This window comes from Pelodiscus sinensis, chromosome 9 (genome assembly GCF_052426305.1).
Source record: "Pelodiscus sinensis isolate ZL-2025 chromosome 9, ASM5242630v1, whole genome shotgun sequence".
NCBI lineage: Eukaryota > Metazoa > Chordata > Testudines > Trionychidae > Pelodiscus > Pelodiscus sinensis.
The window spans coordinates 44236817-44525174 of NC_143060.1; the positions used below are offsets into that span (position 1 = coordinate 44236817).

The window sequence follows — 288358 nt, forward strand, 5'->3', positions numbered from 1 at the left end:
GTCTTCAATTGTGATGACTACATCAGCGAGGCCAACCAACAGTTCTCCCTCACTACTAGTTAGAACACAAAGATGATTCCACATGGCAATTCATTCAAAAATTTAAGGATATCAAATCTTTCTCAAATTATGGAGCACCATTATAAGTAGTTAAATATCAAGTTCCTAAACTGCATTCCCTTTAATTTTCCCCATGTATGGGTGAAATGAGCTTTGTTATGTGTACCAATAAGAAGGGGAGGTGCGACATCACCTCCATATTGGTGCATATAAAATTCATGTGGCACAAGTGGGGCCAAGGGATTCAGAATATGGGAGAGGGTCAGGGAATTGCCAATCTAGGAATTATCCAGAATTTTTAATCTGTTTACAATGATGCTACTGCTGATGGAACAACAGTTATACTGAAAACCTGCAAAGCTGTAACAACAAGAACTTCTGCTCTGAGTGTTCCCAGAAAAGATGGCACAAAACAACATAATATAAAACCTGCAAAACCAGCAGGAAAAAGGAAGACATTGTGTTATTAAATTTTGAGCATGCATAAAATCCGATTACCTAAAAGGCAAAGGACTGACATCCTAAAAGACAATTAGGATGTGTCTACACTACAGGTTTTTTTCAAAAAAAGTAGCCTTCACACCATCTTGTTAGTCTTTAAAGTGCTATATAGTTCTGTCTTTTCTTTCAAAAAAAGGCTCTATTGAATGCAAACTGTGCTTTTTCAAAAGAAAGCATCTAGACTCTTTCAAAAAAGTGGCTCACTTTTTAAAAAAATCTGCTTGTAGTCTAGACATAGCCTTAGATAAAGATTAAGTCATCTGACAGCATTGTAGCCTGCCTGAAATAGCTATGACAATGGACAACACTCTGATATCCACCTTCAAAAACATTGTCAAACTCATCCATTTCACCCACACATATAACTTTACATTTAATAACACACACTTTGTCCACAATACAGACACAGTTGTTAGTCCGAGGATGGCTCTCCAATATGCCAAATTCTGCCAATTCCACCTCAAGAAAGAATTTCTGGACAAATGCTCCTCTAAAACCAATGATACACCTGAGCCACATTGATGACAATTTAATCGTCTGGCCAGATGACCTAAACTCTCTTGTAGATATCTACCATAACTTTAGCAATTGCTACCTCTCCATCACATTCTCTCTAAAGCACACTCACACCAGCATCAACTTCATTATGATCAGTTTCAACAATGACAACTCTATATAAGAAACCCATAGATTGCAACATATACCTTCATAGATTCAGTAACCACCCCAACCAATTTCTTAGTGTGTTTATCTAAAACCAGGCATTCAGAAAATCCATAATATTCACCAATCATTGTAGTCACTTTCACTAAGAAGCAAAGACTCTCCACCAAAGCAGATTATATCATGGAACTGGCTGCCCAAATGCCCTGAGAAAACTTGCTTCAATGCAGGAGCGGGGTGGGAGAGCATTCTGAATGCACGCTCCTCATTGTCACCTATAGTCCCACACTGGAACCCAAACAGGGCGTGATTAAACAGTTACAGCCATACTTGATGGGGACCACATCCAGAAATAAATCAGTCACAAATCCCTGCTTGTGGCCTACAAACAACCCCCAAGCTCACCATCAGAAGCAAGCAGCCTACAAAGCAGGACCCACCAACTGAAAGTGGCACCAAACCCTCCCATAACTACAGATGCAAAAAAAATCTCCAGTGCTGCGATAGTCAATAGCCCCACAAGCTACCTTTCAAGATCGATGCATTCTACACATGACTATTACACCACAAGTTGTATCTCATCCATTGCAGTAAATGCCCCCAATAACAACTGTGTGTGTAAGAAACAAGACAGTCACCAGGGGCGGATATAGGGCAGGGCAAACGGGGCGGCTGCCCCGGGCCCCGCACTTCAGAAAGCCCTGCGCATGCACCGTGGCACCGCTGCGCATGCGCCGTGGCAAAGGGGGGGCCCCGCAGAATTATGCTGCCCGGGGCCCCGCAAAACGGTCATCTGCCCCTGACAGTCACTATGCTCTCAAATAAATTCTCATGGGAAAAAAATGATAAAAGACAAAGACCATATCATCCAGGGGCAAACTCTTCTCCCAAAACAATCACTCTGTATCTGACTTCTTAGTCTTCATCCTCACAGGAAACTTGCACATCACCTCTAAAAGACCTGAGAGTTTAAATTCATAAGTTTGTTAGGCACTAAAAATTATGGACTTAATAAAATCACTGGATTTATGGCTCATTACAACAATCTCTATAATCTACTAACCTTCCTTATGATGGCTAAGATATTAACTGTCCACTTTGCTGTGCATGTTTTTTTACAACATGTTAACTCCTTACACTGCCCATTTTGTATTTAGCTATGACATGAAAAAGAGTTGTGTGTATATTCAAAAGCTTGCTGAAAAAGACAACATAGCTGATCCAATAAAATATATTTCCTCGCCCACCTTGTCCCCTTATACTGTCACATAATGCACTAAGATATTCCATTTGATGGGGGAATGACTAAGGTTAGTTCTCTTGTACTGTTAGAGACTGAAACGGAGGATTAAACCCACAGATTCTCTTATCAATCAGTTTAGTAGTACCTTAGCTAAAGTAATTCAGAAAATGTTGTATTTTGAAGGCATTTGCTAAACATGTATTTATTTTGATGTATGTAGGAAAAAAAAGGACTTATCCCACACACATAGGCTTCCAAAACCTACCACTCCAATAAAAAGATGTCCACCTATTTTCCCCAAAAGCCTGAATAAATGGGTAGGATTTGAAATCTACCACGAGGGACAACAATTGCAGGCATGTAAAACAGTAGCAAGATCAACCTTGGAGAGATGGATGAGCCACAACCCTCCATTCCAGCCCTGCGGACAAAATGTTGAAGTCATCAGAACTGCCCATGCAAAGGACCTCGCTGGGTTGATTTTCTATAGTGAAAAGAAAAGTAACAAATCATGAACAAACCCCTTCAGATGAGTTGATTCAGTTCCTCTGAATACTTCTCTATAACTACCATCATAACTTTAGTCTTACCTGGATTGAGCCAAATCTAGCTCACTTTCTTCCCCATCAGTGAGATGATACAGATTGAACCGCCTTGGTCCAACACCCTCATATTTGCCAGAGTAGGGGAGGTTAATGCTGTTCCCTCCACTCCTGGCACCTAGCCCTGGGTCTCGGGGGCTCCACTCCCAGCTACTGAGGCTCTGCTCCTGGCCCCGGGAATCCATTCTTCCCTAATCCAGCAATGTTCCTTGCCCCAGCCTGCCAGTTTTTCTCTCTGTGCGCTCCACTGCCAGAGCACCTATGGGGTCATCAATGATGCTAGACCAGGAGTATTGCCAGACTAGGGAAATCCAGATTTCTGAGTTTCAACCTGTATAAAGAAACCTTCTCTGCTGTCACTTGTACTATACCTGATCTTTAGACAACAAAAGCATACCACTCTGTCTTGTCCATCACCTTCTGTGAACTTTTTATTGCTTCGACTATAATGATAGCAAGGTCCACAAGACCAGTGATCCTTTAAAATATTTTGATGTGGCAATTTGTTTTAACTCAATTCTTTCAGCATTTGCCTTTTAGCTATCTCATAACTTACACATTTTAATATTGTTAAAAAAAAAAACAACAAAGTCCCAGGTTAGTTAATTACTCTTGGAAAATTATTTGTATGGATTGTCATATTTACACATCAAAAGTACAATCTAATTTGCTAAAAGTACTCTTATAAATTACATTATGCAACACTGCAGCCGGTATAATTAATTAACTCATTTTAAATTCCTCAGAGCCTTTTCTTTCACACCTTTTTGAAGAAAGTTATGCTTTTTAGTTTCTTGTCTTCCACAGGGATGAGAATAATGCCGCAGCATCTTAGGATCATTTTATTTAGTATAAATTAGCAATAGGTGTTGAACAAATAATTGAATATTTATGACATGAGGTAGAAAGAGCATTTTAGGGACATTTACATTGCAAATATTTGAAAAAAAGACGATAAAATATAAATGATGCCATCTAATTTGCCAGATTGTGTTGTTAATTCAGACTATCCAAGCAGTCTGGGAATCATCTTTCAAGGTACCTTGATCAGGTTAATTGGGCACCAAAGAACTTAACAGAACCTGTTGGTAAAAACAGGTTTTTTAACTTTCAGAAAAAGGCTTATCACTGCTACAGGAGTTGAACAGTAATTATTACAACTTAAAAGATGCTGCTGGGGAACTGAAAGCTTTGAAAGTGCTTTGCTTCACCAAACCACTAGTTTCTCTCATTTGTGGTTTTGATGGTATCTCTTTGTTAAGTTAATGGATTTCCTGTCTCTTGTTTGTCTACAACAAGTATTTGAAATTCTTATGCCAAGCAAGAGATATATACCACCAGTCTGGCTATAGTTACGCCACATTAAGTTGCAGCAAAATGGGCTCTCAGGGATTGTCTACATTAGAGATCGTACAAGTTGAACCTCCCTGGACCAGCTCCTTTTGGACCTGACTGAACCTGGACAAGGGAATTTTCCAGACCAGGGAAGGTTGGCGGGGGTGAAGCAGGGGCACATTAGCCTCTTCACTGGGCTCCTCTCCCCAGCTACCTGACACCACAGCCATAGGCCCCCTGCCTGCAGCAGACCTGCAGGCTCTGAGGCCCCACAAGCTCTGGCAGTGACAATAGCCCCCTGGCCCCATGACGTCTGGAGACAGCCAGGGATCTGCAACCCACCCCCTTGCTGGCCACACTAGCTGCAAGCTCAGCAGCTCCACCCCACCCCGCAGACTCTGGCAGCTCCACCAGTTTCCCGACATACTGCAAGCTTTGCTTCCTCCTCCTCCTCCTCACTACAGTCTCTGGTGCCCCATTGGGCTCCACTGCCCCACCGGCTCTGCTGGATAGTCTGCTTCCAGCTGCTGGCAACCTCTGCGCTGGGGCTCTCAAGTCTGGCAACATCCAGGGTCTGGAAGGACGCATGCATCCGGAAGGACCACAGATGTTTCCAGACCAGGGTGTCCTGGACCACAGAGGTTCAACCTGGAGTACCAATTTAACTACATCTGTCTAGCCAAACTGATGTAAACTTAGAATAGATTCAACTTGTGGCTTAAATCATTGCTTACATTATTTGAGCCTTCACTAGTGTATTACAGTTCTCAAGGACATTCGTTTAAGAGAAGGTTAAATGAATGTAAATGAATCTACGGCAGGGGTTTATACCAATTTAACAAGATGGTCTAACTTTTTATTGTAGACTAGTCATCAGCCAAGTAAAAGGTAGGGATGCATGACAATTAACGAAGCACAGCCAGGCATGCTACATAGTTCCCTAAACATAATTGGTTCCAAATGTTGGACTTGCATAATCGTAATACAGTTATTCAGTTACTTCTGAATTTGAGCCTTGATCCTGCAATGTGCACCTCCCCACATTTTCACTGAGGTGTTTTGGTTTTTTTTTTTTTTGCTTTGTACAATACGTAAATTCCTCTATTGTATTGGCTGGTTGGTCATGGAACTGGAAATTTGCATAATCACTATGTGATTATTTCTCACTAATCATATATTGTTAATATGCAAATCTTTCTACTGCATGCAGCTCAATGCAAACTAGATCATGTACTTGGAATTTTCAAGTAATACAGGCACCGCTTCAGTTGTTCACTAATAGCTGAAGTAAAAATGTATACAAAAAACCATTGAAAATAGACACAGCAACTTCCTGTGTGTGACAGTCATGCTGAGTACCACCTGGGTGTTGCTGAAACAGGAATAATAATTAATCATAATGAAATGGGTCTGTGTGACTGGCAAAGGGGAATTTTAAAATAACTAATTTTATGACTAATTTTTCTTCTCTCAGGCCCAATCCTTTTTCTCATTTCAATCAAGGAGACATTTGCCAAAACTTCAATGGGACCAGGAATGGACCATTCCTTCTCATCTCTCCTTTCCTACAGGCTAGCAGAATATTATTCCCACAACAACTGTCATATATTTGTGTATATACAGGGAAGATCCCAGCCTCTCCCTCTGACTAGCTGCTCCTCTATTATAGGTACAGCTGGGAGCTAAGCTACTGTTAAGGTGCCTGGCTCATCTCATTATAAGACCCTATTTCAGTTGCATAAATCTTTGCTAAATTAATGGTCTGGAGTGAAATTTTCAATGCTTGGTGTCTGCCTCCGGCTGAGAGGTTTTTTTGGAAAATGTCAGGTTAAGTGGTTCAGACATTTTTTGAGAACAAGGCTGGGTGGAAAAGTGATTTTTTTAATGTTAAAAAAATGCTGGTGACCTCTCTCTGGAAAGCTTTACTCCACAGTGCTCTGGAGCAGTATCTTTACATTTGGCAAGGGGGCGCTTGGCCTTTCTGTCAGGTATGTGCTTTTTGACTTCTTTGTGATAATCCACCCAAATTAGGCCAAGTTATAAGACTGTGAAAAATTGCGGGTCACACACACTTAGTAGAGACTTGCTAGAGGTTAACAACTACAATCTCCCAAAATTCTACTCTTACATGATCTCACAGCTCCTGCCTGTGACCAGACTGCAAATGCACCATCCCCACAGAGAAACTGAGCACGCTCTAAGCCTTCGCACCTCTGCTTGTAACAGAATTGCACATTCCTCATAGAATGACTGAGCATGTACTCTCCAATCCTGGCCTTTTCCCGAAAAAACTTCCCCTGCGTCCAGACTCAAGCCGCGTTCTTTCGAAATTATTTCGAAAGAACGCGGCTTTTCTTTCGATGGCGGTAAACCTCGTTTCACGAGGAAGAACGCCTTCCTTTGAAAGTTCCTCTTTCGAAAGAAGGCGTTCTTCAATGTAAAGAGGCCGTCTTCGAAAGAGAGCATCCAGACTCGCTGGGTGCTCTCTTTCGAAAAAGCGGATTTCTCTTTCGAAAGATCCGCCTGCAGTCTAGACGCGATCTTTTGAAAGAGGCTCTTTCGAAAGATGCTTTCGAAAGAGCCTCTTTCGAAAGAAGCCTGCAGTCTAGACATAGCCGAAGAGAATGAGGTTCTATGGGAAAATAGTCTAAGATCATGTAACTAGAGACTGTATGATAATGTTTGCACACCTTGGAGCTAAATTAAGATTGAACATGCAATTTTAGTTCTGGCATTTCCTAATTTTGAGTGCTTGTCTTTGCAACCTTTATAATGAAGTTTTAAAATAGATTTGTGGGTGTAAAAGGAAAGATTTAATACACTTGAACCAAGGGGTTGCTTTTTCATTTTATTTTTTCAACTGTATGCTGGAAGAAGCCAAAGAATTATTTGCAAGGGGAAAAGAGCTTATTTTAGCTAAATAGTGTCACAAGACACCTATACGCTTTCTCTTGCCATGGGAAAGGAAAAACATTGCATTTGCCAAAATCTAAAGACAGTCACTGAAATCCATCTTTATAACTATGCTCTTCTGTATTGGAAGTCAGACACACATTTATAAAACTTTTTAAAGTAATTCAAATGTTTTATTCTTTTCATAGTGTTAGCCACAGTTAAATACTGCATTAAATAATTACATGGTTTGGGCAAAAAGGGAATTGACATAATCAGCAATGAATATATTAATATTCTAATTTTATGATTTTGTTTAGGGTGTATGTGGTATTACATTTGTAAATTAATTATGAAATGGTTCATCTGTTGAGTGTTAACTACCTTTGCAAGCAATCAGCAAAGAAAACAGAAAAAAAATCCACATTATCCAAAAAATTCATTTCACTGCACTATTCTTTGATCCATTTAATATGTGTTGCACATTCATTAACTGTTCATTATATTTTCATGATTATATTCTGTGTGTAGCTGAAAACAAATCTGACTTCCTTGAGGCAAACATTTGCAATCTAAGAAAGTCAATTTCTATAAACACAATCAATCTTACGCATGAAATTTTAATAGCAAAAAAAATTCTAAAGCAACATAAATTTTAGGCTGCTTCACTGCCAAAAGCCGCACCATGCAAATTCACAACACAGCATAATTAAAAGCTACTGATGGACAGTGCGATACCTGAAATTTCATTTTATATCATGATACATCATGGATTTTGAGTAGTTTGGGTTCAGTTCTTCTCTAGGGTTGAAACATTAGGGTTGAATTCGTCTCTTTCAGTTTATGAAGATGTCAAATGAGATTATCTATAGGTGTAATTCAAGTGAATTCAGCAGAGTTATACCAACAGAGAACTTTGGCATAACAATTTGTAGTTTGTAGAAATGTCCTGTATGATGATGGAATAATGTAATTTGACCTGCTTGGTTTAAGTATCTTTATATATTCTGAGATGGCCATAGTCAGAAATTACTTCATAAGAATTTTCAAATGCATCCATGGATTTTTTTAAGAAAAGCCAGCTTGCGTTGTCAGTAAGGCTGTGTCCAGACTCAGGGGTTTTCTCGAAAAAAGTAGCCTTTTTTCGAAAAAACTTCACCTGCGTCTAGACTGCAGCCGCGTTCTTTCGAAATTAAATCAAAAGAACGCAGCTTTTCTTTCGACGGCGGTAAACCTAATTCCACGAGGAAGAACGCCTTTTTTCGAAAATGCTCTTTTGAAAAAAGGCGTTCATGAAAGCAAACAGGGCTTTTTAGAAAAAGAGCATCCAGACTCACTTGCTGCTTTCTTCCGAAAAAGCGGCTTGCTTTTTCGAAAGTTCTGCGTGCAGTCTAGACGCTCTCTTTCGAAAGAGGCTTGCAGTCTAGACATAGCCTAAGTGACTGTTTAAACAGTATCTTTCTTGCCAATCATTTCTTCTGTTGGAAGCAGATATTCCCATATTAGACATTTCAGAATAAGAGGAAGATTTTTATATCATAATTTTGGCGTGTGAACCCACCTGCATATTAAGTTAAGGATATTTTAATAAAGTATACAGGGTATGGAAGTTGTTCCAAAGATTGTACCTAGCTTTCCATAATCAGCTTGTTTGCGACCTCTATCTAACTTCCATCTGAAGCTGCTCAGACATGATTCTCCAGCTATGGGGAGAAATTTGTGGTAGGATGTGTGCAAAATGGGAGGTTTTTCAGAAAAGGGGATATACTGGAGTTTGAAACAGGAAATATTTCTGTCTTAGGAAGTCATAACGTCTTTTGGGGAAACATGAGGTAAGTTTTTACTTCAGTGAGACGATGGCTCAGAGTACATTTATAGACTTTTGGGGGGCTCAGGATTGGGCAAAGGCAGTCTTGAAAATGAAAACCTGTTGGTGGGACAGAAGGGGAAAGAGGTATTTAACAGAATAGCTTTTCTTTCAAAAATGAGTGATATACATTTTGGGTGCGTCTAGACTGGCATGATTTTGCGCAAAAGCATCCAATACTAGCTACTGTCAGAGATGGAAAACTGAAATAACGGACCTCTGGTCTGATCTAATAAGCCAATTATTAAGCTTACTTTCCCTTCCCAAGGAATGTGTTCATTATCCTAAAGGAGACTGCTAACAGCACCATATCCAGTGACCAATGCTTTCTATTCAATGAGCTTTTTAGGTCAAAATGAAATTGTCAAGGAACTCCTCATCTGTTCTCACATTTGCCAGCTCTACAGTTCATGCTCTGGTATTGCCTACTTAGAAATGAAAACAAAAGGAAAATGTAGAGCTGTTGCACAGACTATAAGGGTATATCTACACAGTAGTGTTATTTCAGAATAACTGATATTATTCTGAAATAACAAAGAGCATGTCTACACGATAAGCCATTATTTTTAAATAATGTCGAGCTAGAGGAAGTCTTACTCCGACTCATGGTAACCCTCATTTGATGAGGAATAAAAGAAGTCAAAGGAAGAGTGTTCTTCCTTCGACTTCCTGCTGTGTAGATAGCTCCTAAAGCCGAATTAAGCTATTTCGATTTAAGCTACGCAATTAACATAGCTGAAGTTGCATAGCTTCATTTGACTTTAGCCCTGATGTGTAGATATAGCCTAAGTCCCTCCAAAGTATATCAACTGTTAGCAGAAGCAGTGTTTAAATTTCCTAAAGCAGCACAGATTATGCAACCTTTAATTATTTCAATAAGTTAAAATATCATTTCCTTCAAATATTGAGTCAATTTTTTTCATATGATTGGTAATTAATAGCCATTATCTACCCTGAACTTTGTTTTATCTAAATATAAGGATTTTGAAAATAATTGGATAAAATGCAGATTCCATAATCCATAGTATTCACCTCATTAGTGTTTAATCCTTTCCCAGTCCTCTGATTTAATTGCAAATGTTTGGTTCAGTGAAGCTAATATCTTTTTCATCATTATTGTTCAGTTAAAATCAACATGATGCTGCAAAAGATATAGATTACCAATAAAGGTTTATCCTTTTATAATTACTCTAAAGCTCAGAGCAGGCAAACAAAAGTCATTATTATGCAGACTAAATAAGATAACAAGGAATTTAGAAAACAGAACAACATGATAAATCAATTCTGCTGACTTTCTTTCATAAATATATTACTGTAGTTCCCTCTTTTAAAGTATCTTTGGAGCAACATTTAGATCTTCCTGTTGTTAACAGCCTCACAATGGCATAAATTTAACTGATGTTGAAAGCCTTACAGCACAGTATATTTTCTTCCTTCTCCACAGCCATTGTTTTCACAGAGACTAAGCCAAAATTAATTTTTTTCACTTCTGAACCCATGACATATTTTGATTGCTATTTATGACCTTAATAAACCTTGTAACAGTCTTAGACATATAATGTTTAATACTTTCACTTTTTTAATCTGATTTGTGCTAGTCTGAACAAGTAAAATCACAGAATTAACTCAACTGGTCAACTAATCCATTAAAAGAGCTACTATGATTAGGTGAACTACACTGGGAATAAGCGAGTGCTATAGTGGTAAAATTAATCACTCACAGATAATAATCTTTTCAAAATGTTATAACTATTTAACTAGATAACTCCATTCTCATAAGATTTTAAATGAGCACAAAGCAAAGATTTTATTCAGTGTTATGTCTATCTCATGCACTGCAGGCATGAAAATGAAGATACATTAATACATGGAACTGAATAACATTATTAATTTCCACCTGATGCTTATAGCGGTTACAATATCACCGTATGGCTCCCAGTTTCATCTGAAGCTAGAGATGTCAGCACCCTCTGTGATATAAGTGATCAAAAAGTCAATGTAACCTCTGAACAGAAATATTGTAGATTGAAACACATCCCAAACCCTCAGTGCATTATCATTACAACTTGCAGGTTCCAAACTCTACAAACAGGAAGTAATGTGACCTTTGCTGATTTTCACTAATTTTTTAAAAGTAAAGTTCATGATCTGAGTGTTTTGCAAGTTTTTCTGCCATTGCTTTCCTATTGCTTTAGCAAATATTGAGACAGCAGCCAAGATTAAAGCAACAGCAATTTGACCCACTTATTTACTTTTAGATACACTTGTTAAATGTGTATGGCCCACTAACACTTCTGTTATGCTGGTATTTTTATGGTTGTGTTTCTCATTTTACGTTCAAGACCTGTCACAGTATCTGTGGTAAATTAAACTTCAGCATCATGCTGGAGTATCGTACACTCGTTTTGCAGAGGGATAAATAACTGTTCATGCTGAAGGCAATAGAGAACCAGCCCCAATTTCCTTTCCAAAATGGATAAAAAGTAAGAGTGCTGTAGCACAAAGATATATTGCTATGGTGAGATTAATTTGTGAGGGTTTCAGGAAATGAAAATGTAAAAGAGCCTCTGTCTAATGAAAATACATGGTGATTGCATGGCAAAATATACGGGTACCCAAAGAGAATTGCCTAGAACAATCAAATTAGACAAACTCCTCACTCATAGCAAAATGCAGGACAATGTAGCACTTTAAAGACTAACAAGGTGGTTTATTAGATGATGAGCTTTCGTGGGCTAGACTCCACGAAAGCTCATCATCTAATAAACCATCTTGTTAGTCTTTAAAGTGCTACATTGTCCTGCATTTTGCTTCAGCTACCCCAGACTAACACGGCTACATTTCTATCACTATTCCTCACTCATAGAAGATAGAAATAAATGCACAAACACACACACATATCTTAATCTGGTGGCAATGTATATCTTGGCTGGTTGAAGATTATGTAATTTTTTTTCTGGACACTATGTGATGTAGGTATCTGTGACGGGGCGAACCTGCCCCGCACTGAGCAGGAGGAAGGGGAGCCCATTTATTGGGCAGAACACGCCCCTCCCCCACAGCCCTACTGGGCATGCTCGGGGTGCAGCCTCGCTATAAAAGACTGCTGGGCTGCTCAGTTGGGGCGGACCGCTGGGGAGGCAGGAGCTCCGGCCCAAGCTGCAGGCCCGCCGCCGGACCTGCCGCCAGATCCAGAGCCGGAGGAGGCACCGCTGCGGCTACCACCAGCCCTGGGGCGAGCACGCCCCCAACGCCGACGCCCGGTGGCCGTCCGCCCCGCTGCAGAAGACGCCCCTGTGCCCCTGCCCCAGGGACAAGACCGCCGGACGAGGCTGCTGCCAGCAACCCAGCATCGCCAGGTGGGACCTCCGTCGGCTGCCAGATTGGGGGTAGGAAGTAACCCAGGGCAAGGGGCCGGGAAACCCCCCCCCCCAGTGGGCTTAGCATGTTTTGGGGGAGGACCCCCCGCTGAGCCGTTGGTGGGAACCACCCACCACCATTAGGGCCCTGGGTTGGGGTCCGGTGGAGAGGGAGGGCCCGGACCCCCCTACCCCACCCCGCAGTGCTGGACTAGGCCGCTGGGCCTGCTGCGAGTGCTGGACTAGGCCGCTGGGCCTGCTGCGAGTGCTGGACTAGGCCGCTGGGCCTGCTGCGAGTGCTGGACTAGGCCGCGGGGCCTGCTGCGAGTACTGGACTAGGCCGCTGGGCCTGCTGCGAGTGCTGGACTAGGCCGCGGGGCCTGCTGCGAGTACTGGACTAGGCCGCTGGGCCTGCTGCGAGTACTGGACTAGGCCGCTGGGCCTGCTGCGAGTACTGGACTAGGCCGCTGGGCCTGCTGTGAGTACTGGACTAGGCCGCTGGGCCTGCTGCGAGTACTGGACTAGGCCGCTGGGCCTGCTGCAAGTGCTGGACTAGGCCGCTGGGCCTGCTGAGATTATAGATTAGGCCCCCAGGCTGGGGGTCAACACTTTGTTTCCCAGGGGAAGGGGGACGGAGGCGGGCGGTGCCCCGCCACAACTGGTGGAGAATGTGGGCATAATCCCCCCCCTCGAGTAAAAGGGGGCGCAGAGAGGGGTTTCCTTTTTTTTGGGGGTGCTTTAAAAAAAAAAAAAAAAAAAAAAAAAAAGGCCAGGATTTTAGTCGGGCAGGTGCTCGAGGGGGCCCGGGAGAAGATGGGCCCCCGGAAAGGTACTAGGGAGGCTGTGGGGCAGCTCCTGAAGAGTTTGCCCAAGGAGGACAGGGAGTGGATGCGGCGACAGGGGCCCAAGACGTTGGGGCAGGCGGTAGCCCTATTGAGAGGGCACTGGGTTGGCGGAGGAGCCCGGAGGGGGGCAGGCCGCCCAGGGAGCCGCCAGGGAGACCCCGGGAAAGAGAGGGGCACCCCCAGGGCCTGCAGCTATGGGCAGGTACTAGTAGCGGGGGTGCAACCGCAGAAAGAAGGGGGGACAAAGATACTCATCCCAGTTAAGGTGCAAGGGGAGGAGACCACAGCCTTGGTGGATACGGGGTGTGGACAGACACTGATAGAAGAAGACCTAGTCGGTGACCCAGAGCAATGGGGGCCCCCGGTGAGAATGCAGTGTATCCACGGGGAGGTAAGGACGTACCCCACCGCTAAGGTGAGGCTAGCGATCGGGGCGCACGAAGAGAGGTGCAGCGTAGGGGTAGTCCCCCGACTGGCTTACCCCGTGGTAGTGGGGCGGGATTGGCCCCACTCTTGGACCCTACTACAGGGCTACAGGCGAGGGGACCCCGAGGGGGGAGGCCCAGAACAGCCACAGGCAGCGCTAACAGAACTGCCGATGGAAGAAGACCCCGGGGAAGGGACCTCAAGGGGGGCCAGGAGGGGAGCCTCACAACCCTCTCGAATTGACGCCCCCCCCATAGATCCCCAAGAAACTGCTTTCTCCCTGGATGGCGATTTCCTAGAGGAACAAAGGAACGACCCAACCCTCAGCCGGGCCTGGGAGCAGGCGGGAGGACCCGAGTCGAGGGACCGGGCCCCCTTAGGGGGGCCCCAAGGCCCGAGGTTCGAGATACGGGGTGACTTGCTGTACCGCCTGACCCAAGACCCGCAGACCCAAGCCGAGATCTGCCAGCTGCTGGTACCTCAGCGGCTTCGGACGACGGTATTGCGATTGGCCCACGATGTGCCCTGGGCAGGCCACCTGGGCCGGGAAAAAACATTGTGCAGACTAGCCCAGCGGTTCTTCTGGCCGGGAATACATCATGCGGTGAGGGACTATTGTGCATCATGCCCCGAATGCCAGCGGGCTAACCCCGGAGGGGTCCCCCGAGCCCCGTTGGTCCCTCTGCCCGTGGTAGGGACGCCCTTTGAACGCATAGGGTTGGACTTGGTCGGGCCGCTGGAGCAAAGCGCCAATAAGAACAAATACATTCTGGTCATTGTGGACTACGCCACTCGATACCCAGAGGCGATTCCCCTCCGGGTCACGACAGCTCGCGCCATTGCTGACGAACTTTTAAAGGTGTTCGCCCGGGTGGGTCTCCCGAAGACAATCCTAACAGACCAGGGGACCAACGTAACATCCAAGCTGATAACGGAGTTGTGCCGCCTACTGAACACCCATTCCCTGAGAACCTCCGTGTACCACCCTCAGACGGATGGGCTGGTGGAACGGTTCAACAGGACACTGAAGTCAATGTTGCGGAAATTCGTCGACGACGACCCCCGACAGTGGGACAGATGGTTGCCCGCTCTTCTCTTCGCTGTAAGGGAGGTCCCCCAAGCCTCCACGGGATTTTCCCCATTCGAATTATTGTATGGCCGACGACCGCGGGGAATTCTGGACTTACTGAGAGAGACTTGGGAGGGACAAGAGAGACGCGCCCAGGGGACCATCCACTACGTGTTACAACTACGAGAGCGGTTAGAAGAATTGGGCCGGCTAGCCCAGGAGAACCTGCGGACGGCGCAGGAAACACAAGCACGCCACTACAACCAAAAGGCGAAGATGCGGAGCTTTCAACCCGGGGATCGGGTGTTACTCTTATTGCCCTCCTCGGAGTCCAAGCTATTAGCAAAATGGCAAGGACCCTTCGAAGTCGTGCGGAAGATCGGGCCAGTCGATTACGAGGTGAGGCTACCAGGGCGGCGGAAAGATTTACGAGTGTACCATGTAAACCTCCTGAAGGCCTGGAGGGAGAGGGAAGCAATGATGATCACCCCCTTCCCCCCAGAGGACGAGTTGGGACCACAAGTGGGAGCCTTGAGGGAGAACCCCCAGGTAGATGTTGGGCAAGACCTAAAGGAGGGACAAAAGCAACAGCTACAAGAACTCATAGCGCGATTCCCACATGTGTTGTCCGCTAAACCAGGAAGGACCCCGTTAATTAGCCACCACATTGCCACAAAACCGGGGCAGAAAGTACGGGACAGTCACCGTCCCCTGCCCAGGAAGATGTGGGACACCGTGCGCCAAGAACTAAAAGAAATGTTGGCCCTAGGGGTGGTGGAAGAATCCCGCAGCGAGTGGAGGAGCCCCATAGTGCTGGTCCCCAAGCCCAATGGCTCAGTGAGGTTTTGCATCGACTTCCGCAAGGTGAACGCCATCTCCCAGTTCGATGCTTACCCCATGCCCCGGGTAGATGTACTACTAGAACGCCTGGGGAGGGCCAGATATATTTCGACCCTGGACCTCACTAAAGGATATTGGCAAATCCCATTGACACCGAGGACGAAAGCCAAAACAGCATTCCCAACCCCTTTTGGGCTCTACCAATTCACCATGATGCCTTTCGGACTGCATGGAGCCGCTGCCACATTTCAGCGGCTGATGGATCAAGTCTTGGCACCCCACAATGCGTATGCAGCGGCGTACATCGATGATATTATTGTGTACAGCGAAGGATGGGAGGAACATCTAACCCACTTAGAGGAGGTATTGAAGGCCCTAGGGGAAGCCAGGTTAACAGCGAACCCGGCCAAATGTCACCTAGGGAAAGAAGAGGTAACCTACTTGGGGTATACGGTGGGGAAGGGACAGGTGAAACCCGTAATAGATAAAATCCAGGCCCTCCGAGAATACCCCACTCCCACCACGAAACGACAGGTGAGGCAGTTCCTGGGGTTGGTGGGGTATTACCGGCGCTTTGTCCCTAACTTTTCCACCATAGCAGCCCCCCTGACGGACCTGACCAAAAACCAACACCCGCGGCGGGTAGAGTGGTCAGCAGAGTGCGAGAGGGCGTTTCAGACCTTGAGGGACCACCTTACCCGGGGACCGGTATTAGCCCAGCCGGATTTTGACAGGCCCTTCATCCTACAGACGGATGCTTCCGAGGTAGGACTCGGGGCCGTGCTATCCCAGGAGGTAGAGGGAGTAGAACACCCGCTGCTATACTTAAGCCGCAAGTTGTACCCGAGGGAAACCCGGTACTCCACCATAGAGAGGGAGGCACTGGCCGTGAAATGGGCCGTGGACGCACTAAGGTATTATTTACTGGGGAGTACTTTTTTGGTAGTGACGGATCACGCCCCTTTAAGGTGGTTGCAAACAATGAAAGACACCAATGCGCGTATCATGCGCTGGTACCTAGCCTTGCAGCCATATTCGTTTCAGGTGGCGCACCGACCAGGGAAGGTGCACGGCAATGCAGATTTTCTTTCGCGCATAGCTCCTAAAGAGGAGCCACCGGAAAGGAACCTTTTAAGGGGGGAGGTGTGTGACGGGGCGAACCTGCCCCGCACTGAGCAGGAGGAAGGGGAGCCCATTTATTGGGCAGAACACGCCCCTCCCCCACAGCCCTACTGGGCATGCTCGGGGTGCAGCCTCGCTATAAAAGACTGCTGGGCTGCTCAGTTGGGGCGGACCGCTGGGGAGGCAGGAGCTCCGGCCCAAGCTGCAGGCCCGCCGCCGGACCTGCCGCCAGATCCAGAGCCGGAGGAGGCACCGCTGCGGCTACCACCAGCCCTGGGGCGAGCACGCCCCCAACGCCGACGCCCGGTGGCCGTCCGCCCCGCTGCAGAAGACGCCCCTGTGCCCCTGCCCCAGGGACAAGACCGCCGGACGAGGCTGCTGCCAGCAACCCAGCATCGCCAGGTGGGACCTCCGTCGGCTGCCAGATTGGGGGTAGGAAGTAACCCAGGGCAAGGGGCCGGGAAACCCCCCCCCCCAGTGGGCTTAGCATGTTTTGGGGGAGGACCCCCCGCTGAGCCGTTGGTGGGAACCACCCACCACCATTAGGGCCCTGGGTTGGGGTCCGGTGGAGAGGGAGGGCCCGGACCCCCCTACCCCACCCCGCAGTGCTGGACTAGGCCGCTGGGCCTGCTGCGAGTGCTGGACTAGGCCGCTGGGCCTGCTGCGAGTGCTGGACTAGGCCGCGGGGCCTGCTGCGAGTACTGGACTAGGCCGCGGGGCCTGCTGCGAGTACTGGACTAGGCCGCTGGGCCTGCTGCGAGTGCTGGACTAGGCCGCGGGGCCTGCTGCGAGTACTGGACTAGGCCGCTGGGCCTGCTGCGAGTACTGGACTAGGCCGCTGGGCCTGCTGCGAGTACTGGACTAGGCCGCTGGGCCTGCTGCGAGTACTGGACTAGGCCGCTGGGCCTGCTGCGAGTACTGGACTAGGCCGCTGGGCCTGCTGCAAGTGCTGGACTAGGCCGCTGGGCCTGCTGAGATTATAGATTAGGCCCCCAGGCTGGGGGTCAACACTTTGTTTCCCAGGGGAAGGGGGACGGAGGCGGGCGGTGCCCCGCCACAGTATCCAAGAGTAGAACTGAGTCTAGCTTTATTTTGGTTGGGCATTATCTTAAAGCTATTATTCAGATGTGATTCCTGCACTAATAGCAAAGGACATTTTGACTGAATAAAGATATTGATCATGAGCCTTCAAAATCTTAAGCAACATAGTAACTTTATGTGTATGAAGAATCCCATGGAATACAATGAGACTTTACACATGCTTAAAGCTGCTAAATGTTTAAGTCTTTGAAGAACTGGCCATGTTTTGCACTCAAGAAAAGCTAAACCTAACATACCTACATACCAAGTTTTAGTCTGCTACTGTGCTAGGTGTCATACACAAGATATTTTCTGAGAACAGTAACAAGTCCATAGCTGCTTATTTGGGTTGATATTGCAGTTCCAAAGAGCCACTTATGCACTAATAATATGAAGTGTACAGCTGCCTTTTTATTCTCATTTGCAGCTTAACATCCATAATACTCTTAACCCTCTTGCCAGTACAATAAATATCTGAGTTCTGAGAACTAACTGAAAATGGGAGGAGGTGTTTCCTGATTTCCAGTAATCTAGCCTATATGCTTCTGAATATCCTTACAAAATTAAAGGAATTTCCACTTAATCATCAGTGAAGTTAGCAAGTTCCTCTAATGTTTTCACAGCAGAGGAAAGTGAAAAGTAACATCCAATATTAAAAAAAAAAAACCTATCTAAAGATGAGGAAAATAATTCCATTTTTAGCAAAAATATTATCATAGTTTTTAACACTTCGAGAAATCAATGAGACACGAACATGAAAAAAAACATGAAAATCTTCCAAATTTCATGTCAAGAAACATATTCTAAAAACAGCTCCCCTATTTTGGAATGTTCTAAATATTGATCCAGACAGTGGCACCTTACTCCTTGATTCTTTTCACAGGCATGAACTAATTGAGAAGGGGGAGCCAGTTATATCACATTTATTCATTGTCACCCAGTCATAATTTAAGCCACTAGCATCCGGTTCCTCAGAACACAGGCAAAGGGAGGACTGACAGAACAGAACTCCAGTCTTTTTTGAACTTTTTCCTTTCCCCATCACACCCATATTTCCAGAAGGCTGCCCTTCTTCTCTTTATGCCAAGATAAGATCAGTTGGCACAGGAAGTAGTGGAACTGCTTCTCCCACCTTCCACTGCAGGCCATTTCCCCACCAGCAATCTCTGGCCACTTTTGTATTGCTTACTTAATTAAAAAAAAATCGCCTTAGAATACTGGAGAATCCAGCCCATTGTTTTCTGTGTCATACAAGGTCTTCTAGAAGACTGTGCATACTGGCTTCTTAGTAGGTGTCCTCTCCCTGTGAAAGGATGATCTGCTGCAAAAGCGCCAACATTAAGAAATTCCAACAATATTCCTTATTCCAAGGATATCCCTAAAATTCCTGTGGAATATCTAGTGGAAAAGAATATATGAATGTTTATATTGACAAACCAAACCTTTGTGGCTGCAGACTTACCGTAGGTTACAAGCCAGCTTACAGCCATCTCTTCAGGAGTGAAAATGGTATGATATAACTGCTACTTGTAGTGGTTCCCAGAGACTCTGGGTTTACAAATATATCAGGTCTCTAATACATGGTACAGTAGTCTACTTATGGGTGGACACAGAGCCAACAGGTTTCCCTTTGTGGGATGACAACCAGGAAAAAATGCTAACTATAGTATCTAAATAGATACTTCAGACTTTACAAGGTGACCCGGGGGAGGGAAGGGAAGGAGGAACGGTATAGTCCATCAATCTTCCTTATAAATATCGCGTGCGACTGATACCAGGGCAGAATGTGGTCTTGGAATGAGAACAGGCAGCATAGATCTTTTTATCCTTTCTGTGGAACAGAGATGGCAATAATAAGCAGGAGAGAGTTGCTTCAGACAAATACTTGGCTGACATCAATGTAAAGCTAGCTGTTAAGCTGATAAAGCTAATTTGGGGGTTTGTCTGTTGTTCATCATTATTGTAATAATAGAAACGCCACGCTACAGTCAGTTTAATAAATACATTCACAGGTGTTTTAAAACAAAAACAAACAAACCACAAACATGTGTGTGGAAACAATTACTGTATTATGAAAGCACCTGGTCTCCTCTATGCTGTTGTATCTGTAGCTTTACCCACCCATTTCCATACTTAGAACTAGTCAGGATTTTTTTCCAAAACATTCCCCCCCCCCCCAAATCAAAATATTTTGCAGGAATGTATCCATTTCAAAGAAATCATCATTAACTTCTCAGGTCCACGATGGACTGAGAACAAGTTATGAGAGAGTGTCCAAAAGAACCTGCTGGTTAGGACATGAACTTGGATCTCCTATATCCCCTGCTGAAAGTGCCTGGCCTGCCTGATTAGAGCAGTGACTTGAAGCCACCTCTTCTACTCTATGAATTTACCACCAGACTACTAGTTATTCTATGGTGGGTCTTGCTCAGCCTGTCCTATTGAAACTTGTTCTTTGTATAAAGTTGTAAATATTAGAGCAGGCACTGGAACCTGGGTCTTTCCACATCCCAGGTGAGTGCCATGATCACTGGCCTCAGTCCCTCTTTGCCAAGGGTGGGCAAATAATAGCTGGCGGGCCAGATCCAGTTCCCTGGGTTACCGTACTGGTGGGCTGCTGCTTCTATAACTATTTCTGGCCAAAGAGCTACAGAAAATGGTGTCCCAGTCTGAAAGCTTCCTGCAGCTCCCATTGGTCAGGAACAGCAATTGGTGGGCAATGGAAGCTGCAATCACTGGTACCTGTGAAACACAGGTAAATAAAGTGATGGTGGCCCACCAGGGGGTAATTCTGGCAGATCACCACTTTTTTATTGTCTACCCCCACTCTTGGCCCAAATTATTTATAAAGAATGAAGTAACTCCAATAGGTGTCACCAGAAAAAAGTAGTAAAATGACCTTATAGCCTGGTATTTAGGGCAAGAATCTGCAATATGAGCTACCTGGGTTTAAATCTAACTATGGGTCATTTCTTATCCCATTGTACTCTTCAAAAACATTTGTGAGGTCTGTGTGCGATGGGAAATCCATTTTCTGTCCAGAATGAAAAAGGCAATCCTCTCTCATTTGATGATTGATAAGTTCAGAATCATTCCCTGCTTCTCTTCCCCTCACACACTGTTCACAAAGGAAAGGATTCCTTTGCTTCTTCCAATCCCATACATGTAAGCCACAGTCGAATAGACTTCCAAAAGAATTCAGGCTAACTGAAATTGCCAGATTATGAGAAGTGTGCTGTACCCAGCATTTGCTATTGTTCAGAGTGAAGTAAAAAAGTAAAATGCAGAATAAGAGAAACCATGTGGCAAGAAACAAGAAATACATTAATTTAGACTCTTGTTATCATTAGGAGCTGCTGAGTGTTCAGCACCTGCCTCATTTAAATGCCTAAATGGGAGCTAATCTCTTTTGGAATCCACCCTATTATCTCCTTGATACTTCTACCTGACCAGTCTCCAGAATAAGACTACTTGCAGGGGAAGTCTAGTGTTTTATGACTTTTGCCTCCAACAAAAAAGTGCCTGTTCAACTAGGAGAGAACATTATTCATTCAAAAAAAAAAATCAAAATTCCAGCCCTCAAAGTGTTGTTTCCTCCTTTGCATCCCAGTAACACAATGGCTTTTTGACACTGAAGTCTGGATTATGTTTATGTACATCAGGATTCTATATTGGTTGAGGAAAGTTTCTAATATTGATTAATCAAATAGCTAATGCTTCTTTTAAAATAGACTTTAGGTTACATTTTATAAGACAGCTGGTGGCCAAGAATTTGTTTCATTAAAATAAGAAAGAGCCTTGAGACTATGTTACCATATCTAATTATTCCTGATTAAAGTGACATCTTGACACTGCATTTTTTGTTTGAGAAGACATCATGAATTATGAAGTACTGGGCTTTTGGGCATGATGCAGACATCAATATTTGTAACTTTCAAATAAGTCTCAATAGATTTAATACTCTCCAGCTAAGGTCTAAGTAACACACTGTTTTGTAAGTACAATGTAAATACATGGCTGTGTTTTCATTAGAAGTCCTTTAGTAAGTGTTACTTTCCAGAGGTAGGTAGAAAACCTATTTTCCCCTATTAAAATTTTCATCCGAAAGCCCCTCTTTGAAGTGTTTTAACTGAATGTTTTCAGGTTCTCAACAGGATTTTCCACAAAGAATAAAAAAAAAAAATATTTTGTTTGAAATGACAAATAAAAAAGTAGTTTCAAATGACTGTAATGGATGTTTTTATTTCACTTAGATTGGTGACAACATAAGATAAGTTAATCAAATTACTTCTATTTTTGGTCTTATTTTTTCATGTTGTATGCTGATTACTTATGTAATCAATTTGGTCTTGAAAAGTCAATTATGCTGCATTTTAGATAAGTACCTGGCCCAAGAAAGTGTGCAACAGCTATGTGAATGACTATGACTGAAACCATTAGATCGTTAGACACAGGGAAGACGCAAAATCACACTAGAGAGAGAGCTAAAGGGTGAATCTCAAAATCTTCAGTATTTTGCAAATATTTTTTACTCTTTTAAAAAGTAAAATGTCTATGGTTAAGCAATTTCATTGATAAACCTGTACTTCTTTTCTTGCTTCTCATGATGTTCCCAGAGTGGTTTAAATTAAAAGGCTAGAGTCACCACAGCCTAGGTGGAACACTGTGGGAGGACAAGTAGGCAAGTAGGAGATTCAGAAGGTTGGAGGTACTGACTCCAGAGAGTGGGAGCAGTAGGACAGTAAAGTCCCATGTTTCTCAGAAGGACCCAGATAAAGGGTCTGAGCCTGGGAGCATCCATTAGAGTTTGAAGCTGGTTTAGAGTCATGTAGGATACAGAAGTTGGCTCTGCTCACAAACTTACATCCACTCAGAAGGGGCCTGGACCAAGTTGTGATAGAACTTAATATAATCTTGCTTTAGTTTCTGGAAACTAAATTTTTTGGTTTTCCATCTTTAGTTTCAGAATATTTTGGTCCCTCCCCTCTTATTCACCAGTGGAAATAGAGGGGAAAGGTAAAATAGATGTGTCAAAGCAGGGAAACCTCTTTTTCATACTTTTTTACAGGAAAACACTCAGCATATTTGAGCACTTTGTAACAAAAACAAAATCCACACTTATTTAACATGGAAGAAATTCAATAAACTTTATTACAAGTGTTACACTATTCTTAGTCAGTTCCAAGCAATGGGATGTGCAGCTTTGTAATAGCAAGTGATAATTTTCCGACAGATTTGGTGTCATGACTCGATCCATGACTTAAGAACCAAGAATGGTATGAAACTCCCTGTTACTCCCAGGAAGTTTATTCCCCAAAGGGATGGGATCAAAAGAGGAGGGAAGAGTTTGATTTTAGGGAAATTCAGGTTTGCAAAACCTTACAGGAAGACCCCAAAGCTTTGTTTTGCATATTTGATTTAATCCTATTCATACTGCATGCCATTTTTAATTCAAATATTCAGGTCTTCAAGCATCATGTTCAACATGGTATTCCAATATCTGAAGACCTGAATCACAATTATAACTCCAAACAAAACCATATGCAACCTTTTTCCTCCCCAACTAGCTGCACAACCGCCTCTGCCAAGCAAACAGATACTCTTCCTACTTGACATAGTGTTCTTGCACGACAGGCTCAGTAGCCTACCACCACCAATGGGCTCTAACAAGGAATGGCTGAGAGACTCTTTCTACACCACCCCCCTGTTAACTGGGGATCCCTCATTGCTGTGGGATAGTCTAGAGGTGGTTGTTGAGAAGACCATTTTGGTACTTTCCAGAACTGTATGTTAGCTTTAGAATGGCAGCAAATAGCTCTCTCTGCCCCCCCCCTCCGCCCCTCTACACCTAACTAATATCACATCAACACTTAAAAAACAACTAATAGTCTAGCAGCTCCTTAAAGGCTAACAATACATGTAGATGGTATCATGAGCTTTTGTGGACATAACCCACTTCTTCAAATAAAATTTTGTAATATCACATGATGATTAGATAGGCAACCTTTCCTCTTCAGTCAATTCTTTTTCATGGTGATGCAAAAGAACCCAGAAATGCCTCAAGAGACCCAGTCACTCCTAGCTCTGTAAAATGTTAATATTCATATTATAAGTCTGTCAAAAAATTATACTCATTGAAGGAATTAGAAAATGTTACCCTCTTATTTTTTTACTCCCTATTGAAGACAAAAATATTTTCTGTTTACATTGGTGTAATTCAGAACAAATATCTCCAGCTAATTGGTAAAACTATATCAGAGGCCAGCTGGGGAAAATGCTATCTCCAACTATTATTTACTAAGAACTGAAAAACATTATGGAACTGAATAAACAAATAAGAATTCAAAATCCTTTGTTCAGTGCTAGAGGAAAGGGTCTCCATGTGATTATTTAGTAATGTTCAATCAGAGGTAAACTGGCACAAACTCACATTTTTCAGTGGGTACTCTTACAAGTTTGAGAAGATGCAGAAATCTCACAGATTATTGCAGAGACACATCGATTTCAATCCTTATGATATTCTTACAAGAAGCAGAGAGGGGAAAGTAACAACTTTTCCCCTCCTCAGCAAGAGTAGCCCAGACTTAGCAAAGGAGAAGATACTTACAAATCAGTTTCCTTTGGGGTAACTGATGGTGAAGGTCCTTGAATGTCAGCTAACTGTATATTTTTACTGTTGTCTTCTTGAACAAAAAGGTGACATTGAGTGATTTTTGTGTTTGTTTAAATACAGATATTATTGGAGGGTAGACGTATGGACTGAATATATCTGATCCAAGTTTTTGTACTGTACTTGCAGACCAAGTATATGAGTGTCCTTAGCCATGTCCAGAACATAGACATTTCAACTTCCCTTGGAGCCTCGCATAGGGGGAGTTGCCCTCGTCTTCTTTCCCACCAGAAAATAGAGAGCTCACTATCATTATTTTAAACAGATTCAACATTTTAATATTGTGTTCAGCATAAGAATGAAAGCAACATTAAGTATTGACCTATGAAGCCAGGCTTCATGAATTGGGCTTGTTTAGTTTGGAAAAAAGAAGATTGGGGGCGGGGGGACATGATAGCAGTTTTCAAATATCTAAAAGGGTGTCACAAGGAGGAAGGAGAAAATTTGTTCCTCTTGGTTTCTGAGGACAGGACAAGGAGTAATGGGCTTAAAGTGCAGCAAGGGAGGTTTAGATTGGACATTAGGAAAAAATTCCTAACTGTCAGGGTGGTGAAATATTGGAATAAATTGCCAAGGGAGGTGGTGGAATCTCCCTCTCTGGAGGTATTTAAGAACAGGTTAGATAGACATCTGTCAGGGATGGTGTAGACAGAGCTTGGTCCTGCCTTGAGGGCAGGGGGCTGGACTCTATGACCTCTCGAGGTCCCTTCCAGTCCTATGATTCTATTTGTGTGTGTGTGTGTGTGTGTGTGTGTGTGTGTGTGTGTGTGTGTGTGTGTGTTTAAGCCAAATTCAAGCTTCAAATAATACAAAAACACAAACCAATCTGTGTGCAATCCAGTATTACTCTAATTCCATTTGTAATATTACTAGAGCTTAAAACATGGTTCTTCCTTTGTTCTTTGGAGAGTTCATATTTTATTCTCTCTTTTTAATAAAAAAAGTATGTACATATAAGTTGATCATATTGGGGTTTCGCTGTAGGTAACACAATGTTTCCTACAGCTTCTCTCACATGGCAGGCCATTAGAGGAGGGTGGGAGGCTTCAAACTGCGACCACTCTTTAGTATAATTATGGGGAGAGGAAAATATACGTCATAAACTTGATTTTTTTCTCTGGTGAACAGACAGAAGATAATCATACTATGGGAAGAAGATGATATGAGCAGAATGATTCTTTATAGAAGGAACTATTTACAATTGTTATCCTACATGATTTGATTTCAGCATCTTTCACTTTTAAATAGAGAACGGTCTCTTTCCATGCTGAAGAGATAGTTGACATTTTGTGTTTAGATGCAGCCTGTTATTAAAAAGGAAACTGTGGGACTGATTTCTCAATGCCTTTTATTTTGTGCACAGTCATTTATATCAGTGCAAAAGTGGGTGCAGAACACTACCAGATCAGGGCCCCAAAGTTAATGGCACAGTATGACTACTTGGTAGGGATGAGTACCAGCTAATAAGTGTAAAAATTAAAACAAGAGGGAAAGCTTTGAAGTAGATAAAAGATAATCAATAATAAAAGGTCACTCGTGTCACAAGAAGGGGTGTGTCTAGACTACAGAGTTTTGTCGATAAAAGTGGACTTGTCGACAAAACTATACCTGCATCTACACTACCGCTGAGTTCTGTCGACATAACGTCGACAGAACTCAGCAGTTTTGTCGACGCTGGTAAACCTCATTTTACGAGGCATAACGCCTTCTGTCGACAGAGTTCTGTCGACAGAAGGTGTTATTGCATCTAGAGTTGTGTCTAGACTACAGGGTTTTGTCAACAAAGCAGCTTGCTTTGTCGACAGAACTGAATGTAGTCTAGATGCTCTTTGTTGACAGAAGCTTTGTCGACAGTATTTGTCGACAAAACTTCTGTCGACAAAACCCTGTAGTCTAGACGTAACGTTAGACTGATCCACTTACTTATGTCTATTTTGTTGATTGTTCTTACTTAAAAGAACTTGTTTAACAACATGCAACCTAAAACTTAAAAACTTTTATTTTATTAGCTTCAGACTGCAATCTACTGGGACTGTGAATAATTTCTTTCCTTAATATATATTTTACCTTGAAGGTATTTATTGATTTTTTTTAAACAGTATCCTGTTCCCCTCAATATTCTTATTCTCTAGATGACGGGAGTTCCCTTGAGTCATTTTATCCATGTTTTTTCTCTAATTCTGAATGATTTTTGTAATCACTATTTGTGCAAGCAGAGTCTAAATCAATGCTTCCATTACAGCCATCTAGAATGGGAAAGGAGTCCTGGGTGTGGTTATGTTCACCTAGTTTATTTAGCCTGCTAAGTATTCAACAGTTGTTATGCAAATACAGTTCACGCTGGAATGAGATAGAAATCCTGAGTGTGGTTATGAAAATACAGTTGACCCAGTTTGCTAGGCCTGTTAGATATTCAATTGTTAGAATGGTGTTTTGCCCATTGTAACCAATATGGCTGTTGTGGGGTCACAAACTGTGTTAACCCTAAATGCAGGAATTGTAAAATATGGCCACCAATGCCTGCAGTTATTGGGAATGCAGAAAAGTTGGACTGCATTTAACCCTGTTTAAAGGAGAGGCCCTATCAGTATAAAGAATCTCAGATGGACAAGGCTTCCTATGCCAAACTCTGTGCAGTCAACTGGGAGGCTACATGCCCTCCAGGTTTGAGCTGTAAGACTGGTTCAACCTGTTCTTCTTCCTTGAGTCATGGAGTCACCTCCCTCCCCCATTCTATTGATGAAACTAAAACAGACTCCATAAGGAGTCTTTTCATTATTTTAAAATTTTATTCCAGTGGATGCTGAATCTTTTGGCTGGACTGTGCTTTGGGCCAAGAGCTGGAATCACTATGGAGCTAAAATCGCTAGGTTTGGCCCAGAGCCAAATCCATCACAAGGCCAGCAAGAGGCAGGATGGTTGGTGAGATCAGCAGCAGGATGGTCCACAGGAGTGGGCAGTAAGAGCAGCACGTAGGTGGCATTGCCACATGCTCAATGAGAGGAGATGTCATGATGATGTACCTATGAACTCTGGGTTGGCAACAACTAGACAGAACCGCAAGTGGGGTGTTTTAAGTGGGGGGGAAAAAAACACACTATATGAGTTGGGTGTTGGACTAAAGATCTTTAAGCAAAAGACTGCCCTGCGGACTCTGGGGATGGTATCTTGCTAATGGGTTCTCTTTGTTTTTTGGGTGTTTCCATAGATTGATGCCAGATTACTGTTATTAAGTGGGCTGTTTCTATCTCCTACTCAGTGCTTGTGAAGGGAGAAGAATTGCCTCTAAAGGTGGCCAGTGGGTACATTGGAATTTTCCCAGTTTACTGGGTAGAGGCTTGAGCCAGTTTGGTTACATTGTTGAAAGAACTTCCCTACATACTGAACCGGGCACTTCTGGCTGCTGACTGCTACCAGCAGAAGGGTTATATTTGTATTTTCACAGGTTTTCCTCTATCTTTTCTAGAGTGAAGAACAGAACTGCATCCACTATTAGAGTCATAACAAAAATATTTTGCAGACAAACAATGTTCACCATAATTGTACATGAATATACTATACCCAAAATATATTTGCTTACTTGGCAATAAGTAAATATTGCTTACTTGGCCATACTGGAAGATGAGAGTTCTTCTTCCACTAATAGCAAATTATTACATTTACTAGTTCCCAAGAAGTTGCATCCAACGTGTCTATTCTGTTTGTTGGCATTCCTTGGGTATGTGACTTTATATTTAGTATGACACCATATCTGCTCTTGGGTGCCATAATTTCTCTAATGTAGTTGGTACTTCTCCTGCTTCAGGGTGGTGGTTATGATATTAAAAATACCTCACTAAAATTAATTTACACCATAGCCAGTGTATTCCCTCTTCCTACTAATCCCGTAATTATACTGAAGTAGGATATTAGATTTGTTTGGCCTCACCTATTTTTAATAAAAGCTTCCTTGACTGTCAGTTAATAAATTGGTTCTGATGAGAAGTTTGGGGAGGTGATCCTACAGTAAACTACAGAATTCCAAAACATTAAAGCGATTACTATGAGTTCCACAGGGACAAGGAGAGTTCAAAATAGCTAATAATAAAGTTTCTTTGTATAATATGACAACAAGTTGTAGTCATTCCAATTCAAAAAGAGAAAAGAGAACATGAATTTTTATTTCTTAAGGAGCCACACAATCATCCCTCCCACAAATGGAGCAAATTAGACATAGCCAAGAAATTTATATATGCAGCTAGACTCATTGGTGGATGACTAAGGATAGTATGAAAAAGTCTTAACAGGACATGTTATCCGTCTTCCTACTCTATGTTTTTAAATTAGATGGCTAAAATGACAGAAATGAAGGATTGGCAAGAGCAAAGTATGGCTGATTAGTGAAATGATTTTTATAGTTCATCAATGGGACTCAAAGGAACACTAGATTATTTTTAATATACTGTACAAATAGCAGAGAGTCAAAAATATTGTAGATATGGACACAAGAACAATTCAAAAGATGCCTGAGACTGAAACAAGCCATCAATCAAATTACATTTTACGTTTCAATAAATCTTGAATATTAACAGAAAATAGGATACAATTTTTATGAAACTTATATTAATAAACAGTTTGCACATTATAATAAATGAATATATGTAAGCATGTTAAAGCCACAAGTAGCATATACTTCCGAGGATTAGAAGAAAATCAATAGGCAGTGTATGAGCCAATTATTAACAACCTATTTGCCTGATGAAATCTGTAACTGTTGATTAATTACAGTACTGAAGGTATGTCTAGACAGCAGGGCCTCTAGTATCCTGACATAGTTACTCTGCATCTTTTAAACGTGTCCATTATTTCAAAATATGTTTTGAAATAATGGGCATCTATTTCAGCATCACTTACAGCATCAATATTGGATTTAAAGGCCTGTGGAGAACAGGACTCATAAAAGATAAAGGCTAAATGTAGATTCCCCATTTGTTATTTTTAAATATGTTTGTGGACATTTTCATTATAAAGGTAATCTTTAAAATATAACTGCTTCACTTCAGGTAAATGTTTATCAGTCATCTTGTAAAGAAGAAATAAAACCCCAAAGTCACACTCTCCCCCACATAGCCATTTATAAAAGTGGTTGGCTAAGTACTTCTCCACCCCCATCAGAACATCTGGCTGAAAAATAAAGGATGATGAAAATAACTCTCTACATTGTTATTCTTCTAACTTTCTCAGCAGAAGTTCTACTTTATTCATGAAGTAGAACCTAAAGGTTCCATCAACATGACAGTATACTATGTTCAGATATATAATACTGAAGCAACAGCACAATGAAACATTCCAGAGCAGGAGGATGAAAATAAAGCATCACTGAAATGAGTAACCTCCTCCCTGCATTGAGGGTGCCATTTGATTGTTTGTCTAGAAAGATGGTAACATGGTATCGATTCCTAGGCTACTTTAAACATTTATCAGAGAAGGCAGAATGAGTTTTTATTCCTAAAAGAAAGTTGAATACATGTGGTTCTTGCGTTAGACTGACAAATCAGTAAATATGACACAAGCACATTGGGAGATTATATTGTTTTTCCTGAGTTAAAATAATTCTTTTTTCTTATTTTCTTTCTATTCTGATAAAAAAACTAGATATATTTTTAAAAGTTAATATGATAGAATCTAATAAAATACAGATCCAAGAAGTGAAGCAAGTTCCTGTCATTTGCTGTTCATGTTGAAGACTGTACAAAATTGTTTCTTAGGGATTTCTATTCATGTGACAAACAACTGTACTGTCACTTCTGGTGCCATAGTACATAATACTGAATATATTCCAAAGCAGGCAGTAGTTGATATATTTTACAAAAGCATCTAACATGGAAAGAAGACACAACAAGGAGATTCTTATTCTCAAGTCATCAACAGTGTTTGTGATAGGGTGTCTACCATATTCTGATTTATTCTCTAAAGTATAATGTGACAATATGCTGTCATTAGAAGAGTGTGTGATTGTGGGAGCTGGAGGAGCAATTCCTTCCCCCCCCCCCCCCGCATAAATTCAGATGTCTCAAACATGAAATATAAGATGACATTGGAACATGGTATCAAAACTTTTCCACCAGAAGAATGCACCGACCTACTAACACTGAAACCAGTGCTAAGTGTGTACATGGCTGACACATTAGGTGAGGAGGATGGGAGAACAACAAATTGGGGATGTAGTGTTTTAGCACGTTTTTCATGTCTGTTCAATAGATGCAATTAACAAGAAGTTTGCAAGGGAACTTCATTCATAAAGAGGTGAAAATATGTCAGCATAAAATGTTAATGGAATCACTGGGTTTTGTTTCTCCCCAAGAGTGTCAAAGCACTTCACAAATACTAATTAAACCTCGTAAGTCCCTACTGAGAAAATTACCAGTAATTATTCCTTTTAGAAATAGGAGAACAGGCACAGAGTTTAAATGACTTGCTTGAGATTACGTATTGTGATACTGGTATAGCCAGGAATAAAATCCTGACCTCCTGTCTCTCTCTCTCAATTCTATAACCATAGGGCTCCATGTCTGTCAAAGAGGTCAGAGAAATCACATTCTGTGACTTTCCATGACCTCCATGACTTAAGCAGGGGCCAGTGTGGCTGACTCCAGGACCAGCCAAGTAACTGATCCAAGGGCCAGCTGATCAGGTGGCCCTTAGGGACACACATACCAGCTGTTGCTTTGCCATCCCCAGGCACAGGGCCCCACCTGCCAGAGAAGCCACAGTCTGTTGGTCCCAGAGGGCCCCCCCCCCCCAGCAGTAGCTCCATTCTCCCTAAGCATGCTCCCTCGTACCAAGATTTAATCACACGTATTTTTAGTAAAAGTTATGGAAAGGTCACAGGCCATGAATTTTGTTCAGTCACATGACTACATTGTGGCCTTATGCATAGACAATAGTCCTTTTTAAACGGAATCACCTCTACAATAAAATTCCCTTTTTTTTTTTAAGGTCACATAGTTTGATATCTGTTTAATGAGATTGTGGAATCCAAACACACATTGTCAGCACTTAACAAATAACCTATTATTATTATGGAACATACTGTGATACCCTTATTCACATGGAGTGGTATTTTATTCTGCAAATCCTTTTAATCTGCACCATATTGCAAAATTTAATAATCAGTCCCCAAGGATTATAGTCCAATACTATGATAATGCTTGCCAAATGCTAAGATGCTGGAAATGTGAACCTCTTTCAGTCATAGTGTTGACTGAAAGCTTACTAAAATATTGGAAAAGTAACATGCACTAACATTGTCCTTCCACAGAACTACAAAGAACAATATACATCATTGGCCCAAATCAGCTGCTTTTTGTAAATGTATACTTTATATGGCTTGTACAATACTACATCCACAAAGCGGAATAGCTATCTAACTGCTGATGAATGACTGCCAACACACATTTATCATCTAGGGCAATGCTGGGACACCTAGTCTGAACAGTTACCTGTCTGAAGCCGTGAAGTCAAAAAATATATTTGAATAGCTGTAATTTAAAGAAATGTTAGAAACTCAATGGGCAGCAGGAATGGTGTGGAAAGGTGTGTGGGAATTCCCTCAAACAAGTGCTTAGTTATTTTTAAGTCATGGCTCCTGGAGACAAGTGATTAGGTCAGAAGGCAAAGAAAAATAATCATTTTTTCTAATCCACTGAATTTTTGAGCACTTGAGACTGGCAGTACAGGAAGCTAACATTTGTACATTGCAGTATCTTAGAAGACACAAACAAGGAAGGCTAGAAAGGATGGTGATTTTAAAGTTTCTATTCTGTATCCATTTTAACAGACTGTATTGATAGAACCTTAACCATTTGCTTTGAATTACAGGAAGCCCACACCATTTTCAGGGGCATGGGTTCTTGAGATCGCCATGAATGGCAAAATCCATAAATACCGGAGGCACAAATTTCCGACACAAAACAACCACATTTTTCCACTGACTTCTAGTTTCTGACAATGACCACATACAATCGTGATGAATTGTGATTCTCATGCCATGTATGTGTCACAGTATAATATTCCCAGTGAAATTTCCAGGTATTGTACAAATACATTATTAGAGCGCACTAAAATAGTGTCATCACTCTATGTCACGTGCTTGGCCTGGTGTGGCACAGCGCATCATGAGTATGCGAAACTGCTTAGAGAAAAACTGGGAATGGCAAGGGCTTCCTGTTCTGCAGTGGACAATATTCCATGGATGGTGCATCCACCCCATAACATTGAGAGAGTACTTTACTACTATATTTAATTAGTAAAAAAGTGATGCAACAAGCAGAGAAGAGAAGTAAGAAACAATTGTTCAACACTTTGTCACGTATATTACTTCTCAGACTCTACTAGTGTATGTCTACACTACCCTCATAGTTTGAACTAGGAGGGTAACGTAGGCATACCACACTTGCAAATGAAGCCCGGGATTTGAATTTCCCAGGCTTCATTTGCATAAACTGGGCGCCGCCATTTTTAAATCCCTGCTCGTTCGAACCCCGTGCCGCGTGTAGCCGCGCAGCATGGGATTCGAACGAGCAGGGATTTAAAAATGGCGGCGCCCAGTTTATGCAAATGAAGCCCGGGAAATTCAAATCCCGGGCTTCATTTGCAAGTGCGGTATGCCTACATTACCCCGCTAGTTCGAACTAGTGGGGTAGTGTAGAGATACCCCTAGTTATTTCCATGCCTCACCCAGAAGCCATCTCAGGCATACATCTTGAGTCTGTAATTGTTAAACCTTCTGAAACCCAGACTTCTTTCTCTAGTCCGGCCACTACACCACAGAATATCTTCTGCCTTTCTGGAGCACACTTATGGCAAGATGAAGCAGAGGGACTATGAATGGGGAGTTTGGTATATTTGACAGGAGTTTAAGGTTGAGGTGTCTGCTAAGAGTAGCTCTAATGCAGAACATGTCTTAATTTACTGACACTCTGTAAGGCAGTGGGCTAACTCACCAGCATGTGCAACTAAGAACACTCTCAGGCCACAAGACTCCAACTCTTCAGTTTTATTTCTTCACAATAACACAAGTTCAGTACATCAGACATCATGGTATCTTCAAAGATTATGGAAGAGACTTCAGGAGGTCAGTAGTCCAATCCACTGCTCAAAGTGGGACTGACCCCAACTAAATCATCCTAGCCAGAGCTTTGTTAAGCCTGGGCTTAAAAACAAATTTAAGGATGGAGATTCCACCACCTCCCTAGGTAACCCATTCCAGTGCTTCATTATCCCCCAGTGAAGTTTTCCTAATATCCAACCTAGACCTCTCCCTTTGCAACTCAAGACCATTGTTTCATGTTCTGCCTCCTGCCACCACCAGCCTGACTCCTTCCTCTTTCCAGCCTCCCTTGAAGGTAGTTGAAGGCTATTATTAAATCTCTCCTCACTCTTCATCTGCAGATTAAATAAAACTAGTTCAGTCAGGCTCTCCTCAGGAAGCCATGCCCCTTGCCTCCTGATCATTGTTATTACCTTTTGCTAAGCACTCTCTAATTTGTTCACTTCCTTCCGGCAGTGGGCGGCCCCAAACTGGATACACTACTCCAGATGTTGCCTCACCAGTGCCAATTAGAAAGGAATAATCACTTACCTTGATCTACTGACAATGATCCTACTAATGCAGCTCAATATGCCATTTGCTTTCTTGGCAAGAAGTACACACTGTTGACTCATATCCCGCTTCTCATCCACTGCAGTCCCCTGATCCTTTTGTGCAGAACTGGTCATGGTTAAGCCGGTCAATCCCTTCTGTAGCAGTGCATGGGATTCTTTCATCCTAAATGCAGGACTTTGCACGTGTCCTTATTGTCCTTTTACCTCTGACCCAGAATCTTTTGCAGGAACTATTTCCTCTTTATAGAAGAAGTTGTCAATTAGACTATGTACCATTTTCCATTTATTGCAATCTACTTTTTACCCCCATCGAGACAGGCAGAGTTAATGCATAAGGGACGGGACCCCTGCACTTTTCCTACCTCCCAAATTTCTGCCTTCCATTGTTCCACAGACCATCCGTTTAGAGTCAGGATAGGACTCTCCGCAGACTTCTTTTTGATAGTCTAGTCCCTATGGGTATGCCTACACTAAAGCACGAATTCGAACTAACTTAATTGAATTAGTTAATTCGAACTAAGCTAATTCGAATTAGTGCATCTAAACCTAAAAATGAATTCGAATTAGCGTTTTGCTAATTCGAACTAGCATGTCCACATTGAGTGGACCCTGAAACAAAGTTAAGGCTGGCTGGAACCAGTGCCGACAGGGCATCAGGTTAGGACTTAGAGTGGGGAGCTGCTGCCTCAGGCTAGCCGAGGGCTGTGCTTAAAGGGACCCGACCCTCATCCTGGACAGACAGTTCTCAGGGTTCTCCGCTTGCTTGTCTACCTCAATGAGGGACAGCAAAGCAGTCCTAACTTGGAGTGCCCTGAGTGCCCACACTCGGCACATCACAGTAATCGGCCATCAGCCCGGATGCACTCGCCGCAGGCTGCCATCTGGGGGCTGTCAGGATCCAGGAGGCCCTGCAGGAGAGCTTCCACCCCGAGGAGCCCGCAGAGCCACCTCAGTCCTCCCCATCGGGGGCTCGTGCCCCATTCCTTCCTCACCTCCTTCCACTTACCCCTCCCTAGCACCTCTTCCTGATGTAAAAAATAAAGAACACGTGTGTTCAAAAATAGAAACTCTCTTTATTTAACAAAACTAGGGGGGGGATTAACCTCTGGGGAGACTGGGAAAAGGAGGTGGAAAGGGGAGAGGGAAACCTGGGAGGAGGGAGCTGGAAGGGGGAAGCTAGGGAAAGAAGGAGGAGGGGAAGTATAAAACCATGGTATGCCATATCTTCAGTACTGTGTACAGATGTGGTCTCCTCAACTCAAAAAAGATAGATATTTTGGCCTTGGAAAGAGTTCAGAAAAGGGCAACTACAATGATTAGGGGTTCGGAACAGGTCCCATATGAAGAGAAGCTAAAGAGAGTTGGACTTTTCAGCTTAGAAAAGAGGAGACTGAGGGGGGGTATGATAGAGGTCTATAAAAGCATGAGTGGTGTGGAGAGGGTGAATAAAGAAAAGTTCTTCATTAGTTCCCATAATATAAGGACTAGAGGATGCCAAACGAAATGAATGGACAGCAGGTTTCAAATTAATAAGCGAAAGTTCTTCTTCACACAGCACACAGTTGACCTGTGGAACTCCTTGCCATAGGAGGCTGTGAAGGCTAGAACTATAACAGAGTTTAAAGAGAAGTTAGATAAATTCATGGAGGTTGGGTCCATGGAGTGCTATTAGCCAGGGAGTAGGAACAGTATCCCTGGCTTCTGTTTGTGGAAGGCTGGAGATGTATGGCACGAGACAAATCACTTGGTCATTGTCTTCGGTCCATCCCCTCCGGGGTACCTGGTACTGGCCGCTGTTGGCAGACAGGCGACTGGGCTAGATGGCCCTTTGGTCTGACCTAGTACGGCCATTCTTATGTTCTTATAGAATCATAGAATAGTAGGACTGGAAGGGACCTCGAGAGGTCATCGAGTCCAGTCCCCTGCCCTTGTGGCAGGACCAAATACTGTGTAGACCATCCCTGATAGACATTTATCTAACCTACTCTTAAATATCTCCAGAGATGGAGATTCCACAACTCCCTGTGCAATTTATTCCAGTGTTTGACCACCCGACAGTTAGGAATTTTTTCCTAATGTCCAATCTAAACCTTCCTTGCTGCACTTAAAGCCCATTGCTTCTTGTTCTATCACCAGAGACCAAGATGAACAAGTTTTCTCCCTCCTCCTTATGACGCCCTTTTAGATATCTGAAAACTGCTATCATGTCCCCCCGCAATCTTCTCTTTTCTAAACTAAACAAACCCAATTCATTCAGTCTTCCTTCATAGGTCATGTTCTCTAGACCTTTAATCATTCTCGTTGCTCTTCTCTGGACCCTCTCCAATTTCTCCACATCTTTCTTGAAATGCGGTGCCCAGAACTGAACACAATACTCCAATTGAGGCCTAACCAGCACAGATTAGAGCGGAAGAATGACTTCTCGTGTCTTGCTCACAACACACCTGTTAATGCATCCCAAAATCATGTTTGCTTTCTTTGCAACAGCATCACACTGCTGACTCATTCAACTTGTGGTCCACTATAACCCCTAGATCCCTTTCTGCCATACTCCTTCCCAGACAGTCGCTTCCCATTCTGTATGTATGAAACGGATTGTTCCTTCCTAAGTGGAGCACTTTGCATTTGTCTTTATTAAACTTCATCCTATTTACCTCAGGCCATTTCTCCAATTTGTCCAGGTCATTTTGAATTATGACCTTATCCTGCAGATTCATCACAACCCCTCCCAGTTCGGTATCATCTGCAAACATAGTAAGAGTACTTTCTATGCCAATATCTAAATCGTTGATGAAGATATTGAACAGAGCCGGTCCCAAAACAGACCCCTGCGTAACCCCACTTGTTATGCCTTTCCAGCAGGATTGTGAACCATTAATAACTACTCTCTGAGTTCGGTTATCCAGCCAGTTATGCACCCACCTTATAGTAGCCCCATTGAAGTTGTATTTACCTAGTTTATTGATAAGAATATCATGCGAGAACGTATCAAACGCCTTACTGAAGTCTGTATTTATGTTCTAAGCTCAGGGCTCAGGGTCGGGGGTCTCACTGGACCAACTTGATTTTCATGCAAACCTGCTCCTGGGTTCGCATGTGGCCTTTGGTGGCCAGGCTGGCAGCTATCATGCCCTAGACGGCCGCATTCCTGTGCCTAGTGCAGAAGTCGTGGACGTTGGAGGCCTCCCCCAAACCTCGATGAGGTCCACAATCTCCACACTAGACCAGGCGGGCGCCCGCCTCTTGCAGCCCCGGACAGGCTCCTGGGAGCCGCCAGCCTGGTCCTGGGAATAGGCGGAGGGCTGGGTGGCAGGCTCATGCCATGCCAGGTGCATCGTCTGCTGGCTGGGTGCTGGCAGGCTTGCAACTGGCATGAGCAGTGTAGCCAGACCGTGACCCTTTAAGGGCTCCAGGGCCGGGAGGAGGGCAGAAAAGTTTCCCTGGTTGTTCCCAGAGTGGCCACCAGGGCAAGCTGGGAAAGGCTAGCCTCCAACTAGTTCGAATTAAGGGCTGTGTAGCCACTTAATTCGAACTACTTAATTCAAACTAGGTGTTACTCCTCGTAGAATGAGGGTTTACCTAGTTCGAATTAAGTGCTCCGCTAGTTCGAATTAAGTTTGCATATATAAATGCTATGAAAGTTAATTCAAACTAACGGCTGTTAGTTCGAATTAACTTTGTAGTGTAGACATACCCTAAAGGACTACACTAGTTAGGCCATCTGCCGCAGAATCATATACGTAGGCTATGTCTAGACTACACTGATCTATTGGGAAAAGGTACGCAAATTGCACTCCGCAATTTGTGTACCTTTTTCCGATAGTTTTTTCAAAAGAGGCTTTTCCAAAACGAGCCAGTCTACACTGGGCCAAATTTCGGAAAAAGCCGCCTCTTTCAGAAGAGCCCTTCTTCCTTGTGGGAGGAGGAAGACAAGGCTTCCAAAAGAGTGCGTCTGCTCTTCCACAAAAAAAGGCAGAAGAGCAGAAGCGTTCCCTGGACATGGCAGAGTTTTTCTGGGATACCTTTGGTATCCTGGAAAATCCCCTTAGTATAGGTATAGCCGTAGAGATTGTGGGAGGCTGTAGCAAGAGACTAGGGGTACTGGCTTGTTGGAGATCTTTGGGTTCACAAACCTCAGGTGAAAACCCTAACTGCTGGGCTACACGGTCACACTCTTTTTCTGGCCCAATGAATATTTAATTTGAACAGCTATTTGTAATATCTCCAAGAGCAGAGATTGAGAGAACTTTGCCCCTCAATATCCAACAGCCTGGTGGATAAGGCACTCACAGGGGATGTGGGAGATGCAGGTTTAATTCTCAATTCAGGCCATGCAGGGACTTAAAACTAGGGTCTCTCACACCATAGGCAAATGCAGTAGTACCAAGCTATGCTAGGCTGACTTTTTGTCCAAAGTTTTCAAAGCTCTGCATTTTATCTTATTGTACAACAGGAGAAATTTTGGAATTGAATGTTTGTAGGATAATAAAATTGCTTCCAACCTCCAGTAGGAAGTCTGCACAGTTTCTTGTAACAAAAAACTATTTAATGCCTGCACATACTGTAGAGTACATGACTTCAATTGCTATGCTCATGCCATGGCCAGAATGGGGATAACAACATAGCAGGCAATTTGCCAGCTAGTCTATTTACAAGTCTGCTTTACAGGACTGCAATTTTGGCAGCATTTTGCTCCACAGACCTGCTCCCAGAGACAAATTTACAGGCCTATTTCCCAGCCCAAGTAGTAGGCTGAGCATCTCCTCAGAGGGAGATGACAGACCCTCTGCAAGAGCCTGGGGAAGGGACAGGGGTGACTGTAATTCATGGAAGCTATTTCAGCTCAATTAGGTAGCTAATCATAGCACCAGTGCATCTCCATTCTGAGGAAAAGGACACTGTAGAAAGGAAAAGCACTCAAAGTTAACTAATTATTCTCATAGTACCTGGGAATCCTCCAGTGACTTTAGGGCATGTGCTGTCCATACCCTAGCCTTGGAAGGGAGGTATGCCAGAGGCAGACAGGAATTCAGCACATAAGGAGTCTCGCCAATCCTCAGCTAGTGACAACTGTTCCCACCAGCATAACTTATACTACATTAAATTACACTGACAGGGTGCATCAACACAGCAGGACTTAACCTGAAATAAGCTACACAAATTGATATGTCATTTTTGTAGCCTATTTTGCAATAGCTTATTTCAAGTTTTGGTACTGTCTACACAACACTTATTTCGAAACAGAACACTCTTCCTCTGACTTCCCTTACTGTTCTAAAATTGAGCGTTACAGGAATCAGAGTAAGAAGTCCTCCAGCTTCACAGTATTTCAACATTATGTCAAAGTAACTTCCAGCTGTGTAGACACGGACTATATTATTTCAAAATAATGCTACTTATTTTGAAATAATGTTGCTGTGCAGACATAACCACAGTGACCTAGGAGTTGGGGAAATGGAAAGATGTCACAAGGTCACCTTTCTCCACTTCACCCTTCAACTGTGCAAAGCATGTGCTCAGCCATATGTCATGTATTGTAGAGCGATATCACCGAACACATCTCTCTCATTTGGGAAATGAATAAATCAATCAAGTCTTGCACAAAATTTAGATCAATATCAGGATTTTAGCACCCCCATAACTTGCTTTATTCAGAGTCAGTGCTTCATTTGGGCCTATCATCATCAACCATGGGCTCAACGCCCAGTGCAGTCTGATACCTTCCTCACTATTTCCTTCCATCTTTCCCTGTTCAGTGCAGAGTGGCTTACTTTCTGTAGACTAGCTCCGCACCAATCTACTATATCATCTGCCCCTTCTCTGTGGGGTCCTATTTGGACCAGCCATTATGTCGAATACCAGGGTCTTAACTTTTCTCTTGTTGTTCATTCTGCAGATATGCCTGAATAGCTATAACTTCCATTGTATAACCTTCTGAAGTAGGTTCTCTTTCAGCTGTATCTTCCTATATAATTCCTCATTGTTTACTTATTCTCAGGATCTTTCTATAACAACTCCTCTCAAATGCCAATGTCCTTCTCTTTGAATCTTTCATCACCCATGTCCCACATCCATACAATATGCTGCTAGATACACGTTTTCAAGATGCTCAGCTTCGTTCCTAAGCTAATCGCTTTACTTTTCCAGATCTTATCCATCGCCTTCAAACTCGCTCTTGCTTTTTCTATTCTAGTCACTATTCCTTCTTACAGTCTAGATCATATATCACATTGCTCCTCGAATAAGTGAACTTCTCTACGTTCTCTAGTTCAATCCAAGCTGCATTGATCTTCCCTCCTATATGCTTGTCTCCAAATACCATTGTCTTCATTTTATTGATATTCATAATCAATCCATAACGCTTCCCTTCTTCATTTAACACCTGCACTATTCTTGCTAGCTTCTCTTAATCTTCCTCGATGATAACAATATCATCCGCGAACCTCAAGTTGTTAATTCTCATTCTGCGCACCGATATCCCTTCTACCTCTTCCTTGATCCTGTCCATCTCTCTCTCTAGGTGTGCGATGAAGATACTCAGTGATATTGGATCTTCTTGTCTCATACCTCTACTCGTTCTAAACCAATTTCCCAACTCTCCACACATTCTCACCGCTGCCTCCGCATTATCATTGATATCCTTCAACAACTGTATAAATCTGCTTTCCACTCCATATGACTAATACTGCCCAAGTCACTTTCTGATCTATACTGTCAAATGCCTTCTGAAAATCAATGAAGCAATTGTAGATGTTCTTGTTCTTTCTACGAGCTTTGTTTGCTATACATGGGCCCACCCCCATGTATATGTGGAGACAGCTTCCTGACTCAGGAGTAAAAACATCAAGTTACTTGAAGACTTATTGCTAGATCATCCTTAGGGCTGATTTTTCACTAAATAGTTTGCTAATTCATGTGAAGATATACAATATGCGAAGTCCTTTTTGTTTTAAAAATAGCAATTCATCTCTCCAAAACTTAAGACTGTTTTGCCCCAGGGCAGGTCTGATTCTATATATTTAAGCATAGTTTGCTGATTCACAATACTAGTTGAGCTAGAACAAATATTGCATTTTAAAACTTTATGGAACTAATTTATAGTGTAGGGCAGGCACAGACTTGATCTCATGGCAGCAAAAATTTTATGTTTCCATTTCAGCAATACTGCCTAACACAATAATATCAGGCCAGCAAATCTTAAATATAAGTTAAGCTAACATGATCCATTGCCTTATAAAGCAAGAGCACCCTGTGGAGCCATACTGAATATGCCAAGTGATTTTTCAAAATTTAATCATCCTAAATGTCAGATAAAGGTGCTTTTGCTGTCATTCTTTAGTGCCAAGGAAAATCCTGAGTGTGCCTGCACGTTACAGAGCAAGACTGTTCCCAGATAGCTATATTAAAATATCAGTCTACTGTTTGCTAAATATAAAGAAGGAAATATTGAAATGTTTTATTGCAAAACAACTATTGCATATTTTTTCTATGAAGACCACCAATGCTCATATCAAGATAAATATTGCTGTTACCTTTTAAGATCAACTTAACTTCTGATGCAGCTTTTACTATAAATAATATACAGTGACAGCACTGATATTTGTGTGCTTTGAATCAAACTTTTGGTCCTTTTAACTGATGACTTGATCCAATAAATAAATGGAGAGTATAAACCTGTAACTTGAGTAACCTTACTCACATGAGCAGTATCTATTCCACCAGTAAAACTACTCACATGAATCAAATAGTTCAAGTTCGTAAGAGCTTGTAGGATTGAGTGCAAGGTGACTGGGTAAGAAAACACGCCTTTAATTAAATTTGGGAAGGTAAAATGAATCATTTGGAAAAGCAAATTATCTGCAGACAATTTAAAATATTTGCCTCTTATAAATACCAGACTTATTTTACTTATTTGAGACTGAGTGAATGCCATTATCCAAAACTGAATTAAATAAATAAGTAACCAATCAGCAGCTCCATAACTATTGAGACAAAAGATGTGGCAAAAATCACAATGAGTGAGAAAAAGCTGTATGCACATCTGAGAAAATGGAAATCACCAAGAAGGAAATGCTACTGACATGAAGGAAGCTAGATGATCAACTTGCTTGGAATGTGTAGCATAAACTATGTATGTGAGCTATGGATAAATGTTTAAAAATCTACATCCTTCCTAGAATGATCCTTTTATAGGTACACAAGCACATGACTCGATAGACACAAGGCCAGGAAAATAACTAGTAAATATTACTAATGTCACCCAACTGACCAATCAAGATTTTTGAATAGGACACGTATTAAGAAAAAGGAAATCAAGCTAGAAGACCAAAGTTATTTTCCATCATAGCAAAAACATGGTGTAGCAAAGTTTCTATTAAAGTTTGTAGTTTAGCATGAAAATATATCAATTCAAAGAAGAAATGTTTATATTAAGATAAGACAACTACACATAAAAGACCCTTAAGATTAGCATGGGATATAATAGACATCAAATTCACAGTTAAGATTGATGTATGCTAGATAGCATGTGTTACCTGACATTCAGGAACAGCGGGATGTGATACACAAAAAGTTAAGATGGCATTCAACTTTGGCTAGTACTGGGGGGCTCTTGGAAGGTTTACCAACCAGCACTGTTGAAATATGATTCTCGGTACTGCCACATGAGGAAAGAGCTACTCCTAGAAATTGTTACTACTAGCACATCAATATCTCCCTGAACACGATTTCTGTATTCTGGGAATAACAAGAAACCAAGAGCCCAGTTCTATTCTCACTGATTAGGTGTAACTTCATTAAAATTGTGTAGCCTGTGCCAGTGTAAAACTGGTATGAATTGAGAATTAGTCCCATAGAGTCTGATCCAAAACCCACTGAAGTCAGTAGACTCTCAATTACTTAGATGGACAAGGAATCAGGAAGGAAGATGTAATTTGCCTCCTAAGGCTTATCATATCGTTTACTTATTATGCTTCCCTTTGTGAATTCTGCAGCTCACAGTGAGATTGAATATAGAGACCAAACAGAGTCAAAAGGGGTTAACCAGGAATACTGCATCAGCATCTCAGAACAATACACTTTCCTTCCAACACACACTATTTTCTATGAGCACAGTGCAGTCAGATGTTCTGTGGATAAGGTTTTAGTGTTTTTATAGCAAATGGCTGGCGAGTTAAATCGTTTATTAATTATTATTATTGTTATTATTTTCCTCAAATGACATAAATGGTACTCATGACAAGGTCTAAAGTAGGCTTATAAATGTGTGAAGACTAACATTGCCTGTCAATGAAACTCAACCACTAGACAAGAGGCCTCCAGTGAGCAACTATTGGAACCAGTGCCATAATTCACAATCATTATAGTGATGCCTTCACTAGCAATGAATAAGACGTAAAAAGCAGCTTTGGAAACTTTATGTTATACACTGTAGACAATAATCTTTTACTTGTCATAAAAGGATTCCCAGCTGTCAAACGGACAGCCACAGGAATAACCATTTATTCATATTTACTATTTCAGATCACTTCAGCTAAGTAACAAGTAGAGATTTTGAAGCACTCCAGCCAACACATTACCACTTTAACGGCCCTAGGTTTTCACTTACCCAACAGATGAAACAACTCCCCCCAGAGAAAGGAGAATATAGTCATTGAAATACAGAGTTGCTGCACTGTATATATTTTAGAATCTTAATCTGTTTAATCAAATTGCTTGAATAGTGTGGTAAGCACATAATGAGCATCTACAAATGGCAATACTCTTTGTTAATTTCTGTGAGGAATGTATTCTTTAAAATGCTGATGCAACATTGCTTTGGTTAGACAATTATATGCATCAAGATGGAAAGTGACTCTACAGAAGTCCTTGGCACCTAATCATGTTACTTATCTTTAGGGTACCCAGCATGCACACCCCACAGATGAGAACAATTACACTAAGATTGGGCCAAAACCCCCAAAGGACTTTCCTTACCTTCTAAAACAGGGATAGGAAATTATTTTTATGGGGGGGGGGGGCCATGCCAAGATTTTGGCAAGCGGACAATGGCCACACTTTTCTATGGAGAAGCTTTGGAGTCTGGGATGGAGGTTGGGTGCAGAAGGGAGCTCAGGATAGGGAACAGGGGTGCAGGAGATGTTGTGGGATCTGTGAGGGAGTTCGGGTAAAGGAGGGGGGTTGTGATTTGGGGGAGGGGATTGGAGTGCAGACTCTGGTAGGACGTACGGGTTGTGGAGATGATTCTTGCCTGGGTCAGTGTGTGTGTGGGGAGGGGAGAAGGTCTGGGGGAGATTTGTCACTTGAGGTGAGAGGGGAGGGTACAGAGGGTTTAGTTGTGACCTTGGGCAGGGGATTGTGGTGCAGGGTCCAGGAGGGGGGATGTATGCAGGAGAAGGGTTTTGGCCTGGGGATGGTTTAAAAGGGGTTATGGTTTAAAAGGGGTTATGGTCTAGGAGGTAAGGAGGTACTGGGGTACCAGAGGCAGGCTTCTACTCACCTGCCCCAGCAGCCCCAGACCACTGGCTGGCTGTACATGTGCCTCTCTATGCTGCCAGAAGGGGGAGGGAAGGCTTCACATACTGCTTTCACTCCCAGCAAAGTGTTTCAGCTCCCATTGGCCAGAAACTGGCCAATGGGAATGGAGAGATTTTGCTGGAGGGCAGGTGTAGCGTGGTGAAGCCTCTCCCTCACTTCTCCGCACAGTAAAAAGAACACAGAGCAGTTAACTGCTTTTATCAGCAGCTGGCTGCTTTTATTGGCTATAGGGGTGGGTACGGGGAGGATCAGAAAAGTTGGAGGGTTTGGATCTGGCCCACAGGCCATAGGTTGCCTGTCCCTGTTCTAAAACAATTAATGTACTAATGAAATCGTGGTTCCTCATTCTTCCTCTTTTACACTACCCTGAAAAGCAGGCAGAAAGCTGGCTTCGCTGCGGCTGGGGAAGGTTCCCAAGTGGTTAAGCTGCTTCTGTGTCATCCTTCTGCATCCCACTCTTAGCATAAGGTACTGTTGGCATAAAGGAATGTGACCAATGCATCCATGATTCTAGCTGGTGGAATGGTCCCCTAAAGGCCATCACCAGTGTGGAAGAAAACTTTGTCCTCGCTCTGCGTTTGTAAGCAACAAGTAGCCAGAGGCAGTTTTATTACGAGCTGCAGCAAGGGAAAAACTGGTTTGGGTGTGGGGGGAGGGGAGAGGAGCCCCCCCCTTCGAGGCAGATCTTCAGATCTTCGAATACAAGCAATTATGAAGCAGCATGGATCTTATGATGACACTCTTACATCTATATCATATTGACAGGAATAATATATTTTATATCAAGAGACGCTGATTAACTTTGTTTATTGAAAATACATTGTGACTATGTATACACCTAAACAAAATTCCTTTAGTTACTTGAAAAATATACAACTGAAACCTGGAGATGATTAACAAACTCAGGGCTGTAGTACTGACTGTTAATAGTGAATTTGGCTAATACAGTTTACAATTACATTTATTTGCCAGCAGGAGCTATACTACAGCTAACCATTTAAATATAGCTTGCAGTAGAAGCAAGCAAAATGCAGAATGGAGCTGCAGAGAAAGAAGAAACATAGTTCAGTGGTTAGATAACTTCCTGAGAATTGGAAGAACAGGTTCCAGCCCTGTGTGCCACAGCTTTCCTGTGTGACCTACAGCAAGTCATTCAGGCTGTATTAGCCAAATTTACTGTTAACAGTCAGCACTACAACCATGAGTTTGTTAATCATCTCCAGGTTTCAGTTGTATATTTCTCAAGTAATTAAAGGAATTTTGTTTCACACCAGCCACAATGTCCTAAAGCAGCCACGAGGTTCCAGGGGCCAAACTAGCCCTTGGGAAGCTCCAGGATTTGAGCGGGACCATGCAGTTCATTAGCTTTTGGGGACAAGGACTATCGTTGCTTGTGACTGTGGGACAGTGGATAACCCAAAATTATTTGTACCAGAGTACAAATAATAAGTAATGTTGAAAAAGGGTTTCTATCTTCCTGATGCTGAAGAACAGCTTATTCATGAAAGCAGTAAAGAACAGAAGCAAAAGGATTTTTTTTTACCAGCCTTCATTTATAAATCACCCGAATGTTAAAAAAGTATGCATCAAACTCACCTCTCTCTCATCCATCCCTGTATATCACAACCTACATATACATTGTCGCTACAGCAGCATTTTTAGAATTATTTGTTTCTTTGAAACCCAACTACGAAGTTGTTGGCTTGCTAATGTTAATAATAGCACATTAGAAATGGAGCTTGGGCCTATCCTTTGTTGTGTTTTTTTTAGCTAATATATAAAGGACTATTTCTGGTGCAACACTGGGAAGAATAGCAAGGTTTTCCTGGTGAGGCAGAGACCGGTTCATCAGAATGGGAATATAAAAGTCCATACAACATCAAACGACTTCAAATAATAGACTCTCAGAGGCTGTCAGTTGTAAGAGAAAGCACTGTATTCTCTAAAGGAAAACAAAGGATTTACAGTTGACTGATTTCCCTACTAAATCGGCAAATTACTTGTCACTTTATCCTTTTTAGAATTACATCCTTAATTTTCATTACTGCAACTGCAATTCACATGAGCACTTGTTACAATTGTATTTAATGTGGATTTAGTTGTTATACTCAGTTTTGTTAATGTTTCTTCTCATAGCTAGTTATATTTTTTCCACCTAAGTTCCTCCCACAATTTCTCATGTAGATATGAGAAACCAGAAACTTAAAATCAATGCAATGTACTTATACTGTGCAATCATGTTTGAACACATCTTAGTTCTTGTGACTTCTTTAAATATCAAGTATCACAATTACTAATCAGTGGTAAGGAGCATTATTTTCTCTGTATTGCTAGCTAAGACATGGTGCCCTTTCTACTTGGATAAGGGCAAAGCCATTGTGATTCGTGCATTTTGACCTCCAAATTTGACTACTGCAACATGCCGAATTTAGGGATGAAAACACTAGCTTGAAAAAATGCCATGTTGTTCATAATGTGGCAGTCTCTCTACTGGTCTTATGCTTGCAGTTCACACACTGGCTCCCAACTGAAAATAGGTATAAATTCAAATATTTTCCACTAACATGGGCTCCAAAGCAGCCATAACCAATGGAGTTTACATATAAACGTCATCATAAAAAAGCAAGAGCAAAAAACTAATGGTGATGCAGCAGGATGTTGGTGTATTTGAATTGAGACACTGGATGTGAAAAGAATGCAAGTTATATCAACACAAATCCTTCAGCAGTAAACTTCTGTGGCAGAGTCTGTCTTTTCGTTTGTACAGCACATAGCAAGGCATGTACTGTGGCTGGGGTCCCACAATACAAATGAATAGATAACACAAGTCAAAGGGTCACAATGTACATGCAAGTGGGATAAATGTCATGTGATCAACAAGCGTTAAGGTAGCACTCAATGCACCAAAGGCTGGAATGAATCTGATCAGCTGAAGGTAGGTTTTTACAAGCATTTATCCAATGAACTGGAAGAGTCAGGTAGGCTCGCCCCAGTTTTGGACATCAATGTATATCAGGGAAATCAGGGGCACAGTGAGATGCTCATAACCATTGTTTGTGGCTGTGGAACAGAAGCTACTATTGCTGGCAGTGACACTTTTTCTTGCAGCAAGTAAATTCCCTGCTAGCTTACAGGAAATCCAGTACCAGCATGGATGCCTCTTCTGCATGTGGAGGCCAGAAATCTTCTGTAAAGGAAGTGAACTTCCTGAAGTTCTAACATGGCTTTATACAATTATTAAGTCATGATGCGTTATTTCCCACTGCAGCATATGTACATGGCATGAATGGTGCAGGCCTGCCAGTTGGGGGAGGGGGAAAGGAAGCAATGGGGGCAGTTACCCCAAAGCCCAGAGATTGAAAGCAACCCAGGGCTCCCAGCCGCTGTCACTGCTGCAAAAGCAGAGGCCAGAGCCCCGGCCTTTTAAATCACTGTTAGAGGGCTTCTCCACATGCTCTGTGTGACTCTGAGAGCTGGGGGACAGTGCCACAGTCTGGGAGGTGCTGAGGAACAGTCTACCTCACCTCTGCCCCCTTTTACCCAAGGTCCCAGCCCCGCTGCCGAGCTGGGCTCCAACACACTTTACAGTTAGCTTCAATGCATTTTTGTGCCCATGGTTTCCCTCTAAAATCTCTTTCCCTAAATGACCATTTTTGTTCTATGACACATCACTTATTCAATAGAAATATTCTTACCAAAAGATGATATAGAAAGCTGGTGCTTTCATGAGCCCATCTATTTCTTCATTTGTTCATTTTAAAAGCATTTTAAACTAAAAATTTGCATTTGCATAAATGATTATTTTTCTTATCATGATGGTAACCCAAATGGGGATCTGCATCAGAGGAGAAGAATCTATAACATCCACCTTACACATTGTCATGAAAATATTTTAAATACAGTACACAGGTTATACTAATGTCAGCAGCACCAGTATTCGTTTAGAAAAGGTTTATTTTTATTTTCATTATGTTGAAACAATTGCTTATCTCTTCAGTAAGGGACATGCTTACCAAGGCAGGTTCTCTTCATCATATGTAATGCACACAAATTCATCCATCCCTGATAGGCATACTAAGTTATATTATAAGACACTTTTTTCTTCCTAGTGTATTGTGAAAGGAAGGTGGTAAGGCCTACCCAGAATATGTCAAATGAGCACCAGTTTAATTGTAAGTGTAAAGGAAAGGCAGCATTGTGAGATACAGGAAATGTAAAATAAAAACAAAATTTGATTGGATGACCAACAGTAACCCCGCTTTTAGGGAAGTAAGTAACTCAGACAGCAATATGCAACAAAGTGCTGATTACCCCAAATGGAGCAGATGAACGTTTTTGTAAGGGCAAAATGAGACAACAAAAATCTAATGTCAGCAATTGTCAGGCGACCGGAGGAATACCAAAATACCGAAACCGGGTACATAAGGTTGGATGGAACAGACCAAGAGTGGACGGGTTGCAAATCCAAAAAGCTAGGTCTGATCAACCAGGGCTCCCTCCCCGGCGCTGAATCTCACTGCCGCAAATAAGCTCCGAAAAGGAACAACACCGGTCGTAAGTTGCAACGAAAAATCCAAAAGAGGAAAAACAAAGAAAAGATTATCTCCTGAATCTAAGCAATGCTTCTATCTTTCTTAATGTGAGTATTATATATTTGTTAACTCCATAAATTGTTTAAAGGTAAATCAGGAGGGTATATCTGTAGGAGAAGTTATGATTTCTTGGTTTTTTAACTGTACTGTTTTTCTACTTTTTATTTGTATATTACACTGTCTTAAAATAATCAAAGATAGTGAATTGATTTAAATGAAAAATTAATTAAAGTAAATACAAAAATAAAAATCTTTGGCCCTAAAAGAGGTATTCCTCTGTTTGTGGTTTCAAATCCTTTAAAGAGCCAAACCCGGTTACCAAAATGTATGTTAAATAAACAACAGAAAAAGCCCCTTTGAACTTGGTTAACTATAGTTAGTCGGCTAAACATGGATTAGGCGCTTTAAGTAGGTTTTCAAAAGGCTGATCATCCATTGCTCTGCTTGTCTTCATTAGGAGTTTTGGATGTTCATTACTGCTGTAAACAAGATCATTTACTTAGTGGCCTAAGTATAAATTAAGGTTTTCAAAGACTGGTTTAAACATCTACTATTTCAGAACACATATACACAAACAGTGACTGGGTTCTTGTACATAATTCATGTATGTGTACAAAACACCAAACAAAATTATTTTCCTCGAACATACAAAAAGATTTGACATGACTGATGTCTTGTAGAAAGTAACTTGCTCTTTAGCCTGAATTATAGCAGTCTGGTTACATTGTAAAGAACAAAAATAAGGACAGATATAAACTTTGGACACACATTGTTTTAACAGATATTAAGCTGAATACTGCAGTTATTAAGCACAAGGCAATTATTCCTTTGTCAAAACTGACATTATAAATAGCACATTCAGGGAATTAGAACTGAAAAAAAAATGAAAAACTTACAATCTGATGGTGGGACATAGAACATAAGAGTGGAGGCAGAGGAATCTGAGAAATGAGGTCTTAAAATGATTAAATGGAGGAGAAAAAAAATAGACAGTGTTACTAGTGTAATGGACTTACAATACAGACCGGCTCTGATAGGCCATAGGTTATTATGTCATCACTTATCATGTGACCATAATTATGCCTTTCCATAATTAAGATTGCAACAAAGTTTCCAGCACAAAACCAATTTTGGATCTTCCTCTAAAATTCACAAACAAATATTTAGAATTGAACAGGTCCAGAAAAGATGATTACCTGTCTGAGCTACCACTTATGAAGTGGAAGAATGCCACCTGGCATGATCTCTCTATGTATCATACAAAAAAATAGTAGGGCACAACTAATGAAAAGCCAACCCATGAAATACTTTCATTACTGTGGCTGACTATAATTAAAAAAATACATGATTCAGACAAATGACTAGGCTCATGTTGCTAGATCACATCATTCACAGAACAAGGTGTGATAACTGTCAGACAAAGATGTCTTCATTAAAAAATATGCAAAAATGCTGTTTTACTCCCTTCAGCATTTCAATGTAAATGTAGCCAATTTTTTAACATTTCTCATAAAGTGCAGTATGGGTTGTTTGAAAGCATACAAGACAGAGCATGAAACAAAATTTCTAAAATTCACCCGTCTCTGTAGGCCCTTTCCTCAAAACATATAGCTGATCCTAGCAAAACAGAAACGCAGTCACGCATAGCAACTCCTGGACAAGCTGAAAATCAATAAGAAAGTTTCTGAAAAGAAAGCTTCCATATTCCTCCACGAGCTGCTGCTACTTTTTGGACTGTGCCTCTACTAGCAGACAACCTATATCAGCAATAGTTGCCTGTAATTCTTTTTCCCTCACCAACATCACCTCTTAAGAGTACATTGACACAGCAGCATTGTTTTAGAATAACTGACATTATTCTGAAATAACATAGTGAATGTCTACACTACAAGCCTTCATTTTAAATAATACCGAGCTGGAGAACGGAGAACTTCTTACTCTGACTCATGGTAACCCTCATTTCATGAGGAGTAAGGGGAGTCGAAGGAAGAGTGTTCTTCCTTGAACTTCCTGCTGTTTAGACAGCACCAAAAGCCAAATGAAGCTATTGCAACTTAAGATTCTCAATTGATGTAGCTGAAGTTGAAAAGCTTAATTCGACTTTAGGCCTACTGCATAGACATATCCTAACTGCGCAGGAAAAGGAAGTTGGTATTGAGTAGATGCCTGGCTGGTTTGACTAAAAGAATCTTTGGTCCTTCTCAGACTCTGCTTCACGAATGTTCTAGAAAGTTGTCACTCCAAACGGTAGCGGGAACACAAAGACAACCTAAAGAAGGGACAGAAAGGATTTTGAGAGGAAGAAAGAAAGGAGACCTAGAAGGGGAGGGTAGAAAAAGAAAGAGTTGCAATAGGAATTGAACAGGGAAGACATGTGTATTGACATTTAGGCTAGAGCTACACTGTAGCTTTTTCCAATCACTTTTCCAGAAGAGGATTTCCTGCCATTTGGCCCCATCTAGACAGGGCCAAACGCCGGAAAAGCCTCCTCTTTCAGAGGAGACCTTATTTAGGGCTCCACAGATGACGGCATTTGCTCTCCCGAAAAAAGGAAAGCAGAAGAGGAAACTCGTTCCTTAGATGCGGCAGAGTTTTTTGGGCTAGGTATCCCGGAAAACCCCTGCAGTGAAGACGTACCCTCACATCTGATTCCCTCTGTGGGAAAGGAAGTTGCAATGCTAACTTTACTTTTTGGACTCACAGGAAGCACTAAGCGTGCTCAACACACACCTCTGCAACAGTACCAACGTCAGTAATGGCTCTTTACGCAGAAACACAACTAAATCAAGAGTGGGTAGACAGAAGAGTGCGAGGTGCATGCCTTATGGGTCTGTACACCAAAAGTAAAATACAGCTAAATAGGCTCCAATAGGAGCGTTTCATTACTGCTAGGGTGTGTCTACACAGCACCGTTATTTCGGAATAATGGCCATTATTCTCAAATAACATTGAAAGCGTCTACACAGGAATTCCATTATTTTGTGAGAAATTTGAAATAACAGTTTATTCTGACTTTGTAAACCCCAAAACCTCATTCCGAAAGGAATAACGCCTATTCCAAAATAGCTATTTCAGAATAGCAGTAGTGTGGACACTCCACTGCTGCTATTTTGAAATAAGCTATTTTGGAGTATTTCTTCCGGAATAGCTTATTTAGAAATAAGAATGCAGCGTAGACGTCCCGTAAGTGTGCAAAAGCTAAAAGTCACGTGTGGTGGGGCATCATTTCTGCCCAGCCTAAGAGCTGAAAATCACTGGAAGCTAGATGGAACTTAAGGAGACTAATTTGCAGAAGTCACAGCAGAAAGGCAGATGGCAGAAAATGACTGGTATGTGGCAGTAAGTGCCTGGAGACACAGCCAGTGGAGAGGTGACCAACCAGAGAAAATGCTCAGATGGTACATCAAGCAAGGTGCCTTCTTTACCAGGTGGAAGGTGACTTCATACAGATGTAGCTCTGAACCTTGGTTCATTATTGACCAAGGACAACCAATGTGAGTGGAGTATGGTGAGGGAACTCTGAAGTGGCATTTCCCATAATTAATGGTTGGTGATGTCCCTCCTTTCATTAAAAAGCTTCTTTTTTATTCTCCACTTGTGAACAGGGAAGTATTGCCTCTCAGAGATGTCCAGGGGCAGTATGTAATTTTCCTAGTTTACTGAGTAAGGTTTGGAGTAGGGTCTCTGTTATATTGTTGAAAAAGCATCCCTAGATATTGAACTGGTTACTGCCAACTCTACCTGATGTGGCAGGGTCAGTCTCTCTCCTGAGACCCCAATCACTATTCTGTCCACTGTCCCACACTTTGAGGGCTGCAGCAGGGCCCTCACCTGGAGAGATTTTGTCCCTGGGCCTCCCTGGCCCTTAGCATAAAGGATGTTGTATGGTGCTGAAGACCTGGGACAGTCACAGCTGACCAGAAAGCCCTCTTTTTTTCCCCCAAAGGGTGGGGGTAAGGGAACCCTCCAACACCCCCTGCTCAACTCCTCACCTCCCCCTGTAACAGGGCTAGTGATTCCTCCTGCTCCTCTACTCTGAGTCTCCTTTACACTGGGTTGTTTTCCTCTCCACTCTCCTCCTCTCCTCCTTTCCCTCTCCCTCAGGGAGGGTTTTTAAAGAGGCCCCATGGCAACCTCAATCAGCTTCACCTGGCCCTTACTTGATTTGCATCCTCCCTTTCTCAGCTGCCCCTAATTAGCCAGGATTGCTGCTGTTCCGGCTGCTCTAGCAGAGGGAACAGCAGCAATCCTGGCTTTCTCCCCTTCCCCCAAGTCCTTTAGCCTGCTCTGTCACACTGGAGAAAGAGTTGCACAAAGATTACAAAAGCAAATAGCATTCAAATACTGGCAAAAGCACCGGCAGCAAGAGATATGGAGACCATGATGGCAGAAAATGCAAAACATCTCCAATAGGTAGTGCATCTTATCTATTTTTCTGTATAACACTTAAAGCAAGGGTCTCCAACCATTTTAAGCACTAGATCACTATTTGAATTTAAATGCAATACAGGATCTACCACCCAAATATCCTTTCTCTGCCTCCTTCGTGCCCCTGCCCTGCTCACTCCATCCTCCCTCCCTCCCACCAGGCAGGGACAGAGGGTTGGGGCACAAGTTCTGGTCTTGGACTAAGGGATTTGGAGCGTCAGAGGGGCTCTGAGCTAAGCCTGGGGCAGGAGCTTAGGGTGCTGGGGTGGGGGGTTCATGACTGGGGCAGGGGATCAGAGCAGGCTCCAGCTGAACACTGTTTACCTCCAAATCAAAATGGTAGATCCAATATGGCGGCTATAGCCGCTGCCGACAGCCTGCTGAGGCAAAAAGCCTTCTTAAAGGGCCAGCTTCTGGGGGGGGGGGGGGGGGGGGCTCTATTTTTTTTGCCCAGCTCTTCATGCTGGATCTTGGCTCTTCATCTGGAATGGGTTGGCCATCCCGATATAGTTGCTACATATTTAGAAAAGTGCATCAATGATCAGCTTTGCTGATTCTGAGTCAGCTTCAATCTCTCTGCTATTGCAGGTTCAATGAAAGCCAAGTATCAAAGCCAAACATGAACACTGCCACTGCTTCAAGAGAAAGGGATTTAAAAGAGAGTTTAAGAAGGCTTAACTTCAGTATTTTTATTTATTTGTATACACACATACTCTCCTTGTTTATTTTGTGTAAGTGTGTGTATCTGTGTGCTTTAGGTCATATATATATATATATATATATGGCTTTATCTAACATTACTGATTTTATCCATATTACCGATATATTTCAGTGATAACAAAAGACACAAAAAAGTGACCACAATGTTCACAGGGAAAACCATGCACGCAGCTTATCTGGTTTGGGGTTTTATCATAGATTCAAGAGCTTAGACTAAGTTGTTAGAAAGTTTTCTAAACCTTTCAGACAACCTCGTGTCAACTTAGGGCCAACCCATAAGGAATTAGTGGTTTAGAGCTATTTTAAACTTGAAGGAAATTTGGTTTCAACTTAGATGAAATGCATTTTGAGATTTTTTGATTTGTTGAAATTCAACTCTCAAATCAAAAACTTCACCGCTCTAGAGCCATACAAATCAGAACTGAATATAATGTTTGCAAATACCCATTTCAAGCAAAAACCATGACATTTCACACAGCTCTGCTCAACAGGTAAGTCTCAATTATTGCTCTGTTACAATATATCAATAATGAAACAAAGATCATACCATACAGGGCCATCCATCTACTTAAAAAAACTGAACAGATGGTTCCATGCCAGACTAACATAAGACATAAGGGTAAGATTAATACTTCTGTGCTAAAGCATTTTAGCCTTTATTTCTCTCATACAGATTTAAATCTGATAAAGGAATAATTGATTTGTATATGCTAATCAGGGTATTTTATGACATTTTGCTAGTCAGAGGTTTAAAATACAAGGTTTGTAATAAACTCCAAACCCAGCTCAGGCACTGGCAGGGAAAGGGTTAATACTCTTGATAAAAAAGACCACCGCTGCATTCATTCCCTAAGGACTGGCAAGGTAAGTAGAGCTTGAGAAGGTTGGTTATTAGGGTTGAGATAAATGGCCTAAAGTAAAAATTCCACAATACAGTAGGAGTTATGGATTCTAGTGAGCTGAAGAGATGAGAAAGGAGGTTAATGCTAGCTGGAAAAAGCTTTGGAAAATTATACAATCAAACTTTCACTATACATTCATTTAAAAGGCCATTTGAAGGAAGCTTTTTATGACTTAATTTAAAATCCTGAATGGAAACTCCCACCCCAGTTTTCTGATTAGAGAAATAGGAAGAATGAAAACTCTCCCTCTCAAGCCCACCAAAAGAGGTTAACTAATTCAGTGGCATCAACTACCCCATTGAAAAATAAAAATCTAGCATTTGTAACCCTTTCTTAATCACACCAAAATTCAAACCTAGAACTGGGAATGAAAAATATGGGTCGGAATTAGAGGCAGGATTTTCCTCCCCTCTGCTCCCCTCTCCACCACTCACATTGAATATGCATTTGGCAAAAAATAGAGATGGGGAACACCTGCACATTTTGTGAATGTGTGTTGATTTTGCAGATTTTTTGTTATGGAAAAAAATCTGCAAGAAAACAACACTTTTTGTTTTGGCATTTTCAACATGCACTTTTTGTTTTGGTTTGGTTTGAATCAACCTTGAATTTCAAAATTTCTTTTTATTTTGTTAAAATTAAAAGGGTAAAATACCAAAATCTAAAGACAAACTTTTCATTTTTCTCAAAAATAATGTTTAAATCAACCCACTATTTTATTTTTTATTTACTGAAAGTATGGAAAGTTTTACATTCCAGTCCAACCTAAAACATTTTTTTGACTTCTCAAAGTTGCCAAGGAAGCAATAAATAGATTATTTGCCCAACTCTTACTCGAGATGTGTTCCCTCCTCCACATTTGTGTCATTAAATATAAGGAATATCCTAACTGTTGAAATCTAACAGTTAACTAATAAAGCAGGACTTATATCTTTGGAAATGCTTACTGTAAATTATTTAAATCATAAGTGAGTTGTAGTGAAAACCTCGATACTTGTCCACACTTCACACCAATCTAAAAGAAATATATGATCTACTTCCTAAAATATCTAGCAGCAAACTCAGGCTAGAGCAAGTTTTATTGGCTGTTTAATCTTCCAAAAATATCATTATCTTTAAAATCTATATGCAGCTTTTAATAACAAAAAACAAACTATTTCCCTGAATTAGCCACAAAACTATTTTTTAGGAGTCATAAATAATAAGTGAACAGACTAAATCTAACAAGCTATTTTTAAGGTAGTTAAAGGCGTATTAAATATCCTTTCAGCTCTGACCTCTAAACATCTTCCCTACCTTCCCTGAAAATTGCCTGGGGTGCTGTTGCAGGTCTTGAAATTTCTTTTATCTCAGACATCTAATCCTTCAAGTTCCGAAGCTTCGTAGAAATGTATGGAGTAGAAGGGGATAAGCATATAAGATGCCACACATTTTGCAGCATTTAAACACAGTATTCAGCAGCAAGCTAGAAAACAGGTCAGGCTTCAAAAAGCTCCGATAAATAACCAAATGTTGAGGTTTCATTGGTTACTAAAATGAACAAATTTGCTTAAACCAGGGAAAAATTTAATTTCCAAAAAGTCTCATTTTTTCTTTAGTTCAAAGGATCTACTCCTATGACAAGTCAATCAGCTTCTTTGATTGATGCAATTCATTGCTTAAACCCAGAGAGAAGTAGAATTATTCCATCAGGGCAAGGTGATAACATTTCCATTACTTCATCAAGAAACTTCACATGCCCAAAGGCACTCCAGCTTATGAACCATTTAGGATTTGTAGCTACTTTACTTTTCTGCACTTTTTCACTTATAACTTAATCAGCAGTATAAAATCCATGATGACAGGATGTAGATGCACCTGGGAAAATTTCCTTCAATATTTTGACAAATGCTTTATATAATTAAACTACTGTTATAGCATTAAGGAAATTCAGAAGCTTGTAGTATGGTAACTTCTGAACATTTTTTAAAAAGTTTTTTAAACTATGCAAAGGATTCTCATATGTCTCCTATTCACTTTATAATCTCTAGTGCACAGAACTAAAAGCAGTATTCCAGAAGTCATCTCGCCAAAGCTGTTTACGAACAATGTTTCTTCCTTGCCTCATGAGTTGAAGCCTAGGCAAATTCACATTGACCTTTTTCATTACCACATTGCACTGCAAATTCTTTCAGTGTGGCTGCTGTACATGTTCATGTGTTCTATTGAATGCCTCTTCCAGTTTTCTTCCCCCCACAGGATATTTCATTTGCAAGTCTATAAATCAAGTGTGATTTTATTAGGATCTGTATACATCGCAGATCATCTACCACATGATAAAAAACCCACAATTGTGTGTGTGTCAGGAAATAAAAAACTCCACATCCTTCTCCTCACTGAGGCTGTGTCCAGACTCAGGGGTTTTTTCAAAAAAAAGTAGCCTTTTTTCGAAAAAACTTCACCTGCGTCTAGACTGCAGCTGCGTTCTTTCTAAATTAAATCGAAAGAACGCGGCTTTTCTTTCAACAGCGGTAAACCTAATTTCACGAGGAAGAACGCCTTTTTTCAAAAGTGCTCTTTCAAAAAAAGGCGTTCTTAAATGCAAACAGGGGTATTTCGAAAGAGAGCATCCAGACTGCCTGGGTGCTCTCTTTCGAAAAAGCGGCTTGCTTTTTCGAAAGTTCCGCTTGCAGCCTAGATGCTCTTTTTCGAAAGAGGCTTGCATTCTAGACATAGCCTGAGGGAGTAATACAAAGCTACTGCAGCTAATGAGATTCTTCCCCTAGACTTTGGATCAAGCCCCGAGTTTCCTTTGTGTTTCCCAAGTGAAGTTTTGTCCAGCTCATGATGGACAGTGTTTGGAGTATGCTGCATGGAGATAAAAGCCACGTGGTATAGCAGCCACTAGCCCAGGTCAGCTGACTTGAATTCATGGGGCTTAGACTCTGGGGCTAAAAATTAGGTTCATAGACCTTTGGGTTTAGGATGTAGCCCCGGTTCTGGAACCATCTATCCTCACAAAGTCCCAAAGCTCAGGTTCCAGTTCAAGCCCAAACATCTATACAGCAATTTCTCAGAACCACAAGCCTGACTTAGCTATTGCTGGCCTGCTGTAGGCTTCTTATCCCTTGGTAGACATACCCTTTGGCCCCCGGGCTCTGCAAAATCCTCTGATTTAGAAGAGACCTCAGTCAACTGTATGCAGACCCTTCCCTTAACAGCTATATTCCCTCTAGGTTCCCCATAATCTTCATTGCGCTCTACAAAGATGGAGGGAAGTATTTGGGTCCATATTTTTAGCCTCTCTGGGTCTGATTACTTGTTTCTTCTCTCGTGTTAGTAAATCCTCCCAATTTATTAAGTTCATTACAATGCTCTGTAATAGAGCTGGTGGAAATTTTTCAAATGGTTCTGTCTTCAAAAGGTGACATGTTTTCCAAAATACCTGAAATGGAAAAATATCTTTGCAATTTGTTATTTATCAAAAACAGTTCTTTTCCAGAAAACAGTTTACCAAAAAGATCAATGAAAAAAGGCATAAAATGTATTTTGATTTTGTGATCAGCTGTTGTTTATGCCTTCTTCCAGATCATTAACAGAGCTGTTAGATAATATAGCAATATAAGATATATTAAAGAGCAAAGTCTGGATGATCATAGCCTCTCAGTTCTAGTGAAGGACCCTTATACCCAGTGTTACAAGACATTTTGGCAGGACTATAAAGAGATGGGCTATGTCTAGACTGGCATGATTTTCCGGAAATGCTTTTAACGGAAAAGTTTTCCGTTAAAAGCATTTTCGGAACAGAGCGTCTAGATTGGCATGGACGCTTTTCCGCAAAAGCACTTTTCGTGGAAAAGTGTCCGTGGCCAATCTAGACGTGCTTTTTTTTGCGCAAAAAAGCCCCGATCGCCATTTTCGCAATTGGGGCTTTTTTGCGGAAAACAAATCTCAGCTGTCTACACTAGCCCTTTTGCGCAAAAGTTTTGCGCAAAAGGGACTTTTGCCTGAACGGGAGCAGCATAGCATTTCCACAAAAAGCACTGATTTCTTTTAGTAGGAAGTCAGTGCTTTTGCGGAAATTCAAGTTTTTCTGGAAAAGCGGCTGATTTTCCAGAAAAACTGGCCAGTCTAGACACAGCCATAGAGTCCGCGCACTCTGTACTGTGCCTGTCCTCACTATACCTCTTCTAAGGATCAATAAAGGATCTCAGTCGCCAGGACTGTGTCCACCAATTTTTGCCACTGTAACTTAGATGATTTTTTTATATTGTTTACATGCAGTGATTTTTCTGAAAAATCAAAATGTATAAAATATCACTATAAGCAGAATTTGTTCTAAATTGTATGCTTTTCAAAGTTTTCCATACTGAGTCACTGGATCTTTATGGTGAGACTAACACCTATTTTAGCATCAATTCAAAATCTAAATTGTGTATTTAAACCAAAATATTCAAACATCTGTGCATAGTATCACAAGTACAATAGCAGATGTAATGTCTTCACTCTCTTCTCCAAATTGGATAACAAATCATTAGCCAAGACATTTAGAAAACCTACACCTATTATTATTAGCATGACCACCTTCCTAATTGCTTACACCTAATGTTTAATTTTTCTTCCTTGACATCATAATTTATCAATTAAGAATTGGCACAGCTGAAATCTACAAAAGCAACAGGCACTGATGGGTTAGATGCCAGACTACTGAACAGAGGAGCAACACCAACTGTGTAAACCTTTAGCATGCATAATAAATCCTTTTAAGGACAAGCTGATTTCCTTTTCCATGGAAAACTGCCAAGGTGACTTCCCTCTGTAATGTAAGTGATGGATCAGACACAAGTAAATACTTACCTGTGTATGTCATGTTTCTCCTATTCAAAACTATTGAAAAGGTAGATTTACCACTATATTAGGATTTGAAATTTAATAAATGTTTACCAGTCTGAATTTTGTCCAAGACAATGTACCTTCATAACATTACTGAAATTTACCATCCATGTATGCATTCATACAGGTAAGTGACATCTGCGTGGGATTGTGTTTCTAGGATCTTAAGAATGCTTTAAATACATTCTACCACTCCATCCTCTGCATTAAATTATGTGCATTCAGACTATCTATTAATACTATTCAGTGGCTTCTTCTGTTTCTTGGAAACAGACTCCAAACAACTTTTTTGAAAATATACAACAGGGGATATGCTTATATGAAATTAGTGATACATCAGAGAGAGGCCTTTAACTATTTCTTTGTTGTGCCTTATTAATGGCATACCAAGATGTGCTCATGTCAAAGGATAGACAAATTTCTTATTCATGGAAGTAAATGTTGTTTTAAGAAAATGTGTCTGCAGAGGAAATGGTTGGCTTAACCAAAAAAAGAATTAATTGAATTTAACTGCAGCAAATCAGCATGTTTAATTTCCATCTCACCAAAAACTTAACACTGTTATTTCCATTACTGTGCTGATCTAGGAAACGTGTCTTCCAAAATATTACCAGTCATGGTAATCTCTAGGATTTGAAAAACTTTCTGTTTAGCAAAATCAGTAGTTCAGATTTGTGCTAGGAAGAAGGGACTTCCAGAAATAATTTCAGGATCATCAATTTCAAGGCCAGAAAAACAAACATTGTGATCATTAGTCTAATCTCCTGTATGACAGGCCATAGATCTTCCTCACAGTAATTCCTCCTAGCCTACATTTTTTAGAAAAGCATCCAGTCTTGATTTACAAATCAAGAGTGGTAGAGAATCCATTTGACCCATCTCTTCTTGAATACACTGAGCTGACAAAGCCAATGAAAAATCATTTCACTTAAAGCAATAACACCATGTACTCTGGTCCTGCCCAATCTCAGTAGGGCTTCACCTCTTCATCACTTAAAACATGTAAGGCATATGTACTGGTGCTGGTGATTCAGATTGTGGTTCTCTTTACCCTCAGTCAATGCTAAATACATGCCCCATTATAATGAAGGGCTCTTTGAGGCTGACATATTGTTTTCCAAGAGACATACATTCAAATGCTCTGACTGCTTGTGATAAATAATAAGGCTATTTTTCCAAGAGTCAGAGTGTGACTGTTTTCCATGGATTCCTGGCCAAGTTCTAGTTTAGCCAATTCTACATAGGTATGTGCCCCATTCAGTTTCAAAATAGATAATTATCCTTCAATTCCTTTCAAACTGTCGTACTCTAATATAGACTCCACATCCAGGACCATTCTCTCTGTTTTAGACAAGTATAGATACTGTCAAAAATTATCAAATCTTATTCACATTCATAGGGATTATACATCTACATTATCAGAAAATCTACCCAAGAGATGTCTGTTATTTACATAGCAAGGAATTTAGCTTTGCATAGATTCATATGGAGCCTATCATAGCTGTATCTACAAGTGGGAAGGATGTTATGGATCTATTCATCAAGAAATTTAACATCCCTCTTGAATGTACACCAACATTCAGTAACATATTCATTTCCACAGCCACTCTATGTTTAAGCAAATGATCTGGGCATAGTTTGCAGTAATATTATCTGGCCTGTTAAGCAGATGTAATATTAAGCACTGCATGAGGCTGCCAAATTGGCAATTTAGATGAGTAAATCTCGTCATGGAAATTAATTCTCTGGAAGTCTATTAATTTGTGTTAAATGCCAGTGTGGATTTATTGTGTGATAGTACAAAAATACAAATAATGCGGTGGAGCGTGGGTACATGTAACTTTTCCTTCACTGGCATCCCTACCAAATCCCTCCTGGACAGAGAAAAATAAAAATAAAAAGCTGGAGCAGATATAAAAATGTACACAATTTTTCATATCATCCTTGTCCCCTCTTGCTAGTTTTGCCATAGCAACTAAGCTAACTCTTACTTACTTAGAATCATTAGCTTGATGATTTGGCTGCTGAGAAAATAAAGTTGGTATTTTGAAGAGTCTCTGATTCATTCCCAAATGGAAATCTGAAGAAAATACTTCCTTGGCCTGAGGTTAAGGCAGTCAATTCTGCTGTGGATCTTGATATATCTTGTTACTCATTACAATACAGGACTGGTCTCCGTCCAAATCCCCAGCATTTGAGAACCCTGGAGGACTTTTGTGCATTCCTTCTAGTTGCTTTAGTTGGTCTGCTCAGGCAAGTGATAAAGGAGAGAGCCTGCACTATCACCCATATGGATACCTTGGGCACACACTGGAGCAAATCCTGCCTTGGAAGAATTTGTTGTAGAAACTTTGTGGTTTCACTGAACAAAAGGAAGGTCAGATTTAGGGAGTTGGGAATGAGTCTTTACACCCACTCCATGGCAAACATCTAAGCTCCGTAGGAATTCAACAGTGTGACGGCCTTGACAGAGGCAGAGCTAGTTGACCAACTACTATGCAAATTCTTTCTTCACAACTCAAGGAAGAAATGTGGTTGGAGTATAGCATCTATTATAGCCCCAGGGCTGCAGAAGCAGAGGCAGAGTTGCTATCCTACTGCTCTGCAGGCTGGGTGGAGGTTGAAGCAGTAAAGATAGTATTGGAAGTCCTCATTTTTCTCTAGAAAGACACCCGGATCACACTTGGCTGTGGCCTTATTAAAACAAGGTTTTTCTAACCTCTTCAGATAGATTCTCATATCCTTCAGAAAGCAGGCAATCCTCACAGAAATTAGATGTAATCCTCTATTTAAGCCTTTTGAATGACTGCTCCACCAGTGACAGAGAGATGTTTAAAATATTTCCAGTGATGTTAGACTGTTTTGGTACCTTTGACGCCCAACCACAAGAGAGCGTTCGAGTGACCCATGTGTAAAGAAGGCTGAGTAACTATAAGTATATAACAATCCCTTTTTTTAGGGAACCACTCTCAGATGCACATGAAGCTAAGCACTACGTAAGACCTGAATATGGACTCTCATATACTTAGTTCGACTAATATTCAAGAGTGAAATTCTGGCTGACTTAACTGGAAAAATTCTTATAAACTTTAGGAAAGCCAGGATTTTACCTTTGGGTTTAGAATTTCTTGTAGCATGAAGCAATGGACTGGAGGATAAGAATCAATACATCTTTTTATATGATTGTGTGACAGTTTGATACAGCCGGTCGGTGCTAAAGCTAAGTTAGGTTATCTCCAAAAATAAACAAGGGGTGCAAATTCATGGGGGAAACATGTAAAGAAGTAAGATCAGGGTTAGAATCCAGAGTGATTAACTATTCCACAAATTATTTGAATTAGAAGGTTGATCTCTTCTATAAGTGAGCCAATAATACAGACACCCGAATTACTATGGCTAAAGCACCATAAGAGCAAATTTTTAACAGGGACATCCACAGCCACCCACTATTGTTAGAAAAACCTCTCTACTTTAGAGATTCCCAGAGTACCCTACAGTTGTTTTAATGATACAAGAGACGTGTCCAGGTAAATCCTGGTTATTTACATTACAGATTAGTTTTAATTCTGAGATATTTCCTGTATCTAAAATTTGTAGAGAAACTCAATTAGTTTTAGGGGTGGCAGTGCCAGAAGAAGAAAGAGAGAGAGGTAATACTGTTCTTTCTTCCCTTTAAATCACTCTCCTAGATCTACCAACTGATAGGTTTGGGTGATTTTGGCATTAGCTCCTGTGTAGTTCTCCTTCTGCACCTGACTGTCATTCTTCCTTACACCCTCCACCCCAGATATGATAAATTTGCACTAACTAGCACTCCCTAAAAACACCATTTCAGTACTTTCAACAACCTGCATCCACATGCAACCATTTTAAACCTCTAATATGAATGGAATGCTATGTGGATCAAAACTATTTCCCCTGAGAACAGTTATTCTTTGGGAGCTCAATAGAGGAGGAAACTGGCTGCTTATAAAAGGATGATTAAAGAGAAATATCAGATTAATTAAATAGTGAAACTTTGTATTTTGCTGAAAGAGATTATGAACTCTGATCACATCAATAATATTAAGTGCAGATTTAAACCTCTTCAATAATAGTTACTCTGGATTTAGAACACAGTATTGAGGGAGGTCAGCTACATACAAACAATAAGATTATATAATTTAATTAAATAGCTTTTCCATTTCTACCATCACTGAAATAATTGCACCCAATACCAGCACTATATTTAAGACAGAAAAGGGGGTGGGGTGCGAGACAGAGAAAGCAGCATTGATACTAGCACAAAATTCTATCAACTGTGGGTTAGCTCTCAATGGATCATCATTGCTGGATGGTCACAGCGTACAGATTCCCTGTATTTTGGGCAGTCTTGGTAACAATGCCTTGTGGCAGGTGGGATTATATCTAGGTGAGAAGCTAGCCACATTCAGTCTGGGATATAAGATATACCCGCTTGCTTAGGATTTTCACAGCTTGTTGGTTGCCATCTTCCTAATGGCAAGTTTGTTCCCATCTTGATAGGTAAAGCTGAGGCTCTAGAGAATCAGACATTTTATTCCACCTGCTTGGGAAATAATTTGACTTTCAATTTAATCTCTATATCACACCCAGATACTATTGTGATGGATCCATTATAAATTCTAAAGAATATTAAATAAAAAATATATTATCCCATTCCAGTCCTTCTCAAATTGCCACCATCTTCACTTGGAACCATTATAATTCATTACCTGGTTTTCCAAACAATTCACCTTAAAGACTTTGTTTTAGAACAACTTTGCAACCTAGCTCTCTGAGATGCAGTATTTTTCTGGTACAACACAAGTATCCTTTGTTAATAAAGACCAAAGTCTACAAAGAAAAATATTCAAGTTCAGATTTAAGGGACATTTGGAAAAGAAGGACAAAAGACACATTAGCATATTAGAATATTATTTGATAAGCAAATCAGGATCCAACAAAACCCATGTTGTTCCTATCACCTTAAAAATGTCCTCATACCCTTTTTACTTGTGTTATGGTTCTAGAATGATCCAATTCCTTAAGATTAACTGTAAAATCTGGATGCTTTATACCTCTGTATTTAAATAAGGGCAAACTCAGCTGCTTATTCTAACTAGCTGTTGAAAATTCTTCTTTCAGATCCTTCCTCAGTTCATGCTATGTTTACATTGCTTTTACTCTCAAATTGCACAGAAAGTGCTCTCGCATACAGTTATGCCTGAACTTCCTCATATATAAAATGTTGAGCGGACAAAACCTGCAACAGCTAGTATGCAAGTTCTAACATATCAGTTAGCTTTATATCACTAATATTACAAATATTTGGCATCCATTCATCATTACAAACATTTTTTCCCTCTATCTCAAAGCAAAATGATTCTGCAGCACCACCTAGTGAGATGACATCACTATCTGCCATGTTATTTTCCTTCTCCAATTACCACTGATTACTATTTCCAGAATTGGCTAGACCAGGAGAAACTCCAGGATCTCAAGATTTTGATTTAGAGTCTAAAAAAGAAAAATGTAATGAGAAGTTGTGTTTGACAGGGAGACATAAATCAACCCTTTGGGGTAGGGATATGCTTTAGGTTACAACACACATTAGGTTATTGCTGCCTGCTCTGTCCTGAGGTAGTGCTAGGATCTGGTTTGAAAGTGGAATTAAGCTATGGCTCCAATTTCTTTTACCTACACATTATGTGTTCCTGGCAGGCAACTTGAAACAGCAGTCCCAGGACTCCACTGAGTCAGACACCTTCAGCTGTGACAATCCCCTGCAAGATGGATGATAGGTCCCCTCTATGAGATATGAGAGCGTTCTCTGGCACCTGCAAAATGATGAGGGAGAGGACAACCTCAACCTAGACCTTGAGGAGTACCAGAGCCAATCCTAAAGGGGCAAAGAGACCCATCCAGAGGCCAAGTGGGGGCAGCGTCAGTACTGATGAGAAATGGGGGAAATCAGCATTGGTGGTACCAAATGAGAGACTCTCACCTGGTACCAGGAGAGGTACCCGTAGTAAAGAGCAGGACAGTACTGAGCTTGATGAAGGGTTCTGCCACCAAGACAGTCATGGTACCAATGGACACATCAATGCCAAACAAGCTATAACTGCTGGCAAAGGGGTCTGTCTCAGCTCTACAGTATGAGGGTTGGATGGTGCTAACTGTGGTACTGATGAGTCCAGTAACTCTGCAAAATGCCAGAAACCCCATGACCAGAACCTGAATTAATGCACAGGTAGCGAGTTATATGGGCCCATGGTGCCCATTCTCCAACAATATTCCTGAACATGGGCTTGGCTCCACCGAAGTGCAATCTTATATTTTCAGAGCTTTCCCACCCATAAGATGGACTGTGACAATTGCCCCAGGCCCATGTTTGGGAGAGGGGTGTCCCCACACTTCAGGGGAAACAAGGTCTGTAGCAGCCTGGAGGACTAGTGACAGGAATAACTCCCAGCAACAGTGAGCAATCCAGCCCCAGGCTGCTCCACCATGCCCGCAACTTCACCCCTTCCCCAAACTCCCACCTACTCCTGCTCTACTCCTGCCCTGCCTCTTCCCAGTCCTGCTTTCATTTCACCCCTTCCCCCAAGTCCCTGTCCCACCTCCTTATGGCTTCAGCTCCCTCGAGCAATGGTGGGAGCTCCTGGGGAAGAATGGAGAATGTCAGGCTGGGGCAAACCAGGTGCCCTTGAGTCAATGCTACAGTCTCTTGCTGCCCACAATGCAGTATTAGAACATGTCTAAACAGATCTGTTCCATCTCACCTGCTGCTTCAGCTACAAGTCTCTGACCACCTGAGTCCTCTTTGTTTTGCAGATAGAACACCACACTAACGTGTTCTTCACTGAGGCAAAGCAGCTCATGTGAGAATCTCTGTTGGGGGAGTCCCCCACCCCAACATGACAGACAATGCTTGAAGCCTGGAGAAGGCATCACTCAGGTTAGCCGACTACTCTAACAATGAGCTGATACTAAAAACTTAACCTAAGTACACTGCAGTTAGCGGTGCCAAGAACATTTCTCTCAGAACCTCAGATGAAAAAAACAAGAAACCATAAGAAGTTCCAAATGGTGAGAAGGAGCTGGGGTGGTACTGCCCTTCTGCAGCCAGGGCAGGAGCTAGGGCATCAGGGCACAAGCACCTCCCACATGGGTACTACTAGGCAAAGTTCTCTGGCACCAGCACATTAGGTCCCTAAAGGCACCAGCACATTTGACTGGACCTACTCAAAGAACAAAGATTCTCTTATATGTGTGTTGTCCAATTTTGTTTGTTTGTGTTTTGCAGGAGAGCGGGGAAGACTGTTCAAGCCAAATAAGGAACAATTTTAGTGATGCTCTTTACCTGCACTAATCTTGTCATCACAGGAAGTCTAGACAAAGGCTTTATTTTAACTGTGAAAAAAAACCCACTATCACTCAAGGAAAACTCCCATTTTAGCTCACAGCAGATTTACATATGTACAGATTGCAGAATCAAGACCCAATTATTCCATTAATTTAGAAAAGCAAAGGATTTTATTGAAGTAAAATATATGCCACACAACCAAGAAAAATAATGTGAAATATTTTACTATTCGTAATATGCTGACAGTAATTCCAATGCACAAGCATTTTATACCCCATCTAAACAGAAAGTTAACTTTGTGTTTATAACCCAAAAAGAAATATAAGATTATAAAGAGAAAATTATAAAGATGTGTTAGTGGTTGATAGAAAGTGTTTGCATATATTTTTAAAATGCTATATGTCAGCACACTAGTAGCAAACTGTTATATTTTGTGGGGCGGGGAATCAACTTTTCCTTCCCTTGTAATCTCATTTTAGATAGATAACCATACATCATGCTCCTCTTTCTCTGAAAGAAACCTGATTATCAAATCACCAGCTGAACCAAAGCTCATAATAATTTGCTTTCCTTCAAATGTTACTGAACATCTGAAAACATATGGAAGCTACTTGACAAACTGGCTTCTTGTAATTCAGATAGTGGAAAATTTGATGTTTGGAAATGACCCGTTGCTGATCCAGCTATTTTATTATCTACTCTGACATATCTGCTTCTTAAATGAAATTGGTATTTCTTTAATAGCTTTGGATTTTTTTCCCTAAAGGGGACATTTGATACTTGTGAAAGAGATGGACTAGTGGCTTTTGATATTCCTTAAGATAGGCACAATACAATCTGGAATTGTGCAGATTAGCTTCCCTACATAATATTTCCAATATAACTTGATTCTAACCTTCTGTACAACTACAGTTCCAGTATTATGATTTTTATTTTTTATTTTTTTACATTCAGAAAAGAGTTGGAGGGACTATTAGCAACTGAAAAGATTTCTGTGAAAATTGCCTCTGCGTTTGCCAGAGGACTACAAAATAGAAGCAATTTCAGTGAAAATATTAAATGAAATTTTATTTAAAAGTGAATAATAATTGAAATGTGACACTTGTTTGTGTTACTTTTCTTCAGATTTCAAGGTTGTTTGTGGGAGTATGGTTAGACACAAAGATGTAAAAATGTTGAGCAGTTCTATCCATGAATTTTAGACAATCCAAGCTCTGCCAGATTGAGTGATGGTTGTTGTCTCTTTAAATGATTATTGAGCCAGAATTTTATACATGAACAACAGAAAGTGGAAAATATGGAAGTATATCAGTTTGTATCTTTTTCTATTACAGGAAAGGAATCACGCAAAGCAAAAAAATACATGTTCAGTGAGAACAAAAAATAAATGAAACAGATTCCTAACAATATGCCTTAGGGTACAATGCCATCTTGTACCCCAACATTTGGCAAGAAATGTAACCTTTTGCATTTGAGCAATAATCACTATAATATTAAAGATCAGCCTGATCATCCACTAACTATTCATATGCAAGTAACTGCAATTAAAGGTAGCCTAGGAAAGTGGATGCTCTAGGTACCTCCAAGGTATAGAAACCCAAATTTTGCCACTTGAGATAAAAACACTCCCTTGTGAAGCATACTTGGGACCGACAAGTCTAATAAACATTCTTTGCTAGTGACTTTTGACAGCAATTAATCTATTCTAAATGAAATAATTTCCTATGGAACATACTGAAACATGTTACCCTCAGTTGTCATTTTTAGAAACATTTATTTTGGATCCTGATCTTAGTTCCCTTGACTACAATAGGAGTCTGACCTTTGATTGCAATAGTTTCACATATCATGGAAAACATTTTGTTAGTATCCCTCCTATCAGAAGCTCCCACAAAAACTAGAATCTTCCACAGTAAACAAATGCAATGTTAGATAGTGTTCTGCAAACTTGTGCATTACAGGAAAACGCTTACCATTGGCATCATTGGGTATCTTCGCTACATTTTTCTCCCCCACAACAAATATGATTCATAGTACAAGGGTGTCCAAACTATGGCTTGCAAGATGCATGTGGCTTTCACAGACACACACACACACCCCTCCGCCACTTACCCTTCCATTCTTCACCTACCATTCTCAGGAGAATGCTCAGGGTCTTTTCCCTGAGGTGCAGTTATACGCTTTTCCCGAGGTGCAGCTTAAGACACTTTCGGCAGGCACCAGTGGTCTCTGTCATAAGCCCCGTGTTGGGGGGGAGGGTCACAATTTAAATGTCCTCCAACAGCTTTATTCACACTCCCAAACACACCCTCTCATTTACCTTCAGTGGCCCTTCCCTGCATCTCCCAGGTGTTACCTCTGCATGGAGTGGCAGCTACAAACCACTGGGAACTGCCAGAAGGAATAGCTGCTTTTGCTCAGCAGGGAGAGGAAGCAGCAGCTCTCCCTGAAGGCCCCAGCTATTTGTTGTTGTCTCTCCCTATGGCCACAGCTCCCAGCTTGCAAGCTCCAGAAGCTGCCATGCAGGGAGGTACCATAAAACTGAAAGGGGCCAGTAAACCCTGGCAAAAATGAAGGGAGGGGCACGCATGCAAGGGAGGGGCATGCTTGCACCATGCGTTCCCTCTGGCTTCTGCCCACAAGGATGACTGTTTTGGGCCTTCAGCCCCATGAGAGATGCCTGCCCAGGGCTTGGGGCTTAGGCCCTGAATTCCAGCAGGTGTGCTCCTGGATCTCAAACTTCAGAAGATTGTCATATGCCACTCAGAGGGTCAGTAAGTTTGTGTCCCTTCCCCCGACATAAGAGAGAAAAATCCAGGCCCAAATATGCCTCAAAGATTGCCAAACAGTATGGTAAGTGACTGATCAACAAGTACACTCTGATATAGCACAAGAGTCATTGTGTACAAGCCAGGAAGGAAGAAGGCATGGGCTAAGTTTCAATTTACATTATGTTATCAAGGTCTCTTAAAACTCAGACTGAGTAAATGAAGAAAAGTGCTTTCTGCTTCTTTCATTATAGTAAGCAGGGGGTAGCACATAATATAATTAAGATTTAGTTCTAGGTATCAATTCAGAAGCCCTCTTCAGTTTCTTCTAACTCTATTAGTGAAATTCTCTTTAAGATGAACTATCCCACCGTTGCCCTAAGCACAAAGGCAAAATTTTTGTGGAGAAACTTTGAGAAAATTGGTTAAGGCCTTTTTAAGCTAAATGCTTCTTGAAGTTGCATTTGGAAACGTGTTTGCATGACTGCAAATAGGGCTAATGTTATTATAGATAGCTTCCTTTATATCTCACTGAGATTTTAAAATCTGGATTAGTGTCAAAAAAAATGTTGATAAGTAGTTTTAATGAATGTGTGACAGCAGCTTTGTGTGTGTATATTGGAATATTTTTCTCAATTTTAAAAATGTATTTTAAGGCTGCCCATGTTGAAGATGGATGAGCTGAAGTCCCTCATTAAAGAGGCCTCAAAATTCTGGTCCAATAAATTTACAAAATGAGGAAGTTGATGCACTCATATTCTCTAAGGGCATGGGTGGCTACATTTACCATAAATATCGATTCAATCAGATAAAGCTCAGTTGTGTGTACAAAGAATATTTATAAAGAAACTTCACTACATCCATGCAACATGACACTTTTTAATCTATAGTCATAAGCAATGAAATCTCTCAAGGCTCAACACCATTTTATGGCACTCCTAATCCTTTACTCAGGTTGAGTAGCCTGCCTTCAGTTAAATTAACTTCCACTAAATTAAAATCTGGCTACCTGATAGGTCTCAAATGTAATTGGAAACAGACAAATATTATTAGGTGGCTATGTCCTTGATATTAGTCTATTTAACATTTTTATGAATGAGTTGGGGAAAAAACAACAACACTACTGATACATTTTGCAAGCAAGGCCATCCTTATCCACACACAGAATACACAGCTGTGTAGGGCTCCAGAAAATGTGGGGCACCACTGGATCTTAATGTCCACCCATCTGCCTCTTCCTGGCCCTGTTCTGTGACTCTGCTTCTTTCCAAAAGGCTGTAGTTAATTTAAAAGTGACAAACCGGCCAGACCTATTAGCAGAATATTGAACCTGTGAACAAGCCATTCAAGTGGTAATGAAGACATTTAACAGGCATTTGCCAACCCCAGGTACATAATGTCAGTTTCTGAATTTACGGTATTAATCTACAGAACCTTAGTTTAAAATATTTAATCAGCGTGTTGCTTAAGATCATAACGTTGCATCTCTAAAGCATCATCATTCCTCCCCCACTCACCCAGGCTGCCATCGGGCACAGGGGCACCAGTTTAATAGTAATGCATAGGGCTCCATAAAGCCTAAGGACGTCCCTGTTTGTAGATGAGACAAAGACGTAGAGATAAACAAAGATGACAGACGACAGATCACTTATACAAACTGATCTGTGTTGCTGGGTGAATGCACAGTAGTGTTTTAATACAGCCAATTGTGAGGAACACAAAATGTAAGCCAGAATTACTGGTTGGGAGACTATCCTGGTAAGCAAAGACTTTGATAAGGACCTGTGTGGATAATTATCTGAACTACCAGTGCAATACTGTGGCCAAGGGGTTAATGTGATCCTTGGATGTATGAACAGGGGGAAGAGTGAGTGACTGGAGAAACAACTACTGGAATATTATGCTCTGGACTGGCACCCACCATTCGGAAATGATATTTATATACTGACGGTTCAGATAAGTTCCATGAAAATGATTAAATTATTAGAAAACATTTCTTATGTGAGGGACTTAAGTAGTTCAGTCTGTGTAACTTATCAAAGAGAAAGCTAAGCACTGATTTAACTGCAGCTACAATGGGTGACAGAAATTAGATAATAGAGGACTCTTCGCCATTGCAGAGAAAGAGGGAACAAAAAACAATGGTGAGAAGTTGAAACTAGACCAATTCAAATTAGAAAAAAAGGCACCAACATTTTAAACAGTGAAGGTGATAAAACAGTGGAACAAGTTACTAGAGGGTGTGATGGGTTCCCCATCACAGGAAATCTTTATATCAAGACTGGAATTTTTTTCCCTTAAACATTTGTAGTCCAAACAAAGATTGCATTAGGAAAGTCCTATGGTTACAGAGGTCAGAACAAAAGATCACAATGGTCCCTTCTGACTTTACAATATAAAAATCTGACCTATCTTAAATAAGATATGATTTCTAGGACTCCTGCACCTGCCTCTCACCATGACTGACACTGTGTTAAATTCACTATCCTGGAGATATTTTCAGAGCTGTCTAGGAATTTTAATTCTATGTAAAGTTGTGCCCAAATCCCCTAGACTGCTTTGATTATCCTCAAAAATAGTCTTCTGTTTATTTGGATACCAGCTGTTTGTTTTATCTGTACTGCCTCACCAATGTTCATAAATGTCTGGGCTATGAATGGGAGTGACACCGCTAATTTATTTCACCAAATAACATTCAGCTGGGATTAAATCAAGCACTATCAATAGTAAGTGAGATCCAAACCTATGACTTGTTTTTTTGTTTTGTTTTTTACCAGTGAAGTAGATCATCTCATAGTTGGTGGCTCTTCTTCCTGCTTTTATGTTTTGCTCCTCAAATTTCATAAATCTCAGACTTGTAATAGCTTAAATTTCAGGCTTAGATGATATCCAGAATAGCACTGAAGCAGTTTTTTAAAGCACCACATAAAATCCTTACTGTTCTGCACTACTATAGCCTTAGAGGTATCATAAATGCAAAACTGATTCCCACTGAGCAGCTTGTGTGTAAAGAAACCATTCTAATAAATAAATAAAAACATAATATATTTGTGTAGCATACTTTCACCCCTGTAATTGTATTATGTAGTTTTTGATCCTTTTTATGACTTATCTTTAGGGCACACACATGTTGAAGATAATTAGTTTTTGCAAACATTACCATATCTATTGTACTAAAACTTTTAGATCTGTTTTTCCACACTCCCGTTTAAAATATCTAAATCGACTGGTCTGTATACTCCAGAGCAGTATGGAAGTACCTCATGACACAATCTCACCAATATTATGAATCTCTGCTCCCTCCAGTCGATAAAAAAGTCCCAAGAACAAATCTACCGTAAATACCTTAAATAGACCTTAGAGCAGTACCTAGAGATAGTGCTGCTCTTTAAAAGTCTTTCCTTTCATAATAGTAAATTCATTGCCTTTCTAAAACATCACCTAATTATGCAGGATTAAGCCCTGCCTTGTGCCAAGCTACCACATCAGAGCAGATAGTTGGAAGGATGAAGAAGTAAGTGTGGGAGCTGTAAATGCAGGATGAGAAAAATGGCATAGGAATATAGTTCTTCTATTTTGACTTATAGTAATGGAGGTATTAGAATCTTAAAGATGCAGAATAACTACTCCGAGGGGTGGCTATGTTAGTCTGAATCTGCAAAAGAGACTTTTTTGCCGGACTTTTCATCGATTTTTTCAGAATAACTACTGTTGATTTGTTCTGGCAGGTGGATTTTGTTAGTTCCAGTCAGGTTAGAGAGAGATTTCTGAGTCCCCCTCAGGTAGAGAGAAATATGGACTGAGAGAAAGGAGGTCCTTAAGGAAGTCCTAGCATCAGATAAATGTAAGGAGAAAGAATAGGCTGATGTTTTCATTTTAATATTGTTCCTTGTGTTACCAATAAGACACTTCTCTGAGAAGTTGTACTACGTACAATAAGTTTTATATCAGCTTTCAAGAGGATCCTTTTCCCTGTGTACAAGCACAAAGGATGATCTCTGCATATAGTATTCCATGTAGTTTGAAAGATCCTGGCTAATATGCTGGCCCATACACCAGATGCCCAAATAACTTGATCTTTGGTTCAGGGGATAAAGCTTTGTTGTTTGTTAGGTACCATATGCACTTCTGTAAGAAGCAAGCACTGACTTTGGAAGCAATTTGCTCATCCTCCAAGGAAGTGCAAACTCTAGCCAGCAAACATCCTAAACCCAAGGATGCCTCGATCAGTGTTCTTACACTGGACTGCTATGGCAGGCTTTGGTCCTTATGGACAAAAAGGGAATTTGTTAGTTCCAGTCATATAGATAGAGAGGGAATTACCATCAAAATCTGTTCACAGGAAGCCCAAATGTATCAGCCATTTAGCAGGCTTTTTCTTTGGTAGGTATTGAAAAACAAACAAACAAAAAAATCAGTGTATGAAAACAATACCTACACTTTATGCTAATGACTTTAGATACAGGCTCATATCACCAATATGGGCCCAATTGGGTGGGGAAGTGCAGAAATCCACACATAGGCACAAGCCCAAACAAAACCCTCATTTACCTGGAACAATTATCTCATTTCCAAAGACAAATTGACAGTTTGGAGGTACAAATGAAAAATTCAGTAAGGGTAATAGGTACACTTGCTTTTTTCCTAAATGCATCCATTACATTTAAAATTTGGCTCATCTATTCTGCGTTGAACTATTTCTTTTAATTCCAGAACAGTCTCTTTAGAGATTCAATTTCCGGTATGCCAAACAAAATTCATCATGGAAGAATTCGATCCCTCATATTTCCTCCCCTTCCCATTTTCTTCGGCAATTCCACTGTCTCTCTATACTCAGAGGTTCAATTGCTCTCTTTCTTACTCTCCCCACATTGCTGCTGTCACCAAATAAGAATAATTATAACACATTCTTCAGCACCCTTTTGATCTGATTCACCTCCATAGACTGACTTTCTTCTCCTTTTATGAAATGAGAACTTAACCAGGGAAAAGTTGAGTTCATGGGAAAGAACAACGTACTGCCACTAACATAGTGGGACATGCTTCCTGATCATTTGATACTGTTAATTCAACCCTATTTTTCAAAAATCATCCCCTTCTAAAAGGTGTTTGGCGAGCCCAATTGACTTCCCAGTGACACACATCCAATCACAACAATTCATCATTACAGTTGGCACCCTGGTTAACAGTTTCAGCAGAGATGGAAGGGATCAAATGGGTCCGATGTTCTCTTTAGGCAGGGACTGAGGCATATTGGCACAAGACGAGATCCACTGTGCTGCAGGTTTGCATGTGGCACCTGCTCTTTGCATAAACATGGGGCTTCTAACTCTATGGCAGTCTTTTAGAGGAGTTTTATCAGCATTTACATTTAATTCAAGTGATAAACCACAGTCCGCTGTATTGCCCTGTGCTATTCACATTATGTTATAAACATTCAATTCCTGATCAGAACCCTACCCTACAAATGAACTCATCTTCATGCAAGCTGCATCTCAGACCTTCTTGGTAATATACAGTATTGGGAAAATAATTGCTGTTTAAATGACATTCTATTCCAGAAATTGAAATAAATGACAACAATAAAATGTCAATTAAACACTGATTACATGGAGATTATAGGAGGTGTTGTATAATTGACTTACAGAATGATCAGAAATTGAGAGTCACGGTGGCAACAAGAATAAAAGTTCTACCTACAATATCTACATGTAATCTAAAACATTTCACATGGAGAAATAGGAGTGACTGAAAAAAGACCAGGTCAGCCATATCAAAATTCAATCACTAAAAATCAGATAAAGAATCAGATTTCTCCACAAAAAGCCAAGCTTCCAAGTGGAGATGCTTCTCCTTTATCTTCATTAAACCCCTTTATCTGCAGTAACAACTCATGCTCAAAGACCCAGGTAGGAATTTGATGGCAATGGGGTACCTTATTCTGTTTCCTTTGTGGACTATTTTATTAAAGAGGAATCAGAATTACTCAACCTCTGATTCTGCTTTATTATTTATTTATTTAGACATTCTACTCAATTAAGATGTAAGATTTTTTTAAAGCTAATCAGAGAAGAAAAATGAAAAATCAGCAAAGGAAGGCATTAAACAATAGGAGGACGATAGGGGAGAATAGAGTAGGTTGAGAGAGAGAAAGGCTAAAAGAAAATACCGATTTAGGATAAATGTTATTTTATTCTAAATGGCATTGATTGTAATAATCTTTAAAGGAATTTGTGAGTGGATTTTTTAAAAGACTAAATCCTTGGCTTAACCCTTGTCCCAGTGCTAACAATGACACTATCTATGTGTGACAACATGTCCAGTTATTTCATGTATGGCAGATGAACTCATGACTGAATAACTGGATGCAATCCAATATTTTCATGGGACATTTAGGCTACGTCTAGACTGCAAGCCTCTTTCAAAAAAGAGTGTCTATACTACAACTGGTCTGGATGCTCTCTTTCGAAAAAGAACAGTTTGCATTACACATAGTACCTTTTTCTGAAAAAGCACTTTCGAAAAAAGGCGTTGTTCCTTGTAAAACAAGGTTTTCCATGGTTGAAAAAACTGCAGAGTTCTTTCTATTTACTTTCGAAAGAATAGGCAGCAGTCTAGATGCAGGGAAAGTTTTTTCAAAAAAAGGTTACTTTTTCAAAAAAATCCTGTAGTCTAGACACACTCCTATTTTTCAAAGTTGGAGACTAATATTACTAGAAAGTAAAAGCTGGGGTAACTTCTCAAAATTAGCTTAATTACTCTTATAGAGGAGGCCCCCACAATGTGACTGCCCAAGTTCTGACCACCTCCCCTGCACTTACAACCATTTTTGTAAGTGCAGAAGGGCAAGAAACCCCCCGATGTACGTCCTCGGCCTGCATTTACGACAGCGCATGGTGCCTATTGTAAATGCAGGTTCAAGTTACGATGCCCCCAACTTGTGACACTTCCTCCGGAACCAATCATGTTGCAAGTGGGGGGCTTCCTGTATGTTTATATTCAGGGGGGTTAACCAAAGCTTGCAGTATGTCACAACAGATATTTGAAGCAGAGTCTTTCTAGACTGTGACTAGCTTAAAAACTAGGCTGCACTGATTTGATTGGGACATGTTGGGTTCAAGGCATGTCTCACCTGATTCATTTAAAACCCAGGAAGGCAATATCATAAAACAGCCTGAATGAAGGGCCAGTCACTCAGAGAAGGGAAAGTCAATAAGTCTTTGTCCTTCAGACTAATATGTCAAGCCATTCAATTAGTTCCAAGTTATAGATTTCATTGGCTTTGGTGATTTTTTTTTTCTTGGGGTTGGTAACCAAGTGCAGAGACATCTATTTAGATTCCTTATTAGGATTCATAAGAATTGATTGTGTGCCTAATGCCAATTGGATCTTACTGCTAATTATTTTGATCAGGTTTTTCTTTGTATTGTGTTATGTTAGCATACTAGGCTCCTCTACAAATTAAAACTTTGATTTTCATCAAGAAATAGACTGATACAAGCTATCATGGAGTGGTCCCTGAAAATAGGAGTGTTACAATTGGATAGAAACACCCAGTTGAAAGTTTTCTTTCTTTTTGAGGAACATGAAAGGAATCAGTTTAGTCCCATGTCTTCTCCATTAGCTCAAAGAGGAGAGAGAGAGAGGAATCACCTTAGAGAAGAGGAGCTGTGAACAGATTAAGGCTGGGTGGAAGATTCCATTTCAAAGTGTTATGTTAAATCCAGACCCCAGAGAGGATTGTTATTTGATTTGTGAAAACCTTGTTGGGTTTATTGAGGAACCAAGAGGGGAAACAGACAGGGCACAGCAAAGCCACACCTGGCCACAAAAGGGTGGATTGCCTCTCATGTGCCCTGTTACAATTACTCAGGGATCCTATGAATGTCACTGGTTAAGCCAACTTCAAGTCTGCTTTGAACGCAGTAGATCTAAGCACTGTATGAGAAACAAAAATAGTACTATTATTTCAGAGGGTCTGGAACACATTTTTTCTGTAATTATGATCTAGATAAACAGTATAAACAACATGTGCACACCAAGTAACATATAGCATTTATAAGCCAAAAGATATAATATTGGGGATGAACTCTCTTATGATCAACTTGCCTCTTTTTTGCTATACACAGTTGACTTTGTGGTATGTAAAATTTGGTTCTGTTGTATAATATTCTTTCATAACTAAGCCATAGTCTGCTTTGGATGGATTCATGAAATCCCCATGACCTGAAAGAGTATCATGCAAATTGATTGCAGTATGGCCTTATGGTTAAAAAGAAGACTTAATTCTATTCCTTTCTCTGCCACATGCTTCCTGTGTGACATTGGGCAACTTATGGGCAATCATTCTGTGTTCTATTTCTCCATCTGTAAGATGAATATAATATGATCCTGCCTCACAAGACTCCTTCACAGGAATCTTGTGATAAAGTCATTAATTAAACAAGATGTTAAGATGCTGCAGTAATGACTGCCATAAAAAGAATATAAACAAAAATTGAAATCAGTGGGCATTTTGCCGCTGAATTAAATGATGCAAGTGAGGGCTCTAAATGGCTTTACAAATGTGAAGTATTCTCTCTCCTTTTCTGAGGCTGAACTTTATGAATTCTGTAGTTAGCAGGGTAACAGCAGATATATCGACTGTAAATCATTTTCTAAGTTAGGAATGTTAGTTTACAAGAATGAGGATCCACTTACTGTGCAACAGAAGGACAGAAATCCTTTCATAGCATAATTAAATTCTTATTGAAATGCACAGCCTACACTGATGAAAGCCAGCATTGCTATGGGGGAAACCCTTCCAAATTAGATATTTTATTGCAGTGGCTTATCTTTTTCCATCCCTTTCTCTCAGTGAAATATTGAAAATAAAATTAATTGAACACTGTAAATCTGAGTATCAGTCTGTGAGGAAAAATACGAAGGCATTGGGAATGCTCATCTGAAATTAACAAGTATAAAAAAGGTCTAGGATTTTAAAAACTGCTGCAAGCTCTTGTGATTATTAAAATTCAGGAGATGTTAAGTTAGAACATTTCAAAACAGTCTTTCTACAAGTATATTTATCCTTGTTCCTAAAGATGAGATTCTCTCGCACTGCGGCTATGTCTACTCTACAGAGGATGATTGAAACTGCTACTGTCAATCTTCCAGGTTTTGAATTACTGGTCTAGTTAAGACAACCAATTTGAAGTGAGAGGGACACTCCAGTCGATGCCGGCAACCCTGCTTTCACAAGGAGTAAGGAAAGTTGAAGGGAGAATGTTCTTCCTTTGACATCCTACAGTGTAGACAGCGCCAAAAGCCAAGTTAAGCTACTTTGACTTCAAATACACAATTAACGTAGCCGAAGTTGCGTATCTTAATTTGACTTTGTCCCGTAGTGTTTACTGGGTAGTATATACTCTGAAAGCATATGGGTAAACTCATAAGAAATCCCACTGTCGCACTGATCATCTCTGTCATTCATTATCATCTTCCTCACTCAAGAAGTACTGTAGCGTCTTGCACATTTTTCATTCTAAAATTACACATTTATTTAAAAGCTATTAATCAGATTATTAATCTTGGTGACTCCTAAGTAGGTCAGAAACAATATTTTTAACACATCAGACTCTTTAAGAAGAGCCCTGAAAAGAAAGATGTGAGCCATCAAGAAAGAATGATCTTGTGGTTACAGGACAAATCCTGGACTTCAGACCTCTGGACTCAATCCTGAACTCTGTCATAGACCTTTTCTGTGGTTTGGAGCAAGTTACCTCATCTGTGTAGCTCCAGGTCTGGGAAGCTCCTGTGTGCAAGTTTAAGTACATGTTTAAATGCTGCTCCTGAACAGGGATGTTCTCCCAAATCAGGGCTTTCGTACCTCACATTTCCATCTGTAAAATGAAAACAATAATATAGCTGTTCTTCAGCCCTCTGACTATCTTGTTAATTTAGGGCCAGATTGTCTCAGAGAGTCTGTGGAACTATTCATACAGCAAACTACAGCCAAATGGGCACGAGGGTGGCACAATCTTATCCAGACTTTGTAAATGTCTCATGGCAAGAATTGTCTTTTACTAGGTGTATATTCCGTGTCCATCACTGTGGGGTTTTCCTTGCCACTGGGCCTCAAGACATTACAGGAATGTCAACACTTTGAGAAATGCTAGATATAAATTTTCAGATACAGACTGAAATATTTTATGTGAGCTGCTGTCAATAGTATAAAACACTTTCCCACATCCTATTGTGCTATAGCATTCAGATACATGGCGCAGAGCACAGCTCTGTTTGATACCCTTTTGAAGATATCTTCATTCTGACCTTTATTCTCTTGTGGTCAAATTCTTAATACCTGATACAACAAAGGCTGAATTCAGCACAGCTCCTAAGTATGTACTTACATCCATTCCTATTCAGCAAAGCACTTAAGTATGGGTTTAAATGCTGTGAAGTCAAGTCTTGTCTACACTGGCATGTTTCATCGCCAAAAACTGCCTTTTGTCAAGAAAAACCTCTAAGTGTCCACATTATGAGGCAAATATTGGAACATATAGCCATTTTTGGTGACAAAAATCTTCCAGCCCCACCAGGGGCTGTGTCTCTGTGGTGGGGACAATCATGCAGTGTGTACTAGGTAGGCTTTTTCTGTTGAGTTTATTAGATTCCAGCATATATTCCACAATGTCCAGTTTAGCCACTCTGGACATCACCTTGAACTCTGCTGCCCTTCAGCCATTTAATGTTTTCAGGTAAAGAGATTCTCCCTTCTCACCTGCAAACCCCAAGAACTTTAAATCCACTTCCTGTGTCTTTGGCACCAAGTGTGCCATTTTGGAGGATAGGAGGGGCAGCAGCTGTGTGCTCTGGGCTATGGCTTGCTTTTCATCCCATTTCCCAGAAGGGAGTGAGGGAAAATTGCTTGTATTCCATGGAAGGGATCTCACCAGCCAGGTGAGAGGCATGCACAGATTGCAGGCAATTTCCACTCACTCCCTTAGCATCTGGGGAACAGGATGAAAAGCAAGCCACATCCCAGAGAGCACAGCAGCTCTCCCCCTCACCTTCCCAAAATGATGCTGTTGTACTGGTGCATTGTGTGATGGTTCTCAAGGCATCTTCTCTAGGAAATAGGGGTGGTGGCTACTGGTCCAAAGACACTTCTGCTTGGAGCAACGCAGAGCTTTTGGATCTAAGCAGAACGTGGAGTGAAGAATCAGTGCAATCAGAGCTGTGAGTGACCCGTAGTGACTGGGACACATCAGTCGCATTTCTTGAGCCCTGAAGCAGTGAGAAGGAGTTTGAGCAAGAAACCCCACAATGCAGAGCCAAGATCAAGGAACTCCAGCAGGCAGACCAGAAGGCAAAGGAGTCAAACAGAGAGTCTGGTGCTGTTCCCAAAACATGCCAGTTTTATAGAGAACTGGATGGAATCCTGGGGGGGGGAGGGAACTCCACAGCCAAACCCTGGGACACTGTGGATAGCTCTCAGAGAAAAAAGTAAAACACTTGTCCTGAATACACAGACAAGTTGATGAAGAGATTGAAAAGGGCCAGGTGGTGAAGATCAATCCAGTGACAACCTTAGCGCCTGGCAGCAAGGAATTGTTCTCAAGTAACCATGCTTGTGTGGATGCTCAGCAAGTCATCGGTGAAGAGATGCCGCATGTTGAAGCAATGGAAGAGACACAGGGTATGTTGCTGTGTAGGCAGGCAGGGTTGGGGTCTGACTGTGCAGCAGCCATGCAGGGCAGTATGGAGGTGGTGAGTTGCTGCTCAGGTGCCCGGAGTTGGGAGTTGATCGGGTGGCACCCATGTGGGGGAAATATGGTGGCTTTCTGTATTTTGGATCTTCCAAAGCCTCTTCACAGCCAGGGGGATTTCCCTTTCTAATGTACACATGTGTTATCATTACTACTACCATTACAAGCTAGAACCTAAAACCGAACAAAAAACGGGTAGCTCTTGTTTGCAAAAATAAAAAGATTATCTTGCCATGCAAAATGAAAACAGGGATCAAAAGGGTGAAACTGATACAAATGAAGTTTTACCATTACTGTCTTAAGAGTGAATCACGTAGTGACATGGAGGGAGTATCTTGACTACTAAATGGAAAGAGTACACCAGCAGCTAGCAGACCGTGTCAACATAGGTTCAATCAAACACCAATGGCCTCACAATGTGTATTTCTGGCATGATGTCAGCCATCATGCCTACACACATTGCACATTTTCATTTCAGCTAAGTGACACTTCATGTCCCATGCATGTTTTTTTCCAGAAGTGGGAAGAAAAGTTGCAAAGGTAACCACTGTTGATTGTGAGAAGGGCATTTAAGAAAGAGAGAGGAAAAATCAAGGACAAAGTGCAGGAAAAACTGGGAATGGTCTGTTTTGTAGAAATATCCTTGAACTGCATTTCAAAAACAGAGAAACTAGATAGACGGAATTTGTTGTTTACAGATTGCTTTACAAATTCTAAATGGCAATGGGTAAATGAGCTATCAACTCATTTGACATTGCTAAGGTTAAACCAAATGCCATTTCTCAGGATGATGTAAACAATAATGTCTCTTATGTTTTACTGTTGATCTTTAGCTTAATGTTGCTGTCCTAGAGAAAAATACTCCTAACATGCAATAAAACAAGACAGAGTGGGAACAAACTGGGGGAGGATCAATATTAATACACCAATTTCCATATTTTTCAGGTGGGATATAAAATAAACATTTAATTGAAGCATTGACCATAATTTTAAGAGCTTAGAAAATTGAGGTTAATTGGAAACAAATACCCAGTGTGAAGCATCATTATTCACTTTATGTTCAACTTGCTAACAATTTTGTTTAAAATTAGTGGGCATCATTTGTTCTACTATAATCTTACACATTTATTAAATTATTTCCCTAGAGAGACCTGAAATTAAGATCCTGATAAACTAGGTTGAATAACTCCATGGGCTTCCAACTACTGTCTTGTTGTATGTATATTTCTTGTTGACATAGCTTCCTATTTTTTTTTTAATATTTATAAGAAGCACCACAATAGTAACCTTCCCACATAAATATTTTGATCATTATAAAAAAAGAGAAGACAGCATTTGTTTTTCGTTCGTAATTATTGTATCAGTTGACTTACTTTTCAAGTTGTTACTTATCAAGGCCAGACTTTTAATTAAAGTCCTCATTAGGAGACAGATTAAGTACAAAAGCATGGATTTTATCCTTGCATATAATCATACAATTCCTTTAGCACATTACATCTGTGAGCCTTACCTTAGTCTACAAGATTGCATGACTCAACAGTTTAAGAATGCCAGCTACTAGAGTGGATAGGAATTTTTAATGAACTGTTTTTTCCATCAGAAACCAAAAAAACAAAAAAAAAAACCCAACTTCATAGGAATGCACTGAGTTTGATAAAAACAATTCTCAAATGAATTTCTGTTCAAAACCAAAGACAGACAGACCCGGGAATATCCTAGTGCTGTGGGTACCCAACTGACTTCATGTCGCTGCTTGCCTGATTTAGAGCCTACCCACCAGGTTATTGACTATTCTGGAGTGGGGTAGGGATGAGTGATCTCATCTCCTGAATCTAGTTTTACCTTGCCAGCTCTCTGTTTCATCCCAATGCAAAACAGGCAAAAAAAAAAATGGAAACTCTCAGAAATGTTCATGGAATGGGAAAACCATTTCTCACCCCGTTCTACCAGTTCCTGTTAATCACAATCAGAGACTAAGATTTTCACAAGTGACTGATGATTTTTGGAGTCTCTCAATTTGTGTTTCCCGACTGGAGATAATACATATGACCTGATTTTCAGAAAGTGTTGAAAATAAGGCCCCTGTAAGGTTTTTCACTTTGGACATCCCAAATTATTGGGAGGTGGCTAAGACCTATTACCAATAATCCTTATTTATCTCTAATATATCAGGCTAATGAAAATCAATGGTCCAGATCTGATCTCATTTGCAATTAAATAAATACAAAGTAACTTCTTTGAATGCTTTATAACTCACATCAGAATTGGGCCTATTGTGAAATACAAACGGCCTTTTTTGTCAATCTGTCTGAATGTAAGGATATCTACTAGCGTGTTGAATAGAATTATTCACTACAGGCGTTATTTTATCAGATCATTTTGCTTTGCATTCCCTCTGTTTCAAGAATCTATTATCTAAGCTGTTAATGAATCCTTCCTATGGCAGCATTCCCTAGCTAGAACAGTGATCTTCTGTCATTATTAAAAAGCACCTGTTTGAATGCCCTTAACTACTTCTGTTTATCTACCAGCAGTATAGCACAGGTAGGAGCACTAAGTTTGCCCATAATTCCCCCCTCAACCTTTAAAGCAGAACTGGATAATTAATGCTACAGAGGCCACATCCAACCCACCAGATAATTTTGTGCACCCCACTACAGCCAATTGACACCAGGCCAGGAAGATGTGGAGTCCCATCAACCTACATTTCATGTGATATTGTGGCAAGAGACAATGGGCCAGAACAGGGAGCAAAGCCCCATGAAATGGAATAACCACTGCAAAGTGAATGTGGGACAGACCCACCCACCCATCTTCCCTCACACATCACAAAATTAGTCCACCAAAGGGTATTACAGGTTGAACCTCTCTAGTCCTGCACACTCTGGTCTAGAAACATCCATGGTCCAGCATGATGCCCACTTACCATGGGTGTGGCCATGTTTTCCGGAGTCCCATACGGTGTGTTTACTGCTACCAGTCTTAGCTCTCAGTGTTCTGTGCTATTAGTTAGAATATATTTAGGGATAAATTACAGCTAAGAGCCCAATAAGCAGCAGAAGTGTCGGTAATGTTGCTAGACGACATTGACTTCCTGTGGTTCAGCAAACTCTCCTCTTTGGCATGCATCAGGTCCCAAGTACACCAGATTAGAGAGGTTAGACCTGTATTGGATTTTGCAGATACCTACTTTCTTACAGTTACTTACCCCTGTCTTATAGAACTCTGGAGCCTCCTCAATATTAGTAAACTTAAGGTGAGGATACAGAATGATAGCCTTAGGCTTTTTCCTAAGCCATTTCATCACAAGTAATTCTAGAACTTCTATTAAGAAAGGGATAAGGGTCTAGGTCTGTGAATGAAACAACCTTTGAGAAGAGTCAGAAAGATTTCATAAAAATGGAAGGACACTAATACAAGAAGGACACATGGGCCAGAAAGTCAGAACAGCAGAATAAATTTAGAGTTTGTAAGTGAAATCTCATACTAGAAAATCCTCTCTCATCCAGAATAACTTTCAAAAGTTTTTCCTTAAAACCACTGTAGTGAACAGGTCATGTCACAGCTGAAGATTACATTCAGGAAACTGCTGCTTTCTACATCTCTTAATTATGATCTACTGCTTTTCTCTGGGAAGGAATAAAGAAAAGGAAGTTTACTAGAAATGGTGCTACAGGCAGCCATCAGGGAGAAAAGTCTTTGTTTTATCTTTTCTGATTTTTAAAGGGAAATTACATTTACAACTGACACTTGTTTAACAGGTCCTGCCAACCGTCTCAACAGCTAAAGAACAGAACTCAATGCAAAAGGATAGAAGGGATAGAATTCAGTACATGATTGAAGCAGTTTCCCTGATGATATTGTGGATGTAGTTTTAGAGAACAAAGAAAAAAGGGAAATCAGGAGGCTAGTTGAGACCATCCTATGAGCAGAAAGATAATTATAATGTAGAGCTCAGTAGCACCCAGTAGCAAGCCAAATCCTTCTCTTTTCAACTCCCCAGGAGATTTTATTTTTCTTTAAGAAATATTTAATTCTCCTGTATTATTTAAAGAATCTTCACTCTAGACAAAACTGTGTTTTCTTTTGAGCCATTTCTATATCTGTGGAGAGGAGAAAATTGTGCACCTTTCTTTCAAATTCCACAGGAATACCTCCACAAAACTTCCTTGCATCAGTATGTGTATAGAGAAGGGGACGGAACATACAGGAATGAGGAAGAAAGATAGCAACTATCATATGACACAGCCTGATTCCTCCATTTCCAAGCAGGAACCTGCAAAGGAATTACTGCAGGTCAATTTGTGTTAATTCCTCTCTAACTCTCAATCCCTTTTTCAGGGCATACCTTCATTGCTCGTAGCAGAAAATGTATGATGCCATCAGGGAATGTGGATGTTGGGAGATCTTCATAGATCTCCACTTAGCAAGGAGCAATCAATTGCACAAATACAAAAGGGAGTATCTAGGAAGGAGTCTAGGGATCACAGTGGACTACAAGTTAAATATTAGTCAACAATGTGATAGTTGCAAAAAAAGCAAACTTCATTCTGGATGTATTAACTGGCGTGTTGTAAACAAGACATGAAAAGCAATTTTTCCTCTCTATTCTGAGGTGATCTGCAATATCATGTCCAGTTCTGTGTGTCACACTTCAGGAAAGATGTGGACAAATTGGAGAAAGTCTAGAGAAGAGCAACAAAAATGACTAAAGGTCTGAGACTGAAACAATTGGGGTTTTAGTCTGGAAAAGAGAAGACTAAGAGGAGTCACAATAACAGCTTTCAGCTATCTAAAAGTTTGTTACAAGGGGAAGGGAGAAAAAATATTCTCTTTAACTTCTAATGATAGGGTAAAAAGAAATGGGCTTAAATTGCAGCAAGGGAGGGTTAGTTTGGACATTAGGAAAAACATGCCTGACGATCCAGGTGATCAAGCACTAGAATAAATTGCCTAGGGAGGTTGTGTAATCTCCATGATTGGTGATTTTTAGGAGCAGATACCTGTCAGAGATTATGGTGCTTGGTCCTGTCAGAACAGCAAAGCCCCTTATATACATCTTTCCTAACACCCACATTCCTTCCTAAGTAATCACTGTATCACAGCCTTCATGCTGGGCTTCATAACTTTTCAGGAGCCAATCCCAGTTAAGCATGCACTATGTACCGTTCATGGAAAAATATGATCTCTACATTCCAGGTTTGCCTTGTCTGTTATCCCTAGTACCAGGGTGTTCCTGCTTATACTAGCTGACGACACCCTAATGTGTTATGCCCTTGTTTACAACTTTCCAGTCACCTTCCAAAACACTACTACCCACTGAAAAATCAGGTCTTCCTTATGTCATGATACTCATATCATGATAGATTTACACAGTGTTCCTAACTGTGGGAGGCAAATTGACACAGGCTAGGGATGCAGGTGCAGGGGGAAAACCACTGACCTGACCAATTTCTAGCAGTATTAATGTTTTAAATCAGTATAGCTACTGACAATGTGATCTAGAACATCACTCCAGTCACAATGCTACTGACATCTGAGTGGAGCCCCCCCTCTTCTCAATGGAGGGGCAACCAGGCCAATTTTCAGTGCCCTGGGGTGCAGGATGATAACATCACTGAATTGTGGGCCAGTTGCTCCTCTGTCCAGAAAGAGCAGCAGCCTGGCCAAATGGCATTGTAACCTAGCATATGTGAAGTCTGTTCCAATACAACAATGGCACAGGAGAGACTGCCAATGGGTGGACTCCTAGTGTTACCAGTTCATGTGTATGTAGGTGAGAGAAGGGAGACTCAGGGTTCCTGAAGGAGGTGCTGTAAAGGGTGAACCAGAGCAGAGTCGCTGTTGGGATGGGGGAAAGTATTTGCCCCGCCCCCAAAAAAATATCTGAACTGGCACAATTGACACTTACAAGGAATGTTGTGTCATTCAAGGCCCATTGCTCTGAAGGATCCTTGCCCAAACCCACTGCAGCAGAGGGCTGTTTGTGACATGAGGAAAATGCAGTTGACCCAGTCCCCCCCTCCAACTCACATACACCCCTAGGACTAGTAAGTGTGAAGAGGGAACCTCCACTGTCATGCATGGGGAGAAGAGCACCTCAACCTGCTGCCTCATTACTGTCACTCCAAGTGGGGCCACCATAAAGCCCCTGACGTGATGTGCCGAAGGCCCTAGATGGAGTGTTTATCTCTTAATGTCTTATGGGATTTTCCTTAGCAGGGAGAACATTTAATCTAGTGTTATTTCATAGTAAGAGTTATTTTAATGTTTTGTTAAACAGTATACTTTATAATTGCTATGCAATGACATTTTATTTTGATGCAAAAAGCTTACGGAAAGTGAAAGTGTTTAATTGAGTGTGAAACTGCTCATATGCACTAATGTGTTTTAGGGCAAGTTTAGTATGATGATTATTCTGATTTGAATGAACTGAAGTAGAAAAGAGCAGTGGAGGTTTAAGATTCATCCAGAAACTTGGGCTGACTGCTAAAAATTACAGTTACATTTGCTTATACCGAATGGAATCATTTGTTAAAAGACTGGGGGGGAAGGAGAGGGCAGGTGGAAATTTTTGACTCTGTTAGTTAAGATTGTAGATGGCCTGAAACTGGATCAGATACAAACTCCTCTGAACTTTAAGATACATTTAGAACCAAATCAGAGTATGAATGTAAATAGAGGGGTTAATCTTTATAACTGGCTAAACTGGAACCCCACAGAATCTAAACATCCCCACACATCAGATAGCGAAGAATAAATACCACTTGTAATTAACAATGTTACACCAGTATAAACTAGAGTAAGTGAGCAGAGTATCAGGATCACTGTATCTATACAGCACAGGAACAGGCAATCAGGAAACAAAATATGGTAAAAAATAAGGATCAGATCTTATTTTCATTAATGGGAATTGCCTCCTTGCCTACAAAGCACAATATGGACAGAGCTTTCTTTTAAGAGATTTGTCTCTTCTGTATATTCTTTTCTGAGATCCAAAGCCTCCAAGCCCAACCAGACACCTTAAGCAGGGGGAAGCGGTATCGGACTTCAGACCAATGGAATGGGCCTTTCTGATACATGGTTGATCACTCTGGGTATGTCTACACTACCACCCTAGTTCGAACTAGGGTGGTAATGTAGGCATACCGCACTTTCAAATGAAGCCCGGGATGTGAATTTCCCGGGCTTCATTTGCATAAGCCGGCCGGCGCCATTTTTAAATGCCGGCTTGTTCGAACCCCGTGCCGCGCGGCTACACGAGGCACAGGCTAGATAGTGCGGAATGGCTTGCTAGTTCTAACTATCTGTACACCTTGTTCCACGAGGCGTGCAGATAGTTCGAACTAGCAAGCCATTCCGCACTATCTAGCCCGTGCCGCGTGTAGCCGCGCGGCATGGGGTTCGAACAAGCCGGCATTTAAAAATGGCGCCGGCCGGCTTATGCAAATGAAGCCCGGGAAATTCAAATCCCGGGCTTCATTTGCAAGTGCGGTATGCCTACATTACCCCGCTAGTTCGAACTAGGGTGGTAGTGTAGACATACCCAGAGTGATCAACCATGTATCAGAAAGGCCCATTCCATTGGTAGTGTAGACATACCCTCTGATAGTAAATGACTTGGTTTGCTACCTAAATTTAAACATAAAAGCAAACATGAGGCAACCTAAAAAATTAGGTTATAGATCTTAACCAAAACCAAGGGCACCACTTTAAGGCCCCAAATGTTCTATTCAGCCCTTAATATATTAAGGCAGCTAAAAATAATGCCTACTTCAGCAGTGGGTTTTTATGAGGAGTGCATTTGTTCTCCAGAAGCTATTATCATAAAGGAGCCAGAACGCTATTCCAGTAGCTATACACAGAAACAAAATGACATCTTTCCTGCAGCTGCATGGAAGTCACTGATCTGTAGAAAAAAACAACATTCCCCACACAGCTGGAACTCTCACACACACCATGTGGGTAAGGTCACACTGGAGGGGCAAATCGGGACAACATGGCTCTAGAAACTGGAGTGACACAAAAATTACCTTCCCCACTTCCTGACCCAAGCTTTATCTGTTTTCAGATGTTGAGTGCAGTTAATATTTGCTCAGTCAGTTCTTCAATTTGATACCATTCACCATTGCACTTCTTTAGAGGAGTGGATCTCTAGCTTTTTTACCTGAAGCCCGTCCCACTCAACACAAACCTTTCTGCAGACCACCAGTCAACCACTCACTGTGACAATTCATTTGCTTATCTTTATGTACCTTAAATACTTAATTATTCATATTAGGCTACTGGAACATAGAAATGTATATATGTAGCTATAGCATAAAGGAGCATATATAACTGGCAAAAAAGAAATAATATTAATAAAAATCAATAAACAGATTAAGCACTTAAACTTTATCATGCTAATTTACCAAACTTCATGTACTATATATTTTGAAGTGTTTATGGATTTGTTTGTGTAAAATAAATCATACATTGGGATTACCTACAGATTCCAAATTTTGCATAAACAATCCTGTCATTTAAATTAGCTGAATTTACTCCTTTTTACAGCAGAATATGCTGAGTGAAAGGTTTAAATAATTAATTTTGGTGGTCATCAGAAAAGTGTCATGACTATTATGATTATAGTTCTTAACTAGATTTGCTAACAAAATTAAAATCAAGTTGCCTATTGAACTGTCATTTCAGTGCAAAGAAAATGTTTACTGTTACAAATCACAAAATAATTCAAATTAGTTTCAGAAAGAGTAATGGAAGCTTTATGAGTTTCTGATTCAAATTTACTATGTACAGTAATTATTCAATAAAATGAATAATGTTTGAAGTTGAAATCCTACAAATTTAAACCTGTTCTTTTACTTTCCTTTTGCAAGCACATTAATAAAAATTCTATTACATATATTTAATTTCTAGAATTTTCCTATAAGTGTAATCTATGCAAAAGGACTTTGTTCGGTCAATGGCGGGCCTGACCTCCTAGTTTTAAATAAAGTAAAATATTGATTTATATCCAAAACAAAATGTTTCAACATTGTCTTTTTTTATGGCAGGAGTGAGGAAACTTTTTTGGGTCAGAAGCCACTGTCCCACAGAAAAAACAGCCAGAGCCACACAAAAGTGAGAAACAAACGAACAAACAAACGAATCGGGGGGAGAGGGGGGAGTGGGAGACAAACTCTCACTGCAAATCCAACATTGTGTTTCTGGAACACCAAAACATGAAGCTAATTTGTGGATCTAGAGAGGGGAAGAATTCTGTTATGTTTTCTTGCTCACTGTTTTATGTAAAGAGGGATTTTCTGCTCTCATTTTAATTGCTATGGATTGTATTTTTAACAGGTATCAGAGACCGGGATCTTGAGATTTATCTAAATCCATCAACACACTCTTTATATCAGTCTGAGCAAAATAGGGTCGGTGGGCCATATCTGTCCCACCAAGCCACTGGATCCAGCCTGCAGATGCAGCAGGGAGCCTCAGGTAGACTCCCCGCTTGCCCCACCTTCTCCTGCATGTCACTCAGAAAAGTGCCTGCTGGGCCATTTGTGTTTCACAACTGGGGTTGGGAGAGAGGCTTCATGTGCTGTCCCTGCTCCAGCACAAATCTATTGGCCAGCTTCTGGCCAATGGGAGTGCCTGTTTGAGGAACAGGCAGCGCCCAAAGCACCACTCCCCCCTCCAGCTCTTATTCACAGATGCACATGGCCCCTGCAGCCTGTACAGCAGCAGGGCTGGCAGGGAGTCTGCCTGAAAAACATGTTGGGCTGCTGGCTGGGAGTCACCCAAGTAAGTCTCCCGGTCAGAGCCTCTCTCTAGTATCCCAGCCTCCCGCTCCATCCAACCCTCTGCCCATTACCCTACATAACCCAAAACCCTCTTTCCCCCTCTTTCACCCATATCCTCTCCTAGGGTATGGCTACACTAGCCACCCTAGTTCCAACTAGGGTGGCTAATGTAGTCACTTAAACTTACAAATGAAGCCAGGGATTTAAATATCCCGGGCTTCATTTGCATGTTCCCAGGTGCCGCCATTTTTTGCCTGCCATTTTTTGCCCAGTAGCTCGAAATACCTGCCTGCGGCTACATGCGGCACGGGCATGTGGCACGTTCCACGAGGAGTAACGGTAGTTCAGAATAGGAAGCCTAATCCGAACTACCTAGTTCGTGCCGCGTGTAGCCGTGGACATGGAGTCCAAACTAGCGGACATTTAAAAATGGCTGTGCCCGGCAATATGCAAATGAAGTCCGGGATATTTAAACTCCGATTGCCTACATTAACCACCCTAGTTTGAACTAGAGTGGTAGCGTAGACATACTCTAATAGATTAGTAAGACAGGATTTCCCTTTACAGAAACCATGTTGACTTTTGTCCAACAAATTATGTTCTTCTACATGCTTCACAATTTTATTCTTTACTATTGTTTCGACTAATTTGCCCGGTACTGAAGTTAGACTTACCGGTCTGTAATTGCCAGGATCGCCTCTAGAGCCCTTTTTAAATATTGGTGTCACGTTGACTACCTTCCAGTCATTAGGTACGGAAGCCAATTTAAAGGATAGGTTACAAACCACAGGTAATAGCTCAGCAATTTCCCATTTGAGTTCTTTTAAAACCCTTGGATGAATGCTATCCGGTCCCGGAGATTTGTTAACATTAAGTTTTTCTATTTGTTCCCAAACCTCCTCTAATGACACTTCAATCCGGGACAGTTCCTCGGATTCATCACCCACAAAGGACGGCGCAGATTCAGGAATCTCCCCAACGTCCTCAGCCGTGAAGACCGAAGCAAAGAAATCATTTAGTTTCTCCGGAATAGCTTTATCGTCCTTGATTGCTCTTTTTATAGCTCGATCATCTTGGGGACCCATAGGTTTTTTTAGCAGGCTTCCTGCTTCTAATGTATTTTAAAATTATTTCGTTATGTCTTTTGGAGTTTTTGGCTAGCTGTTCCTCAAAATCTTTTTTTGCTTTTCTTATTACATGTTTACACTTGATTTGACAGTGTTTATGTTCCTTTCTATTTATCTCACTAGAATTGGACTTCCACTTCTTAAGAGATACCTTTTTGTCCCTCACTGCTTCTTTTACATGGTGGTTAAGACACGGTGACTCTTTTTTAGGTCTCTTGCTATGTTTTTTAATTTGGTGTATACATTTAAGTTGGGCCTCTATTAAGGTGTCTTTAAAAAGTTTCCATGAAGCTTTCCTATGCCTTTTAATTTCTGTTTAACTAACCTCCTCATTTTTGTGTAATTCCCCTTTTTGAAATTAAATGCCAGAGTGCTGGACTGCTGAGGTGTTCTTCCCACCACAGGAATGTTGAATGTTGTTATATTATGGTCACTATTCCCAAGCGGTCCTGTAACGGTTATTTCCTGGACCTGATCCTGTGCTCCACTCAGGACTAAATCGAGAATTGCCTCTCCCCTTGTGGGTTCCTGCACCAGCTGCTCCAAGAAGCAGTCATTTAAGCCATTGAGAAATTTTATCTCCGCTTCTCTTCCTGAGGTGACATGTATCCAGTCAATATGGGGGTAATTAAAATCCCCCATTATTATAGAGTTCTCTATTTTGGTAGCCTCCCTAATCTCCCTCAGCATTTCAATGTCAGTATCGCTGTCCTGGTCAGGTGGTCAGTAATATATCCCTACTGCTAATTTCTTATTATTGGAGCATGGAATTACTATCCATAGTGATTCTATTGAACGTGTTGATTCACTTAATATTTTTATTTCATTTGATTCTACATTATCTTTCACATACAGTGCCACTCCACCACCCACCCGGCCTGCTCTATCCTTTCGATATATTTTACATCCCGGTACGATTGTGTCCCACAGATTTTCCTCATTCCATCAGGTTTCAGTGATGCCTATTATATCAATCTCCTCATTTGATACGAGGTACTCTAGTTCACCCATCTTATTAGTCAGACTCCTAGCATTTGTGTACAAGCACTTTAAAAATTTGCCACTGCTTATTTGTCTGCCCTTCCCTGATGCATTTGATTCCTTTATACGCGGTTGTTTGTCTGCTCTGGCCCATGGTTTGCCCTCTCCCCTCCTTTCTTTCTGACTACAGCTTAGAGAATCTCTATCAATGGATTCTCCTCTAAGAGAAGTCTCCCTCCGATTTACGTGCATCTCTGCACCAATCGGCTTTCCCCCATCTCTTAGTTTAAAAACTGCTCTACGGTCTTTTTAATGTTTAGTGCCAGCAGTCTGGTTCCACCCTGGTTTAGGTGGAGCCCATCCTTCCTGTATAGGCTCTCCCTCTCCCAAAAGTGTCCCCAGTTCCTAATAAATCTAAATCCCTCTTCCCTACACCATCGTCTCATCCATGCATTGAGACTCTGAAGCTCTGCCTGCCTACCTAGCCCTGCTCGTGGAACTGGAAGCATTTCCGAGAATGCCACCATAGAGGTCCTGGATTTCAGTCTCTTTTCTAGCAACCTAAATTTGGCCTCCAAGACATCTCTCCTACCTTTTCCTACGTCATTGGTACCTACATGTACCACGACCACCGGCTCCTCCCCAGCACTACACATAAGTCTATCTAGATGCCTCAAGAGATCTGCAACCTTCGCACCAGGCAGGCAAGTGACCATACGATTCTCCCGGTCATCACAAACCCAACTATCTAACTATCGAATCACCCACTACTAACACCTGCCTCTTCCTAACTGGCATTCCCTCCCCCTCAGAGGTATCCTCAGTGTGAGTGAATACCGCAACATCCTCTGGGAGGGGGGTCCCAACTACGGGATGGTTGCCTCTGCTCCCATTGAATGCTCTGTTCCCTTGAGACTTTCATCCTCCTTAAGAGCACTGGGGCTCTCAGACTGGAGGTGGGACAGTACTACAGTGTCCCAGAAAGTCTCATCAACATAGCTCTCTACCTCCCTTAGCTCCTCCAGTTCAGCCACCCTGGCCTCCAAAGCCCAAACTCGGTCTCTGAGGGTCAGGAACTCCTTGCAACGGGGTGCACACATATGCCACCCTCCCACAGGGCAGGTAATCATACATGTTACACTCGATGCAATAAACAGGATAGCCCCCACTCTGCTGCTGGGCTTCTGTCTCCATTTTTCTAATGAATAAGTTTAAGTATAAACTGGAATTCTTTTTAAACCTCTGGAATATAGATTATTATAAGGGTTATGTTTTAAAGAAGGTCAGAAGTCACTAGTGCCCTCTAACCTCCTCCTCTAAACTCCCTCTCCAAACTCCCTGTTAGTTGTTCCTGTTCGCAAGCTCCCTGGTCCCTGAGTCAGAGGCTTATATAGCTCTGGTAGCCCCTCCCCCTGACTGAGGCTCAGCCAATTAACAGAGGCTTCTAGATTGCAAACCTTTTAGAAGCTCCTTCAAACAAACCAACCAACCAACCAACCAACCAACCAGACAAACACAAGCTCAGCACACAGCAAATAACTCCCCCACACACAAACACACACTCCAGACAGACACTTACCACAAGTGTCCCATTTTTACTCCTCTTTTACCTGGAGAACTCCCTCTCCAAACTCCCTGTTAGCTGTTCCTGTTTGCAAGCTCTGTTTGTATCTAGCTACTGTCAATTGTCCCATATCTATAAGTTCCTTTGGCCAGAAATGGCATTTTTGTTCTGTTTGTACAGCACCTAGCACAATGAGATCCTGGTCCATGACTAGGGCTCTGTGGTGCTATATCAGTATAAATAATAAATAGCACAGCTTTGAAATACAAAAATATTTGATCATTTCCCCCATTGGCATGATTTATTGGGGGAAGAAGAACAACAAATGCCAAAGGCACTTGCTCTATAACATGGTCGAGTCACAGGAATATCCTCCTCAGAGAGTGATTTACTTTCAAAGCATCCCCCTGCAAGAACAGGAGAGATTTTTAAGTAGTAATTTTCTAGCCCCCCTGCTGTTGATGTTCACATCTGCCATGCAAACTGTAGGAAAATGCTGCTATTTTCTGATATTTTTTATTAGTAAATACTTGAAGAAATGTGAACATCCGCTTGCAGAGTCATTGAAAAAACTGATAATACTGGATCTACAAACAACTTTTCATACAACATAGTGTGCCTTATGAGATAACATGGTTTACAAAACCATACTAAACACAGCATCTCCTCCACATTAGACCCCCTCCCCCCCACACACAGCATGTCTATATATTTGGACTTAACTTTGCCTTTAGACATAGCTGTCCCTTCCACATATGGTGTAAAAAAAGGAATGTGGAAAGGTTTCAAACCTTTGGGGGAATTATTGCCTTGTAATTATAGGCACACAGTGTTTATTTTGTGAGTTTTGTAAACCTGTGCACTTCATGCCATGGAGCAATGTGAGGCCAGTAAATACAAATGTGATAATTATTTGCCTGGACTATGGTTGTCCATCTATAGAAACCCAAATATGTGAAATGAAAACCGACAACTTGCAAAACAATGGGAGCATTTGATGTGTTCTTTAGCGCACACGTCAGTAAAGATTTTACAGAATGATTTACATGGGAATTACAAATTGACCTAAAATTGTAAAATTAGCAAACTATGGACATTTTAATTATGCTTTAGGGCCCCAACTCTAGGACAGTTATGTCAATGGGAAACTTTCCACTGACTTTAAGGTGCTTTCAAACAGGCCCAAACTCCCAATTCTACATATTCATACACATGCTTATCTATACTGCTGTGAGTAGCTCTATTTATTTCAGTGAGAATGGTCTCAAAGTATAAGCACATTAGAGTGTAATTCTCAAAACAGCCTTAACTTAGTATCATTGTCAACACCTTCATAGGTTATCACAGTTATTAATATGCAGCAATGTCCAAAGAGAAGTCCTTCCAAACTGTAGACTGATCATTTCTTAAATGAAGTTTAACTTCTTGCCATCCATCCGCTGCATGCCTGACTCTCTTTTCATACTGTTTTAAAAAATCCATTGAAGTCAATGGGCTTAAATTACTGTAAAACAAGATGGAACTGGAATCAGGGTCAGACTCAGACTCAGACAAAAAGTTTTAGCATGTAAAAAAAAATTATTCAGGATCTCTCTTTCACTTTCCTCTATGATACTCCAACCAAAAAAAATCTGACCAATTCAGCAGCTAGTAGTTATTGTTACAAAAAATGCATCTATTTTTAACCTTAATTAAAAGATGCTGAACCAAAGAAGTTTTCAATAACAAGATCTCACCTAAGTTCCCTTGATTTTCATATAGATTGGATGACTTTCCTTTTTCTATGGAAGTGAAAATACTTTGTGTTTTTGCGCCTTAAATACTATGGCCATAAAATAATAGCAGTAGAAATATTTGTGTAGAAACAGTAACCAAAGACAGAAGAATAATTTACACATTCTGTCAATACAATTAGTTTGCAATTTTTGGATGTTCTCTTGATTGTTACCCTCAAACATAGTGCTAAAATACACAGTACATTAAAAGAGGGGTAGTATTACACTGCTGAGTTTTAACATGCAAGCTTCTTCCTTCACTGTTAAAGCTACACTTCAGAGTCTACAGTTTGATTCTAAGATCCATCAGTCAAGCATAATACGGCAGAATGACAAGCAGTAAGTTTCTAGAGGTTGACCTTCTGAGGAGGGTGCCCACTTGTTATGGAGGAGGAGGGAAACATCTAATAAAAAGGAAATTAAAATGATCTCTCAATATTCCAGATCAATGGTTGTAACTGGCTCTCTGCCTTTCACATTTTCGGAGAGTAGCTGCTAAACACCAAATTGCTTAGCTAGCTTCAAAAAGAAAAGAAACATAAAAGAGAATGTGAGGACTTAAAATAAAAAAATAACACTGAATTACAGTTTGTTGCCTTGGTTAATGCATTCATGGAGGGGGAGTTCATAGAGTTACATAACTGTCTTAAATTGGTTTTCCATTCATATACGGCATTACTCACATTATGGCATTAACAGATTTACTGTGGTTACAGTACACATATTTTAACTCTAGATTAAATTCTCAAATGCCTCCAATTCACAGCAGCATATTGAATTGTTATTCATTTGCCCTCTCTCAATGTATTATTAAAAGAAATAGAGCCACAAAGTGATACTTTATTTTAAGCTTTAAGAGTGTGAGAACACCACTCAAGAGGTTAAACCATAAAGCTCTACAGGGATGGACCAATTCTGATGGATACTGTAGGAAAAAATCATCTTTCATTTTTTAATGAACCAGTAAAGCCAGATTCTCAATCACTATGTCCCAGTGAAACTCCATTACAGCCAAGAGAGTAATGATTATTTACATCTGTTGGAACCTCATGCTTCTAGTCCATCTTTGAAAAATTATACAGGTGTAAAAAATATGAATAGACTCAGAGTTTAGGGCCAGAAGGAACCATCATGATTATCTAAGTCTTAGCTTCTGAACATTGCAGGCCACAGAACTTTGCCCTCCTATTCCTGAAACAGAACCTAACTTCTGACTGTTACTGAAGTCTTCAAATCATGATTTAAAGCAGCGGTCACCAACTAGGAGATCGGGATCTTCCAGTAGATCTTGGAACCTCTGATAGATGATCCTGACTCACTTGGCAGGAAGCTATCAAGCACTGTCTCGCTCCCCTCCCCCATGGTAATGCTGCTCCTGCCCTCTGCCTGGGGGCTGCCCCACTCCCTTCAGGGAGCCTCCTGCTTGCTGTTCAGGCCTTGGGAGGGAGAAGAGGAAAGGTGCTGATATCAAGATGTCCCTCCCCCCCCCCCCCTCACATACAAACATTTTGATGCCTTATCTCCACACAGAGAGAAAGGGTTGGAGGGAGCTTGGCAATGCAAATCTCTGTCACTCTCGCACACTGTGTGTGTCTGTCACACTCACAAACACACACTGTCCTTCACTCTCTTCTGACCCAACACATATGTGGGTTGTTGTTGGTACTTCTTTTACTGCTTGCAAAGTGTGTTATTTTGTCAGAAGACCGGATACTGGGCTAGATGGACATTTGGTTTGACCCATTATGGCTGTTCTTATGTTTTTGCCCCAGCTGCTCCCCTTGGAAGGCTGTACAGGAATGAACTTCCTATGAGGGTTAGAAACCTTCAGCTAATTTCAACCCTAAACTTGCTAATAGCCAGTTTATATCAATTTATTCTTCAGTCCACATTACCGTTTATGTAAATAACTCCTGTCTTCCTGGTATTCATTCCTCTAATGTTTTTATGGACAGAAATAATATCTACCGTCAGCCTTCCTTAGGTGAGTCTAAACAAGCTTCTCAAGGTAGGTTTCCGATTTGCTCTGTTTCTGCAACAAGACGCTGGATGTGTTTGTAGGACTTATAGATCTCTCTAGTGCAGTGGTCCCCAACCTTTTGAGGTTGTCGGGCGCCAGGGGGCGTGGCCGTTCGCCCGCTGAGCGCCGGGGGGCGTGGCCGTTCACCCGCTGGGCGGTGGGGACACTTGCGCGCCCGGGGGCGCCCCCACCCCATAGCCGTGTGCCCAGGGCCGGGGCCGGCGCTTCCTCCTCCCCGCAAGCGCCGCGCGCCCGGGGTCGGGGCTGGCGCTTCACCCTCTGCCCCCCGCAAGCGCCACGTGCCCAGGGCCGGTGCTTCACCCCCTGCCCCCCGCAAGCGCCACTCGCCCGGGGCCGGCGCTTCACCCCTTGCCCCCCGCAAGCGCCGCTCGCCCGGGCTGGCGCTTCACCCCCTCCCCTCCCGCAAGCGCCGTGCGCCCGGGGCCAGGGCCGGCGCTTCACCCCCTCCCCTCCCGCAAGCGCCGTGCGCCCGGGACCGGCACTTCCCCCCCGCAAGCACCGCGCCATGTGCCCGGGGCCAGGCCAGCCCCGAGCACCTGGCAGGCGCATGCAAATGCCCCCACGGGCGCCATGGTGCCCGTGGGCACCGTGTTGGGGACCACGGCTCTAATGCATACACCTTTACCTAAAATGGGTCAAATGACTTTGAACTACATTCCAAGAACCACCACCGAAAACCTCCCCAAAATCCTTAGGTCAGCACTAGGTTAGTGCCATGATAATGATGGACGGGGACTGGCTCCTTTAGGTGTAGGAGGAAAGCAAAACTCTTCTTGCAGGTCCCATTGAAATTAGTAAAGCCAGCTCAATAAACTCAGAACTTTTCAATAACTAATAACTAACTTTCATAACTAGTAGCCAATGAAATGGCCCCGATTCTGTTGATTTTCTTCATTATGGACATGATCAAATGGAGCAAAACTATAGTGAAAGTTCTGCTTGAGCAAGCACTGCAGGATTAGGCCTTTAATGAAATAATCTCTTCTACCTCAGTTCAAATGCTGGATGTATATAATTAATGCTGTAATGCATATCCTGAGTGTGATTTTTTTTGGATGGTTATAGTGCACAGTAAAACTAGATACTTGAGTTAACCCCCTTTTTTCTAAGAAGTTACAAATTAAAATATCAAAGGAAAAAAATCCCCATTTAGATAATTTTGAAAAGGCTGGATCTATCAGGATGTTCCATGAAATTACAACAGGACAATTTATTATAACTAGAGATTTATTTGAATTGCCTTGATGGAAGGCATGTATCTCTAGTTACGGCAAGACTGAATTTGCTACCAGAACAGATATTATGTAGCCAGTAATTAGGACAATTCATGGCCCAAACGTACACTCATATTATATTCACAAAGAGGAAATATGAACACTTGTTAAAATGCTTTATTTTGAGATTACTTCCTCCACCATGTATTCTCAGTGTGAATCACTCCTCATCGGATCAGAAGCATTGATACATAGACATTATGGAACATACAATGAAAAAAAGATCTCTGCATGTTTAGAGAAAGAAAAGCAAAGAGAATTCCTTAGTAATGTATGTCAGATGTTTTTCTCTTTTATTCTTAGAAATGAAAATCTGCAGCTGAAGAAGGCTCGGAGAAGGAAGTTGAGAGGAACTATAATTGTGCCAAAGAGGAAAGGAATGGCAGATGGTACAAAATATAGTATGAAGAGTAGCACCAACAAAGCACCCTGCCACCCATCATAGAAAACCAATCCCCCTTCATTTCTCAAATGATGAGCATAAGCAGGAATAGATGCTGCTGCTAAGATGCCCGATTAACAAATTGTAATTGGTTTTTGCATAGTAGCTTTCATCACAGAATCTCAAAACACTTTACAAGAGCTCTTCATTTCCAGTATAGTATAATCAGGCCAGGTGCCGAGTGTCTCTCGCAATGACATTTGAGGGAGTTCAGCACAATGGAGGAGGCACTTAGCAACATGCATAATCAAGCCCTTTGGACTTACAACACCACTATGCCTCTATGGGACACAGTTAGCCCAGGAAGGGCAGGAATGATCCTGGGGTTCCCTCAGCCCCCTCTACATCTGCCTAAAGAGCAGAGGAAAGCATTGGGAACAATTCGACACCAACTCCTGTGAGTTGTACAGTAAGGTCCTGTGTGTAACAGCTGCAGTTTGACCTAATATCTCCATTTAATATGGTCATAATTCATGTGGTAGTATACTTGGCACAGAACCCAATTAGATAAAAACTAGGATAGCCATAGAAACTGAAGTGACCATCGACTCCAAACTCAGAATGGGGTTACTTGTTTGGCTATAAGGAGTAACCCCTCACATGTTTTTCCCTCATACAAACATTTGTCAAGAACTTAAACTAACCTGCTTTTCCTCACGATTTTCTTCTATGTATCTGCCTACAATACCTGGCTCTTGCAGGTACTGAAAGCAAAAGTGGGGTGGGAGGGGAAGGAGAGGGGCAATAAGAAATCATCTTGTGGAATTCATAGCCTAATCTTACAGATGAGAGGTTCAGATAGTTTAAGACTAAATATCCATTGTGTGTCCAAGGTTGCACTCTATGTTGGTGTAAAGCAGGGGTCTCCAAACTTTTCAGCCCGAGGGCCGCATTAACTATCAAACAGCAGTTCGGGGGCCGACTACACACTTGAGGTCCAAATAAAAAACAATCAAAACATGGATGTTGTTTTTAATTATTTATTTAATATTATTTTATTCAGTTATTATTTAATAACACATTGATACACTACACATGAACACCTGTATTAGTGTGAATGGTGAAATTGTTTCCTGGATGCCAAAATAGCAGACATTTCTGGCTTTAGATTTGTTGTCCCTAACATCAACAGTGACCTGAGATTATCATCGGACAAGTTTGTTCTCAAATTGTTCTTCACGTATTTCATTCTTGAAAATGTTTGTTCACACAGGTATGTTGTTCCAAAGATTGAAAGGTACCTTGATGCAAAAGTTTTGACATTAGGAAAGTCTTCCTTGGGCAAAAACTGGTAAAAACCCACCAGTCCTATTTTGAACTTGTCCCTAAGGAGGTCATTTGCTTGCAACTCAATGACTTCCAGCTGCAGTTCATCTGGGCAACTGGCCACATCTGCTTCAAATGGGTTTTGAAACAATCTCACTTCTTCTGCCTTTGAATCCAAAAAGGTCTCCACGGGCCGGATGAGAGGGCCTCGCGGGCCGCATCCGGCCCCCGGGCCGTAGTTTGGAGACCCCTGGTGTAAAGACATAATACATTTGGGCTACACCTACATGGGCAAGATTTTGTGCAAATACATTTAACCCAAGAGTTTTTGGGTTAAAAACTCTTTTCTTGTTCTCACTTTCACTTTGGGCAGCAGGTTGGGGTGCCAGACAGAGTACAGGCCTTGTGCTGAGGCCGAGGGGTTTGGAGTGCAGGAGGTGGCTCTGGGCTAAGCCTGGTACAGGGTGTGGAGGGAGTGTAGGTGCTGGGTGGGAATTTTGGTGCACAAGGGGCCTTTGGCCTTTGGCAGGAGGTTAGTGTGTGAGGTTTGGGAGGTTGTTTGGTTTGGGACAGAGGGTTGAGGTGCAGAACGGGTACAGGCTCTGGGAGGGAGTTTGAGTCAGGGAGAGACCTCAGGGACGAAGCAAGGGGTTGGGTTACAAGCTGTGAGAGGGAGTTTAGGGCTAGGGCTGGGGCAAGGGATCAGGACCTGAAGGAGGTGAGCACGTAGGCTTTGGCCAGACAGGTCCCTACCTGCCTTGGCCCTGCATAACTCCTGGAAGTGGCTGGCACATCCCTGTGGTCCCAGATTCATGGGTAGGTAACAATGACATAGCTCTATGGGTGTGCCTTGACTACTGATTTTTTTTTTTTTTTTTAAGAAAGTGGCCTTTTTTTTCGAAAAAACTTCGCCTGCATCTAGACTGAAATTAAATCAAAAGAATGCAGTGTTTTTTCTCGATATTGGTAAACCTACTTTTACCAGGAAGAACGCCTTTTTTTAAAAAAAGAGCTCTTTTGAAAAAAGGCGTTCTTGAACGCAAATAGAGATTTTTTGAAAGAGAGCATCCAGATTGCCTGGTTGCTCTCTTTTGAAAAAGTAGATCTTTTTTTTTTTTTTTTTGAAACCCTCGTGGCTGTCTAGACGATTTTTTGAAAGAGGATTTTGTTTGTCTAATCTCTTAAAAATCTGCCATCATGGGGATTCCACAACCACCCTAGGCAATTTATTCTAGTGCTTAATCACCCTACAATGTTTTTCCTAATGTCCTACCCTTGCTGCGATTTAAGACCATTACTTTATTTCCAGTCCTCGGAGGTTAAGGAAAATATTTTTTCACCCTCCTCCTTATGACAACCTGTTATGTCCCTTCTCAGTTTTCTCTTCTCCAAACTAAACAAACTCATTTTTTTCAGTCTTCTCTCAAATATCATGTTTTCTAGACCTTTAATTATTTTTTATTCTTCTTCTCTGGACTTTCTCCCATTTGTCCACATATTTCTAACAAAGTGGCACCCAGAACTTGACAACAGTCCAGCAGAGGCTAAATCAGCACTTAGAAGGTGCATGCAACTCAATTGTTGGTAAGGGGTTTGGATTTACAGATATAGGGGGACAAAAATAGTCAATTTAAAAAAAATCATTTTTAAAAACATTCCCATTTCTTCTGTAATGTAGGGGATATGTGCAGGAAATATGATGGGATGTATAGACTACTCATGAGTAACCAAAATATGCCAAAATTATGCTGATTAAAATCTTTTTGTTACGACTCATCATTGCATATTATATCCCACTGGCCTCCACTTTACATGAATGTAGAAGTAGAAGATAGGCAGCAACCAAAGGGCACAGAAAATGTGGTGGAAACAAAAAAAACCATGATCCTCAGGCCAGGGAATGGGGGTGGAGGATAAATGTGACTACACGTCACAAGAGAGAGAGCATGCATTCCATGTAGTAGTCACCATTTAAATGCTGTAAATATTGGTACTCTTCCCTAATACCTCACCCTGTTTGTAGGCTACATGTTTGTGCTTCCACTGATGGCTGGTGTCCTCTACTGCTCTTTGACTGCCACCTGACTGTGGCTTCTGTATTTAAAAGTGTTATATAATAAAAGCATATGATGAAGAGGAGGCGAATGCCTGTCTTGTCTCACCCTCATAGAAGTTATTTCTGGTTTGGGGCACACTACTGCCTCTCTTCCTCCCAAAATCCTGGCAAATCAACAAGATCTGACATTTTCCCCTGCAATTCTACATATGAAAATGTTAGTGTCACAACTAAAAAATAGAAAAGAATAAATGAAAAATTTTGCACAGATATAAGATTTGATTTGACTCTCACTCACAGGAAAATCATGAATAAATCTACTGTGCTCCATAGTCACACTGCTGTAAAATTGATGTAGCAAATGAAATCAGGTCCATCCCTGAGACTCATTGATTAGTTCATGGGTGGAAGGGGCAACAGTGGCCAGCCCAGCCCCTGGTGTTTGCCACAATTTAAGAATACTCTAAGGCTATGTCTACACTGCACGTTTTGCAGCAGAAAATATGTTAATGAGGGACTCATTAGCAAATCACAATCACATTAGTATATTTTCTGCCATTTCTTTCTATGCAAGGGTTTTTACACACACAAAAAAAGCAGTGTAGCTGCTTCCGTTTTCTGCTAAAACCATGTTTTGCGCAAGATCCTTAATAACTGGAGAGGCATTAAGGATCTTGCACAAAACGGAAGCGGCTACATTACGTTTTTTTGAGCAAATGGCAGAAAGTACGCTAATGAGATTGTGACTTATGCTAGAGTCTCTCATTAGCATATTTTCTGCTGCAAAAATGTGTAGTGTAGACAAAGCTTTAGTTCCCATACTCCTCTTTGCCTGCTTTGCTCAGCTATGCTGTGCAGGAGTGCTGTGTATTTGCATCACTTATTTGTTTATGTGGGACTTGAGTAGAGTCAGCACCTCTAAAAATCAACCTAAGGTCTTCATCCAGAATATATGTAATACCATTGCCACAGAGCCCAAATCTCTTGCACTTACAGTGGTATTAATCAAAGTTAACTCCGTTGCATTAAATGTGATTATACCAGTGTAAATTTGGCATACTAAGCAAACAGATCCAATGAATTAAGTAGGAAGTTATGTATAATTGTACTTATAAATGGTGATAATTAAAAAAAAAAGAAAATACACTAATGAAATTCCACCTGAAGGGACAGTTTTAAAAGGCCTCTTGATTCAACAAAAGACAGGACTATGCAGCACTTTCAAGACTAACAAGATGGTTTATTAGGTGATGAGCTTTCGTGGGCCAGACCCACTTCCTCAAATCTGAGAAAGTGGGTCTGGCCCACGAAAGCTCATCACCTAGAACACCATCTTGTTAGACTTGAAAGTGCTGCATAGTCCTGTCTTTTGTTTCAGCAAGACCAGACTAACATGGCTACATCTCTATTACAGTTCTTGATTCAACAGATATGTTAAGTGCATTGTGACCAAATGTACCCCTGTACTTACATCCTACACACTATTGCAGTAAGCAGTATGTGAAATGTACCTTGTGAAGTATCATTTGAAAATGAATAACTTGCTGGTCAATATTTTTTGGTAAAATTTATAGAGCAATATTATATGTAAAGTTATGAATATTATTAATTCCTCTGCTATGATGTTGGTAGCATATCTTCAAGCCCACAGAACTCTGATTAAGATGCACTAGTTAAACAAGTCTCTCAAACAAAGGGGTGCATATTTGCCTCAATTTACGTATAAGTAATAAACAGCAGCCTTGAGACAGCAAGAGAGTGAGAAGGCAACTCTTCATTTCAGCATTTCTGGAAAGAGGAACTAGCTCGACCCCACCTTTTCCCCCCCAGACTCACTGCTGTTTGAATAAACTTTGAATTGAGGGATAAGCCTGAGAAGAATCCATTTCAAAGGGGAACTGGACTAGATAAATGAGGGGCAAACATATCCCAGTTCTCTCTCATTCTTTTGCCTGAAACAAAAATGGAGGCAGCTATTTGGACTTCGAGGGCAGAACTTGACTTGAGAATTTGGTCAGTTATGTTGCAGGAGACATGTGGTAAGAATTTGAATTTGGACCAACTCTCATTGGTTAAGTTTCAGCTACTAGGAAGTATTTTATCTTTATTTCTCTTGTAACCATTTCTGGCTTTCATTCTTTTTGCAATTTTTTAAAACTGAAATGTTTTATAACACCAGTTAAGGCAGCAAATTATTGTATATTGACTCCTTATGGGGCAATGGACCTCTACTATCCCAACTGTTCAGGAAAGAACACGTTTTGGGGGAAACTTGGAGTTGTGTTGGAGTCACCCTGTAAATGGTAACCAAGTCTGGTAGAAGCTGTTGTGTTAAACAGAGGTTGCGGTCATGCTGTATCTATATACAGATGCTCAGGTTATGAACTGCATATCTGACTATTTCTGAGGGACACAGATTGCGAACTAAAGCAGCCAATCACTGCAAAGCACCCAAGGACAAATAGTGACACAGCCCTTCACTCATCTGGATTGCATTTCAGAATGTGAGATGCACCTTTCATGAAATGCTACCTGAAACACTCACAAAGCAATCTCAATAGAAAAGAAACTTTATTTCGTATTGTGTGTAATCTGATCACCAGGAATTGGATCACCAGGGTTCCTAGATTTTGAGTTTCAATATAAACTTGCAACTTTGATTTGTTCACTAAAGCACATGAGCCTTTTCGTAAACCTGGGCCAGAGTATCACAAACTTTGCATCAAAATCATGGAATTGTCACAGTTTTGCATGGTTTTAACATGAAGCCAGGTAAAAAACAGCTGAAAACTGAGTTTTGCTTTACAGCTGTTTGTTCAAAATGAAACATAGGGAGGAGGAGAATGTGAACCCAGGTGGCTTTAAATCAGAGAACATGTCTTCACAAACCCTTGAAATGTTAACACTGCCAAGTTTTCCACAGTTCTACTAAGCTCCTCTTTTAAAAGTTCCTCTTTTCCCTTTTGTTCCAGTCATTGTAATTCAAGCCACAAACTTTACTGAAACTTCAACTCAGTTTAAATTAAAATAAAATAAAATCCTTCACTTCTTAACTTTGAAAAACCACTGTCTTTATTCAGACCCCACCAGCAATAAGATCAATAGCTTTCTTTCTCTTGGCAGACTTACACAGAAAAGGAGAGAGGAGAGTTTAATGGCATCTTATGAAGCACTTCCGTACAGAGTATATTATTGGATTTGAGAAAGTAAATATTTTTCAAAGAATCTTTACATTGTAAACAGTCTCATCCCTAACTACGGAACAGAACAGAAAGAAAGAAGCCTGATTCCTCATTATTTCCTTCCCTCCTCCCAAGTAATTTAAATACCATAAAGGGATACACAAAGCTACCTACTATTAGAGATGAGCTGAATTACTAAAATTTGCTTTCCCAGATATTAGATCTTTTGACTAATGAGATACAGGCAGAATAAATATAAGGGGATTTTAAGTGTATGGAAATAGAGAGAAACCCAGATAGAAAATATCTGAAACTAATTTAAAATTTGTTCTTTTGTGATGTCCCAGAACACACACTCATTTACTGCATCTTCTGCTTAAAGGCAGAAGTTTAAAATTATTCAACAGGTGCCCTATGTCCATCTCATACTAGATACTTACAAAAACCTGCTACTCAAAGCCACCATGAAGCTGCCCCTTATGAACATAATCTATAACTATTCTGCAAAAACTAGATTTGAAATTTAATCAAAATTAATTAGGTTCATGAAACCACTTCCGCAGAACATTAACATGCAGAATCAATAGCAAAATGGAAAAAATAGAAATAGGAAAAGTAGAAAAGAAAATAAATAAGAGAAGTGGTTGTTTTTTTCATCATTCTGTGCACTCTGAATAAGCAACAAATGTGCAAATACTTATCCAGGAAATAGGCATTGGAATAGCAGCCCCTCTACTCTGCCTTATCAACTGTTCTAATCCAGCTTTACATTTAAAGTTCTCTCACCTGGGTGAATGTAAACTACTGAGTTACCATTTGCCTCTTATTACAACACAGTGGTGGTTGAGATAATGTAGTCCCTACACTCTGGGATTATCTACCATACTATTGTGCAGTAACGGTATGCAAATATTGACTTATTAAATGTCAGCTAGAACTGAGCGAAGAATTCTTGGTTTGGTAATTAACTGGAAAAATCTAAGGTGTGTGTTGACCCAAAACATGTTTTGTCATTTCCCCCCCTCACCCCCCCAAAAAATGAAAACTCAAACAAAAATTCTTTTGTGTCAAACGAAACATTTTGTTTGACCGACATTTATACAGGGGAATACCCTCAGGTCATAGAAGTATTTTTTCTTTATCCCATGAAATTCTGTTCAGTTTTGTCCAATATGAACTATGGAAGTCACCCAATTCCCTTCTTACTCACACAGATCACAGGAAAAATGGGGCAGGCTGCCAAAAATAGCTGAAGATGTTAATATTTTAAGACTAAGCTTGCACAGCTGCCAAAGCAGCAGGAAACACCTGGGAGTGGCTACAAATGGCTTAAGAGGGTGTGGAGGAAAGGTGAAAGACTGGACTTCCCAGCAACTGAAACATTTATGGTGGCCCATGTCCACATCCCAGAGAACCATACGGGACATGAGCAATGCCAGATTGGTTGGAAAAGCCTGAATGATGTGACTCCTCACTTCCAGTTTTGAAACTGGTGGAGTTCCAGGGATGGGCCAAGAAATTCACCATGGGGGACCGCATTCTGGATCCATGGGCTGTGGGTAGAGTAGGAGGACCAATCAGTCCATATCCTGAACAGGGTCTCAGCAACCTATCCCACTCTCTGAGAGTACCAGATAGGGTAGGAACTCTCTTCCCCCAGTGCTGGGGTGGGGGAGAGGGGAGGAGGAAAGAGAAGAGATGCATGTGTACACCAAACTGGGCCCACTCTGGACCCAACTCCATACCGAAGCACTTCAGCACATTTTTCCTGTTGCTGCCAGCTGGTGTCATGTGTTCTTTAGACCATGTGGCAGCAAACTATGTTGCAATGCTAAAGGTTCATTGTTCAGCCCCTGCTTATAATGTGTCCTGGGAATTGTTACAGTTGCAGTTATGTTTTTGCATTATTTTTTCCCTTTAAAAACACAGACAAGTTTCATGCAAAAATTAGCAGAAGAATATTATGTTGCAAAGTCAAGCACCAGAAAGTTAGGCAATACCAGATTTATCCTAGTCTGTGCAACATTAATTTCCCTCTCCACCCTCCCCCTCACAGATGTAATACGGAATTACATGATGAAAGTGTTCTATTCTACAAGACTTCCTGCTTCATTTGGTCAGATGGACGCATAAGAAGTCAGAATAAAGATTGTATGGGCAATCATAAATGTGGCATTTCTTAAAACACACTGGCTACGTCTACACTGGCCCCTTTTCCGGAAGGGGCATGTAAATTTCACCAGTCGTCGTAGGGAAATCCGCGGGGGATTTAAATATCCCCCGCGGCATTTAAATAAAAATGTCCGCCGCTTTTTTCCGGCTTTTAAAAAAGGTAGGAATAAGACCCTCCGGAAAAGGGCACTTTTTCCGGAGGATCGGGGCCAGTGTAGATGCTCTTTTCCGGCTTTTTTAAAAGCCGGAAAAAAGCGGCGGATATTTTTATTTAAATTTTTTTAAAAAATTTTATTTTTATTTAAATCCCCCGCGGATTTCCCTACGACGACTGGTGAAATTTACATGCCCCTTCCGGAAAAGGGGCCAGTGTAGACGAGCCCTCGTTGTCAGTCAAGTACACAAACTTAAAACAGTTTTGTGCCCTGGATGTATCCTGAAAGGTGTCAGTTTTAAGAAGCCAAAACAGACTTTGGCAGGACACGTTTTATGTTTAACGTAATGGGCTCATTTTTCAATCAAGCTGACCTCTGAAGAATTCATGAAAGGCTTATCAAAATTTGATTATGTGCTTTATAAATCTGTGAGTTCAATACCTTTTTAAAAATGGGAAGCAATAAATACTGACTCCCTTTGAGGAGTATGATGCAATGTAAATGGAATACATGGGTGTTACAGAATAGCGGCCTACAGGCAGTATGTGAGTGCTGAGCTGAAAGTTGAGCATTGTCTTTCCAAGCTGGACACATTTATCTTCTGGTAACCTGTTATTTGAATTTAGGGGTCTGCAGCTCTGCTGCTGTAGTGCTCCAGTGCAGATATTATTTATGTGAGTGGGAGAACTTCTCCTGTAAAGCAAAAGCAGTCGCTATGTTGAGGAGAGCCAACATAGCACCGTCTGTACTGGGAGTTAGGTTGATATAATTGTGTTGCACATGGGTGTGGATTTTCCACAATTCAGAGCAACATGGTAATACCAGTGTATTTTGCTAGTGTAGACAAAGCTTAATTCTGGCAGGCGGCACCACATTTGCCAGCGCCAGAGACTGAAATGCTTACATGCTACCCTGGACCTAGCTTCAGGGCGAGGGCCACATCACAGGTGGTTGGTGGCTGCTCCTCCAGCAGCCCTGGCCAAGGCCAGAGATGGAGCCATGTGGTAGGGGGGCTGCTCTGGTGGCTCCCTCCAGGGCCAGAGCACATGGTGGAGGGCACCAGTGCCGTTCTGGTGGCTGGGGCTGCATGGTGTGTGTGAATGGGAAGGGAGTGTCAGGTCTGCTTCAGCAGCTGGGCCATGTGGTGGGGCAGTGCTTCCTGGGAGACTCTCTTGGGGAACAACAATGCTGGTGGGAACCACATTGGCACACATCTGAACAAGATCACTTGACCTCATTGTGGCCACACAAGACAAAACTCACTCAGCTCATGGATGGAAAATCTTAGAGGGAACACTGGCTGGCTCCCTTAAAATTCATCCATAATCACCGTACTCTGTCATTATAACCAATGGCCATACAGTAACCTCTTAAAAACCATCAAAATATTTGGCTCTGAGTGGTCTCAAAAGAAAGACAAGCTATTATCACAATAAGATTTTGCTGTCATGGCGCAAGAAAATAGCAGCTCCTATTTCCTGTTATGGGGGAATCCAGCTAGGCAATAGACTCACTCATGTTTAGCTCCTCCCTGTGACAACAGGCAGAGTGACATCCATATGAACAATAGTCACTTCCAATTCATAGTACAGGTTGTACCTCCCTGGTCCAGCACCATAGGAACCAGACCAGTCCTGAACCAGGGAATTTGCTGAACCAAGAAAGGTCAATGCCAGTCCCTCTGCTGCCACTGGCTTCAGGGCTCTACTCCAGCAGCATCAAAGGGACTTGGAAGGGATACTTGGGGGAAGAACCAGGGTGGCTATGCTCTGTAACTGGGAACTAGGAGTGCAGCCCCACAGGAGTGCACCAAGTCCATGGCTGCTGAGCTGCACAGCCACAGGGTTCCACTGCACCCTGCCTCTTCCTCTCAGCTTCACCCTCAGACCTGCTTCTTTCCTTCCCTCCCCAAGTTTAAATAGCACAAAAGGAGTTATCCAGATGTTTCCAGATGAGGGAAGTCCAGACTACAGAGGTCCAACTTGCATAACTTTCTAACAAAGAATGTACACTGGAAACATCCCACACTGCTATTGAGGAAAGAATGTCTACTGAAGCAGGGTTCTCAGAGTTCCACATAGCATGGATCACATCTCAAAAGAGGTTCCATTATATGCAATATCTCCTTCCATGTGCACAAAACGCTTCCCTTTCACATCCAATAATATCCCTGCAACAAGTAAACAAATTGCTTTCATGAACAATTATTTCATGAATTTATTCTACAATATAGCGTAGCAGCTAAAAATGAGGAGCCTTTCACAATGTGCTCTACCCATTCCATAAATCAATGTCTCTCAAGCTCTCTGGAGTACTGTATCCCTTTCAGGAGTCTGATTTGTTTGGCATACCCCCTTACAACTCACTTAAAAATACTTTCTTACACAGTCTCGCATAAAATACAAAAATGTCATAATACATTGTTACTGAAAATTGCATACTTTCTCATTTTTTACCATGCAATTATAAATAAATTTGAATATAATCATTGTACTTACATTTCAGTGTATAGTACTTAGGGCAGCATAGCAAATCATTATTTGGATAAAATTTTAGTTTGCTCTGACTTTGTGCTTTTTATGTAGCCTGTTGTAAAAGCTAGGCAAATATCGGCAAGAGTTGACGTATATCCTTGAAGACCACTGCGTATTCCAGAGATACACATCCCCCTGGTTGAAAAACATTGCTATAGTCTACCAAAAAGAGTTCCTAGAAAGGTCAATAGTTCACAAAAACAGCAGAGAATATTCTGTACTGAAGAATTCATTTAGATTCCAAGGTCAAACATAATTACACTTAAACATTACTTATGTTACTGATTGCTTTTTGAAGTATGTATTATGTAAAGTAACTGAGTCCACATCAAGAATCTTGTGGAATTCTACAGTTGAATTTAATATGTAGGACAGAATGAATATGCCACACCATGTTGAACTTTGCTTTTTTTCCCTTCAGATGAAGTCCACTGTTTATAAACAAGATCTAAATCCCTCCTGGGGTTAATCAAATAACCAGAAAATGCAAACCCAAAGGAGAGAGCACCTTCAAAGCTGATATTTGCTCAAAACCTGGAGCAGTTGCCATGGAAATCATATTCTTTTGATCCATAAATATAGATAAAAAAATAGTAGGAGCATCTGAACTAGGACCAGTCCATGTGGAATTGGAAAATGACAATTGTAGAGGGAAAAGGGCTCTGAAATGTCCCAATACATGGAATTTAACTCCAGCATTTTGCTATTCCCTATTAAAATCAATGTTTAATAAAATTTACTTGTTGCTGTTCAGAATCAAATAGATTAGTGAAAAGCAGCTTCAAAAACTGCAGAGACCATAAATCTAGAAGTACGTTGTATATTCCACAAAATAATTCTGCATTAAAAAGTTTTAATATTTTAAAATGAATTCAGCAAGATACTTAAGCACATGCCAAAATAAAAGTTTGTGCATAGTTTCATTCAAGTTGTCAACAACAACAAAATCCATGGAACTACTCACCTGCTAAATAGCTTACTGAATTGGGGCCTAAATGACAAAGTTAAGGTAGCCTCCTCACTGTGCTTCTCATGGATGGACACCACAGCAGAATCATTTATACATGCTTATAATGATTCCCATGATATAGTAGAATATATATCTATTTCCACAAGCTTAGAAATATATTTGGAATCTTCTAATACTTGCTCTCTCTCATACTAGGGAAAATCTGAGGATGGTGTCAAGAACATGCATGCAAACTGGGGAAATGTCTGAGAAGCAAGGTTCCCTCTAAGATGTGTGGCAGGACAGTCCCACAGCTGTTTCATCAGCCCTGCCTAGTCAGGGACTCAGGGCTCCACGAACAGAGCTGACTGACTGGGCAGGGCTGATTAAGCAGCTGCAGGGTTGTGCTGCTCGACAGCTTAGCGGGAACCTTTCCAGGAAGCAAATACTTGGTTTCCCAAGCCCACACCAAGAATATGTTGCTGTCTTGATACAGTAGAAGCTTGACTTGATGCCAACATGACTAGTGTTCTATGAACATTTTAAATGGACAGTTAAAATGTCACTCGGGTTGTCAGATGGTTGAAACAAAAATACCCCCCCCCCCCCAAAAAAAAAACTGGAAAAATTCTGTTAAAGGGGAAAAAAGGGGGAGGGGAGGAGACCAAAGCTGTTGAGCAAAAAAAAACCTTCAAGCCAAAAAAAAAAATGAAATAAAACAGCATGTTCTCTTTAAGAGTGAGTGCAGGGATAGGAACAGGGGAGCAGTTGAGCACTAAGACTCAGGAGAAAGTATTGCTTCCCGTAGGTCTTTTGGATGGCAGCCATTTTGTGCCAGCAGCCTTGGGGAACCAGGTAAGCATGGGGGCTGGGGTCGGGGTGTTGGGAGCTGGAGCGGGGCTCGGGGGGGGAGGCTGGTCTCTGAGTGTTTGTAGGGTTGCCAGGTGCCTGGCATTTTCGCCTCCTGGCCGGGGAAAAGTTAATAAAATACCAGATGGTATTTTAGGTGTCCGGTATTCTCTGAATTTTTTTACCTGACAGGAGCTGAAAATACTGGATACCTGGAAACCCTAGATGTCACAATGCCAACATCCCAAAGCATTCTTACAAAACTGGATCCCAGTGACTTTTGAGAGTTTACTTCTCAAATGATCCTACTTATGTCGAATCACAGGAATGCCACCCAGGAATCAAACTTTCATTTTAATATAAATCAAACTGCAAGACAAGAAATGTATTTTAACAGAAGCAAAAGCCTTGAAAAAGATCTATTAGAGGATTAAAAGTCTCTATCTTTCCTTAGAGTCACAGCAACCAAACAATAGGAATAGGTCTACACTGCAATGTAAGGGAAGGGTTAATAGAACTTGAGTTAGCAACTCCTGGGCTTAATGCAGTGATTAACCATCTACACTCATTTATAAGTCAAGGTTAAGAATTGTTGAGCCCTGGACGCCCAGCTGAGGCTCTGGAATCTACAGTGAATTATGTGAGCCTGACTCATCACCGTATCCCAGATTTCCTGGTGCCCTCCCCAAAAATGGGCTCTTTAGCCCTTTGTTCTTGGTGTAGTGTGGCAAAACGTGACTGTTTACTTAACTTGACTATCGGGGGGGGGGGGGGGGGAGTCAGCCTATGGGACTGTGGAATATTTTTTGACAAACTCCTAATGCATGACCCCAGTGGGCTACCTCTATACTGCTACACAATAGAGCTTGAATCCTGATCATAGCTTAACTCAGTCTCAGACCCTCCATTCCTGTGGATCCTAGGATCCTGGATCAGCATGATTTGTATGTAGAAGGAAGGAGAGTTCAAGCCCTCAGTATTATACTACACTGTGTGCATGGCCTAGAATGCCAGTTCAAAAGGCCCTTAATGCAACAGACTTTATAGCAGCTGTCCTTTTCCCAGAAAAATTCCTAGTATTACATAGGCTGCATCAGCATTGTCTGAAGTTCCATAACGGCATGAGCCCATCCTCAACAGTGTGACAACAAAGGAAGCGAGCGGGTAATATCACATTGGCAGGAGCAACAGCACCCTTCTTGATCCGTGATAATACAGGACAAATCCACATCCAATTTTCTACTGGTACAACCTGAGACAAACCTTTCATAAACAGGACTGTCTAGGTTAAAAACAAATGAAAAACAATGACATGACTACTGAGAATACTTGGTCTGGGACAAGGATTCAGTCATTTAGCATACGATAAACTGAAACAGTCTTCAAGCAATTGACCCTAGATGTTGGCTCACCCGAGCTTAAAGGATTTATATAATTACCACAAGCATCCTCAAAGAAGCACTGTATAAGCCTCGTAAGAGATAAGTGTTCTCAGTAACTCAAGTTCTGATTTCTTATTACTAATTTGTTAGTTGCGCAATTTTCAAGCAATTTAGTGAATGTGATGGAACTTTGAGTTAATCCAGCATGGTGATTTTACAGTACGTTCACCTCTTTATTATGACAGACTCCTTTTTTTTTTAAAATTGGGCAATACTAATTATTTCACAATAGTGCCTCTAATTTTTCCTAAACCTGAGACTAGCATGTTTAAACTATCTAACCCTCAAATAGAACACATCTGTGTTCAAGATGTGATACCACTATTTAATATTTAGTAATAACACAAAGGGGCTTGGATGTCCCTATCAGGCTCAGGACAGTAGCATGCTAGGCACTATGACATCCTTACAAAGACAGTTCCTATCGGGAAGCACTAGGGCTATGATCCTCTTCTGCAAGAGGAAATGCAAATAGAGTGCTCATATGTTGTGCTCTCATTTGCATTTCCTCTTCCTTTCCCTTTTGCTCAAGATGGTTTTTTTCACCCTCATTTTTTGAGGAAGAATGGCTCTTGCACAAAAGGGGGGTTTTGAGCAAAAAGGCTCTGTCTACACAGCGCTTTTTTGCACAAAAAACCTCTTGCGCAAAAGGGAAAGGAAGGGGAAATACAAATGAGAGCGCATCATATGCAAATGAGTGCTCCATTTGCATTTCCTCTTGCAGAAGAGGAACATAGTTTAGACGTAGCCTAAGAGTCAAGGGTGGGTGGTGAAAAAGATACAATCGCATGTGCACTATATTAATATACTTTCATACAGTCTCAGACTTCTTTTTCAAAATGAGATAGATAAACTCACAGCTCACCTCCACATGCCTCTTAAGTAATCAAAAACTGACTAGTTTCCTTATAGGCATCACAAAAATCAATGAGTCTTTAGGAGCCATTCAAAGGAGATGTCTGCAATCTTACAAACCAGTTAATGGAAAGGGTTCAATGCGTGGGATAGCATAGAAAGAGGCACGGGCATTTGGAGAAGCTGACAAACAGGCTGTCATTGTTGGCATAGCAGAAGAAGGAGGGGTGATGTGGTGACAGACAATCTAGAGTACAAACCTAATTTTATATCTATACTAAACAGCAATACCACTGATGGATGGTAATACCTAAGTATAGAAGCCTGTTATTTTTATGACATAGCTGAACTGTTAAATATTATACTGTACATACAAATCATTTGTACTAATGGTTTTGAGGCAAACATTTTTCCAAAGCATTGGTTAGTTAACATATTTAGATGTTTATTATGCTAAAACTGTATTGGAGGTCAGCCAGAAGATTAAAAGGTCATCTCAGAAACATTCTGAGAGGCTCACTGAAACAAATGGGCATGCATGCAAGTCAATAATGATGCGATCAAATGGCTTCTATGCAAGTTAGGGGCTGAAATGAAGCAACTCCACAACAGTTGCAAGATGACCTAAGAATTTCATATGGCTTAGGCAAAGATCTGTTTTTCCTATAAATACTAAGTACTTCTTGGAATGACAAAGCTCGCCTGGTATTTTCAACTGACATCCCTGATTGTTGCACACACCTATATCCCTGGTATCTCAAGCTTGTCTAAAGAAATATGGTTTGGGACCTCTATCCTGTACACACAACAAATGGGAACACAATGGGAATTGTTTATGTTTGCAGGTATTTGCACAGTTGGGGTCTTATGCCCCCAACTTATCCATAGCCCTTGTGCCTTTATCTCTGTGTAATGTCAGAGCATAGACTGACAGATTTCAGGGCTCTAATAGTGTTTTATGTGACTGGACAAATGATTAAATACATGCTTGGGATGTCAATGACTGTTTGCAGATGTAGGCTTTTTGTACTCTTGACACGCTGTCAAAGAAAATATTTAAAATAAAATATTTTAAAAGAATTGTGTCTCAGCATCTCTTGATGCATCTATTATATCCTTGCTACAAAGCCGTGGCAAGTGTTTTTTTGTTTTTAATAAAAAAAGTGCTTGAATAAGTTATATCTTTTATGTGGCAGTGGAAATCCAGATTCTTTCTATATTATTAAGTGTTGTGTGACTGTTTTGTAAATAGACTACTGCCATGACGTTATGGAGGTACAGTATAAATTAAAAGTGGAGTTTACGTTCATCAGAAAATGGGTGCAGATGGCAAGATAGCGCAAGGTTTGTCTTACACAGACACTTAATTCATGGCAATCTGGTGTGTAAATCTACCCACATTTATTTGGTGCACACAAACTACTGCGGTGGACCTTGCTGCTCTGTGTTAACAACTCTCTGGTGAGCTATGATTTACTCTGCTTTGGAAGTTGTTCCAAAGAGTACTAAGGAAATTGTTAGCATGTCCACACAGATTCAAGTTTGTGTTTAGATCTCCACTTAAACTCCATTTTCCTCTGCCAACAACACCATGCTGGAAACCCCATTTGAAAACCTCTTGCACAAGTGTGTCTGTGTCTTCCCCTGAGCTGACCTAATGGAATGGTCTCCCAAAGCCCATTTGCCAAGCTCTCCACTTGTTATTTTTGCTGTACACACACTAGGGCTTCTTTCTTTATTCTGGGGAATGTTACGCACACCTTTATGCGCAGAATATGTAAGAACAGTCAGCCAGCCATGAGAAAGCCCATGAGTACACAAAAAAGAGGGGCTATATTTGTCTGTGAACATAGAGGTCCCAATGAGGATACCTTTACATGACTATATAAATTACACCCTGCAGATTGCTGTTAGTTAGGGAAAGTCAAAGCACATGGATCCCAACCTTTCCATTGCCGGTAGGAGCACCACCTGCCACTGTACTTTTTTTTTTTGGGGGGGAGGGGGAGGGATTGGGCAGCAAACAATAGGCCAACACCTGCCCTGTTCTGGGGTTTCTTTTATTTATGAATACAGTACTGGCCTATTGTAAGGTGGGTGTTTAAACTTGTATCAGGCTAAATTATTCCTTGATTTGAACCCCACACTACCACACTGATTTAAATGCTAGATTTCCTCTCTGCCATTGGGATGCTTAGAACAGAATAATTATTTCTTTTCCTCCATTAAGTGATCCTTGCCCTGCTTCTAGGAGTGTGAAAGGAATAAAATTAAAAAAGAAAATCTAGCATAGCCCCAGCACAGAAGAATTGTGAATAAGAATACAGTGTAATCCAGTATCCCTGCTGCGGGACTACACACACAATAATTTGGTAAACAAGCCTCTATATGGGAAATATGTGTAAAATACTAATGGGCTTGGAACCTAAAGAGAGTCAATATACACTCTGGCTACATCTAGATTGGCATGATTTTCCGCAAATGCTTTTAACGGAAAAGTTTTCCGTTAAAAGCATTTCCAGAAAAAAGCGTCTAGATTGGCACGGACGATTTACCGCAAAAGCACTTTTTGCGGAAAAGCATCCGTCCCAATCTAGACGCGCTTTTGCGCAAAAAAGCCCCGATCGCCATTTTCGCGATCGGAGCTTTTTTGCGCAAAACAAATCTGAACTGTCTACCCTGGCCCTTTTGCACAAAAGCTTTGCGACAAAGGACTTTTGCCCGAACGGGAGCAGCATAGTATTTCCTCAAGAAGCACTGATTTCAGACAGTAGAAAGTTGGTGTTCTTGCGGAAATTCAAGTGGCCAGTGTAGACAGATGGCAAGTTTTTCCGCAAAAGCAGGTGCTTTTGCGGAAAAACTTGCCAGTTTAGACACAGCCTCTGCGTCAAGTTCCTGTCAGATGGAATGCTCCCTCTATTTGATAGTTGCCCTCACTCACCAGACTCAAAAAAGAAATCATCATATCAAATGACAGCTGGGTACAATCATAGGGACCTGGTATCGGTTCTCTCTCCAGTGCCAAAGTGTATCCAACCTGAAACTGGCAATATATATACAATTTTAGACCAAAACAGTTTGTAACAAACTAGTTAGATTTATAATTCAGCTCTTTGGGCAGCACTGATACAACAATAAATTAGAAAAACAGCAAAAATTTATATTGAAACATTTAAAACACATGATCCAGTAGGGCACTGTAACAACAAATATCACAACATATTGGAATCTATTGACAGTGAACCTTCAGTGAAATAGATTGGAAGTCTGATGCTGTCTCATTGTTACTGCAATATGTACATCTTTTATAACACCCATCCTCTTAGATAGTGAAATTTCCATTGGGGAAAAAAAATGGCCGTTGCCATGGGCCTGGTCTAATACTTTTAGCAGTCAACAGAAAAATGCTGATGGTGAGCTCCACTGGAAGAAGACTTAGACATTTCCACTAAACCAAGTTATTAACTTTACCTAATTTAATCCTCAAATCAGGATTATTTGTTTCTTCAGATACCTGCCGGGCTATTATTTTAACCTTTTGTGATGAACATGACGATAAGATCCTCTCTATTTGATGCCAGTTTAAAAAAATCAGTTTGTTTACCAGTCCCAAAAGAGGAGTAGCTACATGCACTGTCAGTACCTTCTGAAATTGGCAAAAGTAATCTCAAGAAACAAATATATAACATAAAAGCAGGTATGATTTAATTAAAAGCCAAGATATGAATGCATTGTTTCAAGTGCTTGATAAACCATTTTCCTTTCTTTACAATGACCAATTATAGAATGTTTACATGTTGCTTTGCATTTTATTAGTTTCAAAAACTAGAACCCTAAAATATCATAAGTAGGTCAGTTATATCATTTTTAAAATAAAATCTTTACAAGAACTGTTATAAAAAGCTACATGGGATATTTGAAAGGTTTGTTTACTTTTCACTCTGGAGGGGCAGTTAAAATAAGAGATTTAAACTTGTTTAGTAAATCTCCATTTTGATTGAGCTTCATTAAATGATTTATCATATTGGTCATAAACATTCAAAGCGTACGCTATAATGGCTCCCTGGGAGCTACACTGAGATATGCTGAGAATGCATATTAGCAATAATACAGAGGCAAGGGGAACCATTATCTTATTAGTTCTTAGCCAGCCAGAGGGGCTTCTCTCTGCATTTCCCTCAATCTTTTTAAATTGCTTTACAGAAAACAAAGAAATCATATAATAAAATACTATATTAAAACAACAGGAAGTGTCTGATCGGACCTACAACATCCAAAAGAGAAAAAAAAAGAGGCTTTCCTTACTCTCCATCTGTTATTCCTTGGTAGTGACAGAGGATCCAGACTGAGTAAGATGATATATTAAATTCACAACATACAACAGAATGAGTCAAGGATGGCACTTCTCAGCCTAAACTGCGTGTTGCATGGAATGGATTACAATGTTCGGTAACACTAACTTGAGGTCGGGAACCATTTTCCAGGAGTACTTTAAGCTATATTCTGCCTGACCTGAATAAGTGGATACAAGTGAATTGACCTGTATTCCATCTATCATTTTTCCCATTAGAATTGCTTTCCCTTCAAATTTGTCACAATCTATTCTATTTTCACTCTGACCCCCTCTGTTATTTTACTTGCTTCATTTTTCCAGTATATTTTTCCTCATTTTTTAAGACCTTCCTGAATGGAACATGATGTCTTCATGAGTTTGTCCATTTAAAACAAAAACAAACCAAAAAAATCCCTTTCGTCCACAAATGTTCTGTCAAACTGGCAAGACCTGGTAGGAACATTACCTTCTAAACAACCAATTGAAAATAAATGATTTCCAAGTGTTGATTTCCCAGTTTGTTTTGCTTTCTTTGCACACCAGTGTTGATGATTTCTTTTTGAACAGGAGAACCTTCTCCTGGCACAAACCTCACCAACGTGGCAGAGCTAGTGTCTGTGCCAATCACTGCCAACATCTAACTTGGAGAGAGGAAGAGTAGCGGAGCAGTTCTCCATCATTTCTCACCTTCAGTGGCATAAATAAGGTCCCACAACAGCAGAGAACTGTAAGTGGCTCCGTGTCCCTGCTATGTAAGTGTTGCACTGCTTCTGAGCAGATTTCAGGGGTACGTCTAGACTACAGGCTTTTGTCGACAGAAGTTTTGTTGACAGATACTGTCAACAAAGAGCATCTAGACTACAGCCAGTTCTGTCGACAAAGCAAGCCGCTTTGTCGACATGACAGTGTAGACGGAAAGGACAGTGTAGATGGAATAACACCTTCTGGTAACAGAACTCTGTTGACAAAAGGCGTTATTCCTCGTAGAATAAGGTTTACAGATATTGACAAATCTGTCATAACTGGCAGTATAGATGTAGATATAGTTTTGTCGACAAAAGTCCACTTTTGTCGACAAAACCCTGTAGTCTAGGCACACCCACGGAGTGGAAGTCGGAGCCTTGAATTCACCAGAATTTAATTTCAAGGATTATGCTCATTTTATCTACTGAGGAAACACAATCACATCATGTTACCTACAAGCAGACTCCAGTCAGACTCACCAATACAACTTAAACTTCAAATACTTGCAAGCAATCTACAGAGCAAATACTGCTTCTAGAAGTTACTGAGTATACTTAACACACTTCCATTTGAAAAAACATTAAACTCTTCACAGAACATTTATGAATGGGAAAATAGGTAAAATTCATCATATAAGTTATTGAGCAAACAATTTTTAGCAGATAAGCCCTCATAAATGTCAAAGTTAGTTTCAAACCTCAACAAATGACAACGTATTAATATAAATGGAAACAGTTTCATGTCTTCCAAATGTCTGAATGTGTAATCCTGTATATCCTTAGGTAACCTGAAACACTGAATTTTCACACTTTTAAGAATAACACACTGTTAGACAGCAAAGAAGTGCAGAAGCACTGCCATTTTCTACAAAGGGAGTGAAACCCGCACCATCCACAAAGCCTGAGTGTTTGCAATCTATAAACATGGAGAACTTGAAGAAGTGAAACCGTGTCCCTGCTATGAACATAAGAATGATGATAGTGGGTCAGACCAAAGTCCATCTCACCCAGCACACTGTATTCTGACAGTGGACAATGCTCAGTGTCCCAAAGGAGACGAATAGAATAGGTAATCATCAAGTTCAATATCTTTGTTCAATATCTTTTTTAATGACCTGGATGAAGGGATGGATTGCACCCTCAGCAAGTTTGCGGATGACACTAAGCTAGGGGGAGAGGTAGATACACTTGAGGGCAGAGACAGGGTCCAGAGTGACTTAGACAAATTGGAGGATTGGGCCACAAGAAATCTGATGAGGTTTAACAAGGACAAGTGCAGAGTCCTGCACTTGGGACGGAAGAATCCCAAGCATAGTTACAAGCTGGGGACCAACCAGTTAAGTAGTAGTTCTGCAGCAAAGGACCTGGGGGTTACAGTGGATGAGAAGCTGGATATGAGTCAACAGTGTGCCCTTGTAACCAAGAAGGCTAATGGCATATTAGGTTGCATTAAGAGGAGCATTGCCAGCAGACCCAGAGATGTCATTATACCCCTTTATTCGGCTATGGTGAGGCCACAGCTGGAGTAGTGTGTCCAGTTCTGGGCCCCCCCACTACAAAAAGGATGTGGACACATTAAAGAGGGTCCAGCAGAGGGCAACCGAATTGATTAGGGGGTGGAGCATATGACTTATGAGGAGAGGCTGAGGGAGTTGGGTCTGTTTAGTCTGCAGAAGCGAAGAGTGAGTGGGGAATTGATAGCAGCCTTCAACTTCCTGCAGGGAGGTTCCAAAGAGGATGGAGAGAGGCTGTTCTCAGTAGTGACAGATGGCAGAACAAGGAGCAATGGTCTCAAGTTGTGGTGGGAAAGGTCCAGGTTGGATATTAGGAAAAACTATTTCACTAGGAGGGTAGTGAAGCACTGGAATGGGTTACCTAGGGAAGTAGTGGAGTCTCCATCCCTAGAAGTGTCTAAGTCTCGACTTGACAAAGCCCTGGCTGGGTTGATTTAGTTGGGATTGGTCTTGCCTAGAGCAGGAGGCTGGACTTGATGACCCTCTGAGGTCTCTTCGAGCTCTATGGTTCTATGATTCTAAGTGAATCCCTCCCCTGTCACCCATTCCCAGTTTTTGACAAAGAGGCTAGGGCCACCATTCCTGCCTAACAGCCATTGATGAACCTATCCTTCATGAATTTGTCTGGGTCTTTTTTTGAACCCTGTTAAAGTGCTTGTCTTTACAATATCCTGTAGCGGTGAGTTCCATAGGTTGACTGTGTATTATGTGAAAAAATAAATCCTTTTATTTGTTTTAAATCTGATACCTACCTGGGATTAATGTACAAAACTACTCTTCCAAGCCAAGCATCTCTCTTTCAGCACCTATAGACTAGAAATGACATTACAGTCCCTCCAATCCAGCACACATGGTGTTGTGTTCAATAGAGCCCCTGGACCACCCTTCTTGTGTTCCATCTCACTCTGTAATAAGCTGGTGCACGAATTGGTTCGTTGTCCCATGGGAAGCACCTAAGTAGCACTACTGCACAGGGACTGAACCCACAGTTCCCTGATATAAATGCTACACAGACCCTTTGTACCATGGAAGCATTTCACGCAATAAGATTTATAGTGTAACGATCCAAATCATGACCCATTATTTTAGAAAATGGTAATAAAAGTCATCCTTGAAATGACAGACTTGGATCCATTCTTAGTCTCTTGCTTCCTATACTGATGGGTTGCTGAGTGTCATCGAAACAGCACGGATTCCAGGGGTGAAAAAGTGTCATCCCAGGGTTGCCATCTGGGCAATCTTTGATTGGCCTGTCTGGTTTTATGGATTTGCTAGTTACGAAAATAAATAAATAAGTCTGCTGGATTTTATGTGGGTTTAAAGATTATGGCAATGCAACAGGCTACCAAATGTTAAAAGTCTCTGTGTGCAGTTGAAGCTATGCTGTTTCCCCTTCCACAGTTGAAGTAATAACAGATCAAAACTGTTGACAATAGAGCAGCCGCTAGCCCACCAACGTACATAAGCGCACCACGCATGTGTGTGAGAGGGGGTTTGAGTCACACGAGAGTGAGGAGATGCGCAATATTCTCTCTTATCTGTGTGTGTTGTGTCTCTAGATGCTGTAAGTGGTGGGTGAGGGGAGGAGGGTATGGTGAAGTTACCTTGTGGTTAGGATGTCAGCAGGCTTAACTTGTCATGGGTGGGGAAGGCGGGCAGTTTTTTGTGCATATCAAAGGTGGTAACCTTACAACCATGTCATTGACAGTCCTGAAAAGAAGTTTCATGTAATGCTCATTGAACAGAAGGGTGATTGGGACTACAGGATGGGTTCTTGGAAAAGAATATTACAGCAGCTACAGTTATTTATTTTATCTTATTTTCTTCATGTGCAGAGTTCAGCACATTGTGTATTCACTTCATGGATGCTTCACTTGTACTCTCTTACGCTACTGTCCACTTACATTAAAATAAGAGTAATTTTATACCTACAGCATCCATTTGTGTTTGTTTATTTATTTATTTACACAGAAATACAAAGGTGTAAACAAGAAGTTAAAATGGAATCCCTGAAAAACACTATCTCTGTACCCCAGCATGAAAATAAGCAAGAGCATTATGTCCAGAGCCTGCCCTCATTGAACTTTACAGGATTTCTTTTTAAATCCATAAATTTGAAATTTCTATTTTGTACTGCAGATGCATCCCTACACAGCTACAATAACCAGCACTATTGTTTATTTATGCCAATAAGAGATTTAATGTAATTACGATCTAAAAATAATACCAGTTACTGTCATAACTGAAGAAAAATTATTAGCATATATGAATTGCAATATTCAATATAAATCTAAACCAACTTTGAAATTCCTAGTCATTATTTTGCTGCGGTTTCTCTCATATTAAAATTTGCTAGTGCTCATGTAAACCAGAGATTAGATTTACATTCTAGGTTGAATAGTCTCCTAGTTACTCTATATGCACATTCCTGTAAATAAACCATGAAACCATTGTTGTTAACTAGAGCATTATCTCCCAATAATTTGACTTGAAACTATATTTTTAGTACAGGCAGTCCCCGGGTTACGTACAAGATAGGGACTGTAGGTTTGTTCTTAAGTTGAACCTGTATGAAAGTCGGAACTGGCATCCAGATTCAGCCACTGCTGAAACTGACCAGCTGCTGACTACAGGAAGTCCGAGGCAGAGTTGCTCTGGGGTTCCTGGAATCAGCTGCTGGTCAGTTTCAACAGGCTGAATCTGGACGCCAGTTCTTACATACAGATTCAACTTAAGAACCCCATGCGTCCCCAAGTCAGCTGCTGCTGAAACTGATCAGCTGCTGATTCCAGGAAGCCCGGGGCAGAGCAACTCTGCCTCGGGCTTTCTGTAGTCAGCGCTAGTCAGTTTCAGCAGCAGCTGACTTGGTGACGCCTGAGGCAGAGCAGCTGGGGTGCTGCTGGGTTGCTCCAGTAGCGCCGCTCCTCGGTGCTACTGGACCAACTCAGCAGCACCCCAGCTGCTCTGCCCCAGGCGTCCTGATTCAGCCGCTGCTGAAACTGACCAGCAGCGGCTCAATGAGGACGCCTGGGGCAGAGCAGCTGGGGTGCTGCCGGGTTGGTCCAGTAGCGCCCAGAGCGGCGCTACGGGACCAACTGGCAGCGCCCCAGCTGCGCTACCACAGGCGTCCGGAGAAAAGCCTGGTCTGCTGGGGGGGGGGCACTAGCTACACCGCCTCTCCCCCAGGAGACCAGGGAGATGCGGGCGGCGGACCGAGACGCACCGCGGTCCCGCCGCCCGGGTCCTCTGCGGCTTTGCTCCGCGTCTCCCTGTTCTGCTGGAGAGCAGCAGACCAGGGAGACGCGGAGCAAAGCCGCGGAGCATGGAGGCAGCGGGACAGCCCAGACGCGCCGCGGCTATCCTGCTGCCCGCGTGCTCCGTGGCTTTGCTCAGCGTCTCCCTGGTCTGCTGGGGAGGCTCCCTGGTCTGCTGGGGTGGGGGGAGACGCGGAGCAGCTTTTCTCGCCCCGGAGGACGCGGCCGGCGGGACTGTGGTGCATCTGGGCGTCCCGGCGCTCCTGTCCTCCGGGGCGAGAAAAACCCCATTCGTAACTGCAGATCCGACTTAAGTCGGATCCGCGTAACTCGGGGACTGCCTGTATGTGAAATAAACAGAGAAATTCTCCTGAAGGGTCTTAGCTTAGTTTAAATTTGTTTAGGACATCCAATGTTTGTGAAGTATTAGAGATGAAAAAAAACCAACAAAAAAAAAAAAAAAACAACCCTCCCGTTGTTCTGAACACTCCTTTTGACTTTTTTACTTCACTTCAACCATTGCTCATTCGACTGAAAATTCATTCCCCTGGACTTGAAATTCACCCTGGTAAATTCAGGTCAAATTTTATTTGATAAAGCAATATATCCTCAATTAAGCCCCCACAATTATAGAAATACACACAAATGTTTTGACTCGTTAAATGAACATGGGACATTTCAGGTGTTCCAATTATTTGATATTAGGCCCTCAAATGAAAATCCAGGACTATTCTCAGAAAAGCAATTTCATATGCTCACATTGGTCATGAGAAAGTAATAATGTTTGTTTCATTACTGAATTATTGTGTTCATACAAGCATCCTAGAGGTGAAAGCAATTTATCCCATTAGCAATTTTCTAAGACTAGCGGGAACAAACAGAGACATTCATTTTCCAAAAGTGTGTCTGCCCAATATCTGAAATCCCAGCCACAAAAAGGTGTCAAGTCAGGCACACAAAAATCATTAGTTACCTCTCAATTTTATTTATTTTTTTTACATTCAGCCTGTCTGTTTTTCAACATTTCTACAGCTGTTAGTGAAATAGCCAAACTGTGTTCAAATACAGACTTGTCCATGGCTTAAAAGTGATTTATTTTGAATTTTCATGGCAGTAAATTATAGTATGGGTGCTGAAGTAATCAAGTAATATTTCAGAAATTAAAATTTCATAAGGATGGTAGACATTCAATCAGAGAGACTCTAATGTAATGATTTGTGTTTATCCTGGTTGGAAGTGTAATTAGCTGAATCAAAACTAATAATCATGGCCATTCATAAATTGCATTTAGATATTTGAGACAATTTTGTTTCATATTTTCCAAAATAACTACTTCTATTCCCTCAAGTTCATCATTTCATATGGTACAGATGCAACCCCAGAGGTCAAAATTTTGCATAATAAAACCATTACAGCTTTAAAAAAAACAAACAAAAAAAAACATGGCTAAAAGAATGTGGCTTCAATTAGTTACAAATGGTAAGTATAGTAAATCAGTCTTTAAATCAGACAGGTATTTTGCTGCAAGACCTTATATTACCTGTTATGTGATAAGGAAACAAAGCAAACTATTTTGTCCCTTCCATACTTTTCACCACTGCCTGCTCTGATAACTATTGATCTATTTTAGGACCAGCTTTTGTTCCAGAGCTGAGCATTTTTATATAGCAAGTGACTTAAGTGCCTAAACATGGACTTAACACAGTTTAATTTTAAGCTGCTTATTTTTTAAAATCTTGCCCCTTCCTTCCGCAATTTAAAAGAGACATTAAAGAAGAAAAAGTTACAGGTTTGTCTGCTGTTTGAGGAAATTTTCTACCCTGATTCTGCAAATCCTGCTGCTTACACTCACACAAAGGCAGTTATAATATGTCAGAGCCTTAAATATTAAACTGTATTTCCACTAATTAATTGAAAATATATTTCCCTTTCCCTTTAATGTTATAATGAATACTTTTTGGAAACTTTGAACAGAATGTTTTTATAAAATGTTGAAAATGTTGACTGAAAAAACCCTTAAGTATTTTAGTTGGTTTTTTTCAAAACTTAAATAGTCTCTTAAAATGAGAAACAGGCACCTGAAGATAGTCTCTTTCTATGGCAGTTTAGTAGGTAATAATGTGAATCCCTTCTGTGCAAATAAATTAGGATCACTAACCCACTGGGTTCAAAATACCTTTTTATTGAAAATAAAAACATAAGAGTCACTTCTTCTTACAGCTAGGCACAAGCTTATTTTTGTTCATTCTAGCGCGGCAGGGGATAAATTTGCATCCAAGCAATGTAATGGAATGAAGGCCAACTATTTACTAAGTACTTACCAGGGCAGGATAATGGGAGAAACTGCAAAAAGACTAGGGCAACAAAGATGTCCTTTATTTGAGAGAAAAATGAGAAGAGTGATTTCTTGCAAACTAAATATCTCAGAGCCAAAACAGGAAATTTCCTCCATCCATCAGTCCAGTTTCCCAGCATTGCTGCAGGAATGCACTAGCAATCACACCAGCAGAAGACAGCCCATGGTATTTTAACTTCTGTCAAACAAGTCCTAGAAAACCTAACAAGACATAAGGGATTCCAAACATCCACCGACCTGTTTCTCAATAGGAGAAGATTAATGGCATGTAGCGAGAATGAAGACACTGCACTGCCTGGCACCAGGAAACAGAGCACTCATGAGTGACAGGATAGTAATTCAATATAAAGAGGCAAGATATTTCTGAGATCTTAAGGAGATGCTTCTCTTTGGATATCAATGAAATCAGCAACCATATTTACAGTTATGAAAATGAGAGCTGTTCATGTAAAAGGGGTGCATTCACAAGTAAAGACAGTTGCAATGTAAATGCTAGGAAGGTGAATGGAAGCTGTGGTCTTCTTTCAGAGGGCCAAATCCGCCTACCCTTCGTCCCTTGAGAAATCCCACCAAAGGTGACGGGTGCAGGTTTGAAACTTTAGTTAGGCTATTATACAATTAAAACAAGTCAAAGTAATCTTGATCTTCAAATAAGTATAAATGTATCAAAATAACCTCAAGCAGATTAAGATTGCTCTGAGTAAGCCTTGCATTCAGTCACCATTTCATATTTCAGTTGTGCAATCACATTTCTAAGATGGTATATTAATTTTATAATGTTGAGAACAGAGAACTTTTGATTTATTTCAGCCACCAGGTAGATGCAGGGCTGGATTCACATGTTACATTTTCCTAAACACAGGTTTTTGGGAACAGTCCTGCCTACAGCGGACCTTCATGTTCCACAGAGCTTTAGAGAGGTAAGGCACCCCTAAAATGCCAGTGCCCCAAGGTATGTGCCTATTGTGCCTAACTGGATATCTAGCCTAGCATTGCCAAATTTCTAACTGCAGAAAACCAAACATTTTTGCCCTGCTTCCTACCTTACCCCTTTCCTTGAGGTCCCACCCCAGACCTGCCTCTTCTCTGAAGCCCTGCCTCTCACTCTGATCCTCCCTTTCTCTGGACTAGGGGAGGGTATTGAGGGCTCTAGGGCGAGGCCAGGGAGGAGGGATTTAGGGTGCAGAAGAAGGGTCTAGGCTGGATCAGAGGGGGGAGGGCTCTGGTGTGGGAATGAGGGATTCGGGGCGAAAAAGGGTGCTCAGAGATAGGTCTGGGGATTGAGGTATGTGGAGGGGTGGGCTCCAGGCAGGAGTTTGAGTGAGAGAGGTGACTGCAAGCTGGGACAGGGAGCTGGGGTGTAGGCAGGCCCACCGATACGAGGCATGGTACAAAGGGAACAGCGGCCCTGGGTCCTGGCAATTCAAAGGGGCCCAGGGCTGTTGGTCACCACTACTGCTAGTGCGGCAGAAGGGGTGGCCAGAGCCTTGGGCCCTTTAAATACCCACCAGAGCAATGCGCTACACACAGCACTCTGGATAGCATAGATGGCTGGCTGCCCTAGCCCCCCACCCCTTCTGCCGAAGGCCCTACCCCTTCCAAGAGCACGAAGTTGTCCCCCACCCCACCACCCAGGAACCCGTAGAGGCTGTCGGCACTCCTTGGTGTAGGAGGGGGTGCTAGGCCATGGCAGCATTTACACAGCATTTCCACAGCTCTCAGGAAGTGGCCTCCAGGTCCCTGAAGCCTCTAGGCATATTTGGTACCAGGAAGTCTCTGCATACTACCCTCATGCCTGCAGGCACCACCCCTGCAACTCCCATTGGTTGCACAGTTCCTGGCCAATGGGAGCTGCAGAGCCAGCACACAGCCTGAGGAAGAGTGAGGAACCTGCTGTGCCTAGAGGCTGCAAGGGCCTGGCAGCTAGTTCTGGAAGCTGCACAGAGCCAAGGAAGACAGAGCTCCCACTGAATAGACTTTTAATGGCCCAGCTGACTGGATTCACCAGGATCTCTTTTCAACTGGGTGTTCTGGCAAAAAAAAACAAAAACAAACAAACAAACAAAAAACCACAGACTTCTGGCAACCCTTTAGGCCTGCTGATGGGGGCAGGGGGCAAAGTGGCAATTGCCCTGAGGCCCGACAATAAAGGGGTCTGCTGCTGCAGTACAGCGGCCAGAGCCCCAGGTCCTTTAAATCACTGCTAGAGCACCACATAGCACATTCTAGGGAGAACTAAGGGCTAACGGGTGGTAACACAGTGCTCTCCAGGCAGTGTTAAGGGTTGCCTAGCTCCAGTACCACCTCTTCTGCCTGAGGTCCAACCCCTTCTGGTGGCATGGAGCATGGCTCTTCACCTCACCCAGGTGCCTGGCGAGGATGTTGGTCCCACAACAACCCTTTACATTGCCCTGGGTAGATGAAAGTTGCTATGCCCTAATTATTTTACCACAACAAATAGGGCTAATAACCAATTAGCCTCTTGACTAGAATAAATAAGGAGCTAACCCTACAAACATACACTAAATAGGGTACAAAGAACTAAATAGGGTACAAAGAACTATGTTCAGCAGTAAATAATATCTTTTCACTTTCACACATTCTTTGCTGTTGATTTTCTCTATTTTTCGTAAACAGGATTTGGAGGGGATATATTCAAAATATTTTAAAAGGGCCAGATTGTAAAGTCCCTAATCAGTTTTTATTCCATCCTTACTCACTGACATTTCTGAGATATCTTTTTAGGATTTGGTCAAAATACCTCTTATTACTAAAATGACATTATCTAGCTAAAAATATGACGGTGATAAAACACACGTAACTGAAACACCCACTCCAAAACATCTCCCTGAGAAACAGATTTAGTTATTTCTCTAAAAATAAAACCTTTTAACCCACAAGTGGTGCTTTTTTTAAAATATACCTCTTGCCAGGAAAGTAAACAGCCAGTACAAAATTACACAGCAGTTTTACAAAGTCACAGAAACCTTTACATCCTAACCTCCTATCAGAGACTCTTCAATATTCATTTTAGTGTAAATCATTTTAAGAGCCACTTAAACAGTATAAGCTTGTCCAAGCTCTTTAGCCTTGGTTAAAATAAACAACTTAAAGACAGTCAAGGTGAAACCCTTGTTAAGCAATATTGTTTTGCTAGTGGCTAACTGTAGATTATATTTGAATAGATTTGCTAGAGGCTAATTTTAGAAATTGTGGTAACCCCATGTCACTTTGTGTTCAGTTGTCATTCATCCTTAATTGACTCGCAAAACAAACTTAATTAAAACCGGTTTTGAGTAAATCTTCACTTGTTTACATTATATTTATAATTAATGTCAATCTCACCCCTTTTCTCTTTACTTTCTCTATTTTACTGTTCTTTATGGTTTTTATACAAGAGGTATGGCTGGGAAAGGTGGAGCACCTGGCTGTCTAGCTGCCTCACACCACTGCAGAGGTACAAAACCCTCATTGCATAGCATGTCTGAGAATCTGGCCCTACATGTTTGCTCACAGATTATGGATTTTCAGATCCATCGTCAGAGGAAATTCTCTTCTTTGTAGCGGTCATCTCTTGGAAATATTCTCTCTCAAGTACTACAAGATCCTAGAAAGAGAGGAGCAGAGCTGCTCACACCTAATCAATATACTTTCCCTTCCAATTTTGTCTCTGACAGAATGGACTAAGACAGCAGTGTTAAAGTGCCAGTCGTGAGAGAGAAAGGTAGGGCTATTTAAAATGCCTGTGTCTTTGTAAGAAGGCTTGAAATGGCATCAATTCATTCTCTTTAAAGTAAGAAGCAAATTTCCATTAGTGGTCTTAGACTAAAGCATTTACCGCATAGTCTATTCTAAATGATAACCAGTTCCATTGATCAATACTGTGATTAGCATGGGTACCTCAGACATATCACAATCAAGATCATATTGGCATATTGGTCTGATTACCTGTAACAGGAGTTGTGCCCATACAGAAACAGCACCTTCAATACTTTATTTAGAATATGTCACCCTATTTGCACACCTTTACACAGTAATGGATTATTGTTGTTATATAGGTATGCATTCTGGATGAAGATGTATATTAGAGAAAATTTTCCCCTGCATGTAATTAACTCAGAATTGCAGAGGCAATAAATGTGAGATAATTAATTAAATTTGTAAGGAATGTGTAAGTATTCAATTAGCATTTGACAAGAGTGCTTTAGAAAGGAAGTTATAACCTTCCAAAATATCAATTAGGAATTATTAAGCAATAAATTGTTATTTTATGATCTTGCTACACTGCCTTTGTTAAATGCCATTTAGAAGATTGCCATCTTCTCAGCCAAGTCTTCAAAAATTGCAAGCATTAGATTTTCTGTTGTGAAGTTGTACAATGTTACCCATAAATACAGGAGAAAGAGGTGTGTTTTGTTTGTTTACTAAGACAGGCTAAAGATTTGGAGAGTTTGTTTGGGTGACCATTGAAAGTTCACATGATTCCCTAAATCTGTAAATTTAAAAAAGTTCCCTGCTTCTCATCATCCTAACTTCTTTCCTCCCCTTTCCATTCATGTTTCTGTAACAGTATCTCTTCCACCCAATAGTACCACTTCCCTTCCTTGTGTGCTCCCTCTTTCCCCCCCAACATTTGCTCTGACTGAATTCTACTTTTCAACCCATGTCATGACCCAATCAGCACACGGTAGCAGTCCATGTGACATCCATACCTGTAGTGCATATATTGTGTGGATACAGTCTGCATAACACAAGGAGCTGCTTATGTAGCTCATAATGGTGAATAGTTTGAGAACCACTGGCATATGCCAGTGGCTCTCAACCAGGAACATGTGTATACCTGGGGGCATACAGAGGTCTTCTGGGGGTACATAAACTCATCTAGATATTTGCCTATTTAATAGCAGGCTACATAAAAAGCACTTGCTTTAGTAAGTGCAGACTAAACTTTTATACAGTCATTTTTTTACACTGCTCTATTCACTATACAGTGAACTGTAAGTCAATGTTTACGATCCAGTTCTCCATTTAATAAATACACAGTAAAAGATGAGAAAAAACAATTTTTCGGGACTAGCATATGGTGACCCTTGTAATTTTATGTCTTTTTTCTCAAGTCATAAGTGAGGTGAAACATGGGGATACAGGGGGGAAAAAAGCATCAGACTTCTGAAAGGAGTTCAGTCATTTGAAAAGGTTGAGAACCATGGGTTTATGCCATTGAAAATCATCTCTGTGTATCTTGACAGCTAGCATCATTGTCCTACCAGGACACCACTGTTAGTCTCCCTCTATTCTTCAATATCTCTTCCGTAGAGAAAGATCTGAGAAAGGTTTCATGTGTTCCAGTGGCAGCTTGAAGGACTGCTCTATCCTCACCACCACCACCACCACCACCACACAGGGTCCTGTTCCCCCTGTGAAGGCAATTTCTCTGCTGGCCCTACCATTCAAATTCTTGCAGCCAGGAAACTCCCTGTCTAATTTAAATCTCTCTCTGAAACCACATGTTGCTCTTTTTGATTGCTGATGCCCTGGAGTGCTGCTAACTCTGCCCTTTTCTAGAATCGGAGATGGAAGAAGAGAAAAGTTGTGCCTGGCAAGGATAGGGTGGAAGCTGCAAAACAAGGATTATACTCTAATCACAATTTTAGTCACTTTTGAAGGGTATGTACAATCAAGTATAACAGGAGTTAACTGATTGGTAGTTAGGTCACATTAGCTAAAATATTTGCACATTAGCCCACATACTACATTTGACATTTGTTCCTGAAATAAATTTTTGTGGAATATTTGGACTAAGACGTGCAAATGTGTTTAGTTGAAAACAAAAGGAAGTAATCCCTAATGGCAAAAATACCTGTGTAACTAAACAATAACTGCTCTCTGACTGTGTTCCTATGAGCAAGGCATCTCCTTGTCTATGCCAATCAATTTTTTTGTAAGTTTCATCAGGAACCACTCAACAGTCTATAAATCCAGTAACAAAAACTGATTCATGCATGTTACCTCCTATGTCTGCCCCATCTGCCTTGTGAATTGTTAGGCTTACACAGTAAGTAATATGTTAACCTTTAAGCTATACATTTCAGATGAAACATGGAGAAAACCTGGAAAAATAAATGCTTCTTTAAACTAGAGAATGTAAAGCCTTGCACAGGGAATAACTATCACAGGATGTCAGTTTGTTGGCCCAGTAATTGCTTTGGGAATGATCCCTTAAAATGAAGCAAAACTATAAATATATTGGTGAAGACATCTAACGGGGTCAGCTCTTGAGTTCACTTCTGCTGATGACGGACAATATGATCCTTGTTACTCACCTGCATATCACTCAAAAGAAATATGCTAATAGCACCAGGTAAAAATAAGGTAGCTAATGGGATACAATATCTAGTTAACACACCAAATCCAGTAAAATAAGAGAATTAAATCTTAAAACTCTCAAGTGAGCCAGAGTAGATCTGCAGTTGCTAACAGAAATGGTGAACATATTTTATCTGACCTGACTATCTTTTTCCTGTACCTCTATTAACAACAGTATTGTTGAGAAACTGTTTGTTTTTGCCTATGGGGGGGACTGTGAAAACTATCAAGAACATCATCTCCTCATTAACAGAGTCACAAATTTCATTCTCTCTTCATTCTAGTCAAAGACACTGTCTTGCACAACGTGTGAGAAAAGGTGGTGTCACTGACATTCACAGAATGTCACTTCAGAAAAAGCTGGTGATTCTTTGACTGAAAAATAGAAACAAAGCTGGAGCATGGATCATGAGACAACGTCACTATATTGTCTCATTAGCTTCCAACTGTGCAATTTTGTTCATATTGCAAATCTGTTTAGCAGCATATTAATCATAGGGAAACAGAGTGGGAAAGTCTCTTCTAAACTGCTGATATGCCTGCATCAGCAAGGGTGGGGGGACTCGGGAGAGAATATTTCCTAAAGACTGGCAGACAGCAGTGTACTTTCCAGAGTCCCTTAAAAATCACATCACAAGTGCTGGGTAAAGCCAGTGGTTTACCAGAGAAAACAGAAGTAGACAAAAATGGAAACAAGCAGATGATTTCAGCAATATCCTATAACAGTAAGGTCTGCATGTTATAGTATTTCCTTTCATCTGTTTTAAATATGTTACCTTCAGTGTCTTTTTTATCTTGCAGTATGGGAAACAACACAGGAGGACACAAGTGGCCTTCTCTAGATTCTCTTTCTTTATATAATGGGCCATAACTTATCTGCTCTTGATTTTCCCCTTTCCAGTTGCTCTGTCTTTCTCCATCTACCAAAGACCTCCATGATCTGTTCAGATAAACTGGAGATCAGCCAGATTTTGTAGTGGCCAGCTACATATCCTTTTCCTCAGACACATCCATTGTGCTGGGGGGCTGGAAATGGAGTGGCATGAGTCAAATGGTGGCACTACACCTCCCAAGGATTTGTTGGGAGGAAATATTTATGTGTCTGGATCCACTGACTGAGGAGATGCTTTAAGACAGCAGTATCAAAAAAAGAAGCCAGAACATTGGAGAACAAAGGCCTAAAAATTCATTTTACACTAGCTTAATTTAAGATCTTCCTATACTGTGATTCCTTTTAGCATTTGCATATATCCCGCCATGTATTAGATACCTTATCATCCAAATAAAATGCAAGTCTTCACTGCAGATAATACTCTTACCTCTGTATTTTCCCAACCCTCTGCCCCACCACACACAGAAATCTCTAACACAAGTTTGGTGGTGCTTTAATGCTAAGATTGCTGACCTCTAGGGACTGTAGGCTAAAACTTGAGTGCTGTTAGTCCTCCGATATCTTCAACAATGTGCATCCAGAAAGACAGACAAGTTCTCTCACAATTCACCAGGAAAAGAATCATTAGAGTAACTCATAGGGTTGCCAGGTATCCGGTTTTGAACCGGACAGTCCAGTATTTGAACTTTCTGTTCAGGAAACAAATTGAGAAAATATAAATAAGAAAATATAAATGTCCGGTATTTTCTAAATAAGATGTAATGTAGATTGTGATGTAATGTCAAGTATGTCCGGTATTTTTGTTGAAACCATCTGGCAACCCTAATACAGCTCTCTGTAGCACAAAGAACTATGGGATATGCCCTAAGAAATCCCACTGACCCTCTCAGGTTATTGCAGCACCAGCAATGACATTTCATTTGGGTATGGCTAAGTAGCATGGCCGTTCGTATCTAAGCTGGGGTGTGCCAATCCCAGGAGTGCTCTGCCCCAGCTGTTAATCATCAGTAACCCTTGAGAGTGTGTCTGTTGGGTTTTACCTCCAAAGCACAGTTAGAATCATGTTCCATGTGTAGCTCTGACAATCAAAATTTGAGTTCTTAGAATGGGTGTTTTCTTCAAGTCGCTTCTTTCCCATCTGCTTAACACAGGCACTACTAAACATATAGTATACCTAAACTGGTATACCTAGACTTTAGCAAGGCATTTGATATGGTATCGCATGATATTCTTATCAATAAACTAGGCAAATACAACTTACATGGGGCTACTATAAGGTGGGTGCATAACTGGCTGGATAACCGTTCTCAGAGAGTAGTTATTAATGGTTCACAATCATGCTAGAAATATATAACAAGTGGGGTTCCACAGGGGTCTGTGGACTGGTTTGGGACTGGTTCTGTTCAATATCTTCGTCAACTATTTAGATATCGGCATGGAGAGTACGCTTATTATGTTTGCAGATGATACCACACTGGGAGGGGTTGCAATTGCTTTGGAGGATAGGTTCATAATTCAAAATGATCTGGACAAATTGGAGAAATGGTCTGAAGTAAACAGGATGAAGTTTAATGAAGACAAATGCAAAGTGCTCCACTTAGGAAGGAACAATCCATTTCAAACATACAGAATGGAAAGCAACTGTCTAGGAAGGAGTATGGCAGAAAGGGATCTAGGAGTTATAGTGGGCCACAAGCTAAATATGAGTCAAGAGTGTCACACTGCTGCAAAAAAAAAAAAGAGCAAACATGATTCTGGGACGCATTAACAGGTGTGTTGTGAGCAAGACACAAGACGTCATTCTTCTGCCCTACTCTGAGCTGATTAGACCTCAGTTGGAGTATTGGGTCCAGTTCTGGGCACCACATTTTAAGAAAGATGTGGAGAAATTGGAGAAGGTCCAGAGAAGAGCAACAAGAATGATTAAGGGTCTACAGAACATGACCCATGAAAGAAGACTGAACGAACTTGGCTTGTTTAGCATGGAAAAGAGAAGATTGCGAGGGGACATGATAGTGGTTTTCAGATATCTAAAAGGTTGTCACAAGGAGGAAGGAGAAAAATTGTTCTTCCTGTCCTCTGAGGTTAGAGCAAGAAGCAATGGACTAAAACTGCAGCAAGGGAGGCTTAGGTTGGACACTAGAAAAAAGTTCCTAACTGTCAGGGTGGTTAAACACTGGAATAAATTGCCCAGGGAGGTTGTGGAATCTCCATCTCTGGAGATATTTAAGAGTAGGTTAGATAAATGTTGGAATGGTCTAGACAGTACTGGGTCCTGCCATGAGGTTAGGGGACTGGACTCAATGACCTCTTGAGGTCCCTTCCAGTCCTAATAGTCTATAATATGTTGAACATTGTGGCAGGTTCTGAGTTCTGCATGTGTTTTGCAGCTAAAGCTAGAATTCCTTGGGTTTCATTAGTCTTAACCTTCACTGATATTATTACTGTTTGCTGACCTGGTCATGATTCATATTCTACTTACTAAATTTGTGAATGATGGGGTTCAAAACGTTAAAAGGAATACAGAATCAATAAATACTGAAAAGACATTTTCAAATGAGTAAAGGAAAGCCCTATTTTCAGCAGAACTTCTTGAAAACTAAGAAAAAATTAACTGTATCCTTGACCTCAGCATCTTGTGTCAAGAATAACAACACTAATGAAGAAGTCTTGTAAAAGACAAGAGTACAGGATAAAAAAAATTGATTTTATGCTTTCACTTTAAGCAAAGAGTTTGAAAACGTTGAAGCTTTTGCCATTTAGAGAATTCAGGGACATTGCCAAGTGACTTAGAGAAGCTGGAGGATTAGCCACAAGCTTGTTATTTTTGTTATTGCAAAGCAATTTGTTTTTGTTCTTGCTGTTAAGAAAAAAACTTCAAAAACCATTATCGAGAAGTACAATGAGAATTCAGAAGGCCAGGAGATTCCCATGCTGCCAGTAAAAGTCAAACCCAGTGACTGTCAATTGAGAGACATCCCTTCTTGTTGCCATTTGTCGATGAGGAAACAAACCTTTGAAGTGGCTGTAAACCACTTATTCACATCGGTAAACTGTTACTCACATGTGAAGCGCCACTGACTTCAGTAGAACAATGAATGTGAATAACTGTTCAACAATGTAAGTAATAGGTTCAGAAACTGTCATGACAAATGTTTACCATGTACTACTCATTCTTTACCTCTATTATTTGGCAAATAGAGATCAACAAATATTACTCAGTGTTATCTTATGCACTATGAAACACTGTTGGGGTTTTTATGCATAATTACATGGTGCAGAATGATGGTAAACTGTTACGATAGGCTACTATTTTAGACATTTTTTGGCAATAGTCTTCATAAATAGTACTGTGTTCAATTTATCCTATGTCTATTAACATTAAACTATCCTAAGTTTATTAGCATTCTAATGTGGGATTACATATATGCTGTTTTTCTCTTTCATCTATATCAAAACATGTTGATCCCTAGTTAAAGCATGTCTATAGCTAGCCAGTATTTTGCAGTGGCAGCATGAGATGGGTCCCTATTTTACAGATATAAACTATTACAAGCCTTTTAGCTTCTTGGCTTGGCTCATCATGTGAGGAGAAACACAGAAATGATGACAGAAAAGTAGGCCACTTCCAACATTTCATCATTGTCAGCAGGAGTGGCAATGAGGTAAAAGGAATCTCCACATCACAGTTAATGATTCACAAGCTCGGTATCTATAGAGCCAAATCCCATCTTTACATATAACAGTTTCAATACAAACCTTCTCAACTGAAACCAGTGGAGTTACTCCAGCATCACACTGGTTCAAAAGAGCACATCATCTTTTCCAGAATATTTTAATAGTCTGTACTGCCATTTTCTTAAGGGACTGTATGAAAGTGAACACTGAGGAACCTACAACTGCACTTAGTCTGTTTGCTAATAGAGACAATATAAATGGTTCAAATACAATATTTGACTGTGAAAGTATGCCTTGATGACATGCCATTCAAAGAATGTTTGCATTATGAACTAGACAACCAAATTGAACAGAGGTTTATATTAGGTTAAATGCCACAGAAATCACACAAGGGATAAAAATAACCCAAAGCTAAGGTTTCCTGTGTTATCAATAGAAGGTGTCATACTTTTTAAGTCATATACAGAAAAAAGTAGAATAGGGTTACCAACCTTCCTAGGTTGTCCTGGAGTCTCCTGGAATTAAAGATTAATCTTCATGTGTTGATATCTCCAGGAATATGTCCAACCAAAACTGGCAACCCTAGAATAGAATGATAATAGTAATAAACCCTACAGTGGTAGGAAAAAAGCAAATGCCTTTATTAGATTTAAAACTTATGAGTATTGGAAAAGAGACCTACAAAAAAATACTGTCACTTTAACGGATTGTTGAAAAAATTTTTTGTATTGATATTTAAAAATATATAGGCTGTAGTTTTATTAGTTTTTGGTCAGTTGTCATCTGTTCAAGCGAAGTCTTGCAGGCAATAGCAAGCCATACCATTCTGACCTTTTCAAAATTTGAAAATTTTAGTTGCTGGCCATTCTTACCCCTTCCTCCCTGCCTGTAGCCCTAATATTCTGTGAGCAAAAGAAATATGGAATGGTCACCTATTCAAAACAAATAAATTGTAAAGGTCAAAGTAGTAAAAAAAGATTGGGGCTGTCATTTGCAAACAATACAGGGCATAATGATTATGTGGTATTACTCAGATGACAGAGAATGTAATGGAAATAGAAAATGGTAGAACTTGAATCCATTTTCATATTGGTGATTTTAGAAAATACCAATTTTAGTCCAAATTCAAGAGCATGCTTAGGGACCTGCTGTCCACAAGGGAATAGCTTAACTGGAGTTAATGAAGTACTCGTGCTTACAATTGGGCACATGCCTAAGTATCTTACTATATGAGAGTCTTAATTATTATCTTATTGAAATTCTATTCCTCCTCTGTGGTTCCTGTTGGTGGTGGCATTGTATCTGGTATACAAGATTTAAAAACAAACAAACAAACAAACAAACAAAAAAAACACACAACCCTGCATGCCCTAATGTAGTCACATAAAGCCCTGGAATAAGAGTGGAAATGTAGATCTAAAAATAAATAGTATCTGTTTATTTCCTTCAGAACTAAGATTTTTTCCCCCACCAAATTAGAACACAGTTATAATTCATCAGCAATCTCAAAATAACTAAAGTAAAATAAGAACTTGTAGGAATTTCTGATAAATACCCCCAGGCCTAATAAAAATCAATCATAGTTCCTTCATCTCCAATTATAAAGAAATAGGCTTCCTACAATAAGACATTTAAAGAGAACAAACATTGAATGGGATGTCAGCTCATCTTCATATGTAAAAGGAAAATAGATATAGATTAATAAAGTTACTTTCTAAATTAAAATGTGGATTATGAAAGAAGGGAGACCCAACAAGTATGGATAAAACCACTTTGCAGTTCTTTGAAAACATTGTGAAAGATATGACAGATAGTAAGCTAGATCAAATGGATCTCAAAAGAATTTGTCTCCAAGTTCTACCTTCTTGACACAACTTTCTTTTGCTTTACTAATGTTATATGAGTGCATAAGCATGTGTTGATGTCTCTTTACCAGGCAGGAAGGCTGTTTAGGATTGTCAATTAACTATTTTTATGCATGCATACATCAAAGAATAACTTTAAGCTTAAAAATTAGATCACGAGGAACATAAAAAGATTTCCATGTCACTCAAAGTTCTGCAAACAGAGGAATAACAGTTATAATCAATGGGAAAATATTCAATAAAAATAAAGCATGTGTGCACTATAATTTGTTCTTGGTTCATAAAATCCCATCCTCTGACTGAACTCATTCTCAGAGGGCATAAATTGAATCTTAGAATTAATGTGTATTGGGCTTTTTCAGGGTTGCTTTGCATTCTTAATAGAGAGAGAAATATTTGTATTGTAAGCCAAACTCAGTCAACTTCAGATTTGACATTTCCATATCTCTTCATTAACCCCTTGTGCAAAAATTTAGCAAACCTTGACAAAAAAAAAAAAAAATGTGGAAACTGCTAGAAGACTGATGAATCTTTAGCCTCACTAACAGCCTTCCGCTTGTGGGTCCCTCCCACCTGAAGATACATTTATCATTGTGGATATATTCATAACTTCTAGGGATAACAATCAAATATCATAATTGGACTGTCTCATGGCTTCATTCATCTCAAATTATCTAATGTAAGAAAGGACTGGCTATAGTTCTTTTTGATGGATAGAGTAGATGGGGTGAGGAGTATAGTGAAACTCCCCCCTTGGAGTTTTAGGCTTTGTTAAATCTCCTCTGAAGTTTCAATTGTTTATGCCATATTTTACTTTCTCGTCTGAATTATTCTGAAGTGTTCTTGGCACTAATAATTGTGTACTGCATTCCACCACAGAGGTGCATGCATTTCAGTAACATACAAAGCAATTATATATCATGCATGCAAGCTTGCACACAAAGAAATCACCCTGGAATTTTTTTCCCAGATAAAAAGCTGTGTAAACTAGTAGTATACAGTAGGTACTATTAGCAAACAGTAACGAATTTATGAGGCTTCCCTAAAAGTGTCTCTGAAGTGATATGTGTTTGCTGGAGTCTGAATCTCTGGTGAACAACATGCTATATCTCTAATAAAAGGTCAATAATTTGTTCTATGGGGCTCACATAGCATCCATCTGGAAACAGAATGTATTACACTCAGGTGTACATAATAGAAAAAATATACTGTGGATTAAATATCCTGGGGGGATTGTACTATCAAAACTCAGTTTTAAGGTCAAATAACATTTGATTACAACACTTAGAGGATTGCCCTGATTTCTAAGTAAAATGAAAGAGTGAAGAAACCTCAGTGGATCCCATATATTTTAATATGGTCTTAACATACACACATAAGTTAGAAGTATAAATTCTTGTTTATAGCTTTATTCTCAGCTCTCATGCTTTTCATAACTCATTTGAGAAATTTGTGGCCCTAATGGGGGATGAACAAGTCTAACTTGATCCATATCCTAAGTTGCAAAAGTAATATGAAAAGGTCACATAATGGAAACAAATCGTGGTGTCTGAACCTCGTATAAGGTTATAAACGTAGCCTCGTCAAACCCATTCCAATCAGAGGACAACATACCATAGGCAGATACATTGATTAGTGATCTGTGTGTTTGGTTTTTTAGTCCTTTGTTTTTAAATGATGAGTTTGGTATATTAAACGCAGCTTCACAACCTTTTTTGTTTGGCTTAGTAGAAAATGACATGAATAAGAGCGTTCAATGACCAAAAAAGCTGCAATGCAGTAAGGACCAAATTCTACCAACATAATAAGAGTCAGTTTTTCTGGCTTTTGTACACCTGACAAGGGGGAGTTTAGAATGTTGTGGAATTAGAGAGTCATAGGGCTGGAAGAGACCTCAGGAGGTCATCAAGTCCAGCCCCCTGCCCAAAGCAGGACCAACCCCACCTAAATAATCCCAGCCAGGGCTTTGTGAAGCCAAGACTCAAAAAACCTCTAGGGATTGAGATTCTACCGCTTCCCTAGGTAACCCATTCCAGTGCTTTACCACCCTCCTAATAAAAGAGTTTTTCCTAATATCCAACTTCAAGCTTCCACACGAGACCATTACTCCTTGTTCTGCCATCCATCACTATTAAGAACAGCTTCTCTCCATCTTCTTCAGAACTTCCCTTTAGAAAGTTGAAGGCTGCTATCAAAGCCTCCCTCACTCTTCTCTTCTGCAGACTAAATAAGCCCAAATCCTTCAGCTTCTCCTAAGTCAAGTGCTAAAGCCCCTTAATCATTTTGGTTGCCCTCTGCTGGACCCTCTCCAATGCGTCCACATCCTTTCTGTAGTGGGACACCCAGAACTGGATGCAATATTCCAAATGTGGCCTCATTAATGCTGAATAAAGGGGAATATCACTTCTCTAGATCTGCTGGCAATGCTCTTCCTAATGCACCATTAGCCTTCTTGGATACAATGGCACACTGTTGACGCATATCCTGATTCTCACCCACTGTAATTCCCACATCCTTTTCTGCTGAACTGCTATTTAGCCAGCCGGTCCCCAACCTGTAACAATGCTTGGGATTCTTCCATCCCTAGTGCAGGACTCTGCCCTTGTCCTTGTTGAACCTCATCAGATTTCTTTTGGCCCAATTCTCTAATCTGTCTAGATCACTTTGGACCCTATCCCTGCTCTCCAGCGTTATCTACCTCTCCCCCTAGCTTAGTGCATAACACAGTTACCAGTGTACATTGGGCAGAGAATTTTATAGGAATTATGTAAATATCATTACTGAAAAGCATGCACATTCTCTGGCACAAATATCTGTAATATTGTAAATGTTAAGGACCAATCAAGTTATCACTGGTATGCACTAAACATGGCTTTTGGATTACATAGCTCTTAACTTGGACTTCATAATTGAAAGCTGAGATTTTCATAGTTGCCAAGAGAGTTAGATATGCACTTCTCATTAGTTTCTAATTAGCATTGAGAACCCCATCTAAAATTGTTATTATAAGTAACATAAAAGAACTACCGGTATGTAAAATTAACTTCCTATTCGGAAACCTCTTTGTACATTAAAACAATTTTCCCACTATGTTTGTGGACTGTCTCAAAAGGGGCCAAAAATCACAGGACAAAAACAATTTTATAGGCTCTAATAAATGAAGCTGCACTTTGCCCTAGAACAGGGGTGGGAAACATTTTTTGGGACAGGGGCCACTGACCCACAGGAAAAAAAAAAATCAGTCAGAAGCCGCAAACAATTGAGAAGCAAAAACTCCCCTAGCCCCTCACTGATGTGACCCCACACCGAGAAGGAGAAAGACTCCCCCACATTCTTCTCCCATACCAGAGTTTGGGGGGCAGCCTAGTAGATTTTGCATGCTCCAGCCTTGCAGTAGAGCAGTAGGGGCACTGAAGCATCAGCATGGTCTCCCCAAGGCTGGGGTGGGCCCTGAGCCTAGGGGACCAGTTCCAGGCAAGCCAGAGGCCACATCCAGCTCCCAGGCCTGAGATTTCCCACCTCTGCTCTAGAAGTAATGAACTCAATATTTTTAAAGTATGATATGGTAGTTAGGGCTCTTTCTACACATGTGGGTGAGTGCAGGATTCCTGAAATAACACTAAGAATTATTTTAACAGGAAAATGGCAAAGCAGGATCAGTAATGTGGTAGTCAGTGCTTAATTCATTCTGGCAGAGATCAGAGCAGTCAAGAGAAGGAAGAGCAGTGTTGTGAGGGCCCATCAAATATCCATGATATTCATATTGGACATATTCTCTGCCCATGAAAAGTCTTGCTAACAAAAATTCACTTCTAGAAATTCCCTTGGGAGCAAAAAATAAAGAGGTCATGGATACAAAAGCAAATGTTTAACTATGTTTGAATAAATCCCTATAACTTTTTTTTCCAGCATTAGAACAATGAATGCGACTCCGGACTACTAATCTATGTAGGTAGTAGCTGATGGGAATTACATCCTTGAAGCAGGTGACAAGCCAGGCAAAAGGACCAGGGGAGCAGAGTATTGTCTGATTAGGGCTCAAGTACCAGCATCAGTTATTCACCAGCTGTCTCAACAGCTTCATCAAGATGATTATAGAGGAGACTAATTAATAAACTTCACAGGTGAGAGTTTAGGAGGCAAAGGACCCAATAACCATAGTCACTTTTTGGAATTGGTCTAAGAAGGATCTGAACCATTTCATGTTGTTTTTGGTCACCCTACAGTTTGTCAGAGGTGGGAACAGGAGTATTTCGTGATGAACAGTATCAAAAAGAGTTACAAATTTTTGTTAAAAATAATATAGGTCCGTCTACACTGACAACTTCTAAGCTAGCAGGCACTTATAAGGAGAATGTGCTCATGCCATTTTATTTTTCACATGTACTATAATCAAAAGTTTGCTGAAAACTTTGTGCTTTCTGATACCTTTCTTCTCACCCATGTGGACGTACATAGCCATTTAGATGCTCTCTATAGTAGGACTGATGGCTTACACTGAAGCAACTCTGCAGTGACGACCACTGGGACTATGTTTTAAATGCCTCGATGCTTATATTTACATATTTTCCATTTATACATTTTTTGAAGTGAACAAACTATTTATGCTGGCCTGGTGTCATTTTTACACTATTATTTGTCTAAATTACTGAAGTTTAGATATCAGCCTGTAACAAATCTGATCTCTATATCTCCAAGCTTTGGTGAGGTTCAGATCCAGATGCAAACTTTGTGACTGAAACCTATCTTTGTTTAATTTAATTGCATAGCCTTATTCAAAACTTGGTATGTCCTGTTTTGGCCCTTCCCCCAATATGGACAGACATTATCAAGGCAGTGAACCAAACTAAATCCTATATATTAAAGGAAACCACTTCAAGCCAGGTGGTATAATAGCACCTCCCTGCATCCCTAGTTCCAGAATCTATAGATCCGCTGCCAGCAAATGGAAATCTGACGACTGAATAAAGTATCTATGTCTCTATGGGCCTCTAAACTTACTCCCATTGCAGATGGAAGCAGGAAATGAGGCAGACTAACAGTTATATTTCCAGTCCATAGATACATTCCAATTGATTCAATGTCAATTTGCCATTTACTTCTGCAGGTGCAAGAGCACATCCTAACACTGTGAATAAGCAACTTGATTTTTTTAAGCTTTTCTAAACCAAGACCATAAACCTTTTCAGGTTAGCTCACTCTCAGACTCTCCAGACTAAATATGAGAAGATCTTGGCCTATGTAAGTAATGTGCAATTAGCATTTAAATCTACTGTGCCTCTGAAAATTGTGCAGTCCAAGTACCCTGCATTTTACAATGCCCAGGAGATCAACCTTCAGAAAGTAAAGGTCATCAGTTTATATTTGCAAATCAACACACACACAGCTTTAGGTACCAATTTTCAGAACATTAGATGCCACTTGAATGCATGGATCCACTCACTTACTATAAATTGTAGGTCTAAAAAATTGAAAATAAGGCTTTTGTCACTACCATTTACTAAAATTCTTTACATTCGACGGTGTACTTTGAAAACAGATGGAAAACATTACTTACAATTAAACTTATTTCTATATTCAGAGAAAGTAAGGGGATTGCTTTACTTTTTCCTCCACAATAAACTTACATTTATTTCATAATAATCTGCATGAAGTCCTTAAAACAGACTTTCATTAAGAACCTCAAGTGATATTTCTTTATTATTATCCTTAGTATTTTCCAACTTTGCCTTTGATCCTTTTGTATTCCAGTAATGCCAAATGTTTAAATCCTTACAGAATTCAACAGTTAAGAAAAAAGATTTAGCTTAACAAAAATGCTAACACTCTTCCTCCATAAATCTATGCTTTCATGATTAGAGATGAAAGAAAAACCTGTATTTTTAAAAGAAATAAAATATGATTAAAGATCAGTATGTGACTCAATGATGAAAAGGAAATTATTCCCTAACTGTTTCAAAATAGTATGAAAATAGATAATTTAGAATAATTGCTTTAACAATTGTCTCATTGTAAGGCAGTAATGTTTTAAAGTAATTTAAAATATATCAATTTTTGACTTTTCAGAAAGGTAAAAGGCAATCGATATGAACCACAATTTAGAAAACATTTCTGCTCCAATAATGAAATTAACACAAATTATTTGTTATAGTACTGACAGACATATGTGCAAAGAGCTCATATTGTGAACAATGTACCATCCTCTGCAGCATTCAGAACAGTTTTAATAATTGCCAGTAAATTCACCACCTCTAAAAGTCTTTTCTTTATCTACGAAATGCTAAAGTGCAAGTTTCCAAACATTGCTCTTCTAGTGACGCTTAAACCTAATCTCCAGAGAATAATGTTCAATCACTATGCTCTTTCAATCCTTGAGTTTTCTTCTGAGACTGCCAACAAGGATGGTGGCAAAAATACATTGTTACAAAGTTGGATATACAGAAATCACCTTGGACTAAAAAGCCTTTAATTGTTCATGCAGCTTTTAAAGGGACAAAGGCCACAAGATAAAGGTGGATTTAAAGGATTATATTTGCACCACCTTTGCAGATAATTTACATTTCAACACAAAATAAAACAGTTGCTTGGCATTCAGTTATTTGAGGGGATAGGTCATAGGGAAGTTAATTGCTGAATAGGTCATAGAAAAGTTAAATTGTGGAAAAAGATTTCACAATTAAGTGGGCAGAACCAAGTGACATCATGTTCTGTAGTAGGTGCCTAATTCTCTTTGACTAGTATCATTCAGGGTGGTCTGCAAAGGATGTGTTATGCTCTCCCATCCTTTCTCCTTTATTTATGATGTCCTTGAAGATTTACTGGGTCTTTAACTCCGTTAATGTTTGTTTTTCTTCCTTTAAATCATTGCTTTCAGGTGGGATTTTCTCCCAGGGCAGCCTGCATACTGAACCCCTTATCCCAGCCCCACCTGAGAGCAATGATTTAAATGAAGAAAAACAAATATTAATTGAGTTAACGATCCAGGTAAATCTTTAGTAAAGTATAACTGTCCCTGCTAGCAGTCCACTCCCTTTCAATATTACAAAGAACAATCACATTCCAGGCACATCCCATTGTTCTGGTACAATGAACCTCTTACCTTGCTTTAAGTCATTATAATAGGAAGCTGCATACCAAATTTGGTAGCCCTAGTACTTACTATTTAGGAGGAGTTCATGAATAAATGGATGGACAGATTCACTCACAGGCAGACATATTCTTTCAAATATATAGTAGATAATGTTGCAAAGGTGAGAGCTTGGTATTTTTGCTTTTTTCACCTACAATAGCCTTAGCCACATTGAAAAAAACACACACACATGCATGCAAGCCAGAATAGGCAGGACTGCTGTAGACACCATTAAGGTTGCCAGGTGTCTGGTATCGAACCAGACAGTCCATTATTTTCACCTCCTGTCTGGTAAAAAAATTCAGAAAATACCAGACACTTAAAATGTCTGGTATTTTCTGATTTTTTCCTGGCCAGGAGGTGAAAATCCCAGGCTCTCCAGATCAATATGGAGGCAGCCTGGCAACGCTAGTGCTTAACAAGGAGCTGTCCATCCCAGCGCAGGGAGGCAAGATGGCAGGCGGTCACTGGCAGCCTATTACAGTGAAAAAGCCTCAGCACGTGGTTTTTAAAGGGGCCATGGTGGTTGATTTTTTTTTTCTTAACTACTTTTTCCTGGCGTGCTTTTTTTTCCTTGTTTGGTATTTTTTCTGAAACCATCTGGCAAACCTAACATGATTTGTACAACAGCTGCCTGAAGCTGGGAAAGGCGCATGGGTTCAGAGCCTTTCCACATCTGCATAGAAAATAGATTTTTATTCTGTCCTGTTCTTAGAGTGACACACAAAATTAGCTACAATACTTCAGAAATGCAATACAGTATAACAATATAATACAAGAGTCTGGCTAATAATTTAGGGAGGTATTGTTAAAAGTCAGGGAAGTGTCAATCCCAGTGAAGATCAGTGGGAGTTGGTCACCTACCTGCCCTTTTTGTCTCTGAAAATTTTCTCCATACCATTGAAACATACTTACTCCTGGTGTCTGCCATTCTGTAAACTTTACAGAATGGCAGACACGTGTAAACTAACAATCCATTGGAGAATGTCTATGGACCTACCTGCTTTTTGTTATGTTAGTATTAGAAGACAAGCAGACACTCACCACCACAGAATTTGGTGAGAGATAAATATTTTACAAGAGATCACAAAAAACTGCTCTGAGGTCTTGCTATGAAAATTTAGTATAAAAGATTAGGCCCTTTTGTAAAAATAATAGAAAGTCACTGGCAAAATGACAATGGAGCTATCAGCGTGGAGGCGATAATTCAGACACTGACTAAAACTGAAATGGGTCAGGAAAGAATAGAGAATAAGGGCAGGAATAAGCCTGATTCATATCTGGATAAAACAAAGTATTACTTAGCACAGCTGGAAATAGACTTTGATGTAAGATTACAGAAAGTGCAAGGAGAGGTTGAAGCTTTGAACGTTACCCTGCAGTTAGCAGTAATGGAGGGTGAAATGAGCGCTATCTATATGGGTTTCTACCCCTTTGTAATCAAGAATTATTGGTTGGCTGTCTCCTCAAAAAGTCATGCTTCCTGAGACAGGCACAAAACCCATGTACTTATGATGATAAAGGATGCTGAGCTAAAAATTTTGCTTGTAAATTATAGAACATTAAAATCCCTTTTTTAAGACAAAGAAAATAGAAGCTGAGCGATCAAACAAAAGCAGTAAAGTAACCACTTTATAACACTAAAAATAGGAAAAGGTAACCTGTACCATCGTGACACTATTGTTTTAGGCTCATCTCATTGTGTGTCTATCACTGGTGCTCAAATAAGAAACTGGGCAGGGAACTTGCTAATTCCTTCAGTATCATTCACAGTCCCTCTGGGCAAGCGTTGAGCCACAATCTGGCCCACAGTAGAAGTGCTTAGTCTTCAAAGTTGCCTAGGGGAATGAGAAAGGGGCAAGAATCCTGCTCATTACCATGCACAGCCTCCCTGCATCTTTCCTGCAGCTGTGTGGGGTTAAGTAAGAGGTCTGCTTCTGGAGTGGTGCAATGATAATCATCTCTTATTCAGGGTTAGCTGTAAAAGCCGAATCTCCCTCTGAGTTACTAATCCCTACTTGATTGTCATATACATAAGCTGAGTTAAGCAGCTACCCTACCAGAGTCTGGCACAGAATACCATGCATTTAGCAGAGGTGGAACAAGTGTAACCAAGCACAGATGTGGGTGTTCAGTGCCATTGAAAAATCAGGCCAAAGACATCCAAAACCACAGGTGTCCAAAACAGTAGATGCCTTGAAAATGTGGCTGCAGGCCATGTTGCCAGTCAAACATCAGATTTATGACAGAGCCAAGAACAGAACCAGACTCTTTTCCTTGCCTTAACCACAAGACTATACTTGTCTCTTTCTGGGCACATCTACACAGCAGGACTAAAGTTCAATTAAGCTATGCAACTTGAGTTACATCAATTGCATAGCTGAAGTCGAAATAGCTTAATTTGGCTTTTGGTGCTGTCTACACAGCAGGAAGTCAAAGAAAAAACACTCTTCCTTTGACTTCCCTTCCACCTCATAAAATAAGGGTTACCAGGAGTCAGATTAAGAAGTCCTCCAGTTCGCCACTATTTCAAAATAATGACTTGTAGTGTAGTCACACTGAGTTATTCCAAAATAATGTTGTTATGTAGACATAGCCTCAGAGGCAAGATCTTAGCGTTTCTATCTTGGCTGAAAAAGATGAAAGGAGGTTAGCCTGTGATCAAGCAGGTAGCAGATATGACTTTAGGTCCCACATCAGCTTCTTGTGTCTGATACTGTAGAGTGGGGTGTTTATCTCATTAACTACAGTGAAAACGTATGTTGTCAGAGCTGCAATCCTCCAGGCTAAAGCCTGCTTACAAGTTGCCATTGTTGGCATAAAGCCCTGGGGGCACAGTGGACGTTTCAAGGATGAGCAGGGGCATATTCAGAGTATTCTGCTTATGGAAAGGACTGAGTATTAGCTGGCATTCTCTGTGAGACCAGGTGAGTCAGTATCGTTTAAAAGAGTCCTTAGCTTGCACTCCAGAATGCTGAGGAAATTTTCCCCCTCTACCAGCTGTAAGATTCAAGAACAGAAAGGTACCATAGAACCCCTTTTCCATATGCTCAGTACATCTGAAGATCTAACTTAGACTTGCAGGTATATGACTTTCATATGTTTTAGAGTGCACAGAGGGCCAGGTCACAAAGGAAAACTACTCAATGCAGCTGACTTCCTAGTTCCAGTCTACCCTCCAAAGCAAGATACCAAAGGTCCATTGAAGAAAATTAAAAAAAAAAGCCAACCTCTTACAAAAGGTCCCTTTTATAAACTGGATATCAAAGCAAAAATAATTCTGCTTCAGCAGACCTCCCAGGGTCTATGGACTAGCTACAAATATAACCACAGAGTGAGCTATGGGCTTCATTTCTAGAACAGCACAATTAGACTCATGGGCATTGGACAGTAGTGTCCTAGCAGCTTCCTGGCCCCTAAAAGCTGACCTTATATTGACCCCTTTATTAGCAATGATATGCAGCTTCCCCAAAGAGACCTAGCTATGCTTCCTGGACTCTTCAGATTTGAGAAGAAAATAGTTCTGGGTTCAAGCACTGTGGATGTTATCTATTCCCACCGTGCCTTTCATATGGAACATGTACATTATACATATGATTTTATTTGAAATGAAATATTTTTTAACTAATCAGTCAGTTTCACATGAGTCTTACAATTGATCTTGAAGGAAAACACCCATCAACAGGTACATTTCACAGGCATTCAGAACTGTTTTTGCTCACTTCCTGGTATTTCAGAGACTTCTGAAATCACTTTTACAAAAATGCAAGTTACACCCAACTATAAATTAATTAGCCTTCACATGATGCATGAGAGTATAGGGACAGGAGTCTCCCCTTTCTTCCATCTACTTTACACCAGTATAACTGATTTCATTGGAGCTATTCCTGATTTATTACAGAATGAAATCAGAATCATGACCAAACTGTACAAAAAGTTAAAGAACATACATGCTTCAACTTATATGCCAATGTACCCTAGGACTGCCATATTGAAGGCCACATTCTTGTCTAAAAGTTTACACATCAGTCATTTTTACTCTACAACTGCAGCATTGACTTCTTTGGGCTGTGGCACTCTCAGAAAGAAAAGATTTGGATATCTTTTACCTTGTGATACTTTTAGCCATGTTTTCTCAGGAAGAGCAACAGAGTTTGCAGCTAACTGTTGGACTCCATTTTGAATGAGGCAGGGGGGTTACTATTTGTATCTTCATTCAGCCCCACCTAATGTTAGAAATGTAGTATTACCCACTGACAGTGCATGGAAACCTGGTGGTTGCTGAGTGGTTAGAAATAATGAGGAATGGAGCCACAGTCTTCAGCCCTATGCATTTGCTATGTAATCTGGAATTTGAGGCTCTATTCAGCATCTTGCTCCAGCTGTAAGAGTTTATTCCACTTTAGGAATTATTGCGTGATCAGGGTGGCATTTACAGGGGAGGTCTTGGAAGTGTACTAGGATTGCCAGATGGTTTCAACAAAAATACCGGACACACTTTACATTACATCACAATCTACATTACATCTTATTTAGAAAATATCAGACATTTATATGTTCTCATTTATATTTTCTCAATTTGTTTCCCAAACAGAAAGCTCAAATACTGGAGTGTCCGGTTCAAAACCGGACACCTGGCAACCCTACCTGCCACTTTAGGCACTACTGTTATTCACAAAACCTCTCTGTTCAGCTCTGCCTAACCCTGTTGGTGCATATATATCCACTGTTAAAGTGCCTCAGTTTTGGTATCTGGCCACATGCTGCTGACACTGCTCAGCAGCTAGGTACCCAATTCATGCCTAGGTCCCATTGGGATTCACAAATAATGAGTTTCCCTGCATAGCTTGCCTTCAAGGCCCAATGTGGTATATGTACTCTGAACCCATACAAACTGGCCAGGGGAGGAACTTGTGCCCTCCCGTTAGCTCAGTACTTTCACCTGCACTGGGGAAACCCTAAGTTCAATGCAGAACAGAAAGCTGGGTGTTTCATTAATGGTCCCTAACCACTGACCTAGTAAATCACACACACAGTTCTTTTCTGTGGCCCAATGCAGGCTAAATTATTTACATGTCTTGGCATAGCTTCAACAAGAGAACCTGCTCTATCACTTCTCCATAATTCTAGCTAAGGTACCCACCTGGTTCAATTCCCTGCACCTTAGCAGTGGGTGGGGGGCAGAGTTGAGAAATCAAACTCAGGTCCCCTGCATTCTGAACAAATGGGTAAAAGGTAAGAAGTTAGAATTTAGCTCTACTTAGATTTCAGCTCAAGCATGCTAATCTTCTTGCCCTTAGAGGATTTTATGAATGGGTGACTATTTCACTACTTATTACTGGGACTTTGTAACAAAAATTAATGTATTGTTGTTCCTTCTTTGATCTGAGTCAAATTTCAGGGCTCTAGAGAGGTAGATAGAAATTGGTGATAGGCATTTCTTTGATGCAGTTTTGTTTATTTACAAATCATGGACAATACCCTGTGTCTCTGAAGGCAGAAGAAGCAAATAGCACAAAGGATTTCTTTTGTTCACAGCACCAAGAGCAAAATTTTCAGCCTTTACACCAAGTCAAAAACCTCTCTCCAAGTTTATTCCAGGGTCAGACACCATGCTTCCAGCTACTTTTTCAGGTTCTCTGTGTATTTTCCTGTTTTCCTGTGTTCTGACCTCTCTCTCTTTTATCTCTACCCAAAAATATTCAGGAAAAGTTCCTATTCCCTTTCTCTTAAGTTCATGCCTATCAATCTCAATGAGTTCTTAATTCAGAGTTGAACAGTAAGTGGTCCAAGGGGCAGATGAGTTTCACTGCTGGTGGGCTGCCAAATGCTTTATTTACCTGAGCATCTGCAGGTACAGCCATTCTTAGTTCCCATTGGCTGTGGTTTGTTGTTCCCAGATACAGGAAGTAGTGCAGGCCGGGCCACCATTTCTAGTAGCCACCATTGGGAGAGCCAATGGGAGCTGTGAAGCTACATCTATACTGTACTCTCTGGTGGAAGTAAATATGCAAATGAGGTGAAGCAGTGAATATCACCATGCCTCATTTGCATACTTAATTAGTTGCCATTTTTGCACAAGAGGCTTTTGCGCAAAACCCCCCTCTTGCGCAAGAGCTGTTCTGCCGGGGAAAAAAGCGGCAGAACAGCTCTTGCACAAGAGGGGGCTTTTGTGCAAAAAGAAGAGATGTAGATGGCTCCTTTTTGTGCAAAAGCCCCTTGCACAAAATGGTGGCTCATTAACTATGCAAATGAGGCACAGCAATATTCATCACTTCCTCATTTGTATATTTTATTGCGCAAAAGAGCGCAGTATAGATGTAGCCAGAGTATCCATATCTGTGGATACTCAGGTAAATAAAGTATTTGGCCACCCCTAGGTGGCAAATCCTGATGAATCTCATCCAGCTTGCAGGCTGCTTATTGAGCAGGGTCTTAACTGAACCATTTACAGTACTGTAATGGACCAGATGGCTCATTACTCTGGGAATAAGTATCAGAAGGGTCGACATGTTAGTCTGAATCTGCAAAAACAAGAAGTCCTGTTGCACCTTATAGACTAACAGTTTTATTGGAGCATAAGCTTTCGTGGGCATCTGATGAAGTGATTCTTTACCCAGGAAAGCTTATGCTCCAATAAATCTGTTAGTCTATAAGGTACCACAGGATTTACCATTGTTTTTACTCTGGGAATCTTTCCACCACTCTGTCTGATGTAGAGGGAAAGGGTTTATCTAGCATTGTCCATTTCAACATCCACCAGCACAGAGCTTCTTAATCTGCAGAATGCAGGAGAACAAGAAATATGCTGATATCAAAAGGAACCTGTCTCTACAGTCAGATTGTGGCTAATGCAAGAGCAAGAGCATCAGGTTAGGGACAGCAGCAGCTAGCATCTGGCTATGAAGGGAAGGCTACGGAGCAAACAATTTGAAATTTAGGGCTGGAAGTTTGAGAGTTTACAGAGATGAATCCTTCTGTTGGCAGGGGACCAGCAGGAGAAACAGATGAAGCCATGAATATGAAGTAGAGAGGCTGCAATGGAAAATGTTTTTATACCCTTGCACCATACTGCCCCTAGGGGCTGCATTAGGAACTTTTGCTTTGATTACCTTGGTCATTATAGTTGTAAGTATTGTCCCTAAAGTATTTGCACTATTTAATTTCTTGCAGCCCCAGTAAAGGAATTATCTGTTTCTAGTAGCTAGTGAATATTTATGGAAACCTGCTGTCATCCGGAGAACCTAATGCTTGGAGCACATACGGTTACTCTTCTCCAAGCTTGTGATAGGCAGAACACTACCAGACATCAGAGGGGTTAGTGTACCAGAACACTCACAACAAGAGCTTGCATTGAGGCCAGTACAGGATATTTATGGGATTGTAAAATCCCAAGTATTGTGTCCTTTTAAAACATGGCTGTAGTCTGCACATACTGCGTACGCTGTTGCCGTAAGTCCACAGCATACATCTCCTGCTCTACACTTGTAGCATGACAAATTGCTTTAGCCCTTTTACCATTTCCATCATCCTCAAAGTCTCATGTCACCAGCTCCATCATTTCAGTAGAATAGCATTGCATGTGATGCCATTGGGAACTTATCAGTGCCCCCTCTACATTAGCCATAGATGAGAAGAGTACCAGTGAGGTATTCCTTTCCCTCATTAGCTGAGTGAACTTGGCTCCAGTGCAATCAAAGCTGCTACTTGCCCTGCAAATCTGGCACCAAGTCCAGGAACTATACTCCTGACCTGTCCACAGCAGAGACATGAGCTGTCTCATAAATCAACCATTTAAATTTGATTCTAGTAAAAACTTTACCTACACATTTTCAGGCTGGGAAGCAAAATTCTTTCCATACGAAGGAAGGAAATCAGTTCAACAATTTTTTTCTCATTTCAGTTTCACTGAATGGTCTGTTGTTACAAGCCCTCCATTCAAATGTATAAGGTTAAATATGTTCAGCCAATTGAGCAATCAGATTAGCAGAACATTCTTAAGTGCTTTATAATGACACTGAAGATCTCACTTAAACCTACAAAAAAAAAAAGGTAAGTAGGGTAATTCAATTTCAGTTGGCTCATCCCTAGTGCAATTCAGCTTATAAAATATATTTAATATGTACTGTAAAATATCGCATATGTGAACATATTACACACACACACAATATTAAAAGAATACTAAAGTTGTAAAGTCCTTCAAAGGTAGGGAATGCCAGTATTACGGTTGCCATATACCCAACAAAGAGGAGGATCCCCAGTGGGCCAGTCCGTATTCCTACAGCCTTCTAGGAAAATTACTTGGCGGCTCTTTCACAGAGCCATGAGCATGGATGTATACCTGACATGGTTCACGATCTCCCTTGACACCTGCTTCTTCTGTGGTGAGAGGGAGATTCTGGCATAAGCCTCGCTTTCGGCATCTTCACAACCTCCTCCTTAAGTTTGATTACCCCGATCTCCTGATTTACACACATCTTGTGCCTCCCTCTCCCCCCGGTCACAAGACCTTCTTGATAGCTTCCTCTGGGCACTGGCCAAGGTGGCAGTCCACAGTACTAGCAGGGAGAAGTGGAACAGGGGTATACAGTGTTTTTCTTTGTGCGACTCTGCCCTGGAGTCATGTCTCTGGGCACAGTTTCTCTGGGCTGTATTTGCTGGATACCAGTAAACCTTTGAAGAGCAGTGCTGTCCAAAGTTCTGTGCTCAGTATCCTGCTCTGGATCCCTGATTATGAACCAGATTGTGAATCTGTAACTCCCCAGTTTCATCCCTGTTTTTTCATTAGTTGTCACCATGATCATTTGATGCTTGTGGCTTCTTCCCATAGGCTGGAGGGAGGATCATTTAAATGCATCCAGCCCCACACTTGTACATCCCCAGTGTTTCAATAGATACCTTTCCCATTAGACCACCCTTTATCTTCCCTGGCTCTTGGGCTACATAATTCCAGTTTCTACAGCAAATGAGGATCCTTCTTCCAGTTTCTGTCCCAACCAGTCCGTGTCTCCTTCCACCATCCCAGCTTTTCACCCAATCTCAGTCTTCATACACATTGGATCCCACAGTTTTAGTGTTTCAGCCTCCAAGTCTTTGTTCCAATCTTTCAGACCCAGCTGTCAGCATTCTAGTCCGACTGTTATTCCTCCTTACTGCCTGGGTGCTGACATGCAGAGCACTGAGTTCTGGTGCCTGCTGCTACAGCATCCCCTGAAAGTTGGAAGGAGGAATTGAAGGGAAAATCCTGCTCAGTGCCTATATCCCTGGTTTGAAGCATGATCTGTGCACATGGGTTGTTTGATAAATTAGCAGCCAAACAGTAAAAGGTATATGGTGAATATTTGCAAACTGAGATTTTTCAAGAGCTTATTATTCAGCCAGACTTTCATAGGGTTGGCAAAAGGTGCATTTCCTGCATCTGGGAAACCCTGCCCTTACCACATTTCAAACCCTTGCTCCAAAACCTGCAGGCACTAGAGTTTCTCAGTGAAATGATTGCGAGAAGCTGGAGGGTTTTTTTAAACATGGGCAAAACAACCTATCTTTCCCCAAACTTCATCTCAGAAACATCGGAACCATTTTTAGTTGAAAACTTTTCCAGTAAATCAGCCTGAAACAGATACCCAGCATGACATTTTCTCTCCAAATGGTTAAAGTAGGACAGAATTACCCAACAATTGAAAATGCTGTCTTATAACTGGAAGAGCTGAGTAAACTTAACTATACTTAGCATCACCAATTCCAGCTATAATATGCACCAGGCACACATACGTTACTACTAATGTAATAATTCTATGCAAAATGGCTAGGAATGAAACAGGTACAAAGAAGGGTCACTAGGATGATCCGAGGAATGGAAAACCAGTCTTATGAAAGGATACTCAAGGGCTGCGCCTAGACTGGCATGATTTTCGGCAAATGCTTTTAACAGAAGTTTTTCCATTAAAAGCATTTGTGAAAAAGAGCATCTAGATTGGCACGGATGCTTTTGAGCAAAAGCACTTTTTGAGGAAAAGCATCTGTGCCAATCTAGACGCGGTTTTGCGCAAGAAAGCCCTGATCGCCATTTTCGCCATCGGGGCTTTTTTGCGCAAAACGGTTCTCAGCTGTCTACACTGGCCCTCTTGCACAAAAGCATTTGTGCAAGAGGGCTTTTTCCTGAATGGGAGAGTCATTGTATTTGTGGAAGAACACTGACAATCTTACATTAGATCATTAGTGTTCTTGTGCAAATTCAAAGTGGCCAGTGTAGACAGCTGGCAAGTTTTTCTGCAAAAGCGGCCACTTTTGTGGAAAACTTGCCAGTCTAGAGGCAGCCAAGGAGCTTGGCTTGTTTACCTTAACCATAAGAAGGCTGAGGGGAGACATGATTGCTCTCTTTAAATATATTAGAGGGATAAATATCAGGGAGGGAGAGGAATTATTTAAGCTCAATACCAATGTGGACACAAGAACAAATGGATATAAGCTGGCTGTCAGGAAGTTTAGACTCAAAATTAGACAAAGGTTTCTAACCATTAGAGGAGTGAAGTTCTGGAACAGCCTTCCAAGGGAAGTAGTGGGGGCAAAAGACCTATCTGGATTCAAGATTAAGCTAGATGGGTTTATGAAGGGGATGGTTTGATGAGATAACATGATCTTGGTAACTAATTGACCTTTCACTATCAGTGGTAAATAGGCCAATGGAGGGATGATAGGAGTTACTATAGAGAACTTTTCCTGGGTGTCTGGCTGGTGAGTCTCGCCCCACATGCTCAGGGTTCAGCTGATCACCGTATCTGGGGTCGGGAAGGAATTTTCCTCCAGGGTAGATTGGCAGAGGCCCTGGAGGTTTTTCGCCTTCCTCTGTAGCATGGGGCATGGATCACTGCTAGAGGATTCTCTGCATCTTGGGGTCTTTAAACTATTTGAGGATTTCAATATCTGAGATATAGGTGAGAGGATTATTCCAGGAGTGGGTGGCTAAGATTCTGTGGCCTGCATTGTCCAGGGGGTCAGACTAGATGATCATAATGGTCCCTTCTGACCTTAAAGTCTATGACTAGTTAGTGATAGATGCTTGGGAGCATCCACCATCCTTGTGCAGAATTATCATGTGTAACACATACTTATGGGCTGGGGGTGGAGTCCCCTTTTGTGGATTCTAGCCACAAGCTCTGCCCCGTCTGCCTGCACTGCCCTCCATGGCCATAATCCTATGAACCCCTTCATCACCCACAAGCCCTCCATCCCTTTTTCCCCCCAGCAGCCAGAGGACCCCTGAGCTGGCCAGAGGCTTGAGTACCCCACTCCTCTCAGCCAGAGGTGCTCCCAACTCCCCACCTCCCTGATGGAATCCCAAGCCAGCCATGCCACGCCTGCCCTCCTCAGGCCCCAAACCACCACAGGGAAAAGCATCTCAGACTCTTGTCTGGAAGAAGCCTTTGCTATGCCTGACTCAGATTCTGGGGCAGCAGAGGAGGTGGTGGCATTTGCTCCTCAGCTTCCTGGGTTTATCAGGAACTTCTCTAGAATTCAGGGAGATTACTGATGATAAACCCAGAAATACTGCACATTGCCACCCCAGCGCCACACTCCTGAAATGAAAAGATTGCATGAGAATTTCAGTGTTTTAAAAAGTTGTCCATGTTTATACATAAAAATGTAAAAAATACGGCAAGCACGGTACAAAGTGAGAAATGTCTCAGAAACCAGAAAGCAAACCAACCCGCACCAATTATTACTTTTATAAAGTCTCATTATTTGTAAGTCAATCACATGATATTTGGTCATAACTCATGATTGTTGAATGTTTACAGTTGCCGATATGGGATTAGCAATAGAAGTGGATGCCCAGTTTACAGTTTGCCTTGTCTCCCACAGAGAATAAAATCCTCAGAAGTATGTAGGTGATAACTCCCATTGAAATTATTTTTTTTCTGACTGTGATATGTTACTATATAAGATTTTTAACCTCATTAGTAACTCTTTTCACAGTATATCGTGCAATGTGCTAACATTGTGTGATAACCTCAGGACAGACTGCACTGAGGATGGAGCAAAATAATACTGCTGACACTTGTGCATGTAAGTAACTAACTTTACTTATGGGATTGATTCCATTGAAATCAGTGGGATTGCTTGTGTGAGCAAGTGTTGGCAGGATCAGACCAGTAGTTCTTAATTCTTATCCCTCTGGGATTAAATCAACATGTTCATGTTATTTCACCACAATTCTTTGTCTTCATGTGAAGAATAGTGGCTTAAAGCCAAGCTAGATAAAAGATTGCCATTGTGAACATCTCTACAGAATGAAGATTGATGGAGAAACTGGGGAGCTGCCTTGACCATACAAAGCATTGGAAGTGCCTTACTTTTGTTATTTTGTACAGACCTACTGGCTAACATATCTAAAAAGTCATGTTCCTAGGAACAGAAACTTTACTAGAATGCTTATTAGACACAACACTTCTTTTGAGAGGCTGGGAAAATTTTGGTTTGGAAAATATGGTCATGAAATGATAAAATAATAATAGTAAATCTTTTCATTTACATAGCTCTATACATGTTTTAAATGCTATACCAGTATTAACTATGGAGTAGTGGTAATTATGTAATGGCCTTAAGGCTCAATCCATCCCCCATTAAAATCAATGAATACAATTCCTATGATTCCAATGGCAGCCTAGTCAGGTGCTCAACAACTGAACACAGATGACTTCATGAGTCATTGATTGAGCTGGCTGACCAATACTAAATCTGTAAGAATTTATTTTTTAAGGGATTTCCTTGGCAGTATTCTTGCCCTACTATTTTCACTTTTGTGTTATTGATTTTTAGGGGGCCTTTTTCAAAACCCATTGAAATTACTCAGCAGAAGTCATTCATTAAATAAACAAGTGCACATGGAAAGCAGAAGCTAACCTCTCATGCTAAAATGCATACAAAAAGCACATTTCAATATCCATTCTAGGAGGATTTCCACCAGAAAAGTGATTGGAAGGATTACATACCTCTGATCAGGGAATACAAATGCCATGTGAAATATATATGAACAAAAACCACTCACTCTGGACATTAACGCTCATCATGGAACTGTGGCCATTCTGCCTCGAGCAAGAGGGAAAAAACAAACAAACAAGGAGTCACAGGCTTTTCCTTCTCCCACTAGATTATGCTACTCAGGAACCTGATGTTTTGGAAAAAATGCCCTACACATCCAGTATGCTGCATTCAGAAGGAGGGGTAGAAGGGAGGAGACCAGTGCTAGCTAAACCAACCATTAGCAAAATTATCTGACAGGTGTTTGTTCTTACCCAGCTGGGTGTTATTTAGTCTTGACTCAGTGAGCTTGAAATGCTTTAGATACACCTCAGGGAGTCAAGCTCCCCGCTGTTCAAATGACAGTGACTCAGTAAATGGGTTCCTTATATATGTGCCAGCATACGTTGCTTCTGCCTGCATGATTACACCTCGACTCCGACAAAAACCAGATGAGTTCCCATTAGGCAGAGAAAGACTGTCTGCAGCTCATACGCCTGAGTGCCCATATAACTATGCAGGCTCCATCATGAAAATATTACCTGTATCAGTCCTTTTATTACAGAAATGTTAGGCACAAAATGCCCTTTCATGTTGCTTTGCAGTTAATGAAAGAGATGAATAACCCAAATCTCTAAAAACACTAGAGGCTAATTGGGTTACCCCATCCAGCTAATAGCAAAAATGTTTTAAGTCCTCCTCAGTGCTTAAAAATATTAAGCTAAAAAGAACTGCTGAATGTTATCTGAGAAGCATAATGAGGAGCAGAAGTAAACCACAGAATCATCATTATTTATTTTAAGAAATAGTCCTAAGACTGAGTTTCCCCAAGTATTAAGGTGTCCACATTCAGTGTTCTTGTTCATTCTACATAGTGTAGGTGCAAATGGTGAAATATGGATCCAAATCTGTCCTTCCTTAAAGTTCTGGTGATTCTAGTTTGAGTCCTTCTCTAATTGCCATCAAACAGATCAAAGCAAATAGAATCATCATTCATATGAATAGACTCTCTCACCTTGCTTGCTGTAAGGATATAATAATAATAATGCTGACATTGCAAGGTAGAAACTATGAGACAAGTGATATATAGTGTGGGTTTGACTGGAAGCATAGCTTGGAAGAAACCATTTTATAGCAAAGCACAAGAAACTGAAATTAAATATAGGTCTGAACAACTTGGAAAGAGGATCAACTGGATCCCTAATGGATCAAACTGTATCATCTGATGGAAACAAATCAACAAGAACCATTCTGATGGAAAAGCAAAGGAGAAGACCTAAAAGGAACAGAAAGAGGTAGCATTACTAAGCTTAATTTTGAAAAGCCTTGTTATTCAAGCTCTCCTATTGATTCCAACGGGTCTATTTGCTCAAGTATTATGTATGCGAATAAAATTTCTCAGAACTAGGCCCAAAATGTGGAACTATATAACTTCTGAAAGTAGCGTCAATTTGTTTCATTTCTGTTATGATAGAAACTATGAAAATTGCATTAGCACTGCAAATGACCGAGTAACAAGAAAGCATTCTACAAGTACATTAGAAGCAGAGGAAAAGCAACGATATGTCTGCTATTCATTTGGAAGAGGGGGAATAGTAACAGAAAATGTGGAAACAGCAAGTGCTAAGTGACTTTTTTGTTTCATTTTTCATCAAAAAGTTTAGTAGTGCTTGGACATCTACCATAGTGACTTGCAGGGAAACCGAGGTAGGATCTGATACTAAAGTAGAAAAGAACATGGCAAGAATTACTCGGGAACCAGCCAGCAGTGGTGGCATTTGCAGATGCAGGCTGCAGTAGAGAGCATGGAGACCCCTCCAGGGGCCACACAGAAAGTGCTTGAACCAGCTCCAGCTTTTCCAGGAACAGAGTGGAGTCAGGCAGAGGCACTGACCCCTGTGCTAGCCCTGAACTGGCACCCAAGCCCCCTCCCAGAGACAACACTCTTCACTCCATCCTGCCCCCCACTCTCTGCCCCAGCCTAGGACACCTCCTGTATCCAGAACGTTTGGCTGCAAGAGGGAGTGAGGGGCGCAAGCTCTGGGAAAGAGCTTGGGTGCAGGAGGGGGCTCCAGACTGGGGTAAGCTCCCTAGCAAAGCAGTCCTGCTCCCCAGCACTCTTCCCAAGTCTGGAGTCCCTTCCCACATCCAGACTCACTCTCAGCATCTATGCCCCTCACTCTCTCCTGCACCTCAACACTCTGTGCTGACAGTTGCTAATCACCATATTGTCTTCTTGGTGTGAAGTCTCTGAGAAGAGATTGGGTAAATCCTTGGTTGCTCTTAAATTAAAAAAGTGATCTTGGGAGTAAAAAGTTTGGAGACCACTTGTCTAGATAATATTTAATCTTGCCTTGAGTGCAGGGAACCGGATTAGAATGTCTCTCGTCATCTCTTCCAGTCCTACGGTTCTATTTCAGTGAGGAAATTTGGAAGATAATTTCTCAACCTGATGCTGAGCCATAGTGCACATATAATACAGAAAACAAAAGATGAACTGTTGGCTATTATGGCCATTGTAGTCACTGGATTTGAACCTAACAGTCAAAATCAGTAGTGAATTGAAAAAAAAAGTACGGTAAGAAAATACATAGAAACAGAGAACAATTTATACAGTCTATCATAGACATATGGAAGATCGTTCCTTTCACAAAGACTTTAGTTTGTATTAAAAGTTAGTGGTCAGCCCAAAGAGCCATATTCTTAAAAATGATGTCTGTCTGCCAAATTTTGCATGTCAGTTTGCATGTAAAATACCCAAATTTGCGCAAGTAATAGATTAATACATGCAGAACTTGGACACCCAATGGGCTATAATTGAAAATCAGGTGTTCAAAGAACTGAACAGAATGATAAGTACCCCATGAACAGAATGTGAAGTACCCACCCTATGACCAAGCTGCAGAATCATCCTCTTCCCCCCACCATACGCTCTCACTTTTCTTTGGCCCAATGATTCTTCCACATGCCAGGTGGATGCTTTAACCACTGGGTGGAAAGCTATAAGGTGGAGGAGTTTGTGATTGTGGATTGTTAACAGAGAGATTGGTGTTTCCTTGTAAACTATGTTTAATCACTGTGAAACTTTTTGGGGTGCCAAGAACTGTGAATCACCTTGTTACCTCCCTGCCGTCAAAAACACGGATACTTGTCAATGCTTAACCAGGTGTCAGCTCTCTGACACCACTAGCTTATTTGCCACTCAAATAATCTCCCCAGGGTAATGTTGGGGCTCACTATGGTTTACAAACTAACGAACTAACATCCCAGCCCCCTAGCCCATTTGATGCAATCCTCTATGATACCCAGCACATCACTGACTGCTCACAGAAGTACCAAGGGGACAGTGTACATATTACCTTGTATGAGTCAAACGAGGATCAAACCTTGTATAACATCACCGCACTGAGATATATTTATAGTGGAAGCAATCATAAGTTTATTATCAAAGGCTAAGATTTAAGAGATAGTGAATAAGGATACGTGTAAAGCAAAATCATAACAAGCTTTCTAGAGATATATTTTATTTAACAGGCTAACCACCCAACTAAAGTAGTCCTAATCTCATCCAAACTCTTCTTGCAGAATTTACAAACGAGACTGGTTGGCATTCCCATTTTCATGAATGTAATCACATGGCTTAATTACTTCCTACAGTTCAAAATAAAAGTGTCTTTTCCCTTCTCTCCCCCAAAACTCATTGTTGGTCCCCCAAAGTCCAGATTACCTCCTGTAGTATATTCGCTGGATAATTATTCCCTGACTTCATGTTGACTTCACATCCCATGCTGACTTCATATGCAAATGAGGCTGCCGTTGTTTTGATTTATTTGCATGTGAATTTAGACAGACAGGTAAATAGATATGCTTTGGAAGAAACCTATTTGTCAATCTTCCCACGGACACAGATTTCAAAACATATTTTCAATATATATGTACACACTACCTTAAATATCATCTGTACACATTGTGTAAGTCCCTAAGTAGATCCAGGACATTCACTAACTTCAGTGGCTGTACTTCTAATTTATAGTAGTGGAAGTAAGGGTACATCTACACTGCACTATAACTATTCCAGAATACATTATTTCGAAATAGCATGTCTACACTGCAGGGAAGCCTGAAAATTAGGCCGAGGCAGGCTTCCCTAATGTAGACATGCTATCTCGATTTAGACCTGCAGGAGGCACTGGGGAGGAATAACTTAGAAAGGCCCTGGTGAGGGGCTATTTTGAAATAGCAGCGGTGGAGCGTCTACACACATCTTATTTTGAAATAGCTATTTTGGAAGAGGCGTTATTCCTAATAGAATGAGGTTTACAGATTTCGGAATAAGCTGTCTGTTATTTCAAAATTATTTTGAAATAACAGAATGGCTGTGTAGACACTTGCATTGTTATTTCGAAATAATGCTAGTTATCTGAAAATAACAGTGCAGTGTAAATGCACCCTGAGATCAGAATGAGGCCCAGTACAATTTAATATCTGACAATCTCTTGTAAATAACAGTGAGAAAGAACAAAATACAAACTATTCAGCATAGCTAACAATTCTTAATTTTCAACCATTGTCTATACACTGTTGGTGCAATTCCCCTCTCATTTATATTAGTGTAAATCAGGAGTATCCTGAAGTAATGGAGTTATACAGGACAAACTATCTTTGCCTAAAATTATCTACATACTACAGTTCATGCAGTAACAATCTAGGTATGCACTCTTAGAAAACTTCTACAAAAATCCAGTCAGAATAGCATGTGTGTCTTAATTCCCAAATATCAATTGATCTAGATTTCCAAAATATACTTGTCTGTATTTAAAATATTATTGCAACCTTGGATTGCTTAACATAGTCCCATTGATTAGGACAAGGCAGTGTGATCTATAATAGTTGTGCACTATTGACCTCCTAGCTAGTCAATCGTTTTATGTAAACAATTATTGGCTGGCTAACCACTGATGGAGACAGAGTAGTGTGATCTTTGACATAAAATATAGAAGCCTCAGCAATGGAAAATACTGATGGTGCAAGAATGTTTACTTAAAAAGACATTTGAAACATCACATCAGCTTCATTTTGTCCCTTCCTTTGCATCTTAAGTTTTTAAAACATATGAGAAAACCAAAATTAAGAATAATGTTCATCAAAATTGTGCAAAAAATATTCACAATCTTGGGCAGGACTGATGTCCTAATATACTTGGAGTGACCTCATCATTGTACACGGAATGACAGTAAGACAAAACTATTGAAACTCAGAATTCTTCCATGTAGGGTTACCCAGGATGGGTGTTGCTAATTCCAGATTTGTTCCACATGGGTTAGAAATTAGGTTAGCAAAACCCACATGCAAATTAGATGGCAGCTGTCACTGGTGTTTCAAGCAATGTGTCACTGAACCATGCAAGGTGTCAGCAATGTCAGCTTTCTGAAAACTGATCTGAGAAACATTTAATTTGATCAAAAATCTCCAAAGGGCAGGCATGCATAAGATGAAATAAAAAGCTAAAAGAAATTCCAAGATGGAAGAAAAGGCATTTCTCCCATTGCATAGTCATGGATTTCATAACAAAAATATGTTGCTTGGTAGGGCCAAGAGAAATCACAAAATTGGCTATGCTTTTGCAATATTTAATAGTCCTTTTTGGTAACTACAGTTTCTAAAACCTGTAATTGCTGCTCTGAAAAAAAAGGGAGAACTAACTACATGGAAAATTCTCATGGTGCAATATAGAATAGATTGTCATCTGTAAATGGGACAAGAATAATTAATCCTGCAGAGTAGGTAACACAATAATTATATAGATATCCTCAGACTGATTATTCTCTCAATCACTCCAGTAGTATACATGCATAAATGATGACTTCTGTGAATTATTAGACATTTACACTTGTGAAAAAGAAATCAGGCTCACTGCATTTTGAAATGAGCAACAAATTGACAATGAAACAAATTTCTTCTAGCCCCAAAATAATCCCCAGTTCAAAGTCGTACTGGATATTATCTTTTGTGCCTCATGCTTAAAATTAAGTCTATACATTCTTCAAATTAGGTACCTCCTCCTTCTATAAGTATCTCTATAGAGCTCAGCACTCTTTTGAGCAGTATAAAGACATAACAATAGAATCTATGTCAGCTATACATAGAAGTCATCTATTCTGCAGCATGGTGGTAAAGGTGCTTTTGAATTCTAACTGCAGGCAGAGAAATTACAATTTGTGTGGATGTCCTGGATCTCAAATACTTTTTCTTATAGGCTACAATTTGATCGGTTTGTTATCCACTGAAATGCAGGTATTGCAGAAGGGAGAAGAATTCAGTGCTTTGGGTTCTGGCAGAGAATGTATCATTTTTGTTGTTGTTATTATCTTGGACAATCTCCAAGCAGGAAACCTAAGGAAATCTAAATACCTCTCAACAATGGGTGTCTAATGAATAGGCATGTAGTTCAGTTACTAGACAGTGGTGATTAGAATAAACAGTGCTATTACTCTTTGTACTTTAGTCAATATAGCCTCTTATTTCCACACAACAAAGAACCCAACTGGTAAGAATACTAATTACTATAATTAATAAATTAAATATCCTTATCCCTTTCCATCTGAGGATCTGAAAATCACTTTACAACATTCAAGAATGAAGCCTTGCAATACCTTTGAGAGGGTCACAGTGTAGATTTATTTTAGAACATTTTGGGAACACAGCATTAAGGGGACCAAAACCGCAGGTAAATCCGTCTTACTCTGTATAAAAGTTTTACATAGAGGCTCATAACTTTGCTCCCTTTATCAATGAAAGAGGAATGTGCACAGTTATTGCCCCTCCCCCATATAACAATTGTTTGTACTGGGTTTGATAATAAATAAAGCTGTTTTTATTAAGTATATAAAGTAGGATTTAAGTGGTTGTAAGTAATGACAGACAGATCAAAGTTACTGAGCAAAAAAAAAACAAAATATACCAGCTAAGCCAAATACACTTAAGCTATGTCTATACTGCACCTGTTTTGTGCAAAAAATAAGCAAATGAGGCAAAGCGTGGAATATCGTTGCACCTCATTTGCATAATTAACGAGGCTCTGTTTTTGCACAAGAGGCTTTTATGCAAAAAGGAGCCGTCTACATGGCTCCTTTTTGCGCAAAAAACCAAGAGCCTTTCTTCCTGAAAAAAATGAGGAGAAGTTGTTACAAATTATAATTTTTCACCTTAGTTCTTATTTCAGGAAAAATTCTTCAGGCCAGAGCTAATCTTGTTTCTGGCCTGGGTCTAGCATCTTCTCCCCTCATTAGAGTTCTTTTCTTTCTTGGGCCTTTAATCTGTCCTCTTGAACTGGAGAGCTTCAGTGATGCCAGCTGAAGACAATCAGATTTATATCTAGGCCACACCCTAAAAAAACCCCACCCAAATAGGGACAGTCATCCCTTGGATTAGATGTTGTATTATACAATCTAAAGAATTCTGGAGAGGAACTTTGATTTCAGATCTATGAATAACTAGGATTTCAGACAATACAAATTATGGCAGAAATTAGAAAGCATATTAGTATTCATAATCCATACATACATACCCCAGCATATGGATGAGCATTCCCTATGAAATATATAAGGAAAGTTTATCTTCATAGCAAAAAACCCAGCTGATGTTCACTTTTATTGAGATAAATTACATTTCTCTTGTTATCCACTGGGAATGTTATCATATACAGGCAGTCCCCGGGTTACGTACAAGATAGGGACTGTAGGTTTGTTCTTAAGTTGAATCTGTATGTAAGTCGGAACTGGCGTCCAGATTCAGCCGCTGCTGAAACTGATCAGTTTCAACAGCGGCTGAATCTGGACGCCAGTTCTGACTTACATACAGATTCAACTTAAGAACCCCAGGCATCCCCAAGTCAGCTGCTGCTGAAACTGATCAGCGGCTTATTCCAGGAAGCCCGGGGCAGGGGTTTCCTGTAGTCAGCCGCTGATCAGTTTCAGCAGCGGCTGACTTGGGGACGCCTGGGGCAGAGCAGCTGGGGTGCTGCTGGGTTGGTCCAGTAGCGCCGCCGCTCCTCGGCGCTACTGGACCAACCCAGCAGCACCCAAGCTGCTCTGCCCCAGGCGTCCTGATTCAGCCGCTGCTGAAACTGACCAGCAGTGGCTGAATCAGGACGCCTGGGGCAGAGCAGCTGGGGTGCTGCCGGGTTGGTCCAGTAGCGCCCAGAGCGGCGCTACGGGACCAACCGGCAGCGCCCCAGCTGCTGTACCACAGGCGTCCGGAGCAAAGCCGCGGAGCACGGGGGCAGCGGGACAGCCCACACGCGCCGTGGCTGTCCTGCTGCCCTTGGGTTCCTTGGCTTTGTTCTGCTTTGCTCCCCGTCTTCCTGGTCTGCAGACCAGGGGGACGGGGAGCAAAGCGGCGGAACACGCTGCCTGCGTGCTCCTTGGCTTTGCTCTGCTTTGCTCCCCGTCTCCCTGGTCTGCAGACCAGGGGGACGGGGAGCAAAGCAGAACAAAGCCGCGGAGCACGCGGGCAGCGGACAGCCCAGACGCGTCTGGGCTGTCCGCTGCCTGCGTGCTCCGCCGCTTTGCTTCCTCTCCGTGGTCTGCTGGAGACCAGGGAGACGGCCCCATTCGTAACTGCGGATCCGACATAAGTCGGATCCACGTAACTCGGGGACTGCCTGTATATAGTAGCCCAGTGTCTGAGAGTCTGTAATGCCGAAATGCTGGCTGTTCCCTCTGGGGGGGCGCTGTATCATGAAATGCTGTCTGCTCCCTCTGGGATGCCCGTGCTGCATGGGGAGTGCAGGACCCAAACGGCCACTCTCTTCCCCGCGGCGGCCTGGCTAAGTGGTGCAGAAGTCAGCCGAGCGCCACGGAGGGAAGTGAAGGGTGGCGGGGCGATGACGTGTGGCATGATAGCGGCTCCAGGCCCCGCCCCCTGGCTGTGAACATCATCACCCCACCCCCTTCACCTCCTGCCATGGTGCTCGGCTGACTTCTGCGCTGCTCATCTAGGCTGCTGCGTAGGGGCAAGCGGCACAAGCAACCGTTTGGGCTCCGTGCTCCCCATGCAGCACGGGGAGTGCAGAGCCCAAATAGTTCTGCTGGACCAAGGATATTGCCAGACCAAAGAGTCCCAGTTTAGAGAGCACACTCAATAATTATTTTTTGTGCTGATTCATAAGAATACACAATCACATTACTTAGACAATCACTTTTTTTCCAACAAGAACTTTTTAGTACACAGTATGGAAAATGATCAATGAAGCAAATAGTCAACATTATTATTTTTTTAGCCTCATCAGCGAGTATGTGGTCCCCTACCTTATTTAGTACACATCATACAAACCTGGAATTTGAATTCCAGTGAGAGTTCTAGAAATACCATGAAAATTAAATATAATAAATGAAGACATCCAATAGGCAAAAACTTTGCATTTGGAAACCCTACCCTAGAGAAACAGTATGAGTATCTATGATCAGAAATTTGCCTGATATATTTGAGTCAATTCAGATAAATACTAGATACAAAGGGAAGAAATGTAAAACTGATTATTCACAGATAAAAATTAGCAGATATACTTTACAGGTCTTTCTGGTGAAATGATGCTCTTATAACTAACAAAGCATTAAAGAGTTTAAGTTTCTATACATAGAGAAAATGGTTTTTGTCGATGAAAACCCTGCCTAATGAGTTATATGTAATGGATAAGTCTTTTATAAAAGATTATTTTGTGCAAAACAATTCTCCTGAAACTGGGATAGGGGTTTTTTGTTTTGTTTTTTAAGTGTCTAGACTATGTTTGATAGTTATTTTATAGCCCATAATAGTCAGATACAGATTTCTAGCATCATATTTAATTCTGAACTTCCAAGTATGTACAATTAAAACAAAGCATATAGAGAAGTTTGAGGCATGAAATAAAAAAGAAGCAGACAGCTCCATTACAACAAGGACAAAGTCATCAGCCACAGGAAAAAAATGCAGGAGGTCACAGACAAATTGAGAAAAGGAATGTAATGCGTTTAGTAAACACAGCTAAAGAAAAAAGCTTTTGTAATCAGCAGAGACATTAAAGTGCAGCAATAGTGGTAGAACACAGAGATACAATGCAGTCTGAATTCAGGAAAATATAGGAAATTGGAAAGCCAACATTCAGAGTAGAGGAAACAAGAGATCACCTCAGAAAGAAAATGACCTCAAACAGACCTTTGAAAAAATGCTGGCTAAAATATAGACCTTTGTAAAAACAAATAACTTCTGATCACAGAGCTAATTTGTTTAAAACGTTGGTATTAACCAACAGAGGTATTAACCAACTCAGGTATATTCAGTTGAGTTGGAATGGCCTCAGTTGGGGGCAAACAAATATTTTAAACTGGGATAGGTAATTGAAGGCAGAAGCAGGGAAGAGAAACAATGAGGACCTAGGAGGAATGAATTTAGATATTGGGTACGACACTAAGAACTTTTGAAATGCATAATCAAAAGAACTTAAATATGATTTTCAACAGGAACATAATGTTGGAGTAATTCGTGAAAGTATTCAAGGAACTAATTTCTGCAGATGATTGTTACAATTGCAAATGAGACCATATTACATAATTAAAATTAGAAAATATGCAAAATCAATACAAGGAAAATAACTTCAGGATCTTGCTAGACAATTAGGGCCCCAAATTCTGATCACAATTACGTAAGTTCAGTCACAGACTTCAGTAGGGTTGCATGAGTGCAAATGAGGGCAGAAATGTACCCATTGGTAATAACAATGAATAAAAGGGGGGAGATGATTTATTTCTCTACCTACAGAAGCCACTACTAATTTCCAGGCAGACTGTGTTCTGGTCTGAGAAATGTGAACAGGCAGTTATAATAGAACTGCCTGTCTCCTGAAAAGACAGAGACAAAAAAGAAAATGAGCTGGAGGCAGAAATATAAAAGCTTTTGTAGCGGAAACACACTGATGTAGGATGCAAAATAAGTGCCTGCTAGCACTACATTAAAAACATACCACCACTTTACCAATCCCATTTTCGACAATCAATGCACTAAATTGTATGCATGAAAACTATAACACGCATATGTCTGTGGATGTGCAAACCTGAGACTGTACACTAGAAATACATTTTGCATGTACAGCAGCTAAACATGCAAAAGCATGTGTACAATTTAGCATGTTTGTTTTGAAAATTTATTTCTTCATCAGAGGTAACAGGTGATGAGGGACAGGGTGAGCCACTGGCCACATGATATCCCTCAGCCTGGGGAATGCCTGGGAGAATTCCTCCCCCAGGCCCTGCCTCTCCCCACTCTGCTCTGCCCTCTCCCCACCTTTGCGCTTCTCCTCTGCTCTTCGCCATCCTTGTTCCACGCCCACTGACTTTCCTCTCATCTGAAACAGCCCCCAGCTTAATGGGGCTGGGTGTCTGGAGTTGGCAGCAGGGGTGTGCCTCTCCCACAATTACTGGCAACAGCAGGGGAAGCGGATCAATGCAGCCACACCTCGCCTTACTCCCCCTGCCATGTCACTCCATTTTCCACCGGGAAGCATGGGGGAAATCCCACACTCTCTCTCATTGCTCTGTTTATCCCACTGCTACCAGGCCCAGGCCCCCATGCTAGTTCTCTCACTGACTGATGGGCAGCCTCTTGCCCCCTCCTGGCCACCACATACATTTCCCCTGTTCTTTGTATCTAGAGTCAGTCAGGGTATGTCTACACTACCCTCCTAATTCGAAATAGGAGGGTAATGTAGGCATACCGCAATTGCAAATGAAGCCCGGGATTTGAATTTCCCGGGCTTCATTTGCATAAAGCCGGCCGGCGCCATTTTTAAATGCCGGCAGTTCGAACCCCGTGCCACGCGGCTACACGCGGCACGGAGTAGCTAGTTCAGATTAGGCTTCCTCGTGGAGTACAGCTAGTTCGGATTAGGAAGCCTAATCTGAACTAGCTACTCCGTGCCGCGTGTAGCCGCGCGGCACGGGGTTCGAACTGCCGGCATTTAAAAATGGCGCCGGCCGGCTTTATGCAAATGAAGCCCGGGAAATTCAAATCCCGGGCTTCATTTGCAATTGCGGTATGCCTACATTACCCTCCTATTTCGAATTAGGAGGGTAGTGTAGACATACCCTCAAAGACTTGTAGTGCCTATAATGATGATGACAGCTAATTAACATTTTGCGAAGCTAACTAAAGCAGTCATAACATAGGAGCACACAGGGCCGATATCACACAAGGATTTATCGAACGTAGGCCATAAAAATCCTGAAATCATTGAAATGTTCTAAACATTTTATATGTGAGATCAGTTTATGGGCATCAGGGCACCAGTGTTTTCTGTCATGAAGCACACGTGACAGTGAGGGGAGATACAATTCACAAGTATTGTTTTCAGATGTGGTAACTCACTTGGCTGTGGTACAACTTCTATATCATACAAGTTAATCTACATGACAGGATTTTCACTTCAGAGAAAAGCATATCACATATGACCAAATGCAGCAATCTTTGGCAACATTTTGCAGATGCAATTTCCATTCCAGTATATTTGCTCACCCAAATGAAAGCCAGTATTGAGCAAAGAGCCAGCACAAGACTCACACACCAAGTAGAACTGTGATGACCCTCTACACGGGGGACAAGTTTCAGCCACACACTCTGGTTTTATAAAATATTTAAAAGAAAATTTCACCCATTTTGTTTACCAGAAGTATGATATGATGTTTTATAAGATCTTGTTGAATGTTTTTTCCCCCGATTGGTGCCGGTACTGTTAATCTTTTGAAATGTCAGTGTTTATCTAAGGAAAACGAGTAGTTCTCCTTCATACAACAGACCAAGTTGTTAAAAGATTCTGGCACAGATTGTAAAGTGCAGAACATCCACAATTGGAACCACATTTCCAGATGAGCTCAGTTCCTATTTAGGTACCTGAATAACAGCAACATTTTTAAGGCTCTCCAGATCCAACATGCTGAACTCATAAAAATCTACCTCAATTGCAATGGGAATCCTTGTAATTCCAAAGGACTTCAGTAGAACTAGATTTGCCCCGGAGAATGTCAAATAGATTTGTAGGACACTGTCATGGGGTATGTCTACACTACCACCCCAGTTCGAACTAGGGTGGTAATGTAGGCATACCGCACTTGCAAATGAAGCCCGGGATTTGAATTTCCCGGGCTTCATTTGCATAAGCCGGCAGGCGCCATTTTTAAATGCCGGCTTGTTTGAACCCCGTGCCGCGCGGCTACACGCGGCACGGGCTAGATAGTTCGAACTAGCAAGCCATTCTACACTATCTGTACACCTCGTTCCACTACAGATAGTGCGGAATGGCTTGCTAGTTCGAACTATCTAGCCCGTGCCGCGTGTTGCCGCGCAGCACGGGGTTCGAACAAGCCGGCATTTAAAAATGGCGCCGGCCGGCTTATGCAAATGAAGCCCGGGAAATTCAAATCCCGGGCTTCATTTGCAAGTGCGGCATGCCTACATTACCCCGCTAGTTTGAACTAGCGGGGTAGTGTAGACATACCCATGGGGTGGGAAGCCTAGCCCCCTGGGAGGCTGGGCAGGGTGCCTCTTAGGCCCCATCTTCATTGCCTCACCCTGTAATCTGGCCCCTCTCTATAGCCTCTATCCGTGGGGCAATACAGCTCAGTGGCCTACTAGTCTATAGTAACCCCATTCTGCAGGGCAGTAAGACCCAGCTCAGTGGGGAATCCACCTGAAACATGCTGAGCTCGCTAGGAGCCCTCCAGCTCCCCACCATGGGCTACTTCCTACCCTGTCCGACAGCCGGCTTCATCCTCATCTGCGTCCTCTGGGCTAGTCGCTCTCCCTGGTGTCTGTTTGCTATGATAGTGGCTGCTGCCATTATGGTTGCGGTGGCCATGGCTGCTGCTGCTGTGGCTCCTGTTGCTGCTTTTTGCAGCAGCAGCAGTTGCTGCTCCTATGCTCAGGCAGGAGCTCCTTCCCCTCTCATCATTGGTCCTTACTGAACTGCTCCCTTGGCTTTTATACTATGCCTGCAGCAGGGCTGTGGAAGAGGGGCCTTCTCAGCCAAACAGGCCTGGTTAACCCCTCCCGGGCCAGTGCAGGATTGGCACACCCTGTCACAGACACTATATAGTTAGACCTGGTTCAAAAATGGAATATCACTTTTTCAGACAATGTCAGATCATTTTCACTCAGAGCCAGAACCAAATGTAGACATTTTCTACAAAACAGCAAAGTCTGATCATTGAAAGGGAAATGCCGTTGCTTTTATTTGAAATCAAATGTCAATGTTTCATATAAATTAGAAATTTCAACTCAGAGGAGGGAATGGAAGAGTAGCCATTTTGAATGTATCCATCAGTGGGCAGGGGAAGGGAAAGGTAAGATGTCTATAGGCTCTCAGCACATCTCTTCCCAATCAATACAACAGAACATCCCTGGACAGGGAAGGGTAGAACACTGGCAGAAGGAGGTGGGAAAGAGATGATAAGGATGGGGGACGAGGAGGAGTTAGGCTGGTAGAGCCTAGCAGCACTAACTACACCACATGTGATCAGGCACACCTCATGTGAAGTCTGCCTAATTTAATTAAAAGAGCATCTAAGGGAGTTCAAATTGCAGCAGTCAGTGAGACAGTCACTGGCCCAAATACATTCTTTCTCCCCAAAGATTTGTGTGAAGAGGATACAGTTCAGCAGCCTTATAGGTAATCCCACAAGCAGATGGCCAGTCAGTGTGAAAGCAGCACGTAGATATGCTGCACCAAAAAAATCCACTCTCCTCCTGTGCTTTGTGGTGGGACTGGCACAGCTCCTTGACCTTGACTCTGCACTGTCACATGTCCCTGGAATATCCTTTAGCCCCCATGCAACTTGTGATCCTGTTGTATATCTCAGCATTCCTCCTGCTGGTTCAGAACTCATTGAAGGTGGCTTCATCCCCCACACACCTCGATGAGGTCTAAGATCTCCTAGCTGTTCTATGCAGGTATTCTTCTGTGCCTCTGGGAACTGGAGCCCGTGGGAGCAGAAGTCCTTAAAGTTATTGGACTGTTGTTGGGATTACTCAACACCGTCTTAACATGTGCCGCAGTGTGCTGCTCGTTCAAAAATGGGCTTGCAATGTTCAGTTCCAGGGATTTCTGAGCTCAGCAGGAGAGCAGTAGAGCTACAGTCAGAGCAGGAAGCTGTGGGAGGCCTCCCAGTAGCCAATAGCATCCACTTTCCAGCAATGCTGCATCTACACTTACGTAAATTTGACTGTTGTGGTGTTTTAGATACTGCTTGTAATTATTAGAACTAGGAGCACTGGATGTTGGGAATCTGGAAGCACAGGACACAGGAAGAAGGGGGGAGGAGATGGGTCAGGCCTGAGAGAGAGCTAAAGAGGGGAGCAGCAGCAGTTTTGTAAAGAGGTTTCACCTTTGTTAAATAAAGGCCTGTTGAAGTTTGTTACTACCTTGCTTGCATGATACAACAACTGTGTAAGGATGGGAATAGTGTTACTCCTAGTGAAAAGCAGTACAGAAGTTGACTTCTGTGGCCTTCAAGGTCAAAGAAACAGACTTGGTAGCATGGCCACATCACTTAAAAAAATCGATCTGATGTGTCTAAAATCAAGCTAAAGTCCTAGTGTAGACCAGGCCCTAGAGCACTGCCACAGAGACCAACAACATAATCTAATTTGGGGGAAAGGAGAAGCAATCATATACCCTTTCCAAATGTTAAGGGTTCCTCCCACTTTCTGAATAGTCTGAATACCTAGGCTTGTCAGACAATATTGTTAATTCCTGCTCCTCTAACATATGCACAGACACCTACAGAGTTGCCTGTCACTAATATCAGCTTTGTAGCAATATCTGGAGGAGTGGAGAGGGGAGATCCAAAGAGATTAAGGAAAGAATTTGAATGACTACCCAATTTCCCAAACTGGACCAATCTGGCAGGGGAAAAGAATAAATCCCTCTGGTTCTGAGGGTTCTTTACCACCCATCACCTTGCTGTTTATGCCAGGTGATGCTCTGAGGGTATGGCTACTCTGTCTTTTTTGGGGGGGGAGGGGAAGAGCTATGCAAATATCACTCGCATTTGCATACCTTCTTCCATTTTTTTCCCATGAAGAGACTTTTCTGCCATTTGGCACTGTCTACATAGGACCAAATGTTGGAACCCTCCCCCCCTCTTTCAAAAGCCCCCTTCTTCCTCACAAAATGAGGTTTACAGGGGGCTTTCAAAAGAGGGTTTTTTCCCAACATTTGGCCCCGTGTAGACTGGGCCAAATGGCGGAAAAGCCTCTTCCAGGAAAAAAAAACAGAAGGTATGCAAATGTGAGCACTATTTGCATACCTCTTCCGGAAAAAAAAAAGACAATGTATCTGTACCCTTAGGAAGAAGTATTCCAGTTCAGGAAGGAATCCTGGAGCTCAGGCAGTGGAAGGCTAAAGCTCTGCAAAGCTTTTGTGCATTTGACATTTTTTGCTGCTCGTATGGCTATTGCTGGCCTAAAAAAGGTCAAGTAAGGAGACTTGGCACCCAAAAAAAGTGGAAACTGAAGATTTAGAAGGCTCTTCACACCTTGCCTCTTTGTTCTAACCCTTCCTGTTGGCCTAGGGGTGCCTGAGAGGACCTAACAGCAAGAGAACCAGGCTTCAGATCTATTTCTATTCCTTTTATCCAACCTCCTTTACAATTCTCTTCTGGGTGGCATAATGAAGGGATGACAACAAAGAGTGTCAGTAAAAGCCTGAACAGTATTGCCTGGCCCCAGCCATCTGACAAAGATGCCCCTATTATATGGCAAGTCTGAGAAGTTACCACTAAGTGCAATGGCACTACTGGATACTGTTACTGTGTATGTTAAAGTCACCATGACTAACACATAGTCCACATCACACATACACCCTTTTCTAGATGTCCGTGCAATACAAAAGGACTAGAAATATGAATTGAAATGTTAATAGCACAAAACATTTTGTTTCAAATCTGTCATTCATTCAGCAGTGAACATATAGGATCATTGCCATTCACCATTACTTAAAGAGTGACGAGGCCAAATCCTCGGATGTTGTGAATCAGTATAGCTCTATTGTGAAGCTACAGTGAGGATTGGGCACCTCCTGTTTACTGTGAAAAAAAGTGTGAAAAAACTGAAACCCCCTTGAGTGATGGAATCCGGAATTGAAGACATTTTATTGTATCTCTTAAACTGTACGCTACTATCGTAAGAAAACTTTTGCATCTAGTTAAATAAGCTTAGCAAAGGTGAATTTATTGACTACATGTCAAAGTTATAAAAAAAAATCATTTTTGAATGTCAAATGGTCTTTCATTTCTCCACCTTGAGATTCCTGTCTCTATTCTTCCTCTACATTTCATGTCTACTTGTTCTTTTAACCCCCTTGGAGTGCAGCCAGGCTCTACAGCCTACAGTATGAATATGCCTGCTATATTCCTGTTTGATCTTCTTCCCTTGATGTGTCAGTTTCTTTGTGGCCTGCCTACTTGTCAAACCATTTTTATTCTTCAAAACTTTTTATGAATTTTTAAATAAGTGGTGCGGATCTCAAGGTATTTGATGATTTTTTCAAAAGCTAATCACACTAAGATATCACAAACACTGCTGTTTATGTATTTAATATACTGGGGATAAACATTTATTTACAAATTTCTTTAGTTAAACCAGCCAGCCTGCAACAAAATGCATTTAAAATACACTGACTTATATGTAAGAAGGAGACCGCATGCCTCTTTTTTACATTAATGGGATAAGTTTGCCATTAAAGATGTAGAAAGCAGCAAGAAGCAATTAAAAGAGTCAACAAATGTAGCATACACAACTAGAATAGGAGACTACAGAATGTATAAGTAATGCAAAAAGGAAAACAAACAACAATGCTCAGCTTTATAAAAAACAGAAAAGTAATGCAACTTTTAAATATAATGGATTCAATTATAAAATGGCTTTATTACTATGTACACAACTGGAGGTTTCTGATTGGCTCTCATTGATGTCATATCCTTCTCCAAGGTAATGGGACCAGTCACTAATGGATGGATCAATGGACAGATGGATGGATAATATCCATTTGCTAATAGCAATAAGATATGCTTGACAATACATTTTAGGAGATTATTACACTTCTCAGGTCATTAAAGTCAATTGTCCTTCAACTTTGTCCCTCATACTACCAGAGGCATGAACTAATCATAAAGAAATGCAATGCTTCTTGTGTCCTAAGGCTTAAATAATTCACTTCAAGCATCTTAGGATGCTACAATGAAAATACGCTAATCTCTAGGAAGTAATGCATTTAAAACTGCATGCTCAGCAGATTATAAATTATGTTGTTGCACTTGAAAAGCTACAGACAAGGCCATCCTGAGACAAAAAGGGTATCAGCTATAAAGTTAGACTAAAATAATTCATCTTGCCCAAGCTGAGTGAAGGTCAGATAAAAGAGTACTTGACTGAAGTGTACAATTTTTTAAAAAGTATAGCTAAGGTCAACTAAAGTTAATGTTGTCAGTTCTGTGATGGTACTAGACAGCGGGGCATAAGTGAACATATAAGAAAAACTCATACAACAAATACCAGAAAGCAAGTTTTTCTTACAGAGAATTAAAACATTCTATTCAAGGTCACTAAGGCACAAGCTCTCAGTTAATCAGAAAGTAATTAGAAGGTATCGTGAAAGAAAGAAGTACTGCCATATGCAAGAAATGAGCTTAACCATGCCAAATGACTTATTTTTTGCATACCTCTTGTCCTCAAATAAACTTAGTTCACCCATAATTTATAGAGCTTAGATTTTAATTGCTATAGTGTGACATTTACTAATTTTGTGTAGTTCTCTAAAACTGATATAGGACAAGGACATTCTCAATTTAAGAATATATCAGCAGAGCTTTCATGTAAACAGTCTATTTATTTTTGCAGTTTGCTCTCGACAATACTTCCAGATCGATTTGCAGAAGACACTGTGTGAAAAATTACCTTATTTTTCAAATAACTTTACTTTTCAATAAGACAATAGACATTACTCAATGCACTTTATTCAATCTGCATTTTCTATTTGTAACATAAAAACCTTGTCCCTGATACATCTATATGACAACATCTCAGAGTTCTTATGAGACAGTTTCTGCAAGTAAAGGTATTACGCTGAAAATAGGTTTTACTTTTGCCTCAACAAATGAGTTCCTGAAAATGAATTATTAGTGTGGTCACCTGAAGACAAGTGCTTAGGACAGGAACTTATTTCTACAAACTCAGTATGGGCTGAAATAGAAATATACAAATTGGTCTGGTACACTATTCCCAACACAATAATGGATTTTCCCTGGCACTTGTATGCTTTTCCCTGATGTAAAGCCTAGATACCTAGAAATTCCCATACCAAATCAGATCAATGAGCCATCTAGTCTAGTATCCTGTCACACAAAGTGTTCTCAACCAGCTGATTCAGAACAAGGTGTAAATTGCGATGAGGTAGCTATTTACATAAATATTAATAATGGTAAGTTCAATTGTCACAAATCACAACTTGAGCAGACAACTCAATGCAATTCACACTCATAGAAGAAACATGAGTAAACAACCCAGAGGTTTAGATTATTCATTAAATAAATATTTATTTGTACTTGGCGCTGTCCTAGACAAAGTTAAAGTTAGATCCCAGACAAAAGTTTATGGAAGAAAAGAAGAAGAAAAGCTCACTGAGCTGTTGACAGACTATGTTTTTAGTCCTCTGAAGTACCATTCCTTGGTTACTATAGAAGTTTGACTTTTCAGGTTACTTCCCTGAAAGGAGTTAGATGTAATACTCCCTGGAGCAGTCTTCTGGGTTAACTGGTTTTATTTTACCAAACAACTTATCCATGCTTGTTGTTCAGGTAGTTTTTTTCTACATTCCACAACAGTGGGGTCAACAATAAATTACTTTATCTCTTTGCCTTTCTAATTCATCCATATCGTATCTAGGTGCCCTATACACATTTAAGGGTCACAGTACCACAAAGGCACCTCAGATGAATTTTCCTTACCATAGTACCTAACATATTGCAATGGGGAATTCATTTTCACACAGTGGCTACTGTAATAAAGCAACTCTTTTAAGCAACTCTTCTACTTTAAAGCAACTATCTTGGATGTGTATGGTCATTATGCTATTTTCTTGTGGGGGCCAGGCCTGATTAGAGGGATGGGTCTGGTGCTGGGTTTCAAAAGTGTCAAGGCTTAAACTCGGGCATATCTTGAACTGTTAGTAGGACCTTGAAATAGTATGATGGTCTCTTGCACCTTTATTTTCATTGTGGAAAGAGATTGGGTTATGTTGACTTAACTAAGCCAAAGCCCATGATCCCTTGTAGCATGGCCAAAGGTGAAATGGAAAAACACTAAATTTTGGTAACATATATTGCTAAATGTTGTAGGGCAGTTATCAGATAAAGAATGGACTTTATCAAGTTTTGTGAGAGCTGACTCTTATAAACAGATATATTGGGAAAACACTTCTCACAAACAGAATAATTAATAAGGAATATAAATTGCTTTATTGCTAAACAAACAAAAAATAGGTACATTTAGTGCTATTAATGTAAAATATTAATCAAAGCACAGAAGATGTAATAGCTATCAGTGTTATTAAAACTGAGATGTTACATAACCAAAATAAGACAGTAGATAGTAGTGAATAAGTATAGTACATAATATTTAGAATGCTTTTTATGTCATGTTGTCTAGCCAACAGATTATTTGAAGTGGCTTAATTCTAGTCTTAGATAAAGAGACATACAGAGGGACAGAACAAGTCAAAATTGTTATTCATGGTTAGCTAATGCCCTCTATACTAACGTATAGCTGGCGCAGGATGTTTCTAACTTTAAGGTGAAACCAAGGCAAGAAATGGGGTACAAACTCTGCTCTGTTTACCATTGGGTCTCTGACAGCATAGCAAAAAAGTTTTTGAATATACATTTAAGAAAATGGATAAGAATTATGTTAGGATTGAAGTAATGCAAAATCTATCTGTTATGAACAACCATATTATATGCAGAAGTAAAGAGAAACTACAATTTAGATAGAGGTGACCAGCTGCACTGCTGCCTCCATGACCAAGTGGAACATATTGGCCTTCCTTTCTACCAGATTCATCTTTACCTAATAATCCTTGATGAATAAAATTGATGAAGCTTAGCTATTTGACATCTCTTGTTATTAAATTAAATCAAGCTTGCAAGTTATTTTCTTGACATACTTTTATTGATGTGAATTATTTATTTCCAAGGTAGAAAATAACGGTAATATTGATCAAAGGGGACTCAATCAACAGATTTCCATTATGTATCTGAATCTCATAATCAACAATAAAGCAGATGTCAAGCAGCTGATGACAGCACAATACAGCTGTGTCTCACTCTGATGGTATGTCTACTCTACAGTGTTATTTCTAAATAACGAGTCTACACACAAAATGCATTTCGAAATAGCATTTTGTTATTTCAAAATAGCGTGTCCACACTGAGTGGATTCTGAATCGCATTTAAGGCTGGCTGGAACCAGCTCCAGCAGGGCACCAGGTCAGGACTTATTATGTGATGCTGCTGCCTGAGGCTATCGGAGGCCTGTGCTTAAAGGGATCCCCCCCAGACAGCCAGTTCTCAGGTTTCCCTGCTTGCTTGTCTACCTCAATGAGGGACAGCAAAGCATTTTGTCTCTGTGTGCTCTGATTGCCCTCACTTGGGACACCACAGCACTCTGCAACATGGAGCCAGTGCATGCAGGCTGGTTGGGCTGCTGGCTGGTAAGTCTCCTGGCCAGAGCCTGTGCCTAGCACCCTATCCCCTCCCTTTCCCAACTTTCTGCCCCACCCACCACGCAACATACCCAAACCCTCTGGTTCCCTCCTGCACCCATATCCCCACCTAGCTCTGGTACCCCAGTCCTATATCATAATCCCCACCTACCCTAGGCCACAACCCAATATCCTGCACTCTAGTCCCCTGCCCTAGGTCGCAACTGCCTCCTTCACCCAAACTCCCTCCCAAACCCCACTCTCCCTCCTGCACCCCAATCCCTTACTGCAAGCTCCTTTCTGCACCCAACCTCCATCCCAGGCCATGTACTTCCTCCATTAATAGCATGGAAGAGTGCAGCCCTCAACCACTTTCCAAAATCTTGGAGTGGCCCACTGGCAAAATTATTTCCCACCTCTGCACTGTAGTGTGCTTTCCTCACTTCACCTTTACATCACCTCAAGAAAGTCTAAGACACTATGTGTAGTAGAAGGAGTGATTTTTGGGAATGAGAGTAAAGAATGAAAGAACACAACCCAGGAAATACTGAGGAAAGGGAAAGAATAAGGGGAGAGTGGAAAACTGAGGAAAGATAAGATTAGCTATCAAGGATGCACAACTTACGGAAAGAATAAAGTATAGCAAAGGATGAAAAGTGGAAAGAAAGAAAAAAAGAATACACACAAGGAAGACATAGTACATTAATTATTTTAAAAATATATTTAATAAGAACATTGATTGGTTTAGGAGTGCTATAACATTTCTGCATTTAGATCAGTTTGTGTATTTATACACATGCACCTATGAACTCTCTCTCTCTCACACACACACACACACACACTAGCTATTCCAAGGGCCCTTTCTCATCCTCCACAGGTCAAATAAATTTTTGGCCAACCTTGCATTTGCATTTCTTCGGGAGCAGAGACATCATGTACCTGTGTTTGTGTTTGGAGACTGCTGTTATTTCAGTCATTTCTTCATATTCATGCTAAGTTAAGAGTGGAAGTTGTGTCCCAGCCCATAACTAGAAGAGTTAACCCAACCCAAAGTAATAAGATAAATGTGAGGGGAGCAGGTGACAGCTGAAAAAGGAATGCAAAGTGGTTGATATTTGAATTTGTTTTTCAGATTTTATGTCCAAATGCAGGTAAAAAACAGAATACAAATTCAGTGCATATGCATGTTGTTTGTTCTACACTTCCAACCTTCTTTTTCTTCTCTTTTCCCCAGCCATTCCACATGGAAAGCATACCCATATATTCATAATCAAGTGTGTGTGTGTATGGGTATGTGTGTATACATAATGTACACGCACACCCATATGTTATATACATAAATTAAAGCTATTGTTTTGACATATCAAAACAACTCAATATCAATAAACCGCACAATGTTTTTTAAAATGATTATAGCATTATGGTCTTTCAGAGTTGATAACTTGCCACCTTTCTAAAAAAAGTAACAATTGTATGCTGTCTATGTGTAAAATATACTTGAAAACACATTTTCATGTTGTCTCCGTAATGGTTTGAGAGGGGGAAGAAAAAAAATAAAAATGTTTAATTCTGTTTAAATATTAAACACTAAACACTGTAGCATTAGCCTTCAAGTCAATGTACAATGTTAGCCAGAATTAGCACACACGAGTCTGGTCAGTAATCTGAGTCTTCAATCTGTATAGAATTGTAGAAGAGCGACACCATTGCTCTCATCTTAGTGGTCGAGCAACCATAAGAGAGAGTAAAGACAGGAAAAAAGAAATTTTTTGTGATGTTATTTTTCCCCCCACAGTTCATTTTATGAGTCCAAAATACACACAAAAGTCAAGCCCTGAATTTTTTCAAATTAACAAAACCTTGTTACAAAGCATATCAAAACTTTTAATATCTCTACCCTCATTCACCACAAATAATGTACATAAGCGACATTAATAAAAACTGCTCCACAGAGTATGTACAGTTTCTTCTACAGTCTGTGCATTTCAGTTGAGTTTCAGATGGAATAAACTGTCCTAAATTCTGGGTGTTCCAGCTGAGAGTATATTCTGTACTAATTATTAAAGTAGGCTTCTCCTTGGGATGCTGCCTTATTCAAAATGCATTTTACATCCTCATGCATGCAAATATTAAGGTCAGGATCTTGAGGACAGAGTAGATAGAACCCCTCTGTTGTCTATGTTTCACAAACAGCCATCAAAATATATTAAAATCCTCTCTCAGATGCATTAAACGCAAAAAGGAATGGTTCAGAAACTCCTCAGAAGCCTTATTCAGAATTGGGATTTCTGTTTAGTGAAAGGTAGAAAGTGGCTGTTGAATCAACAGTCATTTTGAAACTGGTGACAGTGTATATATTCTCATCTCCATGTCTTCTGTTTTGTGCCCCTGACCTGTCATATGGATGTAGAATATATTTAAAAATCCAAACAGCAAGTAGTGGCAATAAAGAAGTGGTGATTGAAGTAGCCCTCTTTCCTCGGCTGAGTATTTAACAGGCCCTCCTCTGTGCTACTGCTCCACCAATTCCTTCTAGGTCCGTGTGGCGCTTTAGCTTAGTCCGAAGCCTCTACCCACGCATCTGGGCAGGGCCCCATGCCAACTGCCGCCTTAATGTCCTCCAGATTCCCATATGTTAGGCCTTACCCGACTGTCTGAAGTTCGATAGTCCTGCATGCAGTGTTGGTTGACCCCCGCCCATGTAAGGACTACCGTCGCCCTCCAGTTATGAAGGGGGGAGGAAGGGGAACCCAGGCCCTCCCTCTCCACTGGGTCCCAGCCCAGGGCCCTACGGTATAGGGACGCATAGCTCCCTATCCAGCTGACGGGGTGCTTACCTGAAACTCGTCAGCCCACGGGCGCCAGTATCGCCCTGCCCCAGGCTGCTTCCTTTCCCCATTGCTGTCATTGTCCCGCTGCTCACTGACCAGGGTTCCTACTAGACTCCCTGGAGCTTCCTCCTTCTTATCGTTGCTGTGGTCCTCTCGTGGCGGCCGCCATTCGTCTCCTGCACCAGTTCAGGTTGTCTCCCAGTCTCTCTCTGGACTCCGCCATCCTCCGACGTTGCCCCTGCTCCTCTGGCCGTTGCCCTTTTGAATGGGCCTACTGCTGGACATGCCGGCCCGACGCTCCGCCATACTGGCATCTGGTAGTTCTGCCAAGTCGCCTTCCCCCCGGCTTGGCCCGCCCCCACCCGTCACCGGTGTACGCGCGCAGCCTGGCTTTTGCTGGTGGCACGGCTTTTCTTCCTCCACGCTGTCTCCCGTGCCCTCCCGCAAAGTGGTGGAGGCTTTGCCAGACCCAGTGTGGGTCCCCACGGACCAGTCACGGTCTCTTATTAGAGAACCAACGAGGACATTGTTGGGCTGGAAAGTGCAGAGAATATTTCAGCCCTCAGCCCCATGCATTCTGCCATCTTTTAAAGAAAGCTCAAGGCTCATTCCCAGGGGGATGCTGGAAACAGACTAATAGGTAGCTCCCTGACTCTTTGCTTTACCACAGTTTCAGCACAGACCCTTCCGCAATTGCAGTTCCTGCATCACACATGTCATTGCATTTAACAAACTAGCAGTTTTATTCCAGTAGTCAACTCAGAAATACTAAGTTCAATTTTTGAATATGTACATTTAAAATATATTTCAGCATCTTTTCTTACTGGAGAGTGAGTTTTAGCTTTCTAACTTTCCAGCTGTTGAAATAGGATTAAGTGAAAAGGTCATTCAGTGATTTTTTTTCTAATGTATTATTTATTCACATATTTCCCACTCATTTGAAAGATGCTACACTCGTTCGAGTTAATATGTAGCAGAAGCATTTATTTATTTCTTTAACTAATATATATTTAACAGAATTTTCTGTCTGTCTTTCTGTTTGTTCAAGAACTCCTCCTAAACCGTAAGAAGTAGGACCACCACATTTGATGTAGAGCTTCCTCTTATAACTTAAAGTAATAGAAGAGTTTGGTTGGGTGAGGAAAATGGAATGTGCCTGGAATGGGATTGCTGCTCATAAAACCATACAGAAAAGAGACAGCATCATGAGGCAGGTGAAAAGGGTTGGCTGGAGTGCCCCAGCCCTGAGTCTCCCAACCCCCCTGATGCCTTTTTTGGGGGGAAGGGCTGCCATTCTCCCCACCCAGATCAATACAGAGACATTACTGGCTATTCCCCTTCATCAAGAAGTGAAGGAAAAGTGCACAGTTGGCTGCACTCCTCACCAATGTTCCCTCTAAGTTTTTCCATATATGTGAGGAATACATTTTATCATGTGCACCAATGCATATGCCGATGTGCACTACTAACAGAAACACATGCTTCTGGAAGTAGTGAGCTGTGGGCACTCTATCAGTCAGCTGGATGGCACCTAAATCTCTCCTGGGGTCCTGCCCAAGCGCTTAGCTTACAAGGAATGTTGCTCCTCTCTCTGACTCCTGCAGCTCCCTGCCCTGGGACCCTCCTTAAGGATCTAAGCAGCACTAAGTAAATATGTTTATTATAAATGCATCCCTCTAACTGTCATGAAAAGACCATTGCTAGAATTTCACCATAAACCTGTGCATAAGAATATATTTCCCCATGGTGACAATGCTAGGACAGAATTTTACAGAGATAAAGGAGTCAAGGAGACCTTCTAGGCATGTGCTCAATTTAGCTACAAAGCATTTTGGAACCTTAGAGAGAGACAATTTATTATGGATCGTGGGGCCAAATGGTGCTCTCAGTAACACGTATAAATCCAGAATAATCTATTGATTTCAAAGAATGAGCTTTTACTAGAGTAATTGCTCCAAATCTGAGTAATCTAACTACTTTTCATGTGAAGTTTGATAGAGTCTATCCTCATTTTTTACAATATGTAAGCAAGATAAACCTTCAATAAAACAAGAATTCTACAGCTTCTTAGCACAAATAAAATATTAGATCAAGTAACTAAAAGAAACTTTATACCATCTACTTATACAACATCACACTAGAAATCTTTGCAAAAGCATAAGTGTTTACCTGAGACCTATTGCCCCATTTGAAGTTTGCCTAATCATTTTTCCAGAATACGGTCTTGAACAGGATTTTTTTTTTTACAAATTTTTTTGTTACATTTATTTGCAACTATCCAAGATAAAGCTCACACAAACAAAGTTCTTCTTATGTCTCGTGCTAATGGGGCACTGTTAGTATTTGCATCATATACTAAATCACATTATACTGTTTCTATTCTTACTTTGGCTCAACCAAGCTTCATAAACAGGCTTTTTTCCTGTTTGAAAATGTTCTATGAATATTTACATTTGTTAGAAAAATCTCAAAAAGGAAAATAGCCCTTACCAAATCATGCTTATATTCAACACACACTTTTGCTTTCAGCTAAATTTATGATTAATAATAAGTTATTCATAAAATATTTTTCCAGACAACAAACAAAATGTCCAGTGTGAACAACAGCAAAGTTATTCAGCTGGTGTTTTTTTTAAATATTATCCATAAACACACTTTAATAATTTTCATTGGGCCTGCTCCACACAGGAATGATCTTAGTAGCAACTTTCCAAAGACTTTCCAAAAATAAGAAGCTCAATTTTCTAATTCACCATCAGCAGTCATTCATATTTTAGCTTTGGTTTAATATTTATCTTGCAATCAGCAAAATCTTATTTACTATAGGATATACTATTTACTGTTATTTATAAAGGTAACAGAAAAATAGATTTTTATTATTTTTTTGCAAAGATGTCACCAAAGGAAATTTTGTGACCAGCTCTGTAGCTGGTGAAAACACTGGAATATTTTTTTTTCCCTCACAAAAAAGTTAGTGTCCCTTTTCTTCCCACTCCACTTCACTATTCAAACATTCCTTTTTCGAAAAAAGTATGTTTTTCTAGTTCTTCGTTTTTCACATTTCTGAAATCTGACCTTTCACTTATTCGTACACCAAAAAAAAAAGGAATATATGCAACAAAAACTCATAATTTATTTTCACAATGATTTAACATGAGCTAATACATGTAACTACCCACCTGGTTTTTTTTAGTATACTGACTATGAAGGTATGTGAGCACCTGTCTATCCATACCAGTATCTGTAAAGTGGTACTTCCAGGGATGTACTGTACAATAACACATTGTTATAGAAATAAAACACAAACTATGTTTAAATTACTAACCGCTGCCCTACAAATATTCACTATTAGTTACCTTTTTAAGATTTCACAGAAAAGCTTTAAGGAAATACCAGATTAATACATTTTTACAAGTTAATTTATTAGTAGGTTTACAACTATATTATTTTATTTTATTTATTTTTGTCACAAAAAATTATGAGGCCATTCCAAATACACTATGTATCAGATAATGTGCTATGCTCCTACCCTGGAGTGAGATGGGGCAGCTTGTTTTATATACTTCCTGTCACAAATTTGCAGGACTTTTAAAAATGATCAATAAAAGCTTTTTTCTCCTCTAAATAATCACTTTACTGCCTCTCTATATATTGAAAACTCATAATATTCTCATAACCTTTGTTTTTGTTTATGAAATATGAATCAACATTCCACTAAATTATTGTGACTGACTTGAGTTTTAAAAAAATCTAAAGAAACCAAACTTTCCTACAGTAAGTGGAGGAAGGCAGGAATCAGGTCATAGTTTTTATTTACTTATTTATTTATTTATTGGGGAAGAGGGGAACACACTTTCACTATTCCACAAGGTGTTCTCAAGCTGTAGCATTACATAACTAGTCTCCAAACATGCTGAAAAGTTGTTGAATACAGGTGTCTGCTGGGGAAGAAGTATATCTTGATAGGACCATTTGCAATAAAGGGAACCATATATACCACTGATAGGGAAAATATCTTGAAGAAAATGTATATGAATTAAATATGCATCAATTCTATTCTCTTCAAGTGGTCTTACTCCTCCGGAAGACACGTCTCAGAGGGGTGTCTGTGTTAGTTTGTAACAACAATGAAGGGTCCTGAGGCACCTTAAAGACTAACAGATTAGTCTGACATCCAACTAAGTGTTTTTTACATGCAAAAGCTTATGCCAAAATAAATCTGTTATTCTTTAAGATGCCATGGGACTCCTGGGTAAGAAACACCAGAAGGCAGTATCTGATGCCAAAAACAAACTTTAACTGTAAAAGGCTTTATTTTGCCTAAAATACCAGGCTCAAGACTTTTTCTATTAAAATCAGTGGTAAGACTCCCCTTGACAGACATGGGAGAAAAAAATCCTACTCAGACTATTCAAATAAAGAAGGAACACAGTTGCATGAAGTATATTTCAAAATTAATAATTGTTCTCTAATTATTATTTATCGTATCCTACTTATTTGTTTTGTGCTGTTATATATAAACCTTAGGCAATTTATGAAAATTCCTCTCATTTGCATCCCATGGAATTACTTTTGTTTGCTTCTTTTTCTAAATGCATTTGTATTATTATAATTATGTAATTTTAATTCAAACCTTGCAAAAAATCCTGCCAAATGTATTATCATCCGTATAAAGAAACAAATAAACTAGGACAAGCTCATATAAAAACTGACCTGAGCATTTTCCTAAAATTCAAACTAAGCTTGAATTGAACCTTTTTTGAGATTTAAAAAAGATGCAACCATTTTTTTGTCCAAGTATTTTTATTGTCTTGATCCTCTACTTTCTTGTTCAGATCAGAAGCAGATGGGGGGAAAGGTATCACACTATCCCCAGTGTACTTCTATAGCCTCACGAGGTTCAAGGCAGAGTTCAGATAAGACAAATTTGTCTGACATATTTGACATTTTTGAAATGTGTCCATTGTGTTAATTTAATTGTCTATAGATTTTGGAGTGGGTCATTTTGGTTGGCAGAACCAGTCCAGTAATGCATAATCTTAATTTGGGTTACTTTTCTGAGCAAACTGAAATGGTCTAGGTTTTTGTTTTGTTTTTTTCCCTTCCACTAGTCAGGCTCTTTTGAAGGCATAATGGACACAAAACTTATACATCTCTATTACATTATATAGAATTAGTTAGATGCCAGTAGCTTCAAGCAGATTTCTAGGCCCAGATGCTCGGTCTGGTTTGGTCAACCTGCTCTCCATGTGGGATTCAAGGAGAGAGGAGCAAGAGTGGTTGAGGGTTGCAAGTGGGGCTGCAATGACTCTGCGTCACTTAAACCTGGTCTACACTAGGACCTTAGTCTGAAATTAGCCCCCCACGATTGATTTTGTAATGTGTCCACACTACTAAGCCCATGATTCTGGAATAAGGGGCTGCAGAATTCAAACTCTGTAGTCCTACTATTCATGAGGAATAAAGCTATTCCTGAATTTATAAGTCTGAAATAATGTTAGTGTGGACACTCCAGTGTTACTAATTAGAACTAATTGGCCTCCAGGAGGGCCCCTCAGATCCTCAGAGTGCTTCATAGGGTTCTGAGTCTGAGATAGTGCAACCACATTAACAGAGCCTGCCTCGGACTACGTTCGATTCTGCCCCATAGTGAGGTTGTGGAACTTCAAACTAGTAAAATTGGGTGCCTAGAAGTGAAATTAGTAAATTCAAGATAATCTTATTGTAAACATGGCCTTAGAGATTCTTGGATGCAGGACATTAAGACAATATTGGGTTTACTATCTCCTTGAACTCCTGGAGGAATATAAAGGCCCTAAAAGGCAAAAATTATCCCAAAGTAAAAGAAACAGATAAAAGATCAAGATTTCCGGGGCCTTATATTTGCTTACTGAAAACATTAAGAGACCTGTTTCGGAGAATTTGCCATGTTAGTCTGTTTCAGCAAAAACAACACAGAACTCCTTGTTGTTTTTGTTCAGAGACCCTGAAATTCTGAAATCTTAATTACTATGATTTTGCACCATTCATACCAGTAGAGAGCTTTTCCAGTTGATAGGCACCCATCACTCCAGCATCTAAGCTTTCATATACAGAGAAAACCTCAAGGTAAAATCCTGGCCACAGTAAAGTCAGAGGCAAAATTCCCATTGACTTCATTGAGGTCTTATTTTACCTATTTTTACCCCTTATAGTTACAAAGATAACCCTCCCACTGTAAAGCAAATGCAAACCAATGAAGTGTTGTCTTCCTAGGCCTTCAGCCAGAGTGTCTTTCATGTTGGCCAGAGTTTTTTCAAACTGCAACAAAGTCAAAAAGTCAAACGTGATCAATCTGGTTTGATTAGTTTCAACTCAGCTGTTCAGAATTCCTGGGGCAGCACCAAAATTGACTGATAATTCCTCTGCTCCCAGCAGGTGCTTATGTTGCTCCACTTACTGGTGATTACGATGGAGACCCTGAAACTCCTAACCAGGTTCCAGCTCCTCCAACTGCTCCAAGTTCTCCCACTTAACTAATCCTTATTTATCAGTAGGGGAAGGAGAAGGAGGACTTCTGGGAGAACTCCAAGTCCAGGACAAAGAAAGAGAGGAAACTAATGTTATGCTCTGTAGCATACAAAGAGGAGGTATGCTCCCATTCACTTGCCTTTATTTAGACCCTGCTCCGGAATCCTACGTTATTAGGTTGATAACAAGGCTCAGGCATCTGAAAGCTCAATGGTTTAGCATGGCCGTTTACTAAGTATATGTATACATGGCATTTAGACACTCACAGATGCCCTTTGCCTGCTGACTCAGCCTCACAGGGCTTGGGGTATGAGGGGTGAGAGTGTTTCACTGCTGCACAGACTTCTGAGCTTGAACTGGAACATGGGCTCTGGGACCCTGCCACCTTGCAGAATGCTAGAGTCCATGCCCAGACTGTCCCCGGAAGTCTACACAGCAATGCAACTGCCCTGCAAGCTCAAGTTTTCTTTGCTGTGTAGAAAATAACTTACACTAGGTCAAGAAAAAGATTACAAAGCCAAACCTCTAGTTTTCTGGGCTGATATCCATAGAGGCCTGTATCTTGAAGACTAACTTATCATTGTTAGTATCCTGGGCTGATGCAAAATCAAAGGGTCAATAGCTGAAGAGTTACCCAGGGTTTTCAGAACCAAAGCTGTTTGTCTCTCACCAACATTATGTATAAATCAAGGGGAAGACAGCTCCTTTCTCTCTTAAGTGATTGATATAAACCAGAGTGTTTTTCCATAGCACTATTTCATACTATCGCAGCAGGATCAGAGCACCCCAAATATTTATAGTTGCCCAAAGTCTTAGATAGTTTTGAGTGATGAGCAGACAAGCTTCTGGGGCCCTCCTTCTGCCCAGTGGCTGGGAGTTTAAGTATTAACTGCTTACCTGAAGAAAAGTTCACTTGGACTGCCTGAAAGCACACTTTCTAACTAAACTCTTCATAGATTTTCTCCAGACAAAGAACATAAAGCATAATAGCTCCTAATAGAATACCAATTTCTGTAGCAACAGCCAGTAACAATTCATTATTCTCTTTATCTGCAAAGCAGCTTCTGCAAACAACTTTATGAACAAGGTCAGCTTTCTATTCCATGCCTTCCCCCCTCCCCACCATTCTCATGAATCCATCCTTTCACTTAGTAAAACTGTAGCAGGCAGCTCTTTTTGTTTGCTTAAGCAAGGCTGGATAGTTCTACTGACTCTGTAATGTCCTAGCTTCCAGCTACTCAGGGGAGTCAAATACACAAGATAGCTGTGGTTTAGATGCAATCACGTTCTCTGACTTCTATCATAAGAGATCTAGGCCAAGTCTCTGGTCTCTGTGGGCATGTCTACACTAGGAAATAAATTTGAATTCAGGGGGAGGGATAGCTCAGTGGTTTGAGCATTGGCCTGCTAAACCCAGGGTTGTGAGTTCAATCCTTGTGGAGGCCATTTAGGGATTTGGGGCAAAAATTCATCAGGGATGATACTTGGTCCTGCTGTGTAGGCAGGGGACTGGACTCCATGACCTTTTAAGGTCCCTTCCAGTTCTAGGAGATAGGCAATCTCCATTAATTTTTAAAATCAAAATAATAGTTCCCGAAATAACAAAATTAAAATAGCAAGTCCACACTGTTTGGAACCTACATTGGATCTAAAGCCCCTGGAAGCACTCTAGGGAGGGAACCAGGAGGGCAGATACTTCCTGTGGCTGCTTGCTGAGGCTAGTTCAGACACATGCTTACCGGGGCTCAACTCTACAGTTGTGTCCCACACGCCACTTCTCCACTGCCTACCCCATTGCAGGACACCAAACTCATGCTGCGTGTTCTGGTTGCTCTTGCAGATGCCACAGTACTTACAGCATGGAGCTGGAGCTTCTCCAAAGCATTGCCAGGCTCACAGGCCCCGTGCTGTGCCCCATGGTGCAGTTCATTCGCACTGGCCATGTGCTGCTTCAGCACAACAACTAGCAACCCAAACCAGAGGACCTCTTTACACAGGCTTTGGTGCTTCTGCTGCTGCAAATGACCCTCAATCCCCTGGGCACAGAGGAATGCCGCTTCTGATGGAAGAAGACCCGTTCGGACTGGTGGGAGCACATCATCCCATAGCGATGGGATGACCAGCAGTGAATCCCGAACTGTCACATGTGGAAGGCCACCTTACTGGAGCTCCCACCATCCACCTGCAGAAGCATGTCACCATCACACTCTGGAAGCTCGCAACACTGGACAGCAACCGCACCATCAGGAACCAGTTTTGGCATTGGGAAATGCATGGTCAGGGCCGTTGTTCCTGCAGGTAGTCCAAGCCACCAATAACATCTTACTGAAGAGGGTTGCCGCTCTGGGGAACGTCAACACCATCATGGATGGCTTTGCCACCATGGTCTTCTCCAACTATAGGAGGTGGGGAACTTAGACAGCACTCATATCTCCATCCTGGCCCCCAAACACAATGCCTCAGATGATATAAACAGAAAGGGGTACTTCTCTGTGGTGGTGCAGGACCTGGTAAACCAGAAGGGATGGTTCATGGACATTACTGTCGTCTTCTCGGGAAAGGCGCATGACATCCACATCTTCCAGAACTCCTGCCTGTTCCAAAAGATGCACGCCAGCACTTTTTTCCCTGACCATACCATCAAGGTCAGTGACGTGGACATGCCGATTTGCATCCTGGGCAACACAGCCTACTACTTGCTCTCCTGGCTTATGAAGCCCTACACGGGCAGCATGCACTGCACCATGGAGAACTTCAATGCCAGGATGAGCAAGTGTCAGATGGTTGTGGAGTGTGTCTTTAGTGGCCTAAATGAGAGGTTCAGACGTCTCCTCACCTGCCTGGACATGAGTGAGAGCAACACCCCCTACATGGTGGCGGCCTGCTGTGTGCTCTACAACCTATGTGAGAGCAAGGGTATACTTTCCTACCAGGGTGGGGGTGCAGAGCTTGAACGTCTTGCCAGGACATTTGAGCAGCTGGACACCAGTGCCACCAGGAGAGTACATCAAGGAGCTATGCTGATCAGGAAGGCCTCGAGAGAGAGTTTTAGCCAAGGCCAACTGTGAAACTCTCCTCTAGGCCTCCCCACAAGGGACCCCTGCATTCTGGGGACCCAGAAACCTCTGGGGGCCTAGGAGTGGAAGCCAAAGGGGGGATGAGGGTGGGAGTGGGGAGTTGAGGGAATGGAGCAGGAAGTTGGGAACAGGGGTAGGGTCTTGAGGTCTTGGGGGGATGGGACAGGGAGGTGGCTGATGGCTCACTCCTTGCATGTGGCCGTGCACTCTGTCACAGAGGTGAGGGAGGAGCACGTGGCCTTGTGCTGGTGTGCCAGCTGGTCCCAGATGGCCTTCCATTGCTCCTGGTCAGCCCGGCACTCCTCCTGGTCAGTGGCCCACTCCCAACACTCCTCACTGAGCCCCCAGAAGATGGCCAGCAGTCAGGCCATCTGCTCACACAGCAGGTCTTCCTGGGTTCTCTTCCTCTGGCAGATCCCGTGGAGTCTGGAAGATGGCATGGGAGGTAGTGGATACAACACACTTACAGCTGGAACAGCTGTGAAGAAAAGTTACAAGGGCAGTCATCCCAGAAGACATGGTGGGATTAGCCTAGCCCTAATCTCAGAGCTGACATCAAAGGTCTTGTTTCAGATGATGGTGATGTGCTTCAAACAAGGCCATCTGTTCCCTAGACAGCAGGAACTTTCCTGCATGGGCACAAATGTTCCAGGGGAGCCTTGCTACCCCCACACTTCGGAGTCAAGCTGGCATGGGAAGTGGCTAGTCCAGGAGCCTGTGGGAGGCTGGGAGGGATGGCACAGCTCGGCTTCCTTCTGTGTCCCTGTAGCGGGGTACCCACCCCGCCACAGCGCCACCTGCCGTCGTCTTGGGGAATTAGTTCTGCCAGCAGGTGGCGGGATCCCTTTTCAGGACACTGCCCTCCGGCAGTGCCCACAAGAGCCTGAGCTCCTCCCCGTTCCAGGGGAGGGGGGTGGTGGTTGGTGATAGGCCGGTAGGCCTTCAGGAGGCGGTACCCCCGTATCCGGCACGGGGTGATATGCCTGTCCCAGCACGCTACCGTGCCTTACAATCATCCAGGGTAGCGAGTTTATTTCCAACCTTGCTTCAGGTCGGGACAAGAGGTAATCGTTCACGCGCCCGGCCTTACCTCAGGTCCGGGCCGCTGAGGATTAAGTTCACCACTTGCAAGTCTATTATCGCCCAGTTCGGGGCAGGGCAACCGTTTGAGTCCTGTCCCTTTAAAAGTTCCCGCCCAACGCACAGCCATAACATATCATAGGTAAGCCCGAGCCTCGAGCAGGGCGGGCAACCAATCCAGTCTATAAGGCCCGGCCCTCGAGCAGGGTAGGCAACAAACTCATTAAGTCAATCCCTAGCCCTAACTCTGGGTGGGGCAGCAAATGGCGGCCAAGCCTTGAGGCCAGGCATGGCTGCAAACAAACACAAGTCTGTAGAAGCTCCTACCTCCGGAGCGAGGCCGGTAGTGCACCCGCCGCAGCGGTGAGGGGAGACTGCCACCTGACTAGTGAGTGGCAGGCGGGGGCGCGCAGGCCCACCCGCCTCACTGCGCCCCGGCCCAGGGGCCCTGAATGCAGCAGTGCTACTGCGACTGGCTCAGCAGGGCTCCAGCCCGTAACTTGCTGGCCTAGGGCTGCTCTCAGCCCATGCTACCCCCTGGGCCACTTCTCATCTCCCCCTTTCCAGCTACTTGTTTCTTCAGCAGGCTAGGGAGCCGAGGTCAGTGTCGTCCCAGCAGGGTCCAGGAGGCCCAATCCAGGCTTCAGTGAGTGGGAACCCTGCAACGTCCAGCAGGTCGGCAAGGCCCCAGGGTCCCGGCAGACATCGGGGTTCGAACCGGTCCGCCGACTCTGGCAAGCCCTCAGGGTCCCCGTCAGTCTGTAGGTTCTCTACCTCTGGCAGGACCTTAGGGTATCCGGTTGTCCACAGGCCTCGGGCTTACGCAGGACCTCTATCTCAGGCAGGTCCTCCAGTTCACCAGGCACCAGCAGAGCCCCGGGTCCCTCAGAGTCAGAGGGTAGTGCTGCTGGCTGGCTTGGCCAGGCCTCGGCAGCCCTGGCAGGGCCCTCTTCCCTGGCTGCGTGGAAGGCAGCTATGGCAGCCCCAGCCAGGCCTCAGCCTCCAGGTCAGGGAGCTCAAGACAGGCCTCTGTCTCCCTCAGAGGCTGGGCCCTGACTGCTCTCAGCCTGGCTTTTTATAATCCAAGCCCCGCCCCTTGCCTTCCCATCAGGTGACTGGGCGGGGCTATACTGCACCCAAGATGGCTTCCGGAGGGGTATTTTCTCCCTTCCGGTAGTGGGGGGCAGTCTCTACCCCACTACAGTCCCACACACACCAGGTCTGGCACTGGCAGTGGCCTGCAGACAGAGAACTTCTATCCCTGCCTGCTGACATAGGTGGGGGGGCATGTCGGGGGAGTTGTGTATGAGCAGAAGAGGCCGCTTGCTGAAGAGAGTGGTACAGTGATCCCCTTTTCATCCTCCCCCTGACAGGTTCCTATGCACAGGATCAGTGACCTCCGCATAGCTGCACTTGTCTGGGAGTGGATGCTGGGATGTTTGGGAGTGTGGGCATGGGCCTGTGCTGTGTGCAGCACTGCTGTGTGTTTCCATAACCCAAACCTCCTTAGTGGTGGCTTGTTGTGGGAAGGTGTCATACAATGAAGTCCAGAGTAAGGCAGGCCAGTGTAGGAACCTTATGGGAAAGAGCTAGTGGTTGCTGTGTGAGAATGTCATGGAGCTGAATGCTCCAGACTGGCGCTCGATGTGCACCTACATTCACAGGCTGTTGTGCAACCCCCAGGCCAAGAAGGGCAAGTGAAGAGTGTGAAGCCCCTGGCAGCCCACAGCCTGCCCCCACATGTGTATATGGAAAATTATATAACTCATCTGAAGTCCCTTCCTCAGGATCGTCCGAGGCCTGGGAGTCATCCAGGGAGGAGGGAGGGGATTGGCTGCCAGGTGAGGATCAGCTCCTGGCTGGCCTGCTCCTCCTCCTCTTCATCCTCTGCAACCCTCATGGAGGCTGACACCTGGCATGTCCTGGCTGGACTCAACAATGACAAGAGGGGGAGAAGTAGCTACCCCTCCCCCCCAGGATGGCTCGAGTTACTCTTAATAGTGGCAGCTGTGAAGATCCTCCCCAGACTTTCCACTCTGCTCCCAGACCTTGGTGTAGGCCTGCTGGAAAGCCTTTATTTTCATGGTGACCTGATCGATGGTCCTCATGTGTCCTTTTTTGACCAGCCTGGCAGCCATCCAGCTAGAGACATCAGTATTCCTCATCCTGGTACAGATATCCTGAATGGTGGTCTCCTCCCACCAGTCCTCGAGGAGGTCCAGGATCTCCACACCAGTGTCCTCTTTTGTCCCTGGCTGGGCCAGTGAAGGGTGCTGGCAGCCATAGTGTGGGGGGAAGAGGGCTCCAACGGAGCCCGGGGTCAGATAAGTCTCCTGGGATGGGTGCTGTGTGGCACTGGGCTGTGAAAGGTATACATGTGCCATAAGCCCTTTTCCTTCAGCTTGCTGCTTTAAGCTTGCCAGAAGAAAGGGAGAGATATCAGGTGTGGCCAGAGTGGCCACAAGTGCAGCTGTGAGAGGCCTCTGGAGGCCAATTATTTCGAAATAGTAGCAATTGAGTGTCCACATTCATGCTATTTTGAAATAAGAATTTTGAAATAAGCGTTATTCCTCCTGAAAGCGGGAGTTATTATTTTGAAATAACCAGGCCTTCATTTTAAAATAACGGACTTGGTAATGTGGACACTCCACTTGTTATTTCAAAATAAGGAGAGTTATTTCGAACTAACTCCCTAGTGTAGACCAGGACTGTGAGAGCTGCTGGTTCAGTTGCTATACATGAATGGGATGGTATCAGTACATAGACCTTTGTGAGGTATTCATTAAGGCCATGTCTAGATTACATCCCTTTTTTGGTAAAGGGGTGTAAATTCGGCACGTCAATATTGCAAATTAAGCCGGGATTTGAATTTCCCGTGCTTTATTTGCATAATGGTGGCTGCCACTTTTTTTCAAAATGGGGCTTTTTCAAAAAACCCCGGCAGTTTAGATGCAGCATTTTTGACAGAAATGACCCATTTCGAAAGATCCTGTACTCCTCATTTTTTGAATGATTTCTGAGTACAGAGTTCTGAGACATTTCTTGCTCAGTCTCTTGAGTGTACTGGAATCCAAAGTATAGGCCTTTGTAACCAAAACTAACTTCTGGCCTTTTGTCAATATATAAGCCTGTAAGAAGAGTTCATTTCCTCAGCCTCTTTACCTTTCTGGTCTATTGTTTAGTCAGACGGCTCTGATGTCATTAGATCAGTAATTTTAGTATTCTGGGCTCAAGTTGTGGCTGTTGGCTCAGTAGGTCTAGATTTATGGGCCTTGCAAAAGAGGAAGATAATTGCTACAGGGAAAGAAATGTAGAGGGATCAAATAAAGAGAAATAGAAAGAATCGTGAGAGAAACAAAGAAAGAAGGTTGAGGAAGGAAAAGAAATGAATGAATGCAATAGCAACTGTTCCAGAAGTGAGTCTATTCCCCCCCCTATTCATACTGAATATGAAAACAATGTTATGCATAAGTAATAAATAATAATTCCAATATTAGTCACTTTATAAAGGCCCCATTCCACAGTCAATAGTTGTTCTAACTTCCGATTAACACCCGTGGGAGTTCTTCTGGTGATGACAATTGAATGTAGTCCTAAATTTATACCCTATCCCACAGACCCAAAAGGGAAAGAGTTTGACTCAACACCACCAATGTCTCAAAGCAAAAGTTACTAAACATCTTAAAACAGAAATCTGTAGCAGAATGAGAACATTGTACAAATGTTTTCTTAAGTAGTGTTGCATCTATGACGTTTGTAGGATAAAATAAACAGTGGGAATGAATATCCAAATAATCTACATATTTTATTAGCCATGGATAATTAAACTAACAGTGATGAGATAAAAGATTATTCTATGAAAGATCATGCTTATTCAGTGTGAGGTGAAACAAGACACAATATATATAATTGTGTGAAAGTGACACTATGTTGTACTTGTCAGAAATGATTCACACTGAGCTTATCATGCATTAAGGTTACACATCATACCTGAAACTGAAAGAAATATTCCCCACTAAAGATCAGATGGGAAATAAAGTTAAGTATCCTGTGAAATGGCCCTTATTTATTTATTCAGGGATAGATTATAACTTTACAGCTGCCCAAGTAAGGGGACAGGCACAGTTGCAACTATGATTGGGGTATTCCATATTCTTTATATGAATATGCTTATAAATATGACATAAATGCAATATGCTTTATTCAAGGTATTTCATGTGAAATACCATTTGTAAGGTAGTAATCTACCAAATGTGTTTATACCATTTGTGTCAACATATCATTCCAGTATTTGAAGTTAGCAATATGGAGTATAAACCTGTTACTAATTTTATTGTGCTAAGAGATCATTAGTGACACCCAAGGAACTTAATGGCCCATTACTCAAAACAATGATCTGTGAATAATTTTTCCTTGGAGGAGTGGCTAAGATGTGGCCATGTCACCTGATGCTGGGATCCATCTTGGATGCTGTATTTTTCCACAAGAGGGGAAAAAATGAGACTGAACACAAAGGATTCCCACTTTATGAAAAACCTATTTAAGAATGGGTAGTGAGGTAATCCAGGTCATCTGTTCTCTCATGGGACCCAACCCAACATGACTGCTGGAACAATCTAAGACTGACCTGGAGGAAGGATTGGGAACAGGCTGGAAGACTTCCCAGTCTGTGAAAGCAGCTTATTAGAACAACTTTGAGGGTGAGATATGATATATAACCAGTTTTTCAATATATTAAGCTTAGCTGAACTGATCTATTCTGTTTAGTAACCTACATTGTTCTGTGTGCTATCAATTACGCTCACTTACATTACACCTTTTATCCTTAATAAAAATCAGTCTTGTTTATTAATAAACCCAGTGTAAATAATTGCTAACAGGGATCAAGTGGAAAGGAGTCTGTGCCTATCTTTCTTTACATTGAGAAGGAGAGCTGGAGTAGCACTTGAGCAGGTCTAAGCATGGGATTAAGGAAGGAGGGGTATGTCTACACTATTTATGTGTAGTTCGAATTAGTTAATTCAAATTAAGCTAATTCAAACTAACGCATCCAGACTAAAAAACTAGTTCGAATTAGCATTTTGCTAATTTGAACTAGCATGTCCACATTAAGTGGACCCTGAACAGGGGTTAAGGATGGCTGGAAGCTGTGCCGGCAGGGCATCAGATGAGGACTTAGAGCATGCTGTCTCAGGCTAGCCGAGGGCTGTGCTTAAAGGGACCCGACCCCCACCCCGGACAGACAGTTCTCAGGGGTGCCCCGCTTGCAAAGCAGTCCTGGCTTGGATTGCCCGGACTACCCACACTGGGCACATCACAGCACTCGGTCATCAGCCCGGCTGCACTTGCCACAGGCTGCCATCTGGGGAGAGGGGCAATTGGGGGGCTGCAGGAGAGCTTCCACCCCCAGAAGCCCGCAGAGCCAGCCTAGTCCTCCCCATTGGGGGCTTGTGCCCCATTCCTCCCTCACCTCCTTCCACTTACCCTTCCCTAGCCCCTTTTCTTGAAGTACAAAATAAAGATAACGTGTCTTCCAAAATGGAATCTGTCTTTATTGAACAAAACTGGGGGAGACTGGGAAAAGGAGGTGGGAGAGGGGAGGGCAACTACAATGATCAGAGGTTTGGAAGAGGTCCCATATGAAGAGAGGCTAAAGAGACTGGGACTTTTCAGAAAAGAGGAGACAGAGGGGGGACAGGATAGAGGTCTCTAAAAGCATGAGTGTGGTGGAGAAGGTGCATACAGAAAAGTTCTTCATTAGTTCCCATAAAGAAGGACTAGAGGACATCAAAGGAAAGGAATGGGTAGCAGGCTTCAAACTAGTAACAGAAAGTTGTTCTTCACAAAGCAAAGAGTCAACCTATGGATCTGTCTTCGGTCCATCCCCTCCAGGGTCCCTAGGGTTGGCCGCTGTCAGCAGACAGGCTACTGGGCTAGATGGACCTTTGGTCTGACCCAGGACATCCATTGTAAGCTCAGGGCTCAGGGTCGGATGTCTCAGTGGACCCCCTTGATTCTCTTGCACACCTGCTCCTGGATGGCCAGGCTGGCAGCTCTCCTGCCCATGACGGCCACTTTCCTGTGCCTAGTGCGGAGATCGTGGACAAAGTCCACGATGTCCGCACTAGCCCAGGCGGGTGCCCGCCTCTTGCGGTCCCTGGCGAGCTCCCGGGAGCCGCCAGCCTGGTCCCGGGAAGAGGGGGAGGGCTGGGGGGCATCAGGTGGGTGGCTTGAGCCGTGCCAGGTGCAGGGTCTGCTGGCTGGGTGCTGGCAGGCTTGCACCTGGCACAGGCACCGTAGCCAGCCTGTGCCCCTTTAAGGGGTCCGAGGCCGGGAGGGGGGCAGACGAGTTTCCCTGGTGTTGGCCAGAGTGGCCACCAGGGAAACCTGGGGAGGGCTAGCCTCCCACTAGTTCGAATTAAGGGGCTACACACCCCTTAATTCGAACTAGCTAGTTCGAACTCGGCTTAATCCTCGTAAAATGAGGTTTTCCTAGTTCGAACTAAGCGCTCCGCTAGTTCGATTTAAATTTGAACTAGCAGAGCGCTAGTGTAGCGCCTATTAGGGTTAATTCGAACTAACGTCTGTTAGTTTGAATTAACTTTGTAATGTAGACATACCCGAGGAGAACTAAGCATAGGAGTAAAGGGAGAAAATCTCTCCCTTTCATGGGTCTGGGGGAACTAATTCATAGTATCTAGCCAGTCTGACTCACAAAGGACTTCCTCCCCAGGCTCTGCTTGAACCAAAGCCAATCAGAAGTCTTACAAAAACATTGAAAAGGCAGGGGAAGACAGACCCATACCTCTCTAGAAACTCCCTTAGCCTAATTTGCATCAAAGATGGGACAGAAAGGCATTTCCATTAGCATACAGAATGGAGAACAGAAAGTCCAAGGTAAGAATCCCACTGAACTCTGGGACCCAAAAAGCAGGGAAGCACTGCCTGATGGGAAATCTGTTCCAGATGCTAATAAACCCATGCCTGCCCACACCTGGAGTAGTAATTATCAGACCAATTTTAGTAATCTTCAACTGATATCCAAAATACTGAAAATGTCTAACTGCATTATGAGCTCCCTCGATGGAACACCATGCATAGGCAGGAATGATCAGTTCCTATTGTCTAGCCTAAACAAAACAACTTTGTCCCTTGAATCATCAGTTTACCCACATTCTTCTTGAGCCATTGTTCTTTCCCACAAAAATCTCTACCCACGTTCAAGTAAGGGTTCTGATGCTGGGATCCAAAATCTGCATCAGTTCTAATGTGGACTTCATCTTTTCCTGACTGATTTTGCTGGGGGTTCTGCTTGGCTCTAGCCCTCAACTCTCCGCCACCACCAGCTGGCAACTCTGAGGAGTGGTGAGATCTATTGCTCTCGCTCTCTCTTTATCTAGATATAGCCTCCTGACCCTGCCTTATGTGATCAGTTATGATTTGCTGGTCCTAAGTTTTGCAATCAGATTTAAGTTAGATTTAATATTGTGTTTCAGTTGTTTGGCTCCCTTTGTATGGTTACTACAGTACCTGGAAATAAATAGCTTGGATAAGCTGGTTGCTGCTCCCTCTCTCTCTCTCCCCCTCTCTCTTTCTTCTCCCCATTGGGGTGGATTTTTTTTGTTTTGTTTTGGGTTTTGTTTGTTTGTTTATTTGTTTGTTTCACCATCGTTCTGCAGCAAGGCTCCTTGTATCTAAACTAAAGATCCCTGCAGTAGTGTACAAATTTCCAGAAGAAAATCTATTTGATTTCACTAAAGCCCGATGTTCTTTGCTTCTAATATAGAAAAACAGTCTAGCTCACAAGGTCCATTTCTCTCCTTTTGTTTCTTTTTTTCCCCTCCTTGGGCAATATAGCCCCCTTGTTTCTTTTTGCTCCAGAACTCAGGTCCTTCACTCTTCTTTCATATATCATGGGTAAATTTCAAACCACCAAAGTTCGACTTGGCTTAAAATTTATTCAGACATGTTCTCCTATCCCTAAGGGAAATAGCACTCAGAAAGAATATTACCAAAAAGAAAAGTTGTCATTTTCATGCAGAAGGCAAACTGAATGGTAAGGCAAGAACCAGAACAACAACAACAAAAATCCTTTTTAAATGATCTCATCTCATAGCATCAGTAGTCTAAGCAGATATGGGCATCTGAATGGAAGAGGAATTAAAACTATGTTCTATCATTGACTCATTCCACAGCCAAATGGAGAAAACAGCGAAGGAATGGGTGATTGAAGATACTGTATATTACTGTAATACACATGATGAGAAGGATGAAAATTATATCCCCCCCATCATATTTAGTACACTTAGGCAATCTATTTTAAATAGCATTATGTTATTAATGTTTAAGATTATTATAACTTCTAAACCCATGTAGCTCTTTGTGGATAAAGACTGAGTCACAATAAGGAAATGCACTACATTTCTGAACTGTGAAATTTACGTTTAAAGCACATGTACTAAAAATGTAGGTTTCTTAGATTCAGTTTTGCAAAAAAATTATGGGTTTTCTTAACATTAATGACACCAGCAGTCTCATTAATTTTAATATGAGGTGTTAGACACAGCATTTTGGAAAAAAATCACCCCATTTACATAGTTTCTTAAGTATGGACTTAGGGTCTTAAGTTTAGGCACCTATTCTTAATATCTTGGCTTTATTACAAAATAATTAGAATCATCCTCAGACATGAAAAATTGTTTTAATATAGTGGCGTTTCCATTTATTTGTGCCATAGAACTGCCTCAGAATGATCAGAATTGCAGAATTTCCCAAAGAAGGGCACAGATTGTCTGTTTCATGCTTAACTCAAGTCATTTTTATAATAGCTAATATATAATCAGATACTAGAGGGGGAAGTATGCTGCACAAAGACAGTAAGCTTTCCTCTTTTGCTATAAAGATCATCAGTGACAAAGAGAGAGGATATATTAAAGTTACATCTAAAATATTTCTAATTTTTCCCACTCTGTGGGAAATGATGTTTACTTGTTCACTCTGCCTTGCTGCAGTATACTAAAAGGGCCATATTCTGATCTCAATTACATGGGATTAGCTCTAGTGATATTAGCAGAATTACTCAGGTTTTAAATCAGTATAAGTAAAATCAGAATCTGGAATATTGCATGTGTGACACATGAACTACACAATATATGTAAACATTCTAAAAGATCATTATGGCGGACAGGACAGGACAGGACAGGACAGGACAGGAGAGAAGAGAAGAGAAGAGAAGAGAAGAGAAGAGAAGAGAAGAGAAGAGAAGAGAAGAGAAGAGAAGAGAAGAGAAGAGAAGAGAAGAGAAGAGAAGAGAAGAGAAGAGAAGAGGACAACAGGCTTTAGTAAAATCAAATAGATTTTCTTCTGGAAATCTGTACACTACTGCAGGGATCTTTAGCTGGCGTGGGCAATGGCTATTGTGCACGAATCTTGATGCATGAATGTGCCTGATTTGGGGCACACAGGCACATAGCTGCTTGCATTGAGGTACGTGGGTACTTCTGTGCAGGCATCTCTCTTTGTGGGTGGAGGTGCAGCCATGCATGGATGGAGGTTGCAGATAGGAATAGGATTCTGAGGAAAGGCATCACTGCTAGACAGAGAGAGAGGAAGCACGGTTGTGATGTTTCTTGGGGACCCATCAGAAAATAATTATAATTCTGAAATATGCAGTTATCAATCCAAAATGGTTTATTTTACAATAGGAACATCATTTTATAATCCCCTTTCTCTAAAATAAACATGTTTATCTTACCTAAAGTCTTACCATGATGGTAATTAAGCCAGCCCAACTCTTCAGAGAGAGGAGTTACTGTGTCTCAGTGTGCTTGCCCCAAACACCTACCACCTCTCTATGGATTCCTTTTTAACTCTGCACTAATTCTTTTATTCACATGTGTTCTCATGATTTGAAACTTCTGGTCAATCCCAGTCTTGCAGGATCAACAGGAGTTTGAGCCAGAGCACTACCTTTATTCTCCTACCTCCCCTCCACATCCTCTTTCCTGATACCTTGTATATTTTCTCACTCTTAGTTTCACACCTTTCTGTTTTGATGCTCAATAATCTGTGATTAACTTCCCACCATCTATACTGGAAAAGTTTTCTCCTATCCTTCAAAATCCACTTAATCTATGAAGCTTAACCATATCAATGTCTTGACTATACCTCCAGATAATCTCATTATTTATTTGTTCAATGACAACACTCCATTCTGAGGTTTATAAAGCAGAGGATGGCATTGTCCATACTCCCGCTATATATAATATTTGTTGGAATATTACAAATTAAGCAGGGCAGGGACTTTTTAAGATACTCAGTAATGAGCCAGGTATCATTATAGCCCTCTCTAAATTATAAATAATCATCCTCAGCAATTGTTCTAATTCCCCCATATTTTCCAGTCTTTCCCAAGATCTGTTCAGTCTTTACTCCACTATCTGCTTGCAGTTGGTCAGTAGTCTGTGTTTACATTTTGACTAGCTTGCAGTCTGGGAATAGCAATATCAGCACCATAGCACGCTGATCCGTTCTCGCCATCTGCCACCAATCTATCGTCTGTGGCAGAGACTGGAAGGATAGATATATGCCTGGTACATAACATTCTTGCATTATGATATGATCATGCAAGGCTGTGATGCACGATAAGAATGCACAACCTTGTACTATGCCCTTTCTAATCACATAAAATTTTTCATTCCACTTACAACTCATACTACTGATTGCTGTACATTTTCCATGTGTTCTAATTATGTCAGATGGCAACTCCCTATCATGCATTATCTCTGATATTTGCATATGTTGGAGTCATACATTTTCTGCTAATCAGTGGAATGAATGCTTGGCTTCTTAACACATTCTGTACAATTTCTATCAAAATTTTCAAGGCGTAAAAACTATTTTTCAGTCTGTTTAGCTGGAACACTTCCCTCCTCTTCAGTGCTACATTTGACTCCATGTTTTCATTAATATCTGAATGCAGCCATGTGCTTTTTCTCCTATTAAAGACTATTTGAGTTATTTTATAGCGTTTACACATAAGAATTACAACTGAATATTTTTGAAACTGTCCAATATTTACCATCTCACAAAAATATTTGTATGCATTATGGTCACACAGAAATTCCGCAGATCAGATTATTTCAACTCAGGTACAGCTACGCAACCCTAATTGCTTTAAATGATGCCTCTTTTAGACCTGTGCAGCACCAGTGAAGACTAATATGGTTGGAAAAATATAAAATTTGAGAACAAAAATCTTAATAGTTGAGACCAACAGTAAACCCTCAGATTTACTAACACCAGAGTTACAAGATAACCAGTCAGCCATACACGTAATTTGGAACCAGAAGTACACAATCAGGCAACAACAAAGACAAAAAAAAGATCAGCCTCCCACAAACACAGTACTGCATTAAATGCAAACTACTGATAAAAAGGGAAAGCAACATTTTTCTTCTGCATAGTAAAGTTCAAAGGTGTATTAAATCAATGCTGATTTGTAAATTTTTGAAAGAAAAAATACCATTTTGTTTAGAGTAATGAACATTTCAGAGTAATGAACAACCTCCACTCCTGGGCTATGTCTAGACTGCAGGCTTCTTTCGAAAGAGGCTCTTTCGAAAGCCTCTTTCGAAAGATCGCGTCTAGACTGCAGGCGGATCTTTCGAAAGAGAAATCCGCTTTTTCGAAAGAGAGCACCCAGCGAGTCTGGATGCTCTCTTTCGAAGACGGCCTCTTTACATTGAAGAACGCCTTCTTTCGAAAGAGGAACTTTCGAAAGAAGGCGTTCTTCCTCGTAAATTGAGGTTTACCGCCATCGAAAGAAAAGCCGTGTTCTTTCGAAATAATTTTGGACGCAGGGGAAGTTTTTTTGCGAAAAGGCTACTTTTCCCGAAAAAACCCCTGAGTCTGGACACGGCCCTGAGGTGTTTGTTACTCTGAGGTTCTACTGTATCACTCATTTTAAACAGGACATTTGAGAGAAGAACCATTTGATCACATGTGGAGGTTCATGTTCCCCAATATAGCAAAAGTAGTCATGATCAAACCAGAAGATAAATATACATGTAAAAGCTAACCAATCCTCCCTCACTCCTCTTACCGCACCAAAAAATAAATTCATACCCTAGATCCTATACTTCTACTCCAAAATATCTCTTAATTTGCATTTCCGCTTTGTTTCTAAGTGCATGGATAGGTATGAGAATATAATTCATTGTATTTGTACATTCATGAACCCAGTGGCAATGCCTTTTTAGATCTCTTGTAAAAAGGAATTACTTGCATAGCACATCTTCATAAAAAAGAAGAAATTCTCTAAGGGATAACAGTTTATTTGTGTATCTGAAAAATTTGCTAGTTTGGGCTATCTTCACAACCATCCTTCCCCAGGCATCAAGCATTATAACAGAAGTCATGCTAACTGAGTTCCAAGCAGAATGCAGCAAGAAAATAGAGTCATGAATAGGGAAGGAAATTGTGGATATTACACTACACTAGATGAAGGGTTATAATGTTTAAATAAATCTTATCCTAGAAAGCAACAAGGGAGCTTGGGAAGGGATATGACAGCAAAACAGGCTGGTTATCTTTTCAAAAGAATAAGCATAAAGATATCAATATATTAAGCAGCTAGAGAAGGTGAATTGTACCTGGGTTACAGGGGAGGGGTCACGTGATGATTACCTGTTGTGTTCTCTCCCTCTGTGGCATCTGGTATTGGTCACTGTCGGCAGAGAGGATTCTGAGCTAGATGGACCATTGGTCTGACCCAGTATGGCCGTTCTTATGTGCCTTAATGGTGGGTTTAAAAAAAAATTTTTTTTGTAGGTTAGAATGGCACACAACTCAAGGCCCATTAGAACTGCAAGAGGGAAAATTATTCTTAACATAAAGTTATGATCTGAAAAATCATGTTCTTACTCAACAGATCTATTTCTATACAAGTCCAGTCATGCCAGTACGTATTTATTTAATTGACTAACACATATTTAAAATGTCTCATTGCTGGTAGCTCCAGGAGAGTGATCTGGATTTTATTCTGACTCACAAATCATCCAAAGAATTAACTAATTAATTACACTGACAAGTCGAGAACAGAAATCCAAAGAGTGAAGACAGGCAGAATATTTACAATTAGATTAGCAAAATGCAACCAGAGTATTTAGTATACGTTAGACTGCTCACAGTTCCAAAAACTATAAGTATGACTAAAGATGAGTCAAGGTGATTGAAACAAAATGTAAGGAGGCTTCATGCTCCGAAGTTCTGCTCTTCTAAGAATGGGGCTGTGATGTGAAAGTATAGCAAAAGCTCCCCTAAATAATCAATATAATTACAATGGGTCATTGAGTGAAAGGAGGGCTAGAGTTCAGATCATTTCCTGATGACAGCTGGGGATCAAGAGGCATCATGTCTGTGACAAACTATATAGTTAGGTAGTTTATCTAGTAGTGCGATTTCTGACAGAGATATCATACTAACCCTTGCTCATGATGTGAAATCTATAAATATTAACTTTTGGTTTTAGAAAGACAAGGCGGCAGAAGTCATATCTTTTATTAGACCAACTTCTATCGGTAAGGGAGATGAGCTTTCAAGCCATAAACAGAGCAACGTTGAATTGATTGTTTAGCATAAGCTTTTAACTGGGACACGGAGTCACTTTTGCAGATGTGAGGGTATGTCTACATAGCAAAAGAAAAAATACATTTTGCTATGTTGCTATATCCCATGTGGCTTGAAATCTCATCTCTCTAACCCACCAAATTTGGTCCAATAAAAGTTATTTTCTCCCCTACCATGTCTATTTAATAATCTGCAAACAACATGGCTACAACTACACTGCATATAAATTTTGATTTTGACATTTCCAAAGGTGTTTCTTATTGTTAGTTATTGATATTAGAATAGCCCCTGGTAATCCTAAATAAGATTGAGGTCTATTGCTATAATCAGTGTATATACACATAGTAAAAAATGATTCCTGCTCTGAAGAATTCACAGCCCAAACAGAGAGCAAAGAGTGGAAGAAAAGGGGATGTGGGGATAAACCATACTGCTATTTTATCTAGGAGGAAATAAGTCACAAGGCAATTAAGTAATCATACAGGAAATCTGTAGCAAAATCAGGGATTAAGTGCAAACTCACGAATTCCAGTCCAGGGCCTTCCTCACAAGCCCATCCTTCCTTTCTGAAATTGTTGCATAAAAGCCTTCGCCTGAGGTATTACTTGATTTTACATGTGGATTTTCTGGAAATACACTAAACTGTAAGGTCCTGCCAAGTGCCAACAGATAACTTTGACTGACAAAAACCTCCTGCTGACTGCATTTCTGGGGAGAGGAGGCAGTTGTCTTCTAAGTCACTTCATTACTGTTGATTTGCAAATAATCCTCTGAAGCTGTGTAACTGTTTCAACTGCATTACTTTTTAAACTCTGCAACTCCTTGTGATCTTAAACCTTGCAACTCTGTAATCTTTGTAAAGCCTTGCCACTTTGTAACTCTCGGCAACTTTGCTTTATAAATTTAGAAACTTACTGTAAGCTTGGTGATTGAGCCTTGTAATCTTTGTAACTCTCAACCACTTTGCTGATCTAAGCTGCATTCTCCCCTGAGATATGAATGTGTGTGTAAGTGTAGATTATTGTGTATTTGGGACTAGAAAATGCAAGGCTAAGCACATGGAGCCAGGTGATGAGTCATCAGACCACAAGGAGACTGCTGCTCTGCTGGATCAAGGGAAATCTGGGAATGCTCCCTGGTGATGAGTGTGGATGAGTCGCAGGGGTTGCACAAAGGCAATAAAAGGAGAGAACACGTGGCAGAAACTCTCTTTCTTTCTGAGAAGAAGCAGACAGTTTCTTTCCTGACCAGTTCCCCAGCCATGATCAGCAGACAGACCCTCCAGAATCTACATGCTTTGGCTCCTTCTGCAACTCATATGCCTGTGTAAGTGTGTGAGTACCTGAGGGCAGGGATGAATGTGAGTGAATGAATGAAGATGTGTGTGGTGTGTGTTTGTTTATGTGTGAGAGAGATAGATGGTTCCCTCTTTAGTTTATACCTATAGTAGCAGTTCTATCTTCTTTAGTTTAACAATAAAGCCATACCAGTGGAACCCTGGATGGTCTCAAGTGGGAATTGTTGGAGTAACAGAAATCATACATTTTTCTTGAACTTTCACCAATGCTATTTCATCCACAGACTATTTGCATAAATTTGGTAAGAATCAAGAACAGAATTCAGATAGATTGGTCTTCAATTCTCTTAGTTCTTCACTGTTTTGCTATTTTCCTAGTTTTAATGACAGATGTTCTCATTTTTTGGGATGGGTTGGGATTTTTTCACCATCCAAACTCCCCCCCTCCCAAAAAAACCCACAACAGCTTATCAAGAAGAACTTAAGGTTTGTTTACTTTGAATTCTGTAAAGTGGATTCTGCAGATGAGAGTGTTGCTCTGAACAATAAAGATCTAGATATCTTTAGATCTAGAAAGGTAGATCTAGACTTTTTAGGTGACAAATCTGAGGCATTGTCCCAGAGTGAGGTATCATTAGAGGAAGTTTGGAACAAATTTATAAACTTAATAGTAACAAGACACCAGGTCCAGATGTCATTCACCCAAGAGTTCTGAAAGAACTCAAATGTTAAATTGTGGAACTATTAACTGTGGTTTGTAACCTATCCTTTAAATCGGCTTCCATACCTAATGACTGGAAGACAGATAACATGACACCAATATTTAAAAAGGGCTCTAGAGATGACCCTGGCAATTACAGACCAGTAAGTTTAATGTCAGTACTGGACAAATTAGTTGAAACTGCAGTAAAGAATATAATTGTTAAACACATAGATTAACATAATTTGTTGAGGGAAAGTCAACATGATTTTTGTAAAGGGATATCATACCTTCCTAATCTGTTAGGGTATGTCTACAGCCATTATTTCAAATTAACTTTAATATTTCAAAATTAATTTGAAATAGTGGAACGCTTAATTTGAATTTGGTAAACCTCATTCTATGAGGAATAAAACCACATTTGAAATAGCTGTTGCAAATTAAGTGCTGTGTAGACACTTAATTCAAAATAGGGAGCCTCCAGCCCTTCCCAGGGAGCCCTGGTGGCCACTCTGGGCACAACCAGGAAAACTTACTCTCCTCTCCGCCAGCCCTGGAGCCATTAAAGGGGTGGACTCTGGCCACAGTGCCTGTGCCAGCTCCAAGCCTGCCAGCCCAGAGCCAGCAGTGTCCACTGGGGCCCCTGACCCACTGGCCCCAAAACATGAGCCAGAAAGCCACTGGAAGCCAGCCCTCCACCACTCCCCACGAGCAGTCTGCCAGCTCCGAGGAGCCTGACAGGGGCTGGAAAAGGCAGGTGCCTTCCTGGTCCAGGGTGGAGATCATGGACCTTATTCAGGTTTGGGGAGGATGCCCCAATGTCCATGATCTCTGCACTAGACAGAGGAATGCAGCTGTCTATGGCAGGATAGCTGCCAGCCTTGCCACCAAAGGCCACATGCGAACCCAGGTTTGCATGAAAATCAAGTTGGTCCAGTGAGATCCCCAATCCTGGGCTCTGAGCTTCCCCTCCCCCTTCTTCCCCTTGCTTCACCCTTCTAGCTCCCTCCTCCCAGGTTTCGCCCTCCCTTCTCCCACCGTCCCTCTTCCCCTCTCCCATCTCCTTTTCCCAGTCTCCCCAGAGGTTCACCCCCCCCCCCCAGTTTTGTTCAATAAACCCAGTTCCTATTTTTGAACATACATGTCTTTTATTGACGTCGGGAAGGGGGGCTAGGGAGGGGTAAGTGGAATGGGGTATGAGACCCTGGTGGGGAGGACCGGGGTGGCTCTGAGGGCTCCTCAGGGTGGACGCTCTCCTGCAGGGCCTCCTGGATCCTGACAGCTCCCCGATGGACCCCCTGAATGGCAGCCTGCAACAAGTACAGCCAGACTGATGGCAACGACCCCATGAGATGCATCGGCATGCCCTGGGGCAGCTCTGGCTCCATGTGGCCAAGTGCTGTGGTGTCCCAAGTGCGGGCACTCAGGGCACTCCAAGACAGGACTGCTTTGCTGTCCCTCATCGAAGTAGAGAAGCAAGCGGGGAACCCTGAGAACTGTCTGTCTGGGGTGGGGGTAGGGTCCCTTTCAGCACAGAGTTCAGTTAGCCTCAAGCAGCAGCCCCTCACACTAAGTCCTATGTGATGCCCTACCGGCACTGGTTCTGGCTAGCCTTAACTTAAGTTCAAGGTCTGCTCAGCGTGGATGCGCTATTTCGAAATATTTTTTTGTGTATAGATGTGTTATTTTGAATTAGCATAATTCAAATTAGCTATTTCAAATTAAGTTAACTTGAATTAACGCTGTAGTGTAGACATACCCTTAGAGTTCTTTAAAGGGAATTGGATCGATAAGTTGTTAAAAGTCAGGAAACACAGTGTAGGAATAAATAATACGTTTTCAGGGTGGAGAGAAGTAACTGGGGGGGGGGGGAACCCCAAAGGTCTGTACTAGAACCAATCCTATTCAACTTATTTATATATGATCTAGAGAAAGGGGTATACAGTGAGGTGGCAAAATTTGCAGGTGATACCAAATTGCTCAAGATAGTTAAGACCAAAGCAGATCATGAAGAGCTTCAAAAAGATCTCACCAAACTAATTGGTTGGGCAACAAAATGGCAAATGAAATTTAATATTGATAAATGTAAAAGTAATGCACATTGGAAAAAATAATCCCAGCTATACATACAATATGATGGGGACCAATTTGGCTACAACTACTCAAGAGAGAGACCTTGGAGTCATTGTGGATAGTTCTCTGAAAACATCCACTTAGTGTGCAGTGGCAGTCAAAAAAGCAAACAGAATGTTAGGATTAATTTAAAAAGGGATAGAGAATAAGACAGAGAATATCTTATTGCTTCTATATAAAACCATGGTATGCCCAAATCTTGAATACTGTGTACAGATGTGGTTGCCTCATCTCAAAAAAGATATCTTGGCATTGGAAAAGGTTCAGAAAAAGGACAACAAAAATAATTAGGGGTTTGGAATGGGCCCCATACGAAGCGAGATTAAAAGACTTGGAATTTTCAGCTAAGAAAAGAGGAGACTAAGGGGAGATATGATAGAGGTCTACAAAATCATGACTGGTGTGGAAAAATAAATAAGGGAAAAGTTATTTACTTGTTCCCATAACACAAGTACTAGGGGTCACCAAATGAAATTAATAGGTAGCAGGTTTAAAACAAACAAAGGAAGGGGTTTTTTCACACAATGCATGGTCAGCCTGTGAAACTCCTTGCCAGAGGAGGTTGTGAAAACCAGGACTTTAATAGGGTTCAAGAAAGAATTAGACACGTTCATGGAGGTCCACCAATGGCTATTAGCCAGGATGGGTAGGAATGGTGTCTTGAGCCTCTGTCAGAGGCTGGGAATGGATGATAGGAGAGGGATTACTTGAAGATACCCTATTCTGTTCACTCCCTCGGGAGCATCTGGTATTGGCCACCATCAGAAACAGGATACTGGGCTAGATAGACCTTTGGTCTAAACCAGTGTGGCCATTTTTTGTGTTCTTATGTAAATATAACTCCCTATTTCAATGTTTACTACTTCTCCTCCCCATACTCTCTGTGAAGAATACATCCTCACTTCAAACTCTAAAATACTCCTCCAGTGGAGCTTTGTACAGATATGACAGTCTGCCTGCCAGACGACCATTTTAGGATAGAAGCCATAGTTTAAAACTTTTCCTTTTAGAAATCAATCAATCTTGAATTAGTTATGTTTTGTTTCCAGGCTTTTGCACTAACTTTTCTGTTGTTGTCTTATAAACATATTCTCACTTTATATTCTGTAGCAGTCTCTATTAAATTCAACCAAATTAAATACATGCCCACAAGCTTTTTATGGCAGTGGAAGAGTGTTTATGTGTTTATGTACATAATTATAATTATTATCATTAAGATGGGAGAAAATGTCCCTTTTCTTCCATTTGTCAACATTTTTTAAAACTACAATCTTAATTACAAAATATTCTCAGACATGCCAAAAGTTTCTAGATAACTTGGGTTATTTAGACATAAAAGCCAGTGATTGGCTTTGATAAATTAAATAAAATTGTGTCTGTGTCAGTTCCTCTTTTACTAATCTGTTTCCTCTTCCCTTTCTGTGACATATTCTGATAGTGTAATTTAAAATATTGCATTTGCAGCATTCTCTGTTTGCTCTTCAGTAAGGTTTAAAGCACAGTTCTCTTACATGTTCTCTTCCCCCCCTCTCCACCACCACTCTGTCTCACTCTCATGGCTAGCAGTTTTAGTTCTTGCCTCTCTGTAGTCCCTGTGAGCAGGAGAAGGAATTAAAGTAAACACAGAAACAGTCATCAATCACTTTCCCGTAATACTCTTCTAACCTGATATTACTTCCCAATCCCATTACACACCCCAAAATGAGAAAGTCACTGTCACTGAAGCTATCAGTTACCACCAATTGCTGTGCAGACTACATGACAGCCTAGGCTCTTGCTTTCTTTGGTTATGCCATCTGCATTGCTTTGATGACCTGCAGACACATGAGCACATCTTCTAGTGAACCTCAAGAGATCCACCGAGTCATCTATTTTTCCCAAATATGTTCACCCAACCCTAATATTTACATAGTAAAGTGCAAGGCTGTAGTCAGACAGTTGCTATTAGAGGGAATTACTGTCAGAGCAATTGCAATTTCATAGACTAAAGAGGCAATAATGTTTGGCAGGTACAATTGTACATGTGAACACCCCAGCATTCAAGACCCATACTTCTCCAGAAAATCCATCTGTCATCAAGAAATCACCTTATTTTCTTGAGGCAAATATATACACTACAGCAACAATGATGATTAATCATGCATGATTCAGTTCATCTAGAATTTCTGCAACTGGATGAAAACGTTGGACACCGAGCAGCTACAAGAAGACAAAACAAATACAAAAGTGGCATAGCAGTTCAAGAAAAGAAAAGGGATGCTTTGTGATTCACTGAGTATCCTTATGTTTTCAGACAAATCCCTAAAAACCTGACAGAATTTTAGGGTGCATTTTATCCCCCCAGAAATGCATATTTTTGCATCCCTCAAGTAGTCCTTGTGCTCTAGTTACACCAAACTGCTGTAACCTCTTTACTGGTGAAAAATAAATTTTAGAGTGCTGCCAATGAATTATAATTATTATAGTTATTTAGCTAACTAATTACACTTTACTTAAAGACGAGCATTGGGAACAAGCTTATGAAAGATTATGAAAATGACAACTGAAATTCCTCAAAGCAAGAATTTCCAGAGTTTCTGCAGATTTGACTGGTATTATTTTTTCTTGAAGTGCCAATAAATTAGAGGAAAATTTTGTTTCTTATTAATTTGTATGACAAAGCAGCACATGCAACTCCCATCAATTACACTGATAGAAGTAATTAGGCTTTCGGTTCAAATGAATTAACAATGGATCATATTCTCAGTAATAAGTGGCATGCATGATTATCACTGATTGTATCCGTCTGCTAAAATTTTAATGAATGTCACAGTATGTATGCAAATCTTAATTAACAATAAAAACATGAAAATGTATTAATTGTTTTCAAGTTTATTAGTTAAACTTGTTATGCTATGTTAATACACCTAAAGCATGAGAATACAGATTTCTTAATGCATTGAATACAGTCACCATAATGTTCTCAGGTAGGACAAATTGGAGATGACAAAGAAGATACTGGTACTTTGTTATTCATGAACTGCCGCATATGGAGTTTAATGGCCACTTATTATCTATTTGTTACTCAGAGCATGCTTGTATTCACAATCTACACACTATTGCAATAATCTTTATGCAAAATATGCCATGTGAGGTATCATTTTACACAGAGTAAGATGGGTTTATTTGGGATCTTGGTCACTTTTGGGGGTTGGGTTCTTGGCCAGCCAGACTGCTCTCACATGGTCCCCAACACCTTGTTCCACTGGGCCAAAGGCTCTGGTCTTCTCCAGCCAAGGCACAGAGTTAAGGTTCTGTCCCAGAGCAAAGAAACACAGATGCTCATCTAGACAATTGTCTGGCCCAGACAATGTTCTAACCAACTCCCCACTCTGAGCTGTCCTTGGTTCTGCCAGCCCCTGACCTTAAATACCATGATTTTATAGGCTCTGCTTACAAAAACTCCCCAGAGTCACAGATTCACTGACTTTTTTAGGGGGTAGCAGCCACCACCAAGCGAAATAAAAGAATAACCCCATTCTTCTTGAACCCAGGAAGAAAGCACTTGGACTTATTCTAGAGGGTACCCCCAAGCTCCTTTACCACAAGAGAGCTTGAAAATAAAGAGAAAACAACTGCAGTATCTGGTAGCTGACCTCTTAGTCAGAGGCATGCATACACACACACAGTGAGTAAAACAAATTAAAACAGAGAGAACATCTCTTAGGGTATGTCTACACTACCACCCTAGTTCGAACTAGGGTGGTTAATGTAGTCAATCGAAGTTGCAAATGAAGCCCAGGATTTAAATATCCCGGGCTTCATTTGCATCTTGCCGGGCGCCGCCATTTTTAAATCCCCGGTAGTTCGGACTCCGTGCCGGCGGCTACACGTGGCACGGAGTAGGTAGTTCGAATTAGGCTTTCTAATTCGAACTACCATTACTCCTCATGGAACGAGGTGTAACGGTAGTTCGAATTAGCCTAATTCGAACTACCTACTCCGTGCCGCGTGTAGCCGCGGGCACAGAGTCCGAACTACCGGGGATTTAAAAATGGCGGCGCCTGGCAAGATGCAAATGAAGCCCGGGATATTTAAATCCCGGGCTTCATTTGCAACTTCGATTGACTACATTAACCACCCTAGTTCAAACTAGGGTGGTAGTGTAGACATACCCTTAGATAGTGAATGGGCAGGAAAGGCATAGGTGTACACAGAAAAGTTTAACCAAACAACCAAAACTATCCCGATCGCGACTAAATATACTTTTTTCCTCTACTTTTGATTCATGATGATCTGTACTTCAAGGCTCAGTTCACTCCCATGTCCGATATGTTTTATAGGCATGGTAATTCTGATTACTGCAACTACTCCCTCCAGCCCTTAACTTAAAAGTCTCTTTCAAAGAAAGCAGGCAAGGTATCTAAATATAATTCAAATGTCACCACTGTATCCCCATTGGTTCTTCTGGCCCCCTGCCAGCACCCTTACTAGCTACCTGAATTTAACTCCTTGGTACGCTATACTTCCCACAACCCCTATTGGCCAGGAATGGTGATTTGCTGTCAATGGAGCTGCAATTGCAGGTACCTATGGCTGTGGCAGTAAATATAGCAGTGGCAAACAGAAAGAGGCTAACCTTTGGCCAACCACCATCATGTAATTGCCCACCCCTGGTCTATGCCATCAGTGCAGTATAAAATAGTTTGCATTCATTTTGTCTATTGCATCCATGACTCTCTCTCCAATTAAGGGTTGTAAACGTAGATGATCTTTCTAGATTTTAAGATCAAACAATGATTCATTATCATAGCGCCTGCATAACTCTGGGTATTATACTCAGTGACTCCTGCATTCATCCAAATAATGTGACTGGAACCGAACATAACTTTCTGGAAAGAGATCCACTTATAAAAGCTTTCAGAGTGTCTCTCTAGGAAACCCCTGACATCATTAATAGGCTCGGTATTGATAAGACCTCTGCATTGATCTTCAGATTACACAATAAGTACTGTGTGTAATCATCCTGGAACTCTTTGATGTTTAGAGAATGATGTATTCCAGGGTATCCTGCGAAATGAGTCTCCCCATAGTAATAGGAAAGACTTAATGAATCAGGAAGTGCCAGGAGCACTTCACATCTGAAAAGGGGAGGAGGAATAATACCTGAAAGGCTTGTTAAGATCTATTCTTGTGTTATATGCATTTAGTTTGGTCTGTTGGCACAACCAGCATACAAAAATAACTCTGGATTCATATTAGCTTAACAGGTCATCTAGACAGGACTGACAAAAACATATGGGGATCCCTCCCGGTTAAAAAAATATTCATTATTGCACCTACATTATTCCCCTGCTTTGAGCATTTGTTAGCACATAAGACTTATGCAGCACATTATATTTGTAATACAGCACAACACATCTGAAAAGACAAGGAATTGTAATGGGTTATTTAAAAATAAATTTGATATACATTGTGGCCATGAAAGCTTAAATTTACCATTTCAGCCATTTAGGGTATTGGATATACTAGGAAATACTAGACTAAAGATCAAGTGTTTTCCAAATCATTAAAAGTTAATGCCCAGAAACAAACTGTTATTACCTAGAAAATGTTGTGGTAATCATTTAATCAATACAATAAATCAATACAGTACTTTTGAGCAAGAACTGTAGAATCAGTACAATGGCATCATTGAAAATGTGAGTGATTCACTTGTTATTACAGAAATGGCATTAGTGAAGTGTCATTTATAATATAGATTTAGTTTTTAAGCTTTAAAACATTTATAATTAAAAATAAATGTGAGGGGACATGTGAGTAAAAAATCTGTTGCTTGGGGAAGAAGAAAAAACATTAAAAATCTTATTCTTTGCCCCTGTCCACATGCGCATGGACTGGCTCCCCTTCAATAATTTTACATTCTCTCTGATGTTTTCATAGCCATCTTTCACTCTCATGCCTGTTGGCAGTTAAAACACCTTGGGCAATAAACAACTTTCTAACATTTGTCATCTAGAAAAACGCATTGCACTCAAACACCAGAGGACCAGAGGCCGCAGCCACATGAAAGTCACACTCCATTTAACATCTATTACACTGCTCTTACCTCTCTCTCTCTTTTCCCCCTTTACTACTTTTTTTCTCCTGAAGCAGGCACGGCAACCTCCATTGAACGTTCACCCACACTTGAGAAAAGTATGTGCGGTCTCCTTTGCTCTGTCACTCTGAAAATGGATATGGAAAACAATCAGCCTTTAAAATGCTGGAATTTAATTAATGAACCAGCCTCTCCCCTATTTCAACATTCATCCTGTATTACAGACAATAGTTCTTCTTTTCCACTGATAGCAGTGATTAAACAAAGATGGTTTCCTTGGTTTTTCCCACCCTCCACTTCCTCCATGTCAAAGAAATGAGCTGATAAATAATCTACAGTGTTTAAAACAGACCTATCCATTATTGGATATATTTTCCTACAATACAGCCCAAAAAAATTAACTAACTGTGTCTTCAGACTTTCTATAGCACCCATCACTGCAGGAAAATGAGATTTACACTGTATGGTTACTTCATGGGACTTCATGGAATCTTTCCTGGGGATGCACATCTGAGGGGGTGGGAATAGTCCCTTTCTTCTCCCGTTGCCTTCTATCTCCTGAACATGATGGGAATGGTTCATGGAAGAAAATATTGTTTCCCCTTTTTTACCTGAGTGGATAGTCACAATCTGGGACCTCAGGATGTTCCAGTTGGAAGAAGAAATTGGTGGAGTCTAATAGTCTCTTTTCTGCAGTCTTGTTTATTTATATGGACTGTACAAGTCTAGTATTCCTGAAAGCAGGGGGGAACCAAGAACAAAAGGAGCAGTTTCTTAACTTACAGTTCCAAGGCTCTTTGTTCAACAGACCAAAAAACACTCTCTAGCTTTTCACAGGGTTGTAGCCTGGTTGGATTTCTTGATTTTTGCATCTGCTTCAATTTGGTCTGTTCCCAGTTTGTGTTCCGCCTTTACCCTCCCCCATGTCCCTCCTAATACTCAGCTAAGGACCTCAACCCACTCAGTTCAAACTCCTGAGCTTGTTCACAACCTCTCTTGCCTTAGAAGTGGGGTTTTCTGATTAACTCATCCAGAGAGTCGTGTTAACTGAAGGATTTGTTCACACCCACTCTTGAAGAAGTTTGTGACTGATGCAGTCACCAGTACCTCTTGCCATAATGGTATTTTAAAATATATCCTTTGGATGGATGGACTCCAGGTCAATTATCTCATCTGGAAATTTGTTCAACAGCCAACCTCCCACACACACATGCTTTGACTACAACTATCTTGGTTCTCATACATTTTCTCCAGGGCTTTTTAAACTGCACAGCTATAGAGTTAAATAGTTGTCTTGGCATATCATGGATGCAGATACAGTTTCTGATATACATGGGCCTTGATGTTCCCGAAAGTCAGAATGAAGCTGACAACAAGCTGCTGAAGTATACGTTTACTTAATGGGTATGGTCTACCTCCAGCCCTAGATAGATACAGGTCCCAATCCTGCAAACAGGTGCATTTGTAATAAAAGCCTTGATCACACACTCTCTTATACTGATAGGATCTCCTAGCCTCAGCCAGCTAAGATGTTAATAACATCCTTGTGGAATTGTTCCTATAGAATTGTTCCTTAAACAATTAAGTGCAGTCCGGGGTTTGCATAAAATTACATAAAGACCTACTCACATTGCACATAGCCATGCAGAACATATTTAACTTTGTACTAAATGCACAGGAATTTTTTAAAAATATATTTTTAGAGTTTAAAATTTTGTAAATAAAATGTCATTTTAACTATTTCTGCAAAGCCAAACTATCTCACTTGCTTGACTGAAACATGTGTTTGACAGTTAATAAACATTGATTGCACGGTCCTGGGCATATGGGTTTTCAACAACATGAAATGTAATCCATAACTCATTACAAATCCACTGCTTATTTCGAACCACACCTGAAATACATACTGTACTATCTGAAGTAAAGGTATATGAACATGTTTGCAAGCATACCAGGATGTTTCTTTCAATAAACAAAAATATTATTAGAAAAGCAAGGTTTCAGTCAATTTCCCCTGACATAACCTATAAAGTAGTGAATAGCAAAATGAATGCAGGATATAAATAAATATCAACTCTACTTATCTCATTGTTTTCAACTTCTTGAAAGTATCTATCACTAGCATTAGGTACTTTTATAATAATTTTTAAAAGATCCCACAAAACCCATGTACATGATAACTGCCAAAAATTATCAATCAAGCTACAATAATACTTATCCATACCACCAAAAACAATTTGTTTTCAGAAAAACCTGTGCTCCAAAGAACATTTCTCTCCAGTTTCTTGACAGTGAGGTTAAAAATTTAGAAAAATCAAAATATAAAACAGCATAAGCAGCTAAAAATAACAGTTATCAAAGCAAATAACTTTGCTCTGGATAGTTAACTCAACAGGCTCATTTTGGGGGTAAAGAATAATGGAAATACTTTTATGTAAAACACATGTTCTTTAAGTAAACATTTCATGAGATAGGAGGCCAATGAAAGATTTATCCAAATTTAATCATAGATTAGAAGAAAAGTTTAGAATTTCCTAGAAAAGATTTTAGAGGAGATATAAACAAATCTCAAATTAATCTCTTCTTTGTTCCTAATCTCTTTCCTCGTTATAGATTATGAAAGCTTGATCTCTATCAGATATTAAATTTCATCTATATGTAACAGCTTGTTAGAGAAGGGAGGAGGCTTTTTAACCAGCAAAGAACAGAACATAAGAGAGGAAAATATTAGTGCACTCTGAGTTTTAGATTTGCTCTCTCAGTCCATTGCCAAGTAGTTACAGGAACTCTGACAAAAGAGGAAATGACAACGAATATCACAGCCGTAGAACATTGCAACACAGTGAATTGTCCTAGCTCTCAATGTGATCTGCTGAAACCTCATCATTCTCCTAGTTTATTTCACGTGTTGCACTCAAAGTATGCCAGGTTCATTAACCAGGTGATTGAAAGAACTGTTTTCCACTTACAGGCCTGATGTAAGACAGGCAGTAGCTGTATGTACAGAGTCTACATAATTAACCCCTCTACTAGTTATCATTCATCAGACTGGGTAGGCCTGGCCTGCAGTTCCAAGATGAATGTGCTGCTATTTAGGGAGAAACAAAGTGAGAGGAGGGATAATCCCACTACACCATGTGTCCTGTGGACTCCAGAAATTCCATTTTTAAATGTCTTCCTTTACATCCAGTATTTCAAACTTTTACATTTAAATTTTTGCTTTTTGTCCCCACCCTCTTTAGCCTGTAATTTGTGCTCCTCTTCTTTAGTGAATTCATCTTAATTAAAGCATAGGTGCCAACTTCTCATCTTGCCAGGAGATGACTGACACCCTCCCTCTGCTCCAGCCCCTGTCCCTATTTCACCCCTCTCCTCAAGTGCCCATCTCTGCCCAGCCTCTTACATTTTTGATGCAAGGAGCTTCTGCTAAGTGCTAAAGGAAGGAATCCTCTCCTCACTAGACACGAAGATGCAAGAAGCACTGCTTTGTGACTTCTCCTTCATTCTCAAGGCTACATAGCGAGGAGAAAAGTGGGCAAGGTATCATTGTTGTTATAACTGTACTGATTTCCTCTACCCTTTAGGCTTTTCCTGTCCCATCTATCAGCCAATAATGTTGCGAGCATGCAACTAACTTTGGCCTAACAAGGACTGGGACCACGAGGTAATGAGCGCAAATGTCTTTAATTGCTTTAACCTATTCTGGAAGAAAAACAACAAATGGTCTGGTAGCACTTTATAGACTAACAAGACATGTAGATGGTATCATGAGCATCTGCTCTGTCTCCCACCTCCCTCTCTTTTTCTTCCCTCCCCTCTCCTCTTCCCCTCTCCTATTTATTTCGGGTGTACACATCACAAACTCATAACTCTGGTCATCTGAGGAAGTGGGCTGTGCCCATGAAAGCTCATGATGCCATCTATATGTTTTGTTAGTCTATAAAGTGCTACCAGATCATTTGTTGTTGTTTTTTCTGTACCATACTAATTCAGCTACTCCCAGAAGCTACTCTGGAAGGAGAAGAAAGGGGAGACTCACTCTCACTATCCACAATCACACTTATAGTCTGAAGAAATACAGGCTCAGTGCCAGGAGTTCATGCTGTTGGTATCTTCCCATGATGACCCCAGAACCGATCCAAGCAGAGGGCACTCTTGGGAGGTCCTGCTTGGTGATCCTTTCAGGTTCTCTCTCTCTCTTTGTTGGATCAATGATGTTACAGGCTATGTGCAGCTTCTGGTTCCATAGGCCTTCCTCACTGTTCTCCCTGGGTCGTGTGCACTCTGTGCAGGGGGCCATTTGCACTCAAATTCAGGTGAGTAAAAGTTCATCACCCATTGCATGTTCATTCCCACATACACCATGCATTCATTCAGGAAGGGGGAACTTACAGAACCTAAGCCGATAAGAATTCATCTTTACATCAATTATAACTTTCAAATAGATAACAATGTTCTTCGCCATCAACAAATAAAATATAAGGAGGCAACAAACATCTACCCTCCAACCCCATTCAGTGGAACTATGCTAATATCCTATAACTGTAGAAACTGTGAACATGTCTTTAACAAACATATCCTTAGTGTAAAGTCAGATGCTTCCAGTTAAATGTTTTCCTTCAGATTAGTTGTTTGTGTTCAGATAAATAAGTTCAGGGTTTCCCAGCCTGGGTAGAAAATTCCCAGACATTAAGGATACAGTCTGAATAAAATGATTAAAGGGGAAAGGGAAAAAGTCAGATTAGCGATTGCCTTATTACCTTATGAAAGCTTCCATGTACTTTTACATGTTTTGGATATAATGTTCTGTCTCTATTGACATGCACAATATCCGTTCCACATAGCAATTCTGTGATGCTGTTACTCGCTTCTTTGTACTTTAAATAGACCTTGCTGTGAATGATTTGTGGGTCATAGAGGGGATCTCACTACATGAAGATAAATATAAATACATATAAATAATGGGTAGGAATGAGGGAGTGGATCCAATCATTTTACCTGTGAATTAAGAGCACAAGGACTCCCTTCCTGCCAGCCACCACAGAAATCCTGAGAGTACTACCTGGTTACTCAGGCTGTGTACTGGGAATAGGATTTAGTCCATAGTACCTGAGACGATATTGGCTTGCTGTTTGGATACAAATATTGTTTTTAGTTAAAATTGACACTGATAATAGATACATTCTCTCCTTCACTGAGGAATGCCTTGTAAGAGTCTTGTCAACATAGGTACAGTTTCTTTACCGCTATTTTATTTGTTAATATAATTGTTTAAATAAGGTGAAATATGGAGGCCTCAGATTTCAAAAGTGACTAGTGATCACAAGTGCTCAACTTGACCCTTTCAGGGTCACAGTTTTCAGAGGACTGGTCCTAAGCACTTCATGAACCTCTGACCCTTAAGAGGAACTTCAAATTGGGCACAGAAAAATTTACACCTAAATGATAGTCTTTTTGAAAACATAAGCCATATTCTGAAAGCAGCATACAATGGCTGCAGTGGAGCACCAGGTACAAGAATTTTAAATGGGTAGGTCCATTACAAACTCATGACCATACTCTTTCTCCTATCACTGGTTTTGAGCATGTGTTTCTTTTTACCCTCTAAGGGAGGCAGGATTGGCTCGCAGAGGTCAGCTGTTAGTTGGTACTTTAGTTTTACCCGCTGTTGTTTTGGGACCTGCTATTAGGAGCATTGTAGATTTAGTGATTCCCTGTTCTAGTAGTCCTCACAAACCTGCTGGCAGAGGGAGAATGCCTCCAGTCCTAAGATGCACTTTGCACTCCTTGGAGACCTGGGTCAGTAAGTAATTCTTTGGGAGCCTCACTTGGTACTATCAAGGTAGTTTCAGGTGTCACTGTGAGAGAGCCTTGATATTTGCAAAGTTAAGAAGCACCATATAGCAGGCATGAAGAGAGACAGTTGGAAAGATAACTTCTAGAAATATCAGTTAATACTATCTCCATTTTACAGAGGGGGAAATGCTGGTAAAGTGATTACAACTGCCTAGAGAGAGTCAGTGCAGAGCCAGGATTAGAATATAGAGTTGCTTTGTTTCCTGTCATTAATTCACTCTACTACATCATCTCTCTTCTCAGAAGCCTCTTTAAGTTTTGGAGAGGATGCTGAAAGATCACATAACTGCATTGTTTCTTCAGATTGCAGAAGAACACATCATGAATAGACATGGAGGATCAGAGAAATCCTAATCATTGCAATGGTCTCCGAAGCATCTTAGATTCCTCCTTGAGTTGTGATCTGGGGTTGTCTCTTTAACAAGTATTATATGACAGCAGATTTATAATTCGGTGTTTGCGTATTTGAAAACAATGTTATTAAAGTCTAACACAATGGAATGCCACATGAGCTATACATACAAATGAGAAGTAGAATAACACCAAGGAGGATATAGGTATTGTACAAAAGCTACAGTTAGGGTACGTCTATACTTACCAGAAGATCAAGGCTCCGGAGGTTGATCGTCTAGCATTTGACTTAGCAGATCTAGTATAGACCATCAATCGAACTCTGAGGGCAGTCCCCAATGGCATCCAGTACTCCTCCTTCTATGAAGAATAATGGAAGCCAATGGAAGCAAAAGCTCCCATCAGCCTCCTGCTGTGTGGCAGTTATCACAGCATTTTGCATAGCTGGGGTTGCGTACCTTAAACTGTCCTTCCTGGTCTAGTATAGACAGGTCCTAGTGTTTGAGATCAGAGTTACATCAATTTATACCTGCCGAGAATTTGGCCTATGATTTTGTTCTTCCTCTCTGATAAGAGGGTATTGAAGAACTAACCAGCTAAGATCAGCCATAGATAAGAGTGTCATAAAACTGCTTGACATCTCTGTTCTTCACCTTCAGGTATGTTGTAGCTTCCAGGTTTAAAACTGTACAGGTAGCAAACACAATTTCAGGTGACATTTAGGGTTGAGTTTTGGGTCAGACACTGGCTAAGAAACAGAAAAGAAGGAATACGATAGAATGAGCTGAAACAGCCAAATGGAAGGTAGCAGCTATGGGAGAAAGATTTGGACTGCTTATCTGTTTTGCTGAGTTCCAAATGATCTGTAACGACTGAGTCAGAGAAGATTCTTGTATGTTATGATGGATAGTTTGTTGGAAACATCTGCTCAACTTGCAGTGGTAGTAAAATCTTGCAATCAAAATATGCACTTTTGTTTTTTCCTTTTTTACATCATATGATTTTTTGTAGCCTCTTTCATAATAAAAGAGTGAAAATAACTGAGAGGCAAAACATTTAATATAAAGATAAGGAAATAATTGTACCTACCACATAATTAGCCTGTGGAACTCATTGCTTCAAGTTATCACAAAACCCAAGGGCTTAGTTAGATTCAAAACTATCAGATAAGAACATTGTAATTTGCATGAGACAGTAAAAGGGGATATAAACCCTCATGCTTCAGGATATATGACAACCATTAAACTGATGGAAAAAGTTTCTTGCATGGGCACATAAATTGCATAATATGCATTACAGGCATTCTCGAAGCTTTCTGAAGTATCTAATACTAGCAACTAACAGAATTCGAGGGACCACTGGTTAATCCTGTATGATAATTCTTATCTTCCTTTTCTTTTCATTATCTTGGTCTAATGGAGTCTCTTCCACTTCCCACTGACAATGTAGAATGGATTTTGCTGTCTCCTGATCCAAAAATACCAAATTTGCAATATTATTAGAGTTGGAATCGCTCGTAACTCTAATTACCATCTCCATTCTCCTTAGCTATTGTGCTCCATTGTGTGTGAGGGGAGGGGGGAAGGGAGTATAAGCAATATAAGGCCTTGTTCTCTTTAGATCATATTTCAACTGTATTTTCCCCAAGGGCAAAATCATGTCACACGTAATCATTGATGTGTTTTCTGTCACAGAATGCAAACTGGTTCTTTCCATCACACAGAATTTTCCTGATGGAAAAAATGAGCACTTCTCAGAGTCCCAGTTTGTTCAGTTGGCATCTATAAATTCATCAGAAGGATTTCCCTGTTGGAATCAGTTATGCCCCATTGACTTCAATTGAGCAGGACTCTATTCCAAACCTATTTGACTTCAAGGTACAGAGCCCAAAGGGAACCAATATTTAATCTTTCTATTAATCCTTTCTTTAGTGAGGTATTCGCTGATTCCCTATTACACCCAGACTTCCTGCTACTGACCCTTCACTCCCTTCACTTCTGCCTTTCAATATTGAAAGGGAACTAAATTAGCTGGCATTTTACTCTCATGACTTTAGATATTTTAGTTCCCTCTAAAATTAGAGACCTCCCACAAATGTGGCCTTACCAGTATTTGATGGTTGTGTACCAGTATTCTAAGTATGGGAAACCCTAATGCAAAAGAGTGACCACAATCAATGTCCAGGAAGCTGTTCCCATTGTAATTCTGTTAGTCCACTTTTTGTACATTGTCAGCATTCAATTGCACATGCTCTTGTCTTCATAGTGGGAGAACTCATTGGCTGAGTATTGCCCTTTACAATACTCTTATTAGAGAGACTCTAATCTTACTTTTCACAATGGGCCACACGTTACCCTCAGTTACACCTATGCATCCATTTTCATTGGTCCAAGTATAAAAGAAGCTAAAATGAGCAACTTCCAGTTCTTTTAACCATTTATCTAATAGTGTATTCCAGGGATTCATTGCAATGAGGTTTCTTGATTGCTCCTTAAGTTCATTGTAAAAATTATCAGAAAACACTTCAAACATATGGATAAAAATTTTGCTTGAAATCTGATACACTGATACCTTGGACACCTACCTAGTAAGTTCTACAAAGGTTTATACGTTAATGAAAAAAATCAGGCAACAGGACTTTATTGGAAAGTTACATATTCATCCATCTTCATTGACCTTGCACAAACCTTCCATAAGGATATCAACTCTATCCTGTTTACACAGAAAGAAAGAGGAATATCATGATGTTTACTTCTGTTATGTTTAGTTAAACCAACACATTTTAAACCATCAAAGAAAATGGTTACAGAGCAATTTGAGATTTGTTTTTTTCCATGTTTAAGAAACATCTTTTTGCCAACAAAATAATAAGTATTTGGAATAAATCGAACAACAAAGGCTGAGGAGTGACAATGCTGGACCTGGGATCAATTCATCTTAAGATTCTTCAGGATTATATTGTATATGCAGTACCCTGTGTGGCCAGAACTCCATGTGAAATTGTAGAGCTCTTGAAGATGACACAAAATTCATCAAGGAAATGTAGAATACACAGTTTATGCCTGTTTCATACTAGTAAGAGGCAACTAATCAAAAATTCTTTATTCTTTGTAAATGCAACTTCACAGTCTTTCTCACCCTTGAAAGCAAGTAGCAAATAAGTATTCTCACTTCTAGAATTTGAGCAAAGGACAGAAAGTTAATTGGCTGAAACAGAGATTACCTTAGAAATGAACACCATCCTAACTTGTCAAATTCGTCTGTTTAATTGAAAATAAATTATTTTTACTGAGAAAGTTCTCGTTCAAATAAATGTCTATTTAAGAAACCAGTTTCCAAAGAAGGGGAAGGGAAGAAGAGTTTTTCAACCTTGTTGCAAAGTTCAAGGATGTTTAGAATAAATTACCTTACAATCTCAAATCTTCTGGAAGCCAATATTCTAAATTTCCATATTAAAATTTTCAACAACTTACTACCTCCAATATATAAAGGAACAGGCTTGCATACAAAAATAAAATGTACTCTGCCTAAGACAGACAATTGGGTGAGTTTATAAATTCTCCTTGTTCTCATTGTTCTGCATCTGTGGAGCTAAACATAATGAGTGAAAAGCTTTTAACTTGAAGGTATAAACTTAACAAAAGTGTGTGACATATGGAATGTAGAAGTTTAATAAGTGCAGTTCTTACAAGCTTCCCACTTTGGGTATGTTCCATGTGTGCCAACAAAATTCTGTTTGAAATTTTGGCATACATTTTCCACTTACTACATGGGCTTCATGCTACATGCAGGTCTTTTAAAAATGCAAGTAGTTTATTTTAATAAATTCTGTTCTTATTACAGCCACCAATTATTTTACAGAAAATATGAACCAGCATTCAGACAGCTTTATTATGTATGTAATTCTCACAAGGACCATTTCTGATGGCAGTAAATTCAAAAGGGTGTGTAACACTGCTAAATGATTGGGATATTCATATAGAGGACTCATAATATATTTAATATCAATCTTTTAACTGACCACCAAAGAATAATGAACTTTCCTGGGAACAGATTATTTTCTTAATAGTAATGTTATATTATCTGCAGATGACAATAACTCAAGTTATGAAGTATTCTGGGACAGATTTATATTGTTTGAATTGCTGCATCTGTTGCCATATTCTCCATTTCTACATACAATTTTTTTTTACAAATTTGTCCTGACCTTATCAAAAGTCTTCTTTTTCAACTATGTGTACAATAGAATTGAGTGCTAATAGATACAGAAAAAATCCAAATAGACCATTACTGTGCTACCTTTCTTTAAGGAGTATATCCTGGCTGAACATATGTTCGAGACCGAGTTTTACAGTGGCTGGGTGGATGGAGCAGCCATTGCTCCCCTCTTCCTTTGCTCTGCACAGTTCCAGCCCTGGCATAAATTCCAACACTCTACTTAAGGGTCAGAACCAGAAGCAAGGAGGGCAAAGGAGCCAGCAATTCCATTTTCATGCCAACTGAGAGCTATCCCTGTCAGAGAGTTTTCATCCAGCTAAATACATCTGGCATAGATACATGGTAGGAACAAAACTGGTCTTGAATCTTTTGGAAATATCTACCTTAATGAGACAAAGAGTGCATGTTTCTAAATTACTAGAGATATTTCTAGAATTTAGGCCTGGGTCTAAATCCTGTAAAGTTTATACCAGGGAGTGTGACAGGTTGCTCAACTCATCACTAAGAGGGTGCCTCTTCCTGATCACTCTGGGGAATAGCTCATGGGGTCAGTGCCCCTCCCTACAGTTGAACATCTCTCTGGGTCTCTTTCTCACACCTTGGGTGGCTGCTGCTACCTCTTTGTGACTCAGACCTCTGGATAGGTCACTATTATGGGTTCCTCTTTCAAAGCAGTGTGGTATGGAGATGGAGGGAAGTCTCCTGTAGTTTTCTTGTGCATTGCCCCACCAGTGCCACTTCCCTCATGTTGGGCTAGGGAACTTGGACCCATCCTCTACTCCAGGTTCCAGCCCAGAGACCCTGAAACATGAAGCCAAGGTCTGTTCAGTCCCTAACTTACTTCCTGGACTGCTTTCTCCTTCAGTACTCCCTCACTTTTTGGGGTTTGCCAACCTCTCTACTCCCTTCCTCCCTCCTCCTCCCTCTACTCTGTCCTATAGGGAGCAACCAGGGAATACTGGTTTCTATAGCTCCCAAACATGCCTCGCTTCTCCAGGAGGGCAATAACTGTCCTATATAGCCCTGGAATTTTGTAACTAATAAGTCAGTTAGTTATTGTGATGGGGCGAGCCGCTTCCACCCCTCAGAAGCAGACCCGCCCCACACTGCACCCGCGGTCGCCCTCACGCTCATGGGGGCAGCCCAGGAGGAATGAGCAGTGTGCAGGCCTTGTACCGCCACCACCGCCCAGATGAGATGAGGGGGCGGGGTTGGAGCAGGACGTCAGCCGGCGCCCCGGAGTTGGGGGTGGCCGCTGGACACATGACATGCGCCGCGGCTGACGTCATGCGTGCGGGATTCCGGCGTGGGCCATTTAAGCCTGGTACTGGGACTGTGGAAGGGGGTGAGAGAGGCAGCAGAGCCTGGGAGGTGGAGAGAGGCAGCAGAGAGAAAAGGAAGAGAGTGGAGGTGGTCGGGGGCGGAAGCCGGCAAAGGTGAACCCGGAGGTTGGGAAAGAACACAGGGGGGTAGGTAGGATGGAATCAAGGTCAGAGGGCACAAGAAGACCTAGGTGGGGTGGGAAGTAGCCCAGGGCGGGGCGTGGGCTGGGGTCTGGGAGTGAGGGCGGGCCCGGAACCTCCAGCCTCACAGGCCAGTGTCTCAGGTGCCTCGTGTGTCTGGTGGTGGGACTGAGATAGCGGGGATTGGTCAAAGACTTACAACGGACTCTGAAATACTGTAGGGGGGGGGGAACCCGAACCCCCACAGTTATAATGAATGTATGTTATAATAAAAGGTTTGGAATAAACTTAAATACAAGATGTAGATCTCAGACAGGCCAGGCGGCTTTATTAACTTAGCCCCAGCTCTGTTTGATGTTAAAGTGAAGGGATGGACTATTGTAATGCATAGTGATGTTAATATTAGGTAAGGCCTTGTAATGAATAGAAAGAAGTCTAATGTTGGAGAACTTTGTAATTTTGTTAAAGTAACTAGAAGTACCCCTTTGTTCCATGCTGCAATTCTGTGAATGTATTGTTTGTGTGAATGAGAGAGAGAATGTTTTAGGGGAGATAAGTATGAAGGCCACTGAATGCTCAAATGGTCAGAAGAGGGGCCGGAGACTCAGAAACACCAAATAATTATCAACTAAGAGAAAGCACACTGAAGACCCAAACTGGACCAAAGCAGACTGACAAATCCTGAAGTTAGTGGCAAGCATCTCTTGATATGGAACCAATAACAAGTTTATCCAGAAGACAACACCCAGGAGGGGTCGTCAGCATACTGATATCAGATGTCTGCGAGAACAACTGCTAGATACACATATGTCAAAGAAAAACTGATTGTGATGCAGTTACTTCTGGAGAATGGGATAATATCCCCAAGGGTATGTCTACACTACATAGTTTTGTCAGAAAAATGGCCATTTTTCTGACAAAACTTGATGAACTTGTACACTGCAATTGTGTTGTTCCGCAAGAAAATCGAAAGAACAAAGGGATTTTTCCAGCATTGGTAATCCTCATTCTGCAAGGAAGACGTTTTTTTTCCAAAGAGCTCTTTTGTAAGAAACATGTAGTTTAGACGTAGCCTGAGTGAGAAGGAGATCCAGAGGAGATTTGGGAAAGAATAGGAATAAGAGTAAAAAGCTAGAATTTTGCAGTTAATATAAGATGGCTTAAACAGTATTCCAAAATACTAGCTTCCCAAATCAATGGGGGAGGGGAGGAGGAGGAATAGAAGAAGCAACATAGGCTGTCCAGGCATATGATTTGCTCGAACAAATAAGCAGGAAAATAAGAAATTGGAAAAAGTTGTTGAAAACCTGGAAAAGAATGAATCACAACAGACTGTTAAACAACAGACTGCAAGCACTTTCACAGTGCCTGAAGAGTGGGAACAGAAATAGAAAAGGTGGCCCTGGCAAATTTAAAAGATGAGATGGGGTCCACTGCATTGCAACCACAATCATATGAGGGTCAAAAGAACTAAGGTTAGTTTCTCTGTTCTTCCCTCAGCTGCGGTCTTAAAAGTACATGACAAATAAGACTAAAAATTGCTAGTAAAAACAAACTGGGCACGTTGGTGCAAAGGTTCAGAAAGAAACCCCTCATGAAGAGGAGAAAAGGTAAACTATATCTTTGGAATTATGAGGGTAATCAAAACCCATATGTTCAAAGTACCCACATTTTTCTACTTGGATAAAAGAGGAAAAGAGCTTCCTACTACTGTCAGGGTAGTCAAACACTGGAATAAATTGCCCAGGGAGGTTGTGGAATCCCCATCTCTGGAGATATTTAAGAGTAGGTTAGATAAATGTCTATCAGGGATGGTCTAGACAGTATTTGGTCCTGCCATGAGGGCAGGAGACTGGACTCGATGACTTCTCGAGATCCCTTCCAGTCCTAGTATTCTATGATTCTATGATTGCAAAAGTTTATGCATAGTAGCCCATGGTCTGACAACACCTTATGTTTATACTATGCAGACCTAAAAAAAACCCCAAATTGGCAAAATCTCAATCAAAAGAGATACTGCCACAGACTGGCTGTTATGAAAAACCTGTACTGAAGAGTTTAAAAAAATTAGCTGACTGCACAAATACAAATTTGGATTTACCCAAGAAAAGGAGCCCACCCTTCTTGCTAAATTAGTAAGGGACAAAACCTGTGTCCATGGAAAGGGGCCATTCAGCAGAGAAAACAGAATCAGGGCCAGACAGATAAGAAAGCAAATAAGCAAGTGAAAGAGGGGGAAAAGGTTCGGAGCCCTGGGGACATAATGGCAAGAATAAGGGAAAGCAGTAAGTACAGGCATTGGAAATTTGAATTCTTGGAAAATTACTTGAAATGGTGATATCTAAACTAATGGGCTACGTCTAGACTGGCATGATTTTCCGGAAATGCTTTTTTTAAAAAAAAGCACTTTTTGCAGAAAAGCGTCCATGGCCAATCTAGATGCGCTTTTCCGCAAAAAAGCCCCGATCGCCATTTTCGTGATCGGGGCTTTTTTGCGGAAAACAAATCTCTGCTGTCTACACTGGCCCTTTTGCACAAAAGTTTTTCGGAAAAAGACTTTTGCCCGAATGGGAGCAGCATAGTATTTCCGCAAAAACACTGACAATCTTACATGAGATTGTCAGTGCTTTTGCAGAAATTCAAGGGGCCAGTGTAGACAGCTGGCAAGTTTTTCCGCAAAAGTGGCTGCTTTTCTGGAAAAAGTGGCCAGTCTAGACACAGCCATGATGTTTTCATTTAAAGGGCAAAGCAAGTGATTAAAGGAAAGAGAGTGAGAACTTAATTCTGCAGAGTCTAGAAGGAACTGTTGTAATATGCTAGGAGGAAAAGTGTTATAAGAAAATTTATGCTAATGTTATTGTTTAATCCTGAGATAAGTTTAATGTTTAAAAAGTAACTCTGTAACAATGTATAATACATATTATTTTATTTTGGAAAAGGAAAACCTTTTAAGTATGATCAAGTGGCAGTTGGAAACATCTTTTTCGCAATACAATATGGAAACTGAGGCACACCGCCTTATTAATTTAATAATTAAATAGTGAGATAATTCACCCTCAACTCATAAAGGGAAAAGTCATTAAAACTTGGTCTGCTTATAAAACAAAATTATAAGGAAGTATTGGGGTAACTGGAGGCAAATAAAGACATCCGCAAGAGTATCTGTAAAAGAAGAATTATGTTAACACATAATGTGCCACCCCCTGGGATAGAAAAAGGTTTTCTTTTGTCTTTCAGAACATCAGAAAGAACTGGTACCAGCTGAAGAGCAATCGAGGATAATATGGGTTTATTGTTGCAACAAAGATAGTGTTTCATATGTTGTTGTGTCTTATGAGTTGTGTCTCATATGTTGTGTTACATGTTTGTTGTTCTGTGTTGTTTGTCTCAACGCTAGCATTATTGTATTTTTTGGGGGGAAAGAGGATATTGTAATAACCAGGAAAAATCAATGACCCTCTAATCAGACCTCTTCCTCTCCCTACCCCTCTGCCTCCTGTCACCACATGTCTACACTTCAGAGTTTTTTCCAAAAAAAACTTCACTTATGTCCACACTGCAATTGAGCTCTTTCGAAAAAAAAATTGAAAGAATACCAGGGTTTTCCCAACATTGGTAAACCTCTTTCTATGATGAAGAAGCCTTTTTCTGAAAGAGCTCCAGTCTTCATTTTCATTAACCATTTCAGTGCAAGTGTGGGTTGAACACCCCATCACAAGGACAAATATTCATGTTCAATATGGTTCCAGTCTAAATCCATTATTTATTTTACCACAACAAATGGATCAGAGCCTACCTCCTTTTTCTACAAATGGGTCAGAACCTACTTCCAGGCCACTCCTCTCAAGCCTAGCTCTTTTCAGGGCCTGCCACAGAAACCTCCATTTCCCCTGTCTCCGTTTTCCTTCAGTGAAAGTAACGGGCTGATCATCTGGTATCTCATCTGTATCATCCTTTGTCCTCTTCTCAGTCATCTCCCTGAGAAATACCTTTCTTCAGGATCTACAAGTTGAGCTAAGCACCCTTCCACAGTTTCCCATCCCAGATACACAGTTTTCTCAGTCCTGTGTCAGTGTCCCATTACCTCTCCTGATGGGGTCTAATAATGTCCATCTGATCTCTAGCCAATTAGGAACAATAGGGTGGAGTTGGAAGTAACTGATCTGTCAACTAGCCATCCTATACCCAATTCTCCTTAAAGATCCAGTCAACCTCTGATAGGTATTTAAACAGATGAGCATGGATATGGGTGGATATGGTCATTAGGTGTTTGTCTGCAGAAGTCCACTAGCCAAAATCATTCATGACTCCAGAGAAAGAGCCAAAAGCTGTGGCAATGGTGGTGTATTTCTGGAACTGAAAGCTAATACAACTCAATCAGGTTTTTGTCAATAGATGTAATGCATACTGCTGGCATCATTATGAGGGTAATCAAAACCATATGTTCAAAGTACCCATATTTTTGCTGGTACCAAGATATTGTTTATAATGAAAGTAGGAGGGAGATTCTTTTAAAAAAGATAAAGAGCATCTAACATGAAAGCATAGTTTTCACACAAGAGATTAGATAAAAACTTTTTATACTGAACAATATTTCTTTGAAGCTTGAATTGAAGGCTTGATTTAACCAAAGCCATAATAAAACTCCAGCTAATGTGTTCCAGACTGGCAAACAATCTGTACCCATATCTGAAAATGGGATTTAAAAAACAGTTTTATAATCCATAATCAAATATCCCCATTATTCAATCAGCTTGTCAAGTATTCACATAAAACAAAAAAACTTGCAACAGAAAGATCAGTAATGATGGCCATTAAAGCCACGCAATTATGGAGTTTTATTGATAGAATATACAATTTCAAAGGGATGAAATATCTTTCCATTTGTGTCTGCTTCCATTTGGGGCACTATTTTTGAAGATAAATATAGATTCAAAGGCAAAATAAAAGATTAAACTGAATTGTATTAAAAAGTTTTTATTATTGTCAGTTCCTTGGATGACATAAATCCATCAGAGACAATGGAGCTCTCGCTGTCCAGACTAGTTAAGGATCTAGTCAAAAGTCCTTAGAAGTACAACTTTCCCATTCTTGTGCTTGAATAGCAAAATCTATAGCTTTTTATATTGTCTTACTGCATCAACAGTTTTATCACCATAAGCTGGAAAAGCCTTATTTAACCTCTACTGAAGAATAAAAGGCAACTGATCCACAAACCCTAATCCCATCAACATCAGTGTCAGCCTGATGTTAGAATTAGGACTTTATAATACAGCAAAATTAAAATAAGCTACTATATCTTATTTACTAAATCTGTGTTTAAGGTTTCATGCCTAGAATGCTAGTGTGTAAATAATGGGTTAAACATACACATTTGTTAATATGTTATGCTTGCAGTGTAATACTTTTTCTGGAGATAGAATGCAGCTGAGAAATGCTTCCTCTGGGGTTTTGTTTAAGAGGTTTGTCTTGAAGATTACATGACTGAATCAATCAATACACAGAATAATTCATATCAAACATCAGTAATGTTTAATAGAATATTGCAGTTGTTTATACTTTCTTGTCATGTTCAAATGGAAATTATAGCATCTTTCCCATAAAACCTAAATTGTTACTAAATAGAAACTAAAACTTTCATAACAGGAGTGTGATGTAAGAAAAACGTTTTATGAAATACATTGAGAAAACAACATGTTGCCTCCAAAACAATAATTTAAAGTAAACCACTCCATTTGCCTGATTCTAAATGGATGTTAATTGTCAGTGCTATTCCAAATTCAGTGGAATTATACCATTTTACATCAGCCATGAATCTGGTCCCCAATCTTTTAGCTATTAGTGCTGATCTATTAACACTTTAAACCTACATATCCATAAGTTTGAAGTAGATTCTTCTACAGTAGTCTTATTCAGGAAAAAATGTAAAATGTGTTTGTTAAGTCTAACTGTTCTTTATTCAGACATCTTTGTGATATAATTTTAATGTATGAATTTTAGGGTTTTACTTTACCACCCATAATCTTACTATGCATTTGATAACTTTCCACGTAAAACAAAAAACACAGTAATGTGGCTAGTGGACAACATGGAGTCTCCAGTATTTCTTCTATTGTCAAATTGAAATTCTGTTCAGGAGAAAGGTTGCATTTGTTTAGGTGCTGGTTTTTAATGGACAGTGGCTTGCTAATAGAAGGACAGATAATGATGCTCTATCTCCTACCTCCTTCCCTTTCCCCTCCCCTATTTATTTAGAGTTTTCATATCCCCAACTCATAACTCCGGTCATCTGAAGAAGTGGGCTGTGCCCACGAACGCTCATGATGCCATCTACATGTTTTGTTAGTCTATAAAGTGTTACCAGACCATTTGTAATTTTTTTCGGTAACAGACTAACTCAGCTACCCCCAAAGCTCTGTGAGGAGTTACTTTACTGAGCCTTTTCAAAACAGAATGGTTCATATATATACAATGGCATGTGTCAGTCTTTTGGCTCTGCATGCAGATGCAGAGTTGTCATCAAATGAGTGTATCAATAGAATACAAACTTGTGCAAGGATGGAGGAAGAACTAAAAAAAACCCAGGCAATGTGTGTGTAAGTTTGCCAAGATTTATTACCTCCAATTTACCAGTCCTGTGAAAAGAAAATTAGCAGATTTAAACTGTTTGGTCTACTGGCATTGGAAAACTGGAGAAGGAAGCAGTCAACTGGAAAGAATAATGTCCAGAGCTTTGAAAAAAAAACCTCCAGTAGTAGCTGGTACCTTTGGAGATATGGATCTAGGTCTATGTCTACACTACAAAGAAAAGTCAGAAAAATGCACATATACATGGGGCCAAATGTCAGGAGAAAACCCTCTTTCAGAACATCCCTTCTTTCTCATAAAACCAGGTTTACCGAAAAAACGGCATCTCAGAAAAGCTCTGTAGTCAAGACATATCCTTTATCTGGATCTGTACTGCACTATGTATGGAACAACACAGAAGATGCAATGAAGAGAAGGGGATAGTGGTGTTTTTATACCATCTTTATGCTTTCTGGATTCTCTCCTACTCTGAGACTCAAAATGATTCCTGGATGCTACAAATTATGGCAGCCCACACTAAACTGCGTCTTTATAATGGCCATATATCCATGGTCCACTCATTCTTGCCCAGCCCATCCCCCAAAATCAGGGCTTTCAATTATGTCTGCCTAATACTGTCTAGCTGTGTCTACACTGCACCCCTTTTCCGGAAAAGGGATGCAGATTAGACCAGTCGGAATTGCAAATCCGTGGGGGATTTAAATAACCCCCGCAGCATTTGCATTTACATGGCTGCCGCTTTTTTCCGGCTTGGGGATAAGCTGGAGAAAAGCGCCAGTCTAGACGCGATTCTCCGGAAAATAAGCCCTTTTCTGGAGAATTTCTTATTCCTACTTTCAATAAGAAATCCTCCGGAAAAGGGTTTATTTTCCAGAGAATCGCATCTAGACTGGCGCTTTTCTCCGGCTTATCCTCAAGCTGGAAAAAAGCGGCAGCCATGTAAATGCAAATGCCGCGGGGGATATTTAAATCCCCCGTGGATTTGCAATTCCAACTGGTCTAATCTGCATCCCTTTTCCGGAAAAGGGGTGCAGTGTAGACACAGCCTCCCTGAAGCAGAGTATACTTCTGTGGACAGCTGTGGTCCTTGCATATCCAGAGTAATGTATAGGGTCTGTAGCTAGCAATAGAATCTGTTCCACAAGGTGGAAGTCTGAGAACACAATGAAGGAAAAAAGATTCAGTTAAAAGACAAGAGGAAAATACAAAGAAAAATCATAGCAGAAGCAGGTGGATAGAAGAAAACAAGTAGAGCTGATTAAATTATAAATCATGTGAGATACATGAGGCACTATCTTTTATAGGAACAATTTATGTCAGTGAAAGACCAGCCCTTGAACTCAACAGAGCTCTTCTCCACTTCTGAAGAAGAGTTCTGTGGCGCTTGAAAGCGTGCCTCTTTCACCAGTAGAAGATGGAACAGAAACAGTTATTACCTCAACACCTTTTCTATCTCTTATCCTGGGACCAACATAGCTACAACAACTCTGTATACAGTGTAATTTTTTAGTTTGTGAACAGACTGGCTTTCATTAATCATATTTGCCATTCATAATTTGGCAAACAGTTCACATGAACTTCAAACTATATGTTGTTCACAAACCTGTCATGCTGATTATTTGCTGTTCATGGTGTGTGATTTCTATCCTGAGTCATATGGAATTATTTTGCTCTCTGACAGGATACTCTGAAGTATTTTTAAAAGGGGAATAAGAGATATAGGGTACATCTACACAGCAGGGCTGTGTCTAGACTGGCCAGTTTTTCCGGAAAATCAGCCACTTTTCCAGAAAAGCTTGCCAGCTGTCTACACTGGACACATGAATTTCCGCAAAAGCACTGACTTCCTACTGTAAGAAATCAGTGCTTTTTGCGGAAATACTATGCTGCTCCCATTCGGGCAAAAGTCCAGTGTAGACAGCTGAGATTTGTTTTCCACAAAAAAGCCCTGATCGCGAAAATGGCGATCGAGGCTTTTTTGAGGAAAAGCGCATCTAGATTGGCCATGGATGCTTTTCCGCAAAAAGTGCTTTTGCGGAAAAGTGTCCATGCCAATCTAGACGCTATGTTCCAAAAATGCTTTTAACAGAAAACTTTTCCATTAAAATCATTTCCGTAAAATCATGCCAGTCTAGACGTAGACCAAGGCTAAAATCAAATTAAACTACTCAACTTCAGCTACATCAATTGCGTAGCATAAGTCAAAATAGTTTAACTCGGCTTTTGGCGCTATCTACACAACAGGAAGTCGAAGGAAGAAAACTCTTCCTTTGACTTCCTTTACTCCTCCTGAAATAAGGGTTATAGGAGTCAGAATAAGAAGTCCTCCATCTCGACATTATTTCAAAATAAAGGCTTGTAGTGTAGACGTGCACTATGTTATTTCAGAATAATGTCAATTACTCTGAAATAACTAAAGTTGAAAGATGGACAAATATGTACTAAGTACATCTGCAGCTATTTTATAGGTTTGGAGCAAGTGTCCCTTGTCTGATTCTCTGTCAGCACAAAAGGGCATTAAAGCTGCCATGGCAGGGTAACTGAGGATTCTCCCATCATGCAAGAATCTACAGGGAATATAAAGCTGGATTTTGCCCCTCAAATCCAAGTTCCTCCTCCTATCCCATTCCTCAAGGTGTGCCAAAGGAGTTCTCTTTCTAAGACATAACAGGGTTGACAGAAATTAAACCAGCCGTGGGACTGCTTTAACTTGTAGTTGGGACAAAGAAAGCCTCCAGCAGCTCCTGGGACTACAGGAGTACTAACATGGTGAACAACTACTTTTCAACTCCTATCCCTGGATCTTGTGCACAACATAACTTAGATAGATCAGGGTATTTAATCTTCTCCTTTTTTCTCACTAATTTGTAAAGCTATCTGGGATAGCAGCAAATCTGCCTATTTTCTAACTAACGTTTGCATTCCAGCATTTCACTACTTCTATATAGCTGTGGTATATAATGCACATCACCCACCTACTAAAGTCCTTTATCATTTCTGCTTCCTTAGAAAACCTGTCATCAGTCAGAATTCATAAGTCAAAAGGAGTGGTTCCATGACTCCTGACTTATACTTGCCTTTTTAGTGCCACAGATCAGGTAGACCTGGATATTGAAAGACAAGAGATACCACTAAAATGAAAAGTAGTACAGTGAGGGATAGCAAGATGCCGAAGACAGTATTAAGTAACCTGAGTAATGCCAAGTCACTGATGTTTCTAGGAGGGTTATTGTTTATTTCATAAAAGGCTTTTTTTTTCATTTTAGACACACACGAGTTGTGCAGAAGCCTTAGGCAGAAGAAAAGGAATGACTTTGGACACTGAACATTTGTGAGATTTTGAGTTTAAAAAGGTTTGAAGTTATTCTATTTGTGTCCAATTGTTCATAAACAGCCACAGAATTAACAACATTAGGGATCCAAAAGTGGTTTTCATTTATTACAAAATTAAATGAAACCAAATCCAAGATTCTGAGGTTAAAAAAAAACAGCTTTTCTTTTCTTTTGCTTATCTTTAGCATTTCTGTGCATCTCTGCACTTCCAGGTTCTTACCAGAAATTGAAACACAAACAGGAAATCATGACAATAAAACTCATCTTAAACTAATTGCAACTCATCTCTAAACAGACTCTGTTTTGAAATTCTCAGCACTACCTTACATTATGATATTTTAAACTTTTATTTCCAGGCTGTACTTCCTTGGTTATGTGTGACAGCATAGACCAGGCCCTGAGGCTCCCTGCCAGAGGCTCTGTGATCCTACCAAACCCCACCCGAGAAAAGGGCCATAGACAAGTCCTCCAGGAGGCTAGAGTGGCTGTGGAGGAACTACCCAATCAGGGGCTAGGAAGGCCTACAAAAGGTGTTGCAAAGCACAGCAACAGTCAGTTGCAGTCTAGATCTGAAGGAGGGAAGAAGACCAGGGGTGGGTGACTGGCTGGCTAGCTGGCTGAGGGAGCAGCAGCACCATGGAGAGCTGCATGTGGAAAGCTATTGTGGACTATGTTCAGATTGAGATAAGGCCGTAATGCAAGGGCAAGGAGTTGTCTCCAGGAGGGGAAGCCCTGGAGGGGCCACTCTCATCCAGAGTTGGGACATAGAATGAGACTATACAGAGAGCACAGAGATGGACCCCTGTTAAGAGTGTAACCCGGAAGGGGGTTAATTCACACAAAGTGACTCGGCCAGAGGGCTGTCAAAAGTCTGTCAAATAAAGAGAGTGCAGGTATGCACACTTATCCAGATAGGGAGGCTTGTGAGAGGTGAGTGCTGCCTGATTATACTGTTAAAGTGCAAAGCCTTTTGAGACTTGGAGTCACATATGTTATTGGTCACTAGAATTTTGGGTTAATGATTTGCAAATTTTTTCAAGAAGCATTTAATTTATTATTCACAAGGATTTGTATAACTTCTGGGTATTTGTAAAAGGAATAATCAATTCCAGAAGTTTCATGACACATTAAAAATTAATATTTGTTAAGAGAATAATTCTAGAAGTGAATTGTCTATTGTTCATCATTTGCTATTTTTTATCCAGGCAGGGAATGGGACATAACGCCTAGTAATGCATTCCATTTAGTAAAAGTGAAGAGTTTCCAGACAACATATTGGATGAAAGTTCAATAAACATTTTAGTGGATAAAAGACTTGGGTGGGGATGCATGTATGTGTGTATGTGGAGGGAGAATTCATCCCCCAAAAAGTCACTAAATGTAGTTTTGATGGAAGCCTGCCAAATAGCTATAATATCAAATACTTCCACAGAAATAAAGATTGGTTTATAAATAGAGCTGATCATAAAAATGTGTTTGTTTTTCCTAGGAAGAAAATTCAATGAAGGGGGACCTTGTCAATGTCTCCTTAAAAAAATTGGGGATTTTTATTGAAAACCAGTTTTCTGAACTCCCAAACTGAGTTTTTTCCAACTACCACTCCAAAGTTTTCAATTTCAATGCAAACTCAAGAAAATGTCCTTGCAAAAAATTGTGTTTTGATGAAATAGCCAGATTTCATAAAGCATCACAATACTTTTTAAACAAAATTTGACCAGATTTATCCATGAAACCAGACTTATCCATGAAACCAAAAAGGTGATAAGTCTTCAGTGAATAGCATACATACATAATTGGAGTAGCCCTAATAGAATTGGAGAGGGTACATGCTCTTTATCACCTGAATTTTAATCTGAAATACACACAGGCAGAAAAGGTTAATTGGGTAGAGGATAGAAGATTACCACTTGTAGAAACTAGACCCACCAACAGAATACAATATGAAATTATGGCAGAGATGCCCTTTATCTGAAGGAGAAAAGATCTCCCCAATTTTCCAGAGCTCTAGAGATAACAGGGGGGGAGACAAAGCATGAATCACCATTGGGTATGCTGTATTTCATCTTAGAAACTGAGAATCAAAACTAATTTATCAGAAAATAAAGCCAATAAAGATTCAATATTATGATGAATAAACACAGGGGAGCTGAACTGCTAGAGGAGCCCTGCTTTTTTGATAAGTGTCTAATTCTTTCAGATCCCATATTCAATTAAAACAAAATACAGGACTATGTAGCACTTTAAAGACTAACAAGATGGTTTATTAGATGATGAGCTTTCGTGGGCCAGACCCACTTCCTCACATCAAAGATTTGGCCCACGAAAGCTCATCATCTAATAAACCATCTTGTTAGTCTTTAAAGTGCTACATAGTCCTGTATTTTGTTTCAGCTACACCAGACTAACACGGCTACATTTCTATCCATATTCAATTAAGATTTTGTTTTCAAATTCCAACATCCAGCTTGAAAGCATCATTTAAAATAAACTGTAAATATCTGTCCTTTCTGATCTGCATCCAAACTCATTCCTATAAACGTTGCACCATTCCTGCATGCAGAACTCCCAGTCCCATTACCAACAGATTACAGGTCATACAATAATGCTCCAAAGAATAGCTCAGAGATGCCCTGCAAAACAAGTTTGCCCATTGCATGTGCATTTAAACAATTCAGTACCTTCAAAACTCTGAGAGTTAAATACCAAAGGGTATGTCTACACTAGCTCGTTAGTTCGAGCTAGGTAGGGTAATGAGGGCAAGCGGAGTTGCAAATAAATCCCAGGATTTAAATATCCCTGGCTTCATTTGCATTTTCCCGGGCGCCGCCATTTTTAAATCCCCCTTACCCAAACTCCGTGCCCGCGGCTACACGCGGCACTGAGTAGGTAGTTCGAATTAAAGATCCTAATTCAAACTACCGTTACTCCTCATTCCATGGAGTTTGGGCTAAGGGGGATTTAAAAATACCCAAATACATTTATTTCTAATGCTTAGAACAGTTCCTTCAAATCAGGTAGCTCTATTTTTGTTTGGTTTTGATTTTTGTTTGTTTGTTTACTTGTTTGTTTTAAAGTAGGAAAAGTTTTCTTTCTTAAGCAGACTTTTACTTAAAGTATGCTGCAGTCACAATATACTTTGAAAAATCAGAGTTGTCAGTTTGTACAGTTAAATATCTGTGTCCATCAGTGTACTTCTTAAGTGGCTTGACTGCCACAACTGAAACCTGTTCTTCAAGCACCTCTTTTTAGTAACTTTTAGTCAATCATCATGTTTTGTTACTACCATTAAATGTCAGTTTATCTCCCAGTAGAGAGACCTTCAGTCCAGCAAACAGACAAATAGAACAGGCTTCTTCTTACAAGAATAGAATCATAGAATTATAGAATCATAGAACACTAGAACTGGAAGGGACCTCGAGAAGTCATCACATCTAGACCTCTGCCCTCATGACAGGACCAAGAACTGTCTAGATCATCCCTGACAGGTGTCTGTCTAACCTGCTCTTAAATATCTCCAGTGATGGAGATTCTACAACCCCCTTGGGCAATTTATTCCAGTGTTTAACCACCCTGACTGGCAGAAAGTTTTTCCTGATATTCAACCTAAACCTCCCTTGCTGCAATTTAAGCCCATTGCTTCTTGTCCTATCCTCAGAGGCCGAGAAGAACAAAGTTTCTTCCTCTTCCTTATAACATCCTTTCAGATACTTGAAAAAATTCTTTAAAAAAAGTAATATAGTATGATTTCTTTTAATCTATTGGTAAAGAATCACGCCACATAAAATATGCCAAGGACCAGACAACGGAATTCCTAGGTTAAATGTTATCTACAATTTTGTTTGGAAATAGACTAGCAAACAGCACAAAATGGCTATGTCTACACTACCAGGTTATTTCAAAATAAGATATTTTGAAATAAGAACACAAGCAGGAGTTATTATTTTGAAATAACCTCATTATTTCAAAATAACAGGCTTGGTAGTGTGGACACTCCTCTTGTTATTTCAAAACCCAGTGTAAACATACCCTGTGTTACAGATGTTAAGGTAATAGAATGAATTGTATAGTATTATACTATGCTGTTGGAAAATTGTATACAATGATGTGATTAAGAACTGTGGATCTAGTTTGATAAGTGACAATAAACCCCTCTACTAATGTTCTCAGTAGCATTTACTTATCAGAGGGTACATCTACACAGCAGGGCTTAACTCTAAATAAGCTATGCAAATTGAGCTAAGTCAATTGTGTATCTTATTTCGAAATAGCTTATTTCAAAATAGGGAGCATCTACACAGTACTTATTTCGAAATAGAGCAATCTTCCTCCTACTTCCCTTATTCTTTGTACAAAGAGGGTTTCAGGAGTTGGTGTAAAAAATCCTCCAGCTTGATAGTATTTTGACACTATTTCGAAATATGTGCTTGCTGTACAGATGCTGACTAAGTGATTTCGGAATAACGCTAGTTATTTCAAAATAGTGTTGCAGTATAGATGTACCCTTAGCATCAAAAGTAAGTAGTTTCTGCACACTACTACTATTAGCCTTTGAGAGCCAAGCATGATCTGAATTCTTCTTTTTTGTATCATATAGAGAATGGTTTATTTAGGCTATGTTTCTGATAATTAACCCATTAATTCTGATTAAGCACAATAGGATGCTAGGAGCAACTGAAGACATAATTTGCAGACAGTGGGAAAGTAGAGATGAAATGGAGGATAGAGACTGTCCTCCAAAATATTTATTATAGAAGTTGTGTGAAAAATAAATAATCTAGAACAAATCTTTCATCCTGTACTGAGTTAATACAGCTGGAAGTTAGGAACAAATATCTTTTTAATTGTAAATTGAATAGATTAAATATGGAAATAACTATAGAATATTAAACATACAACCTCACAATGGTATTGTTGTACAGTCGGTTTTCAGAGTTGCATTTTTTGCTCACATTTCTGGACTGTTGGGAGTTTAAATGTTGAATGAATCTAGGCCAAAAGTTTTAAATTTGGATGTTTATTGATAGGCACTACATCTATATTTAAATACTGTAACAAAAGTGGCCTAATTTTCACAGATCCTGAAACCCACCACTTCCAGTGTAATTAACAGGAACTACAGATGCTCAACAGCTTTGAAAAATCTAAACAAAAGGTTTAGCCTGATTCCTAAATAGATATTTAAATGCCTGAATTTAAGCTCCAAATTTAACCATTTTAACCATAGTGGGTTTTTTTTCATTTACTCAAAATACATTTGTCATCTGAGAATTCTATGGACTTTAAGTACAATTGGGATAGTGAAGAGAATTGTATAAAATGTACCTAATCCATTTACAACAGAATATTTGGACCTACCACGTCTTAACAAATTGGACAAACCTTTGGACCATGATACTGATTTAGATGAGATAAAAACAGTTTGAAAAATGAATTTGATTCAACTTAAGAGTCAGGACCTAGACTCACATATGATTTAAAGATGGTTTAGTTCTATCAATTCAGGCCAGCTAAGCCATATTTAAACCAACTTAATGGCTGCGTCTAGACTGGCATGATTTTCCGCAAACTCTTTTACCGGAAAAGGTTTTCCGTCGAAAGTATTTGTGGAAAAGAGCATATAGATTGGTCCTGGAGTTATCGTTATAACGATGCACTTTTGCGCAAAAGCGCGTCTAAATTGGTGGGACGCTTTTCCACAAAAGCAGAAGCCCGGAACCATTTTGAAGAGGGCAAAAGGGCACCAGCCCTTTCCGGGGGCACGGGCTGGAGCTCTGTTCAGACATGTGCTTAAAGGGGTCTCGCCAGACAGCCGTATGTCTCCTGCTCCGTGGTTTAGGACCTCTTGCAGGGACTGACAGTCCCTAGCAGTTTTGGTGGTTGCCCTCTGCCTTTTGGACACAACCCTTTTGCCCCCTAGTGCTTTTTCCTGGTTTTGGTTTCTTGTGCCTTGGTTTGTCTGCCATGGAACCACGGGTGGCCATGTGCCTGCTCTGGCCCCTGTCGGCCATTTTGGAGTGCCTGCAGCTGGTGCTCCAGGCTGGTGCCCTTGTGTTCCAGGACCAGGAGGCACAGATCACTTTGGACTCCCTCACCAGGGAGGCCATGGAGTCCCTGTGGCATCCCCACCCCACTATGGAGAGGCCACTCTGGAGACTGGACACCAGTATGGACTGGTGGGACCGGCTGGTCCTTGGGCAATGGGACGACCAGCAATGGCTCCGAAATTTCCGCATGCAAAAGTGGACGTTCCTGGAGCTGTGTGCCTGGCTCACCCCTGCGCTCCAGAGAGCCACCACCCGGCTGCGTGCATCCATCTCTGTCAACAAGAGGGTCGCCATCGTACTATGGAAGCTGGCCACCCCAGACAGCTACCGATCGGTGACACACCAGTTCGGGGTGGGAAGATCCACCATCGGTGTCATTGTGATGGAGGTAAGTCCCAGGGTGAGTGGGGAGTAGGGTGGGGGGAGGGTGCTGCACTCCATGTCCACTCCAACATAGTGGAGTGGAGTGGGGAGGCCTTCCTCCCTGCATGGATGGCAGCCAAGGCACAGACGTCTGAACAGCTCCTCACAGCTGCCATCCACCAGGCACACCAGAATGGGGTGCGCATCCGAGAGGCCCTGACGGGCATGTACGCACAAGCCCCTTGTAGGGTCACCTCGGTCTCCCCATACAGCTCCCTCCCATCCCCTACCCATCCCCCTCCCCTCCTCTTACCTCCCCGAATTGTAAATGTACTTCATAGAAGAAACCCGACTCTTCGTCAGGCAGCGTCAGTTCCAAGCATATCAGCAGTCATCGTGCATGTTCATTGGGTGCGTCAGACGTAGCAAAGGTTTTTCTTTTAGTTTAGGCTAGGGTTTAGGCAACCATCGCCTGTCCAAGCTGTCCCGAAGAACAGGAAGAGGATTCGTGGTTCGTGCGGAAGGCTCGAGTCAGTGTACCCGATTCCAGTCATCTTCGAGGGATCTCCTGGCTGTTCCTCTCCCGAGGCCCGGAAGGACCAAAGGATTGAGGTTGCCAGCAACACTACAGTCATCCCTGCGTCTATACTATGTACATATTCTTTTGTGTACGTCTTTTAACCTTTCTTGCTTGTTTGTTATCTATGTTAATATAGTTGTGGTTTAAATTTTACTTAAAAGTGTCAGTATTTATTTATGCACCACAAACCAATGACCAATTAAAGGAACGACCGATGATAGATACGGTATTTGGTGTCTGCATTTTGTAATCCTCTTAAATTTAGTTGGCTAATTGGCATCTCAAATCATTTATTACAGTTACCTCAAGTAACCCAATAACCAACACAGTTTTGTTTTCAACTGAAAAACTTGTATGTATTTATAAGGAGGAGAGGGGGAAGAGACCTTCAACTGGGAGGGGGAGGGGACCTTAAACTGGGAGGAGGAGGAGACCTTGAAATGGGAGGGGGAGGAGACCGTTAACTGGGAGGAGGAGGAGTTCCTGGGAGGAGTGGCCCCTACGACCGCTCCTGCGGGGGCAGACCTGGACATGGGGGGCAGGCCACATTGGGGCAGGCTGCACGGGGAGGTGGGCAGGAGGGGCTATTGCAGGAGCGACAGGAGGGGGCATTGCAGGAGGCTCTATTGTAGGAGCGGCAGGAGGGGGCATTGCAGGAGCGGCAGGAGGGTCATAAAACATATAGCACAGTAGATTGTTAGTGCTTTTGCAGAAATTCAAGCGGCCAGTGTAGACAGCTGGCAAGTTTTTGCACAAAAGCAGCTGCTTTTGCAGAAAAACTTGCCAGTCTAGACGCAGCCAATATGTTTTAGACCACTGCAGAAAACTTGACTCCCAGTTCGTATAGAAGGAGCCTAACAGAGTGGCTTCCACACAACCAGGTAGGTGTTTGGCTGAGAACTGGGAGAAGGAAAAGGTCTAGATCCTCAGATGGTGCAAACTGGCATAGTTTTGTTGAAATCATAGCATCTAAGTATCTTGCCCATATTTTGGCATGCCACCATCCATTACCAAATTAGTATAGTGAGTGAGGAACAATAAGGAAAAAATGAAAATAACTTAGTCAGTCTTACAGAACCTCAGTTTGGGATTATTTTCCTTTGAGTCTTCTCTTTTTAAAATCAGTTCACTCATTCTTGCAAGAACTATCAAGTGACAAGGGAACATTGCTAGTGAAGTGGCTGACAAGGTTTTGGCTATGTCTCTGATCAGGCATTTACAAATCCCTAATAAAATTTCTTCCATCTGCTCAACTATTTCTAGCAATTTAAAAATGAAAAAAAAATGTTTACATGTTCGAAACAAACAGGTTTTCCAGAACACTGTTCATAAGTATACACACATTTTGAATTAGAACATGGGAGCATTTTCAAATAATAGTACTGCAGGGGTGAGGGAAAGGAGAAAAGCAAAGAAGAAGGGAAAGATTATTCCTGTTTAAAAAGGATTAACATGTTCAAAGAGAAAATTTTACACAAATCCCTATTCATGAAGGGTACGTCTACACAGCAACATTATTTCGAAATAACTTAGCCCGTGTCTACACTGCAGTCAGTTATTTTGAAATAACTCCGACTCCTGTAACCCTCATTGTAAGAGGAGTAAGGGAAGACGGAGTGCTCTATTTTGAAATAAGTGCTATGTAGCTGCTCCCAATTTTGAAATAAGCTATTTTGAAATAAGCTACGCAATTGACATATCTCAATTTGCACAGCTTATTTTGAGTTAAACCCTGCTGTGTAGACACACTCTAACAGCATGAGGGGATGCTTGTAGCCCCAAGGAGACCCATTAAAGCCGAGGTTGGCAATAATTTTTGGCTGGGGGGGCCACTTCAAAAAATTTTGACATGGCCCTGTGCCGCCCCGGAAGGGGAGGGCCTAAACCAGAAGGGGCGGGACCAGGATACCTCTGGGCTTCCCCACCCACAGACCATGATTGGTCTGGGGGGTGAGAGAGGCCTTTTGCCCCCACTTCCCACTAGGCACCCACACCCCTGGAGGAGCGGGAAGAGGCTTTGCATGCTCCCACACCCCCAGGCCAATCAGGGCCTGGGGACGGTGGAGCTTGCAGAGCCTCCTTCCGCCCTGCAAGGAGCAGTGGCATTTTGAAGTGCTGCACACTCCTCGCAGGGCCAGGGCTGGGCAGGGCAAAGGAAGCTTCGCTCAGCTCCCCTGCCCCCAGGCACTGATTGACCTGGGGAAAGGGGAGCAGCAGGGCCTCCGCAGGCCAGATCAACCCGCTTGGTGGGCCAGATCCAGCCCGTGCAGGCCCTTTTGCCCACTCGCACATTAAAGCAAAGGATTTCTACATGAATGCCACAGTCCGTTGCTTTGAAATAAGTTGCTTGCAAGATTGGGGCCTAAAATATGAGCAATCTCTACAAAACAGCATAGAAAACGTATTTAAGACACGTTTCTACTTTATCTACCATATTGTCCATGCAAAGTTATTTTAACTAAAGTGTTTTGTTTTGTTTTATTTATTTACACAGGACCCCATTAGTGTGAAATATGATTGGTTTCAAAAGCAGAGTGAAATGTGGTTTCAAATTCTGCCCTGCTGCATGGGTCCCTCTGACAATTGTTGTGTGGTAGCAATCAAAGCTTTGTACTTTTTAAAAAGCGTGTCAGTCTCCCTGTGATGTGGTGCCCTACTCATCACCGGGTGGGGTCTCCTCCTGGCTGTCTGCCAGGCCAAAGCTCCTGGCTGCAGATGCACATTCTGTCACTTTCTCTCTCTGCTTCCTCTCTCTTGTTCCTAGAGCTGCAGCTTGTCTTAGTGACCTGGCCAGAAATAGATCTTAAGAGCCAAATGCTGAACTCTGCCCTCTTCATGGACCCTGAATAGCCATATCATACATCATTTGACTCGTCTACAGAGATATAGAGAAACAGGTCAAATAGGCTGTTCCTTCCCATTCCCAGGCAGGTGGTGAATTCTCATTACAGTTCCTGATTTGCTAAATATTGTGCTATAATTTGTGTCAACCTCTCCCACTCCTCATTACAGCCCATTTGTATATGTCATCTTCCGGTCACAGCTTATCTTTTAGACTGTAAGCTGATATACATACACCTAGCACAAGAATCACTGTCCAGATTATCCTCCTAGATGCTACAATAGAGTATATTCTTTATTTGTTATAATTGTATTGATCTTTGTAAAGAAGATCAACTTGCCAAGGCCCACACGTGCCACAAATTAAAACAGAAAGAAAGGGGCAGGAGGAACTGTTCACACAATAATCTTAAAATGCCATGAGATCAATCCCTTTTTATAGTCTGAGTTTCATGATTCTTTATTTCCATAATAAAAGTGAGAGAACACCAAATTTCTGTGTAATACACCAATAACTTGGTGATTAAAATGAGTAGACTATCCTCATTTAAATGTTCTGCACATACCCAAACTACGCACCCTTCCCCTACGTGCCAACTCTAAAATGATTTAATCAACCCTGCTTCCATATTTGCTTATGATTTGTATAAAGGAGTCACAGGTAAGAACTCCTTTGACTATTACCACTGTCTTATTTTCTGCCTCCTGAAATACTGATAGTTCTGTTATACATTAGTGCCAAAGGCCATAGGAAGGCCTTGCGCTTTAAGAGGCTCAATAGCTTAGCAAATACAGCAGACATTGAAATTAAATAATGTGGCACTTACCGTATTTTCCGGCGTATAAGACAACTTTTTATGCTAAAAAACATCCCCCAAAAATCAGGGGTCGTCTTATACGCCGGGTATATCGAACGGGGCTTTTCTCGCCCCGGAGGACACAGACTGTGGGACCTCGCGGTCCCGCTGCCCCTGTACTCCGGGGCGAGAAAAGTTGCTCCGCGTCTCCCTGGTCTGCTGGGGACCGTCTCTAGCAGACCAGGGACACCGGGAGCAAAGCTGCAGCCGCGGCGGGGTCCCGCGCCTCTGAGGCTTTGCCAGAGCAAAGCCTCAGAAGCGCGGCACCCCGCCGCCACTTCGGCTTTGCTCCCGGTGCCTCTGGTCTGCTGGGGACCGTCTCCAGCAGACCAGGGACACCGGGAGCAAAGCCGAAGCGGCGGCGGGGTGCCGCGCTTCTGAGGCTTTGCTCTGGCAAAGCCTCAGAGGCGCGGCACCCCGCCACGGCTGCGGCTTTGCTCCCGGTGCCCCTGGTCTGCTGGGGACCGTCTCCAGCAGACCAGGGACACCGTGAGCAAAGCCGGGGAGGCGGAGGGGCACTGGGGTGCTGCCGGTTGGCCTCTTAAGGGGGGGTAGTCTTATACAGTGAGTATAAGATGAAAACCTATCTTTTAACTAGAAAATTAGGGGGTCGTCTTATACGCCCAGTCGTCTTATACGCTGGAAAATACGGTATGCGTTTATAAGAAGTAGTGAGTCAGAGAGGCAGCACCCAAGGATGATTAAAAAAGAATGCATCTGACAGCCTGCTCCACAGTGACTAGCAGTGGTTGAGTCATCATCCCCACCCAGGCATAGCATCATTTCAACTTGATGTTTGCCATTCCATAATTAGAACACGTAAAGTGACTTACTCAGGATACAGGCCTTAGAAGCAGGGGGTGGGGAGTGGAGTGGCTAGTTAACTTTATGCTTAAAACCATTTACTGAGCCTTTACTGTTCCTGCTTCAAAAGGTAAGGTACACAATCATGATCCATACTGCCTCCATTTAAAAGACAGCCTATTATTATAAAAGTAAATGTCACCCACCTGCTAACATAGGAGACTAATTAACTCTTTGATTGCTGCCCAGAGAAGGTACAAAATTGCACTGTATTTCAGCAGCTATCCCTAAAGATCAAGAGGATTAGGTACCTCATTATCTTCACAGACCAAGAAGTAGTTTCTTTTCTTTTCTTTTCTTTTCTTTTCTTTTCTTTTCTTTTCTTTTCTTTTCTTTTCTTTTCTTTTCTTTTCTTTTCTTTTCTTTTCTTTTCTTTTCTTTTCTTTCAGCTTGTTTTGCTAATAACTGTTATTTAAGTGGAGCTTTTGTTTGAAAGTGTAAATGGCCTCTGTAGTGCAACTATTGATTAATGCATTGGCTGATAAATCTTTCTGAAGATGATTTTTTGTCCATCCTCCAGTTGAATTTTTGTAGATCTTTGCTGTTAAAAATGGTCTGTACTTAACCATTTTTGTAAGTGGGGTCACTGAGTTTACCCAGGACAGCATCTTCAGGTTGCATTAGGCATTGATTTTAATAGGTATACTGCAAACTGAAAACTACATATATTCCTTAGCCATTCTGTACCCAGTGGATTTTTTCATATACTGCTGCTACTTTAAAGCTAAATTAGGACCAGATTATAAAACAAGTTTGATCATTTTAATTTGGACTGCAATCACTCCATAGAAGATGTCCCTTTAAATAGCTATCACTTCACACTGTATGAAACACACTTCCAAATAGGTATTAAATTAATAAGGTACCTAATCCACCCATGTATAAATGAGACAAGAATTAAATATTGCCAAACCTCACAAGGTTCATATATGCAGCCAACTGTTTGTGGATGTACTGGCTCTACTAAAATCAACGATATTTTTGCCACTGATTTCCATAGAGTGAGGATATCACCCTCGGTGTTTAAAGCAGCCTAAGTCAAAGATGACAGAGAAGAGTGAGTTTAAATTTAAGCTGCTAACCTGAGTTAAAAAACTTCCTGTCACACTTACTATTTTAACCCAATTTAGCTAACTTGAATTAAGAACACACTTTTTTTAAGAACACACTTTTTTTCCTACAGCGTAGATACACTCAGGCTACGTCTACACTGCGAGATCTTCCGGCAAAATATATGCTAATGTGGGACTCATTTGCATGAGTTGTGATCTCATTCGCATATTTTCTGCCCTTTCATTTTGTGCAAGGGGTTTTTGCGCAAAAAGAAGCAGTGTAGACTTTTTTTCTGGCGTAAAAACCCTCTTGGGAAAGGCATAAGGATCTTCCACAAAACAGGGGTTTTGCTCAAAAAAACACCTATCCACACTGCTCCTTTTTGCGCAAAAACCCTTTGCACAAAGTGAAGTGGCAGGAAATATGGTAATGAGATTGTGACTCATGCAAATAAGTCCTGCATTAGCATATTTTTTGCTGGAAGATCTTGCAGCGTAGACGAAGCCTCAGAAGTGAGCAAGCTCTCACATGCAACACAAAGTTTCTCATACTTTTCTGAATCTCTGCTCCAATTTGTTCCTAAAAATGAACTACATTTTAACATGTTCTTATCTGGGCTGCGTGCAACTCCCCTTTGAAATGCCACAGCGTTGATTCAACAGGGCAGCGCTGCATGAAGCCCGAGATCAACTGGAGTCCCCAGCTGACCCTGGGCTCAATGCAGCACTGTCCCTTGGACTCCCCAGCTGATCCCTGGCTCTAGCGCTTCAAAGGGACTTTGCAACAGTGGAATCAGGGATCAGCTGGGGACTACAGCTTCTAATGCACTGACCCTACAAAGCACTTCAAAGGGGCAGCTCAAGCAGACCTGGGGAGCAGCTGGAGTGCCCAGCTGATCCCCAGCTCTGCTTTGTAAAGTCCCTTTGAAGACCAGAGTGGCACTTAAAAGGGTTAGTGCAGCATTAACGCCTCCAATTAACGCATTAAAAAAATTAACATGTTGATCCTGTCCTGTGTTAATCATACATGTTAATGCAGGTCAATTGACAGCTCTAGTTCTTATTTTTATTGACCACTTAGTCCATGCTTAATAGAAAATCCTTTTGAACAGTAGGAATAGATTATACAGAAGGAAACATTAACGATGCATGTAACTCAGCCATTGAGGGGTTTGTCCATTTTTTACTACGATATTAAAATATTGGGAATCAATACAAACTTCCCCCCCAAACCCAACAACCCAAAAAGATATTTTCTTTGTTCTACTTTAACTTTAGCTGCTTCATCATTTTCCAGTGTCCATACAGAACTGAAAACAGCCTCCAGCCAATGCAACTGGTGTAACTAGTGCTATTGGAATGACTACACTGTTCCTACTTTCATTGCACAAGGGAGGGAAGACATTAAGGCACGGCTGGAGCATGTTAGGGTGTGTCTAGACTACAGAGTTTTGCCGACAAAAGTGGACTTTTGTCGACAAAACTATACCTGCGTCTACACTACCGCTGAGTTCTGTTGACATAACATCGACAGAACTCAGCAGTTTTGTCGATGCTGGTAAACCTCATTTTATGAGGCATAACGCCTTCTGTCGACAGAGTTCTGTCGAGAGAAGGTGTTATTGCATGTAGGGTTGTGTCTAGACTGCAGGGTTTTGTCGACAAAGCAGCTTGTTTTGTCGACAGAACTGAATGTAGTCTAGACGCTCTTTGTCGACAGAAGCTTTGTCGACAGTATCTGTCGACAAAACTTCTGTTGACAAAACCCTGTAGTCTAGACGTACCCTTATATGCCTATTCTTTTTGCTGACGTACAGCCCCTTGAGGCCACTGCCAGGCAGGGTCTCAGGAGGGCCCATTTCAATTACTTCCCGCTACATTGTTCTTGGTGCAGGCAGAATGCAGACAGGTGAAGGGTTAATCCATTTGTGGAAGAGCTACTTCCCCCACTTTCTGGCAGACGGAATAGGATCAGTGTGTGCTCAGTGGACAAGATGGAAGTTTCAAAGATCTGCAAGAGCAAGAAATGCAAATGGATCATGACAAGTGAAGCTGCTGGTTGGCCATCAGGTTTCCTCAGCCCCATACATGGAGAGACTAGTAGAGTGACAAGGTAGACATTTAGTCTCTTCTGAGTTACTAAGTCTGGTTGGTTTTGCCATGTTTACACTTTTTACATTCAGCTTTCTGGGTTAGTGATTGTCATTCATCACATTTGTGAAGCCCAATTCCATCCACTTGAAGTTTCTTTGCACTAATAAATAAGAAACCCAGACTTTATTCTAATATGTTTAGTTATTTAGAAATCACTTTGGTTTATCTTATATCAGCTCATATCTTATTGATAATTAGAGATTTGGGGTATGTCTACACTACCCCCCTAGTTCGAACTGGGGGGGGTACTGTAGTCATACGGAGTTGCAAATGAAGCCCGGGATTTGAATTTCCCGGGCTTCATTTGCATAAAGCTGGCCAGTGCCATTTTTAAATGCCGGCTAGGTCGGACCCCGTGCCGCGCGGCTACACGCGGCATGGACTAGCTAGGTCGGATTAGGCTTCCTATCCGAACTAGCTGTACGCCTAATCTGAACTAGCTAGTCCGTGCCGCGTGTAGCCGTGCGGCACGGGGTCCGACCTAGCTGGCATTTAAAAATGGCGCCGGCCGGCTTTATGCAAATGAAGCCCGGGAAATTCAAATCCCGGGCTTCATTTGCAACTCTGTATGACTACATTATCTCCCCTAGTTTGAACTAGAGGGGTAGTGTAGACATACCCTTAGAGATCAGTTTTGTTTAATTTGTTTTACCGGCTCTCCTCTCTCTCCCCCCAAATAAACTGTAGTTTCATTTTCTTTTCATTGAATACATGTAAACTCTGTTAATGTGAATGGGAGTTTCACATGTACATCAAGGCAAAACATAACCACTTTATGTTCAACATTTTAATTAAGTATTTGAATTGTTTTGATGTATGCTACAATGTGCTAATTAAATTGATACTTAACATCTTAAAAGCTTGGAGGGTATTAGGGGAAGTTTTTAGTTCTTACTAGACAATAGAATGAAGATACCAAAAAAACCCCAAACAAATGCCCTACAAGATCACAAACAGTCCAAAAGACCCAGTGAGTTTTCATATAGGCTACATCTACACAGCTTCCCTCTTCCACAAAAGCCTATGCAAATGACGCATGGATTTGCATATTGCCATGCTTCAATTAATTAGGAGCCGTTTTTGCACAAGATGGGTTTTTTTGCGCAAAAAGGCTTTGTGTAGACGGCGCTTTTTTGCACAAAAACCTCATAGGCAAAAACAGCTCCTAATTAATTATGCAAATGAAGCTCAGCAATATGCTAATCTGCACTTCATTTGCATAGGCTTTTGCAGAAGAGGAAAGCTATGTAGACATAGCCATAGTTATAAAATCAGGGCAATGAGGAAAGGACTGTTTTGATTTACCTGCAGAGAGCTTTTCAAATTTTAGCAATGCAACACTTCTTGTAGATTGGGGTGGGTGATAAGCGGCCTGCAGGCCAGGTTGCTTCCTGCAACTCCCATTGGCCGGGAACGCAAACCGGGGCCAATGGGGGATGCAAGTGACCATACCTGTGAATATTGTAGGCTACAATATGCAGGTTAATAAAGTATCTGATGGCAAGCAGTGTCTGGCCTGCAGACTGCTTATTGCCCATCCTTCTTGTAAATGCCCTGAACTGTAAGCCAGCTCCCTGCCTCAATCTTACAAAAAAGACTCTGTGTGTGTGCGTGAGTGTGTGTATTTGTGCATGTGTGTTTATATTATCCAGCCTACACAAGTGAGGTTGTGAAATTTTGTGGCAGACACCCTTACATTTTTCTTGTCAAATATTGCATTCTGGTGGTTCTTATATGCCAGAGCCCTTAGCAACAGGACTGTGTGATGGGTATTGTCACAACCAAGGATAGAACATAATGGCAATGTGTGAAATTGACTGACATTCGGATGGCAGTTGAGAAGGGGAAAGATTGCTGTTTGAGTGGGAGTTCTGTATTTGATTTTGAGTGAGTATTTGGTTTATTTAAGCACAACCTGATTGTGATAAGCATATGAGAGGTTTGCATATTTGTTAATATGTCGTAAACTCTGTGTTATTATACAAGGCCTGATCTTAAAATTAAAGACAATGGGAGTTTTCTAGTGACTAAGGTGCGGGCAGGACCAGGTCCAAACTCTGGGATGATAAGAGCTGTATGTATTTCTCTTACTTTGTTCATGAGCTGTTGTAGTTAAGAATTTCTCTCTGCCTGGCTGCAAATGGGGAACTTTTTTTGATTGTTTGCCCCTTGAACCAGTATATTCCAAGGCAGATTCTAATTTATTTATTTTATTTTGTTTTGTTTTGGTGATTTAATTTAGCCCTTTGTGGATCTATACCGAGAGCAGGGATCATTTCTCACTTCATCTTGCCAAACAGCAGGCCCTGGGAGCTGAGCATTGGGCAAAACCAACTTTCCTACATCTGCCACTGTCTGCTGACTTTTCTCTTTACTATGTGGAGAAAGGAATGAGAGAACACGAATATTTGCTCCCTAGTATGTGGGGAAGGAGAAAGAAAAGCTATTATGGACCCAGAGAATGAGGAGCTGTTAGGAGCACACTCACCTCACTGTCCATTTTTGTCTATGACCTGTGTGTTTATGGAGCATGGGAGAAACACGAGGCCACTGAGTGACAGTATGGGAGAATGGAGCTCTGAACGAACAACATCCCCAGCAATCTCTGTCCAAATCTCATTGGCCAATCACATCTTTCAATTTAACTCAACAACAGGCAGGAAAAATAAAGAAAGTGCATAAGTGGTTTGATCTCTGTCACATGGATTGTTCCATATTTATAAAAGGGGAATAATCACACAATTGTGACAGTCTTTAAAGTGCCATGCACTGCACAGGACACACCTTTCTCTATGGGGTAGGTGCAAAGCCCAAAGCTCCTCTCTCCAGCACATACATGACCTTTCCAGAAGCAAAGACAGCTAGAGAAGGTACTGAGGGATGAAGGTGGTCTGCTTCCTGAAGTTTAATTTCAGGTGCCATAGTGCCATTATGCTGACTGCACGTCAGTTGCCAAGGAAACGAGCAGCATACATATTCTAGAAGCTTTCCTAGAAAGAAGGAAAGAAAGAAATATCATTTAAAGTAGTGTGAATGTAACCTGTGCTAGGAGAGAAAGAAAAGTTTTGGGTATTCTGTTGAACAGACTGAAGGGTGTCATGTTTAGATAAAAGGCTCCTGAGGAAAGAGTAGCAGGTCAACCTCAAGGCCTGACTGTTTTATTGTCTCCATTTCTCAAAGACAAATTGGGAGTAAAGAAAACCTATTTCATGCCTTTATATAAAGCCTTGGTATTCTTTTATATTTCAATCTAATTTTAGCTTGGCATTTCGTGTATATACTTAAGTGTTAGTAATGTATATAATTTCTTTTGCTGCTGTTATTCTCATTCAGTTCTCTTTTCCTGTGCTTATATATGTAAATGTAAAGCTGCTATTCAAGCTCTGTAGAATTTCTATTTCTCTAGGAAGCACCTCAGGTTCAAAAGGTGATAATAGAGGTACAAGGTATTCCATGCACCAATGTCATCACACGTTGCGGCACATTCAGTTGCCAGAGGCTAAGGGTGTGTCTAGACAGAACCCTTCTGTCGGAATAAACTATGAAAATTGTGCTATGCAAATTACATAGCTTATTCCAAGTCTAAATTGAAAGATCTTATTTTGAAATTTGGCGCTATTTACTCAGTGCTAAATTTCAAAATAAGGCACTATTCCGACAAATCCCTTAACCCTTGTAAAACGAGGATTACAGGAATACCAGAATAGTGTGCCCGCTGTTTCAGGACATAGGGGTGCTTTTAAATACGTCGTGTTGCTCTTTCAGGATACCTCTGGTATCCTGAAAGAGCAACACAATCTAGATGTACCCCAAGTGAGCTGGAGTGAGATCACAATTTTGAGGGAAGAGTGGGGTTTTTTTTCAGCTTGGAAAAGTTGCTGGTGATTACTTCTGAATCATTAGTAAATCAGGTTGGGCTCAAGAGAGAGGTTATACTGCTGTAGAAAATGTAGAACAAAGATCTGACTATTGACCATTTGTTGTCTCTTAAAGATTTACACAGCACTCTGAGTAAGAGTATTCATGTGAACAGCAGTGTCCTAGCTACATTCCAACTGAGTAATTAAATTCTGCCCTTAAATTAAGTTCCCTTGAAATATCACTATTGAATAAGGTATTTCACTTTTTGCCTTAAACTGCTGCCTAGTATTGCTGTGAACCATTAAACATTTTCTGCATTTCTTCCCCGAGATGTCTTTATTCAGAAGTGGTTAAAGATATAGCAATTATTTACAGCTTAAATTAGTAAAGTACTTGGAATAATTTGAATAAAAGGTATTTTATAATGTACAAGATTTGCATTATTGTTACTCTAATACTGGTTATCAGAAATGTAGCTGGTCTTAGTATTGGAGTTCAATTTTCATTTTTAGTCTGCATAAACATTCCCTCCCATGTGTGTAAATATATGAAACAAAAACACTCCATCACATTCAGAAATCAAAAATAGGTAGAAGTATGATGCCAATAATATAGTAGAGAGTAGAGAATTTGAATACAAGTTGATCATTCTGTTTACAAGCTCTTTCACAAATTAATTGGTTATTGATTGTAATACATGAAGTAGCATGTGTACACAGAGAAAGAAACATTTCAAGATTTGAAATAGACAAAAACTGCATTAAGACATGGGCAGAGAAGTACAAATCTGATAGTCTGTTTTAGGATTAGAAATTGCAGGTGAGGAAAGCAATGAAAATCTGAGTGTGTCTCATGTCAAAAGGGGGGGAAATATAGAGGACGTAGCTGTCAGCAAAGGTACGTCTAGACTACATGCCTCTGTCGCCAGAGGCATATAGATTAGGCTACCAGACATAGGAAAATGAAGCGGCGATATAAATAATCGCCGCTTCATTTAAATTTACATGGCTGCCGCGCTGAGCCGACAAACAGCTGTTTGTCGGCTCAGCGCGGCAGCCATGTAAATTTAAATGAAGCGGCGATTATTTATATCGCCGCTTCATTTTGCCTATGTCTGGTAGCCTAATCTACATGCCTCTGTCGCCAGAGGCATATAGTCTAGACGTACCCTATGGCTGTGTCCAGACTAAGGGGTTTTTTCGAAAAAAAGTAGCCTTTTTTTCGAAAAAACTTCACCTGCGTCCAGACTACAGCCGCGTTCTTTCGAAATTAAATCAAAAGAACGTGGCTTTTCTTTCGACGGCGGTAAACCTCATTTCACGAGGAAGAACGCCTTTTTTCGAAAGTGCTCTTTCGAAAAAAGGCATTCTTGAATGCCAACAGGGCTTTTTAGAAAGAGAGCATCCAGACTCGCTCGCTGCTTTCTTTCGAAAAAGCGGCTTGCTTTTCCGAAAGTTCCGCTTGCAGTCTAGACGCTCTTTTTCGAAAGAGGCTTTTTCAAAAGTATCTTTCGAAAAAGCCTCTTTCGAAAGAGGCTTGCAGTCTAGACATAGCCTATGAGTGCATCCGGTAGAGAAGCAAAAATAATCATAGAACTTGTGTGTGCTCTTTGATCTGATATGAGTACATACAAGTGTATACAATAAACATTAGACATCTGCTACTGTAAAAGAGAAGACACAAAGTGATGAAGCATGTTTTGATTCTGACAGCTCCTGGTGAGGTGGGCACAAGTGTATTTTTCAGTCAGAAGTGTAGATGAAGATGAATTTTACTAATGCTGCAAGGTCACAGAGCTATCTTCTTTGCAATGGTTGCCACTACGAGTATCCTCAAAATAATTGTCAGCACACACCATCAGGCTGCTCCATCAAAAACATACAGGATGGTCCAAAGCATTACACAATAGTTAATTCTTAAGAAAACAACAGAAATAATGTTCCCATTGCAAATCCCATTACAATTGAAAATACTAGTATTAGCTGTTATATTTACATTTTTGGAGAGATGAAGGGAAGCAGGATAATTGTAATGAGACTGGTGTGTTGATTGCTGATTGTCTCACTTCTGTGTTGCAAATCAGTCTGTGTGATATACTATCTGAAGAAATGGGTGGCGCCCACGAAAGCTTGTGATATTATCTATATATTTTGTTAGTCTCTAAGGGTATGTCTACACTGCCACCCTAGTCCGAACTGGGGTGGCTAATGTAGGCATTCAAACTTGCAAATGAAGCTCGGGATTTAAATATCCCAGGCTTCATTTGCATGTTCCCCGGGTGGGCGCCATTTTTAAAAGCCCGTAGTTCGAACTACCTGCCTGCAGCTACACGCGGCATGGACTAGGTAGTTTGAATTAAAGCTCCTAATTTGAACTACCGTTAGTTCTCCTGCAAGGAGGTTTAATGGTAGTTCGAATTAGGAGTTTTAATTTGAACTACCTAGTCCGTGCCACTTGTAGCCGCGGGCAGGTAGTTCGAACTATGGGCATTTAAAAATGGTGCCCGCCCAGGAACATGCAAATGAAGCCCGGGATATTTAAATCCCGGGCTTCATTTGCAAGTTCGAATGCCTACATTAGCCACCCTAGTTCGAAGAGAGGATGTTGCATCATGGGAGAAGTAGTCAGTCCAAGGAACCTGGCCTTTAGAGGAGAATGAAAATATAAGGCACCCAAACTACAACTCTCATGAGACAGTCCAGTGATATTTAGAAAAAGAATATTGCTGTCTTCAACTTTTTGCTGAAAAAAATCAACATTTTCCATAGAGAAAAACAATGTTTTCTGACCAATTGCATTGTGTTGTGATTTTGGATGGTCAGTTTATGGGGTCAAACTGGAGACACTCTAAAAAGGCTAAGTTTCAGAAGGCAGATGCTCAGGACTTCTGTTAATCAGGGCCCTTTATGTTGCTTTATGTTGGACACCTCCAAAAAACTAAGATGCTCGTTGCATTTTGAAAATTCAGGCTTACGAGATTGATCCCATTTACTAAAGTCCCACTGCCTTCAGTGATGCAGAATCACACCTTATAGCTTTTTACATATTTACTTAAAGATTCACTTATTAAATGAGCACTGAAGTATTCATTCTTTTCTTACTCTTGGTTGTACAAAATATCTTACATAGGATAAGATACATCTTACATCTTTAAAAAAATTCAGAAGATGAGACACAAAACAGATATTTCCTACAGAATGTGCTGTGGTTGTTATGAACAGTTCTTGTGCCATATATAAATGAATAGTAACTCTGACCCTTCCTACTGTGGTTACTTAGACCTCTTCATGGATCATCATCTTGTAGGGGTGGAGAGACTTGCATGTTCCAATGACCCCCGAGAGCAACGCTACCAGGAGTCACATACTCCCTTAGGGTCACCCATAGCAGAATAGTCAAAGGCAAGGTTCCAGACAAAGTGTGATCCACAAAGTCCTCAACAGCAGAGCAGATGGAGGATAACTGCACAGTGGAGGTGAAACTGTTGTGTAATGTTACAAAAGCTGTGCAGGCAGATAAAGGCTGCAGCAGATAGACAGAGGATAGCTAATTGTCATGGTGTCCATGCCATTGGTTTCAAGCCTGCTATCTGTCAAAGACCGTGTGGTGACTGTGTCTACCAGTCTCCCCACTTTAAAAGAAGTCCTGCATAGGCATCTTCCAGTTTTTAGGAAAACAACACCTGCACAAGTCAAAAGTCTGGTGGCATTTGGCAGGTGACAACAGAAACAGGACTAACATTAGTGTTCTGGAAGAGATAAAGACCACTAGTATCGAGGTAATGATCATCCATCAACAACTTCGCTGGACTGGTCACATTGTTCGGATGCCAGACCATCACCTCCCAAAACAAGTCCTGTTTTCTCTGCTAAAGCGTTATAAGGATCCACTAAAGGATAACTTAAAGACATGCAACAATGATGTAGACATTTGGGAGATATTTGTCCAGCATTGCTCAAAATGGAGAGATGTCCTACACAATGGCTCCCTGCATTTTTAATTTGCCCGCTGACATGCTGAGGAGGAGAAGAGGCACAGGAGGAAGTGGAGACTGGCTTCTAGTCATGGTCAACAGTCTCCTGATGTACCTGGAAACATCTGTCCTCATTGTAACAGAATTTCTGGTTCAAGGATCGGCCTTATCAGCCACCTGAGGGTCCACAACTTCCATGGAAGATGATCATATTCGGCAATGAGCGATCCCCCCTGCTGCTTAGAAACTCATTCACAATCACTATTTCAAATTAAGATCTAATAGTATTTTCAAAATATATTTATTGCATTAGCTTGGTATCAATTTGTGTAAATTACAAATTTTATCTCAATTTTCTGGACAAATGGGAAGCTTCCTTTATGAAAATAGGAGATATTAAAGTATTGTGTTTATGAGCGACAAGATTTTAAAGGCTGGAAAGAGAATCATGTAATCTTGCTAATCTCCTTGAAACATTCTTTGCTGCTGAAAACAACCAACTCTGGTCTACACTAGGGCATTATTTCAAAATAACCCCCGTTTCATCAAATGTATAGGTGGAATGCTCTTGTGTAAATTACATAGCCATGGGATAAGTGGGAAGGTCCTTTCTTGGATTGAGAGCTGTTTCCTCATTTTTTGAGGAGTAACATTAGTTCGGACTAAGGGCTTTAGTCCGAACTAACGTGTCCCGGCGCGCACTTCCTGGTTCGAATCAGCTGTGATTCGAACTAGCGCGCCGGCGAGATCATGTTAATGGAGCGCGGGATATTTAAATCCCCGCTTCATTAACTAGTTCGATTGTCTCCATTTGCATCCCTAGTTCGAACTAGGGATGCAGTGTAGACATACCCTGAGTGATTGGGCAACAAAATGGCAAATGAAATGTAATGTGGATAAGTATAAAGTAATGCACATCGGGAAAAATAACCCCAACTATACGTACAGTATGATGGGGGCTAATTTGGCTATGACAAATCAGGAAAGAGATCTTGGAGTTATCATGGATAGTGCTCTGAAAACTTCCACACAGTGTGTAGCAGCGATCAAAAAGGCAAATAGGATGCTAGGAGTTATTAAGAAAGGGATAGAAAATAAGACCCAGAATATCTTACTGCCCCTGTAAAAAACTATGGTACACCCACATCTTGAAAACTGTGTACAGATGTGGTCTCCTCACCTCAAAAAAGATATTTTGGCCTTGGAAAGGGTTCAGAAAAGGGCAACTAAAATGATTAGGGATTTGGAACGGGTCCCATATGAAGAGAGGTTAAAGCGACTGGGATTTTTCAGTTTAGAAAAGAGGAGACTGAGGGGGGATATGATAGAGGTATATAAAATCATGAATGGTGTGGAGAGGGTGAATAAAGAAAAGTTATTTATAAGTTCCCATAATAGAAGAACTAGAGGACACCAAATGAAATTAATGGGTGGCAGGTTTAAAACTAATAAAAGAAAGTTCTTCTTCACACAGCATATAGTCAAACTGTGGAACTCCTTGCCAGAGGAGGCTGTGAAGGCTAGGACTATAACAGAGTTTAAAGAGAAGCTAGATAATTTCATGGAGGTTAGGGTCCATAAAAGGCTATTAGCCAGGGGATAGAAATGGTGTCCCTGGCCTCTGTTTGTCAGAGGCTGGAGAAGGATGGCAGGAGACAAATTGCTTGATCATTGTCTTCGGTCCACCCTCTCTAGGGCACCTGGTGCTGGCCACTGTTGGCAGACAGGCTACTGAGCTAGATGGACCTTTGGTCTGACCCAGTATGGCTGTTCTTATGTTATGAATGTCCATACTACCATGCCCATTATTTCAAAATAACAGGCAGCTTATTTCAAAATCTGTACTCCTGTTTTCCTTGGGGAATAATGCTAATTTCAAAATCATTATTTTGAAATAGTGTTAGTGTGGGTGCTCTGGTGCCCAGAGTAATTTGAAATAATTACTCCCCAGTGCTTCCCGGGGCTGTAAGTCAAGGTAGCATGTAAACATTAACGGAGCCTGCCTTGGGAGCTTCCCCATAGTGGGGACGTGCTATTTTGATTTTGTAAAATCAGAAGTTATTAAGTTTAATTTAGTTATTTTGAAATAATTTCCTAGTGTAGCCATGCCCCCAATTTATTTTCACAGAATTAAAAAAGACTCCACAGTTCTGAAATCCTTTGTCACATTGGACAGCATTTCTTAGGGTACACCACCAGCTATACCTTTGGGGAAGCATCTGTTTCAGACAGTAAAGTCTCTAAAAGTTTGAGCTGATGAGCACAGTAATACTGTCCACTATTCCTACCATTCTTCTCGTTGATCCCTCTATCCCATTTATTTCCACTACAAAGCTATGCAACAAATAGGACAAAACTGCCTATAACATACAATACAAACCGACAAAGCACATGAGTGTTAGGCAAATAGACCCACCACAAGTATACACAATAGCATCGGAATTTTCTGTATTTTAAAACAGAGGCACTGTCAATAATCATTCTGAACTCACCCCCCAGGAGATAATGTAGGACTGCAATAAATAGAGCTCTTGCTATTCCTCCTTTAGAAAGGCAGTGTCAGGACCTTTAAATACCCCAAGGATTAAGGAGAATAAATCTACAGGACCAGATTCTGTTGATGTTAAAGTAAACTCCCATCTACTTCAGTAAGAGCAAGAACAGGCCTTCAATAGTAGTTTAGACATACACATTCCCAAAGAACATTGACACCTCCACTTTGACCCACCAAAACTCAAAAATACAGTAAAACTCCAATAGTCCGGCATCCAATAGTCCGGCACTCCTGATAGTCTGGCATCAAAATGGCAAGAGCCTAGTGAGTGAGCTTCAGCAAAAAATGAATCACAAGGTAACAGCGGCAGCAGCTGAACTGAGCAAAAAGGGTAAAAAAGGCTTAAAAAAACCTAAAACATTACAGTATACTGTATACAGTATGTACAATAAAAAGGGTTAAGAACACTTATAATCAGTATATAATGTATACAGTATGCCTACATCTACACTGGCATGAATTTCCGGAAATGCTTTTAACGGAAAAGTTTTCCGTTAAAAGCATTTTCAGAAAAGCACGTCTAGATTGGCAGGATGCTTTTCCGCAAAAGCACTTTTTGCGGAAAAGCGTCCGTGGCCAATCTAGACGCGGTTTTCCACAAAAAAGACCCGATCACCATTTTCGTGATCGGGGCTTTTTAGAGGAAAACAGTACTATGCTGTCTACACTGGCCCTTTCGGGCAAAAGTCTTTCGGAAAAAGACTTTTGCCCGAACGGGAGCAGCATAGTTTTTCCAGAAAAGCACTGATGATTTTACATGAGATCGTCAGTGCTTTTCCGGAAATTCAAGTGGCCCGTGTAGACAGCTGGCAAGTTTTTCTGGAAAAGCTGCTGATTTTCCAGAAAAACTTGCCAGTCTAGACACAGCCTATATATATAACCAGTTTATAGTACCTCCTGATAGTCCAGCATATTTGATAATCCAGCACCACCTAGGTCCCATAGGTTCTGGATTATCGGAAATCTACTGTAAAAGGATTTTCTACTTTGACACATGCCTCTATTTATTCTAAGCAGAAAATTGTCTGGAAACCAAATAAACACGTGCACACCAACAATATTTTCAGGTGGACCAGAAAAGATAAACCCCTTCAGTTCTATCTGTATGCATACTTCTTCAATTTCAACTTGAAGTTTCAAGCTGAACTCCGAAGAGGGGGCGAGAAGAAATATGACCAAACTTTCAGTCTTTAGCAATCCAGTTCAACTGAGGGAGAATGGCTTTGTTATTGTGCATTTAGTGTTCAGAAAAGTTAGCATAGAATACTGACTTCCAACTACTATATGATTTTCCACACAGCTCTAAAAATGCACTTCAAACTAGACATATCTCTCTTCCAGTCTCTGCCATCTTCACGTGAATAGACTATCAGATATGGTACACTTGGTTTGCTTAGGTGGACAAAGGAAAGCAAGGGTGAGATCAGCAGGTTTTTTTACTTTATAAATCGGACATTCTTAGAAGTCGAAAAAAAACAAGGGGCTAACCATTCAGATAGCTACTGTGTTCATGAATGCTTAGCAAACACTAGAATTGTGTGATACCTCATGTTGCATACCTCAATAGCTGGTAGTCTGCATCTTACATATTTGAGTTCTGAAGGTATTTTTTTCAATTAACATTGTACATCATTTCAATCATCAGTTTAAATCTGTTTCTTGACCGAATATAAAGGATGAGAAAAAAAACATCCAATTCCATTTTAAAATGTTAACCTAGTCGAATTTGCAGTGAAAACATTTCTTTGATGTAACATTAAAGTGCAATGCTAAGATCTTTCAGATTAACTAACATGAAAGTTTGGATTTTCTCATAAGCTTTTTAAGAAATTTAAAAGAAGAAACTTAAGCGTGCATAATGCTACAGGATTCAAAGAGATTTTTTTTTCTAGATCAGTACTTATAAGTAATCCAAACTAGACATGCTGCATCTTGAAACTGCATCTGTAATTTGGTTTTTGTATAAAAATTCTACTTCATATTTATTATTTATTCTATATCTTCATTCTTACCAAAGAGTCTTTAACTGCTTCTTTGTTACCTGCAAGAAACAGTTACAGAATAAAAGCCTTGTCACCTCAAAATATTTAGTTAGGTCTTTATTTTAAAAGAATGCACATGCTTAATTTTACTCATCTTTAGTAGACCAGTAGACATCAATGGAGCTACTCACATGAATACAGTTAGGAATGTTCATAGGTATTTGCACGTCTTTCAGGCATTTGCATTCATTTTTCAGACGTTCATAGCTATAGCTACAGAAACTGTACATAGACCATCAGTATTAACTGATTATGGACAAAATTATATTTTTGGTCCATGACCTCAGTTGGATTTCTGACCATGTCTTTTAGATCTGTTATGAAACATATAGACAATTCTCCTCTTACTATATACATGTTCCACAAAAGCCTGATGATTCAGACTTCAATTGGATCTAGGTGCCTACATGTTTACAAAAATCCAGCTAGCACCCAGATTTTAAAGATATTTAGGAATTGCTCTCCTCAGTGACACAAACATCCAAGTGACTTAGGAGCCAAAGCCACGTTTTCAAATTGATTTAGGACCTTAGAAGTTCAAATCTCAGTAAAGAAACAGGGAATCAGCTGTCTGCATAGACTAGGACAACAATTCTCAGACAGGTTGTTTATTCACAGAAAATGCAGTTTCAATTTATTTGAAAAAAACAAACAAACCATGAATTTGACACAGGTTGCTGAATAATTTCACCCAGCAATTGTTTTTCAGCCTAGATTAGCAAGATAGCAGCAACAAGTACTGTTCATCATTTAAGCCCATGGTTAGGGCCCTTAGTGGGAGACCCCAAGTCAACTAATTGTTTTATCCTTGTCCCAGGTAAGAGCCCTAAACACTTTGCTACATACTATTCGGAAGTGGGTCTCTCTCTATCTCTCTTGATGAAACTGTTCTTCTGTAAATAAATTACATCATAGTATTTGGGCCAGAGAGAGGAAGAATGACTCTATTGTCAGAATATGACTTGTCTAATCCCACTCCTCAACCCCCCAACACACACACACATCTATCTGTGGTAAAGTTACTAACACAAGTGCTGCTACATTCCAAACTTCTTACCATTCCTCTAGACAATGTCACTTCACAAGTGCTACTCTCATTGTATAAAAAATATATCTGAGAGTGATACCATATGACTATTTTCTCCCATAGCACCAAATATAACCTACCCTTTGTGCATCATGCATTAAATATACTTGTCATTTTATTCAAATTAGCACAGCGTCATTCAGATCAGATCAATTTAAGCACTCCATCTGTCACTAAAAATTTAGGGGTCTATTTGAATCATGATATGTGGGGAGTTATGCATGCAAATTCCTGAACATCAAAATGACTTTATGCCCATAAGAATATTAAAATATTAAGAATTACAACCGAAGCAGCAAATCTCATGTCTCTAACTTTCTAACTCTCAGCCTGTTAGCTCAAAACGTCATTTTAGGAGGAAGGAAGATGCATTTAATGGAGCAAAAATAAAAAAGAAATTGGAAAAAAGGATGCTTTTACAACAGGAAACAATGTCTGTGATTCCCACTTGTAACATTCACCACATAAATTACCTACTGAACAATACAGAAATAAGTGTACCAGCATCTAAATCTAGTCTGAGAGCTCAGACAATAAGGTGAGTCTGTGGCAGCTAAAAACTGGGTCCATTTTTGCAATGGGCTTTTAAATAAGCCTGAATGTACTGAAATGATTAGGAGTTGACACCTAATACCTTTAGAAATAAGGCTCTGAGACTTTGGAAAAATGAATAAAAACTACAAAGTATTCCACACACATAACATAAAAATAAATAAATGAATAAATAAATAAATATTAGCGGAGGTTTTGGAACAAATTGATAAACTGATTAAACAGTAATAAGCCACCAGGACCAGATGGTATTCACCCAAGAGTTCTGAAGGAACTCAGATGTGAAATAATGGAGCTACTAACTGTGGTTTGTAACCTGTTCTTTAATTATCTTTTGTACCAAATGACTGGAAGATAGCTAATGTGATGCCAGTTTTTAAAAAGGTCTCTAGAGGTGATCCTGGCAATTACAGATCAGTAAATCTAACTTCATTACAGTACTGGGCAAATTGGCTGAAACTATAGTAAATAACAGAATTGTCAGACACATAGATGAACATAATTTGTTGGGGAAAAGTCAACGTGGTTTCTCCTAAAGGGAACTCATTTCTTATCAATCTGCTTTGAAGGGGTCAACAAATATGTGGAAAGGGGGATCCAATGAATATAGTACCTACATTTCCAAAAAGCCTTTGACCACATCACTCACCAAAGGCTCTTAAACAAAGTAACCTGCCATGGGATAAGAGGGAAGATCCTCTCATGACTTGAGAATTGGTTAAAAGTTAGGAAACGAAATAGGAATAAATGGTTAGTTTACAGAATAGAGAGAGATAACTAGTGGTATCCCACAGGAGTCCTCACTGGAACCAATCCTATTTAACATATTCATAAATGATCTGGAGAAAGGAGTAAACAGTGAGGTGGCAAAAATTGCAGATGGCACAAAACTGCTCAAGATAATTAAGTCCAAAGCAGATAGTGAAGAGCATTACAAGGACCTCACAAAACTTGGTGATTGGGCAACAAAATGGCAGCTGAATTTTAATACTGATAAATGCATAATGATACATATTGGAAAACCTAATCCCAACTACACCTATAAAATAAAGGGAAGTATATTAGCTTTTACCATTCAAGGGAGAGAGATCTTGGAGTCATTGTGGATTTCTGAAAACATCCACTCAATGTGCAGCAGACTTTAAAAAAGTGAACAGAATGTTAGGTATCATTTTTAAAGGATAGAGAATAAGATAAAGAATATCTTATTGACTTTATATGAATCCATGGTATGCACACATCTTGAATACTGCATGCCTATGTGGTCACCTCATCTCAAAAAAAGATATCTTAGTATCGGAAAAAGTTCATAAAAGGGCAAGAAAAAAGATTCGGCGTATGGAATGGTTGACATATGATGAGAGATTAATAAAACAGGAGCTTTTCAGATTGGAAAAGAGATGACTAAGTGGGGATATAATAGAGATCTATAAAATCATGAGTGGTGTACAGAAAGAATGTAAGGAAAAGTTATTTATTTGTTCCCATAACACAAGAACACAAATGAAATTAATAGCAGGTTTAAAATAAATAAATTTTCTTCACACAGCACAGAGTCAGCCTGTGGAACTCCTTGCCAGAGGATGTTGTGAAGACCAGGACTTTAACTGGGGTCAAAAAAGAGCTAGAATAATTCATGAAGAATAGGTACATCAATTACTAATAGCCAGGATCGGCAGGTATGGTATCCCTAGACTCTTTTCGTCAGAAGCTGAGAAGGGGCGACAAGAGGCAGATCACTTGGGCCGTGTCCAGACTCAGGGGTTACTTTTCCCGAAAAAACTTCCCCTGCGTCCAGACTCAAGCTGCGTTCTTTCGAAATTATTTCGAAAGAACGCGGCTTTTCTTTCGATGGCGGTAAACCTCAATTTACGAGGAAGAACGCCTTCTTTCGAAAGTTCCTCTTTCGAAAGAAGGCGTTCTTCAATGTAAAGAGGCCGTCTTCGAAAGAGAGCATCCAGACTCGCTGGGTGTTCTCTTTCGAAAAAGCGGATTTCTCTTTCGAAAGATCCGCCTGCAGTCTAGACGCGATCTTTTGAAAGAGGCTCTTTCGAAAGATGCTTTCGAAAGAGCCTCTTTCGAAAGAAGCCTGCAGTCTAGACATAGCCTTGGTGATTCCCTGTTCAATTCATTCCCTTGGGGCACTTGGCATTGGCCACTGTCAGTAGACAGATTACTGGGCTAGATGTATGTTTGGTCCAATATGACTGTTCTTACATAATATCTTAGAAGCTGATTTTATATTTATCAACGTGAGTGAATATGTTGTGCTAACTGCATTTACAGGAACCACATCATTTTTTAGTGAGCAATAAGATTCCTGTAACTGATCAGAAAGCAACCACACAACACTTATGCTTACCATGCAAAGGCATCTGCCTTCTAACTAGATATATATATATATAATTTTCAACAGCACAACATCAGTACAGTGAATAAGAAACCTATTTAATTAAATGCTTAAGGATATGTCTACACTTACATCCTAGTTCGAACTAGGGATGCAAATGCAGGCATTTGAATTGCTAATGAAGCAGGGATTTAAATATCCCACACTTCATTAGCATGATCTCCCCGGTGCGCTAGTTCGAATCACAGCGGATTCGAAAGTGAAAGCACGTGCTGGGACGCGTTAGTTCGAACCAATCCCCTTGATTCGAACTAACGTTACTCCTCAGGACTAATGAATTTTCAGCTGTGATTCGAACTAGCACACCAGCGAGATCATGCTAATGAAGTGCGGGATATTTAAATCCCCGCTTCATTAACAATTTCAAATGCCTGCATTTGCATCCCTAGTTCAAACTAGGGTGCAAGTATAAACATACCCTAAGAGACCAATTATAAATATTTGTGACCTGAGCCTGCGTTCCCTGATATCAATCTGGGGGTAAGGCAAAAAAAATACCTGATTGCTGCTTTTGAAATTGGTTATGTTGCATTGTGATATGGAATAACTGGAGAAAAACTGGCACCTTGCTGGATATCCTGTTTCCCTTTTAATAGTATTTCCCTGTAATGGCTACACACTGAGGATATGTCTACACTGCATGCTTATTTTGAAATAAACTATTCCAGAATAGTTAATCCAAAATAGCTTATTTCAAAATAGAATGTCTCAAAATTAGTCCGAGGCAGACTTTCCTAATGCAGATGTGCTATCTTGATTTAGAGCCCCAGGAGGCACCAAGAAAGAATAACTTAGTATTACACTGGTGAGGGGCTATTTTGAAATAGCAGCAGTGGCGCATCTATACACACCTTATTTTGAAATAGCTATTTCGGAATAGGCGTTATTCCTTGTAAAATTAAGTTTACAGATTTTGGAATATGCGATCCATTATTTTTAAATTATTTCGAAATAACAGAATGGCTGTATAGACGCTTGCATTATTATTTTGAAATAATGCTAGTTATCTCGAAATAATGGTGCAGTGTAGACACACCCTGAAAAACTGAAGTGTTTATGTCTGAAAAAACAGTGTGAATGCTGACTCATGACTTGAAGGGGAAGTCAGCATTCTGGGAAATAAAGTTTTGGAGTCAAGTTTTTGTCATACTGTGCCTATTTTTAATTGGTTACATTAAATAATACATTTTAGAGTTTTCCTTTAAATGATGGAGGTTTAAACTCATTTAGATCTAGAATTATGGGCATTTCCTCTCATAAAACAGGCTAAACTGACAGCCAGAGAGCTCAGGGCATATGCAGGAGTCTGAGTTTTGCTCTGAGTTCTGGGTTGTAAATGTTTAATGCTCATTTGGTTTGAAGGCAATATAGATGTTTAAGCAGTTATATGATTTTTATTTTTTTAATCTAATTTCAACTTAAAATAAAAACAATCTTACATACACACCACCCTATGTTCTTCAATAGTGTATCTGCACCTCTCACAGCAGCATTTAAAAAAATGTTCACTGCTGGTTAAGATTCATCATGTCACGTAAAGAGCATGGCATTGCTTCAGTTTCCTTAATAGCCTGAATATATTCTATACGTGTTCCAAAAATCTAGTGATAGCCCTTGGAGCACACTTGCTGCATGCAGGAATTTTCTCTCTTTAGGCCAGACAGAAAAAAAGCCAGTGCTTCTTTTATTTTTCCTGTATTTGACACGTGTCCACAAAGCACTTTTGACTGCAGAAATCAGACAGCTGCTGTCCAGAACCATGTATGATTTAGCATAAGAGTCTGATACCCTTTAAACTGAATTGTATCTTATTCCTGTAAAATCCTGCACAACTTTTATGAAGTTAAGTTTTATTGAATTATGTTCAACCTTATAGAATTAGGTTAAAACCTTGGGAGGTACATTTTCCTGAAAATGCAATTGTTTGTGTATTATAGGCAGTCCCCGGGTTACGTACAAGATAGGGACTGTAGGTTTGTTCTTAAGTTGAATCTGTATCTAAGTCGGAACTGGCATGGCCGCTGCTGAAACTGATCAGTTTCAACTGCGGCTGAATCTGGATGCCAGTTCTGACTTGTTTCTTAAGTTGAATCTGTATGTAAGTCAGAACTGGCATCCAGATTCAGCCGCGGTTGAAACTGATCAGTTTCAGCAGCGGCCATGCCAGTTCTGACTTACATACAGATTCAACTTAAGAACCCCAGGCGTCCCCAAGTCAGCTGCTGCTGAAACTGATCAGCGGCTGATTCCAGGAAGCCTGGGGCAGAGCAACTCTGCCTCCGGCTTCCTGTAGTCAGCCACTGGTCAGTTTCAGCAGCGGCTGACTTGGGGACACCTGGGGCAGAGCAGCTGGGGTGCTGCTGGGTTGCTCCAGTAGCGTGGCTCCTCGGCGCTACTGGACCAACCCAGCAGCACCCCAGCTGCTCTGCCCCAGGCGTCCTGATTCAGCCACTGCTGAAACTGACCAGCAGCGGCTGAATCAGGACGCCTGGGGCAGAACAGCTAGGGTGCTGCCGGGTTGGTCTGGAGCGGTGCTGCGGGACCAACCTGGCAGCCCCCAGCTGCTCTACCCCAGGGGTAGGCAAGAAAAGCCTGGTCTGCTGGGGGGGGGGGGAACTAGCTGCATCCCCCGCAGCAGACCAGGGAGACGGAGAGCAAAGCTGCTGAGCACGCCCGCAGCAGGACATCCCGGGCGCGCTTGGGCTGTCCCCCTGCGGGAGTGCTCCGCGGCCTTGCTCCTGTCCCCCTGGTCTGCTGGGGGGGTCCAGCAAAGCCGCTGGACCCCCCCAGCAGACCAGGGACACCAGAGCAAAGCCGCCGCCTGGGCGGCTTTGCTCGTTTGCCCGGGAGCAAAGCCGCCCAGGTGGCAGCTTTGCTTGGGTGTCCCTGGTCTGCTGGGGGGGGGTCCAGTGGCTTTGCTGGACCCCCCCCCCCAGCAGATCAGGGAGACCGGGAGAAGCTTTTCTCACCCCGGAGGACACGGGTGGCGACCCGCCGCCCGTGAGCTCCAGGGCGAGAAAAGCCCCATTCGTAAGTGCGGATCCGACATAAGTCGGATCCGCGTAAGTTGGGGACTGCCTGTATTGTATGTAACTTTTCTAGGGCCTTTGTCAATGTAAATGTTAGCACTGTCGAAGGACTTTTGGGGACGATGCAAGTCAAGTGGATTTCCTAGGAAATATGTGGGGATGAGAAGAAAGTAAATGACTCACTTTGAATCCACCTTTTTTGAAACTGCTCTGGGGAAGAAAACCTACTGTCTACTAATTAAGGGTATGTCTACACTACAAAGTTAGTTCGAACTAACGGACGTTAGTTCGAACTAACTTTAATAGGTGCTACACTAGCGCTCCGCTAGTTCGAATTTGAATCGAACTAGCGGAGCGCTTAGTTCGAACTAGGAAAACCTCATTTTACGAGGACTAACGCCTAGTTCGAACTAGCTAGTTCGAACTAAGGGCTGTGTAGCCCTTTAGTTCGAACTAGTGGGAGGCTAGCCCTCCCCAGGTTTCCCTGGTGGCCACTCTGGCCAACACCAGGGAAACTCTATGCCCCCCTCCCGACCCCGGACTCCTTAAAGGGGCACGGGCTGGCTACGGTGCCCGTGCCAGGTGCAAGCCTGCCAGCACCCAGCTAGCAGACCCTGCACCTGGCACGGCACAGAGCCACCCACCCAATGTCCCCCAGCCCACCCCCTCTTCCCGGGACCAGGCTGGCAGCTCCCGGGAGCTTGCCCTGGACCGCAAGAGGTGGGCACCTTCCTGGGCTAGTGCGGACATCGTGGACCTCGTCCACGATCTCCGCACTAGGCACAGGAAAGTGGCCGGCTAGGGCAGGAGAGCTGCCAGCCTGGCCACCCAGGACCAGGTGTGCATGAAAATCAAGGGGGTCCACTGAGACCCCCGACACTGAGCCCTGAGCTTACAATGGCCGTCCTGGGTCAGACCAAAGGTCCATCTAGCCCAGTAGCCTGTCTGCCAACAGAGGCCAACCCTAGGGACCCTGGAGGGGATGGACCGAAGACAATGACCAAGCCATTTGTCTCGTGCCATCCCTCTCCAGCCTTCCACAAACTTTGGGCAGGGACACCACTCCTACCCTCTGGCTAATAGGACTCCATGGACCCAACCTCCATCACTTGATCTCACTTTAAACTCTGTTCTAGTTGTAGCCTTCACAGCCTCCTGCAGCAAGGAGTTCCACAGGTTAACTATTTGCTTTGTCAAGAAGAACAACTTTCTCTTACTAGTTTCAAGCCTGCTACCCAGTCCTTTCCTTTGGTGTCCTCTAGTCCTTCTTGATGGGAACTCAGGAAGAACTTTTCTGAATGCACCCTCTCCACCCAACCCCTGCTTTTAGAGACCTCTATCCTGTCCCCCCTCCGTCTCCTCTTTTCTAAGCTGAACAGTCCCAGTCTCTGTAGCCTCTCTTCATCTGGGACCTGTTCCCAACCCCTGATCATGTTAGTTGCCCTCCCCTCTCCCAGCCTTTCTCTTCCCCTCTCCCACCTCCTTTTCCCAGTCTCCCCCAGTTTTTTTTCAATAAAGACAGAGTCAATGTTGGAAGAAACGTTATCTTTATTTTGTACATCAATAAGAAGGGGGGCTAAGGAAGGGTAAGTGGAAGGAGGTGAGGGAGGAATGGGGTACGAGCCCCCGATGGGGAGGACTGGGCTGGCTCTGCGGGCTTCTGGGAGTGGAAGCTCTCCTGCAGCCCCCCAATTACTCCCTCTCCCCAGATGGCAGCCTGCGGCAAGTGCAGCTGGGCTGATGGCCGAGTGGTGTGATGTGCCCAGTGTGGGCACTCAGGGCACTCCAAGCCAGAACTTCTTTGCAAGCGGGGCACCCCTTAGAACTGTGTGTCCGGGGTGGGGGTCGGGACCCTTTAAGCGCAGCCCTCGGCTAGCCTGAGACAGCATCTCCATGCTCTAAGTCCTCCTTTTATGCCCTGCCGGCACTGCTTCCGGCCATCCTTAAGCCCTGTTCAGAGTCCACTCAATGTGGACTTGCTAGTTCGAACTAGCAAAACGCTAGTTCGAACTAGTTTTTAGTTCTAGACGCGTTAGTTCGAACTAGCTTAGTTCGAATTAACTAATTCGAACTAAGTTAGTTCGAACTAACTTTGTAGTGTAGACATACCCTAACTGCTTCCAGAAACTCCAGAACAAAAATCCGTGGGAAGACTAAACATTTTGGCTGTGTCTAGACTGGCAAGTTTTTCCGGAAAATCAGCAGCTTTTCTGGAAAAACTGGCCGCTTGAATTTCCGGAAAAGCACTGACAATCTCATGTAAAATCATAAGTGCTTTTCCGGAAAAACTATGCTGCTCCCATTTGGGCAAAAGTTTTTTTCCGAAAGACTTTTGCGCAAAAGGGCCAGTGTAGACAGCACAGTACTGTTTTCCGCAAAAAAGCCCCGATCGCGAAAAAGGCGATCAGGGCTTTTTTGCAGAAAATCGCGTCTAGATTGGCTACGGACTCTTTTCCGCAAAAAGTGCTTTTGCGGAAAAGCATCCTGCCAATCTAGACGCGCTTTTCCAAAAATGCTTTTAACGGAAAACTTTTCCGTTAAAAGCATTTTTGGAAATTCATGCCAGTGTAGACGTAACCTTTGAGTTGTGTTTGTTCTGAACTAAAGCCATGATAAACTTGTGACCACAAAGGAATCCCATGGGGGTGTTGAAGGACTGCTCCCGCCAGAGTCCATGTTAAGGCTGAAAAATTCTTTGGTCAGCTTATTAGAATGCATGTAGGGCCTTTTATTGTTTTTAATGTGCTTTCTCTGTAAAGCTTTTTACCTTAAAATAGTCTTGCATGGAAAGAACTTTGGGATCACTTACATCTGCTGACAATCACTTTGTTATTGGGTTCTCAAGAGAAAGCAAGCACTGTACTTGGGCAGCCCACCTCTGCTGGGAATAAGTGTAGGGAGGGAACTTTGCAGCCTGGAAATATTTCATACTGAAGAGGGACACAGAGGTCTCTACCCAAGATAGACAATGGCTGGGGCACTGAGGATTGAGAGTAGTTACCCTTGCTGGGTAGTCAGACCACCAGTTTCATATGTGTGAAAGCCCACAGTGTCAGCTGGAATGCATGGAAGTTGGACATTGGAGAAAGAATTAGTGCTACAGCAACAACATTCATAGTGCACTGGCATAAACATTTCCAAAAATCATTGATGGGATACAAGAATAGTTCATCAGCTTTTGTCCTTTGTGCTTATGTCTCTTTATGACTGAGGAGTCAGTAGTATGCATTTGTGTAACTCAGGGCTACTCAATACGTGGCCGGTGGGCCACATGCAGCCCGAGGCCTTTTTGTTTGTGGCCCACAGGTGGGAGCCAAAACAAAAAAGTAGTCAATATAATGGTCTTCTGTTGATATGCATTTTAGTAGTTAAATTCCTCATCATGCAGTGTCATAGCTCATTAAAAGTACTGTCATATGGGAGAAAATCAGGTAACCATTGCAATTTATTAATATCAGCAGAACTGACTTAAATGGGGCCTGTGTGTTGTGTAGTCTTGCTTAATCTTTATATTCATGCCTGTCAGTGTGAAAGAAGCTATTTGCATATATTTGCATGTATATGCAACCACACTTAAGTTGCGGCCCTGGCATGTGCTGTATCATTATGATCCCCATGGTTTCCAAAGTTTAGTAGCCGTGGTGTAACTCATTTTCCATGTCATAACCACAATCTTTCAGGCACAGATCTCAGTAAGTACAGGAGTAAAAGCAAAGGACCAAATCCTTTATTCTCTTTTATAGAATAAAACTCCCAAACACGATAGAAATTGATCCATAGGTTTTAATTGCTTTGTGTGAAAAATTGTAAGATGTATTAGTTATGACTTTGGAAATGTGGCAAGCAATTATATATAAATAAATAATACATCTCACCATATACATACAATCTACTATATATTTGAGATAATTTGCGTCTGTCTGTCTGTCTGTCCGTTTTTTTTCAAGAATATGTCCTAAACGGTAAGAGTTAGGACCACAAAATTTAACATAGTTTCCTCTTATAACTTAAAACCTTTTTTGTTCGTTTCTAAGGTGCTGCAAGACTATTCATTGTTTGTTTAGGTTTTTCCAGCAAGGTCAGGGTTTGGTTGTGCCAGGAAATGAGATGTGCCTGGAGTGGGATTGCTCCTCATAAAATCATACAGAAAAGAGACAGAATGACCAGGCAAGTGAAAGGGGCTGGCTGGGAAATCAACACCGCTCCCCCCCTGCCCCTGGCCCAGTCTGGGACTGCCCTAGCCCAGAGGCTCCCAGCCCCCAGATGCCCTTTAGGGAGGAAAGAGGGCGCTGAAGCTCCCCACCCCTGAATTGTTCTGGAACATTGCTAGCTGTTCCCCTTCATCAGGGAGACATGCACCCCTCCTTGGGCTGTGCCCACTGCCATATGAAGAGACACTTCTTTCCTGGCCCCAGGCTGCTGCAGTAAGTGAGAGAGGGCTGGGGTTATCCTCTCTCCCTGGGCAGCCTGCATTCTGAACTCCACATCCCCAGCCCCTCCTCAGAGCAACGAAGAAAAAAAAATTAATTGAATTATGGACCCAAGTAATGCCAGGTAAATCTTCTGGTAGAATATCTATTAGAATTGACTTGGTAAACAGCAGACACAAAAGTTCTAGTCCTCATGTTAAATATCAATATATAATATTTTAAGAGGCACAAATAATACATTCTCAGTTGAGCAACCAGAATTGGGTCATTGTTTATACTATCTACAGGTACATTTGGAATTCAATCATCTGATTTCAAAATTGTGAAGACCTTGTTTCTTGGTACACAAAGGGAAAATATCTAAAGTGGCTATTTTATTATTTCTAGCTACAGTAGCACGAAGAATTACATTTTTGGCATTTAAGGAAGACAGAGAAAAGGATTTTGGAAGAGGGATGAAAGCTAACCAAGCACATCAAAGACTGCATTACCTATGATTAAAACAATCTTTAAAGCTAGCAGACAAATGTGACTGGTTAGGGTAATCAGAGATCAAACTTTTCTTACACCTGAACTTTCATACAGACTTTTCCACAGTGCAGCAGTGTCATTTTAAAGCTTCATGTTTCAAGCCCTGAGCTCTGTCCTGTAAAAGCCTAGAAATGGTATAATGAAAGTCTTGCACAAGAATAAAGGTGGTATATTTTACAGCCTTTACAAAATCCTTGTGCTATGCACTCGATCATGAAAAATCTAGAGAATATTTAAATGCTACTTGACATACCAGCAGTGGGATGAAAGCTGTCAGCTCAGTCAGGAATCCAGATAGCACATCTGCAATGGGCATTAATAAAATACAATACAATAAAAATATAACACCATTGTTACATAGTTCTTAAGCTGTGGGCATGCTGTGACACCTCACTGTACCCAATATGATCACTTAACTCTTATCTTGTTCTCCCCACATCTACTTACTATTTTTTTTTATTTCTCTTTCATCATACATTTGGACTGAAAGCTCTGAGAGACTATTTTTTTAAATATGTGTATATGGTGTCTAACCCAATGGGATCCTAGTTTATAATAGGGCACATTGGTTTTATTTCAATGCAAATATTATTTACAGTTTAAGTCTTAATACTGAAACATATATGCTAATGCTTAATGTAGGAGTAAGCATTTTGGTAGTGACTACCATGCTTAAAAACAAGCAACTGTTTAAATCTTTTCAGGATTGGAGCCGCAGTTCTGTTTCTTTAATCTGAAGATGCTGGCTGGAAACCACCTTTCAGTGGTGGGGAAAGGTTAGACTAGAATGATTTTGTATTTAATAGACTTGGTCAGGATACTAATTAGGAGCTTAGACATCCTAGAGCAGAGAAGAAGTCTATCGCCTGATTTATGAACAAAAGAATTGGGAAAATATTAAATATTCCCAAAAATATGTTTCAAAAACTGTGTATGAGATATTCCTTGGTGTATGAGATAGTCAGATTCAGTATGTCGGATGTGTGACTGGTCATCTGAGGCTATGTCCACCCTGGCAGATGTAAAGTGGTGGCAAGAACAGCGCTGTTCACAGAGCAAAGCAGTGAAATGAATGTTATGGGGTCACACTGTCAGTTCAAGCGCAGTGTCATGCAGCACGTGCAGTGGCATTTGAAGTGGTGCACTCTGGGCAGATATCCCACAGGGCATATCTTCCTCTTCTGCAACTGAGGTTTCTGGGAAGGCCAAGGCGAGGGGGGGTTGCAGGGCATCCTGTGTCCCTGTTCTCTATGTGCATTGCTTCATATCCAGTATCCCCGGTTCTTCCATCCATATTTGGCATCATATTTCAATGTCTTTTGTACTGCACGCTTTTCTGCCTCTGTGGGAATGGATTCTAAGCTGTTGAAGAACATACTGATAGCTTTCAGTAACTCATTTTGAATGACAGTCAAGTTATTCCTGAAGCTACAGAGTGACGAGGAGTCAGGCACTGATCTTGTGATGCACAGCAGCAATGACTCGAGATTTTTTGTGGCATTCACAGAGGTACTGACCACAGTGCACCGCCACTTTGGAGCTCACAGATCAAGGACTGAGTGGTGGTATCACATCATCATGTAAGTCTGGGATGATGAGCAGTGGCTTCAGAACTTTCAGATGAGGAAAGACACTTTCATGGAACTTTGATGAGCTCTCCCCCACCCAATGACACAAAGGCATGATAATGAAAGTTGCCCTGTCGATGAAGAAGCATGTGGAAGCTGGCTACTCCAGACAGCTACCAATCAGTCTGTGGTCTGGTGCTGGAATTTGAATATGGGCACCATCTATCACCCCTCTGCAGTTAGGGAATCAGTTGCCAATCAGTTTGGAGTGGAAAAGTTAGCCTTTGGACATGTGCTGATGGAAGGGTGGTCTCAAAGACTGTGACTCTGGCAACATCTATGCAATTGTAGTTGGCTTTACACGGATGGGCTTCCCTAACTGCAGAGGGGTGATAGATGGTGCCCATATTCAAATTCCGGCACTAGACCACAGAATACAGTAATCACAATGGATATCTCTCCATGTTTTGCTGATGTTTGTAGATTATTGTGGACATTTCTGAGTCATTAACACAAGCTTATATGGAAAGGTGCATGGCGAACACACTTTTTATAACTCTGTCCTGCTGAGGAAGCTGCAAGGGGGGACTTTCTTCCCAGAACAGAAGGTCATTGTAGGGGATATTGAAATGTCCACTGTAATCCTGGGAGACCCTGTCTACCCGGGTACGTCTACACTACAGTGCTAATTCGAACTAACTTAGTTCGAATTAGTTAATTCGAACTAAGCTAATTCGAACTAACGCGTCTAGAACTAAAAACTAGTTTGAATTAGTGTTTTGCTAATTCGAACTAGCATGTCCACATTAAGTGGACCCTGAACCGGGCTTAAGGATGGCCGGAAGCAGTGCCAGCAGGACATCAGAGGAGGACTTAGAACGTGGAGATGCTGTCTCAGGCTAGCCAAGGGCTGCGCTTAAAGGGTCCCGACCCCCACCCCGAACAGACAGTTCTCAGGGGTGCCCCACTTGCAAAGCAGTCCTGGCTTGGAGTGCCCAGAGTACCCACACTGGGCACATCACAGCACTCGGACATCAGACCGGCTGCACTTGCCGCAGGCTGCCATCTGGGGAGAGGGGACAATTGGGGGGCTGCAGGAGAGCATGCACCCCCAGAAGCCCACAGAGCCAGCCCAGTCCTCCCCATCGGGGGCTCGTGCCCCATTCCTCCCTCACCTCTTTCCACTTACCCTTCCCTAGCCCCTCTTCTTGATGTACAAAATAAAGGACAACTGTGTTCAAAAATAGAATCTCTCTTTATTGAACAAAACTGGGGGAGACTGGGAAAAGGAGGTGGGAGAGGGGAAGAGAGAGGGTGGGAGAGGGGAGGGCAACTACAATGATCAGGGGTTGGGAACAGGTCCCGTATGAAGAGAGGCTAAAGAGACTGGGACTTTTCAGCTTAGAAAAGAGGAGACGGAGGGGGGACAGGATAGAGGTCTCTAAAAGCAGGAGTTGGGTGGAGAGGGTGCATACAGAAAAGTTCTTCATTAGTTCCCATAAAGAAGGACTAGAGGACACCAAAGGAAAGGAATGGGTAGCAGGCTTCAAACTAGTAACAGAAAGTTCTTCTTCACAAAGCAAAGAGTCAACCTGTGGAACTCCTTGCTGCAGGAGGCTGTGAAGGCTAGAACTAGAACAGAGTTTAAAGGGACGTGAGATCAAGTCATGGAGGTTGGGTCCATGGAGTGCTATTAGCCAGGGGGTAGGAGTGGTGTCCCTGCCCAGGGTTTGTGGAAGGCTGGAGAGGGATGGCATGAGACAAATGGCTTGGTCACTGTCTTTGGTCCATCCCCTCCAGGGTCCCTAGGGTTGGCCGCTGTCGGCAGACAGGCTACTGGGCTAGATGGACCTTTGGTCTGACCCAGGACGGCCATTGTAAGCTCAGGGCTCAGGGTGGGGGCTTCAGTGGACCCCCTTGATTTTCATGCACACCTGCTCCTGGGTGGCCAGGCTGGCAGCTCTCCTGCCCTAGACGGCCACTTTCCTGTGCCTAGTGTGGAGATCGTGGATGAGGTCCATGATGTCCGCACTAGTCCAGGTAGGTGCCCGCCTCTTGCGGTCCCGGGCAAGCTCCCAGGAGCCGCCAGCCTGGTCCCGGGAAGAGGGGGAGGGCTGGGGGGCATCGGGTGGCTGACTCGAGCCATGCCAGGTGCAGGGTCTGCTGGCTGGGTGCTGGCAGGCTTGCACCTGGCACGGGCACCGTAGCCAGCCCGTGCCCCTTTAAGGGGTCCGGGGCCGGGAGGGGGGCAATAGTGTTTCCCTGGTGTTGGCCAGAGTGGCCACCAGGGAAACCTGGGGAGGTCTAGCCTCCCACTAGTTCGAATTAAGGGGCTACACACCCCTTAATTCGAACTAGCTAGTTTGAACTAGGCTTAATCCTCGTAAAATGAGGTTTTCCTAGTTCGAACTAGCGGAGCGCTAGTGTAGCGCCTATGAAAGTTAGTTCGAACTAACTCTGTAGTGTAGACATACTCCCCCTTAATGCCATGGCTGATGAAGCATTTCTATAATAGCCTGATCAGGTGCAAACAATTGTGGAGTGTGGTTTTGGTCCTGTAAAGGCTCACTGGCGATCTTTGTATGAGAATCTGGGCCTCGCCCATGATACATCCCCACGGTTATAGCTATATGCTATACCCATCATAATGCTTGTGAAGGAAGGGGTGCACGCTTCACTCAGGGTTGGACGACTGGGGCACAGTGCTGGAGGCTGAGTTTGAACATCTTGAGACCAGGGCTATAAGGGTATATCTAGACTACATGCCTCTGTCTCCAGAGACATGTAAATTAGACTACCTGACATAGTCAGTGAAGCCAGGATTTAAATATCCCCGGCTTCATTAAAATAAAAATGGCCATTGCGCTGTGCCGGCTTAGCTGATCGTCAACACAGCGTGGCAGTCAAGATGCAGATCAGTCGACAGAGAACGCCTTTGTCGACCGCTACCTTATGCCTCATGAAACGAGCTTTACAGATTTGTCCAGGTTTTATATGTGGCCCTGCTGTCTGATGTGCGGTGCAATGGGGGCTACAGTTCATCAGAGCTAATCTGCATGGGGAAGGGGGCAGAGTGCACTGGGTGCTTGTAGGAATCTGCAGGGAGGGGGCAGGTGTGGAGTGCAAGTGGATCCTGGCCAGAAACAGGAAGGTGGCTAAATTGTATTGCAGGTGGGGGGGGGGGGTTATTGAAAACAGGTTTGGGACACCAGCCAAAGGGGTGAGGGCAGTCATATAACTGCTCTATCGGAAGTTCTAGTAGTGCCTCAAGTGTGTCCACTTCATGATCCATGATGTTTAAGAACTGCTCAGTGGTCTCCTTCCTTTCCTTCCTCTCACACCCCCCCCCCCCCCATTCCTTTAATTCTTTCTTTTCAGCAGCAATTTGAATCATGATGTCACGCAAAAAGTCCTCTCAACTTTTATGAGACTATTTCATTACCCTGTACAGCCTCTCAGCTGGTGATAGCAAGATAGGCTGGCATTACAAGGTTAAATCCACGGAGTCAAATGGCAACATGTTACAGAGGAAAGATTGTTAATACTAGACAAAGCACTATCACAACCTATTTTAAACACAAGCATTGTTCACATACCTATTGCTGAGTAGCTGCCCCAGGATGAGTGTACAAGACAAAAGACCCACTACAGTGGTAAGTTAACCACTGGGGCAGAAGTGATTGGTGCACTAGGACACCAGGACAGGGAATTCATTGGTGCAGAGCCATACTGTACTTTGGGCACATGTATCTTGGGGCAAACACTGCAGCAGGGCTCTCTCATTAGTAATGGCTACTCTTTTTCCACAGGCTGTGTTCATCCTGCCAGAGGATGTTGTGAATACAAGGACTTTTAACAGCTCTAAAAAGAGCTAGATAAATTCATGGAGGATAGCTCCACCAATGGCTATTAGCCAAGATGGCCAGGAATGGTGTTTCTAGCCTCTGTCGTCAAAAGCTGAGAATGGGAGATGGGATGGATTACTTCATGATTACCTCGTCTGTTAATTTTCCATGGGGCACCTGGCATTGGGAAGTAAGGATACTGGGCTAGATGGACCTTTGGTCTGACCCAGTATGACAACTCTTCTGTAAGACATCTCACTGCTTAGGTTGAGCAGGGCAGCAAGGGAGAGTCTTTTAAATTGATGGTGATACATGGTTTGCCTTTGTGCAACGATGATTCCCCCCAACTGCTTATGGCACAGTGGTGAGGGAATATTATCCTTAATGGGACAGTGGACACAGCAGCCCTGACAAGAAACCTGTGGAGGCATATTGCCCAGCAGCTGCATAATACTTTCAATGAGATCTATGAGGCTGATTCCCATGAAGTGAAAGATGCCATCAACTCCCTGTTCTATCCTCAGTAGGTAGCAGCACCACAGAAACGTAAGTAAGCCTGCAACCTTCCCACTCCCAGCAACTTGCTTCAGTGCTTACAGAAATCAAAGTCACTTACTAGGCACCCCTTCTGCAGTTTGTGCTTCCTCAACCTCTAACTGTTGTGCCTGACTTGCCTCCTTTAGTGTAAAAAAGGCTCCTGATTGCATGCATCATCACCAAGTTACCAAGTCATCCTCTGGGTCTGGGTCGCACTCTACCTCAGCACCCTTGTCTACAATTTCCTCCTCCTGGCTTGGTCCACTCTGGGAAGGTCCCTGAGGTCCTGACCTATCCACTGGGGTGTTTGGAATGGAGGTGGAGTCACTCCCAAGTATCTCATACAGCTTTGTAGAAACATCAGGTGGTGGGCCCAGCATTGCAGCAGTGGTAGGTGTTCCAAGGTCCTTAACTTTGACCCTGAACTGCAGTGCATCCCAGTCACAGCCCCTTTCAGTCATGAAACTTCAATATCTGCCTATAGGTATCATAATACCCGGTGT

At 41.3% G+C, this 288358-nt stretch overlaps 1 protein-coding gene and 1 long non-coding RNA gene across 2 annotated transcripts; one reads left to right on the forward strand and one right to left on the reverse strand.

Annotated features, from left to right (window-relative positions):
• Positions 1 to 12145: 12145 nt before the first annotated feature.
• Positions 12146 to 86568, forward strand: LOC142823350 (uncharacterized). Its single transcript, XM_089780672.1, has 5 exons — positions 12146 to 12522; positions 14051 to 14895; positions 81505 to 81623; positions 81917 to 82083; positions 86495 to 86568. Exons 1-5 carry the CDS (start codon positions 12237 to 12239, stop codon positions 86566 to 86568), a joined length of 1491 nt encoding a protein of 496 aa, XP_089636798.1. The 5' UTR covers positions 12146 to 12236.
• Positions 86569 to 95984: 9416 nt separating this feature from the next.
• On the reverse strand, positions 95985 to 161989 carry LOC142830593 (uncharacterized). The gene is made up of 3 exons (XR_012905970.2): positions 161784 to 161989; positions 140233 to 140323; positions 95985 to 97117 (listed from the first exon to the last, which is right to left on the reverse strand). It is a non-coding gene; the product is annotated as an uncharacterized LOC142830593 (long non-coding RNA).
• Between the last annotated feature and the right edge of the window lie 126369 nt (positions 161990 to 288358).

Bases quoted from the DNA above. Each gene is read 5' to 3' on its own strand.
- LOC142823350 (XM_089780672.1), top strand. From the start codon at position 12,237: ATGCTCGGGGTGCAGCCTCGCTATAAAAGACTGCTGGGCTGCTCAGTT. The intron at 14,896-81,504 runs GTAAGGGAGGTC...ATGGTTCTCAAG, and splicing joins TGCCCGCTCTTCTCTTCGCT to GCATCTTCTCTAGGAAATAG. The intron at 82,084-86,494 runs GTATGTTGCTGT...TCCCTTTTTCAG, and splicing joins AGCAATGGAAGAGACACAGG to GGCATACCTTCATTGCTCGT.